General features: G+C 41.0%; 1 protein-coding gene across 1 annotated transcript; it reads right to left on the minus strand.

Annotated features, from left to right (window-relative positions):
• Positions 1-15,951: 15,951 nt before the first annotated feature.
• HMGA2 (high mobility group AT-hook 2) lies at positions 15,952-160,042 on the minus strand. Its single transcript, XM_043887943.1, has 5 exons — positions 159,142-160,042; positions 156,453-156,539; positions 146,049-146,099; positions 32,317-32,349; positions 15,952-18,972 (listed from the first exon to the last, which is right to left on the minus strand). Exons 1-5 carry the CDS (start codon positions 159,250-159,252, stop codon positions 18,925-18,927), a joined length of 330 nt encoding a protein of 109 aa, XP_043743878.1. The 5' UTR covers positions 159,253-160,042; the 3' UTR covers positions 15,952-18,924.
• Between the last annotated feature and the right edge of the window lie 128,316 nt (positions 160,043-288,358).

Here is a 288,358-nt window from a genome sequence, read left to right on the forward strand (position 1 = left end):
GAACTGTGGTGTTGGAGAAGACTCTTGAGAGTCCCTTGGACTGCGAGAAGATCCAACCAGTCCATCCTAAAGGAGACCAGTCCTGGGTGTTCATTGGAAGGACTGATGCTGAAGCTGAAACTCCAGTACTTTGGCCGCCTCATGCGAAGAGTTGACTTATTTGAAAAGACCCTGATGCTGGGAGGGATTGGGGGCAGGAGGAGAAGGGGGCGACAGAGGATGAGATGGCTGGATGGCATCACCGACTCGATGGACGAGTTTGAGTAAACTCCGGAAGTTGTTGATGGACAGGGAGGCTTGGTGTGCTGTGATTCATGGGGTCGCAAAGAGTCAGACACGACTGAGCAACTGAACTGAACTGAACTGAATTTAGTAATGATGTGGTTAAAATGTAATCTCTAAGACATCACATTTTTGAAAAATTCTGTGCCGTCTTTTGTGACTAGTGTGGGATTGATTTGGATAAGTGTTGTATATGTGCTTGACTAGAATGTGTATCTTCAATTTGGGGAGTACGGTTGCATGTAGCTATCATTAGCGTGTTGAATCTGCCATGCGAGGCCTGTAACAAAGATACAATTTAACAGGTTTTTGGTAGGAGTAACTTCCTCTGTCCCTGGAGATAAATTCTAGAAATGGTGGTGTCTTTTCTGTGAACTGTGAAGTAATAGACAGTCCTGTTCTTGCTCTGGTCCCCAGATCACCATCTCTGATCAGTGACAAGCGGGAGATATCAATAGTGCTTCAGCCTGTATTTAGGTGAGAGTGGGTCTCCCTCTCCATGTGTTGGCTGTGGTCTGCCTCGGTGGGTAGAGCTGGCTTCTGGATCCTAGTCTCTTGTCTCTTCCCACATCAGCTTCTTCTTCACCTGCTGCTCCATCTGTGCTTCTGACCTTAGCGAATGGCTCCAGCATCCACTGCCTTGGTCAGAACTGGCAATTATCCCTGACTCCTCTTCCCGTTTCCACTCATATTTCTAACAAACTCCAAGAGTCATCAACTCTCCTTTCGAAGTATCTCTCAAATGGGTCAAATTCTTTCTGTCTCTGCTGCCGCTGACTTTGTTCAAGCCACCTTTATCACTCTATCATTGCAACCACCTGCAAGCTGATCTTCATCTCCATTTTGCCCCCGCCTCAGTTCTTTCTGCTGTAGCCAGTAATTTTTCTAAAGTGTAAATCTGATTACATCATGCTCTGCTCATTCAGTGGTTCTCTATCAGTCATAGAATAAACTTCAGACTTCTTAACTTTGCTTACATGGCTCTTCTGGCTCTGTTTAAAAAATAATTCTCTCCAGAGTCTTCTGTGATCATTTCCCTCTTCTGAAAATAAACCTACACTCTAGCCATTCTTGCAGGTCCTCAAATATGCTATGCTATTCACCTTGAAACATAATGTATAGGACTTTACGCCTTTGAGACTGATGATATTTCTTAAGTTTACGTATCTCAACTCTGAAAGAGTGGAATGATGGAAAAAAGATTAACACACACAAATACATGTACATATATACACACATATGTACATACATTTGTGTATACACAGCCATATATAATGTATATTTGGGATAAATTTATGGAAACTGTTCATAAATATATGCATGTGTATGATGCAAATTAGCAATCAATAAATGCTTTTAAAAATAGTACATGGTTATCTAATTATAGACAACAGGTTAGACAATACATCAATATTCTCTTCTTCCCTAGATTCCATCAGAATCATAGTAAAGGCATGTGAAAGCTATACATCCATGAGGACAAAAAGAATGATTGGAGTCAATAAAAAATAAGGTTTCCATACATTTCTGGAATATGGATTTAGCAAATTTAGCAGAACAGAAGAAGCAGCCTCTCTCACTGCACACAGAGGGACATATAGACAAGAAAAATCAGATTTGCTCAGAGGAATCCCAGAAAAACTTAGGATTCTCGAATTCCCAGTAGAGCAGTGGGTGGTATTTAGGCTTAGGACTGAAAACAGGGTGATTATATGGGTCAGTGGACTGCCATCCACTTGTTTGGGCATAAAATGTCAGCAATTTGGTTTCTATACTGAGGCTGGAAGTCAGAAGTGACTTCCCAGGAGACCTCAGGAGTCTAAAAAAAAAAAAAAAAAAAGACCTCTGTATATCTGCAGTATGAAGAGTTAAAAAGATAAAAAAAATCTTCCAGAAAACAAAACTTTTAAAAAATACATTTAAAATACCCAAGCAGTGTAGAGAATTAAACCTGCAGGACCAACATGTGATCAACAGGGCATCCAAAAATAAAGAATAGAGAAAACAAAGGTGAAGAATTTGTCAACAATGTAAGAACAATTTCCAAGGATTAGAGTCAAATAATCAACTGCTTGGGCTTCCCAGGTGGTGCTAATGGTAAAGAATCTGCACTAGAGAGGCAGGTTCGATCCCTGGGTCAGGAAAAATCCCCTGGAGGAGGAAATGGCAAGCTGCTCCAGTATTCTTGCCTGGAGAATCCCATGGACAGAGAAGCCTGGCGGGCTACAGTTCATGGAGTCCCAAAAGAGTTGGACACGAGTTGAGTGAGAACACGCGCCTATGCACACACCACTTTTCAGGGAGGCATTCTTGGACCAACTCTTTAAAACTGTAGCCCCTCCACTTAGCCCCACCTTACTTAACTATTCTCCTTTGAATGTTTAACCGCCTGGCGTACAATATATTTAACTGTTTGTTCAGCGTCTCTTCTCTTAGAAGGTAAGTAACCCATGGGGAAGACGTTTTGTTCCCAGTGGCCTCCTAGGTGCATCCCACTGTACTTGGTACAGTCAGTATTCAATAGTTATTTCTTGAGTGAATGAATAAGAGGATAACTCAAGATTTAAATCCTCCTTGTGGAAAGAAGTTAGTTAGTTGATAACGCCTCAAACTGGTTTCACAATAAAATGATAGGAAGCTTATAATTTATAAATATGAGACAGCCATCTGAAGCAATAACTAAAAGAGTTAAAGGCACTCAACTGCATCTGGGGAAAGGATGGGAGAGGAAGAGGGAGAAGAGGCAAATCGTTGTTGATCTTCAGTATAAGTTTTTGAAAATTATTTGCTTTTTTCACCATGTGTCTACACTGTTTGCTTTTTAAAAGAGTGTATATATATTAGTGACCCAGCAATCCCACTCCTGGGCATACACACCGAGGAAACCAGATCTGAAAGAGACACATGCACCCCAATGTTCATCGCAGCACTGTTTATAATAGCCAGGACATGGAAGCAACCTAGATGCCTATCAGCAGATGAATGGATAAGGAAGCTGTGGTTACATATACACCATGGAATATTACTCAGCCATTAAAAAGAATTCATTTGAACCAGTTCTAATGAGATGGATGAAACTGGAGCCCATTATACAGAGTGAAGTAAGCCAGAAAGATAAAGAACATTACAGCATTCTAACACATATATATGGAATTTAGAAAGATGGTAACGACAACCCTATATGCAAAACAGAAAAAGAGACACAGAAGTACAGAACAGACTTTTGAACTCTGTGGGAGAAGGTGAGGGTGGGATGTTTCGAAAGAACAGCATGTATATTATCTATGGTGAAACAGATCACCAGCCCATGTGGGATGCATGAGACAAGTGCTCGGGCCTGGTGCACTGGGAAGACCCAGAGGAATCGGGTGGAGAGGGAGGTGGGAGGGGGGATCGGGATGGGGAATACGTGTAAATCTATGGCTGATTCATATCAATGTATGACAAAACCCACTGAAAAAAAATAAATAAATAAAGGGAGAAAAAAAAACACTCATAAGAGAAGTATACATTGTTAATAAATGGTGCTAATGTCAATATTTGCCAATACAACATAAATGTACTTAAGTATCATTTATATATTACATGAACATAATAAACCCATTAACATTGAATCTAAAAAAAAAAAAGAGTGTATCTATCTTAGGAAACATTTTTTATTTATTTACTGTAAACATATATCAACAATAATAATAGGTAACATTTATTGAGCACTTATTATATGCTAGGCATTGTGCAGAGATTTATATGGATTATTGAAGAAGGTATTACACATATCTGTTGTCATTTTATGCAAATTGAAAACATCTGGATTCAACATAAAAATAGAAAAAACCCCTCAATCCCCAAATGTAAATATTTAGTAACCTAATCTCAACTGAATAAATTCTGCTTCTCAATCTTCATAACAAAGATACGAATTTGATATGCCTCATGTCTTTAAAATGCAAGAAAAAAGCATCATGCAATAATTTTTAAAAGTTTTTATTTAGTAGGAAATCCTTGTAGAACTGCAAAAGCACTTGTCAACAGGAACTGTAGAAATTGAAAGAAAGATTGTGCATAAGCTCTTTTATAGACATTTGTCTGTGTCATCTGCTGGCTTTCCCTCCACCCTTCTTTCCATTCCACATTTCTCTTTCACGTCTGTTCATCTGAAATGTAAGTGAGCTTTGTTTCAGGAAATTTATGAGATTTTCACAACATGAAATGGCTTCTGATGGAGTCATTTCTGGGCCTCAGCTCTGATCTGCTTCCTCCCGTCTGTGCCCAGCTATTCTGCTGTGATGCCATCCATCACTAGCTCAGGAACACACAGAGCCGTCACCTCTGCAAATCATTCTTCATCATTCCAGAGATGAAATTGAAATTTTGGTCATTGTTTAAAAAAGATCATTTTAGCACAGTGCGGTCGTTTGGATGTTTCTGGTGCTTAGACTGTGCTCTGGATCTTTTGAGGGCTTCCTTCGTGGCTCCTGGATCTTATGGGAGCAGCCCCCTCCCACCCTTTCCCTTTTTCGCTTGGCTAAGCTTCTTCCCACCTCTCAGGCTTCAGTTGAGTGGTGCCCCTGGAGAAGCCTGTCTCAACAATGACCCCACCCAACGGGGATCCTCTACCTCCTGTGGATTCTGGAGGATCCCTCTGACTTTGACTTCATAGATTACATTGTTGCTGGCATTTGCTTTCCGTCTCCACTGCTGGCCCTCAGGGTCCCTAGACGCAGAGACTGAACTCTTTCTTGCCAGCCTCACCACACGATGTAGTGTTCTGGAACATAGAAGGTGCTCAATAACCACTGGAATGAATAAACGAAGGAATGAAAGCCACTGTCACTGTGAACAGTTCCACTTTAGTTTGCACATACTGTTTATGTATGAAAAATAATAACCAAAGCAACTACACAGCTGTGCTTAACAATTACGGAGTCAAAGGCTAATGAGTTAAATAATCTTGGCCTAAATCCAGAAGTTAAGGGAACAAGAGATAGCGAGAAGGCTGTGCATATTTCCTGTGTTCTGTAGGAAATGAATATTTCCTAAGCTCTTTTCCTCTAGCAAGTTCCGAAGTTGAGAATGCAGTATATAATTTATAGCCCCATGAAAGAAAAAAAGTAAAAAACTTTCAAAATGGTTTGTGCTACATGCTATAACCTAGCCTCTTATTTGTGGCTTGACAAATAGGTGAGAGAAAGTTGTTCTTTTTTCCTGTTTCTTCAGAGGCTTAGAATAATAGTTAACAAAGACCACATTGAAAATTGAACTTACCTTATCACTCATGAGACCTGGTTCTGAATTATTTGACGTGAAAATGTCTTCAATACAGTCCCCTCCCGCTCCTATTCTCTCATCTCCTCAGCTGAGGCTTAAGATCCTCTAGAGGCATCATAGTTACTTCATGCCTTTTCTATGGCTCTCTACTGGACCAGACCTAATATGTGTGGAATGCCCTTTCAAATGACAGGAAAAAGTTGAAAGTGAACTTTAAAGGTGGTTCTAAAATTTTAATCTAAGGCTATTTGAAAGATGATTGTTTAAGATCATTATCTGACTATTGAGAAATTAGACAATATTTCATTTTTTAGTTCCAGTGTGTGACAGGTAAAGAAATAACAAATCAAAGAGAAAAACAGAACAAAATTTTTCTACTTTGATGGCTTATGTGTTTTATCTGCAATGCTAGATTTTCAGTTTATGTAACTCTGAGGGGAAATGATAAATTAAGATACTATTAATAATACTTATGGGAGAATTTTCATTGATTTATATGAGTTAGCCTCTGGCTCAGTTTCTCTTCTCACACAGCAATTGTTTCTTTTGTAAGAAAAGTACTTCTGTTAAACAGACTATATCTTTGACTTGAAAGGTGTTCCAGAGACATATTTAGTTATAAGTTGAAACAGAATTTGTTCCAAATCTATTATCAGAATAATAGCCACATTATCTTTCATTCATCTCTGGGTGATAATAAGTGATGTTTCATTTACTTTCTTTACTCGCTCTATTTTGTTTGAAATGAAGTGAAAGCTGCTCATTTGTGTCCGACTCTTTGCAGCCCCATGGACTACAACCCCACGGACTATACAGTCCATGGAATTCTCCAGGCCAGGATACTGGAGTGGGTAGCCTACCCCTTCTCCAGCGGATCTTCCCAACCCAGGGATTGAACCTGGGTCTCCTGGATTGCAGGCAGATTCTTTACCAGCTGAGCTATCAGGGAAGCCCTTCTACTTTGTTTCAGTTCAGTTCAGTCGCTCAATCATGTCCGACTCTTTGCGACCCCATGAATCGCAGCACACCAGGCCTCCCTGCCCATCACCAACTCCCGGAGTTTACTCAGTCTAGACCCTAATAGAATTGTATATTATTATTATTTATGTTTAATTATGAATGACTCTATTTTTATATTATCTTAAATTTAAGGAAGGACATATCTCCCACAAGGTTTAACTTAAAGTTAAATGTATATTTATATATATAATTTATGTATGTATGTTATACACACACACACACACACACACACACACCCCTGCAGTGACTGAAATAAACAAGCTATCTCATGAAACCGCACCGCTGTGAGGTTGCTATTTTTCTATTTATTGGCTTCAGACTCTAGCAGGTTCTATTATCAGCACAGGAAGTTCCTTGTTTCTCTGACCTGGAAGCAGAATAGGAAGCCGTGCGCGCGTGAACTGTGGGAGGACAGGAAGAGTCTCTCCTGATCCAGTGCTATTTTCTTTATGGGCTCTTATTCCAAATTCTCAGCACTTGAAACTAATTCTTTTGCGTTTAGATTCTATGGACATCTTGGTGTCACAGGATCCTAGAATTTTAAACTTAGAATATTAAAGATCTAGTCCAACCAGCTTCCTCAGTCTGTATATAAGGAAACTGAAATTCAGAATTTCGCCCAAGGCTTCACACTCTGAGGGTGGTAGAGCCACAAGAATCAAGGCCTTCTGAAGGTCATGTCTGCTGACTTTCGCCGTGTTCATTCATTTCTTCACTTTTTTATTATATATATGTGTGTGTGCGTGTGTGTGTGTGTGTGGGTATACACACACATATATATACACATTATTGGAGTATAATTGCTTTACCATTTCTTTACTCTTTAATTTATGTCATAGTCAGGATTCTCCTGGGTGAAAGTGAGAAAAAACCAAATCTGATATTCTTCAAGTAAAGAAGAAACTTTATTAGCCTTCAGGCACAAATGGGCTCAAATAATGTCTTCCACACTTCAGCTTCCTCCAGATCTGACCTCTGGTGTCCTCTGCGTGGGCTTCATCCTCAGACAAGCCCATCACATGCTGTGGCAACATGCCTTCCTGCTCCCCACCCTGTCCTCAGAAGTTACAGGCATGCATCCCACCAGCTTTAATCCCACCAGAGAAAGAGACTCATTTTACTAGTTAGTCTCAGAAAAGTGCTGACATGAAATCTCCTGGGTTTGCCTTGGATCATGTGTCTGAGCCAATCAGAGGGTCAAAATATATCAACTGGCCTAGCCTAAGTCACATGCTCTCCCCTGCCACCAGGGGAATCTGAGAGGCTGAGAGTGAAGGAGAGGCATTTCCTCCCCCCCAAATTTAAAAATGAATAAAAAATGGAGTACTGTCGCCAGAGGAAAGTAAAATAGGGACTGAGTAGTTTAAGCAACCCCTGTCTGCTTCACGTTCGTGCTGTGTCTGAGACGTGGTGTGTGGTGTTTGCCTGGGAAGCAGCCGTGGTTAACTCACTGCTTCCCCGTTGGTGTTTTCAAAATGAACACACTGGCCCGGAGTTGAGCTGACAGAAATGGAGTGGAGCAAAGAGCACTGGATGTGCTGAGGGAGAGATGGGGAGACCGCCCGGGAGGGTGTGGGGTGCAGAATCCTGGGCAGGGGAGGAAGATCAAAGTCTGAATGAAGGTCAGCAGGGCCCCAGAGGACAGGAGAGGGCCCGGAAAGGCTCTGGCGGAGGCTGTGGGTCTCTCCTGGGTTGGCTAATCAGAGTCAGCTCTCCTCACTGAACAGATAGCCCAGTGGAGACACCGTGTGGTTGATTCATCATGCAAATCAGTGGGAGGGGCTGTTGTGCCAGGTGCAAGGCATGCAAATACGATGAGACAGATCTTCCCTCAGCCTCTGCCTGGGGCAAGTTACACAAGGCTTGCTGACAATTGCAGGAATTGCTACCGGGGAGACGTCCGGAGTGTTCCAAGAGAATATACAGAAGACTGGACTGGATGGAGAATGTGGGCAGGGAGAAAGGCCCCTAGAGTAATATTTCAACCGAGACAGAAACTACCATAAACATTGTAAAGCAACTGTACCCCCCAAAATAAAAATAAATCAATAAACTGAGACTTGAACAAGGAGGAGGTTCACCAGGGTGGAAGAGGGTCCAGGAGAAAAGCATTCCAGGCAGAGGGTACCGGAGCCTGTGAGAGGGGTCTCAAAGTGATGGAAAAGAGAATGGTGCCTCCCAAGCCTCCTAGGAAGGCCGGTGGAGTGGGAGTGGGGGGCACCAGATGGGGAATGCTGGTGAGAGCTTAGGCTGCAGAAGGAAGCAGGGGCCAGACCATGTCACTTGATTCTGGCCATTGGAAAGAGATTTTGAATTTTACCTGCAAGCATTAGATTTGTGATGAGATTTGCGTTTTTAGAAAGATCACACTTACTGAGGATGGAAAAAGGATTGAGGCAGGCAGTGAGACTACACAGCCAGCGGGTAAAGAGGGGTTCAGGGCTTGGACTGTAGAGGTGGCAACAGAGATGGAGAGAAAGCAGCCACATTTAAGATGTATTTGAGGGACTTCCCTGGTGGTCTAGTGGTAAGGGGCTTCTTCCCTAGTGGCTCAGCAGTAAAGAATCTGCTTACAATGCAGGAGACGCGAGTTTGATCCCTGGGTTGGGAAGATCCCCTGGAGGAGGACATGGCAACCCACTCCAGTATTCTTGCCTGGAGAATCCCCATGGACAGAGGAGCCTGGTGGGCTGCAGTCCACAGGGTCACAAAGAGTCAGACATGACTGAAGTGACAATTCTGTGCTTTCACTGCGAAGGCCTGGGTTCAATCCCTGGTAGGAATTAAAATCCCTCAAGCCACAAGTCATAGTCAAAAAACAAAAGAGGTATTTGAATTTCTTTGTACTAGCAAGGTTTCTTCAGCAGTAGTTGGACAGGCAGTGCAATACACCTGTGGATTTGTGAAAGTTTCACATTTTCATTAGCTGGTTGAATTGCAGGTTTTATTTTCCATGACAGTATTAAATTGGCTGGGGATTGGGCTGAATATAATTGTTTTATGGCCAAATGTATCCCATTGTAATAAATAATGACCATACATCAGCCTGCCAACTGCTTGATTTAAGAGTACAAGGCCACAGGGAAATTCTTTGAGTCTACAGATTTGATGACCAAAGATAAAGGAATGGGACTTCAAACTCTGGTGGCCCCACAGAATGTCCTGGGTTCCTGCTTACTACAGTTTAGAAAATCCTTGAAATCTGTTAGAGTTCATATACAGAGACTTCAGAACTATATTCTTGGATTGATGAACGGGATGAATAGTTGAGTTCAGATAATCTGCAATGCTCAGTTGTGTCCAATTCTTTGCGACCACATGGACTGTAGCCTGCCAAGCTCTTCTGTTCATGGGGATTCTCCAGGCAAGAATCCTGGAGTGGGTTGCCATACCCTCCTTCAGAGGATCTTCCCCACCCAGGGATCGAACCCAGGTCTCCTGCATTGCAGGCGGATTCTTTACCATCTGAGCCACAAGGCAGGTAAATTATGCCATGATCAGAAATAGCAGTATCTCAGTGACTTGAAACAAGTTTTCTTTCTTGTTTCTTCTGGCAAAACCCACAGCCTGATTGGCAACTCTAAGGGTATCTCTCTTCCATTCATGTTGATAATAACGTATGTGACTTTAGAGACCTTTACTCACATTGACCTCACCTCACTTTCTGGTTTTTCAGTGAGCATTGCTGGCTGTACCACGGAAGCAAGCTGTTTTCCCCTCTCCTGGATCTGTTTTCCCTTCTGGAAGTGCATTTGGACTTTTCTTTGGGCCATCACAAATTTCATGTTTCACGTGGGGCTGGCTCTTCTTCCTACCACCTACAGTTCAGTCATCAGGGAAAATTGCAAACAGGGGAAATCTCCTTATTTCCTCTTTCCCTCTTCTAGTATTCCACTAAGCTCTCAGATACTTTCAACTGGTCCAAGGAGAATAGTATCCTCTGGCAAATGGGAATCTAAGTGGAGACAGAGTTCTATGGAAGAGGATTGGACAGAGGAACACAGTGAGGTGCCCCGAAGAATGCAGATGAGTAGGTGAGGGGTAAAGACCGGCTGCAGAAGTACATTTAGTGTGGTCTCATTAAGCAGGCAGTCCTAAAGGAAATCAGTCCTGAAAATTCATCAGAAGGACTGATGCAGAAGCTGAAGCGCCAATACTTTGGCCACCTGATGGGAAGAGCCAGCTCACTGGAAAAGACCCTGATTTGGGGAAAGACTGAGGGCAAGAGGAGAAGGGGACGACAGAGGGTGAGATGGTTGGATGGCATCACCGGCTCAACAGACATGAGTTTGAGCAAACCCTGGGAGATAGTGAAGGACAGGGAAGCCTGGCATGCCGCAGCCCTTGTTGCAGCGTCAGACGTGACAGCGGCTGAACAACATTAAGCAGGGGGCTACAGCTGGAGGCTGGGATCTGGAGGAAGGACTGGAGTTGGGTGCTAAGATCTTGGAGGAGGAAGACCCCCACAAAGGTCCCTCCTCCAACACTGTCATCCTTCCAACCAAGAACAATGTCAGGAGTCTGGAGCAGCCAGGCCTGAGGGCTGGACTGAATGGTTAGAAAATGAGTAACCCCATGAGCCAATGAAGCTGCAGGGCATCAGGGACCCCTAAAGTGAAAGTGAAAGTTGCTCAGTAGTGTCCGACTCTGCAACCCCGTGGACTAAACAGTCTATGGAATTCTCTGGGCCAGAATACTGGAGTGGGTAGCCATTTCCTTCTCCAGGGCATCTTCCCAACCCAGGGATCAAACCCAGGTCTCTCGCATTGCAGGCGGATTCTTTACCAGCTGAACCACAAGGGAAACCCTAAGACCATTGCTGTAATGCAGGCAATTTGCATCTTGCTGATTTTTCGGGGGATGATTCCTTTAAGTAACCAAATCCATTGAGATCAAATATAATGCAAATTGCAAAGGGGGAAAAGGAGTCTGTACCTATATTAATGATTTCCATGCATGGAATATACAACCAAAATGGGGTTGAAGACTTTGATATATTTTGGACAATGTCTGTGGATATTCTTGTGTGCAAAGATCAAATAGCCCCGTTGCAAAGGTGGTGATGGCCAGGGACACAGGATGGCAAGATATCCCGTTGTTTTCCTCTAAGTTCAGGAGGAAAACATGCTAGTTTTATGCTCACCCTGCAGCCAGAGGCTGGATAACAGAAATAAGAACCAATCCTGTATATCATCTTCTATGTGCCGAGTGCTTTTCAGGATTTCACCTATATTGACTTATTTAATCCTTACAATGATGCCTTTTTTTTTTTTTTTGGCCATGCGGCACAGCTTGTGGGATCTCTGTTCCCCATCCAGGGACTGAACCCAGGCCATGGCAGTAAAAAGCACCAAGTCCTAACTAGGGCATCAGGGAACTTCCCCAACAAATGTTTTTAGATATATGCTGTTACTATTTCTGTTTAAAAATGAAAAAATTGATCCCCAAATAGTTACGTGACTTGTGAATTAGTGAAAGAGACAGGATTCACACCCAGGCAGTCTAGTTCCAGAGTCTGCACCTCTGGCATCATATGGGTCAACGGGACGTCTTGTCTTGTGTCCCTGGTCATCATCACCTTTGCAAGTGGGTTGAACTACCTGCATCTTTTGGAGTTCAAGTGTTAGTTGCTCAGTTGTGTCTGACTCTTTGTGACCCCATGGATTCTAGCCCACCAGGCTTCTCTGTCCATGGAACTCTCCAGGCAAGAATACTGGAGTGGGTTGCCATTCCCTTCTCCAGGGGATCTTCCTGACCCAAGGATCGAACCTGGGTCTCCTGCACTGCAGGCAGAATCCTTACAGTCTGAGCCACGAGGGAAGCCCTCTTTTGGAGTGATGCTGTCTAAATGGCACCTCCCTTCCCTAGATTCCTCTATGACATCGCTGACATGGCCTGCAGACCAGAAATGCCAATCAGTGACGTGGCTTGGGAGGTCACTGGAGCTTCCGGGATTTGGAATATTCAGGGAGATGTTGTGGCTGTGTGTCACAGGGCTCTTCTTTGCTCTGTCTCTCCAGATTCTCAGAAGCAGACCACTACGGCTAGATGTGCATCTACTATTTTTCCTGCCACATAAAGTCTCTTTCTACGTATGTACCTGCCTTTCCCCGCATCCAGGTTCTGACATGGAAGCATTTCCAAATGTCGTTACTCCACGTTTCTCAGAATATATACCTAATCTAGTGTTGGGACAGCCACAATACAGGTGGAATCCAAAAGTGAGAAAATAGTTAATCAGATGAGAGAAGGAAAGATGGGAGTAACAGATCACAAGGGGTTGGTTCAAGTACAGTGGGAGGATTAGGGTGCTGGGAGGGTTGCAGGAATCAGGCAGGGACAACGCCTGGATGACTGGGGTGGAGGCGGTTATTCAGGTTGTGACTCGGGCCTGGAGGCAGAGGACAAGAATCACCTATTGTAAACCAGGGATGCTGTTTACCGACAGGGGGGTTTTCCATCGGCTCTACTGGGACTTGGTACCAGAGTAGGACAGAGGCATGGCTGCCTTAGCGTGGATGGAGTCCCGAATGTACAGAACGAAGGGCGTGGGGACAGGGGATTTTACCTCAGCCAGTTCCCACCTCCTTAAGGAAGAGCGCAGAGAGCCAAGTATCATAGATGGCGAAACTACCTCTGTTGTTGCCTTTTGACTGTGGTCATTGGCCATGTGTGTTTCTTATTTCACAAGTAGTTTTGATTCTTTTCAACTTCTCTTCCCCTTTTAGACCAGATCTCTTAGATCTGAGAGTAATTGCTCAAGGATGACCTTGCCTAACTTTAAGAATTACTCCTGTTCAAGAAAAAAATTAACCTTACATAAATAAAACTTGGTAAGGAGCACCTTCATGCTGCCCTCATCTCCTCTCTTGGGCTTCCCTTTTCTGAAGCTTCATTCACTAACCTATAGTCTCAGCTTGCATCACATCCCACTGACTAGATGGTTACTTATTCTGTAGTACTGTTTCTATGGCTTCCAAAGCAGTTCAGACAGTAAAGAATCTGCAATGTAGGAGACCCAGGCTCGATCTCTGAGTCAGGAAGATCCCCTGGAGAAGGGAATGGTAACCCACTCCAGTATCCTTGCCTGGAGAATTTCATGGGCAGAGGAGCCTGGTGAGCTACAGTCCATGGGGTCGCAAAGAGTCAGACATGACTGAGCGACTAAATCTTTCTTAAAAAAAGAAAGCCTAAACCACTTACCACCCCTGAATTCACCAGGGCGGAGCACACCCAGACCTGTTAGCACCTTCCCCTCCCCGTTTATGAAATGCCACCCCAGCTGAGACTCACTGTCCCTGAAGGCCGGGATCCGTCTCCAATGGTGGCGCTACACAGCCCTTCTGTGGGGAGGACCTGCAATTTGTCTCTGACATTGGCAGCAAGTTCAAGATGCCTCCAGCCACTTTCAGGGTAACTCAGTAAGGGTCTATTTACACAGCTCTCCCTGAGTCTAGCTCCCTCATGAGAAGTTTTGACTCTTTGTAGGCAGGAATGGGGCTTCCCAGGTGGCTCAGTGGTAAAGAATCTGCCTGCCATTGCAGGAAACGCGGGCTCGACTCCTGGGTTTGGAAGATCTCCTGGAGAAGGAAATGGCAACTCACTCCAGTATTCTTGCTGGAGAATCCCATAGCCAGAGGAGCTTGGCAGGCTACAGCCCATAGGGTCGCAGAGTTGGACCCAAGCGTTTGGGTGACAAACACTTTCACATACTAGAGGCTCCTCTAATGTTTGAATACATAGATACTTTTGGATACCCTCCTTGAACTTATATTTAAACTTAAGAGCTTTCTTAATAACTTTCACAAGCGTACAACTTATTTTGTGAGTGCAATACTTTTAACTTTTCTAACAAGAAACCTAAATAAGAGATCATTAATGAGCATCATCTCTAAAATATGGGAAATTTTTTTATCTAGTTTTTCTACTTATCCCATTCTGGACATAAGATGTCCTTTCTTAGTCTTCCTTTTTAAATTCAAAGATTCTCTCTTGGCTTACTTTTGTTTCCAAGAATTAATTTTTTCTTATCTGCTTTTCTATATTAATAAAAATGATGAGACTAAATATGGGCTCTATTAAATACATTTGTCCTATTATTAGGTTTAACTAATGATCCACTCCAGCAGGAAACAGCTTTATCTCCTCTAAATTCTTGCAACTTGTTGCCTAAACAATTTACTTGGCTCTTTTTGCATGCTGCCTGTCATTTCTGCACCTGCATAATTTTTTTTTTTTCCAAGGAGATAATATTTTGAAAAGCCTCTTGGTCTGGGATTTAAGCATAAAATAGACACTCACAAAATATAGGCTGTGAAAATAAATAAATGAAGGAATGAAGTAGTAAGTTTGACAATAAATTTCCTGATAGGTTTCTTAAAATGAGCAAGGGCTTCCTAAAAAGCTAAGCAAAGAGGGTTGTTAGTGACAACGGTGGCAGCACAACCCAGAGGATTTAGCTTTTAAAAAATGCTGAATTTACTTCTAAAAGGCAACCGAGGTGTAACGATGAACTTGGTGGAATAATTCTGACTCTGATTATGGCTGTGATAGAATAAAAAGATTCCTCTTTGGCAGACACTCTGTGACTTTCATTTCTTATTCTTTTCACCAAACTGTTGGACCTCTACAGATATCAATTCAAAGATAAGTGACAGATCGGTTACAAATGTTGCAGATGCAAGCCTTCAGTGAAGACTCTCTGGTTTTAAACTACCATTATTCTTCCTTTACATTTCTTCGAAGATCGTCTTTGTGGAGTTAAACGTCAGATGATGAAATGTAAATATAGGACAGCTGATTCAAGCAGCTCAATGCAGCCTTCCCTCAGTGTCCTCGGGGCGCGGGCTTGGTCCCTATACTCTGCTCAGTCGTGTCTGACTCTGCGACCCCAAGGACTGTAGCCCGCCAGGCTCCTCTGTCCATGGGGATTCTCCAGGCCAGAATACTGGAGTGGGTTGCCACGCCCTCCTCCAGGGGATCTTCCCAACCCAGGGACTGAATCCAGGTCTCTCGAATTGCAGGCAGATTCTGTACCATCTGAGCCACCAAGGAAGCCCATGAACACTGGAGTGGGGAGCCTATCCCTTCTCCAAGGGGTCTTCCCGACCCGGGAATCGAAAGTGGGTCTCTTGCATTGCAGGATTCTTTACTAGCTGAGTTACCAAGAAAGCCCCAATACCAAAATCCAAGAATGCTCAAGTTCCTTATATGAAATGACTTTATGCAGTCGGCTCTAGGGAATTCGTGGTTGGTTGAGTCTGTGGATTTGGAACTCTCGGAGAGCTGACTGTGCCTGAAAACTTTACATTGGTGTGTGCAGAAGTGTGGGTGCACAGTGTGTGGGAAGTGCAACAAAATGACTTGTGAATGTCTCTCTCCTTCACCTGTTTTGACCAAACTTTATTACTCATTTAATGGAGTCATGACAAAGAGGAGGAATCAAAACACAGGGGGATCACAGAGGCTGTTATGTTTATTGTGCAGAACAGACAGTGATAATCCACTAGAGAAATATTTTCAACAAGCAAGCGATTCAAAGTACAATCATAGACAGCAACTCTACATGAAGAACAAAGTTAGAAGACACTCAAAGAAACAGGGAGAAAGTCAACTGCAGTTCAACGTCGTGATACTTTTCTCCTGCAAACATACCTAACTTCAGAAATGGTAGAAAAGTTAAATGTCCAGTCTTACTTAGCCTGAGACCAACAACAGCAAAGAACAGTCCTATAAAATTTATCTCCCACAAAAATAAACTATATATATAAAAATTTTATGATGTTCTTACTGTTCCATTGGCCACAAGCTTTTTTTTTTCAGTATGAAAAATGAGGTATACTGGGGCTTAAGAGGTAGTAGTGTGTTTTGATTGTACAACATATAGGAAATAAGAGAGTAACTTCATCAGAGATGGAAATTGCTGGGTGTTCTGAGTTTGGCCAACATGAGCAACTGCTTCAGTTGCTGGCCAGCGAGGTTTCAAAAGACCCAACCCAAGATAAGGAGTGGGACTTCCATTTTTATGAGCCACTGTTTATTTGCTTATTAAATGCATAGTTAACAGTACTGTTGGGTTTTAATTCTCTCCATAGCTCCTTTGGTGATTCACAACAGTGAGCCCATCTCAGAGAGGTACGTAGCCTTTGAAACGACCTCCCTGAAGCGGCTGGAAGAGAGATGGTTTTGAGTTTCATTTGGCATCAGTGCTAAAAGCCAGACTGACACAAGCCGTCATGAGAAGCTACCTCTTGGCCCAGTTGATAATACCATGTTAAAAAGTCAGCACACTCACTAGGAGAGAAAGGAATAAAAACTCTACATAAGAAGCGTTTAAAATAAATCTGGTTGAGACATATTACAAAAATCACATTTGTGTAAAATACATGAAAATATCTGTCAAGCATTTTCTCATAGTCAACTAATCTTCAAAACATATTTTTGATTGCATCATGCAAAAGCTGAGCTTGTTGCGTCTCACCTACAAAGCTTCAAGTTTCTTTGAAGGTTGGCTTTATTTTATTTGCAAAAAGTATGTAAAAACGTGTTCCTTTCTATCAAAAAAGGCTTTTACAAAAATAGTTTTGATGAGGGTTAGCTGCAGTCTGAAATATTTCAAACATTGACAAAAATGAATGCTGCAAGTAACAAGTTCATTCCTTTTGAAGTCTGGAGGTAGGTCTTTGCAAGTCAATTAGTCCATTTCCTTAAACAATTCATGTGAGGTACAAACTTGGAAGGTAATATTTAAACATTACAGTCAAATTTTGTGTGATGTGTAGTGTGATGGAGGAAAATTATCCTTAAGAACCTAGGAGCGACTTGGTTAAAAACAAAAATTCAAGTTAATGTAGAAAATCTAGCAGAGAAGCTGAAACAAGTATTTGTAAAATTTTAATAAAAAAAAAAAAATCCCATAGAAAAATACATAGCCATGCTGAAACACAGTAAGGAGACTGCTTCTTTAACTGTAAATAAGTGGATAAAAAAGAACTGTAGATGATTTGTATCACCTACCCATTGCGTTTTCTTTTCTTGCATTGCTTGTGTATAGCAGCATGTAATAAGTACTAAACTGTAAATTAATTGTAACATTCAGAGGTAGTATTGAGCAGTGGGTTTGTATTGCATCTCTGGCTAAAAGTGCAGTTTGAATGAAGAGGTGGTGAGCTGAGGTCAAGCACCTCATTCAACCATCCTATGTCAAAACGTATTACTTGACGTAACACATAAGCTTCATTTGAGGTAAGTGGTATTTAGGTCTTTCACGGAAACTGATAAACAATGAAGAGAGAGAAAGAGAGGAGAGAGAGAGCCTGCTTTTTTTTTTGTCCTTTAAATTGTAGTATAAACTATAGCAAAAGAAATTTGGATTTCGCTCCTCCCCCTCATAATCCAGGTTAAATTCCTCATGCATTATTCTGTTGTACCTTTTCATTAAATTACAAAGAGGATAATTTTACTTGTCTAGGTTCCTTAAAAATGCTTTGAGGCTGACAAGTGTGATTTATTGCTAAATGGCATTTGGCTCTGTAGGAAGTAGATTCTACCCGGATGAGGGTTCCTGAAAATAAAAAAAACAAGGGCTGTGAGTAAATTTATTACTCCTGCAGATATGCGGTGGCATCCATAAATAAAGGAGTTGGCAATCAGAGTTTGCGTACTTCCCTTTTTGGAAAAGTGAACATCACCTTTTCTGGTTTGTTAAGCTGGATGAAAGGATACATCAGCATTTCGTCTCATTTAGAAATAAAAGTAAAAATTAAAAAAAAATCATCAAGTAAGTGTCTACAAGGTTATATGAAAAAGAGAAATAGTAGCTAGTCCTATCTTTGGTGTTCTACACAGAAGCTTCACTACTGAGCGGGCTGGGTGGTGTCTGAGGCGGCCAGTGTTTCCCACTGCGCCTGGCCTGGAGGAATGCCCAGTGTCACGTGGGTGACACATTTCTGGTTTGGGTGCAGTGCAGTGATTGACTAAACCCGATTCAGAGGTTTTTTTTCTCATCCACCCACTCCTGCTTATCAGATCCACAAACTATTAGTAGGTTAAGGAAAAAGAAAACAGTAATTAAAAGTTGCATTGTTAAAACTGTGTCCCCTGTGTTTACAGCAGTTTTTCACTAAACCTGGGACTGTGAAGGGATTACAAAGAAGGTGATTAATATAGTCCTTTTTAAGGTTACGTGACTTCTCCCAGCCCCGCCCCCGCCCCGCGCCCGCCCCGCCCCCCGCACCCCCGACCCCAGATGAAAGTGGAAAGACCATGGCGGCAGAGAGTAAGTGGTCACTGCAGCGTCTTCTCCCTTCCAAAGATTCAACTGCTGCTGAGGTAGAAATTGAATGTTGGCGCCCCCTAATCCTCTTCCGCAGACTCTTGTGAGGATGTCTCTTCAGTCTCCTCCTGGAACACAACAAAAGTCACAGCCGTTACACTGTGTGGCCAGCTCTGACAAACGCCTCAGAGGTGACCTGTTTCTGCAGCACATTATGCTGGCTTCAAAAGAGGATGCGGATGACTGGCAAGCCCCTCGTTCCCAGGGCTTCTTAAACCATAATTGAGGAATCAAGGTGTTGTTTTTTCCCAGAGCCGTCATTAGCCACTGTTGACTTAAGGCTTGACATCATGGCGGCTGCTCAGCAGATTCAATTGTCTGCCATCCAGAGACTGTCAGGCCCCTGTGAGCTTACTCGCCAGCGAGAGGGGAAAAAAGACACGGATAAATTTTTTCCCGATGGCTCACCAGTCGTCAGTTTTAAAACTAGCAAATCAAGTGAAGGGGATCCATTCCTCAGACACAAAGGAAACGTGTCCTGCAGATATTGGTAATCATAGCTGATGCTCTTAGGGTGCTTATGTGATGCTTTTAGGGGACTGGCTGGTATTATTCCCATTTTACACGTGAGAAAATCAAGGCGCAAGAACTCATATACCCTAAGCTGCAGGGCCAGGACAGCCAGGCTTCGGGCAGAGTCAGATGGGTGTTGGCACTCGTGTGTGACCAAGATGCCGCCACCACAGTGAGGGAGGTAGCATGAAGGCAGAGCCTGAGAAAGAGTGCAAGAGCTGAGGACTCATTTCCTTTCCAAATGGATTTCCTCCTTGTATTTATTAAAGCACTTTGTAAGACAATGACCACAGTTTGCCATTAATAGCTCAATCTCAATACAAATCCACACCAACCAAACATTTAATGGTGGGCTGACCAAACAGAGAAAATCTAATATATATGTTTTCGCAGGGCCTTCTCTTCATAAATCTAATCCCCCCTTCTCTTTCCCTTTTTTGATTCCTTATGGCTCTGGAATTTGTTGGAGTTTCTGCAAGCCGGCTTGAGCTGTAAAGTTCTCTTTCCTTTTGCTTATTTAACAAATGTGCAGTACCTTTCAGGACATGGGTGGTAAAGCGGAGACAATAAACATTTCTGATAAAAGCGTCCTTAGTGACAGGATGATTTTTATCAAATGCTGTACACTGTCTCATAAGACGGCATGTGAAAAAGATCTGGGAGAAGAGGTAAACATTTATTCCTGCAGCAAACTTTAAGAATGGCCAGCTTAAAACAGCTTATAACAGTCTTCATACTTTAATAGATTTGATTTTCCACATGGCTTCATTTTGTCTGGGTGGCTAACTGACACAATTTATACCTCTCTTCCTTTCCCAGGTCACTACAGTACACCATTCAGTAACGCATGCCTTAAAGCTTGTCTGCATTATATGACCAAACTTCCATTCATTAGTGTTTGAAACACTTCAGCTGTGAAAGAACTCCTAAATGCTACCATGTGTGACACTTTTGCGTAAAAGCAGCAAAAGGGAGGGGGAGAAAAAGCCCACACGAACGGGCACTCACAGGCTCACATGAATGCACACGCACTCACACACTGTATCCTGAGCCTTAATAGGCCACTGCTTATTGCAAACCCTTTGCAAAAGGTTTCAAACATTCTCTTCCCCCCACCCAAGACTGAGGGAGCTGTAAATCCTGGGAATAAACACACATACAAATGAACGGATTACAGCTTAAAAAATATAACCACTGCAGCATCAAGTCATGAGATTTCACACCGGTTTTGTTTAGTCTGCTTTGGGTTATGTAGGAAACGTGGAACGTTTGCAGCCACCTCCCCTCTGCTCCCAACGCCCAAACTGGGCTTCACATATTTAAGCAGCAGGTTTATACCTCTTGATAGGCTACAGGCCAGGATCCTGAGATTCTCCATGTATGGAGTCCCGGCCACAAAGGAGGATGGAAGGGGATCAGAGCCACGGACGGACACAAGACAGATGAGCCAATGTTCAGCTGCCCTTTGACCTTGTCTTTACACTTAATATTTAAATTCCAGAAAGTCACTTAAGTTGTTCGGCAGATATACTCTTCAATCATCCCCAAAGGATTCACTTCTCATTAGGACAGGAGGTATGGACTTAGGTGACTACCCTGAAACAGACTACGGCGTACAAGCTGGCAGACAGATTTGATTGCTTCTTCTTCTGGTTAACAAATTAATAGAAGGCTGTCAAGAAGGCCCCTGGGGCCACAGATCAAGCTGTAATTATTCCATTCCTAACTGCTCAATTTTTCTAGACTATCTGGAAAAAGGTCTTCCAAATCCAGAAGGAAATCGAATTTTCAGGCCATGAACTTACAAAGATCTTGCGGCAGATGGGATGTGATCAGCTTTTCAAAACATTCCCAGAAACTGCTTGATTTGAGCTCTTGTAGCTCCTGATATGGAAGTGGTTTACTTAAATCCCTTAGACACAATTCAGCTGAAAATGATGGTCCCTCATCCTTATACTGTTTCCTTTACTTAATGGTTCTTAACACAACATGGAGAGTTGTTTTTTTTCCATGGACACTGAAATGCCTCGGCTAGTACCGAGTTTCTAACCAGGATGCCAGAGGGTGGGAGCCTCGCTCGGTCAAACTTCAGGAAGTCATGTAGCTCTCACATGCTCAGGATGAAGGTTCTCACAAATGTTTGGTTTGTGGAGAGTTCTCTCTTCTTGGCATAGCCCTGACTGGCCAACCTCTAAAGGATGACATGGCTGCCAAGTGGATCATGTTGGAGGTGCATGTGAGAGGCGGCAGCTTTCACCTCTGCAAACCCCAGTTCTCACCCTTTCAGTAACTTGGCCTTTTGCTGTGGCAGAAAGTATGTGTGTAATTAAGAGAAGAAAAATCTTCTTCTTTTTTTTTTTCTGGTTCTACAGTTCATTGCCTGAATTGGGGCAGGTAATTCAATAGCAGATTGCAAAGCAAGCCTGGGAGAGAAGAGTTCTTGTTTTCCTTCTCAGGAACCATCTGGGTCGCAGATACATGAAGATGGAGTCAGAAGACTTCCCTGGTGGCACAGTGGATAAGAATCCGCCTGCTAATACAGGGTACATGGGTTCAATTCCTGGCCCAGGGAGATTCCACTTGCTTCGGAGCAACTAAATCACAACTATTGAGCCCAAGCTCTAGCATGACAATTCCTAAGCCTGTGTGCCACAACTACTGAAGCCTGTGTGTCTTACAGCCTGTGTGGTGCAACAAGAGAAGCCACCACAATGAGAAGCCCTCACACTGCAACTCGAGGAGCCCATGCTTGCCACAACTAGAGAAAGCCTGAGCTAAGCAATGGACACCCAGGATAGCAAAAAAAAAAAAAAAAAAGGATGGAGTCAGAAAATCCATGTTCAGCTGCTGACCAGACTTCACACAGGGCCCTTCTGTGGTGCAAAGAGTGGACAGACAGGAACCAGTGATGAAAGGAAGACACATCTGGTCCTGACATGCCCCAGGAATCTTATTTTTATAGCAGAGTAGCTGGTAGGGACCCCTGAGATTCAATCCTCCTAAGTAACTTAAAAGACACTGCCATTTGCTGTAGACAATAGATTGGAACTTGAGGTATTTATTTAAATTGCTTCATGTTCGCTGCATATGGCCGAAGGATCTTTGAGCTTGGGTAGCCCCCCAACGGCAGCTCTGAGGCAATACGGAGGTTGAAAGACTGTCGCCAAGCACTCTCCACATCTCATTAGGGGCTGGTTGGCGAGGTGGGAAAGCCAGGCAGCCGCAGTCTGGTCAAGGAGGCTTACTGTTGGAATGGCGCTTCAGGAATGTAGGATAAAAGGACTTTTCAAAGTGAAAGCGCACAGTGACATTTTTATGAGCACCAGCCACTAAGGCCTCTAAACACTGAACAGCCCCCAGCCATCCACTCAGTTACCTTACAAAAACCACTGAGGCTGCCCCACACGGGGGTGAAACACATGGATTTTTTTGGCAGAAAACTGAAGAGAGGGAAAAGAAAGTAGGCAGAGTTGGAGAACTATATTTTTATTATGACTGCTGGAAAAACTGCACTCATTTTGCCTAAAGTTTTTCTTTTGTTCCCCCCAAAAGGAATTTAATAAGTGTAACTCTTTCATTGCTTTCATTACGCTTGGGGGAAAAAACCCCACTAAAACCTAGAAAGACAGTTCTCACCTCTCCCCATTCTTTTGATTTTGTTCAGCATGATGCATATGGCATATACCCTTGGATGCACTTTTGCTCACTGATTCAAAAGGAGGAAGAAGACATCCCAATATACATCCTGATCCCCTCATGCTGGATGGGATTTTTCAATGTCTTAGGCGTTTAACCATAGATCTTACCACCACAGGCAAGGGTGAGGGTATGCGCTGGAGGAAAGGTTTAAGGCAAGAGCTGAAGCTCTGGGTTTAATTTTCAGATGCAGACTAAACAGAAGATCTGCAGTGGAAAGGAGGCCAGCAAATTTTCAGTGGAACCGAGAAATGGAAATACCCTCCCTGCAAATTGCAGGGGTGCTGTCACCATCATGCCCCTCTGTGTGTGTAGTAAGAAGGGCTAGTCACAGAAGTCCATGTCGCCTTTAATAAACCCTTATTTTTTTCCCCCTTGGTTGCAAAGAATTCTGCAACTCTTATTAGAAAGTGCTTCAGGCTACAAATACATCTGTAATTTAAGCTATCTTGCTAGTAAACCAAACAATACCTAGTCTTCTAGAAAGAGTAGTTACGGTTTAGTGACATTCTTTTTGTCATCTTAGTACGTTCAGTTCCTTAAGGACTTGGAGTGACACACTCAAGAGTTTTTCATGTTCGTGAGTATCTCAAGCCAGTCCCACTAGAACAAAAATTATGGGTTCCCCTCCCTCTGCAGCAGAGACCAGAAACCAAGTTTTCAAGTTCCATCTGCAGCTAAGTGACCCACGAGACCACAAATTGGACATTTTCTATTTCTCGGTCAGATATTTTAATTTAAAATGGATTGGGGCTGTTTAACTTCATGGAAAGTGATTATTTCCTTCAACTAGGAAAACTTTATATCACATTAAAAAAAAAACATGTTCAGTGGAACCTGTATAAACCCTATGATCTGGGAAGTGCAAGGCATTCTGGTGGAAATGTTTTTTCAAAAGGAGGCTTTAGAAGTTGGGATATTTATGGTGCCTTATCTTTCTGTTAATTTTAGTCTTATGTATGTAAAAATAGACAAGCATCTACCTTGCATGTGTTACCATCAACTTAATAAAAGTCAGTTTTAAGATCTTATTGTGTGTTCAGGTGCTCAGTCGTGTCTGCCTTGAGACAACCTTATGGACTGTAGCCCACCAGGCTCCTCTGTCCACGGGATTTCCCAGGCAAGAATACTGGAGTGGGTTGTCATTTCCTTCTCCAGGGGATCTTCCCAACTCAGGGACTGACCCATCTCCTGCATTGCAGTCGGATTCTTTACCACTGAGCCACTGGGGGCGGGGGGGGGGGGGGGCTTTAAAGGTCTTACTGGGGGATGTTTACGATAAAGAAGGCTGATCCTAGATATCAATGACCATGGGCACCAGCCCTGGCATTAATGTGTGTATAACTTGTGCCTTGTTCTGACTGTGTTACACAATAATGATAATACCCATCAGCAGGGTGTGAGAAAAAAATGTGACAACGAAATGGGAAAACTTTGAGAAAAGAGTAAAAATTCTGTAAGACTACAGTGTGGAGCTATGATGATTAATTATAGCTACTTATTTTGTGTTTATTTCTTTATCTGTGGTTCAATGATAGATAGCTGTGAAAGAAAGGGAAAAAAACCTGTTACTAAAGAATGCCTCCCAAAGAAAACAAAATATGACATCTTAGATTGGTAATATACTCCTGTTTGTCTCGTGCATGCCTCTGATCAGAGTTCCATCACTGAAAATACTGCAAAGAGAGGTAACATTCATCTCTGGGATACTACAAATTCTTTTCTGGGATGGAAGACTATTTAAAAATATTTTCAGAAGGGAATCACGTTTTTCAGATAGACAATTCATTTTATATATAAACTAAATGCAAATTTTTGGGGCTTCCCTTGTGACTCAGCTGGTAAAGAATCTACCTGCAAGCAGGAGACCTGGGTTCTATCCCTGGGTAGGGAAGATCCCCTGGAGAAGGGAAAGGCTACCCACTCCAGTATTCTGGCCTACAGAATTCCACGGACTATATAGTCCATGGACTTGCAAGAGTCGGACACAACTGAGCAACTTTCATACTCATTAACTGCAGATTTCTGGATCCTGTAAGTCATGATTTCTGAGGATCACAAGCTTCATCAATTTTCCAGGCCCGCATCCCAAGTTGCTTCAGTTGTGCCCGGCTCTTTGCGCCCCAATGGACTGTAGCCCTCCAGACTCCTGTGTCTGGAAGTTTCTAATTCTTATTGAAGGAATGTCATATTTAAAAAATAGTTAAAGATGCAGCAAAAAGATTTCTATATGAAGGAACCACTCAGGAAAAGGAAATTCATTTCAACATTTCCAAAACTATTGAGAAATGTTCTTCTTTTTACAAAGTAGTTTTAAAATGGATAGATTAAAGGCTGCTTAATGGTTTTATTCTGGATGTGTTTATTGATGGCTCAGGTTAGCAGAAGCATTTTCTCTTTGTTTTCTATGTATATAAAATTGTTCATAATTTGTATTTGTTGCCAGGAGACAGAACATTTCTAAGTTTTAATCATTATTGCACCAAACATTGTTTATTATCCTGAGACAAGACTTTTGAAGATGATTATGAAATTATCAATAATAACAGTAAGTTAAATAATTCTTCAATAGAAACATTTCTGTGTCCAGCAAACATTCCCTCAAAGTTAAAGAAGTTTCTTAGACAAACCAACATATTTCTATTCAAACATTAAGGATTTTCTTAGAAAGACAGTATTTTTAAGCCAGTTACTATTTATTCACATTAATTTGGGTTTGGATAATAGAAGAAATCTTACATATTGAATAAATAATAGCTTTTTATACAACTCACATCAAAATGCATAGGAAAAGCACTCTGCAATATGCAAAGGAAAGCAGACAGACATGGCCATTTTATTTTTAGCCTAATCCACAGGCTTTACCACACAGTTAAAGGCAATCATATTAAAAAAACAAAAAACTCTTATAGGAAATCTGTCAAGTTCAGAAACACTGTATTTTGCCTTTTGGAGTTTTATGTCATGCCCCAAACTGAGTAATGTTCTTTCACTTCTGTTAGACGTTTATGTCATTTCTGTAAGACAGCCCATGCCAAGAAACAGCTGACTTCATCTCGCCAATATTCCTTTATTAAAACTAAGCTAATGACTTCATATGTTTACAGTTGATGATCATTTTGATATGCTTCCTCTGCCCTACCCATGTGCTATATCTCCTTGAGCTACCTACTTTATTATAAGAGTTAAATGCTGCCTTCTACTTGGATCTCTTCTTTTTCCTTGACCTTTGCAATGTCAGAGGTCAGAGGTGAAATAAAAAATGTATTTCCTATACACAAAACAGTCCCACTCAAGGTGGACTTTGATATAATTCTTTATGTCTTGCCAGTTGGTACCAAACATTTACTGGTCCACAAACTATTTTACCAGCTTGAAAGAGCATAAGTTGGAAAACAAATAAATCAGTACTCTTTATGACTTAAGCAGCATAAATCACTATTCTCTCTGAGTGAGTAGAGAGTGACTCTTTTTTGCAAGTCTGATTTATGATGAACTATTTATTGCACTGGCCAAGATACCACGTAAAAGATGAGTGTTAGAGAACTCTCCCTTTTTCCTCCTTCCTCCTTTGTATGTCTAGACTAAAAGCCCCCAGTAAAAATGCCTTCTTTGAGAACAAGATGCTGACTGCAATTCATCAACCTGCTTGTCCCAAAGTGAAATCTCTCATTTTGCTCCAAACAATGTTTAGGTTGTCTGAAATATAAACATCCTTAAAACTGCCCTTGAAGTCTCTGTAAAAGCATTCAACTGCTTTTTTTTTTTTTTTAAGGGGGGAAAATCCCATGATAACCAAGGCTTAGATTTCTTTGCCCCAACACACACCACCCACAAACGATGTTACTCGCCGGTAAAAGCTCTGTTTCGAAACAGAAAGCTTTGTTTCCAGTCTCTTAGAAACTGAAAACTTTCCAGTTCTCTGGGAAGCTGAAAAGGAGCAGGTTTCTACCTGTCTTAATTGCTAGAGGTGTAGCTTGCCAGGGCTCTACAACAATGAGGAAATTGGGTTGAAAGGAAGGAGAACTTAGGATTTTTTAAAGCTGTTTTTACCTTCTGAGTAGGGCTCACGTGAGATAAAAAAAATCTGACTTATATATAAGGACTCACTTCTAATTTCAGTTTAAAATCTTAAAAGGCGGAAATAAACAATAAGATAGCTAATAAATCAACAAAATCTTTTTAGAACTCTGAGATAGAGTGAGATTTTTTTTTCTTATGAAAATTAACACGTGAGAAACAGAGGCCCCTCTATCAATAATAATAACCCGATATGTTATAAGGTTACTTTTATAAGAAGAACAACAGCAGCAACAAAACCTACCAATTTCCTACTGAGACTGAGAATGTAATCCACGTGGCTGAGAAATCAACTGCTTTTTTTTAGCAATCAATGGCTAAAAAACTAGGAAATTAGCTAATTTCTTACTTTATCACTTTAAATGAAAATACAGAATTCTCCAGGAAGCTTAGTTTTCACTGGTTTTGGAACTTATAAATTTAATGTTAAATATTAGAGACCGTCCCCTTTAGATTTTTAAGGTTATTAACTTTCCCATCAGGTTTTCGTGACATACACTTGAGGTTTGCAGTTGATGGCACCTGGTGGACTTCCCAAGCACAAACCTCTGCAGAATGGTTTTCCTTAAAATTTTTCCCCCTCTTTTGATGCAGGTACTTATATATACATATGCACATCTAAATTCTGAGATTTAGCCTAATTCTGAATTTGGCTCCTTAGAATGAATTATGACTTTCTTTAATCCATTTTCAAGAATTTGCATCACCAAAGTTCTGAGGAAATTTAAGAAGAAGCAACAGTTAGAATCGGACACGAACCACGGACTGGTTCAAAATTGGGAAGGAGTACGACAAGGCTGTATATTGTCAGCCTGTTTATTTAACTTGAAACACAGAGGACATCACGTGAAATGCCGGGCCGGATGAGTAACAAGCTGGAATCAAGACTGCCGTGAGAAATATCATCAACCTCAGATATGCAGATACTACTCCTCTAATGGTAGAAAGCGAAGAGGAACTAAAAAGAGCCTCTTGATGACAGTGAAAGAGGACAGTGAAAGAGCTTAAAACTCAACATGAAAAAAACTAAGATCATGGCATCTGGTCCCATCACTTCATGGCAAATAGATAGGGAAAAAGTAGAAACAGTGACATTTGTTTCTTGGGCTCCAAACTCACTGTGCATGCTAACTGCAGCCAGGAAATTAAAAGATGTTTGCTCTTTGGAAGAAAAGCTATGACAAACCTAGTCAGCATATTAAAAAACAGAGACATCAAGACATCACTTTTCTGCCAAAGGTCTGTCTAGTCAAAGCCATGGTTTTTCCAGTAGTCACGCACGTATGGGAGAGTTGGACCATAAGGAAGGCTGAGCGCCAAAAAAAAAAAAAAGGAAGGCTGAGCGCCGAAGAATTGATGCTTTTGAACTGTGGCTTGAGAAGACTCTTGAGAGTCCCTTAGACTGAAAGAAGATCAAACCAGTCAATCCTAAAAGAATTCAACCCTGAATATTCATTGGAAGGACTGATGCTGAAGCTGAAGCTTCAATACTTTGGCTACCTGATATGAAGGGCTGACTCATTGTAAAAGACCCTGATGTTGGGAAAAAGCGAGGGCAGAAGGAGAAGCGGGTGACAGCGGATGAGATGGTTGGATGGCATCACCAACTCAATGGACTTGAGTTTGAGCAAACTCCAGGAGATAGTGAAGGACAGGGAAGCCTGGTGTGCTGCAGTCCATGGGGTCGCAAAGACTCAGACATGACAGTGACTGAACAATGACAACAAGCATTTGATGGCATTAGGATACTTTAGAAGAGGGTCTTTGTAACTCCATACACATGGAATTACATACAAGCCAAGTGCTTTAGTCCTAATGATAGTATGTAGAAATCACCATAAAATTTTCCCTTCATTAAAAAAATCCTTTATTTTAAAAAGATGCAGTGAAAACACTTGAGGTTAAAAAAAAAGATAGTAGTTTTGAACTAATTAGACCTTGCATATTTTTGAGAATACAAATCTCTAGAAATGAAAAGCCGAGCATCCCAAAATAAGTCAGAATGTAATAATATTCCCTGGAATTTATACAACTCTTAAAATGTTCCTTGGAGTACATGAAGATGCACTGTTATTTTCCCAGTTCATAGATAGATAAATAGGGAATAGAGAGATTAATTCATCCATTGACAGGGCCAGAAAGCAAAACCTAGGTCGCCTTATACACTGCTGAGTTCTTTTCTTGGATGTAAAATATTTAATTGTGCTAAAATTTTTGCCACCTCAAAACAGAATCTGAATGTAACCCCTCGAAGTAGTGTTGACAGAAAGGATACAAGCCTGAGTTAATCCAGACTGCCACACGGAAAAGCCATCCAGGAGGGTATTTTGACAGAAACAGATGGAAAAGAAAGAGATTCTTTTGAATGTGGTGTAAAATTTACATTATCCTCCACAAACTTCCGTGTAGTCCCCATGTTTATATAATTCATCACTGTGTCCTTAGGCAATATAGATTAGGAAGCCCAATGAGCTCATGTTCTTTTTTCTGAGTCTAAACTCTCTTTTCAAGGGCAAATCTGGAGCATGGTCTGTAAGACAGCAAGATTGATGAGTGAGGACCAACCCAATCCATCTGTGATTTCTTTGATATTCCTGATTCTCTTGGGACAAAAATGTCTGATGTCACTTACATCATTTCTTGGTGTATTATTGCCCAATTTGTAATCAGTTTCAGCCAAGCAGATAACCTCCACCAGTGATTTTCCTGTCTCTGCCTCTTTACTTTTGAATATTCCATTCATCTCATCTAAAACATCTTCTATTCTTTCCCTAAAGAATAATCTATGTCTTCATTTTCCCTTCTGCAACTAAACAATAACAAGATCAAAACTCTTCTGAGGATCACCCCCTTAGGCGACACAGGGCATCCCACTCATTCATCTGTATCACGCTGTGCCTCATATAGACTCACACTGTGCACTCATTTGCTCAACAAATGTTCAAATGTCTTCTCAAGTGTGTTCACTGAGTATCTTCATCCATGGCTCTACGTGACTCACTTGCTGCCGCTAAGTCTCTTCAGTCGTGTCCGACTCTGTGCAACCCCATAGACAGCAGCCCAGAGGCTCCTCCGTCCCCGGAATTCTCCAGGCAAGAACACTCGAGTGGGTTGCCATTTCCTTCTCCGTGACTCACTTGAGGAGTTCATAAAATACTAATGCGTGGGCTTCCAGACCAAATAATCAGTATCACTGAAGGGTGGGGCCAGTGGTATGCAGGTAAAAGTTCAACAACTTGCTCTCCAGGAAAATAAAAGTCCTGACTTGTAGTATATATCAATTTCCATGGTGTAACTACTCCCACCAAAATGGATTTCAAGTCACCTACCTGACATCACTAAATATAGAATCTGGAAGAGATATAATTGCTGGCTCCAGCATACACCACTGGCTAGGGTTCAGGATGGACACACATTTATAGCTGTCTGTCCTTCAGTATCTGAGGAGGGCTGATTCCAGGATTTGCCTTGGATACTCAAGTTCTATAGTTGGTCCTCACTCCATACCCGTGATTTTGCATCCACCCATTAAACCAACTATGGATCCTGTGGTGCTGTAGTAGTTAGTGAAAAAAAATCCCTGTTTAAGTTGACCATCACAGTTCAAACCCATGTTGTTCAAGGGTCAACTGTGTATATTAATATATACAGCTGGATATACATAATTATATTAATGGTATCTGTAGGTGATTCCAACATGCAGCCAAGGCTAAGAATCTCTGAACTAGATTACACATTTCTCATATGCAGTGACTGTGTTTTGTTTGTCTTATCTTCCCTACAACCCCAAGAACAGAGACTGAATCAAAGCTTTAACAGACCACCTAAGATTATTAACCTGTCATTCACAGCCCGTGAAGTAACAGTGAACACAGGAATATACTTTGACTCCAATGCACAGAATTATAAATTCATTTTCTCTTGATTTCCCTACTAGTGAAGAATGAGAGGATAATATATTTGGGATCTCCTACTTAAAAATGTCAAGTTTTTGTTTATATTTTGTTCTGTTTAATATTGCTTAGAAACATCGTGTGCTTATTTTTAGTGTTCCCTACCACTCCTGGCTTTTAGGAGAGGGAACAGCTATGATTATGATTTTTTGTTCATGGAAGCTCTATTTTTGTTTTAAAGCACGTGTGCAATTATTCAGATACATTTATCCTGTATGCTTATATTTGTTTAGAAGCTTCAATTCTCTTTCAAGCTGCATTTGCAAAGAACAGTAGATACAAGAGATTGTCTTTTCCATGCAAACCAACACTGTCCCAAGAGAACAGGGTGAAAGGTACAGTTTTAGAGAATTCTAGGGAAAAGATCCTACAGATAAATTATATGAAAGATCAACAAAGAACTTGGTAACCTGTGACACTGCTTAATAACTTACTTCGGTAGGTTCTACGTGATACACCTAGGTCTCCTGTGCATCTCTTTCAACCCCAAAAGGGAGAACAGCAAGACATTTTTATATTTTAATTTATTATTCAAGACATACTTTCTTAATAAACATGATTCTTATGCTTCTAAGTACAGATTATAATTGGGACAAGGAACTCCAGGCATATGGAACAAGAGAAGGTTCCTAATTTTGATGTTGCCAAAGACTTCAGAGACTCATTCAGCTAAGATCGGAGAGTTCATCAATAGCAAAATTAGTATAACAATTTCTCAATTTCCAAGCCTCCTTTGGGGGGAATAAGTCAATGAACAGATATGTTTCCAGTCATGGATCATGATATACTTTGCAGCTAATAAGTCCTGTATTGAGTCAATGGGATGTGGATCGTTAGATGGAAAGGACAAAATTCGATGTTTAAGTATGGGCAAAACACCTCAGAAGATTAAGTATTTGTTTTATATGAGGCACTAAAAGGGTTTATTTTTAAAAGTATTTTTATTTGCTTTGTATACTTTAGGTCTTGGCGTCTTTCAGAATTTTTGAAAACCTCAGACTATATATTCTTGACTATGTCTGAAGGATAAAATCAGTTTTCAAGAACACTACAATGCTGACATAATCAAAACTAGAGAAAGGCTAAATAAAGATTATCTGGGGTCATGTTTTTTTTTGTCTTACTTTTTATATTAATTGGGAGAAAAAAATCACAATGACTGTCTCTTACCTGAGCAGGCTTCTTCTGAACAACTTGTTGTGGCTAAGAAAGAAAAAAAAAAAAAAAAGAATTGTTATAATTTAAAAGGAAACACACACAATGAGAATAATTAAGTATACATGTTTTAAATATTGACACTTGTTTTCGAAGACGAAAGTTTCTTCGAAGTTCAAATGGTTTCTTTCAGGTTAAAGGATGTTTAAAACAATTCCCAACTAAGGTCTGTAATACATAGCAGTTACATCAAAATAAACTTGCTATTCTATTCACTTTGTTTTAGCTAGCATATCACAAAACTTAGGAAGTGAAAGGGCTTAATTTGTTACAATTTTGTTTAAAAAAACTCAGCTTTATTGAGATATAATTTATATACCACAAAAGTCACCCATATGAAGTGTATACATCTAAGCTTTTTAGCATAGTCTGAAGGTAGTACAAGTATCACCACTATCCAATTTTAGAAGATTTCACCTCTTCGGAAAGAAACCCATCCATTATCACCTACTCCCATTCCCTCTTCCTCCTCTAGCTAACCTCCAGTCCCCAGTCAATTACTAATCTACTTTCTGTCTCTACATGTGTGTGTTCAGTCATGTCTGACTCTTTGCAACCCTACGGACTGTAGCCCATCAGGCTCTTCTGTCCATGAATTTCCCAGGCAAGAATACTGGAGTAGGTTGCCATTTCCTTCTCCAAGGCATCTTCCTGACCCAGGGAAGGAACCTGCATCTCTGCATTGGCAGGCGGATTCGTTATCTTTACTACCACCTGTAACTTTGCCTATTCTGGACATGTCACGTAAACATACAGTCTTTTGTATCTTTTATAATCATACAATATATGGTCTTCTTTCACTTAAAATGTTTCCTAGGATTATTCATGCTATAGCATGTATCAGTAATTCATTCTTTTTAATAATTTTATTTATTTACCTATCTTTTGGTGGTGTAGCATGTGGGATCTTAGTTCCCTGACCAGGGAGTGAACCTGTGCCCCCTGCATTGGAAACATGGAGTCTTAACCACTGGTCCACAAGGGAAGCCCCAGTAATTAATTTCTTTTTATTGACAAATAATATTCCCTTGTATGGATATATTTTGTTTACACATCCATCAGTTCATGCACATCTGGGCTGTTTCCAACTTTTGGCTATCATGAATGATGCTACTATGAACATCCATGTATGAGTTTTCGTGTGTACAAGTTTTTATTTCGCTTAGGTATACAGCTAGGAGTGGCATTTCTTGGTCATAGAGGTTAACTGTTAAACTTTTTAAAGAGCTGTCAGATAGTTTTCCAAAGCAGCCTCATCATTTTATAGTCTCATCAGCAATGTAGGAGAATTCCAATTGCTCCCCATACATGCCCACACTTGCTACCGTCTTTTTACATCCTGCTGGTGTGAAGGTGAGTGTCATTGTGGTTCTGATTTGAATATTCCTAATGGCTGATAATGTTGACCATCTTTTCATGTGCCTTTTGGTCATTTGTATATCTTCTTTAGAGAAATGTCTATTTGAATCTTTAAAAACTGTATTTGTCTATTCATTATTGAGTTATAAGTTCTTTATATGTTCTGGATACAAGTTTCTTATCAGAATCTGATGTGCAATTTTTTTTTCCCCATTCTGTGGGTTCATTCGCTTTCTTGACGGTACCATTTGCAGAATATTTTGTCATATCTGTATCTGCAAATCTCTATCATCTCTATTTAATTCTGGATGTAGTACAAAGTCCCCCTTTTTGAGTGAACTATCTGAGCAAACTTTTCTGTCCAGCTTGTTAGCTGTTCAATATTTAGCATATTAGAAAAACATTTAAGTTATTCTTTGTTGCTGTAAAAGGTGGATCTGAAGCCCATTTTTCTTGGGGGTGCACCTTGGGGCATGCAGGATCTTAGTTCTCTGACCAGGGATTGAACCTGTGCCCCCTGCATTGAGAACATGGGGTCTTAACCACTGGAGCACCAGGGAAGTCCCATGAAGCCGCAAATTTTTAATGAATTACTTCCAGTGCTCACTCTCATGTTTGAATATAAGCCTTATTTATTTATTCTATCTAGGCTTCCCAGGTGGTGCTAGTGGTAAAGAACCCGCCTGCCATTGTAGAAGACATAAGAGATGTGGGTTCCATCCCTGGGTCAGGAAGATCCCCTGGAGGAGGGCATGGCAACCCACTCCAGTGTTCTTGCTTGGAGAATCCCATGGACAGAGGAGCCTGGCGGGCTTCAGTCCACAGGGTCTCAAAGAGTAGGTTGCTTCACGACTGAAGCGACTTAGCATGCACACACACACATCACTGAGATTTGCAAATACAACTGAACCACCACCCCGATGTGGGCAATGACACGCTTCTGTGGTACAAAGGAAAGAAAGAAACTTGCTACAGTTCTCCCAGATAACAGAAGTGAAGGTAAGTTCACTCTTATCGTGAAGGGGAAGAACTTCTATTCATTTTCCTTCCTTTTAGTGATGGTGTCATGTCTTACTGCTGCTGTAGTAGATGTGTTTTATTAAAAAAAAAAAAAGAAAATCAGAGCTTTTAATTTTGTAGATGAACAAGATAAACACAAAAGAAAGGCAAAATATTCTTGTTTACTGGGAAAAAAAAAACCAAACCCAAAAGTTCTTCCCTCTGACTTTAAATCACAGTAGAGATGACATCATAAAAGCCCAGGTTCTGAGATGATGTGTTCTCCAGGTGGAATCCAACTGAGAATGATTAGGACTTCTTTGCCTCTTAGGACTCAAGAATACTCTCTGAGCGCTCAGAGAGTATTCATTTCAAAAGAGTCGTTTGTGAGAACAGACCACTTTTCTTCCTCCCCCTTTTTTTCCCTGCCGATTACACCTGTACACTGCTTACTCCCAGATCGTTTCAAATCCCCACACATTCTTGCAGGCTGACCGGTTCCTCCTGCTCAGAAGTCCCCCTCCCTTCTTGGCTGCGGAGCCCGCATTCATGTGACTCCTGCACATTGCGGGGCTCAATGAAATCCTCTGAAAGGGCTGCCAGCTCGCCCAATTTTCCATGAATTAGGTCCTGACACTTCAATGAGGGGAAAGACAATGTCTGAAACCCTGCCAGCCCTGGCTCCCGGCCTAGTCCGTGTCACAGAACTTCTTCCAGCTGCCCTTCCACACAGCACTTCATACTTTTCAGACCACCAAACAAACAGACCCTTGAGGACTTTCAATGCTGGTTGGGGCCGTGGCTGCCGGGATGTCTGCCCAGCCTCTGGCACCCAATGGCTCCAGACTGCGCCGGGGCCGCCGTTTTCCGTTGTTGTTATTTTGTTTTGTTTTTTATTTTTATGAATGGCTTTGGGAAGAAAATGCAGACGGAAGCACAATACTACAGCCATTCATAAAAAGTGAGAGGAAACAAACTGCTGTCTGAAAATCTTCGGGGACACCAAACTGCAAATCTCTTATCTTCCTTGGGGCACCTACTAGCTTAAATACCTAGAAGCCAGGTGCCCCGTAGGGCTCTTGTCATTGAAACCACAGCCGACCACTATATTTTAATAAAAACTGACTAATATCAACTGTGCAGATGGACCTGGAATGTGGTTGGCAGTATATTTCCCTGCACCTTAAGAAGTGAGTCATATTTTGCACGTGCATTTCCTGTATAGAAGCTAAAATCTATTTTAAAAATCAGTATCATTGTGACTGCAAGGACCCAGGACTTGTTATTTTCATTCACTCAGAGGGAAACTAAGGCAGAGGGAATTTAATTAACTCCCCTGAGATCATCTTCTAAAACTACAACAACCAGGGTTTCCTAATTCTCTTAATCCCCTATATAATGCTCTGAGGAAACCTGTTCTCAACCTTTTCTTTAAAAAAAAAACAAAAGTCAAATCTGATTCAGCCCCAGAGGAGAAGCTACTATTTCATGACTTTGGTTCCCACCTCCAGATTCACTCTGCTCTTCGATCTCTCGGGATTCCACACGCCACCACAGCCGGGAAGGTCCCGGGTTTCGTCAGCAGGGCCAGCTCTGACTCTCCTAGGCTACCGATGGGGAGTGAACCTGGGGGGAGGACTCAGTCCCACAAGGTCAGCTGCTCCCCCTCCCCACTTGGAGATTCTTCTATCATTACCTACTGTGGAGGGTCCGAGCACATCTCTCTTATAGGGGGGTGCTACTGAACAGATAGCAAAGCCCTCCAAGTTGCTGATTTAGACAGTTCTGATGGTTCCACTTTAGTTAAGTCTGTCCATGTGGGGAAGTCTGCACAGTTTAGGTGCTCTGCAGACCTGGCATGTCAACCGTGCCTTGCACTGAGATTCTGAGTTCCTTATAAGAAGGTTACACCTTTCAAATAGCTTGTAATGAAAGTCTCTCATTCCACAGTGGCATTTTAACTTCTGAAATACAATTGGTGGAAGAGAGCTTCCTCCCAGAACAAAAGAATATCAACAACAAAGGACTTTGAAGAAATGCTTTGAATTAAGTTAATGTTAAATAAAACTGTGAAGACAATTAAAAAACCCATCGATTGAATGAATCATAAAAAGATTAAGAAGGGCCCTCTCTAATCACGGAGACGTCAATATGCAGTTTTCTGCAGGTTAAACCTTACATCGGACTAGCGCAGACAAACTGAAAGTACAACCTTTAAGCAAATAAATACTATTGTTAAAGTCTGTAAATAGCTTAGGAGACAGCATACTAAACTAGATTGTGCAAAGAATGTGAAAAAGGAAAGAACTTATTTTTGGATTTCTGAGATCATACAGCAAACCAGTATTTCTCCAAATGAAAGGGGAAAAAAGATTGAATTCTTAATGTCCACAGAGTATTTTGGCTTTTAAGATTTTGTAAAAAGACATTGGTATAGGAAATTTATTTCAGCATAATTAAGGGGCTCCCCGGTCCTCATGAGAATCCAGCCTATGGTTCCAGGGAGTCTAGGTATTTTAAAACTGATGCCTAGGCTGCTAAGCCACCCCTTCTAGTAGGTATTGAAAGAAAATCCTTCACAATAAAGAACCTGAACATTAGTAGTTTACTTCAATACTAACCTAAACATTAAATGAAAAGAAGCTTGAATTGGGCTTAACATCTTGATGTTTTAAAAAATGAGGTACAATGTTTAGTAAAGTAAGGATGATTATTATGCAAAGGGTTTTAAGTTGACCTTTGGAAGAAAACAGTCCTTTACTGGATCTCCGTGCAATGGGTCTTTTGGTTTTATGTAAGTAGCAAATTTTTAATCTGATTATATTCTTTGTTTTATTGCCAGCTAGCAATAGATGGTTTTGCCCACTGGCTTTTAAAATCATAAGACCATTGTTCAGTTAAGAGATACCTCTGTTCCCTAGCACATACTCTTTTTTTTCATGTTGACCCTTCTTTCATTCTCATAGCAGTACAGGGCAAGACAGATCCATCCCCTAGCTGTTTACTAGGGGATTTTTAAATTTTAAATTTTAAAGAATTTAAAAATCTTTTAAAAGAATTTTAAAATCCTCATTTCTTTTGTGAGATGTGAATGGCCCCTAAAATATTAACTCTTATTTCTAAATGAAAGTTACATTTTAGGGGCCTTTTACATCTCACAAAATAACAGCTCACAGGATAAGCTCAGTTATTTAAAATTTTTAATTAAATATGGTATCCCGCTAAAAAAGATACTTGTTTTTTAAAGTTCCCAGAGAGTCCTTTATGGCTTAATTGAAACAGAGGCGCTTATGATTATGTTTGTAACCACACAAGTGCAATCAGATTCGACTTCTGCCTGAGGTGACTTCTTCTTGTTTCGTCACTAAGAAGTCCGATTCTTTTGAGACCCTAAGGACTGTAACCTCCACCCCAACACCCCACCCCCTGCCCAGCTCCTCTGTCCATGGGATTTCTCAGGCAAAAGTACTGGAGTGAGTTGCCATTTCCTTCTCCAGGGGGTCTTCACGACCCAAGGATCAAACCCTTGCAGTGTCTTCTGCATTGGCAGGTGTGTTCTTTACCAATGAGCTGCCAGGGAAGCCCATGGTGGCTTCTAATTCAATTTAAAAATGAATGGTCAGGACTTCCCTGGTGGTCCAGTGGTTAAGATTCTGCACTTTCATTGTAGGGGGCATGGGCTCAATCTCTGGTCGGGGAACTAATATTCTGCATGGCACGGCCAAAAATAGATAAGTAAATAAAAACAAATTTAAAAATGAATGGTCAACTCTCAGTGACATCACTATAGGGAAGTTGAGTTCAGAGTATTCTCTAACACCAAGTGGTCAAAAAGTTATTTGATTTACCTAAGGAATCACCTCGGGCTTCCCTGGTAGCTCAGACCATAAAGAATCTGCCTGCAATGCGGGAGACCTGGGTTCGATCCCTGGGTTGGGAAGATCCCCTGGAGGAGGACATGGCAACCCATTCCTGTATTCTTGCCTGGAGAATCCCCATGGACAGAGTAGCTTGGTGAGCTACAGCCCATGGGGTTGCAGAGTCAGACACAGCAGAGAGACTAAGCACTTGAGGAATGTTTCTGTTAATTAGATAGGACAATGTGTCTGAAGTTTGAAGAATTTCAGATCAAATGTTGGTTCAATGTGAGGATGAAACTTAGCTGTAGCTATACAAATCCCTCGCCTAATGAATGCGTTAGTCGCTCAGTTGTGTCCAACCCTTTGCGACCCAATGGAACCTACCAGGCTCCTCTGTTCAGGGAATTCTCCAGGCAAGAATACTGGAGTGGGTTGCCATTCCCTTCTCCAGGGGATCTTCCCGACCCAGGGATCGAACCTTGGCCTACCTGCATTGCAGGTAGATTCTTGACCATCTGAACCACCAGGGAAGTCCTGCCTATTGCATATACCACTCTTATTGGGTTGAGAGTCTTTCTGTATTGACAGCTTCTTCAAGCTGAGAAGGATCCTGCCTCCTAGTGGTGGGAGGCCTTCGTAAAGGAGAATATATCCACCATAATTAAGTAGTTAATGTCAATTTTTCTTCAGCTCAGAAAAAGCCTAGGTTGGATTACAACTTCTGTGTCTTGTCCCTCCCGTGTGCACTCAAGAGATGACGGTGCAATGTGTATACACATGTAGCCCCGAATGGTTACAATTTGACAGTAACATCTGGCCCTTAGAACGTAAAGGAGATTCTGTAGTTCTCTGTACAAAGTCTCCTAACAAGTGATAAATCTATGTGGAGTTTTGGCAAAATCTCTGGAATTTTTGCTTGGTATCGGGGGGGAAGGGGAAGGGGAGGTGTTCTTTATTTTCCACTCTACTTGGCTTTACTCTTGAACTTAATGCAAAAGACAAAAGTAAGCATCATTTCAAAAGTATTTATTGGATTATTATAGCAAAGTGCCCTCACTGCAGCTGGCCTTGTTTAATCTGTTCAAGGATGAGAACAGTCACAATCTGCTCTAGTTCGTGTTTATTAACATCAGCCTGTGTGTGTATGGCAGTGAGCCACTGAAGTTCTCATGAAAACAGATTTGGGAGCTAATACTGTGGAGTTTTTGGTACCTTTCTGACTTCTGGTACCTTTCTGGTACCCTCAGAATGGAGGAGAAAGATCAATGAGGAGTTCTTTAAAAAACCTCAGTGTCCTGACTAGTTGTAAAAGCCAACCTTTTACAATTTGACCTGATGAAGTTATTCACTGGCTTATCAAATTTGAATTGATATATGATAAAGTATACATCAGATGGGGACTGGGTATACAAAATGAATAAGAAATGTTTCCTAGTCTCAAGAATCCTAGTGTCTAACTGGGAGACAAATGAGGAAATAGATATTAAAGAGTATAAAGTGCATTTAGATTAATTTTCTCCTATGTTCAATGCAATCAAACATAGAGAAGCATGTTCATCAAATTACAAAAAAGGATAATTATAAGAAAGAAGAGCTCTTTTCCCTTCTAATGGGGAACATGAGAAAGCAGAGGTAAGTTCACTGAAGAAAAGAAAACACAAGAAATTTGAAGACTTGATGTAGAGTTAAAATATCATTCATCTCTATCACAAAAAATACAGATAGAAGTAAAGCGTTTTCTTTGGTTTCAGTTTGGAAAGTTAAAGATTAGAATTAAGTTTAAGAAAATCAGAAAACAAAACAAAATGCAGCAATGGTGGCAGTGTTGTTAAAATTATGACTAATTTTTAAATGATACTTTGGTATGCTCCTGAGTTGCAGCATTTAACAAGCATTGTTCTCTTAGAGAAGATGGCTGCACTTTGGGGATATAAAGCATTCTGAAGTAGACAGTTACACACAGGTGGGGTAAAGGAATACATCGTCTCGAGAGTTGACTTTTCATTTCAATTTTTATAATTCTCCAAGATTTGGGGGGAAGAATCCATCCTTACGCAAAGGAGCTGAGTAAAAATTGCAAGGTTAGTGTTGCTTCACGGAAAAAGAATTACTCTTGGTTCAGACCTATTTCCTCATCACACAATATTTTTAGACAGAAACACTATGTATTTTTTAAAGATGCAAATTATTTATTCTCTTTACATATTTCTTTTTTTCTCTCTATAGCCATTCACAAAGCTAGTTCACTTTGCAAAGGCACACATGGCAAGCAGCACCAAAGGAAAATGAGTAAATACGTGAAACATTATGCTGTTGGGTTTTGACAAATTAAACACATGTGCATAGATGCTATGGACTAAATTCAAACTTTAGTTAATGTCAACTTTAGCCTGACAGTTCAAGACTAATGTTCAATAATGGATAACGCAGACATCTATGAGATAATGGAAATTAAATTGTGTACTATAGGATTGTGTTGTGTGTTTGTGTTAGTTGCTCAGTCATGTCTGACTCCTTGTGAGGAGGTGATCAATAATCAATACTCCAAATCTGTTGGAGACATACTTGAAAGTCTACTTGAGACACAACGTCTTCTTAACATCTGACAGATTATTCAGAGTGATTATGTGAAATTGGATTTGGACTTGCTGAACTAGAGACACAATTTTTTATATCCCATGTAATACCTTTTCTTGTGTGTTTGTCCATGTGCATAGGATAGAGATCATGTGACTTTTAAGTAGTTCTAATTACTTTTATTTTAATGAGAGAGGTTTAGAATCAATACTCAGAAACCTTCTTTGATACTGAGAAGATCTGTTGGGGTTGTAGGATAAAACATTTTAAAGTGGTTTATTTACCACTACTATATATAAAATAGGTTACTAACAAGGACCTACTGTGTAGCACAGGGAACCCTTCTCAATATTCTGTAATGACCTATATGGGAAAAGAATCTAAAACTATTGGATATATGTCTATGCATAACTGATTCACTTTGCTCTACAGCAGAAACTGACATCACTGTAAATCAACCATACTCCAATAAAATTTTTAAAAAAATGGTTTTACAAAATGATTTGAGGAGCCAGCATTTCCCAGCAGCTCTACTAGTTACACATGGAAACCGAATTTAAAAAGCTGAATCATGATTTTAGGCATTTCCTTTCCTTAAGGAAAGAGTCAGTAAATTTATTTGTAATCGCTTATGCTCTCAAGGACTACAAAGGGATAGTTTATGGGTTGAGAGCTCTACGATACTTAACTGAGTCATCTCTCTCCTAGAACCCTAATTTAGCAGTATTTTCTTGGCATTAGCCTAGGGCTGACTTTAGCAGTTGAGTTGTTTTCCTTGGAGGAAGTTTAATATTCAATCCGAGAAATGTTAACTATTCCCGAACATTAGCTTAAATCCTTTAACGTTTTAAGCAGTTGTAGAAGTGAGCTCTCTTTCTTTCACATTCTCACACTTCCAGAGTGTACCCAGCACACCCGTCTTTCCAGAGAATACCTGCTTCCTGGATGCTCCCTGGAGGTTTTCTCTGGATTAATGTCCCTTTCTTCAGAATCCGTAAATTAAAATGTCTCCCTTCCTTCTTCAGAAAAACCTCACATTTCATTGGGCTTGTCTCCAAAGTCTCTATTTAAAACTTAAGCGAGTCTCAGGCAACCAACCCCCTAAACTACCTAACTCAGCTCAACTGCTCTACAACGGATGACCCTAGCATCGCTATATTGTCATCCTAAAAACTATGTATTTGTTTTGACCGTTGCAGAAATGTCTCTCTGAACTTTGTTTCATGATCATACCCACTGAATCAAACTTTCTTTCATTACAATTCAGGGTAAGGTGATATGACGCTGCACTTTCTATTCCGATTGATCATAGAGGAACAATAACAAAAATAATACATTTTACAAAGTGATCTGATGTGTACTGTCTGATTTACTCCACAACAGCCATCTGCGGAAAAGTACCACTGTTCAGATTTATACATGAGGAAGTAGAACCCTAAAGACACTCAGTGACTTACAAGGGCCAGTACATAATGAAGCCACAACTGTAACACAGGCCACGTGGTTCCAGATCTTTTGCTCCTTCTATCATCCCACGCTGCTGCAGCAATCTGCTTATTCTGTGCTTTTCTAATTAAAAATCAGTGCTATAAGCAACCATCATCCATAAAAACAGCATACGTTTAAAAAGATCATAAAGATCTAGCTTTCTGGGGCTATGCCTTCACTGAGAAGAAAAATAATCAAATAAGAGGAAAAACTGAATTTTAATGTAACAATATTAAAAGATCTTAGTTCAATTGAATGCTTCTAATGTTCTTAAAGGAGAAGTCAGTATCAGAAAACCACTTTCAGTAGTTCTGAAAAGTTTTGTCAAAAGTCTCAAGATGTTTTAGAAATATAAATAGCAGCTTGTTTCTCACTAGATTTCTATAAAAGTTGAAATCCTGCCCTGCTATTCATATATATATATGTGTATATAACTATATATACCTACACACACATACACACACAAATATATATATACACTTTCCTTTATCCTTTTATTTCCTTTATTCTCTTTGAAAAGTTCATGGAAAAAAATTCAGGCAGAATTGTGAAAGCTACGATTTTTGTGATAAATGCTAATAAATTACTTTTGCTTTCTTCCCCCCTGTTTATTACATGCTCTATTATGTGATGGTGTTAAAAACATTAGCTATAAATTCCATGGTGTCTACGATATAGGAAATAATAGACACAGTTCCTATCCCTATGGTGTTAACAATTTCATGTATTATTGTCTGTAAGCAAAACGTGAGGAAGAATAAAGATGCCTGCTTCTCATCAGATGCCATACTGGTCCTTCCATCCAGCTGCTCATCTACATCATCAGACAGCTCTCCTCATTCCTTGTGGCTTTCTTTCTCTTTTTAATATTTACATTTATTTATTTTTAATTGCAGTATAATTGCTTTCAATATTGTGTTTCTGCCATACAGCAACATGAATCAGCCATAGCTATATGTATGTCCCTTCTCTCTTGAACCTCCTTCCTGTGGCTTTCTGCTCAAGGAATCCCCCTTTAATCCCCTGTATGTATGGTCTCTGCATTCACTGGCGGGTGCTTTTGTGCATGTGTTCATTTCTTTGGAATGTGACCACCCGTGACACGTATTTTTTACCCATGATATATGTAAATACACATCGCCATACAGAAGAAGTCATTTAAAACACTCCATTTAAAGCCACATATAGATGTGTAATATTTATATATATTTACATTAAGGTACAATTACTAGTCAAAGCTATGATGACCCGCCAAGCTCCAACCTCAGAGATGTGTATCTGCAAACGCTAAGCAGATCACGCCACCAATGGAAAATTCCCAGGGAAATTGCCCACCCACCTGACTCAGCTCCTAGCATACTTCTTGTCTTCTGCATGGAGTAAACCTTCAAAAAAGGTTTTTGACTGATTTCTATGCCTTCTCATTGCCTGGAGAAGGTCCTCCTCCTCTTCTAACTTCTCTTCCTCAGGTGGTGGTGATAACCTTTCATAGATCTCATAAAAGAACGCTAGAGAAATGCAGATTCCTGACTCCACTCCTAGATTCAGGACGGATTTAGTAACCTATTTCATAAATAAGCAACATGGTCTTCTGGCTGGTACTCTGAGAAATATCGTCATAGGAAAACAATGGTTAAACTACAATGCTTCCCTCCAACAAGGCTCCTACAAGGTAGTTGACACGAGAGAGGTTTATTTTCACGGATCCAAGAAAAAAGAGGAGAGGGACATGGATATGTTTTTAGAAACATGAAAAGACACATTAAATACGACTTTATACCCCTGTAGATCAGCGTATGTGGGGAAGGGTAACAAAAGCTTTTTAAACAATCTATAAAAATGCAGATAATGAATTCTGATGAACCTCAAGTATCCTGGCAAAGAAAATTCTTCTTGTATGCTTTTGAATACAATAGGGGATTTAACCTGCTGAATTACTCAACTGTCTTTTTAAGGATTAAAAAGAATTTTTTTTTGAGGAGCACCAGTTTTAAAGTCTTTATTAAATTTGTTGCAATATTTCTTCTGCTTTTACACTTTGCTATTTTGGCCCTGAGGCCTGGGGGATCGTAGCTCCTCCACCAGGGATTGAACCCGTGTCCCCTGCATTGGAAGGTGAAGGCTTAACCACTGGACCACCAGGGAAGTCCCAAGGATGTTATGATGATGAACAGAAAGCCTGGAGATGATGCCTCTTCAGAACTGGTTGATTTAGCAGGTTAAATTCAGTTGGTAAAATCCTTGGGTCATCAGGTTCTTTCTAACCTTCTGCTCTGCCACCTTATATTTGTTCTCAGTGTATCTCCCCCAGAGTTACAAGACCAGTATGACTGTTCCTGGTGGCACTTTCAGGAAAGTCGATGACTCCAGGAGGAGAGACAGTGTCCTATGGTCCCAAGCAGACCGCTCTTCTTTCCTCCTGCCAGAGGAATGGAATCGCTCACCAGCTCTGACAAATCAGACTTACCCCTGAGCAAGGAAAAGGGTCACTGTGAACAAAGGAAAGGAGGGACTGGATCTACAATAGCAATCAGTTGGCTTTGAGTATTTCACTCTTCCCTGTGCCTTTCTCTCTGTCTTTGAGCGCTGCCACGAAGCGCCCTCTCGACTCTGAAGTCAGCTGCACAAGATTTTTCTTTGCCCTGTTTGTCCTACTCGAGTGCATAAAAAGCTTTTGTCTTTGTCAAGCCTTTTCACAGGAGATAGAAGAACAGGCCTCTTTGTAGACTGTACACATTGTAGTTTTACGATTATTATAGAGACGGTCGTAGGTGGTTTTTGCTTTCCCAGGCTGTTTGGAATTTGCGTTTGGTGAATCCAGATCTGAGTTCATTTCATCATGGACCGAAGGGTGTAAGCTGTTCCTGATGGCCAATTAATGAGTGTGCCGCGCTGCCTAAAGACCAGCTGCAACTCATTGGTCATGTCCAAAAGGGATTCCAGAGATGGGGAGGAAATAACTCACAGGAGCTTCTGCCCATATTCTGGAAGCTGACTAAATGTTGATTGACTTTTAACGAGAGTCAACCGGAGTACTGCCCGGCTGACCTGAAGGGAAGCAGAACCTGGGCTGGGGTTCCTGTGGGTGTGCTGGGGACCTTCGGCTGCCTGCTCATACTTCTTTTTGCTCTACGCTGCTCCTCCACCTCCCTGTCACTGCAGCAGGGGAGTGTATCTACTCGGTGAATGAGTTCTCTCTCTAAATGGGATGCTTGTCTCTCTGTAGGACAGTGGGATTCAAGTCTTGGCTCTAGATAATACATGTTTTGACATGTCTGGGCTTATTGCCAGATCCGTGTGTGTATCTCTGATCTTAGGAGGGACTGTTGGTGGTAGTAGTTTTTTTTTTTTTTTAAATAAAGGAAGTATATTTGTAAGGGGCTATCTTTGATTGTAGTTGCTGTTTTCAGGATGTGGAAGCTGCTTTGGAATACTCCAGAGGCAGCTCTTTGGCTTTGAGCAATTCTCCCCCAAGGAACTCTATTTACTTTGTCAGGCTTTGGAGGTGACGTGTTGGTACCCTACAGAGCAGTCCCTACACACACACACACACACACACACACACACACACACATGCATGCAAAGGAAGTTTAAGGCGGGGGTGGAGAAGAAACTTTAGCACCAGAAAGGCCTTTGAAATCAGGTCTAGACCAGTCATGCACAAGCCCTGTGACTTGGTAGCAACTTAAACCTCAATTTCCTAATTTGTCTAACGTCGATACCTCCACTGGGTGGTTGTGGTGATTAAAACTGATTAACGTCTCTACGATGCATGGCGCAATTGCCGGCTGTAAAAACGTCATAAACATTATTTAACAGCACCAGGCGGGTGGGAGTGGTGTAGTAGTAATAGTAACAGTAAAGGCAGTAGCAGCAGCAGCCCTCCTGGCTTGTGACTCGAATTGTTCAACATCAAAGAACTGGGTTTCGCTCTGGTGAATGATTACCGGATTCTCTGCACTATAAATTTAAAACGCCTCATCTCTGATTTGCCAATGTGTCACTTCTGTGGCCTTCAAGATTCCGGTTCGGCAGCACAGGAGTATGCAAGGCAACCAGAATAGGATTTTTTATGTGCTTTGTTCACCTAACTTGCACAGGACAATGGCAATTTCCTTTGTATTGTGTGATGCAGAGTTCACTGGCATACTTTTTACAAAGATGTTATCTAGCTCGATTTCCTTTGTTCAGCTCTCTCCTGGCTATTTAAAGCACTTGATTTGTGGATAGAGATGTTTTCCCCCGACATTCTTATAAGGCCAAAAAAAAAAAAAAAGAATGGAACAAAAGATTTAAGAGAGGAGCAAAGAACACATGTAGTCACAATATTAACAAGTAACCATTACTTAATGGTAAAACAGCTTAATAATAGTGGCTTGCAAGTTGCATCTGACCCCTAGATCCCATTTGTTGAATGGATCCAGCTATATGGACATTAAAGCTACATGTGTTGGGCATGTATGAGAATTCCCTGTAGCTTTTTTTTTTTTCATAATATTACTGTCATATGACGCTGCATCAAGAATGCAGCGCCTAAAGCACTTAACTGCACCCTTGCAAGATGTCACAGCTTAAAGTACTTTCCTTGTTCTCCTGTCTTCAAAACACCCTGGGCTGCTGGGAAAGACAGCGAGGCTTTAAAAGTACTATTGTCAGGGATTTCTTTTGAGAGGAACCTATATTTTATTAAATTTAATTAATGACTACCAATGAAGCAGGACAAAGGCTTAACAGAGTTTTGCCAAGAGAACGCACTGGTCATAGCAAACACCCTCTTCCAACAACACAAGAGAAGACTCTACACATGGACATCACCAGATGGCCAACACTGAAATCAGACTGATTATATTCTTTGTGGCCAAAGACGGAGAAGCTCTAAACAGTTAGCAAAAACAAGACCGGGAGCTGACTGTGGCTTGGATCATGAACTCCTTATTGCCAAATTCAGACTTGAAGAAAGTGGGGAAAAAACCACTAGACCATTCAGGTATGACCTATATCAAATCCCTTATGATTATACAGTGGAAGTGAGAAATAGATTTAAGGGACTAGATCTGATAGACAGAGTGCCTGATGAACTATGGAGAGAGGTTCGTGACACTGTACAGGAGACAGGGAACAAGACCATCCCCAAGAAAAAGAAATGCAAAAAAGCAAACTGGCTGTCTGAGGAGGCCTTACAAATAGCTGTGAAAAGAAGAGAAGTGAAAAGCAAAGGAAAAAAGGAAAGATATACCCATTTGAATGCAGAGTTCCAAAGAATAGCAAGGAGAGATAAGAAAGCCTTCCTCAGTGACCAATGCAAAGAAATAGAGGAAAATATTAGAATGGGAAAGACTAGAGATCTCTTCAAGAAAATTACAGATACCAAGGGAACATTTCATGCAAAGATGGGCTCAATAAAGGACAGAAATGGTAGGGACCTAACAGAAGCAGAAGATACTAAGAAGAGGTGGCAAGAATACACAGAAGAACTGTACAAAAAAGACCTTCACGGCCCAGATAATCACGATGATGTCATCACTCACCTAGAGACAGGCATCCTGGAATGTGAAGTCAAGTGGGCCTTAGGAAGCATCACTACAAACAAAGCTAGTGGAGGTGATAGAATTCCAGCTGAGCTATTTCAAATCCTAAAAGATGATGCTATGAAAGTGCTGCAATATGCCAGCAAATTTGGAAAACTCAGCAGTGGTCACGGGACTAGAAAAGGTCAGTTTTCATTCCAATCCCAAAGAAAGGCAATGCCAAAGAATGCTCAAACTACCACACAATTGCACTCATCTCACACGTTAGTAAAGTAATGCTCAAAATTCTGCAAGCCAGGCTTCGGCAATACATGAACTGTGAACTTCCAGATGTTCAGCTGCTTTTAGAAAAGGCAGAAGAACCAGAGATCAAATTGCCAACATCTGCTGGATCATCGAAAAAGCAAGAGAATTCCAGAAAAATATCTATCTCTGCTTTATTGACTATGCCAAAGCCTTTGACTATGTGGATCACAATAAACTGTGGAAAATTCTGAAAGAGATGGGAATACCAGACCACCTGACCTGCCTCCTGAGAAATCTGTATGCACATTAGGAAGCAACAGTTAGAACTGGACATGAAACAACAGACTGGTTCCAAATAGGAAAAGGAGTAAGTCAAAGCTGTATACTGTCACCCTGCTTATTTAACTCATATGCAGAGTACATCATGAGAAACACGGGGCTGGATGAAGCACAGCTGGAATCAAGATTGCTGGGAGAAATATCAATAACCTCAGATAAGCAGATGACACCACCCTCATGGCAGAAAGTGAAGAACTAAAGAGCCTCTTCATGAAAGTGAAAGAGGAGAGTGAAAAAGCTGGCTTAAAGCTCAACATTCAGAAAACTAAGATCATGGCATCCGGCCCCATCACTTCATGGGAAATAGATGGGGAAACAGTGGAAACAGTGGCTGACTTTATTTTCTGGGGCTCCAAAATCACTGCAGATGGTGACTGCAGCCATGAAATTAAAAGACGCTTACTCCTTGGAAGGAAAGTTATGACCAACCTAGATAGCATATTAAAAAGCAGAGATATTACTTTGCCAACAAAGGTCCGTCTAGTCAAGGCTATGGTTTTTCTAGTTGTTATGTATGGATGTGAGAGTTGGACTATAAAGAAAGCTGAGTGCCAAAAAATTGATGCTTTGGAACTGTGGTGTTGGAGAAGACTCTTGAGAGTCCCTTGGACTGCAAGGAGATCCCACCAGTCCATCCTAAAGCAGATCAGTCCTGGGTGTTCATTGGAGGGACTGATGCTGAAGCTGAAACTCCAATACTTGGGCCACCTGATGCGAAGAGCTGACTCATTCGAAAAGACCCTGATGCTGGGAAAGATTGAGGGCAGGAGGAGAAGGGGACGACAGAGGATGAGATGGTTGGATGGCATCACCAACTCAATGGATATGAGTTTGGGTAAACTCTGGGAGTTGGTGATGGATAGGGAGGCCGGGTGTGCTGCAGTCCATGGGATCGTAAAGAGTCGGACATGACTGAGTGACTGAACTGAACTGAACTGAACCAATTAGGCTGCAGGATTTAAAGAAAAAAGTATTTTCTTCAAAAATTACCTCCCTCCAATAATAACTTTCAGCAAGTTATGAAATTAGAATTTCAATAAAAGCAAACTTAATTCTCCTTTTTCAAAGTTACGTGTTGCTTGCAACCTGCCTCTAGAATGCTTAGGCTGTTAAAGAGTCAGGAGATACACTTCTCTTTAAGATACAACAGCATTTATTCACTATGTCTGCATGAGTGTTGCAGTCAGAAAAAACCCCAAATCAATCAGATGCCCTAAGGCTATAATGATCATGTATATCACATTGCCGTTATGCAGTTACTTCTATCAAAGAGATTTCATTTATTCAAGAAAATTTCAAGTAGCTTACTTTGGGCTAAGCTATTCCTGAGTCAGGAAGATACCCTGGAGAAGGGATAGGTTACCCACTCCAGTATTCTTGGGCTTCCCTTGTGGCTCAGCTGGTAAAGAATCTGTCTATAACGTGGGAGACCTGGGTTCAATCCCTGGGTTGGGAAGATCCCCTGGAGAAGGGAAAGGCTACCCACTCCAGTATTCTGGCCTGGAGAATTCCATGAACTGTATAGTACACGAGGACGCAAAGAGTCAGACACGACTGAGGGACTTTCATTTTCAGTTTCTATTTTGTGCTACGATGACTACCAGGCTATTCTCAAACAACTGTTAAGCAAGCATCCAAAAGATGACATTTGACTACATGTTGACTCCTCAGCAACACTTTTAATGGTTCTAATAATTGATAATATTCCCTGTATAAATAAAATCTTAAAATCAAGATAAGTTTCCAACCCACGGTTTGACATCAACAGAATGTAGAGCTGATGTGAAAGTGTGGTTATGTGCACAATCTAATTTTCCTCAAAAAAAAAATTCGCCTCAAAGACTCAACAACTATAGTATCTTCAGGATGCTAAGCTGTGCGCACTCTTGAGAGGTCCCTGCTACTAGCCAGCAGTGAAGCCTCTGCTTCTAGCTGTGGGGACAGGGGTAAATGAAAGCAGAATTCTACAGTACTACTTATGCTTAAAGGACAATCATTACGGAAAGTTTAAAAAAGATGTCTAGCCTGGTACTGTGTCTGGTCAGGTGTGTATCATCTTCTGATAAAGGTGACAATAATAAAGGAACAAGCTTCTGTGGAGCTCTGCAAAGGTCTTTCCTATATATGACTCTGTTTATGAGGGCTGACCAGTGGACCTGGGGTCCCCAAGGTAACCTACGCAGCTAATAACGGATGAAACAGACTCTGAAATCCATGCTATTCTATTCCAAAAGGCACACGTTGCCTCCAGGTTACACAGTATAGGAGTGTAAAGATGACAAAGTATTTGTACAAATAGAATTCATTTCCCAAAATATCCAGGCCCCAATTCTCAAAGTGGTGAGGAATGTTCCTCTGTCACAGCCGGAGAAGAGACAGCCCACAGGCGACAGAAGCCCAGGGAATAAACCTGCACGTTGGTGTCTGCGATGTGTGCTGAGGATGCCAAAACCGCAGATGTTTTGAAGGGCAGTGGCAAAGAAAAGTTCTTTACTGACTGTAGCTGTTACAATAACTGTTTCTCAAGAAGCGAGGAGGAGACGGCTGCTTTAGGATTCCACCGACAGTAGTCTAGTCACAGTGCCCAGAGTCTGGGAGATGCACAGATTTCTTCCGATTTCATGAGAAAGTGGTTGCTTTCATGTTCGGAGTACTTTGCAGACACGGAACAGGGCACCATCAGTCTGGTGGGAACACCACCGCTCCTACACACCACTCTTAGGTACAATCATATAACTACCCCCAGTCTCAGCTAGCACTGGGCTTGGTCCTCCACCCCAAACGATGTTTGCTGAACTGAATCTACCCTTCTAACTACCTACTGAGCTTGTTTATTCATCCCTTCTTTTTGTTCCTTCAATACACCTTCACTGAGGGCCTTCTAGGACTAGGGTGGCACATAGTTTGTTTCATAGTCAAGAAATGAGAAAAGGAAGAAAGGATGAAAGAACATGATCTTTGCCACTTAACAAGTCTAGTGATGCTTATGACAATAACTTAATGTCATCAAGAAACACCTGGAATTTCACCCAGTGCATTTATATATGTAGCCAGAGACACACACACCATATCCAATAGCCAGATTTTCATATACGACATTATCTAAATTTTAAGTTAAAAATTTAAAGGTGTGAATATTCAACTATCTGGACAATCAACACTTTCTGAGAGTCCAAAGATTAGCTGAACTTTTATAGTCCCTGGTTTTGACTGAAGCTCTCGCTTCTTTCTTCTGGGAAAGAGTCGGGCAGTGACAACGAATGTGAACCTTCAGTGAAATCTAAGTAAGTCTCTTGCTTCACACTTCTTAGGAAGAAAACAGAGATTTCTTGCAGTCAAAAACCTGGACCATGAAGCCAAACTGTGCCACAAACTGAAGACAGAGATAACTATTTAAACCAGCTAAACTTATTAGTTTAAGCTATTCAAACAACTCCAATGTCTTGGACTTGATAAATAGCCCAGTCCTCCATTGGTTGCAGTGATTTGGCCTCTAGTCACCAACAGGTCCACCCACTCAGAATTTTTACGAGGAAAAGAATACAAATGCCTGACCAGCAATATATATGCCGAAACTATTGTGCATATTTGGACACACAAAGCTTTATATATGTATCAGTTTGCCTACACACGTGTGTGCACACACACACATGTATCTATAAACTTTGTTAGCTCCTGGACTTCATTCTTGTTGTGCTTGATAAGCAAAGACGTTATAACTATATAAAGGATATTTATAGGAGCGAGAACCTCTTAAGTCTTTCAACATTGGATCGCTTTACGTGGTTGTAAGATGATGGTTTCAGGAGGGAGTGAAGAAGGAAATTCCAAAATGTGAATGGTATTTAAACCTCTTAAATTTTTTTCTTCAAAGGCAAAGAAAAAAAATAAAATTAAGTTTTCCTTATTCGACAAGATGGTACACAGAAGGGCGGCTGGGCGGCAAAATGACTAAAAGGAAAATAAAGACCCAGTGACTTGAATCCCTTTCAAGAAATATGTGAGTTAAAAAAATCCAATAACCATAAAACAACTTTGTCTTTGATGCTGAACAAAACACAAGCTTGAAATTTAGTGCTGCTGAGCAAATGAATGAAAAATACAGATGTCTTTACCTTCAGTTCAACTCAGATTCGCCATCTGAACAGTTCCACGCCTAACTCTTTGTACAACTGACTAAATGTATCACAGCGTTAGTTAACAGCAAAGGTTTGAAGCAAAACTTAAAAGTACGTATTTTCCCTTCTTAAAAAAAAAATCTCAGTGAGTAAGTAAATTCAGCTCTGCCATAGCCCTTCTCTTGTCCTCCATGAATTCAAACCTCAAAATAACTCATAAAAGTGAAACACGTTACGTCTTTTGCTGGTGAAGTATTCCAGTCTGATGTTTTCAAATTAACTCAGATACTGTTTTATTTAAAATGGAGGACTTCGATGCTATTTTAATTTTCCAAAGTCAGCACATAATACCAATTTCCCTGAAGGTCAAAAACAATATATTAAGGAAATATCACCTGCTACTTAGAGCTTCCATAGGAAATTTGCATTTCCACTTTGTAATGTATTATTTAGGGGAGGAAATGACAACCTACTCCATGGTCTCCCATGCGCTTCATGGTCTCCCAAAGCACAGTCTCCCATCCCTGCAAAGCAGCAGACAAAAAGAAAGAAGTCCAGTGTCCCTTTTCCCACTGACTCTTTATGGAAATTGGAAATTCAGTAGGCGAAAGCAAAAAGCATGTGTTGAAAGATGTCAGGCCCACCCAAACCCTCTCTTCTGTTTCTATTAAAGCCAGGCTTGCTTTGCCAGCCCACTTGAATGGGGCTAGTTCTGTAGAGGGGGAAGGGATGGGCCCCGGGCACATTTTTCAGTTTTCTGTAAACAATTCTTAAAGGAATAAGGTGGTGGTCATGGTTGTGCCCTTTAAATGGCCTCTGAGAGTGAGAGGGAGCACATGGAGAAGGTCTTTTCAAAGTGCAACAGATCTTTTCTACAGTGTTATTTACAAGCCATACAAGGTTGAAGATAGATTACTTCCTACTGTCCAGCTCAGAGAGAAAAAGCATTTTGCTTAGGTATATGATATGCATTACAGAACAAAGACACTGCAGAAAGTATCTCCTCTTATTTTATTGGTCACACTGTGAGGAATATGGGATCCTAGTTCCCTGACCAGGGATCAAAACTTCGTCCCCTGTACTGGAAGCACAGAGCCGTAACCACTGGACCGCCAAGTCTCAAAAGCAAATTGAGTAAAGGGGTATTCTTTGAAGTTACTGATGTTCGGTACTTGAAGAACCGATATAAGGTTTATTGGGTTGTCTATCTGTGAAAATTAACTACTTAAATATGTATATCTTCAGAAAAGATCATGTTGGTAAGTTTTTTTAAACTTTTAAAACAAAGGTGAGCTTATAGAGGTCTTTAAAATTAGCAAGAGCTCCCTTTGATCTTCAGAAATGAAATTATTTAAATTGTGTGGTCACAAGGCATACAGCTCAAAAAATCACATGTGTTAAAGATACAACACTGCAATATAAGAATGTTTTGCCATTGAGAGAAATGGTTCAACACACTGGCTGAAAGGATACATAGTCTTTATCTAAGAAGTGGTTTTGAGAGCAGAGAAAGGCAGAATTCACTTACACGAACATAGATACAATATCCAAACACCTATACAAAACCTTGGTCAATTTCTTGAATATTTTAGTTCAGAATCTGAGAGTCTGTTGTGCACAGACCATGGTAAAATGGTGAAAAGGTTATATGTAAAATGGAACTCTCAAAGGAAATGAAAAAAAGAAAACTGGATTGTTTAGTTTGAAGGGGATGAGGATGCTGTCTTGGGGATGCGTACATAGCATAGGGACAAATAAGTCTGTCTCTTCCATGAGCGCAAACCAGGAAATGCTGGCTTCTAACTCATTTCTAGCTTCTAACTGCTTATGAGATCTTGGATCAGTCTCTTGAACGTCCTAGATTTCCATAGTCTCCATCTTAAATGTCAACTGTCACAATTCTATAAAACAAAGAACTGTTCATGTCTTTGCCTTCTGTGAAGCTGAAATAATGACCACGTTGGTCTATAACCCCGGCACTTAAAAGTGAAGGAATGTCTTTTCCAGTGTGATTAATACATCTGGCAGCAAAAAGGAACCCCCAACAGAGGTAGAATGAGAAGTCAAAAAGCAGAGGTTTCTGGTGAAGGAGCAATTCATCTTTTCAGAAAGTTGTGATTCCTTCCTAGAGCCTGGCGTGATCGCGGATTGCAGCTCAGAGAATTACATTTCAGAAAATGCTCTTGGTTTTCCTACTATGAAGAGAAAACATTCAGTTCCTACAAGTAAAGCAATTAATAGGCACCTGTGACCATCCTGCTTGGAGAAAGAAAGGGGCCATTTTGTGCAAACCATGCAGGGCTGAAACTCAGGCTAGTTTGAAAATGATGTTAAGTTGTGCTTTTAAAACGACTGATAAAACTCCCAGGTGTTGAAAGAAGGCCACAAAACACTACAACTCTTCCCTTTACCAAAAAAGAAGGAGAAGGAAAATCTAGGCCTTTGCCTAGAAGGATGCCATAGCATACTCTCCTCTCAGACACTTCAGCAGCAAGAAGAACCCTGGGTATCTCACAGTTAACCACGATCCACAGAGCCAGGAAGAAGATTAAATACGAGAACACTCTTTTTTTTTCCTTTTGTTGAATGAACACACGGATGCTTCTAGAATTGGAGGTTGCATTTTTCTTGCCACACACCTCCCTGGGGGCCGTGTGTATGTTGGGAAACAGCTGAAGGGGAGCCTCTTGCTGAATGTTTCATGGGACAAGGGGGGCATTTCAGAGCTTACTGCCGCTGCTGGTGATCCTGCTAACCTTGCCTTCATGATCTCAGCAGTTAACGAGACTGTAAACCGGCTTCTGAACTGATTGAATGCAGGTTTAAAGGGCAAAAGAAAACGGTAGTTGTCTAATGATTGAAAAAAAAAAAAAGGTGAAAGAACAAAGGATTTTAAAAGAAAACTGCTGAACATTCAAGTTGTTTTATTTTCATGTTTACATCAACATACATGTTGATGCACCCGGCGTTCAGGCTGAAACAGAACTTCACTGCACTGCTGTGCTCAGGGGGAAGATACTACTTTAAAAACTCAACTTTGTAAACCGGCCTTGAAATCCTCTGCTCTATCCCTCCTCCTCCCAGGAATTAATTCCACAGAGACAAAGTTAAACACATAATTTGTAAAACTATTGAGAAGTACACTTCTGGTTCCTCAGTAACCGAGAGTAGTTGCCAGATACAGATAAATCTTCACCCGGAGTAGAAGCCCCACACTGTTCAGAAAACAATTCCTTGATTTTCTTACTGTTGAAACTGATCGAAGGCTCAAACCACCACGGGTACCACTGTGCTTGTTCTCACACATGGCTCTTAGGGCCGGAGGTCACACTTTCTCAAAAATCAGTGGCATCCCTAATAAATACAGTGATGTAGTGGAAATTTTGATGGTCTTGGGTCTGTGTCCCTGAGAGCAGATGCTTTCATTCATTTTGCTCTAAGCAGGTGTGTAATGAGAAGAGAGGCGGTGTTGATAAGAGAACCCTGGGAGTTGGGAATATATTATCCTCTGTAATTTCTTCCCAAAATAGACTTAATGGAAAGAGGATGCATAATATACCCCCTTCTCAAAGGAAGCGTTCCCCAATACAACAGAAGCAGTCATTCTAAAAACAGCTTTATGGCTCTTCAGTCAATAGCTCTATTTTCTCCCCTTTCACAACTTCCTTCCTTCTGCTATGTAAGGATGCATGTGTGGACATAACACATTCTCATCCCTGAACACGCCACCGAAAATGCCCCCAAGATCCGCATCCCCCCACTCACTGAAAATTTAAATCATTATTTGAGGTGATTTAACCTGAGAACTTTCAAATGCTTTTGATTTAATTTCACTTTTTTGCTCCAAATCTGATGGTGAAGAACCATTTATCAGCTTCGGGTGAAATTCAGTTCAAGGAGCAGTTACTAAGTGCTCAACTATGAAGCCTTGTGTGGGACTCAAAGACAAATAAGGGCTCATGAAATAAGAGGAGCTGCAAGCCGTGCACTTCCATAAAGATAAAGATGGCCCGAGGAACAGAATAGAACTCTGGCATCCAGAGAGCTGATTATCCATCCTAATCACACCCCTAATTGCAAGTCGGATTACTTTCCAAGGTCTCGGAAATGAAATTTCCTTGCTCTACCTGCGATGTTTTCCTTAGTTATACTTCATAAGCTAGAGGACTATTTCTTCCTGCTCATTTGAGCCAATCAAATTCTCATTAGAATAGAAGCAATCCAACAGCTGAGCTGCGTGTCAAATTTTTTCATATTTGGAAGATGTTTCTCCTTCAGTGAAAAAAGGTATTAAGTGGTGGTAAGACTCTCAGGCCATCACTCGGCCAACAGAAGTCTACAACCTAACATGTAGCACATCTGTAATAGAAATGATAGAAAGAAAGACTTTTGAGCTATTCATAATTAATCGAAAGAGTTAAGCAAAAGTTCCTAAGAAAGAATTCTGAAATTCGTCTTGGAACCTGACATTCGAGGAATACCAGATTTTAATAAAACACAGTGGATGGAAACTTTTGAGGAGGGTCTGCATGGGAGCTTCTAGGCATTTTCAAGGGTTGGAGATTAATGGCATTCTTTCTTTATTCTATTAAATTTTACCTCAAAACATATGGCTGCTCTCTCTCTCTTCTTTGATACATGTATGGCCTGGGCCACTCTAGCAATATGACAAAATGGTAGAAGAGACATGGGAGAAAGTGGGAAGGCATGCTCTGAAAGAACTTAGAAGAGGTGGAAGGGAGAAGAAAAGGGAAAGTAAACCGACTACTTGTGTGCATGAAAATATATATATGAGGACATTATCTTGAGATGTGAAGAACCTCTGAACTACACATTATTCTAGGGCACAGCAAAGTACTCTTCAGGAGACCTCACAGATATTGTTACTTCGAGAGACCTTCAAGGGAGGGGTGTGTGTGTGTGTGTGTGTGTGTGTGTGTGTGTGTGTTTTGGGAGGCTGAGCCAAGACAGAGGACAACTGGAATCTGTAACCACGAGCTATTTACAAAATTTGAGTACCTGCCTTACATTCAATGTACAGCCCAGAAATTAACATGTTGGAGAAGTTGGAGGGTATCTTCAGAGACAACAAAGAGAACAATGAGATCAGAATCAGGTTAGATGAAGAAGTATGAAAATAACTTTATTTGATTTGAAGTGAAGGATCTAAAGCCTCACTTCAGTAACACGCAGGAGAGTAGGAAGTAGGGAAAGCTTTCCACACCCAAAACCAACCATGACAAAAGGAACAGGAGAAATTTTAAATAATAGCAGGAGAAATTTTAGTTACTATCAAGCAGTATGTTCCCAGGCAGGCTGAGATTGCCACTGGGGAAAGATTTCTCAGAGGTGTGAAAGTTTGGCATCTTTGATCAGACAGCCTCCAGAGCTCCCGTTTGATGCCATAAAACGGCGCTTCTACTGGTGTCCAAACAAACTTATTCTCAGCTCTCCCTGGCTCTGGGAACCTACGGAGCTTAAGATATTCACCAGGCAAGTCACACAGTCTTCAGTATCATAACACATCTTGTTTGCCTAGTTCAGGGCTAGGAGCTGGCACTGGGAGCCCACCATGGTACCAGCTTATTCCTTGAAAGCAAGGAACTGAGGGTGACCTGTCTAATACAGGGAAGCCCACTGTGGGTGACAAGTTTTCCTTCATTAAAGAACCCTTCCTCCCACACATAGTCTTGGAACATCAATCTGTATAAATGATAAGGACAGAGGTCCTCTGGTTGGGGAGAAAGCACCCAGAATCTTGTCCTCTTATTCCCCGAGGAGTTTTCCTATAAATATGGCTGCAGGGAATTTTTCCTTCTCTTTTACTGAACCATAGCTATGGTCAGACCTTTCCCAAGCCCATGTGGTTAGCAAGAGGAGAACTGGATCTAAAATACACATTTTGCAAAATCTTTTACATTTTGCTTGTGTTTTTCCCTTTTCTCTTATCATTTCCTATTATATTTTAGTAGACCCTTGATGTTTTTGAGGATTTGGCAAACCCCCAAATTCAGTCTCTAAATTTGGGAATCCAGGAAATATTGTGTTCAGGTTTGGAGATTGCTCCTAAATCTGGATTCCTATTGAGAGGCAAGCCTTTCCTGTGGGAGGGGTGAACTCCCTTTCTAGCTTTTACCCAGGAGTTATCCCTCACGTGATGGTTATCTTCTCAAAGAAACTGAAACAATTGCTTAGTGTCCTAAAGAGAATGACCAGGCTTCCTTTGTGGCTCAGATGGTAAAGAATCTGCCTACAATGCGGGAGACCTGGGTTTGATCCCTGAGTCAGGAAGATCCCTGGGAGGAGGGAATGGCAACCCACTCCAGTATTTCTGGAGAATTCCATGGACAGAGAAGCCTGGAGGGCTCCAGTCCATGGAGTCACAAAGAGCCGAACATGTCTGGACAACGAACACTTTCACTTTAAAAGAGATGGACTACGTAAAGTCCAATTAGGGAATAATCAGGTCGCATTGCCACGGAGCTGTTCGAGATGTGTTGGCTCCCTTCATCCACAGACTGAGTGGTTTTCTCCCAAACACCAGCTTCCAGGAGCCAGAATTTAACTCTGTGCCTAAGAAAAATGGCAAACCACTCAGTATCATGGATCTCACAGACCACCTCTGATCACAGAAGACTTCGGTTGTCTGAGGTCTATCGTGTTCCTGTGACAGCTGATTGAAGTAAAACAGGATCATGTTAAATAAGGCCATAAATAAACAGAGCAGATCTGAACACCACGAGGTGAAATTTTTTGGTCCTATTTTGTCATTTATATACCTATTCTACCACTTATTTGATTTTACGGCATGTCTTTCGTTGATGAAGTCTCAGACATTTTAATTCTCATCAATTTAATGGAAAAAAATAAAACATGTCACACCTTTCCACATTGGTCTCTGTCTTTCCAGGGTTGGGGAAGCAGCTGATTCACATAAATGTGGAAGAATTATTGCATTAGCTTCTGATACCATGTTTAGTTTCTGTTTTGTACATTTTATTTCACCTGCAAAGTTCTGCACTCAAGATGCCTGCCCTTATCAATGAAAGCACCTCCAAGGCTGTCAACTTCCTCTTGCTTCTAAAGTTGGGAATTAACTGACTATAGGCACCTGCCTCCTGTAGTCCAGCTCAAAACTCCTCCACCGTCTTAAGACTGAGGTCTGACAAAAGTCGAAGTAGAAAAGTGGATCAGCACATATTTGGCTTTCCAGTATGTGGACCACTACCATCTCCTTATCTGATATCCAGCCTAATTTACCTGAACTTCCTTTGGGGCCAGGAGTCCATGGGCTACTTCTGTACTCTCATACTGTCTATTGTGTCACTTAACAAGCATACCACAACCTCGAGCGTTTACATCTTTGTGATGAACGAAGACTGGCTATTGTTCTTCTCAGGGCGCCAGTCTATATTTTTATGGTGCTGTCTGTCTTCCATGTTTGGGATTTAGCAAGTCTGAGCTGCATACTGTTCCCACAGAGATGTGGGCTGTAAAATTCATGAGGTCTGATAAACGTTCTTATCTGATATTCATCCATTTTCTGTGGGAACGTTCTATCAGATGAACCAAGACTGTCTAGACCTCCTTTTTCTTTCTGATCCTGAGAGATTTACCAGAGCAGTACGCCTGCCCTCCTACAGACACATTTTTTTAAGTGAAAGACTCTTTAAATTCTGAGGTATTCACAATTTTCAAAAGTTTCACACATGATTTCATAAACCCCATTATAACCCTTTTTAAAAGCCCCCACCCCTGCCTTGCATCTCTCCTCTTCCCTGTCTTCACTGGTAACCACCAGTTTCCTCTCCATATCTTTGAGTTTGATTCTTTTTTGTTTTATTCACTAGCTTGTTGTATTTTTTAGATTCCACATATAAGTGATACCATATGTCCTTCTCTGTCTGATTTATTTCACTTAGCATAATACCCTCCATGTCCATCTATGTTGCTTCAAATGACACATTTTCATTCTTTTTAATGGTTGAATAGCACGCCCCTGTGTGTGTGTGTGTCTATATATACACATCACATCTTTATCCATTCCGCTGTTGATGGACGCTTCGATTGCTTCCATATTTTGGCTATTCTAAGTGCTTCTATGAACACTGGGGTGCATGCATCTTTTCAAAGCAGTGTTTTCATTTTTTCCAGATATATACTCAGAAGTGGAATTGCTGGGTCATACAGTGAAAAAGTACACTTTTTTACATATAGAGTTACTTTGTTACAGTTGACCCACTGGTATTTCTTGCTCCATAGTATTACTGACATCACCCAAAAAGCACAAATGACTACCAGGAAATAGGTGCCAACAACCCTTACAGATTTAATAAGAAATGTAACATCAGAGCATTTTCAACAGTCTCTTCTTTGCCCTTATAGGCACACTGGTAATAGAGGACTCTCAAGTTCCATACAGATGCCATTCCCAAGACTATTTCTAGACTCACCAGCCTTCTGATATTTGTCAACACTTCCATCTTGATCTCCACCAAAAGGCAAGTTTTATTTTTTTTTTTTTTAAGTTTGAGAAAAATATATGCAGATATTTTTGAATGATAAGAAAACTACATTTTTGATGCTTTCAAAGCCACTTGCTCATTCAGATCCTTGCTGCACACAAATTGGTAGAAAATTTAAAAGCTGATGTTTTCCAGGTGTTGGGATTCTTTAAAGGAGATCTTGTGGACTAACTATGGAGGCATTTCCCAGGTTCAAAATTAATTAACCACCTCCACCAAATTTTCTCACCAGCCCCTGCTTATGCTTCCCACGTGTACACTCCACCTCAAAATGCCTGAGTTCTCTTTGTAAGTCTTCCTATCACGGACTTACATGGGCACTTCATTTTCCTCCAGAACACCACAGTCTTTAAAATTTATCTGCAAATACTTACAGGTATTCTTATTGAAATATAACAAAAATTGGAATGAGGGAGGAGAGAGACGCATATTTCAAATCCTTTAGGCAGGCGTGTCCTCATTTTGCTAAGATTAAGAAAGAAGCTTGTGTGGTGGGCTCAGAAGGTCATTTCACAAGCAATGTACATTCTTTTAGAGGAAGAAGTTGGGGTAAATGGTTTAGAAAATCCAAGTTAAAAAAGTCAGCTGTGAATGGAGACGGGGCGTTTCAGTTTGATTTATCAGAATTGGAGGTTTCATATGTAAAATAGATACCTACTGTATAGTACAGAGAACTACACTCAATATTTTATCATAACCTACAAGGGAAAAGGGGCTTCCCAGGTGGCATTAGTGGTAAAGAACCTGCCCACCAATGCAAGAGACATACAAGACGCGAGTTCGATCCCTGGGTCGGGAAGATCCCCTGAAGGAGGCATGGCAACGCACTCCAGTATTCTTGCCTGGAGAATCCCATAGACAGAAGAGGCTGACCAGCTATGGTTTACAGGGTCGCAAAGAGTCAGACATGACTGAAGTGACTTAGCACAAAGGAAAAGAATGTGAAAAAGAGAAAAATAAATATTACCTATCTACCCATCTGTCTATATACACATATATAAAACTAAATCACTTTGTTGTACACCTGAAACTAACACATTATAAATCAACTATACTTCAAAAAAAAAAAAAAGGTTTCCCTTGATTAAATTTCTCAATAATTACACACTTGTAGGAATGACTAAAAATGTGCCTCTCTTTCTTTCAATCTGTCATTAAGTGTGGAATCAATATTATACTGTATGAGGTACCAAAGAGATAGACAAGAGAAGTTTCTATCTCTGCCAAGAGGCTTAGGTTTCCATCCGAGGGACAAGATGAATGTTTGGGAAACAGCCAGAGACACAAATTAAAGGCCAAATCCCGACATTTAAGTTGTTGACCTCTGCAACTTCACACTCCAGGAATCCCCTGGTCATCTTTGCTCACCACCCCGTCTTCTCCTCTTCTCCTCGGTGACACCTCTCTTTTCTCAACACCTCCTCCCTTCTGCCTGTCTATGTGTTAGGCCTGTCAGTGACTTTATACGCACCATTGAGTACTATGCTATTATCCTCTTTTATGGGAAAAAACCCATGATTACCCGTAACCGTTTCTTTGACTGATTCATTTGCTCACTCACTCCCTTATTCACTCAAGATGATCAGACCCAGATTCTGCCCCAAGTTTGCCTCTTTCCAGCAATCTGAGCTTTTGTTCGTCCCATTTATGAGCCAGCAAACACCGAGGCACTTGACTGAGCTTCCTACCAGTGTCTCAGTTCTAGGGGTCCAGTCAACTAGCCAACTTCCAGAGTAGGCTTCCCAACCGCCTCGTGGAGTCATCAGCATAGGATCCAGGCCATGGGTCTCTCAAGTATCTCCGCTTGCTTCTTCTTTCTTCTCTGACTCCCTCCTCCTCCCTCCACCCAGCATTACCTAGGGTCCGCGGAGCTCAGCCCCAGGGTTCCTGGGTCTTCTCTTTCTTCTCTGCTCACTCCCTTGAGCACCCACACGGCTGCAATCAGGACCTATACTCAGAGGAGCCCCAGATCTCCATCTCTGGCCCTCACCTTTCACTTTCTCTTCAGTCCCTTATTTCTCAATGAATACAAAATACACAGACTAGATAGTTCATGGCTATCTAAAGCCAACATGTAAAAACCAGACTGCATGATCTCTTTTCCCAAAGCCTGGCTGCTGGCCACCTTCCCATCAGCAAGAAAAGCACTGGTGTCCCCAGCTCCTCAGATCTAGCTTCCACCAGCCTACTCTGCATTCATGGTTTCCTCTGCCCAGCTCTCTTCCCTCCAGTCTTCTACTGAGCCCTACTAGCTCTTTTTCTGTAGTATTTCCTCAGATCCCATCTCTCACCACTATTTTCCCCACCAAAGAACTATTCCAGATCTTAACTATCTCAAAGTAAAAATATGTATGTATTAACACACTCGGAGAAGTAATAAACAGGCAAACTTCTCAGGGTACCCTGCACAGCCTAAGACAGATCAGGAATGGTTTCCATTCCATGTTTTCTGGTGATTAACAGAGCATGAAAGAAAGGCTTCCAGCTGAAGTTATATGAATATCTATTAGATTTTTCTATTTACTTAACTCAATGGCTGTTTTATTGTTATGTTCCCAGGCAAGCACTGGCCAAACAGGCATGTTAGAAATAAATGAAGAAAAATGAAGGCAAGGCAAATTTAATAATGGCATTCCCAAGCATATCCATCACAGGATTTATCTGCAGTACAGTACATCAAGCTGTCAGAAAAGTGTGTCTCTGGTTTCTCATTTCTTAATTTGATCCCCCCCTTTTGGCACTAAAGTTTTCTTCTACCTACTTGACATGAATTTAAGAAGAACCAATAGTTACTGGATACAAGAACAAGCTGGCTGAGACGTATAGCTTCACCAGAACTGGTTTGAGCAAGCTTTGGAAAATTTAATTGTTCACTGCACCTCCTTACTGTTCCATGGAGCACTTACACAAAGTTGTAAACTTGACAGAAAAGGATCTTCTTTCCTGCTAAGGGAGAGAACAGAGGACTCCTCTCAGAACCTCTGAACTCCCATTTCCTATGAAAATTACCAGCGTGTGGGTTATGAAGTCTCTTGGTGAGCCCTCCTCTTTGCCTTCCCATTAATTTGGTTTAGGCCATTTTAGATGCTCATTAGAGTCCTCTCCAGAAGAGGAATGGAGAAGAGGCAGAAACAACACTGAAAGGAATGAACTATATTGATTTCACCAATTTGCTTTTAAAAAGAATCTATGAATAGAGTGTTGAAAATGTTAGGAGCATCTATTTGGCTTAATCCCAAATCGCCTATAATTTAAACACAAAGAATAACTTCACACGAAGTAAAGGCCGGGCAGGTATTCAAAAGTGCATGTAAAGAAGCAGCTAGAACCAGTAGAAGTAACTGGGGCAAATCCGAAGCAGGGAATGAAATGTTATTATACACTGTATCAAGAATAATAGCTATAGGAAAAGGAGAAGGCCAATGGAATGACAAAGGAAGGTTAACGTTGGATGACATCAAAGAAATAAAGCTAGTATGTGGTGAGCATCTGCCTTCTGACATTAAGCCACACCAGAGCCAGTAGTCTGGTTTCTACAAACAGGCTAAATCTGTACTAGTGGGCCCAAAGTCCAGTCCGCCCTCCACCCCTCAGGCCATCCTTCCAGGCATGGCGTTGCTGCACCTGCTGAGAATGGATGCCTTTTTATAATTTGCACAAGGGTGCCACACGGAGCAGCAGTGAAACTGCATCCTGGGATTCACCCAGACCTCAGGTGGAAACCCAGAAATGAGTAACTCAGTTCCGAAATGATCTGAAGGACCTCTGACAGGCCCTGTGTTGGAGAGAGCTGCCAAGAAGCCACATAGAGCTAACCTGGGAAACTCTTCAAGGTGAAATGAAGTCAAGAGCTATCCTGGACTCCTCCGACAATTAAAGGCAGGAGGAGAAGGGGACGACAGAGGACAGGAAGGTTGGATGGCATCACCGACTCAGTGGAGATAAGTTTGAGCAAGCTCTGGGAGATGGCGAAGGATAGGGTGCAGTCCATGAGGTCGCAAATAGTCAGACATAACCAAGCAACTGAACAACAAAAATGTCAATTCAGTCACTTCTGAGGGTATTGTTTCCTTGGGATGTTCTCTTTTCAGAGCTGATTCTTGGACGTAATTGTCCATGTGGACACAGTATCAAAGGGCATATGGAAATGGCATGAATACCTCAGAGGAAATCTAGTGATGAAACAGTATAATGGGGGGAAAATGAATGTCGTGGGGGATGAGTAAGTAGAATTATTTCAAATTCTACTTAATCCCAGGCTCCAAACTAGTAGGACATAAGTGTCCTGATGTAGAGGAGAGTTACAGGGAAAGGGAACTCATATTTATCAGAGCACTGATTATACACTAGAGACATTACTTGCATCATCAATTCTGACAGGCATTGTGACATAGGCCCGTTAACCCTCCTGATAAATGAGAAGACTGCAGTTCAGACAAGTTAGGTGCTCCAAGTCACACGGCCCAGATTCAAACCCAGGTCTGACTACAAAGCCCATGTTCCTTCTCTTCTTTTTAAACATTTATTTGGCTGCACTGGGTCTTAGTTGTGGCACGTGGGCTTAGTTGCCCTGTGGCATGTAGGATCTGAGGTCCCTGACCAGGGATCAAGCCCACATCTCCTTCATTGGAAGGCAAGACTCTTAACCTCTGGACCAAGAGGTGAGTCCCAAAGCCTATATTCTTTCAATCACACCACAATATTTACTAAAAGGTTGAACAATATACCTGATGAGAAAAAGTGAGAGAAGTTCTAGAACTCAGGCTTGACAAAATACACTGAAAAGTGAGATCACTTCACTGAAGTAACGCCTAGGAAGGGTGGATCTAAAGGATGGTAGTCAGCTCCTTTGAAACTTACTCTGAAGAAATAAGAATAGGAAATGGGCTTCCACTGCAACACGAAGGAAAGTTTCCTTCTCAGACGGTTGCATGTAATGGAGTTTAGTGGCTAAGGAACACTATGGAATCTTCTTCCTGTGCAGCAAGTCAAGATGACTGACTCCGGGGAGAAGATGAAAAGTGAGGTTTACTTTAAATAAAGGAAACCGTTGAAGGAACTCACCAGGGAGAAGGAAAAGAAGAAAAGCTGCCACTGAATAGCATGCTATAAAACAGCAGAAAATGGTAGAAGGAATGGAGGAAGAAATGTTGGATGTGGAACAAACAGAAAACAAAACAATCATGCTGACAAATAGTGAAAACACTTTTGTTTCAATAAGGTCTTTGTGGAACCAAGTCCTATAGCCTCCCCTTCTCTGAAAGTGCTTCAAGCAACATAGGTTTTAATCTGAATGTAAGAATTTAAGTGTGGTCCTGCCTCAGAGCAGAAATACATAAGTGCTAAATGACCATATTAGGGGCTTTGGCAATCCTCAAAGCAGCTTATTCTTTTTTTTTTTTAACCTTATATGTATATGGATCTACTGCCAGGAGATCCAAGCAGTCCATCCTAAAGGAGATCAGTCCTGGGTGTTCATTGGAAGGACTGATGCTGAAGCTGAAACTCCAATACTTTAGCCACCTCATGCAAAGAGTTGACTCACTGGAAAAGACCCTGGGAGGGATTGGGGGCAGGAGGAGAAGGGGATGACAGAGGATGAGATCGCTGGATGGCATCACCGACTCGATGGACATGGGTTTGAGTAAACTCCGGGAGTTGGTGATGAACAGGGAGGCCTGGCCTGCTGCGGTTCATGGGGTTGCAAAGAGTCGGACACGACTGAGCAACTGAACTGAACTGAGCTGAATGGTGGCGCTAGTGAACCCCCCTTCCAGTGTAAGAGATGTTAAAGACGAGGGTTTGATTCCAGGGTCGGGAAGATCCCCTGGAGGAGGAAATGGCAACCCCCTCTAGTATTCTTGCCTGGAGAATCCCATGGACAGAAGAGCCTGGAGAGCTACAATCCATAGGGTTGCACAGAGTTGGACACAACTGAAGTGACTTAGCACACATGCAACAGTGATCTCATTTTAGAAAATAGAATGCTCCATTTACTTTTCAAATTCAAGTACATTAGGCTTCATTATTCTATGTCAATTTTTATTTTTAGAGCTGTGAAAACTGTGGCCCAGAGAGTTAAGGGACTTATCTAGTTAATAACTGACAGAGCTAAGACTCGACTTTAAGTCTCTGAAAGAACCCCCAATCCAGGATTCTTTCCAGAATCTTAACCTGCATTTTCAACCACATTCTGAGGACTGGCTGTCAACTATACCACCTCAGGTTGTTCCCTTAACTTTGATGTAAATCACTTGTAAACTCTAGAGATTGCTTGCAAGGGTGGCAGGAGAATTGCTGAAAAACACTGATCATTCAGATTAAGAGAACAATAAAAAGGACTCATGTGTCTTGGATACCCATGTCCTTCTACAGACGTGTTGAGGAAACCAGATTCCTCATGGTTCTAGGGAATGGGAAACATTAAGGTTTTGTTATTCTCTTTTTTTTCCTTTGAAAAGGAGAAAGAAATCCTACTATATACCGCATGGTATGTGGGATCTTAGTTCCACAACCAAGGATCCAACCTGCGCCCCTACACTGGAAGCTCGGAGTCTTATCTATTGGACTGCCACGGTAGTCCCTAAGCTTTTGTTCTCTATGTTGTTGGAAGTCCAATCTGAAGCCTGAACCCAGAGAACATTCTTTCCATTTATTTATTCACCCATTTATTCAAAATTGAAACAGAGGAGGTCATCGTTTTTCTTTTATCGCAGCTCTGAAAAATTTTAAAGTAGTATGTTCTCTGGAGAGGTAAATGATATAATATAAAAAATACGTCAAGTTCATTTTAACATTTAGAAAAGTTTTCATTGTTTAGTTTACCAAAATAATATGCAGAATTTTAAAGAAATTTAAAAATATTTATTATTTGCTTTAAGAATCATTTGGGGAAATGTGCTAATAAGAATTGCAAGTATTGATTGTTTTGAGATTATAAAGAGAACATAAACAGGAAAGCTAATGGGAAGAAAATACAGTTATAGATAATGAATTTGAAGAGAGCTATGGTTTCTAAGTTAGGAAGCATGGTCTAAAGCCCTGATTTATAGTAGATATTTCATATAATATAGTATCTATTACTGGAAATATACCCAGATCCAGAGAGAGCAGAATTTGGCATAGAGATGCTACCATAATATAGCCTCATTTCCATTGAGACATGCTTGTAAAACAATTTCAAGCATGAAATCACTGATAAATAAAGAGCTCAATGTGATCCCACATCTTGGATATCTAGCAAGACAGAGCCTTCACTATGTACGGTGTTATTTCTATAAAGATGCTCTGGGTTTTAAGGAAGGCAGAGAACCTACAGTACAAGGGATCCACATACTGCAAGTATGACAGACAGAAAGGGTCTCAAATGAAACTGTCTGATATCAAGAAAATTCAAATGACCCGGTGCTCATTAGGAGGTGCAGCGTTAGGCACAAGCTGTGCTGGTGGAACTGACCATGCTACAGAGACAGAGACAGCTGAGAGCCTCTCACCCAGCCCTGCTTCCTGCATCCTAATCTCCCTGTCATTGCACAGCTTTCCCCGGAGCTCTGCCAAGCAGGGTGCCAACAGGGAAGCTGCCCTGCAGAGCAGACGATGTGGACGGTAACCACTCAGTCACCTGCTTCCGGGAAAGGCTGGAAGCACATTAAGGATTTTAGAAGCCTGATCCTCCCAACAACCAGCCCCATTATTAAGCTATCCTTTCATCTAAACCTGACTTTAGAGTCAAGTGACAGTGTGTCTGCTATTCCAACCTTTGAATATCTGGTTTTCGAACAACAAAACCAGCTCTTTCCCGGACCCAACATTTGAGCACAGAGGCATTTTCTAAACTTGCTCATGCCTTAGGCTTGTTAATATAACTTATCATAGTATTCCAAGTGATCTGGAGTCTTCCAAGATCATAGAGTCTTATGTTGAAATAAAGAGCTGAGTTTCTATTAGATATACACCAGCTTTTAGGACTAGACAATGTCTGTCATTGGTGTCATTCCCTGGTGGCTCAGATGGTGAAGAATCTGCCTGCAATGTGGGAGACCTGGGTTTGATCCCTGGGTCAAGACGACCCCTGGAGAAGGGCATGGCAACCCACTCCAGTATTCTTGCCTGAAGAATCCCATGCACAGAGGAGCCTGGCGGGCTACAGTCCATGGCGTGGCAAAGAGTCGGACACAACTGAGTGACTACACACACAGTATCTGTCATACTTCTGAAGTCTTGTTTCTTGATGCTATTATCTATAAGGTTATTATTCATAAGGATCCATGAATCTGCAGACTATGGCGGGGGGATCGTAAGGAATAAACTTCAGTGGGGTTTGGGATCTATGAAAGATGGAAAATCAGATCTCTTAACCACTGATGTTCAGTGACTACTAATTGCTAGTTTTTAAGTCTACACAGTTCAAAACTTGAGTTGATTTTGCCCTGTGAATTCAGTCAACTCATGGGACAAAGAGCACTTAGGTTTTTTTTGTTAAGGAAAGGGGAAGCATGTAAGAAAACCAAAAGAAATGGAGGTGTGCATTTCAGTTTAAGTTGGAAAGTGTTCTGAGAACTCATAAGGAACTACCATAAAAAGGAAAAAAAGGAGGGAACTGTTAAAAAGTGTCCCAGGATCCAGCACCCCAAGTTCCTATCTGAAGACATCCTTGGAAAACCAGAGTCTGCAGAAGGGGGGCAGAGAGAGATACATATAGCTACAAAGGAAAAACAATAGGCTTTATGTAGAATTATCAATACAAGTGTTTATATCCATGCCTATCTTACTGAGTAATCAATAAAGTTGCAATGACAGTATCTATTTTACAGGAGTAAAGACTGAGTAAGATATCCAGATTGTTAAGTAAGATATAAAAGATTTAATACAGTACTTAAGTAAGTGGTAACTATTGTTCATAACTGTAATATCTGACATCTAGGAAGTACGTGGATTACTGGACAAAAAAGAAAAAGATTGGAAGAAAGTAGCTCTTCCTAGTAATGGAGATCTGTTTAATGTGAACGTAAGACAATGACTGAATTAAAAGATTACGCAGAGCCACCTCCTCCCCCTGGGGACAGAAAAGGAGCATTTTTTTCAGCTGTGGTATCCCAGGGATAAGTGCTCAAGGCTAGAATGTGAGCTGAGTAAACTGAATGTAGGAACCATCTGGGGCACAAAGAAGGGAGGGGCTAGGAGCCAATCTTTAGAGCTTTGCTCTTGGCTTCTCTAATCTTCCCTTCTTCCTTCCTTCTCTGTTTCTCTCTCTCCTTTCTGCCTCTCTACATCTTCTCGGTATATCCTCTTTTGTACTATTAACTTTAACCCATCTCTTCTTTTTTGTTCTAGTGAAAGTGCTTCTTCTACACATTCCACATCCAAGACAATATGCATGCAGCAATCTCACACCCTGGGCTTCCCAGGTGCCGCTAGTGGTAAAGAACCCACCTGCCAATGCAGGGGGCATAAGAGACATCGGTTTGATCCCTGGGTTGGGAAGATCCCCGAAGGAGGAAAATGGCAGTCCATTCCGGTATTCTTGCCTGAAGAATCCCATGGACAGAGAAATCTGGTAAGCTATAGTCCATGTAGTCACAAAGATTAGGACAGGACTGAAGTGACTTAGCACGCATGTACACAATCTCACATATTAGGACCAAATGGTCCTAAAGGGCTGACCACAGGACGCCAGAGAGGCCAGTCCGGGAGCCACTGAAGATGTGAATGCAACAGGAAGGCCAGAGCTCTCTACTGGCAAATATGGGTGGGTGCGTGTTCCTGCCACGTGGTGGAGTCTAACACCTTGGTCCTGTAAGCAGAGTATAAAATTATACACAATGGATTTATGAATATGGGGTTTATGTTTCCATTATCCTGCCCATGGATGTTCTACTCCTAAATTCATGTCTATGTAGGCAAAATAGAGACGTGACATCAGGCTTGAAGCATGGTGATTTGGTTAAGTTAGGTCTAGGACTCCTAATTTTGTCGTTATTCATTTTTTTGGTACGGGAGGGGCTGTTTCTAAACTGACTGATTCAGATAATGGCATCTCTTCCCTGTATCACCAAGTCAGCTACAGTTCAGTGCCTCTGCCTTTAGATAGTTTTCATTTTCAAGTTAACCCGAGAAAATAAAAGGATTTTTGAACTTGTTTTCCACCTGAATGCAAAATTCAAGATATGCTTATAAAAAGATTAAACAGAAATTAGGGATGCTAAGTATCCCATATTACAGGAACAAACAAAAGTTTTTTTTTTTAAGGCAATCCATAGTTTAAATTTCCTGCCTGCTGGGCATGTTACACCTTACATCCTCTTAAATTCCACAGGTAATATAATTTATATTAAATGGGACAGGTCCCAGCAGAAATTTGTACAGGCGCCAGGCAAAACAATTACTTTGATGTGCTCTTTTGAAAGTACTGCAGCTCTTAGGTACAGGGTTTACATGCAAACAAATACTAGAAGACTTAGATGTACTCTCGGCTATTAAAATTATTAAACTGCTAACATGTAATTATTGACTATAATACACAAACAAAGCTAATCTATTCACATTAAAAAAAATTAATCAACAGTTAAAAGTAAGAAAAATTAAAGTCAGACAGTCTAATAGTTTGCTAAGCTACAGTTTCCTAGAAAAGAAAAGCAAAACAAATCCTCTGCCAGCGGATGTGTTCAGAACTAAACCTTTTTAAGATGATGGCAGGATATATGTTGTAAAGGCAATTACAATGGAATTCAGGTGGGGCCAAAGTACATCAAGATTACAGTTCTGTAACAAAAAGCCTTTTGCTGTAGTTTGACCATGATGCAGGAAGTCCTCAACCTACACAACAGTTGAGTTCCAAAAGTCTGTTTGTAAATCGACTATCTGGAAAGCAGAATAAACTTCCTTACTGAAATTATGATGGGTGAAAACAGGAGCATTTGTTAAGTTCCCATAAGATGCCAAGGGAATTGCTAAAGATGAAAGTCTCTTCAAGGCAGACAGATGCGTAATCAAACAGCTGCAATGCAGTGACCCTGAGCTGTAGGAAATGCTTGGATGAGCCAAGAGAGGACCATCTAATGCCACTTCCCAGAAACAATGGAGATCAGAGTCACCTCACAGTGAGAATGCAAAGAGGGAAAGAGTAAAGAGGACAATGGACAGGAAAGAAGGAGAGATGTGGAGCGGGGAAATATGCAGAAGCCAAGAGAATAAGACTTTAACAAGATGCGGAGAAGTACGGGAACACACAAGCAAGAAGTTACACAGAACAGAACAGACTTAAGAACAATACTACAAGGGTGTGTGAGATAAACCAAGTTGAGAGGATGAGTTCACGGCTCAGGCCAACAGTTTTCTGGGCCTGTTCTTGAGCGGCGAGAGAGGAAGGCCAGGTCATATGTAGCTGTCACTGGTATGCAACGACTGTTTCAAAGTCAGGCATGGGCAAGTCAGAGTGCCTTTTATACCGGACCATAATTCATCATAAAAATCAGGTAAGATCTCACAAACGTATTTATACCAACTCTTAGGCAAATTCTTGGTCCACTTGATTGTCTAACTGACCTTTCTCCTCCACAAGGAGAGAATGTAGTTTCTCCTAAATGCTTAATTTTAAAACTATATAGTTATTGCTATGGTCTGAATGTGTGCCCCCAAATACATATACTGAAATCCTAACCCTCCGAGAAGTGGTTTCAGGAGGGAGGCCTTTGTGGGGTGACTAGGTCATGAGTAGAACCCTCATGAATGAGTGATTAAGAGGCCACAGGGACTTGCCTGGTGGTCCAGTGGTTTAGAATCCACCTTGTAATGCAGGGGATGTGGGTTCAATCCCCAGTTGGGGAACTAAGATCTGATAGGCTATGAAGCAACTAAGCCTGAGCAACTAGAGAACCTGGGAGCTGAAACTAGAGAGCTGGTGCGCTGCAACGGAGATTCCGCGTGCTGCAACTAAGATGGGACACAGTCAAATACATTTAAAAAATAAAAGAGGCCCCAGATTTGGCTTGCCTCTTCCACCACGCGAATACACAGAAGGCTCTCACCCACCCACACCGGCACCCGGTTCTGAGACTTCCAACCTCCGGATCTGTGAGAAAGAGACGTCGGATGTTTACAGTCGACCCAGTCTGTGGTACTGTGTCATATCAGTACAGACAGGATTAAGACAGACACAGTGTCCATTTAATTTAAAGGAGTAAAAAGTAAGAAATGTAGTGTCAAGAGGCAGTCAAGCTACATTTGTGAAGACTGAGAAGCCGCGGTAGAAGCTGAAAGGGAATGCCAAAATGGAACTTAGGTCACAGCGGTAGTCCATACCACTTGGGCGCAGTAGGAGGGCTGGAAATGATGTCGGAAACCCAATGACATCATGGCTCTCCAGTGCAGCTGCCTAATCCCATGTCTACCACGTCCCAGAACCACTCAGCCACAACAGGATTGTTACCTAGAAACATCCCTACTGGAAAAATTAAGCGCTTGTCCAATAATTTCCCGTTAATGACCAATTTCCCTAAATGTTGGCTTGCGTATCTCCCCAGGGGCCACTCTATCTTTCAGCTCCCTATTCCCAAACTCCTGTCATTAACCAAGAACTCCCCAAAGGACAGGCCTTCCAGGTGCTTCCAAAGAGGGGCACAGACTCCTCTTTGAATCTCTCCATCATTTCCCCTCCTGCTCATTAATCGTCGAGTGATCTAACATTACACAAATGCTGAGAGGCCCAGAACACTCAGCATAAGACTCCGGACTTCATTGACGTGAACAGTTCACATGTTTGGTTTCCGTCGTCTTCAGCCTCAGGGACTGCCCATTCACCACTGGAACAAGTTGCTTATGTGGCATGGGTGTGGCATGTTGTAGATGAGCAGTAATTGTGAATGAAAACCAGCTTAAAAAGGTACTGATCTTTACTGTTTGTAGCAATTATACCACTATATTTAATGGTGAGCCTCTAGAATGACTAGGGCTTCCCGGTGGCTCTCAGTGATAAAGAATTCGCCAGCAATGCAGGAGACCCATGTTCCCCCCTTGGGTCGGGAAGATCCACTGGAGAAGGAAATGGCAACCCTCTCCAGTATTCTCACCTGGAAAATCCCATGGACTGAGGAGTCTGGTGGGCTACAGTCCACGGGGGCAAAAAGAGTTGGAGACGATTTAGCACGAGCATGACTAGAACGATTACCATAAGACTCTCACAGCAGCTCCTAAGCATATAAAACCTTACAGGCATGCTATTCTGCCCTCAAAGAACTTACAATCTAAACAAAGAATAACAAAAGAAAACTCAAAATCCTTCCCTCATTGGACTTCGTGTTCAACATCATTTATTCTTAACCTCTTTCATTGTGATTCTCCTCTTTAATGGCCTCCACCCCTCTGACCAGCACCACCAATTCTGATCAGCGCAAAAACAAAGACATCCCCCTCCCGCCGCCCCCCAACATTCTGCGACAGTTTGAATTCTAAATGTTGAGGGTGGGGAAGACTCCAGAATCTCCTTTTTGCTCCAGCAGGGGAAGCAAAAACCACATACCACTCTGAGGCTTCTGCTTAGCTTTTCCCTCCTCAAGCCACGGAACCCACAGAGAAACACAAAGATGTACATAAACACTTACTCATGAATATTGCTGGGCTAGTGGATCCACTGCTGTAGAAATCACCCTTCAAGGGCTCTCGTGTAAAATGGCAACACATCAGTACGCCTACAAGATGCCATCGCACAGGCACTGACCGTCCCCCCGCAGTGACCCCTCCCAGCCCCCTCACCTCTCTCACAAGACTTCCAGAGAACCTCCCCCTCGGGCCACTGTTCCATGTGACCTCACGGCAACTTCCCGACAGGAGTTTAGCTGCAGGCTGATGTCTAAAAGTTCAGGGACTATAAAAACTGGTTTATTGGATGCAAAAGAGAATTAGGACTTCAAAGACTCTTACTCTGTCAAATTAAATTAACATATGGAACAGCAACTAAGCTATGATTGGTATTCATAGCATCAGCTCTTTAGTAAGGCTCTGGCTGGCTTTTAATGCAGCCTGTTCACTTGTTTTAAGTGAACTACTGCTGATCCACTCTGGTTACTCGGAAGAGCATTTAATGATGTGGGAAATGCTCACAGTATACTGTGAAGTGTAAAAAGCCGAATACAAATTATAGGTAAAGTATTATCCAAATTTTCTAAGTAAGACTGTCTCCATATTACATTTAGCTTTTTAAAACAATTCTTAAAAAAAAAAAAATTCTTTCCTTTGTCTCTGAAAGAATTATACCAAAATATTAATGCTGATTCCCTCTGAAGAGTTAAGATTAAGGGCAATTTTTATTTGACTTCTTGTACTTTTATGAATTATCTAAAATTTCTAAAAAAAAAAAAAAGCTACTTTAAACAGAAAAAAGAATATATGTGTTCAAAATACATTTTTAAAGAAAAATATTCCTTATGTAAGAAGAAACATGCAAAAAATAGTGACATGCAGAGAGACAAGCATTTACATGCACATTATTGCTTTGTGTGGCTATTTTCAGAGCAAGTGTCGTCAAGGGGACTCATCTGACTGTGATAACAGCAGGATCCAGGCGCAGGACAAGTTATGACATGAAGCATTTTATTTACTTTTTTGTTAATTTTTCTTCTAATCCTCAACCTAAAAAAAAAGTAATGATGAACAAGCAAAGTGATAGACGAGTGGTAAGATTTTTCTTTTTCTTTTCCGCTGAGAAAGGAATTGGTTTCAAAAGCTAGTGAAAGGACATGGAAGAAGCTTGATAAAAAGCCTGATAAAGAATCAGTGGGCTGAAGCTGAAGAAACAGAAAATATCCAACCATTTTTGTCTTATAAAAACATCAGTTTCATCTGGTTTAACTGAAAATATCAACATCACTAATTCTACATAATAATAAATACTCTTTTAGTATTTATCCTTATTCCCCAGTCATAAAAACACATGCATGTATTTAAGAGATAAAGTCAATTTGTTAGAACCTCCCCACATAATCAGAAAGCCAAACCTCTAAGAAAAAAAAGAGGACATGTACTGCAGAATCTGATATAAATGATTTTCTGTTTAACTGCAAATTTTAAGTTTTGTAAAAAATGCTGTCTCACTCCTCAGTTTGCCTAATCAAAAACTCACTAGGCTATAGAATTATACATACACTACATGCTTAAGAGTTTTAAAGTAAGTAGTCAAACTAGTAGGCAATGCAATCCCCCAAATATCCAAACAATTGTTTGAATTGATTAATAAACAATATCATTCAGAATCATCAGACCAACCAATGATTCTTGGGCATATAGGAATCATTCTCTGTGCACCTTGCTTTATTCATTTACAAAATAGCATAACTTTACCTGGAAGACTGCAACAAAAAACGCAGTTAAGAACTACTGCTGAGGAACTGAGGGTCAGGAGTGGCTTGCACTGTCATCTTAATTTGGGATGCTTTCTACTTTGGAAAAATAGGATATGCCACAATTATTTGAAAGAGATTACCTGATAATTGTGCCATGCTTGATATCAGAAGGAGTTTTAAAATGAATTGCTCTGCAGTTTATAGCTGTTAGATAAATTTGTAATCTAGAAGCAGATATAGTGATTGCAAAGCTTTGATCACTCAGCCAAAGGACAGTAATGGGTGGAAGCAGTAAATCCAGATTCTTGTCCCAGACAGTGACCTTGGGAAAAAACCTCCCCAACCTCCCCAGCCCAGAGTTCCCTATAACATGAAACTAAGGATTTATCTGTTGGATTAAGTGGTGCTTTGCAAATTACCTGACACATTCAAGACACATTATAATTACTACTCATGATAATTACAATGGGATATGTTTGGTTTTGTTATTTACTCTTCCTGGCAGACCTAACAACACCTCCCTCAAATGAAACATGTCCCCTTGTCTTCTACCAGGAAATCAAGCTGCTCGAGGCAGTTATTGCGAATGTCAATTTGTCAGCGTGCGTTTTGTCTCACTCCAGCCCTAGAAATGAACGTTATCTGTTTTCTGCTAATTATGCACAGAAGTCCGCATTGCACTGATCTAGCAGCCAGAGGACATGGCGGAACTTTGGGTTCAGACATTCTGTGATTTAGTCCATAGTCATTTTCAAGGTGAAGAAGCACTGTGCTCGGAACACAAACAGCCTCTCTAGGCCCACCGATGCAGTGTTTGACAGGGCTGTCAGAAACATTTTGCTAACATTTGACCTATATAAATATTCACTGTGACACTTTGAATGTGTTCTATTCGCTCCTTTTTACAGGGACTGCTCCGACCCCCCACCCCCCGATCCCATGTCTCATTCTGCTTCTGCAACCACAGTCTTTCCAACTTTCACCAGAAAGAATCCCTTCCCACCCACACAGATCACTTTTCTGTGTTCTTTAGTATTTCTCCAAAGTTTCCTAATAGACTGATTTATATCACCTCCAACTGATGGCTTAAACCAATTAATAATCATAATTTAAAAGACCAACAATCCTACATTCCTCTTCATTTCCTAGGGTACACTATTTCTACATTCAATAGTTTCCCAGGCATTTCTTTAGCGAAGTGTCCCAAGTTTCAGCCTCTCTCATCAGCAAAGCCACGGTTCCAAATTGTGTGTTTTGTGGAAAAGATGTAAATTAAAAAATCCAGATCAATATACAGGGAGATATAAAGAAACTAAAGGGAGACAGTATTCCCAGTGACATCGCATTCCTGATGTTTATTTCTTTAAAAAATATGTATGTATACATGTATATCTTGGATAGGTATTTATAAATAACATATTCTCTCTTCTTTTATATCACACCTCACTGTGGTTTATTTTCTAACTACACAGCCTGGTTTATCTGATCATTTTACTTTAAACAATTGAGATATAAAATATTGGGTTAATGCTTGGTAAGCAGCACATTGATGGAGAGTGAGGAGGAGAGATTGCATTAGACCATACTGTGAGCGGAATAACTGCATCCCGTGGCATCAGTGGGTCAAAGACTTGGTTGTTATCAGAGATAAACAGCAAGATCAAAATATGGTTCCCCACTTTCCTCTCCACCAAAAAGATATCTCAAGACTCTGTCTCCTGTTTCATTGTTCTCATTCCCAGGCAGTTGTTTTCTCATGCTGTGCTATCTAAGGCAGAAAATGAATCTGGTCATCCAGAAGTCACTTGGTTTTATCCTCTCACTTGTTGAAAAGCATTTCCCCAGCCTCTGTGGGTGTTCAGTAATGATGTTAGAAAGAATATATTTTGTATTTGTTTTGTGTTATTTCTTAGGGCTTCAGGGTAAAAACCTTTTCAGAAAAGATGGAGAATTTTTGGACCAGGAAGACCCGAACTCAAATCCCATCTCCAACAAATTTTGCATAAAATGTCTCATTTTGGTGTAAAATGGAGATAGTAGAACCTATATCACAGAATTTATTAAAATATTAGTTTGGAGGAATGTGTCCGCTACAGAACACTGCACAAAACCGATGATCAATACTGTTGACTTAGCATTGCCAGTCTATGGGAAACAAATTCAGGTGAACAAAGGCCTTCACAAATTCACATCAATTCTTCTTAAGACACTGAAACTGGTTTTTAAATTTTCCTGTGTATTTGCAATGGAAGAAATATCTTTCAAGTGGGCCGATCCCTATTGTGAACACACATTTGAGCTTGACCTAGAAAACAAGGACCAAGTCTCCGTGGACAAAGTCTGGCACCTAATTGGTTCTCAAAAAGGAAACTGAAATTTAAAAAAAGTTTATATACATCATCAATTTTTTTACTATTCTTGAAACACTATTCTATGGGCCTAACATAAAAAACTTAGTTTTCTGAAATAGTTAAGTGCATTTCAGATGTAAGTATTGATTAGATTTTCAAAGATTAAATAGGTTCATGGTGATAGCTTTATTCCCCAAGGTGCAAGTGTGTATGTGTGTGTGCGCATGTGTGACTTTTCATTCTGTTTGAAAGTTCCACAGGCGTCCTCGAAATGGCAAGGACCTAAAAATAGGACTCAAGAGAACTTTGTGGAGGATTTATGGATTCGGGTCATAAAGTTTCTATTGTCGTCCATTATCTAGTAAATGGTTAACACCAAGCCCTCCGGGTGAAAAAACTGTGTGCACATTTACACTTACACAAGTTGACTGTAAATTCTGTGATATGAAAAATGTACTGCAAACAATCTCAAATAATAATACACAAAATCAGGCTACAAAGGCATTCTTGACTCCTATTCAATTTAGCAAAGAAAGAGCCATGCTGTTAACAAATGCAGTTACAACACAAATATAGTCTGATATTTTCACTTGTATTAACAAGTAAGACCAAAGTGAAACCATGAAGTCAGAACTTCACTCAATCATCAATAATGTGAGTAATTTCTTTGCTGAATTAGATAATAGTTTCTGAAGAGTTGAAGAACATTTCCTCATTTTTTTTTTCTCTATTCACAATGAAGGCTACAGACACAGCATGCTTAAATTTAACCTGAACTGTTAAAATGTTATCAATAATTGTATCTGAAATCTGGACAATCATCAAAACAATATGTGAAGCTCTATTTGTAGCATTTTTTAGTTTCTGTAACATAAATGTTCCCATTATGGTCAGTTTCAAGCTACCACACTGTGTCATCACTGAATGTAGGGCTGGAAGAGAAGCATCCATTACATACTATTTTCTCCTGATGAATACAATAAACATAAATGACCTCAAGCACATAAATAATAGTAAAGTCCAGTAAAAACTTGGAAATGATGACCTTTGTGTATTAACTTTTTTAAAAATATATTTCATTATATGTGTACATACCTTAACTTTTTAATAACTGTTGTGTGTAACCACCAGCTCACAAAATTCCTGAAAATTTAATAATCTGCTTCAACTGAGCACACCACAAAATCTCCCTTAATTGCTCTGGCTAGTGTGTGGATTTATCCAGCTTTATCTGTGAGCAGGTGGAATTTAGTGAGTCTCCAGAAATGACTGGAGCTTCGGATACAAAGATGGGGTGGATTTTGAAAGCCACAAAATTGTGACCATGTTCTCTGTGACCTGCTCTGGGCAGTCATTACAGTTCACAGAGTTGGTCAATCTCCTTCGACACTGCTGGTCCTTGATTGGCAGCTGATGTGATTTCACTGTGGTAACGTTAATGCCATGCGTCTGGTTCCTACCTGAACCGTGCACAAGATTCTTGTCTGATAAGCACTGATCTCCACTGCTTGGCTACGCTCTGAACAAGGAACAGATTCTATCCAGTTTGATAACACCCTGTGAAGGAATCTTGAGGAGAAGAACTGGAGCCTATCCTGGGCACAGAAATGAATCCCTGAAATCATGGTGTGAGAAATGCTAAGCCATTTCACAACCAAAGACCTAGTATTTTCACAGCAAAATCTCACCATATAAAATGTGGAATACAGTAAAGCTCTACTAAAGAATGCAGAGACTGACATTTACCATTCTTTCTATCATATTCAGAGGTAGCAATGACTGAAATAACCCAAAGGGAATTCAATTCAAATCATTTTCATTGTCAACAGAGCAAGTATGACCTAATTTGCTACCAGGAATTAGTAAAATAATCTAAATTGCATGTATAACAAAACCTACAATGGTGAAATAATTATTTTGTAAGTTGGAGTTTTGGAAAACTCGAAATAGCCAGATGACTGAGACAAAGGTTTTCCCCTTTGCTTGGATCGTAATACTATTTATTTCTCATTTTATTGAGGTCCCCACATAGCTGCCTCAATGTCTGACTTTGTCAGAAGCTGAAAAACCCAAGTATCAGGAAATGAGCTACTTTGATGGCAAAAATGTTGAAGGGAGATGTGATCATTCATGATGGAACTAGAAACGCCAGCTTTCCTAAGATTCAGTGGGGTGTTTATAAATTACAATGAAAACTATCCGGAGATTAAAAAGTCTCCAATTCTCATCATAAAAATAACACGATCTGGGAAATAATCACTTTCCTCCCCAGAATTACAGAATCCTAAAGGCTACAGACCGTGGTAAAATGTCTAGAATGTAGAGAATTTGCTATAGATAGTGAATTAGGCTTTTCCGCAATAAGCATTCAAAACTTGGCCAGAAGGCTTCCATTTAATTCCCCAGACCAGAATTCTTCTCATCCAGAGATAAAAGTTGATTCAAGCCCTCACCCCCTCTACTTAAACCTTTTGCAATTCAGAAAATATCTTGCGATTATCACATCATAAGGCAGATTTTCCCAAGTGTGCGTGTCTTGTGATGATAAGGAAGAAAGCCAATGAAGTAATGGGGTGAATTCTGAAGCAGGGGAAAGAAGGATATGAGCCATTAGCAGGGGGAGGGGAACAGTTAAATGTAGGTACTATAGAGAATAAATAAACATTGAAAAGGACTTGCTCCCCAACGTGTCATAAACTAAAATCTATGAAATACAGATATTTGGAAACATTTGGATATTTGACCAAATTGTTAGGTTTTCATCTGTGTGGAAGCATGAGTTATAAATGAATGGACAAGAGGGCAGACGGGGAAGAACACGCCACTGCAGTTTGCCCGAGGTAGTTGGAATCTGGCTCCGTCACCCTCTAACACTGTTGCCACGCTGAGCCTCAGGTTCCTCACCTGTAAAGTGGGACTCAGAGGATTAAGGATAATGTGAATCAAGTGCTTGACACAGTTGGTGCTCAAAATATAGCCACTATGGCTGGGACCCTAGTAAATAAAAATGAAATTTATGCCCTTAAAGTACATTGAATATATTCAATAACCATACATGTAAAACCACAGAATATTAAGTAAGATAAAAACTTATGAAGCTTCCTTTTAAAAAAAAACAAAAACTTTTTGGCTATACCATATGGCATGTTGGATCTTAGTTCCTTGACCAGGGACTGAACCTGTGCCCTCTGCAGTGGAAGTGTGGAGTCTTAACCACTGGACTGCGAAAGAAGCCTCTCATGAGGCTTTCCTTGGAAAAAAATAAAAATTCCTAGTTAGCCTTTTGGGAACTGGTGTGATGAGGCTCAGCAGACCACACCAGCCATTGTAGGTTTCTGTTGAGACTTGGAAGCTCCACTTTGGAACAGTTGCAAAAGTCACTGAAAACAGATTTGAACACTGGTTTATGATTTCAATAGATTACATCGAACTGATTGTAACAAATGCATGCATGCTCAGTTATGTCCGACTCTTTGCCACCCCATGGACTGTAGCCCGCAGGCTCCTCTGTCCATGGGATTCTCCAGGCAAGAGTACTGGAGTGGGCTGCCATTTCCTCATCCAGGGGATCGTCCCAACCCAGGGATCAAACCTGTGTCTCCTGGCCTGCATTGGCAGGCGGATCCTTTACCACTACGCCACTTGAGAAGCCCAAATAGCAGTGATTAAAAAACAAAACGTGAAAGAAAATGAATAAAACACTGATCTACCGCAGATAATGATTCTCTATCCTGTTGAGCGGGCTGGCAAACTTTCCCCACTTGAACAACAGCACGTGTATATTAAAAAACTTACTAAGGGAGGGATCTTTGGGGGCTATGAAACAGCATGACCATATTTTAGTTAGAAAGCAGCCTAATATGTTTGTTACCTAGTAGGAACTGAGGTTCATAATGGAACACCCACAGTTAACCAGGACACATCTGAATTAAAGAACTGACGTAAATGGCTTGTGGAAACATGCAACCACTGTGCTGTCCTTTGCTATGGGTGAATCATTTAACTTTCTTATTTCTTTAGGAGAAGTGGTAAGCATCGTTCCTTACCTACCAACCCTGGTCCTAACGTCCCTTCTTAATTTTATTTTTTAATTTATTTTTAATTTTTTTGGCCTTATCACATGGCATGGAGAATCTCAGTTCCCCGACCAGGGATTGAATCCAGGCTCCCTGCAGGGGTAGTGCAGAGTCATAACTAGTGGACTACATCTCTCCTTCTGAATTTTAAAACACTGTTCAATGCACTTCCTCACTCTGTGCTCTCCCTGACCATTCTTTTTTTGTCCTTTTTCCTGGGCCCCAGTGTGAAGCCAGAATATAAGACAATGTGTTGAAAATAAACAGGATATCTCTATTAGGATGCCTAAAATTCTACTTACTCCCGAGTTACATCACAGAGATTCCCATTCAAAATAAGACTTTTTTTTTTTTCTGAAAGCTTATAAAATGATGTAGATAACATCACTGCACGTTCTCTAGCTCATGATGTCAGTCTCTTTTCATCAAAAACCACTGTCGTGTCACCTAAAACAAATCTGATCCGCGCTTTTCACTTCTGTACCCTTGCAAGGATCAGGTTTCGACGAACCAGTTCTACATTCCTCTCAGAAGCAAACAGGAAACTGCCCTAAAAAGCATGACCCTGACAACAGGCTGGAGGTGTAACGTGTATCAGGCAGAGCAGCCACATGGAGTCCGATTCTCACTGTAAGTGTTGGTTCCCACAGCCTCATTCATCACAAATCCCAGGACTTAAATGCCAGCGTGTAAGAAAGATCTCTAAACCATATTCTTCATGCAGTGTTCCTCCAATGTTTAATCAATTAGGAAAACACAGACCTCCCCGCAGGCTGCGGGGCTACTGCAGATCAGTTTATAGAACCATCTTACGTCCAGCAAAGACCTGTAGCTGGCCATTGACTGGCGAGCCACAGCGAAGGTCAGAAGATCTGCTTCTGGAAATGGCCCTGCTGCACACAGACAGAAATGTACATTCATAAAAAGAAAGGAAAGGAAAAGACTAAGAGGAAGGAGGAAAAAAAATAGAAAGAGAAAGAGGGAGAAAGCAGTACACCTCTGACAAGAGCGGCTTTGTGACCCCTCTGGTAATGTTATCCAGTTTTGTTTATCATGAAAAGATCCCATTAATGCCTCAGCCCCATCAAACAGCAGATCAAGTCCATGAATGGCACCTATCAGAGCCCAGGGTAAATCCAATGATTAGAGGGAATTCGCCAAAGGGCCTTTGTAGCTGAGAAAAATGCCTACTCCAGAGAGGAATGCAGAAAATTCCTGGGAGTACAGGCCTTCCTTTGTTGGCAGTCTGGTGGTATTCTGGAGCAAATAAAGGGACAAAAATGGGACCTTAGATGCAATGAACATTTGAAGGAAATGTTTTTCAAAGACCTCCTTGAAACATTCCTTTAAAAAAAATAAAATAAAAAACACCCTCAAACTATCACTCTGATAAAGATGAACTACAGAACTTCTTCCCAAACCACCATTTTATAGGATTGCATAACCTTGGAGATTCTCACCAGGAATAGTGTTTTCCTTAGATCTCCTTTGTCTTGCTGAGTTTCCTGGTTAAACAGTAAGTCCAAGTTAAAACTTGACAGATAAGAAAACACACACATTCCCTCACTCCCCCTCAAATTGACTGACAGAATCCACTGAGATTTAGCATAACATAAAAGTATCGGGCAAGGAAAGAGGAGAACACAGAATACTGAATCAAGGGTATTAACCAAACTCAGACCGCAGCAAAACATACAGGATAATGCTGAGTGATCACAATTATCAAAACACGCAGACAGCCAGCCAGAAAGAACATCCACCAGGAAGGCTAAATAGGATGAAGAAGGGACACTAAGGCACAAGCACACGGACATCAGTAATTCTCCTTTATTCTGTACACGGCAGCAAAATTTTACTGAAAACCCCCTAACGAACTAAAGGATGCAAAAATTACAGCCTTCCCTTGTTGCTACTCTTCAATAGCCTGGATCTACCAGAGCGGACAGAAGGAATGCAAAGCCAAGAACACTTCTTTGAGCAAATTTTCCTGGAGAAAACAGAATCTTAGGGTTTTGTTTGGTGCAAGGAAGTTGGCCTAATAGGAAATGGACCTGAACCTTAGGTACACTTGGGGTAGGCATCAGGCAGGCATTTGGTGCAGCTGAATTTCTCATTTTTCTAAGAAAGTTTTTCCCCCGCTTCTTCAGGCCCAAACAATTTTAATGACTTTTCTGCACAGTGTGCCCCTAAGTGTAATACCTTTCCTCATAAATCTTGTTATAGACTTATTTTATGCTTCATTTTAACATTTTCTGGGTTGCGGGAGGAGCAAAGTAATAATCATGTAATTCTACTTGAAGGTTTTCCTCCCCTTTCTCCTGGGCTGAGATCTCATAAAATATTATTTATTTTCATCTTTAGACAGCCATTCACTAACATTTTTCAAAACCGTAGTAAAGTGGTTGCAAAGGTGGTATCTTTATTGCTTTGCAAATGTTCTTCATTGTATTATTTGCATTATAATAATTATTTGCATCCAGTGGATTTGCATTATAAAGCTTGTATCAGGATGCTATTTGGGGTAGACACAACAAATCCGAGCCTTTAGATTGTGTTTTTCCATCCTCACTTCTGTTTGTCTATGTAACCATATAAAACACTTTCCCCAGACTTCCCTTCCAAATAATTGAGCATACATAATTGTAGGGTTATTGCATCACTGTTTATGATCAACTCTGCATTTTCTAAGAGTTACTCCAAAAAGTCTCTACCTTAGGGTGTACTCCCATAAAGTTTATACATCTGTGCACCAAAGCAGAGAGGTCAGTTTTACTTTTGCATCATTAAATATATAGTTTTGCAAGCACTAATGAATACAATAATTTCTTAATGTACATGATGGCTTGAAAAACAACTGGCATACTCTCCTGATGCATTTTGCAAATTTCCTCCTACGTCTGGACTGAAAAAGCTCTATTATTAGAGTTCTTATGAATAAAATGCTTCATCTCGCCAATAAAGAAAAAAAAAAAAGATCCATTTTGAAGAAATATCCAGAGCAGAAATAAATTTAAGCACAGAACCAGATAAACTCTCTCAATGACCCTGATTCAGGATTCCCTATAAATGGAGTGTACCTCTTCACCACTGTAGAGTTCTCTGAAATCTTGCCAAATGCATAAATCCTGGAAACATCTTCTAAAAGATAAGAATGAGCTTGGAAAACAGATCATCAAAGAAGTATGCAGTGCCTATAAAATAAACCACACACATACACACACAATTTTCATTTACCAGATCCTCTTTCACAAATCTAGCAGATGGTGGAGTTTTAAAACTCAGTTTTTCAAAAGGCAATCTGACTTTCTATTTAAACCATAATCTTCAGTATGTTAAAAAAAAAAAAATGCAGTGGATATAATACAAACACCAGGAGCACGTAACTATGCTCACATTAAGTTGGCCAAAGGTGAAGAAGCAAAAGGAATAAGAATTGGAAGTGCAAAAACATCACAATTATTGGCTCTGTAACTTTATACTCCTCTATATCATGACTTTATGGTATTACAATTTTTTTAAGACAGTGAATTAAAGGACTTCCCTGGTGGCTCAGTGGTACAGAATCTGCCTGCCAGTGCAGGAGACACAGGTTCGATCCCTGATCCAGGAAGATCCCACACGCCGGGAGCAACTAAGCCTGTCATGAACCACAACTAGACAGCCACATGCCCTAGAGGCCACGTTCCACAACCAGAAAAGCCACTGCAGCGAGAAACCCAAGCTCCGCAACTAGAGCCACGAAGACCCAGAACAGAAAAAAAATAAATAAAATTTTAAAAAGTAAAATAAAAATATCTGTAGCAACTTTCAACTTCAGCTAGTGGTGTATTTGAGTACTCTGGGCAAAAACAAGGATAACACAATGCTAAGGAAGGGCACTCTAGACTCTAAATGGAGTCAGAAAGGCAGACATCAGTCAGTCTTGCTTTTTAGAAGACCCAAACCGTTCTAACATCTTTCCCTATTGATCCCAGTCCCCCCCACCGAAATCCAAACAATTAAACTGTCTGCCACTTAGTTGCTTAACACTTGAAATCATAGCTCTGATTCAGTTCTTTGTCAGCAGGGACTGTCCTTCAGCTGTAAACCATGAAGGTGCGGATAGAACAGAAGCGGGTTCTAACGAGCCGTCTGATCTACAATGTTCAAGGGACACTGAATATTGTAAGGACAAACAGCTCAAAGAAGGAGGTAGTTGCAAAAACAAATTCTGTTCTGTATCTGTTTGTAAATACGAATATACAGAACCTAAGTGGACTCAATCCTTCTCTTTTTCTTTCACACTTAACACGTGCTCTCTGGAAGAAAACGACGTCACGTCAGAGATATCAAAAAATGATAACAGAAGAGGTTATTGCTTCCTTGCAAAGGTACGTCTGGCCAGTCCTCAGACAATGTGAGGTTCTGAAGTGCCCTGTCCTGGCAGATCTCGTCGTGAGAGTAAATGCCTGGGCTCTCAGGCTTAACCACACAGGGCGGGAAGAGACGGTGGATGGGGCTGTGAAGAGAATGTGGCCCTTAAAGGTCCTCCTGTGCTAACAGCAATTAGAGAGGGAAGCTCTAATTTCAGCCCTCCTTCCTTCACATTGGACCTTGTCTCCCCGTCTCCAGGAAATGGGGGCCAAGTTAGTGGGGCATGACTATAATAGGTATCTGTGACTACAGCGGGGTTGCCATCAGTATAAATCTGTCATGGACACACTCGCAGAGGAAGAGGGACTTCCATACAGTGCAGCCTTTACACGTTTTGATGCAGATACAGATTTATGGCACACGGGAAGCAGAAAGCCTTTGAGCCAAAGGGGCCCTGTGAATCAAGGCCATTTTGTAGGTTTCCGCCGCCCGAAAAAGCTACACATTTATAATTGTGCTTGGAGTCAGCCCCCTTCCAGCCCCAGGAGGCAGCAGCATTTGGTTGAAATAAAACGGAGGACTTTTCCCAACAGCTGGCCAGCTCCAGTTTTAAGTTTTAACAACAGGATGAATGAATTGAGGATGGCTGAAGGGATCAAAAAGCATTATGCCAGACCTTTTTTTTTTTTTTAAAAGACCCTTCCCCACCACCACCACCCCCCCGGCCAGACTACGCTGTTCCCATGTATCAGATTCATTCAGAGACGATGAACTCTACTTTGAAGAGTTCCCTCCCATTGTTCAGCCGACACAGATGACTCTTTCACCAACATACTCAGAAATGATCCAGCGGAGACCTTGAGGAAATGTCTTAAAAAAAAAAAAAAAAGTTTCCGGCAAGAAAAAGAGAGGGGGAAAAAAAAAAAAAGAGTCAGCTAGAAGTAAATTAAAAACCAGCCCGGAGTTGGTGTTAATTAATTAAAAACACAATTTCAAAGCATCCTTAATAGAAGACTTCCTCCCTGCAGCCAGTATCTGATTCAGGGAGTGACTCAAGTAATAAAATCACAGTTGGGACGACTCTCGTGGTGCTGGCAGGCCAAGTTCAATATTTTCCCTATGAGGCATGCCTGTACTATAAAAAGAATGCGATGTTTGAAAATGAGTGTGTCTCTGCTCTCTGTACGCTGGCATTAAAAGCCTCTCCTAGCCCTCTTGCCACACTTCGCGAGTACAGTATGAATCACAATCATGTGGCGAGCACCTCCTTGCCAAATTCTTTCCTGCTGCTACCACGGTGCGTTCCCTCTGAGGCTCCTGCCAGCAGCCCCTGTCTCCCAGCCAAGAGCATCAGGGCGAGAGCCGATGGAGAGCCAGGGCACTCTACTGCACAGCCGGGACACAAGGAGGCACATTCTTGTACAACTCGGGATTGCTGAATGGAACGAGTGGGCAGGAGGGTACAAAAGTCAGCAGAGGGACACAAAGCAAAGAGGCTGCAGAGAATGGATGCCTCAGGAGTACAGCCTCTGTGCCAGGTGCGGGGCTGGGCACTTTCAATTCACGCTCTCAAGGAATACTCCTGAGATAGGCTTGCCCATTATCAGGGGTGAGGAAGCCAAGAGACCCACGGGGATCAGACAAGTGGCTTCCAGGGTTTCATAGCCAAGGAAGGCTATGCTTAGGCTGGAGCCCAGCCTAGCGGTCCTGCCTCCTGATTCTGCAGCCCAAACGTGGAGGAGCCAGAATCTACTCTTCTGCCCTCTTGGGCGTTTTAATGTTTAAGCCACTCTCTTAACTATATAGTCCCTACTTTCTAGAGTGTTAGTCGCTCAGTTGTGTCCGACTCTTGGTGACCCCATAGACTGCAGTCTACCACTATCCCCTAAATGAACACAGTGCCACTTTCAACCACATGTTTATTAAAGTAAGCATCAGCCAGATCAACGTCCATTGAACCAACCTTCAAGCTACGGCCACAGAACCACCACCCCCTCAAGCCCAATAGTCATCTCCAAATTCTGCTCTAGGGTCACGGAGGGAACTGGGAGAGAGCATGGAGAAAAACATTATTATAGTTCAACATCATGAGTCACTACTGATGGAACCACCTAAAGTTTATCCCCTACTTACATCTGCATTTTTTTGTGTTCATTCATTGTTGTGGTTAACTACAGATTAATTGCCTTGCCAGTTTTCTGGCTAAATCTCCCATGAACCCAGCAAGGCTTGGTCTCTAAGAGGCAGAAACAGATTGTGAAAACCAGGAAACTGCCTACTTTAACAGTGCTTCTAAATGGGCTGTTAGGTACCAGGGTGAGCAGCTCAGGGCTCTGTGATGACCTAGATGGGTGGGATTGGGGGTGTGGGGGTTGAGTGGAAGGTCCAGGAGGGACGCTATATATGTATATATGTAGCTGACTGGCTTCACTGTACAGCGGAAACTGACAACATTGAAAACTAACTATCCTAAACAAAACAAAACAGGGTTGGAAGACGTTTCTATGCTTTGCATTAAAGACAGCTTGTCCCCAATGGCTTGGAAGAGGAAGACACGGAGGAGGCAGCAGCAGAAGGAGAGAAAGGCCCAATTCACAAGAGTCTACAGGAGAAGCAGAAAGTGGTCCTTTCAATCTCATCCTAATCCAAGGACAGCCCTCCCTGGAGTTATGGTCTACCTGAAAGCACAGCGGGAGTGGGCAATGTGGACGTTCGTAGCCCAACTAGCTAGCTAGCTTGAGCAGGTACTATAATAAGGCTGTTAAAGAAAGATTTTCATCTTAAGAAATATAATATTTAGAATAATGCCAGGTGACAGTCTTATTCTTTGTGGCATTGGCCAAATTCCAAGAATCTATTCATGAAAGATTAAGTAGGAATTTAAAAGGACTCCAAACCAAGACCTATTAATCAGCCCATTCCTTATTTACTAATAATTAATTATGTAGATATTATGTCTCAGGTATTGTGTTAAGGCCTGGACATACAAAGATAAAATAAACATGCTCTCTGCCCTACTGGAGTTGAACAGAGTGGGATAATACAATGTTTTAAGTGCTATACTTCAGCAGTGGCCTGTACTTAAGTAACTACTAACTTCACAGCATAATAATTTCCAAGATTTGGCCAACTCTCACCTGCTTAGGGTTTTTGCTGATAAAATTAACCTAGAGGAATTTGTGTGATTTTGTGCTACTTAATTACTCTGTGAGTTGGTGATGTAGTTGTTGTATGGATCCACTTTCGTAGTAACTGTGGAAGAAATAAAATGAGTTAAGAATTGGGGGGAGAGAGCCTGGATTTTCTCCAGTAGAGAAGACAGAAGAATTTTTCAGAGTGATAGAAGAAAATAGGTAGTCAAATAGGATAGCTCTGAAGCCATCCTGTTTTGCCTGGCTCTATGACTTATTCATCAATATTCAACTGTTGAATTCTCCAGTAGGTTACTTTACCAATCTGTGCCTTGATTTCTTCATCAGCAGAAAGGGGATGATAATAGTAGCATTTCATTGAATTGTACTATTATCTGAATGGATGGTGGTTCACAGGGTAAACTATCTGCTTGCAATGCAAGAGACACAGGTTTGATCCTAGGTCGGGAAGATTCCTTGGAGAAGGGAGTGGCTACCCACTCCAGTAGAATCCCACGAACAAAGGAGTCTGGCAGGCTATAGTCCATGGGGTTGCAAAGTCAGACATGACTGAGCGACTTAGCACATACACACAATCACCTACCTATCTACCTATTTAAAGTCCTACTCTGATTCATTCACCATTCTGCAACGCTAAAATATTCTGTCCTACGCTTTTTTGGCTTCGTGTACTGGGTTTTCAGGTAGCGTTCTTGGAATGGAAACTCTTTAAAGCACTCATCTCTCTTTTTATCTGTGTGTATTGATAGTTATTTACTATTCATGTTTTGGGTTGGCGAAAAGTTACAGCTTATGAAAAAACCCGAACAAACTTCTGGCCAACCCAACAGGTATAGATCAGGTTGTCTGAACAATTCTAGTGCATCTAAGATTATTTTGTTGGGAAAGAGAAGGAACAAATGCCGGTTAATAAGGCAGCTTGTAGTGCACTGAGGATTGCTTGATCTGTTGAAAGAAAAGCCCTTTTTCTTTCTTGGAACTTGAGGGGGGAAAGAAAAAAACAATGGTGATACTGTATTAATTACAACAATAAATCTTACCAAAATCCAAATTAAAGAAGCCTTAAATATCTAATTGAGATACTGGAGTTCATGTAACAAGAATAATAAAAAAAAAGTTCAGGAGATTAAAATGGGCACATTTAGTATTTCTTTTAAGAAATGTTTAATGCTTTGGCTGTTTTGGTGCAGACTGGAGTAGGGCGCCAGCAGGATTCAGCAGGATGATGAAACAAGGTATCAGGTGTGTAGTCCTTGCTAGTACGCATGTGGAGGGCAGTTCACCACTGGTAGTGTGAACACAGACTCTGAAGTCAGATGAGCTGGGCTGAGTGCATCTCTAAATGGATGTTGGTGAATGGTTCCTTGAGTCATCTTTGCTGAAAATTGTGTGAGATAATTTGATCAAAATGTCTAGTGCTCTGAGACACTCTATATATACTGGTGAAGGAATCAATGAGTGAAAGACGGAAACAACATATTATTCAGTGTCTTCTTTTTATGAAAATAATCTGTGCCTCCCTTACTCACGCATGACATCTTATGCCCCTAAACCACTATGGAAAAGATTATTAATAACCTCAGAAGAAACAACTACTATTTCTAGTGGTCTTTGTGAAGGGGTGTGTATATGTGTGGGAGAGATCAAGCCGCAGCCATCCAAAAGTCAAAAAATGCCTTGTGGGGGTCAAATGCAAGGAAGGCACAATTAAAATAATAAATTAAAAAAAATTTTTTTTTAAAGCTTTTCTGTGTCAGGTTGTACTGTGTACAGATATCTTACTATAGAGGTCCTAGGGATTAAACTCCAGGAAATCTTCACTATTCAATTATTTTAATTATAAAAGCTAAGATCAGACTATGGTTCTTTAAAACCTTTAGAACTGCACAGAGTCCAAGTATAAAATATCTTTCTTAATATTCTTCCATAGGGTGATTCACTGGAACGCCACCTTTAAAAAGAAAAGTTAAGATTTGCATTGCTTTTGTCGAGCTGGCCTTAGAAGATGTCATCAAACTTCCGTCTTTGGAACTCCCCACTAAAATCACACTGATTCACAGGGACCATTTGTGTAATGAGCTCTTTATAGAAAAGGCATCACTTCAATCGCCAAATAAACAGCGTGAGGTAATTGGCCTTCTATAATTCTGGGCCATGAGAAACAGGCATTACTTTCTAAATGAGCTCAAAGTCATTAAAAATCACAAGAACTGCATAACCTAACCTATTGGTCAAGAGAGTCTTTGCTTACTTATTAAGGGGTACAGGAGGAAGGCAGTGCATGTAACAGGAAATGAGGAATTCAATGGACTGTGCCTTCAAAAAGTGAGAATGTGTTCCAGATAAGGCAGAGAGTGAAAGTGGCCACCGCCAGTTGGCGCTTGGTTGGCAAATTGAGGAGCTCTGTCTGGAAATTTCACTAGAATTCAATGGTATGCCCTGGTTGGACATCTGCCTCCTTCCCCAAATACCTCTGCGTTGTCTTCTGGCCAATGCACTTCTCAGTAATTCCCTGCAAGAATGATGACTCAAAAGAAAGCCCCCATCAGGAGGAGGAAACAGGGACTGAGGATGCCAGAGAATCTTTAACCTTCAGTGAACCGTCAGCTTGAAAACAGTCTGAATTCCTTGCAGCATTGTAACTCATAAAAAACGGCACTCGTTCTAGTCAATGAATCATTTTTAAGAATGGTAACAACGGAGTAACAAAGATGTTTACATAAGACAAGTTTAAGTTGTCTGATCTTTTAACCTAGTAATTTGGTTTTTTTTTAAAAGACATTTTCATAGTATAGATATTTGATATCATCAGGTCAAATTTTAAGATAATTTTGAAAATGTGGCTCTCAATTTATAATCAGTAGTTATAATAAAAATCTTTACATATCATTGTTGTGATTATTATTATCTGAAGCAAGAAATATGAAGAGGCGGTGGCCTTGACATAATTTTTTAATAAGGAAATTGGGTTATTTAAAGTGTACTGTGTGTGTGTGTGTGTGTGCGCGCGTTCATGTTCAGTCGTGTCTGACTCTTTGTGACTCCATGGATTGTAGCCCACCAGGCTCCTCTGTCCATAGGATCTTTCCAGGCAAGAATACTGGAGTGGGTTGCCATTTCCTCCTCCAGGGGACCTTCCCGACTCAGGGACTGAACCTGCGTCTCCTCGGTTGGCAGGAGGATTCTTTAGCACTGAGCCACCTGGGAAGCCCAGAGTGTACTGTAAGGTGCATGAACGCTTCTGCTGCCTCAAAGAAAACTTTGTTCCAACATGTTATTTATTCCCAGGGACTGTACACATTCCAGATGACATCACCAGGGCTGCTAGTGCACAAGAAAATAAGCAAATGAGACACACATTGGCTCATGTGGCAAATCACCGGGTTTGCCAAATGGAAAAGAACAAAAACGGGGAGGGAAAACATTTTGTTTTCAATCTACAGGATATTAATAAAACTCAAACCCAGCATTCTGTGGCTACATTTCCCAGGAAGAGGAGTCTTTTCTGGCCAAGAGAACACAACAACAAACTTTTGTATCTGAGAAATATGTATCTCATGATGTCATTTAAAAACCCACTATTTACCGTGACTAGGACCGAAAACATGTTTCTTTGAAACTTGGACACCAAGAAAAAAAATTGAGGGCAAATGCTACCTAAAATAATCTACAGTTCAGAGTAAATCAATTCAATGAGTGTAATTTGATGCATTATATGTCACAGTTTAAAGTCAAAAGCTGCTCTAGATAAAATTCGAAGGATAAAATAAACAGTAAGTCACCACTTACTAAAGAGAGGATAAAGTAAAAGAAATATGAAAGTTTCTTAAGAGCCTTTCTAAGTAAATGCAATTTATAGACATGAGTGAGAAATGAAAAAAGCAAACTTTATAATGCTGAATACCAATTAAAAATAGAATAACCTGAAGGTTCATTATGATTAAAACTTACTGGATACAATTATTAGCAAATTTGTTTGGAAGTCATCAGTGATTAAAAATATTAGTTAACACTGTATGTCAGGAACAGTCTGGAGCACTTTACAAAATTAACTCATTTAATGCTCTTAACAATCCATTATAATAATATGATGATCCTATTACAATTCCCATTTTGTGGCTGAAGTAACTAAGGCTCAGAGAGCTTAAGAAAATTGTCCAAGGTCACACAGGTAGTGATTATTAGTACATAGTAATCTCGATGAGGCTAACTAACAAAATTTCAAAGATACCGATAAATATTGAGAACTTAGAGGCATAATTCCACTAGAACATAAAAATTTTTGATAGAGAAATTTCCCTTAGTAAAGTAATAATGCTGAGATATCCAGGTGGCTTACCTTGGGGATATAATTATAAATGCATAAACACACAGTCTTTCTTGAAATAAAGGCCAGCACAAATAAAGTTTACCATTTGCTTCTGACAACAAAAGGAGATACACTTGTGCATTGATACTTATCAGGATTAAACAATTAAAACTTATCAGGATCAATTGGGCAGGCGTTATTTCGTAAAAATGTTCCTTTTTCCTTAGAGTCACTGGGCTTGCACCTATATCAAAATACCACATGACAGTTTTTCCCAGTTTTTAATCCCTTTCTGAATTCTGTAACTTGAATGACACATACATACCAAAGAAGAGAGGAAAAAAAAAAGAAAGGCAATTGGTCCTTTGATTTTAATAGGGTAGGATTTATTTGGAAAGTAAGATTCCTTATTATAAATTGTACCTCTTTCTGGAGACATTTAGAATTTTGAAAGAAGCAGCCTTGGCAAGAATGTAGTAGAGTCCTAAATTTAGAGGGGGAAAAAAAAAAAAGGCAGGCCATAGAGATTCAGGTCAGAAGTAAGGTCACCATTCGGAGAAAAGCAGGGCACGGCGTAGCGGCTAAGGTGAGAACACAGGAGCGTTTACTTGCTGCATGATCTTGGCTGAGTTACTTAACTTCTTCAAGCCTCACTTTTCTCATCTCAAAACAGGGAAATAGTTCATGGGGCTGTTGTGGAAATGAAGTGGGATTACAAATACAGTGTGCTTTTTTGCATACTACCTGACACTCCAATGAGGGCTCAGTACGTGGTCACTGTTCTTGCATTGTGATCTCTAACTGATTCCCAACCAGCTGGTGTCAGAACTTGATGTAAAGCACTTTGGGAATTAAGTGTTGTTAGAAGTGAAGGGAAGGGAAGCTGGCTCCTAATTCCGTCCTTACACCTGGGCCTAAGGGGGCAAAATCATCTCTATCATTAGTCTTTTCTGCAAAATGCAGTATTATTCACCACTTCCTCCCTTCTTTTACCCCTAGAGCAATTCCTCAGCTTTTAGGAAGCATTTTTCAGTGAGAATGTAACTTCGAAGCCGACTATTCTAAACTCTCAGTCAGGAAGGTTCAGAATTGGCTTTCACAAAGGGGATAAACCCTGCATTCAGGAAGTCTGACCGGCAACAATTCCAGGGCTCTCACATTACCCGCTTCCTCCTCGTTATTACAGTTGGGCTCTTCCTGGAAGGGGGAGTCTGTTGCTTGATTAAACATTCCAATCACATCAACACTGAGCAAAATCACAAAATCAGCCTGGTCTTAATCACATGTGCTTACCTCTCCTTGGGAAAGGCCTTCAAATTACGAAACATTTCACAGATCAGATATGTGGGAACAATTCCCTATCTCTTCTTCCTGCTTCAGTGGCATCTCAAGTCCCCGATCACAGGAGACCAGCCAACGTGTACCGAGCACTTCCTAATGGCCAGGCACGCCAAGTGCTTTTGCTTACACTTCCTCGTTTAATTTGCAGAGCGACTGGTAGGAGGAGGGAGGGTCTAGTCTCATTCCCATTCTACAGATGAGATGACTGAGGTCAGGGAGACTAAGTGAGTTGTCCAGGGCTACACTGTCAACCCCAGAGCTACTAAAATCCAACAGCAGTGTGGGTAGGTCCTCAGCAGCCCTGGTTCAGCCACTGCCCAGACACTGCTACTTTCTCTCTGGCCTCAGTATCCCCGCTTGGAGACCATGTGGCCACTCTGAAAGTTCCTCTTCTAGCCTGACATTCCGCAGCCTGCTGCTGCCGCTGCTGCTGGCGGGCTTCTTTGTTTCCACGCTCAGCTGCTCTGGCCGGGGCCTCCCCGGCTCTGCCCTGTTTTGTTTTTGCTGCTGGACCTACTACAGACGCACTCCTGGCAGAGCAGCCCGGAGCACAGCCGAGGAGGCTTCCTCTTTTGCTCAGTTCCTGGCCGCTTTAGTATGAACAGAAAAGGTGGGCAGGGGCCAACTGGCAGAGGCCACAGAAATAGCAGCACATGATTCTCCTACGAGCAGCAGAAAGGTCGGCACGCAGGACCCCGCCATCTGCTGAGCTCTCTCATTGACTAAGGTTGCTCTTGGCACGCAGAACCACCTGGGGTTTCCACGCTCGTTTCCCTCCGGTCAGAGTAGACAGCTTTGCTGATAGACAGCTTGGAGGGGGATGCTTCATGGTCCCGAGCTAGCAACTGGCCGGCGACAGGAGATGGACAGCTTTAACTGCAAAGCCTCACAGGAACACCCCCCCCCCCGCCCCCCGCCACTCGCACACACATCTGAATCTCTCATTCTGCAGCCTGCAACCTCCTGGGGAGGTCCTCCCTGGGTCCAGGCCACCTCTGAGCACATAGGAAAAGGTGTGCAGTTCAAGGATGTGTAAGCGGCGGTGACTCAGTCATCCCAGCACGGGTGGGAAAGGCGGGTTCCCCGGATTAGCAGGCTCCCTCCACCCACACCGCGTCCTCATTAGCAACTGCCTGCAGGGATGGCTTGCTGGGGCTGTCGGCAGCACAGTTTCTCCTCTCCCTGTCATCCTCCCCCACTCTCTCTCCCTCTCTCTCTCTCTCTTTCTGAGTCTAGGACAATACTCAGGCCAGGACAGTTCCAGTCATAACTGGATCTTTCCATGACTTAGCAGCACACACGAGGATGTGCTGGAGTGGTGTTTTTGTTTTGTTTTCTTTCACTACTATTAAGCAAGATTGCTTCATAATCCTCTAAGTGTTTTGTAGCCAAGTTTTATTTACATATCCTGGCCAGCAAGCACGTGATTAACCCAAGGATGTCACGGAGGGAAGGCAAATGCTACATCTGAACAAAATCGGATGCCGTTTCGGTGAGGAGACAGACACAGCTGAGCTGTCCAAAGGATAACCGTCTCTCGGGCCAACACTACACAAAACTCTCCGAGCCTGGAGACCCTCAGGGACCAGAAGGAGCTGCTGAGGTAGGGGCTCAGATGCACGTGATTCTGATTCCAATTCCTCTCTCTTTCTTTCACTCTCTCCACTCTGGGGGCACAGTGTTAGGAGAGCCGGATGCCCAAAGCATCTCAGACATGTGCATGGTGGTAAGCTGTCTGTCCGTTTATCACAAGGATACCCTTATGACGTGGGGTCTTCCTACAATGTACACATCACTCAGAAAACAGGCTGCACCGGCGTCGACAGGAAGGAATTCTTTCAATCAATGTTTATGGAGTGGCTTGATGTGAAAGAATCATGCTAGGAACTATCAAAGAGCTTTTCATATCTTTCACCCCATGATAAAGATAATGAGAGCTGGTTATGACCATTCTCATTTCTCAAAAATATATCGGGTGATCAATCTACCAGGTTAAGTGGATGCTAACTTATCAGTGAAATTTTTTAAAAAGTAAAAGTAACTTAAACCCTGGGACCTAGGTTCCTTGGTTTCTTCACTAATGAGAAATCCTTAAACATTAAAACAAGCATTTCCCAGGAGGTATTAATGAGGTCTTGACTCTATATAGTCTCTGTGTGTGAGCATGCTCAGTCGCATTAGATTCTTTGTGACCTCCATGGACTGAAGCCCACCAGGCTCCACTGACCATGGGATTTTCCAGGGAAGAATCCTGGAGTGGGTTACCATTTCCTACTCGAGGATCTTTCTGACCCAGGGATCAAATCCACATCTCCTGCGTCTCTTGCATTGGCAGGAGGATTCTTCACCACTGAGCCATCTCAGAAACAGCAACCTCCTATTTCTAACTCTCATCTCTCCACACTGCCTAGCTGAAGCAACTATAAAACAAGTACTTTGTCTTCTCTGATTATACATTTTATTATCTTTAATACAAAGGGACTGTGTTAAGGATTTTTAATTTCTTATCTAGCTTAAAAATCATGTATTTGTCTAATGAAAGACTATGGACACTGTCAACGGCAGTTTTTATTTTAACCTTTAAATACAAAGGCTGCATAGCACAAAAAAAAGATCATGTTGCCATAACCTCCTAGAGAAATATTTTTACAAAAATTTCCTTGCTCTTCTTGGAAGGAAAAAATATCATGCCATCAGGCTCTGTGAATAAGATGCCAGTGATACAGGATAGAAGATGGTGGTTTTATTTGTTGGCTCTGAACGGGCAAGGCTCTGAAAGCGCTAGGATCTTCCCCATGGAAAATGTGTTTGCCTCTAATATTATCTCTCATGATCGCGAGTCAGTGTCAAAGGTTTGTGAATGGATTTCAGAATGGGCAAGTGGCACCTCCCATCGCTAGCTGTCTACATTTTTTTATAACCACTTGCATACTTTTGGTCAACCACTGTAAAATAAACAGTCCTTCCCAAATGTTTTTGTTTTCTTTGACAGCACAGCAATAATTCACTTGGAATGCTGTAGAATAGAAGAGCACTTTAATGCTGTTCTAAGGCTGGCTTTTTATGATTTCTATTCATCAAGTTGTTTTTAAGTTAAAAGATGCTAGACTGAAAAGAGCCTAAAAGAGCATAGTCCACTCTGGAGATGTACTAGGCTTCTCTCTTCTCTCCCTATCCCTTCAAAACATACATGTGTACAATATAAGCGATAATCACACATGCACACATGCATAAATTGATGTGTATACACATACTCAAAATGGATATGAAAAACAATATTCATCGAAAGCATTGGCTGGTTTTGTTTTTGCACTTGTACTTCTCTTTCATGCTTGAGAAGTGTAACATCTCAGTGAAGGTATGGATTTGTGTTCATGAAAATGAAGGTGGAAATTAATATTTATTCCTACCTAGAAAATGTTTTAGGAAAAAAATGTCCCTAACACACTCTTGGTTTATTTGATTAAATTCTTTGATCTCTTTTCTCCAGACATGCACATACTAAAGAAACAGTTTAGAAGAAATAAATAGTTTGGCCAAGAGAGCTTTCTTTTCTTTTTCGAGGGGCTGGGGGATGATCATCTCAGACGTACATAGCAGAGTAAGGTATATATCTGTGTGACAAAACAGAAGGATGGGAGTTAACTTGAGACTGGTACACAGTCTCCGTATACCACCACATGGATTAGCTTTATATGAGACAACTTTGGAGGTAACAAATTGGAGATTGGGCAGCGATCTATTTTCGTCTTACCCATCTTCTTCTCTGAGAAACCCGTTACTAGTCTGCACATCACGGCTCTTCAACTGTGATCTATGACAAGCATGGGTAAGTCTTGTGTTAAGGTGAATTTCAGAGACGGGAAGTTTATCAGCTGAGCCATCTCACCTGCATTCCTTGCAAATGATTTGAGCCCTGGAAGCCAGGCCTAGCTTTGGGCTTCTCCAGCAGAGAGCAGTGAAACACTGTCAATAAACTTAATTCTGGAAGCCAGAGTAGCTTCTGAGCTAAGAGAAAAGGCAGAAGCAGAACTGGCAGGCTCATCAGAATTGTAAGGAATGGGAGGATCTGGGCTTGTAGATTTTCAAAGCTGGATGTGTGTTAGAGGTTTGATGCCGATATGGACAGCACTGCATATATTTAGACATTTAAATATTAGTCAAAAAATAGCACTTCAAAGCAAGACAGACGACCCACACACAAAGTGTATGCCTTCCAAAACTAGTCTCTCACTTTAATCATGCAATCACTGTATTATCATACATTTATTAGGTCACTTTCACTTGCATTCAGTATTATCACAATGTCTACTCTTCAATCTTACTCTCTGACCACCTACCTTGGCAGTTCTTCTAGCATTCCTTGTTCAGAGCATAGTAACTGCTGGGCAAATCATGTGCCAGAAGGAGTTTGTACACATGCATTCTACAGGAAATGTGGTTGCCAAGAGCCGTTTTAAGAAGCCGTGGCTCCAGTTCAACATGAGGTTCCTAGTGGGGATGTGTGAATGATGCTTCCAGGTGAAGGGATTTACGACAGGACACATGAACTTGTTAACAGTACAACACAAAAATGCTAAACTCCCTGGACACCAGCCCTTGGCTGGGGTGCGAATTGGTTCTTCTCCTTCCAATCAACGAAAGCTGATGACAGAGAATATTAGTGAATGGGCTGCGTTTGTGCTAAGCTGCTCTCAAAGAAAACCTCTGTTTTCACACAGGAAGTATGAGCACTAAGGATCCCATGAAGTGATTTATATGATCTGACCTGTTACTTCTCTTGGATAAAAAGAAGTTTAATCCATTTTATGTTTTCTGAAGCAAAGTTATCAGAGAGATTATTCTGCAAAGATCTTAAAAAAAATAAAAACAAAAAACAGCAGGCAGACCATGCATTTGCTCTGTGGAAACAGGAGGTAATATCCTGTGTATACATCAGTGGCTCTATGAGTTGCTATTCTGAAACGTTCTACTCTCTTCAAGTGCTGGCCTCAGATGGCAGCCTGAGCAGGCTGCCAAAATACTAAGTGAGGCATGGGGCAGTACACATCAAAGGGGAGAGGTCAGCATGGCAGAATGCCCGAGGAGCACGCTCTACAAAGGATGAACTTCGAAGAGACCGGCTCACATCAAAAGTCACCGCGTGTTTCACATTCCCAGTGCCCAGGGTCATTTTACCTTCCCCTGGCAGCTCTTAGCCAGTCTAGCTCTCATGTCTGGAAGGAAAACTCCCTCCTCTTCTTTCCTCCCCCTGAAGCCCCTCTCCCGTCCCACCCCCGCAAAAAAGAGACACCTCACAACCAGGAAACGACTTTCGGGGTGCACCCAGAGCTGCATGCCTCAGGGTGAGGCTTCCTGGGGCAGGAGAAGGTGGCGAGGCCGCTCTGCTTGGGAAAGTGCAGCCTCGCTGCTCCAAGTCAACGTTCCACCCCCTCGGCCTTTCCCAAGGTCTCAGTGAGAAAATTCTTTTTTTTTTTTTTCTTTTTCTTTTTTTTGGTTCTTATCAGTTCAAACAAGAACAATGAATTCCTCAAGCCCACAAGAATGTGACAAGGTGTCAACAAAGCCGACCAGGAAGGTGATGTATGGCCCGTGAGCTGCAGCTCCCATAAATCACATCACAAACCAGAGCTACAAAGAAGGAGCCTTGCAAGTGGAGTGCAAAGGGCTAGCTCCCTGCACCCTCCAACAGGCACCCCCACACCCCACCTCTCCCAGAGGCCTCTCTGGAGCACACCTGTCACCCCCACACCAACAAACTGGCCTACTCAAGGGTTAAGTTCTTCTCCTTCTGCGGCCAACACGGCTGGTACATGGGGCTCACTGTATAATTTAATGTGCTTCAGAGACATGGGTTGATATGGCTTTGTTGAGGGCTGTCTGGAAAGTTCGTCGTGAACCCCCAACTTCAAAGGTTTATAAATGACAAAAGTATTTGCTCTTCAGTCGAAATTTGATTTAGAAAGTTTGGGCTTTGGTGGTGAAATGACTTTATGGTTTTCAACAATCAAATGTCAGGAATGGTTTTGCTTGCTTTGTAAATGATACAAAGAGAAATTGAGAATTACCCAGATAGCATCCTTTTCTGAGTTCCTAGGATGTGGCTTTCTTGAAAGAAAAACTAGATGTATAATTGTATACAGATCAAAATTAGGAGAGGAATGGGACTATTTGACATTGCCTTCTGCAAAGTGACTTATTGGCAAATAAAGAATTATCAAAGAAGATATTTTCCATCACTTTAAAAACATATCTGATTTATATTTGACACCATGATTTGGGAATGAGTGTACTAATGGGCTTCCCTGATGGCTCAGACGGTCAAGAATCTGCCTGTAACGCAGTAGGAGACCTGGGTTCAATCCCTGGAGAAGGGCACAGCGATCCACTCCAGTATTCTTGCCTGGAGAATCCCCATGGACAAAGGAGGCAGGCGGGCTACAGTCCATGGGTCAAAAAGAATTGGACACGGCTGAGCAACTAAGCCTAGCACGGCACATCTCCTGAAAATATTTAAATATAATATTTGATGAATTTTGAGGAAATTACAATTCATTCTATGAAAAACATTATATAGAACGTCTGTTTTATAGGGGAATAAAAGGTGTTTTAAATACATACGTAATCAACAGACCAGCTCAGCTAAGGTGATTTATTTATAAACAGTATTAAAATGATCTGTATTTGCTACATTCTTATATAGCAAGTAGTTTAGGGAAAAAAAGAAAGAATTTCTAAAGAAACAGTGTTATTGAAAAACATGAAGCAACAATGAAAGAATAAACGGAGGCCAGGAGCAGCCTAGTTGAATCAGAGTTCTATCGCTTCCATCTAACCATTTTTTAAAAATCAAAGCGTTTAAAAATAGCCGGAGTGGCGATGAGCTCTTTCTCTACTGACTAACCTTGCTCATTTCTGAAGATAATTCAAACGAAAAGCAAATTAAAAAAAGGAAAGTCACTACCATCACTACTTTGGTAGTTCCACCTCAGAGAGAATATGGACTTAGGACTGAAATAAGCCTTGGTATTTAAAAATAAAAAAACGTACAGTGATTTAAATAAGGAGTTCTCTGCAAGCCAGTGTGATGGTTGAAATAATAAACTGAGGTTGTTATAAATGACATGGTCTTTGAGATTATGTCAATAGGTCAACTTGGAATGATACTATTTACTCATTTAAGAACATACAGCTACTCAATTAAATAAGGTCCATCTGGTATTACTGTCAATGAGACAACCAAAGAAAGCATGGGCTGAGCCACTGTCAATGTGTCTCCCAAGATGAGAATGGAGAAGTGAAAATTCAGTTTGGAGCTACTTTGGAATAATTACCTGATGCATGAACCCTATTAAGATATAAATGTTCCTTTTTATTTTTACACACGTATAGTTTTGAAAAGTGAAACTCACTTTGGCAATAGCATCAAGCTCCATGGTACTTCTACAAGATTATTACTGGGGAAAATCCTCTTTCTGGTTGAATAAAGAGGGAAGAGAAGACAGGAATACAGGCAGACCTGTATTCCAATTTGCTTGCACTGGGGAAACTTGCAGAAAGAGCTACACCTGCTTCAAAACGTGGCTATTTCCCTAAGATGGAGCTCCAAATTGGAAAAGGCGAAGAAGAGGGCCTTGGGGATTACCATTTGAAATCTCTAATATTTAAGCATGCTTGTGAAAATATTAGGGGCTTCCCAGATGGTGTTAGCAGTAATGAACCTGCCTGCCAAGGCAGGAGATGTAAGAGACTGGGGTTCAATCCCTGGGTAGGGATGATCCCCTGTAGGAGGAAATGGCAATCCACTCCAGTTATTCTTGCCTGGAGAATCCCATGGACAGAGGAGCCTGGTGGACTACAGCCTACGGGGTTGCAAAGAGTCAGAAATGACTGAAGGGACTTAGCATGCATGCACATAAAAATATTAACCTTTCTATATAGATGCAGAAAAATAGATGAATTACAACATGATCATCCATTCTTTTTTTCTTTAAAGATACTTTGCTAAGCCATAAGGAGGTTCCATGGGTAAATCTGGGCAGCCTGGTAGGTATCATGAATTGGCAAAGATAGAGTGTACACAGATTGCCTGTATTCCACTCCAATGAAGCTGGTGAGGCACCTGGAATCACCCTAAACCTCCTTCTGAAAAAGACTAAAACAACTTCTAGAAGGAACTACATCTTTAGTTGGTTTCCTTCCTATTGGAAACCTGCACTTTGTTGTCTGAAACAATTTGCTCCCACTGAAAAGACAATGGTTAAAATTGCCTGAATATTTGCCTCATGTCATTAAAGACTTTACACTTTCACCCAATGTGTCTCAGCAAGACTGACAAAGCCTTCCGTGATGCAGCAGACTTTACAGAGCTTTAAATTATATACATTTTAATATATGTGTTACTTCTATGCTTTATGTATACACTTACTCTTTACATTATATGTTTATTAAGTTTGATTTCCAACTTGTAAAATAAAAATAAGCTTTATCTGAGATCTATGAAAAGTATTAAGGAAAATTCTTACTCTTAGGCACAACTAGCTAGTGTCAAAAACAGACCAAGACCTGACTCCAGGTAAACGAAAAAAGTGAAGAAAGGACAATTGAAAAATTATTACAAATTTGCTCTGTCCCATTGTCACTTCATTCACTGAGCAAATACTTGTGAAACACCCACTGTGTGCACAGAACTATAGTAAAGTGTTATTGGTGTTTAGTCACTAAGTCGTGTGTGGCTCTTTCAAGACCCCATAGCCCGTCAGGCTCCTCTGTCCATGGAATTTCCCAGGCAAGAATACTGGAGTGGGTTGCCATTTCCTTCTCCAGGATACAAAATGGAATCTCATTTATTATTTGCCATTTATTGGCTTACTTTAAACTGCCTTATATTATTACTTATCTTTTTATGTCTATGATTTTTGAGTTCTATAAGGCAGGGACCATACGTTTAACCCCACAGGTTAACCCCATGAAGTCCCTTGTCTTTTTTTTGTTGTTCCTGTTTTTGGCTGTCCTGTTCGGCATGTGGGATCTTAGTCCCCTGACCAGGGATTGAACCTGTACCCCCTACAATGAGAGCTCAGAATCTTAACCACTGGACCACTAAGGAAGCCCTTAAAGTCCCCTGTGTTTATTATTGGGCTTACAATGATAATTTCCTGAGGATGACTATAATAAAATATAACTCTGTAATGTTATAATGCTGACATTTAAATGTATGTATATGTACATATACATATATTTCATATTACACATACACACATACTTTATATGACTAATTAGACACTAACTTTCTACCAAGTTCTCTCTGTATTAGTATGAGAAATTAAACTTTAATGTATGTAACTCACTAATAATTACATTAGAAGTCTCTTCTCTTTCACTCTGGTCTGTTAAAATAAATACCAATCTTCTCACACCTGACTTCTAGAGTGACTATATATAGCCACATACACTCAGCTTAGATTCAACACAAATTAAATATTAAGAGAAGGAAATAAACCTTTTCTGCTGATAACTGGCCTACTTGGATTTCATAGCAACCATTCATTTCTAACATACCTGGTAACATAACCGCATCCAGAGGACGTGGTGTAGCTACTGACATACAGGTTGGACACATTCATTTCTTGGATGCTTTTTAGGAGATGGATTGTGTGCTAGGAACTGAAAATACAGTGAGAAAGGAGACACAGTCTTCTGTGTGAAAAAGTGTAAAAACAATTATAGTACACTGTGAACTGTGTTCTCCTCAGGGAGTATGCAAAACTCCTATGATGGCAAAGAGGAGGGGGTAGTCATTTTGGGAGAGGGAGAACCATATCTGAACTGGGGTTTGGGAGGTGTGTGAGATTTGTCCAGATGGAGACAAAGGTAAAGAATACAACCATCAGAGCGGAGGCGTGACATAACCAAGAGAGGTTTCAGAAAGACTAGTCTTTCCGTACTAATGTAGCAGAGACTACAACGAGAAGATGATAAGAGGCAAGAGGAGAAACTAAGCCTAATGCCAGAAGCAACATAAGAAACTTAAACTTTTGCCCTCGGGTGAATGGAAGCCATTGGAGGCATCTGGTCTCGGAGACTGCGCTTGCGGGAGTATTGAGGGTGGCTGGAGACAGGACTAGAGTCAGCGGGGGGAGCTAGCAGGAGACCAGTGCACAGAGTTCAAGGGAGGGATGATGGGGGCCTGAACAAAGGAAGCAGCAGTGAGGACGGAGGAAAAGAAAACTCAAAACATATGGTGCAGTAAATAAATGACAGGGCTCTGTGAGTGCTGAAAATGCAGAAAGAAGGGAGGTCAGGGTGATCAGAGAGTGATGGCACACTCACGATAGCCACGGATACAGTCCTCGAAATGGAGGTAACAGCCGAAACATAGATGTCAGGAGTCTACTCAGAGCGGACACAGTAAAACACCATGGGTTTCACTTGTCTCCCTGGAGACGGGAGATGTGGGAAGGGCGGATGGAAAGAGAAGCGCCTAGCAGCTCCGAGGAGCTTTCGGAAAAAAAGAGAGCACATGTCAGGACTAGATTCTGTTCTGGGAACCAAGGAGAGAGAGTGTGAAAAGGGAAGAATGGTCAAAGTCCAGATCCTTCAAAAAAGCAGGATGGGGACCGAGACGCGCCCCTAGGGTTTGGCGGCCAGGACGTTCCTGACGACCTGAAGTGCCTTCCGTGGGATGAAGGGGACGGAAGCCAGATCACATTTGCCTCAGGGGTGAATGACAGACCTGACGAGGTGGGCCTATTTTTCCCTTTGGGTCCTGTTGCCTCCTTGCAATTTCAGAATGGCTTCAGCCTTAGGCCCTGGAAGCCCAGAAAGTGATGATGCTGAGAAGTACAAACAAAACTGCAAAGCATAGACAGCATTAACAAGCCAAACAGGAAGGTGAAACATATTGTTCATAATCCAAGGTTATTCCACTATCCCTGAGCCTTTTTGAGGAAAACTACCCAGCTGAGACCACTGGAATAGGTTTTCAAGAGATCCTAAAGGGCTTCCCCAGTGGTTCAGGGGTAAAGAATTTTGCCTGCCCATGCAGGAGACATGGGTTTGATCTGTGATCTGGGAAGATTCCACTTGCTGCAGAGCAACTGGGCCCGGGTGTTGCAACTATTGAGCCTGTGCTCTGGAGCCCGCAAGCCACAACCACTCAGCCCAAGTGCTGTAACTACTGAAGCCCGGGCACCCTACAGCCCGTGTGCTACAACGAAAGAGGCCACCGCCATGCGAAGCCAGCACCCCGTTACTAGAGAGTAGCCCCCGCTTGCTGCCGCTAGAGAAAAGCTCCTGCAGCAACAAAGACCCTGTAGAGCCAAAAAACCAAAATTAAAAAGAAATAGATCCTAAGAAGCTCAACTTGACATTGTTCTGTGGAACTGACAGCCTGAGTGTGAACTAAAAATGGGATATGATTAGAAAAGGAATGCAGCTCTCTAACCTAAAGAGAAAACCATACTTTCAGGATCCCCATAGAAAAGGGATTACTAATGGATAAAACATATTCTACCTCATTATTCTTTAGCTTTGCAAATCTAGATATATATAGAACATTCAAGATTCTCAAGAGAAGGAGGGGGAAAAAATTCTGAAGGCAAAGCTAAAGGTTTCTTGCTTCTAATGAAGTTAAACTCATTTTCCATTTGCACAGAAAAGGAAGAAAGCCATATAAATGGATTAAGACAGCCAGAAAGACACAGTCCAGCCAGGGTGAGCACATTTTTTCGTGAAGGGCCAGAGAATAAATATTTTAGATTCTGCAGGCCAGGTGGTCTCTCTGATAACTGCTGAACTCTGCCACTAGAGTGAGAAAGTAGTCAGAGACAGGACACGGGATGTGAACAAGTAAGAGTAACTGTGTCCCAGTAAAACTTGGTTTCTTTCTCTATCTTACTTGGTTTTCACGTTTCAACATATTACTATTATTCCTTTTTGCAATTATTTAAACATATATAAACCATTCTTTAAAAAAAGTTAGTTTGACTGCACCGGGTCTTAGGGCTTCCCAGGTGGCACTTGTGGTATTAGAATATGCCTGTCAGTGCAGAAGACGCAAGGGACATGGGTTCGATCTCTGGGTTGGGAAGCTCCCCTGGAGACGGAAATGACAACCTGCTCCAGTAGCAGTGCCTGGGAAATGCCATGGATAGAGAAGCCTGGTGGGCTACACTCCATGGGGTTGCAAAGAGTCGGACATGACTGAGAGACTGACTAAATGGGTCTTAGTTGCTGTGTGTGGGGTCTGGTTCCCAGACTGGGGATTGAACCTGGGCCCCCTGCACTAGGAACTTGGAGTCTTAGCAACTGGACCACCAGGGGAGTCCTAAACCAGTCTTAGACTGCGGGTCATGGAAGAACAGGCAATGGGCTGGATTGGGACCGTGATTCGCTGTTCACTCCTATGCTAGAAAACCCTCATCCAGGTCAACCTCTTCCATCAGCCTAGATTTAGTGAATTCAAATTTATGTGTGTGGAACCCACTGATCTGTAGATACCATGGAATTTATCTATTTGACAATTTATAGAAACCTGGTTTTCAGAAGTGCCAAAGTCTTTCTCACAATGGCCCTGGGTTAAGCATTCACCTTGATGCTGAGCGCAAATTGCAGTGAAGCTAGGGGCTCTCCATTCAATTCTTCATCCATCCACCAAGTATTCACGAAGTAATAATGGTTTCTGCAGAGCTTGGGAGATATTAAAGAAAGCAACAACCACAGTCCAAATCCTCCAAAGTCTACATCTACTGGTGACAATAGACTCATTTATCGAAATAATGATACAATAAATTCTATCAAGTTCACAAGAAGTAAAGGGAGAGACCAGATGGCTAGAAGGGGGTAAATCCTTTCAACTTAGTCAAAGCATGTGATTCAGCTCCTGGCAATAGAAAACTATAAAAATCATCTTACAAAAAGCTGTGTGTGTGCTGAGTCATTCAGTCATGTCCGACTCTTTGAGAGCCCATGTACTGTAGCCTGCCAGGCTCCTCTGACCATGGGGATTCTCCAGGCAAGAATACTGGAGTGGGTTGCCATGCCCTCCTCCAGGGGATCTTCCCAACTCAGGGATCAAACCCAGGTCTCCCGCATTGCAGGTGTATTCTTTACCGTCTGATCCACCCGGGAAGCCCTTATAAAATGTTCATTACCTGTATTTTAAATACCTCTTTTTAAAAATGATGTTTTAAAGGAAATGATTGTAGCAAGTAATTCTAATGCATTGGTCATGAGACAATCTATGGTTATTGATATAGGCTTCTGACTGACTTTTTTTCTGAATCATATCAGATGCATCAGTCATTCTCTTATGCCGAAGTCTTTAATAGCTTCCCATTTCCTATGATGCCCGATCTCTGTGGACATGCAGGGCATGGTCTTCATGACCTATATTATCACTTCCTTCCCACACTATGGCCCTAATTTATACTATCCCATACAAACTATCTGTTCTTACTTGAACACGCCCTACACTTCCCTGCCCTCATTGATTTGTTCCTTCTTTTCACATAGCATGGAAGGGTCTCTCCAGGAACTTCATCTTCTAGCCATCCTATTAAAACCCCATATACTCTTTAGGGCTCAGCTTGAAATGCCATTTATCTTCTTGATAAAACTTTCCTTATTTTACCTAGTTGGAATACAGGCCTCATTGATCTTTGTTTATGATTTACATCTTGGCAAAAATATTTATAAAATATCTACTTTATACGGCTCTTAGAAAGATATAATAGTAAAGCAAGATAATATTTGTAATGCACCTAGCATAGCTCCTGGTTCATAACTGGAGTTCCAAATAGAAGTTTCAAGTGTATGAATATCTACCCTTAGATTTTAAGTTCTTAACACTAAGAACCATATTTTATTTACTTACAAACCTATTAAGTGCCCAATAAATGCTTATTAAATCTAATTGGAATACTGAGCACCACATTTTTGCAAAGCATAACCAATACTTTTAATCTGAAAGCCAAGTCCAAGAAAGACTGAAAATTATAAGATTTTCATATTTTTTTAATTGGGTTGGCCACATAGTGTTGAAAAATCATGGGTTTGTGAGTATGATAGATCTGGATGCTAGACTTATTTTGTTACTCCCTAACTTTTGCCAACATCCACTGGATCACAGAAAAAACAAGAGAATTTCAGAAAAATATCTACTTCTGCTTTATTGACTACTCCAAAGCCTTTGACTGTGTGGATCACAACAGTGTGGACAATTCTTAAAGGAATGGGAATACCAAACCACCTTACCTGCCTCCTGAGAAACCTGTATGCCTGTCAAGGAGCAACACTTAGAACAGGACATGGAACAATGGACTGATTCCAAATCTGAAAAGGAGTACGTCGAGGCTATATACTGTCACCCTGCTTATGTAATCTATATGCAGAGTGTAGTGTTAGTCACTCAGTCTTGTCCAACTCTTTGCGATCCAATAGACTGTAGCCTACCAGGCCCCTCTGTCCATGGAATTCTCCAGGCAAGAATACTGGAGTGGGTTGCCATTTCCTTCTGCATTATATGCAGAGTACATAATGCGAAATGTCAGGCTGGATGAAGCACAAGCTGGAATCAAGCAAGATTGCCGGGAGAAATATCAATAACCTCAGATATGCAGATGACACCACCCTTGTGGCATAAAGTGAAGAGGGAAATAAAGAGACTCTTGATGAATGTGAAAGAGGAGAGTGAAAAAGCTGGCTTAAAAACTCAACATTCAAAAAATCAAGATCATGGCATCCGGTATCATCACTTCATGGCAAATAGATGGGGAAACGATAGAAACAGTGACACACTTTATTTTCATGGGCTCCAAAATCACTGCAGATGGTGATTGCAGCCACGAAATTCAAAGACACTTGCTCCTTAGAAGAAAAGCTATGACCAACCTAAAAAGTAAAGTAAAGTGAAGTCACTCAGTCGTGTTCAACTCTTTGCAACCCCATGGACTGCCTACCAGGCATCTCCGTTCATGGGATTTTCCAGGCAAGAGTACCGGAGTGGGTTGCCATTTCCTTCTCCAACCAGTATATTAAAAAGCAGAGACATTACTTTGCCAACAAAGGTCTGTCTAGTCAAAGATATGGTTTTTCTGGTAGTTATGTATGGATGTGACATTTGGACCTTAAAGAAAGCTGAGAGCTGAAGAATTGATGCTTTTGAACTGTGATGTTGGAGAAGACTCTTGAGAGTCCCTTGGATTGCCAGGAGATCCAACCAGTCCATCCTTAAGGAAATCAGTCTGAATGTTCACTGGAAGGACTGATGTTGAAGCTGAAACTCTAATACTTCGGCCACCTGACGTGAAAAGCTGACTCCTTAGAAAAGACCCTGATGCTGGGAAAGATTGAAGGCAGGAGGGGAAGGGGACAACAGAGGATGAGATGGTTGGATAGCATCACCGACTCAATGGACATTGAGTTTTAGCAAGCTCCAGGAGTTGGTGAAGGCCAGGGAAGCCTGGTGTGCTGCAGTCCACGGGGTCGCAGAGAGTTGGACACGGCTGGGAGACAGAACTGAACTGTGTATTTGTGCAAATTACTTCAGTTTTCCGAAACTCAGTTTCATTTATAAAATTATGTCAATAAGGTACCCTTTGAAGGTTTATTCTGAGGCTTCTAGAATATAACCTGATATTTGGGAGTCATTTAATAAGTATTGATTATGAATATTAAGTGGGACTATGTTTAGATGCCCCATTTACATTACTTACATTGAGAAAAGATGCTCAAATAGTATATACCAGAATGAAATGTGAGTTCACATTTCATTGTATAAACTATACAGTTGTATAGTATACTATAGTTGTATAGTAAACATTGTATAAACTATACAGTTTATAGTTGATTTATGAAGTTGTCAGTTTCTGGTATACAGCAGAATTTTATATATATATATATATATATGATATACATGCATATATAAAATAATATATTTCATATATATTCATATATATGACACTTCATTTCCATATTCTTTTCCAATATGGTGTATTACAGGATACTGAACATAGTTCCCTGTGCTATACAGTAGGGCCTTGTTGTTTATCTGTTTTATATATAGTAGCTTGTATCTGCTAATCCCAAACACCTATTTTACCCCACTCTGACCCCTTTCCCCTTTGGTAACCATAAGTATGTTGTTATGTCTATGAGTCTGTTCCTATTTTGTAAACAAGTTCATTTGTATCATATTTTAGATTCCGCATATAAGTGATATCATATGGTCTTTGTCTTTCCTTCTCTGACTTAACTTCACTTCATATGATAATCTCTAGTGAAAGTTGCTCAGTCGTGTCTGACTCCTTGTGACCCCCATGGACTTATAGCCTGCCAGGCTCCTTTGTCCATGGGATTATCCAGGCAAGAATACTGGCGTGGGTAGCCTTTCCCTTCTACAGGGAATCTTCCCAAACCAGGGATCAAACCCAGGTCTACCACATTGTGGGCAGACTCTTTACCGTCCGAGCCACCAGGGAAGCCCATGATAATCTCTAGGTCCATCCATATTACTACAAATGGCATCATTTCATTTTTTTTTTTTTAATGGCTGAATGGCTGAGTAACATCCCACTGTATATACACACCACATCTTCTTTACCCCTTTGTCTGTAAATGAACATTTAGGTTGCTTCCATGTCTTGGTTATTGTAAGCAGGGCTGCTATGAATATTGGGGGTGTGTGTATCCTTTTGAAATAAGAGTTTGATCATTCTTTCTTAAATACAAAAATGGAACAGGAATCTCTAGCCCATTTTATAGGGGGGAATGGTGCAATGAAGGGTAGTTTACTATGATTGCTGAGGAGTTACCCCACTGACAGAAGGTAACTTCAACTTTTCCCCAATTATGTCAGCCAAGGGCAAGAGAGGAGTGTGGACTACAATGTCATGTTAGACTTGAGGATCAACCAACCTATCAGATGAAACTTCAAAAAATATGATAACTACCATCTGGTGGGTAGGGTCCCTGAAATAAAACCATTGTTTCCTTTTCTAGTCGCTGCCGTCACCTTTTTCAGTTGCTCTGTGATCTACCATGGTCCTCCCCTGGTCTTGCTCTGATTTATGTATAGATACATAATGAGAAGAGCAGCAGTACCCTATTTCAATTGATAAATACATATATACAGCCAAACTAAACTGGCCTAGGGAACTCTACACAAAAATCAATCAAAGTCTACTTGGTAGTGAGTTGAGTTCAGCAGGAGTGTTAGAAAACAGTTAGCAGTTTTCTAGACTCACTTTAGTGAGCCATTTCATCAGCTGAATGTTTTGCAAAGGTTTCTGCCTCTCTGATTAAGGAAGATGTAGCAGCTTACTGGGCTTCCCTGGCGGCTCAGTGGTAAAGAAGCCGCCTGCCAGTGCAGGAGATGAGGGTTCGATCCATGGGCCGGGAAAATCCCTTGGAGAAGGAAATGGCAACCCACTCCAGTAGTCTTGCCTGGGAAATCCCATGGACAGAGGAGACTGGAGGACTACAGTCCACGGGGTCACAAAGAGTCAGACACGACTTAGCAACTAAACAACAACGATAAAGCTGCTTACTAATGTCAATCTCTTAAAATATATGGAACAGGAAATCAATGGTAATCTACTAGACTAACTTGTACACAATGTGTTGGTGGTTTGGGACAGCACTGGCTCTTTAATACGATAGTATCTGTAATCTGAGTTTGGGCACAAATTCTTGATTTAATTTTTAATTTCCAAATGCTGTGATTCCATAATTTTATCAAGAATAACCGGGGACTTCCCTGGCGGTCCAGTGGTTAAGACTGTGCTTCCAATGCAGGAGTGGGGAACTAAGATCCCACATGCCTCACGGTGCAGTCAAATTAAAAAAAAAAAAAGAATAACCAATAAAACCCACTAATCACCTAGCTGATAGCATTAAGACTAATATAGATCAATTAAAGCTGATCTATGGGAATGATGCTAACATTCCCATAGATTCTAATGAGGATTCAGGGAAAAGAGCTAGGTGAGAACGTGCAAGACTAGTACTATCTGGGTTTTTTCCTGATGTATCACCATTCTATGAACTATCCTTTAAGATGTACTGAATTAGATAAGAGCCATGGAGAAAATAGCAACAACAACAACAACAAAAATTCTTGCTTCGATTTTTCTCCATATTCAAGATAAAGGGTGCTTTGGGCCCAGTTGATGCAACATTGCCTCAGTTCTCCCTTTCCTGTTTCACATTCTGACACAGCCAAGACTGGGAGGTAACCTGACACCTCCCTGATGCTGGCGGACTGCTTCCAGGATGATAATTTAGTTTTCATTCTTCATGTGCTCTGTAAAACCACCTACTGCTAGAGAGGCTCTTTGACATCTTCTTCACTCTAAGAACAAATGAAAATGGTATTTTGGAAAAAGAAAAAAAAAAAAAATGAAGCCAGCACAAAGAAGTCAGAAACATGATACTGAGAGGTCAGGCACTTATCTGCACTGCAAGTGACTCAAAGAACTTAGCAATTTAACCACTAGTTTTCTCCTGAGACTTGACTGTCACAAGAGATCCTTACATTTCCAATGGCATTCAACAGGATTCTCTCCCCTTTCAGTGAGGCCAGCGGCAGAAGGTTACTAGATATTTGTTCTTTCTCAGTCTCAGAGATTCCTTTGTGAGCAATGTTGGACGGAGAAAGAGCTCGAAAGGGGGTGGACATAGGAAGACAAAAGGGACAGGACCACAAGTGCCTGTGACATTTCTTTCCATTTCCATCTTTCCATTCTACTCGGTCGGTGGCCGAGTAGAAGGCCAGTCTTTCATGGATTTAGCAACATGGCGCCCAAGTCCCTCATTCCAGCTCTTGGTTAAACATGGCTATAGAGTAACAAGGGACCTCAGGGAACATATAAGAAAGGGATACCACATTCTCAACCTCCAGGTGGTTCCAGTCTTCTTCAGGTGACAAGTTTTATGTATGTTCACTCCAATCTTTTCCTCACTTCCTCCAAAACTCCACCCAGAGTTCTCCTGCAGGCAGCCTTACTGACCAATTGCTCATGCCACAACTCTGCGTTCCCTACCAGACTCATATCCTCCCCTTGTACACAAATGAAACTTGGCAGAAGTGTTCTTTACTCAATTCCTGTGTGCTCAGGCCAACTGATTTGTCAGTGTCACGAGGATAGGGCTTTGCTCTTCTCTTTCCTTTCTGTCTGCTCACAGTAATTAGCCCTGTAGCTTAAGCATAATAAACACTCACTGACCAGCCCATTCCAACGCCTCCTGCTCAGATACCATTCCAAGTGTTCTGAGTCCTGGCCCTCCCCAGTAGAGATGAAGTTCCTAGAGGTTCCTCTTCCTGAGAAGATCTCAAGATTTTCAGGCTACCTTTGTTTCCCAAAGCATAGATGTTCTCAACAGAGGAACATGTTCTCAACCTACAAAATATACAACCGACGATGAAGTCCATATCATCACAGAAGATTTCAGAGGAAGAAACTGGAAAAGAATTCAGTGCCTTGGGGGCTAGACCTCTGTTCATCATCAAAACAGGACAAGTCACTTCTTCATAGTTTATGCCATCCACTACCTCAGGAGCACCAGTGAAGAACAACAGCAGGTCCTAATTCACACGGTCCACATTTTGTTGTTGTTGTTCTTGTTATATGAGCTAGTAATTCAACCCCCAACTAAGGAATCTGCCGCACCTCATTCTACCTCTTTCTTCACATGTTCTCTTTCCTCCTCTATTATGTGCTTCTGCAGTGTGTAGGAACCAGAAAACCAGAACAGAGTTCTCCTTTCCCACCCCTACACAGATACTTCCTGTCTCTCTCATTTCTACAAGAAAAACAACAGCAGAAAGACAATCTGACTCAGATGGGTTTAAGGGGCACAAGGCCAAGCAGAGCTGATACATGTGGTCTACAGCTCAACTAAGCACCAGTGATTTTCTTTTCTGAGTTAGCACTGCTAAGAAGAAGAATGACTATTTTTAATAAGGACTGCTTTGATTGCTTTCATAAACCTGTGCTGAAAAATAAAAGGTGGGCTAAGGTGGGAGAGGTAACCTTTATTATATTTTTTAAAGCTTACAAACAGTCACACAGGTATCACAAGAATAGACAGGGTGAATCCTGTCACCTTTTTCCTGCCTCTTACAATACCTCCAACAAATCCTTGGGTATTCTGACTATTGCATTCTTCATAATTCAAGGGGTAAGAAAAATAAAGCAAGCCCCTTCTAACCCCCCACCCCTCATCCCCATCTGCTGTTAATGCCAGCCAGGCCAGCAGATCTACTAGCTTCATCTCACTCGGGGCTCTGCAATGGGGCTCTAAGTTCACATAGCACCTCCTCCACGATGCCCACCCAGACTGCCCCGTCTAAAGCAGCCCCCCGACTCCTCTATTACACGGACATGGTTCATCTGTATCCACAGCTCTCATCACTGCAAGAAATGATCACCTTTATTCTTGAGTAACTAGGCCACTGTTCATGGTCCCTCTCTAGAATGTAAGATCCATGAGAAGCAGAGGCCTTAAAGTGCTCACCAGTGTATCCTCAATATCTGGCGCGGTGCCCAGGATTAGCACTGATATGAGAAAGGTGGGCTGAATGAGCAAATAGCTCTCCTTAGGGATGATTCTTGGTTTCCATTTTCTTATACATTTCGGAACTTTTTCTCTCCAACACAGAGGCCTGCCCTCCCTGCACACAAATCAATTATAAGTAAATCTGATGTGATTCCCTAGAATTCACACATTTGACGCTCCATCATTTTAGCCATAATGACAATTTGAATATTAATGAAAAATAGATATGGACTCAGATGCTTAGTACAAGTGTCTTCCCATCTTGGCAATGGGGAAATGGAAAAATGTCACTCTGGTGCATTCCACATTGTATTTCCATTCAAACAGGAAAACTTTAGAAAGTCTGAGGGCTAACTTAGATTTAAATTTAATGTAACTATTTTAAAACAGCAGCTATAACATTTTCAGTGCATTCACACCTCATTTATATAGAGTGCTTTCATTTCTACTTATAAATGTTTAGTATAAAATAAATTGACATGTACACACTGCTATATTTAAAATAAAATGCCTTTCCATGAAAAAATAGAAGTTCACCATGAGAAAATCAAGCAAAAATACACTAATGTGCAAAAAACTGAAGTGAATAAAATACATCCCACTATTTCTGATCCCAGTTAAATGAGCTAAGAAATAAAGGCCACTGACAGACAATTTTATGCTGGTGCTCAAACGGCCAGTGCACATTCAAACCAAAGCACATCTACTATGTGTGTTAAATGCAAACACCAGAGAATCATTTGCAGGGTATCCTAGGGGGAAAAGGGATATACAAACATTATAATATTAATGTCATAATTTTAAAGCATTTTTCTAGTATGTCAAAAATCTCCCTGTACTTAAAAAAAAAAATGAACATTGCTATTAAGGTAACAAATCTAGCGATCTCTGCCAAGTGCAGGGTGAACACAAGCTACCTACAAAATATACAACCAACGATGACGTCCATAACATTGCAGAAGATTTCAGAGGTGCAAGAAGAAGTTATTATTTTCCTAATAATCATAATTCCGTTGCTAGCTATGGAATTTTTGACTTTGGAGCACTCCTCAATTAAATTAACCCGCGAGTCAAAAATTATCATCTTGGCTGCTATATGGTATTCTTCAAATCTCAAATCCCTTGCTTCAGTTTGCTTTTCTGAAAAGCACTTACCTACCTCTCTGGGGTGTTATAGGAATTAGGAATCCTGGAGCCCACAGAGTCAAAGTATGGCCAGCTAACAGCACAATGGAAATGGGCTCGACTTAGTTACCATGGATACCTCAGACATAAAGGATTCCTAGATTCCTATTGGAGGTATTCACCAGCAACTACTAGCACAAAATCCCACATGCTGCCTGGACCTAAATATGGTCATAAATGTTTACTGCGCATACATAAGACCCATGGAACTAAGACTGCAGATCAGTGGTGGGGGAAACTGTGCTTCTTTCCTTCAGTGGATTTGAGTATCCCATTTCCCATCTGGAGAAGTGAGTTTTGTTTTGCAATTAGCTCTACAGAATAGAGCCTTTCTGTTGCATTACTGAAACTGTTCAGCCAGTCTTAGACGCAAAGTCTACTACAGGTCAGAGAGACTGCGGTGGGCACAGATCCTGGCATCCTGACCCTTACGATCTTATTCATGTAAAAACCCTTCAGACCTTTTCTTGTGAATGAGTCCCAAATTACAACTCAGTTCCTCATCATCTGATCCATGCAAAGGATATCATCTTGGTGGGCCTTTTTATTTTTTTGTCTTTGAAATCTAATGATCCTGAAAGCTAAGGCTGTCAGTTTAATCAACAACACCCCAGGGACATTTCTCTCTTCTTAACATTCACATCTACCTCAGAAAGGAAGGTGCAATCAACTGCTGGGGTCAGGACTTGCACTTGTGCCCATTTTGCTCAACAGTATCAGTAAACCAACAAAACCGCTCCATTCTGCAAAGCTAATTGCACAAGAGAACTTTAACTTTTCCAGATGGAAAAAGGGATGTCACAGATAGGAGTTAATGATCTGGCCTCCAAAAGAATTCTCCCTGGTCTCATTCCCTTGCTGTCTTTGAGCGCTGATGGCATCACCAGGATGCAGGGCTCACTGCTGTCTGTGATGTGTTTATTCCAGTGAGCCTGTGGGGAACTTAAAGACCATGAGCTGAGCTTGGGTGAGGAAGGGGCCAGGGAGTCATGCAGACGTCCTGTTCATGGTGCGACCACTGGGCCACAAACCATCCCTGGCAGCCTGTTTCACCTCCTTTGTGTGTAATGCTCCCATATTCCCTTTCTTCTCCGCTTTCTGCATCACCTTTTTTTTTCCATCACTTTTCTTTTTCCACGTTTTCTAGTGATCTTTATCCATAGCCATGGCTTCACCTACTACCACAAATAGCCCTCGTATCTTTATCTGTGGCTCAGCTTCCTTTCTCAAACGTCACCCATACATAACAAGGATATGATTATTTCATCTCTACTTGGAACTTATCTAAACCCATTCTTCTCCTTCCTGGTTTTTTTTTTCTCTTAGCTATGGGCATATGGCCACCCTCCAAGAAGCACTAGACTCATGCTTCTAGTCCTTTACACATACTGCCTTCTAAATGTTTGAAGCACATGAGATTTCTAACAACCAGCTTCTGTTTTGTACAACCAGAAGATTAACTATTTGAAAACAGTATTTTAATTGCACTTTCAGGAACAGTTTTTCTTCACTTCTCATGTAACATAAAAACGTGAAAGTACTTCAAATACTTAAGCTTATTGGTAGTCATGGTGGTGGTGGGCTCCCCAAGGTGGCTCAGTGGTAAAGAATTTGCCTGCCAATGCAAGAGATGCAAGTTCAATCCCTGGGTCAGGAAGATCCCCTGGAGTAGGAAATGGCAACCTGCCCTAGTAATCTTGCCTGGAAAATTTCATGGACAGAGGAGCCTGGCAGGCTACAGGCCATGGAGTTGCAAAGAGTCGGACATGACCGACTTGGATACCGCGTGGTGGTGATACTGATTGTGGGAAGCAGGGAGAGAAGTGGGTAGAGAAAAAGCCATTTTCTGTTGTTTGAAGTTGTATAGGGTGTGCATCTGTGTTTTGGTAAGTTTCTTGTAACAGTCTGAGAACAAGTAAACATATCCAATGCTTATTCTTTTGTTTCCATCCTTTAAAATCTAAAGTCTCATCGTGCAGTTAGGAACATGCCCACGCAAAAATAGATTTTTTTAAAATGTCGATTAATTAAATTTTAAAGAATTATCTATTCAGAAGATAGTTGCAATATTTCATTACTGAATTTACTGTTAAGATTTTATTACTTTGTTTACCATGGACATATAAGGTGCTTAAATCAAATATACAGAACATCTAGAAGACAGTCATAAGGTACAAACTTCCAGTGATAAGTCATGAGCACGTACTTACAGCATAGCAATTATAGTTAATGATAGATGTTAACTAGATTTATTATGGTGATCCTTTTGCAATATACACCAACATTGAATTGTTATGCTTTACACCTGTAACTAATATAATGTTATATATCAATTGTACCTTTTAAAATTACAATATAATTTTTAAAAAGAAAACTGATTTATTTTCTAAATTCAATGTGCCATATATATATAGAAAAAGGGTTAAAAGCAATAAGTATATTCACATATAAGTTTTGTCACATGCAACTTTCTTTTGTCCATCCCAATCAACAAGTGTTACTTCTTTAAATGATCTTTGTAAAAGTCACTCAGAAACACATTTTTTTGGTTTTTATTTGGAGGAAAATTCCCCCAAATAGACACAGCTCTTTCCAGAAGTGCAGAAGAGTATGCCACTATGTTATCAATCTTGTTTGGCAGTTTCATCTTAGACTGTGTCCCTGAACTAAACTTAGCAAGATTTTCTACATTTTGTTATCTTCACAGGTATTTTTCTGACATCTGCTTCTAAGTCTACTCTCTGTTTTGTAATCTCACTGAACGCAGTGGTAGAGCTAAAGTCTTTTACATTTATGTCTCTTAAGTACTGGATCCAAGAGATTAATAGCAGCGGTAATTACTCTGAGTACTATAATTAATGGCATAAACTGTGGAAATACTTGAAAGAAAAAAAAAAAGCTTCCAATTACACAGTTTTAATGAATCATCTTTTGGGAATGACCTAAGTAGCCCAGCCATATGCATTTTAAATTTTATTCAACAAATATGTATAAGCAACTACTGTATACCCCTGTCCTGGGTTTTAAAGAAAATGCAAAACACTTGGTACCTCTTCTCAAAGAGTTTATAAAACTGCTAAACAAAGATGGGAACTATTCAAAAAGTCTCAGTACAAAGGAAAATGGATCATGCTTTAAGCAAGGCACTAACAATGTATATTCATATTCAGGGGTGAGACAGCCCACTTCTGACCAGGAGAGTCAGGGGTTACTTTATAAAAGAGTGGTGTCTAGACTGGACGTGGAAGGCTGGAGAAGATTTTCAGCAGCTGGACATGGGAGAAAGAGATTCCAGTCAAAGTGAAGGTGAGAAAGTGTCTGCCTTGTTCGTGGAATAGGAAGCTTATTCACTTGGCTACACGTATGTGAGGAAAAAAACAGAGCTCAACAGTTCTATTTATGAGACTTGAAAAATTTATAATTGATTCAGGAGCTATTGGCAGTTTCCAAACAGAGGAATGACCTGATAGAGAAGTGACATGAAGGAAAAATCTGGAAGTAACGTCAGAGCACAAATGCAAAAGATTAGGAGAGGTACACAGCGCGTGTGTATGTGTGTATGTGTAAAATTTAGGCAGACTGTAGGCAGGGGGATTATAGGATTTACCCTCCCAAGCTGGACACCTTGGAGACTGGCAGGGGTGCTACTGGTAGTTACCCTGGAACAGGCAGCATAAACTGAAACTGTACTGAAAAAAAACATACCATCACCTTAATTCTGAGGCACCAGTGTGGTATTTTAAGAGGTAATGGTGTTATACCTTCTAAACTACCTCATTTAAAACGTTTTTTGAAAGTTTCCAACCCTTTTATAAATAAAATCACACTCTTTTGTAATACCTCCCATCTCAAAGCCATAAAGTCCTTCAGGAAAACCCGCAAATGGCTTACTCAGGGTTAATGCTGGATCGTGAGCTGTCTGTTCCCTATAACACAGAAAACTCTGGTTCTTTCTACTCTGTAAGCCCTTCGAGGAGATGAAATGGACTGTTTTCTTTTTTAAAAAAATTTTTGGCTACACCACGAGGCATGTGGGATCTTAGTTCCTCAACCAGGGATTGAACCTGTACCCCTTGTAGGGGAAGTGTAGTGTCTCAACCACTGTACAATCAAGGAAGTTCCTGGACTATGCTATCTTGGTCTCTATACTTCCTCTAGGTCCATGCACAGAGGCTTCTCAATTTTGTCATATCGAACTAGGCAAGAGACCAAAGGCAGAATATGGCAAAATTGAAGTTGAAGGGCATTAAGGTCTCCTACAGGGGAAAAAGGCAGAATAGAATTGATATGAAGAGTACATCATGAGAAATGCTGGACTGGATGAAGCACAAGCTGGAATCAAGATTGCTGGGAGAAATATCAATAACCTCAGACATGCAGATGACACCACACTTATGGCAGAAAGCGAAGAAGAACTAGAAGAGCCTCTTGATGAAAGTGAAAGAGGAGAGTGAAAAAGTTGGCTTAAAACTCAACATTCAGAAAACAAAGATCATAGCATCTGATCCCATCACTTCATGGCAAATAGATGGGGAAACAGTGGAAACAGTGACAGATTTTATTTTGGGGGGCTCCAAAATCACTGTAGATGGTGACTGCAGCCATGAAATTAAAAGATGCTTCCTCCTAGGAAATGTTCTGACCAACCTAGACAGCATATTAAAAAGTAGAGACATTACTTTGCCAACAAAGGTCTGTCTAGTCAAAGCTATGGCTTTTCCAGTAGTCACATATGGATGTGAGAGTTGGACTATAAAGAAAGCTGAGTGCTGACGAATTGATGCTTTTGAACTGTGGTGTTGGAGAAGACTCTTGAGAGTCCCTTGGACTTCAAGAAGATCCAATTAGTCCATCCTAAAGGAAATCAATCCTGAATATTCATTGGAAGGACTAATGCTGCAGCTGAAACTCCAATACTCTGGCCACCTGATGTGAAGAACTGACTCACTGGAAAAGACCCTGATGCTAGGAAAGATTGAAGGCAGGAGGAGAAGGGGATGACAGAGGATGAGATGGTTGGATGGCATCACCAACTCAATGGACATGAGTTTGGGTAAGCTCCGGGAGTTGGTGATGGACAGGGAAGCCTGGCGTGCTGCAGTCCACCGAGTCGCAAAAAGTTGGACACGACTGAGCGACTGAACTAAACTGAACTGAAGGTAAAAATGACAGAAAATGGAGGCAAGGCAAAGATATAATGGATCCAAGATGACTGCACTACCAATACAGTAGTTACTAGCCAAGTGAAGCTATCTAAACTTCAATTAGTTAAAATGAAATAAAACCAAATATTTAGTTCTTCAAATGCATCAGCTACATTTCAATTGTTCAAGCAGCCACATGTGGCTAGAGACTTCCATATTGGATGGTACAAATACAGAACATGAACATTTCCATCAATGCAGAATGTTCTTTTGGGCACTGCTGCTCCAGAAGAACTGGGACAATCCTAGCACCTTCGACAAAAGTGAAAGAAAGCAGAGAAATAGTTGGAGAGGCAAAGCAGCATCTAAGCTTTCTGTAGATGGCAAAAGTTGAGGAGATGGAGAGAGAAGCAGAACGGGGAGATGTAAAGACCTTTGACAAAGTAGGCTCAAGAAAGTCTGATCACAAATGAGTCTACCAACGTGAACAATGACTTGTAGGCTGCAAGCAAATTTGAAGAAGTGGGACAGGAAATTGAGGGTCAAATAGGACAGGACTTCTTAGCTTGATTCCTATTGCTTTTAGTGCACATCTGTGTCCTGCAATATTTCAAATTCCCCACTGAGCCTGGCCTACGTCGGAGGTTTGATAAACACAGAGAGTCACTAACAGGTGAGACAAGTAAAAATGGCCCACAGGCTCACGCCTGCATGATGCTGTCCACAATTCTCCATCAGGGCAAGGATGGCAATATTCCAGGACTGTTCAGGTTTTCCCTTTTATAACTTTTAAGAATGTTTCTAGGTTGGCTCTGCTAATAACTGAGATGAAAAACAATGCCAGATGATTAAGATCAGAAGGAAAAATACAAAAAATGCTACTTTTAAAAAAGAGAAAGGAGCGTGGTAAGCAGCATTTTGACACTTTGGCTTCATTTTTAAGAGTTTTTTTTTTTTTTAGTGTTTTTTGTATTAAAGGATTGCCCATAGTTGCAATATTTAATATAGATTTTTTAAAAACCCTGCAGTGCTGAAAACCTAAGTTGTGCATTGTTGTCTCATAGACTCACTATGGGAAAGTATAAATATAAGGCTGTTTCTTATACAAATGACAGCAAGAAAAAAAAAGCAGCACAACAAATTATTACAGGGCTTAAAATTTTTTCTTTCAGTGTTTCATTCTAAAAGAAAAAGTATCATCACAAAAATGGAAAATGAACTCTTTATTTTTTTTCCTTTCGGCCCATGTGTGAAACCTGAATATTATTTGAAGTTGATAACAGAAACTGATGTTTTCAAATATGTCAGTGAGACACAACACTTTGAAGCCTTGAACCAATGTGGAAATTAAGGAGTCAACTTTTTTTTTTTTTTTGAGCAGGAAAGGTAGAGAACTGTATAACTCCATTATAAAACATATGGAATACTAAAGGATGATTCAAACAGTCTGACTTACTATTGTATGTATAGACAGTCATTTTCTCGAATTAGTACATACCATTGGAAACTGCATCAACCCATAAAAGTAACTCATACGCCTATTATGTTTTTCCATTTTAAGCTTGTAATAGCAGTAACGACCTCAGCAAAAGACATTTCCTCGGAATTAATGGCTGGCTGGGAGGCAGAGCCAAGGGCCACTGGTTCCTCCCAGCTGGTCATTAATCTTCAGGAAATACCTGCACCTCCATCATTATTGCTAAAGCACCATTATAGAAAATTCTCACAGTTCTAATATATGGAAATTTGAGGCTATTTTGCAAGCCCACGGTATTCATGTTAGTTAATAGGCCACCACTGAGCACAGAGGACATAATTATCAAAACAACAGAAGGGAAAATGTTGTTCTCCTAGGTCTGTAAGATTATAGGAAATGGGGACTAGCCTTATGGGAAGAAGTCAATTTGAAGCTAAAAGACATTAATTTAAAGAGAGATTTGGAATCACATATATAAAAGTTAATAAAAGACACGGCATACATTCCCATTACTTGCTTTAAAAATGACTCTTTAAAAAACGTACAAATTAAGGTTATATGGACATTTCCTCCCACATCGATCAAATAATGCTAAAGAGAATGAGGTCAGGAAGAATGTTTATGAACACAAATGACTATACTGAACAAGGGAAGTTCAGGGGAACGTACACAGTGGAGAGTGCTGACTGCAGGTAGGATATCTTTCTTTTTAATTTCTACTTAAAAGTTGTACACACACCATGAAATACTCTGTGGCACACATTCTGTTCTAGACTTTATTACCACAAAATAATTTTTCAAAAATTTGTTTGTTTTTTTTTTAAGTCTTAGCTAGAGGCTTTAGCACATGCAAACAAGCATCTAACAACTGAAGATAAGACTAAAAAACTACACAAATACAGTGCTAGTGTTCTGTGACACAGTTTTCAATTCTTTACAAGAAACTTTTATTGGCTTCCAGGCTAAACTGAAAATTAGGTGTTTTCAGGTCTATTCATTCCCTCCTTTAAATAAACAGGACCCAACAAATGGTTTCAAAGCGGGGAATTAATCCAATAATCACACCCAGAACAGTCTATAAATGTTTTCAATGTGTTATAGTAACAAACTACAAACATTGGATATGATGCTTTACACTTAATGAAACTCACTATAGTTCTCATGGTGTGTTACAAAGCCTGCCTGGTTCTACATATGGTTTGGAAGCTAAGTAGACCTATATTATGGATGGAACTGTGATCCCCTTCAAAGATGCTGAAGTTCTAACCCTTTGTGCATCTATGAATGTGACCTTATTTGGAAACAGGGCCTTTGTATATGTGATCAAGTTAAGCTGGGGTCATTAGGGTGGGCCATAATCAAAGATGGGGCTTCCCCAGTGGCGCTAGTGGTAAAGAAACCGCCTGCCAATGCAGGAGACCTAAGAGACTGGGGTTCGATCCCTGGGTTGGGAAGATTACCTGGAGGAGGGTATGGCAACCCACTTCAGTATTCTTGCCTGGAGAATCCCATGGACAGAGGAACCTGGCGGGCTACAGTCCATAGGGCTGCAAAGAGTTGGACATGGCTGAAGCAACTTAAACACAACACAATCAAAGATGACTGGTGTTCTTTTAAGAGAAGAGACATGGGAACGCACAGGAAGACAACAGAAGGAGAGACTGGAGCGATGCAGCTAGACGTTCAAGAACGTCAAGAGTTACCAGTAGCACCAGAAGCCAAGGAAATGAAATGGAACACACTGTCTCCTAGAGCCTTCAGAGAGAGCACGGCTCTACTGACTCCTTGATTTTAATAAACTTGTGTGTGTTAGGGCACCGAGGTTCATGCTCCTTTTGTCACGGCGGCCCTGGGGAACAAACCCAGGGACTGAAGGAAGAGGTGGCGCCATAGGACTGTCAACACTACAAATGGAAAACCAAGACAAGACTGCTGGGGTGACAGGAAGCTGCTCCCTGCAGTGAAAAAGCAATGGACCAGGAATCAGGAAACCTGGTTCTTGTCCCAGCTAACGAGGTTGTATGACCCTGAGCTGGACACTTAATTGTTCTCGGCTTTCATACTGTCACCTGCAGAACATGGGAGAATTCAATTATTTAATCTCTAAGTCTAGGGTTACTGACGGGCAGATAAAGCAGCAGACAGACCAACATTTTCATACTTACAAAAATCACTCTTCTGGCGTTGCTCTGACAAGGTCTCAGTGACAGAGAACAGGCTTGGGAAGGAGAACCGCTGGCTCTCATTTGCCACTTCCACGGTCACACCAGCGGTTTCGACCACATTTATTTGGATCAAGTCAGAGTCAAAGAAGCTTGCTATGGGAGTAATAGTAGCCTGTCCTAACACTCTTTTATAACACTTTCTTTTTAATACATAGTTTTTCTGCCTTTCCAAGATTTTCAAAATGTCTCCATCTGATTCAAAAGTAAGCCTGTGTTTAGACAAGATGATTGTCACCACCCAAAATAAAGCATGTCACTTGCAAACCATGATTTTTAAATTTTACTTTGCCAATAGGAAAAGTACTCATCCAGAGAGGAAAATAAGCACTTTATATGCTGTGACTTAGTTGGGATTTAGGATCCAATAGGACAGTGGCAATAAATACAGTACATGTGTTCTCTAAATGGTTGCCATAGTAATCAGATTTACAGCTTTTTGCTCATTGGTTTTCATGTCCAAACATCACCACCATCACCATAAATTCTGGTCATCTAATCAAACACTCAGATTCCAGGAATGACTAGTATAACATAACAGACCTTCATCATCCAGAAATTTTCATATTTACAGTTGGAGCTATTTGCAAATCCAGTTTTTCTCAAATTGGAGTATAGGATACTAAGCTGGTGAGGCAGCCTGTCCCTCTGCCTACTGTTTGCATCTCAGTTTAGCTTTGTTCTATGTGTGTGTGTGTGTGTGACAGGTGCAATCTGTTTTAAAATTAGGGAATGCAATGCTATTGTGGGGCTTCCTAGGTGGGCACAGCAGTAAAGAATCTGCCTGCAATGCAAAAGACCCGGGTTGGATCCCTGGGTTGGGACGATCCCCCTGAGAAGGAAATGGCTACCCATTCCAGTACTCTTGCTTGGAGAACCCCATGGACAGAGGAGCCTGGTGGGCTATAGTCCATGGGGTCACAAACAGTTGGACATGACTGAGCATGCATGTGCACACACACACACCTTATTGTGGCATTCTCAACTGTATATATTCCTAAAGGTCTCACGCTAATGGGATTCTACTATAGTTCATTCTAGAGACTGGGCCAGATAGGCAAAGTGCAATTAACAGGACATTTCCCCCCAGTGAATATCTGTCTTCACGGACATCTAAAATCTGTGTGAAGCAAGGTTCTGGGGGTGGGTGGGGGGAAGCACTTATCCACAACCTCAGGTGTCTGGAGACATGTTTCAGTATATCCCACTAGGGCAAACAGGTACTCACATCAGCCTGCTGTTTGTGGCCTGGGGAAAAGCAGGTGTGTTACACTCCTAGGCCAACTCTTTGCTTCCTGGCCTCTGAAATTGGCAGAACTCTTAATACAGTACAAAAGCCTAAGTTACTCCAGGCAAGTAGTTAGCTGTGTGCCAAGCCCACCTATGATTCTGTCTGGGCCAGCCAGCCCTTTCTAATGAGGGAATGTGAAAGAGTAAGTACACAGCCACGGACGGGAGCCACGGGCCAGATTTCCACTCACCACCTCCCTACAGTCACACAAAGTTCCTGTGTGTTTAGAAGAGAAGACACATCTTCATGTCTGTCATCGCCGGGTGTGCTGAAAACTCTAAAGCAACTGACCGTCTTCAGAAAGAATACCTCTGGTGGTGGAAGCAGGAATCCACACAGGTGGTAAAGTTGTGCAGAGCTGAACACACACATAACGTGTTCACACGGGGCTGGAGAAATCTGGGGGCAATGTGCTCATGCAATATCCCAGCTGGGATACTGTATCCTAGTTTCACAAAATGCCACCATTGAGGGGGAAATGCGACAACCTGAGAAAGGAATTTTTCTGTATGATTTCTTGTAACTGCATGTGAATCTGAAATTAAATTAAAAAGAAAAATAAGAATATATTTTCTAAAATGTAAGGTCAAGGAGGAAAAAAGAAGAAAAGGGGTCTAATTTTTCTACCCAGAGAAAGAGCAAGAAAGAAATTTTTTATTTTGAAAACATATGTAAATGTGTAAAGCTGTCAAAAGCTTCCTTTCCAGTTTGTTATTTTCCCTATTTAGAAATTTGGAAACAATGGGGGGGGGGGGGCTTCCTTCTGACCTTTTTTGGGAGGGGGTGCAGAGTGAGGTCAGAAAAATGCGGAACACCAAGCGTCTCAAAACATGTACCCCCATCAGCTATTTTTCATTCTGAATGCTTTCAAATGTCACAATATTATACATAGTTTACCAATTTTGCATTAAACTAAAACTCATTAATCCTGTAAGAGGTCTTTCTATGATTCATGAGAAGCCGTGCCATAAACCAGTGCAGCCATCTTCTTGGACTTACATTCCCTCCTGACTGCCTCAGCTGTCTCCGTGGATTTTAACTGGGGAGTCAAATGCTATGGTGGTGTTCTCAAATTTGGATATTCCTATTTGAGATCCAGGGAGAGACAGGAAAAGTAGCTAAATTTATTGAGCGCTCACGATGTGCCAAGCACTGTGTATTGAGTTGCCGAGACCAGGAAGGGTGGGACCTGTGCGGCGAGGGTACAGGCTCATGCCCCAGACATGACATCACACCACCACTCTGCCTACTCAGAATCACTGACTCTGGAGGCCAGAAACGATTACATGATTCAGTGGCTAAGGTCACAGACAGCCATGGGAGAAAGGACTCCAGGAAGGCAGCATGTACAAATCCGAAAAGAACAGCTGCATCACTGTGGCTAGTTTTCTTAGACTCTCGAGTCATTTAAGTAATCAACAGGGATATTCAACCAAATTCCTCTCTCTGCTACCCAAACTTAAGCACATTCAGTTCCATAATTAAACCTGACACCAAACTGAATTGAGGTAACAAAACAAAAAGATGAATCCAAATACAAATATGGGGAAAAGCTTTTGATTAACTACAAACTCTAACTGTACATTCAATAGATTTAAAAAATGAAACCAACAAAACATGTAAATATTTACTTAAATGTGGCTATCTCCTCTCCTGCCCAGGTTCCCTCTAACCTCCAAGGTCACTTAGATTCTGAGCAGTCCCAGAAGTCCTAAAGTTCTCTTCTTACTCAGATGTGTTTGACCACACCAGTCTTCTGTTTGGAACTTCGCAGTGGCTATCCTAAGTCTTAGAATCCTCTCCATGACTGTCCATCGCTGCAGAGATTTCGGCTGCCCATTTCCCCCCTCCTGGGTCATGTCATCTCTTTATTACACCTGGCCCTGTCTTTACGCACCTAACTCTGCTTATTGATTCAGCCTCTCTGTACACAAACTCCAGCCCTGTAATGTTGGAACTGTTTTAATATGTGTCTGTCGTACATCCTTGAAAGTTGTCAGTTTTAGCCTTCTAACCATAAGAGCTGATGAAAGTGGAAACAGAAAGAGTAAATGCCCTGTAATTGCTGTGAAGGATAAGGGTGAGGCTGAGTTCAGAGACCTATGTTTTAAAAGTTACGCAACAAGACCAATTTCTCTCACCCTATTGTAAAGTATTAAATTTTACTTGCTGATTACACTTACTGCTATCATTTTATGCTTGTGTGGTGCTTGGTGAGTTATAAATGACTTTTTATCCTCACTCCAATCCAGTGAGGAAGGCACAGAAGATAGAATTATCATCTCCATCTTACGTATGAGCAAACAGACTCAAGGATGTTAAGTGACTTGTCCAAGGTCATATAGCTAGAAATTCAGTAAGTTGGAAAAGAAGTCAGAGAGGCTTTTCATTGCAAACCTAGCGTTCCACCACCACACCATCTGAAGTCTTGTTTAGAACCATGGTTGTATGTGTCCACGCTTAGTCATGTCTGCCCCACGTCTGTCTCTTTGCGACTCCATGGTCTACAGCCTGCCAGGCTCCTCTGTCCACGGAATTTTTCAGGCAAGAAATACTGGAGGGGGTTGCCATTACCTCCTCCAGAGCATCTTCCCAACCAGGGATCAAAGCCCCCACTCCTGTGTCTCTTGCATTGGCAGGCAGATTCTTTACCACCAAGCCACCTGGGAAACCCAGAACTATGATCAGTGGGCTGGAAAAAAGAACATTGTCAGAAAGACTCGGGAATGTTATTACGCAAAATGAAAAAGCTGACAATAAAATTTCACAGATTTTAACAATAACAATACAAGATACCACATTTTGAGGCTTTACCAGGAATGGGATGTGTTAGCTAAAACTGCAAGGGAAGGATGATCAGTCTCACTTTACAAAAGAAGAAATTCAGGATCAGAGAGGTAACAACGGCCTAAGGTTTGTAAGAGATAAGGCTCAGACTCAAACCCAAATCTGTTAGGACCCAACGTGTGCACACTTTCTGCTACTCCAAGTACGAAGGTTTATTTTGAAAAAGGACATACCAGATGTTCTCTATCACCATTAGGAACAAGACAAGAGGAAATGAACTGAAAACCGTATAAGGAGAAATTTAGGTTGAACGTCTTAAGACCTTCCTGTCACAGGCGGAGTGATTAAACTTGCACGCCATTACCAAGGGTACTCAAGAAATCTCCTTTCTAGATGGCTTTTTCACATACGTAAGTTCTCCCAAAGAGACTTTCATGACTGTAAGGAAATCAGTCTAAACATTTTCTCAAAAAATTCATGAGAAGATAAAACCACAAAATAGGACACCTAAATTTTCATGAAGATTCAAAAAGCTGTGTTTGCCTCATGGATATAAAATGTCAGCTTCTCACATGGCGGTCTAAAATCTTATCAAAACATATTACTTAAAACAACAGCAAATAGTAGTGCTGAATACACACCGTATTTTAATAATCTCAGGCAAAAAATTCTTTATTCATTAAAAAAAAATTGTTAGTCACAAAGGAATTCTTCATACCGTGACCATGTATGGCCAAGTTCTCTCACACTATACAATCTATATATTAATAGGATGCATGCAATTAATAGAAAACCATGTGTTGCCAATGGGTATGATGTGAATGAGTTCCCTGTGAATACTAAGGAATCCTTGAGAGGTTTTGACAATGCAAGTAAGGTAATAGAGAAATTTTTTTCCTGTAATTTCTAAAAAGGGTTCCAATTGATCTCCACTGAGATTAGGGATTTAACAGCAAAACAGACTGGTTATGCATTAGACAAAGTTGCCATTTTTCTGCTTATAATATTATAGAGTTCAAACAATTCTGTGTAGCTCATTAGCTGCCTAAACACCATGCAAACAACACACAAAATCCTAAGCCTGGCTGATTCATTGGTCAATTTTAATGCCTACAAAAGAAGTAGATTACCACTGGAGGAAGAGCATGACCAAATAAAAATACAGACTTAATAAACCATTGTTTTGGTTTGATAGCCTGGAAATGAGCACTCTAAATGGCAAATCCAAATGGAAAGTCAGTAAACTCTATACCACTTCTCTGAAAAGAATTATAGGGAAGTGAATTAGGGTTGGGAATGAGTTCATTTTCATCCAATCCATATGGGAAATACATGGTCCAAAGATAAGAAAGGAGATGGAAGGACGTAAAAATCAAACATAACCTACTCCTAGTAGAGAAATGGAAAATTGAGTAAGAGCGCAGGAGAATGAAATGTTATGGGATTTCATAAGTGGTATGAAAAGTCCAGTGGTATGAAAAGCACTCCTCACCGAATGCCAGTCTCTCAAGAGAATGGGGGGGGCCACAGAGATGGTCATTTGTACTTGCAGTTCCACCCCAGATCTACCAACTGAGAGTGAGCCAGGTCTGCAAATGCTTCATCAAAATGCACTGGGGAATTTGTGTGTGCGTGCTCAGCCCTGTCTGATTCTTTGCAACCCTGTGGACGGTAGCCCGCCAGGCTCCTCTTTCCACGGGATTTCCTAGGCAAGACAGTGGAGTGGGTTAACCATTCCTACTCCAGGGGATCTTCCAAACCCAGGGATCGAACCTGAGTTTCTTCTGTCTCCTGCATTGGCAGGTGGATTCTTTACCACTATGCCACCTGGGAAGTCCATTAGGTAATTTAAAGACCATTAAAGTTGGGCCATCTGAAAGGACAATGGCAGGAAAGAAAATATATTTTCTTACTGAGATTCTGTAATGAAGAAATTAGATTATGGGATCAACTTCAGACTCACTGGGGGGTATACATCTTCTCTGATATCAGAATCATTTGAAACAGGGAATGATAAAAGACTGCAAAACAAATGGTATTTGATATAGAATAGTATCAGCTCTAATCTTCACGATTCCCTGCTCCTCCATACACCCCCCTGGGTGTTGGTGCCTCCTGCAATAGGGTGCTCGCTCAAGACTGAAAATATTTGGATTGTCTAGAAACTTGGTCGACCTGCACTTCCTTTATTGGTAATGTTAATGCTTAAACTTCTAAGTTATGTGACATTGCTACCTATGTTATTCCGACTGTGAAGTCCTTATCCCTACAGTGATGTAAACCTAGGGCGTTAGATTTCCCCCCAATGAATCCCTAGCTATAAACCCCACTGCTTCATGTGTCATTTTAAGTGTTTCAAAATAGCCTTGAAAGAAATCAAAGAAGTAAACAGTTATCAACTGATTCTCCTCATCTTTATTTGCAGGTTAGTACTAAAAATCAGGAGGGAAGGAAATGGGAGACAATGAAAATGAGTTCATGTAGAAAAAAAATCAGAAACTATCTTTGAAAATTATCTTGTGACGTTTTGCCAATAAAGTTCTTTTCTGTTTTTCTGATGATCCAAAGCTGTGACAAAAAATTCTTTTAAGGTACAGTGCCAGAGTCTATTTTGGAAAGCAGAATGCTATTTCCAGGGGTGAGCAAATGGAAACATTAATATAGAGCAAGGCGTTCAAAGTCTGCATTGGGCCTGGCTGATAGTGGCTCACAGCGTACTTCTCAAGTGGAAAGGCATAGGCTGGAATTCAAAATCATTATAAACATGGCTTTGATGCCTACAGGTTGTGCTTTTAACCCTTGTGAGGGCTCTTCAAAAATACAAATCCTCTGATTAAAGACGGAACTCAATTCAAATCCACATTTATTACTGGAACCAAAAACTGAAAGGCCATGCTTTATGCACACGAATGAAATACTATCACTCTGTTCACCAGACATTTATTAAGTCTTGCTATGGACCTGAACCTATACTAACATCTATGCTTATACTCTATTGAGTGCTTGTCTCTTGATGAATAAAAAATTTTGAAGGCTTCTCATTTAATTCTTATGAAACAATCCTAAGGAATAAGAAGTATTATTAACCTCTGTTTTGCACACAGGGAGACTGGGCTGGTGACAATGAGCAACTTGCCTTGATAAGCTGATAAGGGAACCAGGCAGTCTGAGCTCTTAATCACTTTGCTGAATTCCTTCCTATGTCCTAGGTGCTGAGGGTAAAAAGATAACTATAGCCTGCTCTCTACCCTCCTAGGCCTAATTTTTAAATACAAATGGGAGCACGATTCTGAAACATTAAAATATATGATCAAGTTGTTTTACTACCTAGTGATCTTTACATCATTTGATAAATATAAATTAAATTCTTTTTGCAAGAACAAAGAGAGAAAACAAGATGAATATATGCTAGAATGGCGGCTCAAGAGGATTACTCTGGTCTTTCTGCTTCCCTTTCTCCTTTTCTTTTTGGAGCCTGTATCTGACTATTTAATATCTGTCTTTTTATTGTTGTTGTTTAGTTGCTAAGTCGTGTCCGACTTTTTTTGCGACCCCATGGACTGAAGCCTGCCAGGCTCCTCTGTCCATGGGATTTCCCAGGCAAGAATACTGGAGTGGGTTGTCATTTCCTTTTCCAGGGAATCTTCCCAACCCACAGACTGAACCCGAGTCTCCTTGCAATAGCACGTGAATTCTTTACCACTAAGCCACCGGGGAAGCCCACCTATTGTTTTAAGTCTAACTTAACTAAATATAGGCTTCTCAGCTATTAGCTTCTCAGCTAACCCCACTCCAGTATTCTTTCCTGGAAAATCCCATGGACAGAGGAGCCTGGCGACTACAGTCCAAGGGGTCGCAAAGAGTCAGACACGACTGAGCACACATGTAACTAAATATAATCGAACTATTTTAATAAATCATACATCTGATATTAGCCTGGATATTTGCCACGGTGCTATGTAAGAGAATATAACTCTAAGCCCACCAGTACAACTAATTCACAAATGTTATATCTAGTTAAGTTCAAAGCAACATAATCACTTCTATGGAAGGTCTCTTTAATTCTAAAGAGCTCAAAATATTTGAAATCTGGGCTTTAATTTACCCGCAAGACATCTGAAGCACAGAGTCGTGACCTGACGAGCTGGTATCAGGTTTCCTATTTGGTTGTGAACACCCCAAAGGCAGCCTCCACCTATTTTGTTGGCCTCTACATTCCCAGGACCTAGCACAAGCCTTGATCCATAATATCGCCGGAAGACTTTGTTAGACAAACGGAAAGTCATAAAATCAAAAGGTCTCAGAACTGAAGCCCTAGGGTTTAAATGGTCGAGCCACGAAAGACACAAACAAACAAACACGTGAACCGAAGTGCTTAAGTTTCTTCTCTGTCCACACTGTCTGTCTTACACGCTGAGCCCTCTGCACACTATTATGTTCAAAGAGACACGTGAAGTGCACTTTTTGGCTTAATACAGTGAAACCACAGCACAATGTGAGGACATGGCTTCCCTTGGTCATAGAGGTAGGGTGAGCTCTCTGATCCTTTAACACCCCAACAGGGTGCCTTTTGCTTCATAAGGCAATCTCCATTTGCCAGAATTTAAACAACTGTCATTCCCCAACCTGCCTCTAATCCAAGAGTCCACTGCCCAGGTGGCGCTAGTGGTGAACCTGCCTGCCAATGCAAGAGATGTAAGAGATGCAGGTTCGATTCCTGAGTCGGGAAGATCCCCTGGAGAAGGAAATGGCAACCTACACCAGTATTCTTGCCTGAAAAACCCCATGGAGAGAGGAGCCTGGCGGGATACAGTCCATAAGGTCGCAAAATGCAAGAGTAGACAGTGCAATTCCTCTGTCTTTGAACAGAGACAAAGCCTTACTAAACGAAGCCTGATCCGCAGCCACTCATCAATGCGAAGGAAAAACAAAAAAGAGACTTCACTTCCAATAGCATTCTGAAAAAGATATTTTACTTCTAAAATTATAAGAATGAAAATTTATCATAAAGTTTTATAAATGTATTATAAGAATGAATAATGAATAAAAAATAAACTTCAATGTCATGGCTACACTGAATTTACCCCTGAGGACAGGGTTTGGGGGTAGCTTGGATGTATCATATCCACAGGTAATCTGAAAACCGTATGTCTGTCATTACTCCCAGCCTCCTTCCCACCAAGCCTTTTACCAGAGTTGAACCCTGTTCCCAGGCCTGCCCCCCATCTGGTGGAGGCGCTAATGAGCAGTGAAATGGCCAAAGGGCAGGCAGCAGAGGGGAGCAGGAAAAACACCACAGAAAAGGGAACAGGAGGCTGAACCTTCTACAGAATCAACAATCAGTCCCTGGATACTAGTGCTGGTAGTAGCAATAAAGGTTTTGCAGCTCAAAATGCTTGACAGTCATTAATTATGGATAGACCATTCCTACTTAAATGGGAGAAAAAGTGTTGAGTACATTGAGCAACCTGCCCAAAGGTACATAGCTCATCAAAACCATCTTTACCTATGTCCAGAAAAGAAACAGTAGGTTTGATTAAATCCCACTGGACCGAAATTTTGCCAAAAATGGACAAGTTTAGAATCAAGAACTCCTTGGTTAAAAAAAACACCTTAAAAACAGATTCCACTCTTTAAAAGAGAACAAAAACGTTCTCTTGACATATGGAGTAACATTTTTACCTATCTTACCTTGTTGAAAAAATATATATGGCATATTAGTGTCATTTATACATGACAGGAGGGTTTCCAGTGTTTTAGAAATATTTACTGCCATCCATAAAAACTCAGATTTGGGGAAACATAAGAAAATAAGTGTATGGTAGTATGGATAAAGTCTTTAATACATTTACTGTCATATAAAATGGTCACTGAATTTCATAGCACCTGACATTTAATTAGAGTGAAACTGAGATAACTACCTTGGCCAAGAGTTTACTGATCTGATTATTTGGGTAGAGAAACGGGACATTTATTTTAACTGCCTCCTGTCTATAATCTGCCACTCAGCCACAAGTGGATAACATATTATTCCTGGATCATAGTTTAACAAAACCACATGGCCACTGTGGTAGAATCATTTGAGCAGAGTGGACCCGAAGGTCAATGTCTGAATAATCCTGAGTGGTCAGCATCTGGTAGAAGGTGGTCATGCCGAACTGAACTGGAGGACCAAGAAGAGCTAGCTATCAATCTCTTTGTTAAAAATATCATTAAACTGAAAAATTAGGAATAGGGCTTCAACGCTGAAACAAGCAAAAAAGAGACTGGATCAGAATACGAATGATCAAATCCAATTCTTCCATTCTGAGCATGATTTACCTATTAGTGTTTTCATTATTTAATCTTGTAACTTAAAATAAGCATTTTAGGGAATTTTGCAATAAGTTATTTAAAAAGAAAGCTAACTTAAATCACTTTCCCCCACAGAGTTCTGTTATGGTTTGCCACCCACCCCCCCCAAAAAAACTCCATTTTTATTACAAAATACTGCAAAGAAGGTAGTTTCAGAAAATACAGTTTACCAGTACTGAACACATTATAAGCATCAGAAAATCTGTATTATAATTACTGAGCATATGTCAAAAACATGTGTTTTAGAGGAAGCATTTCTAGGTTTTTAAAGCATGTTATTTTTACATGTTCAAATGAAAAATGGTTTTATCTTCATGTACTCCATTAATAGATGGTTTTTGATGTTCTATCAAAGTCATTTCTTTCCCTCAGTAAAATGTTATAGTTATCTGCAATATGCATTATTGGATATTTCTTTCTAACCATAGAAGAAATATTTTCAGTTTAGACAAGCAAGTATTAAATTACAAGTGGCTAAAAGTTAAAAAAAAGTAAAACATCTGGAGGGAAAAAAATAATGGAAATGAGAACCCAATGTTTTCAACAGTAAATTTCAGGTTCTTCAATACATCAATGCTTGGAATATTTAGAAGAAACCCAAAGAGTTTCAATCAGTCTAGTTGTAATAGGTTTTATTCTGATTTAGTTCCTCCCACTTGATTTTTAAATCATAATTTAAGTTTCTAGATTTCTACAAACTCAGAAAAACAAAAAGCTCTTGCCGCCTATCTAGAATGTTTGACTAACAAATGAAATTACATCACCTTCTCGTGATCACAAGTTCTTTTATAAAAGAAAGACAACTGTCCCTCAAAAGAGATGGAATGGAAATGCATATTTTTAAATCAACATACTGCACACACCCCACCAAAAGAAGAGAATCAGCAATCTGAGAAAACAGCTGGGGTTTGTTAGTAACTTTCTAGTGACCAACTGAAGTTAAGCTTCAGCATCTGGTACTTGGGTCAATTTCTAGGTCAATTTCAGTATCTCCAGAATGATTTTTTTTTTTTCCTTTACAAACCATTAATTCATATTGGGGAGTATTTCCCTCCGGTTGTTAATTTCCTTTCTCATAAAGATACTCTGAAAACAAAACACCTAAAAACATCCCTGGTTCCCACTGATTTAGTCTTTATTATTTTGTCCTCGCTTCTTTTCCTCCAGAAGCACTAGCTGCTTCATAAAGCAACATCTGGATGGAGCATTTCATATACAAGGTTAACATCTTTATTATTGCCATGTATTCTTGAGCCTTAGCTCCACTCTCTAAAACTTTTGCCAAATATTTTCCATCACTAAATCAGTTGTGTGATGGGCTCCTTTCTAAGGCCAAAATGGAGAAATACAAATAAATATGAAATGCCTAGCTTCAACTGGCAAAAGGATTGACTAACAGATATCTAAACAGGTTCTAAAGAAGCCAGAATAGCTCTGCATGTGCCTATTGAGGCAAAAAGCAGAAATTCTACTTTTCAAATTGATGAACAACATATGACATCAAACCTCTAGATGAGCAGGCTTATAAGCTGCGATTTAAATTATTTTCCTTAACTATAAATAGATTTAAAATGCAATTTAGTATTACTTATAAGCTATTCTTAAACTTGATGATATTCAGCAGATATATTAAAGACCTAATGACCTAATGCTTGGTGAGTTTGATATATAATTGTCACCTCACTCCATGTGTAACTATATGCAGCTATAAGTAATTAGGGTTTAGGCTGTCTGTAATATCTACATCAAAGTGCAGAGTGGAATTAACAATAATGTCGAACATTTACTGAGTACTTACTATATGCCAGATCTTCTATTAAGCCCTTTGCATCAATACCCTATTTAATCCTCACACAACTCTATAAACAATGTACCACTCTTGCGATCTGTTTAAAGAGGAGGAACCTAGACCTTTAAAACTGAAAACAGAACTACCACATGACCCAGCAATCCCACTTCTGGGTATTTATCAAAAATATAAAAAATAAATGAAAACACTAATTCAAAGAGATAAATGTACCCCCAAAGTTCACAGCAGCATTATTTACAATAGTCAAGATATGCAAGCAACCTAAGTGCCCATCAGCAGACAAATGGATTAAGAAGATGTGATATACATAAAATGATGGAATATTACACAGCCATAAAAAAAGAAAGGAAAATTTGCAGTTTATTCCATTAAGTGGAACAGGGAAAGAGACAAAAGACAAACACTGTATGATATCAATTACATGTGGAATCTAAAAAATAAAACTAATGAATATAACAAAAAAGAAACAGACTAGTACACATAGAGAATAGGGGCTCCTAGTGGGGAGAGGGTATGCGGGAGGGGCAAGAGAAGGGTAGGAGATTAAGAGGTACAAAATACTATGACTAAAACAATCTAACAAAGATAGACAGTACAACATAGGGAATACAGCCAATATTTTATGATAATTATAAGTGAAATATAATCTTTAAAAATTGTGAATCAGCATGTTATATACCTGAAACAATTAAAATAATTATCTAAAATTAAGTAATCTTTTAAATTAGAAGATTAGTTAATTAAATATTTAAAATAATCTTTAAAGTGTCTTTTAAAAGGTCATGTAATTTGCTTAAAATTCCAGTGAGTCAAGTGATGGACCAGAATTTGAACCCAAGCCACCTGAATGCCAAATCCTGAGTTCCTGACTCAAGAGACCAGTAGAAATTCAGGTCCCACTTCTCTCTCCTTCCTTCACCTCCCACTTCCTCCAGACCCAAAAGATGTGAAAGTCCAAAGCAGCTCTTCAGAATAATGGATCTGAAATCTGATTCAAACTCAGAAAAGAAAAAGAAGGCAAAGGGGAATAAAGTAAACAGAATAAGTGAGCTTAAACAAAGTCTAGCTATTTGTCACTGGATTAGTCAACACTCCATCCCCCGAAGAGGCGAAACTGGCACAAATTCCGCTTCGACAGCTACACACTTTTGGCTAATCAACTTTGGAGTAACCTACCCAGTACTGATTCCAATCACATCGGATGAGAGGGTTACACGGTAGATATCTTCTTCCAGGCCTGTTACAGGACACTACAAAATGTACAAGACTTCTTTTTAAAAGCAAAAGAACTTTTAAAACAAAACAAATGAGAAGAATAAAAGGGGAGCAATTTGGCTTTTAGATCCTGTATCTAGTAAATCCTGTCAGTTCAAAAACATAGCTCTAATACAGGGAAATCAGTGAATGACACTGTTGGAAAAAAATTGAGCTTACTATAAAGTACAAGGCTTATTTCCTATGGAAAATGCAATAATTTATTTCTTTAGTACAAGCTCTCCAGTAAAGAATGCCCTTGAACTGAATGCCTTGCTGTGACCGGCCGTGCACACTCTATCCAACAGAATATATATGAGCAAAGAGGAAACACGCTGTTGAGAAAAAAAAATACACAATTTCCTTCTATTTCCTTTTCTAAGTAGAACAACTCTTCTTTGGGGAACAAATCAGGGTCTTGTAACAATTCACTACACAATATTTTCCATTCTCACAGCCAGTAAAAATCAGGAACCAGGAAGGGTCGATGAGGATGGCCCAATTATTCCCAGAAAGGCAAGGGCTTTTGTGGTGGGCGCTTCACATGGGCTCCTCATCCAGCCTGAATATCAGGTGCCTGGAATCCAGATCTCCCTCCAATAAGCAAGACTCCGTTGAGAAAATAAAAACATTTAGGTCCTTTAATTATTACATATTTTATTCCAGTGTGGCTGAAACATTGGCTGTGAGAGAATTAGTGGGAAAGAAAGGCATAAAGGGAGGTGGGTATAAACTGCAGGGACTTCAAAGAGCTAGGGAAGGTTGTAATCAGTTCAGTGGCCGTCTGTGGATCCAGAGGGAGTTTCCATGAAGATCAGTGATGTGAGTATACCCTATGCAGGTTAACTGGAAAATACAGGCAAGCCAAAGGTAGAAAAGGTGAAAGGTAGGAAGGCCAGTTAAGAGGCAAGATATGGAACTGAAGAGTCCATCAACAGATGAGTGCCTGAGGAGATGTGGTAGACACAGATGACGACCATTATTCAGCCAGAGAGAGAAAGAAGTCCTGCTATCTGTATGGATGGACCTTGAAGACATTATGCTAAGTGAAGAAAGTCTGATAGTGTTTGTGTGGAATCCAAAAATGCTGAATTTATAGAAGGCAGTAGAATAGTGGTTGCCAGGGGCTGGGAGAAGGTACAGGGGTAATGAGGAAATACTGGTCAAAGGGTGCAAACGTTCAGTAATAAGTTCTGGAGATCTAGCGTTGTGATTGGAGTTCACAGTGCAGTATTATGGGCTTCCCTGGTGGCTCAATGAGAAAGAACCCACCTGCTAATGCAGGAGATGCTGGTTTGATCCCTGGGTTGGGAAGATCCCCTGGAGAAGGAAATGGCAACCCACTCCAGTATTCTTGCCTGGAGAATCCCCATGGACAGAGGAGCCTGGAAAGCTACTGTCCAAGAGGTTGAAAAAGAGTCAGATAAGGCTGAGCGACTAAATAACAACAATGACAATATAGTATTATATTCTTGAAAGTTGCTAAGAGAATAGATCTTAGATGTTCCCATCACAAAAAAAGAAATGGTAATTATGTAAGATGATGGAGGTGTTAACTAATGCCACTGGGGTAATTATTTTGCAAAAGATAAATCAAATTAACATGTTGTATTCCTTAAGCTTACAAAAGGTCAAATGTCAATTGTTGTTCAGTTGCTCATCTTGTCTGACTCTTTGCGACCCCATAAGCTGCAGCACGCCAGGCTTGCTTCCCTGTCCTGTACTATCTGCTGGAGTCTGCTCAAACTCATGTCCATTGAGTCAGTGATGCCATCCGAACATCTCATAATCCTCTGTCGTCCCCTTTTCCTCCTGCCTTCAATCTCTCCCAGCATCAGGGTCTTTTCTAATGAGTTAACTCTTCGCATCAGGTGGCCAAAGCATTGGAGCTTCAGCTTCAGCACCAGTCCTTCCAATAAATATTCAGGGTTGATTTCATTGAGGATTGACTGGTTTGATCTCCTTGCTGTCCAATGGATTCTCAAGAGTCTTTTCCAGCACCACAGTTCAAAAGCATCAATTATATCTAAATAAAGCTGGGTTGGGGCTTTACTTAGATAGAAGCTGTGTGCTGGCTAAACCTCATTGTATTTGCTTACAATGAATTTCATTTCATTTTAGCAACATTAATCTCGTTATTTCAAACAACTTATCTATTTCCTATTTTGTTGCCTGTAAGAAAGTTTATACAGGTTTTTCTTATTGATGAGTTCAATCAGATATATTCCACTGATGCCCTTTTAGTTCTGATGCTTAGAAAATGGCAAACCTATATTCTCCATGCTATAGCCAAGGCATCTTTTTGAAACACAATCTGGTCATTTCACCTCCATGAGCAAAATCATTCAAGCAAATAAATAAAATGTATATGATTTTCTACACCCTTCCTTAACTTGGTGAGCAAAGTTTCCATCCGCCTGTCCAGTCTCATCTCCCACCTGCACCCTTTGATCCCTCCGACCCAGTCACACTGGCTTTTCACCCCTATTGAGTGTATTCCCTCCAGCCACAGGGCCTTTCCAAGCACTACTTCCTCTGTCTAAGGTATATTTCAGCTGGTTAGTCACTACAGATCCCCAAGACCACAGCCAAGGATCACCTCAGAAAAGTGTTTCCTGGTCTCCCTACAGCAATCACATTATGACTGCATCCCCTGAGAGCACCCTTATTGCTCCTTCCCAGCACTGAACACAGATGGCAAAGTTACAGTTGTCTGCATGACTCTTCAACTAATCACAGCTTCCTCCATCAGGGGCAGAGTCTGTTGTTCTTACCATTGCATCCCCTGGAAGAAAGTCAATGAATATTTGTTGAATGGAAGAAAAAATAAAAAATAAAATGGCAGATCTATATTTGATATGTATGCCAAAACCAGCTTACTCAGTAGTGTGCTTACTAGTGTAATGGAATAGCACTTTCTGACGTCTAAGTAAAAAAAGGCTTGGGACTTGTGGGTGGTCCAGTGGTTAAGACTTTGCCTTCCAATACAGGGGGTGTGGGTTCGATCCCTAGATGGGGAGCTAAGATCCCACATGCCTTGTGGTCAAAAAACCAAAACTTAAAACAGAAGCAATATTGCTACAAATTCAGTAAGACTCTAAAAATGGTCCACATTAAAAAAAAAAAAAAAGAAGGTAAAAAGGTAAAAAAGGTAAAAAAAGGCCTTGCTTGCAGCTTTCTCCTCACTGGGGAGAACATGCTCTCTGGAAGGCCAGAGTGCATGTTAGAAGATTGACTACCTACCCTGAGACCACGAAGGTGGAAAGGCTATGTGTATGGATGCTCCAGAGGACATTCTCAGATGCATCCAGACTTTAAGCCAATTCTGCAAAAGCACCAGCCCTGTGAGTGAAGATACTTCCAGATTCTACCCCAAGCATGAAAGGTACCCCCCCACACACACATCTGGAGTCTCTTGAGTCCTCCCAGCTGAAGCCCCAGACATCCTGAATCAGAAACAAGCCTTTCTATTTCTGTTGTGCCCTATCCATGTTCCTGACACAAAGAATCCATGAGGTTTTTTTGTGTTTTTTTTTTTTTCCTTTCTACATTATTAAGTTTTGGGGTGGTTGATGAAACAGTAATAGGTAACTGGAACCATATGTCTAACAAGAGAGGTAATAAACCCACTGGTTATGGAGCCCACACCTGGAATATGATACTAAGTTCTGGGTGACATATTACAAAAGACAAAGAAAACAAGCATACTCAGAGGAGAATAAGAAGAATGTTTCTTTAAGGGGAAGAGCTAAAGGCTTGGAGATATTCAAACCAGAAAAGAGAACAAAGAGTTTATATGTTAATTGCCTTCAACTATCTGAAGAGCTATCACAAGTAAAAGTAACAACAATTACTCTGGATATTTCCCAGGAGGGAGGCCTAGGAACAGTGAATGGAAGTTACAGGGAGTCAGATGGAAGTATTTTCTACTGTCCAGAGCTTTCCAGGAAAGAAGAGGCAGCCTTAAGAGGACGTGAGTTTCCTAACATGAAAAGTAATCAAGCAGAGTCTAGATGATCACCACCTGGTGGGTTGGTTTGGAGAGAATTCATTTCTGGACCAGAAGGTTTTGAATGAAACGCTCTTATTTAAGTTTACCCTGCAACATGGAGATGTTTTTAATCTAAAGATCATCCCCATTTCCTTGTGCTAAGAACTCTAATCCTAATACATGTTGAGCAGAGAGGGAAAAAATACAAGAAGATGAATAAACTGAATGAAAGGCAATACCAAAGTATAAATAGAAAGGGATGCAGAATTCTTGATGGGAGAGGAACGGCGAACTAACAGGAAAATGCAATCCAGCAGAGAAGCAAAGGAACTCTGGAAAAAGATGAAACATGAAGACGGAACCACAGAAGAGAGAATGGGAAGGCTAAAGATCCCATCATAGATGATCCTGGGTAGGGAAGATGCCGTCATTTTTCTTGAGAAATGGTTTTATTCGTTTTGAGACTTCTCTCCTCTGTAACTGGGAAAGACAGACCAGAAGAGCAAGGTAATGTAGCAGTATAAACAATAAGCTCCAAGTGGTAAAATCAGTAAAGCCATCCCATGTGGCTTAGCCAGTAAAGAATCTGCCTGCTAATGCAGGAGACATGATTTCAATCCCTGGGTCAGGGAGAGAGTTGCCATTTAGATGACATCACTCCAAACAAGGGCTTCCCTGGCGGCTCAACAGTAAAGAATAGGCCTGTAACGCAGGAGACCTGGGTTCGATCTAAAATCCCATGAACAGAGAAGCCCGGCGAGTTACAGTCCATGGAGTCGCAAACAGTTGAACACAACTTAGCGATTGAGCACGCACGTTCAGCCATCAGTGATTTTCTGACCTCAAAAAGATACAGGATCTGTGTGCCTATGCAGTCAAGTAAGCTTGCATGGAAGCCATTGTCAGTATGTAAAAATGACCACTAACGGAAGCAAGAAAAACTGGAGATTAAAACCTGGTTTCCTAACAAAGGCAATGTGAAAAGGAAAACACAAACCACCTAGAAAATGAGATATGTCCAAAGCCAAGTCATCCAGGAAATAGTAACAATAAGAAATGAAAAGAAAGAGGTAAAAAGTTATCTCATACACACATTTCATCTGAATTTTATCACCATTTGTAATCAACTTCCAACATTTCATAATACCCTTTAACCTTAGTTACTCAACCCAGGGAACAAGTCGTCTCATTGTTACCGCATTTGAAGGAAGAGTGGAGACTCTTTTCATGTTGATAAGAGGTAGAAAAAGGAGACACTCCCAGGAAAGAAAAGTGTTTTGAGTAAACTCCTAGAGCCTGAGGGTAAGGAATGGTGGTAATTTGTCCCTTGCCTTAACCCTTTCAAAGATTCATCAAACCAGAAGTTAGAAATTAATGTAATTGATAAAATGAAATTTACTGTACAATGCAGGGACCTCAAATCTGGTGCTCTGTGACAACCTAGAGGGGTGGGATGGGTGGGAGGTGGGAGGGAGCTTCAGGAGGGAGGGAACATATATATAGATAAGTTTGATTCAGGTTATGGTAGAAATCAACACAGTATTATAAAGCAATTATCCTCCAATTGAAAATAAATAAATTAACAACAACAACAACAAAAAGAACCCAGAAATTTTTCATTACAAAAAAAGAACACAAATTTTATCTTATTACTCACCCATTTCCTAGGTCTGCCTCTTGGCCGTTTTTCTCCAGTGGCTTCTGCTTTCTGCAAAATGAAAAAGGAAGTCATATCGTTTCCTACCTGACATTTCTTGTAAGTGCTGCAGCAAGGACCCATTCCAAGTAGAATGTTCTGGTTTGCACATGAGTTACTGACATTGTTTTTACAGTCTCAGTCTTCTTGAAGGCTCATCTTCTTCATTTTTCATTCCATGATGCAAAGAGAGATCTAGGCAACCCTCACCCTAATAAGACTCTCCTGGAATGACCTCTGAAATGCATGAAAATGCTTTTAAAAAGCCATTTTGCAGTAGTTCCCTGGTGGTCTAGTGGTTGGGATTCCAGGCTTTCACTGCCTGGGCCTGGGTTCAATCCCTGGTTAAGACAGAAGAAGAGAACAGGAGACCAAGAATAGAACAAGGTAGGGATCCCATAAGCCACATGGTGCAGCCAAAAACAAACAAAAAAGCCATTTTATCCTTTTTTCTGTATGTAATAAAAAAAGGAATTCCCACATATCTATAACTATGTAAAGTAAGATTTTAAAAAGTTTTTTAAATGATTTTCTTTCTATAGCAAAACTAAAATTATGAAAAGTAGCACTATATATTACTGTACAATTTACAAAGTACTTCTACATTACAAAGTACATTGTTAATCAAAAGCAAATCTAAATGTGAGTGAAAATATACGGGCTTCCAAATCAAAGAAACAAATATTAGCACACCTCTACACAGTTCATTTCCTATTCTTTGCCTCAAACAATCACCTGTCTATCAGTTCATCCAAAGCAGAGAAAGCAAAATAAGCTGGCAGAAATCATCAATGTTTATCTCTGAGATAGAAACTAGGGATGCTAAAAATAATAATAAAAAATGTATATTATTAACAATTTCATACTCAACACAGACCTGACATGAATCTATTTCTAACTACCTTGAGAGTTTGTTTCATTGCTTTACTTCACAGAAGAGTTTTCTGGTATCACAGTTATTTCTTCCCTTTTGAGTAAGATTTTAATACTATAAAGTAATTTCTCTGTTCATCACCCCTACTGTAATCCCGAAATTCACCCACACACACCCATCATACACTCCTTCTATAAAAATATGTTTATAATTTTCATTTCCAGAGTAAAAAAAAGTTAGTATATACTCTTCTCTGTATGAGAATCTTCTCAAGGCTCTATAAACACAAAAATAGAGGTAACCTGAGCCAGGATAACTTGTTTTACATTTTACTTCTGTTACCTGAGTTAGCAGACAGTAAGTATTTGGTACAATGATACTGCAATTTTCTATTGTATCATATCTGTCTACACTGTCAGATGACTCTCTCTTCAATCTGCCTGGTAAAAATAGGTGGAGGTAGATGACAGATACAAAGATACACAGGTACACAGGCAAAGTAAGACTTTTACATTATAAGATTTTTCACCAAATCTTCTTGGGCTGGCATCAATCTAACAGGTTCCGTGAATTAACGGAAAATTCATATGATTATAATGTTACTGCATGTTTATCAAGTATTTAAAGTACCCTAGGCGCTGGGCCAAGTCATTCGCATGTGTTACTTTAATCTTTACAGCAGCTGCACAGGCAGCTATTGCTATTTCTCTTCTTTTGCAATGAGCAATTAAGTCTTAAATAGACAAGGTGAATAACCCAGTCTGCACATATAGCTGTTAAATGGCAGCCCTGGGATCTGAACCCAGTTCTGCTGGACTCTAAAGTCCAGACTCCTATTCTCCTAACAATGCTACCTTCCCTTAGTAGTCATGTATTTGCTACTATAAAAAGACATCTTAGTTAACTGAAATTGTCACTGATTCAGCTCCAGCTAAGCACCAGATCTGGGCATTCTGCATCACTGTAGTAGGGGTTACCACTTTGAACGGTTCCACAAAGGAATCACTTCTTGTCAGGGATGGGTAGCCTTGTCTTACCTTCAGTCAGAAGGGCATGAGTTAAGTGCAAACTACAAGTGCCCAGCAAATCATACCTTCTTTCTGAGTGTTGTCTCCGAGAGGGAGGGAGGAACACAGACTCCGCTCTGGAAAGCTAAGACTCAAATCTCTGCCCTGCCATGCTGGCTTTATGACTTTGGGCAGGTCCCTGAAAACCTTAATTTGGGTTCAGGTGTGAAATGGAGATAATGCCTCCAGTGAGAGGAGGTGCTCAATAAACGTTCTTTCACTCCTAATGTGATGGAACTCTTAAAGGGAAAGTTTCCCTTCAAGTTAGTCCAATCTCACAGAAGGTTCAGTCAATGCAAATATTCCATTACACCCATCTGTCACCTTAAGAATGAAGCTTTTAAGAAACCCTCTGGTTGGTACATTGTGAGTTATAGGAGCACAAAATTCCCTAATACAGAAGCAGTGTCTGATTTAATCTTTAGGAGCCACTGTAAGATTGCACAGTTTACTCAGTAGTAAATTATACAAACATGGAAGATAGAAATCCTTTTTAATGGGCCTGGGGATGGTAGGTGGGGTTGAGAGCAGGAGTCTGCTTGAGATCTTAAAGGCTAATGGTGCTTCTATGCTAGGCTTTTCTGTATGGTGGTTATGCTCCCAGATCCATGATGTGATCTGGGTGTATCTAAAATCTGTTGAAGAGGGTTGTTTTCTAAAAGGGTTTCACTACATTTCAGAGTTAGAGAAAGCAAATCTCTCATAGAGCGAGAAAGCCGAGCAGAGGAGAAGACTTTAAACCGAGCTTCCCATTTACAAAAAGTCTCTTCAAAAATAAAATTTGCACCATTAACTGAAGGGCAAAGTATCCTGATTATCACTTGGACTTGTTAAAAGTGAAGTTGCTCCTTGGTCTTGGGGCCAGTATTACATGTAAGCTGAAACCCTCTTCTGAGACGACATCTAGAAGCAGCACATTAGCTGTGCTGTGTGGCGGCGATCTGGGAGGTTTTCATTGTTCCTTAAAACCCACATTATTTAATCATTCTGATCAAACTTCACAAAGCCTGTAAAACCAGTTAGGATTTTCATTTGTAAACCAGCATAGATCCAGGAATTTTACATATTGGAAAACACTGGCTTTAACTTTTTTTTCCGTGTTTAATGCTCTTCAGGATATTATTTTTCAATAGAAAACAAACAAAACATTTCAGAGGCCTGTTTTGTTTTTAATACATCAACATATGCAATACTGTGGAAGTGTATATTTGGTTTTCCTTTGCCAGACTGGAATTTGGTTCCACGCTACAAACCCATGTATAATTCAGACAATAACTTACTCTAAATACTTTACTGCTTATCTCAGGGTGGGTGAGTAGGGAGAGAGGGTGGGGATTGTGCATTTGTAAGAACTGAATTTCAGACTATTATCAGCACCCTTACACTAATATTTGCAACTGTCATATTTTAGAAACATTATTCCCTCCTGACTTGTCTTCATTCATATTTTTGCCCTTTCAAAGAAGTTCAGATTCAGAATTGTAGATGCATGAGGGATGGGAAGAATGTTAAGTAGGAAATGTCATTATGTCTGCCCCTAAGAAATTCTGGTATTCCAGGCTCTTAAATGTATTAGCACTAAAAAATTAATTAAGAAAGGAAACACACCTAGCAAATAGAACTCTGGAACTTGCAAAGAGTGCTTAGCATTAGTGCATAAGATGCGCTCACTACATATTTATTGCATGAAGGAAGGATGGAAAGTAACTCTGGTATTTCTATCACCTGTGTGTCTTCTTTCCCTCTTGCCATCAGAATTCTACAGCTTGGTAGGGCTTTAGAAGACATTTCATCGAGCCCCTTCATTTAACAAATAAAAAAACTTCTGGATGTGCCCTGATCTTCAAAGGCACAGCCTTCTGGTTTACTTGGAGGCCAGAAATTTGTGAGGATGGGCTTCAGTGGGCCCATACTTCCAATCCCTTTTATAAGCTTGTATAGAACTTCCCAGCAAAGGCTTCTCAAAACCTAACTTCCAACCTATGTTTCTGGTTACTGGAGAAAACATAATCTACCTTGTAGCAAATATTTTACAAGATATTTGACAGCACATAATATGGAATGATCATAAGTTTTAGAATTAGATTTGAACTCAAATCCAGATGCTCCCATTTATGACAGCTGAACATCAGACATATCACAGTTTACATCTCTGAATCAGTTTTCTCATTTGTGAAATGAAGACCACAGTGCCTACATCAGAAGATTAACAGAGCTGAGGTATAGGTAAGGTAAGGCTGATAAAAGTTAAAGCACCAGGCAGAAAAGTACCAGTTGCTCAGTCATGTCCAACTCTGCGACCCTGTGGACTGTAGCTGCCAGGCTCCTCTATCCATGGGATTCTCCAGGCAAGAATACTAGAGTGGGTGAACCAATGTAATTTCTTAATTCCCTCCATATTTTAAAATGTTACTCTTAAAAAGAATACCTCCCTGGGACTTCCCTGGGGGTCCAGTTTTAAGACTCCGTGCTGCAACTGCAGGGGGCACAGGTTCGATTTTTGGTGAGGAACTAAGATCAAGATCTCACACACCCAAATGAAAGGCCAAAAAGTAGAAAACAACAACAAAAAACCACCCTCCCAATTCTGTAAGTTTCCAAAGTAATGTGTGATTTTCTGAGCATTGTCTTACTTATATGGGGCAGCTATTACTAACCCCCTAACTGGGCGATTAAGCAATCTATCCATGTGTTTATAAGTGGTGGAATTGAGACCCCCATCTGCTTTCAAGGCAATAAAAGGTCTGTTCTTCTGGGAGACAGTCCCATATAAAGCAGCCAAGGGGAAATGTAGGGTTTTCCTGGTGGCTCAGACGGTAAAGAATCTGCAATGCAGGAGGACCCAGGTTTGATCCCTGGGGGAAATTAAATAAAAAAAAACAACCACCAAACTTCCAGAGTGGAAATCAAATGAGTAGTTAAGACTAAAATATTTCCGAGTTTCCTATAAAGACATAGGCAAAAGCTGAGACTGGGAACCAAGTGCATTATCTACTTCTGACTTCTGGGTCAAATTTATTTATTTTTTTTTTTTGGGTCAAATTTAGATCGCTATTAATCTTTTTGTTATTCTAAATGCTCAGAGCATACTGTGATAATGCATGGAAGTCAGAATGCCCCATTCAGTCAGCGAGTCTATACACAAACACACAAAACAGCTAGAAAAACTATCAGCTTAGTAGTACCCTGCTTTGTTTTCATGTATTTTTACATATATATGTATATATGACTAAGACCCACAGACTTAAGAGCAAATGGAACCACCTAAAAAAGTATAGAAAGTCACATTTATTTCTTTGAGTGGTTCTAGTGTAATCAATGTGCTGTGGTCATCAAAATCCACTGGACTAACTGTCACACTAAATGATAAATAATTCTCACTTAACCTTTATGCTAATCTTGTTCGATGAGTTTCCAAACTGTACGTGCAACCATTTTTAGCCTTAAAAAAAATTACAATCTTTCCATCAGTACATATTTTCGAAGAGGAAATAAAAGTGAATTCTATCATCCATTGTAGTTCATGCTCATTTTCCCCAAGGAAGTCCTTGTTGTCAACTCCCATGTCATTATTTACACATGCCTGTCTTCACTCACACAAATACAAAACTAAAGCCAAGGCCAAAATGACAGGAAAAGCTATTTTCAAAGTTTAGGATTCTCCTCTTTAAAGGGTTCTTTCTTCCTCTTTTGTAATCAGAGAAATCAATAGCAACTATATAAGAGTTCACAGGGGTGACCTTCCAAGAAAACTGTTCCTTACGTTATCCTGGAGGAAAAAAAATGGCTGTGACTGCTCCTTGCTGAATCAATTAGAAGATGCCATTCAGCAATGTTCAGTAGATTAAAGCAATATAGAATAATAAAGCAGCAGCCTAAAATGGAATCTGTTCTCCATTTACCTTTTTCTCCTGGTTGGCAGAACAAAAACTCAGAGCTGAAAATTTCAGAATTAAGGATAGTAAAATTCATTGTTCCACCCTTGTGCCAAGCTATATGGCTCCCAGGTGAGTTCTGGAAACTGCAGAAAGTCAGGTAACAAGATAAGATAGGTCTGAATGATTTAACTAACATAAAATGCTCTTCAGCACCCTTCTAGTCTTTAAAAAGAACTGAAAAGGAAACAGAATACCAATCTGGAGTGTTCTCTTGAGCAAAATGATCTGTTGAGACCTTGAGATAAAAATGAGCCAGAGCTGGAGGTCAGTCAAAGTAATGAGAGGCTTTCGATGAAAAAGTTCAAAATGATAACTGCCAAAGAAAGAGATTTCTGGGTCCCCTAAAGTAAAGTGACTTCAGAAAATAACTCAAATGCATTTGAGTCTTCCATATTTGGATCATAATCTACGATGATTCAAAGGCATCATGAAAGAGAATTTACTGATACATCAAGGTTCCGTCCTCTCTGGCAAAGTGAAGTGAAAAAAAGGAGTCAACTGTTTAGGTAAAACAGCCTAAAATACCAAGATAATGGAGACCACAACTGGGCTTTATGTAATTCCACCTGACTGGACTCATCTGTATCCTTGAGCCCTGAGTCCTAGTGGAAACTGCTTGCCTATAAAAACACAGAGGAATTCAAACTAAATCATATCAGAAACAAACATAGAAGCTATAGGCTGGAATTGTATGACAACTTCCAATACCATCTTTCCCTGACTTACCTATAATGATACTTTTGGTTCCTTCTTCAGTTGGACTTACTATATCCTGCAAAAAAATCATGCCCTCACTCAGCATCTATGCTTGAACATTTGTCAAGCATAGATGAGGAAACCTCATTCTTTCCTCCTAAACTATCTGCGCATAGTCTTACTAATCATTTGTGAAAAATCAATCACTTTTCGAGGAAGGAACATAATTAGAAAAGGAACAATTTCTTTATTTCTTTAGAGTATCCAATTCATATCAGGTTTTCTTTGTATAGGCAAATGGAAAATATAAATCAAGTGTTTGTCTGAGTACATTATTTGAAGTACACTTTACCTAGACCCTATTTTCATTTTGTGATTTTTTCTCTTCACTACACCTAAGGAAGTTCAGGAATGTCTATGATATGAAGGAAGGCTATCTCACACCTGAGATCTATTTTATGTGCAGTTCTTTCAATTAAATTTAATTCAATCTCAGAAATTTTTTTTTCCCAAAGGTACCTGAAAGACAATTGGCTTGAGACTTACAGATGACTTTGACTTCTAAGAAACCCCCCCAGTGTTCTTTTATGATTAAAAAGCCACAATAAAAACCCTAAAGTCAAGGAGATCATATCGTTCTACTTTCCAAACATGAGAAATATGAAAATACAAAGTATTTTCATCCAGCACTAACAGAAGAGGAAAACAAAATAAAACAAAAAGGAAATTAAGAGGCAACTGGTCACAGCTATATCTCAAACTAACACATAAATACAAGGCTCGAGACACACACACATGCATACTCACATGAATAAATTATTTATTCAGGAAAACATTAACTTCTGATCTTTTATTAAGACAACAATATGACTCTGGTTCAGGGATGAATTTTGAGCACTCAAACTGGTACTCTTGGGAATAACTAGAATTTCTACATAATGGTTATCCATGAGAACTTGTCATAATGGACTAGAAGCAAAGTCAAGAATAGTTACATTCTCTTCCAAAAGTTCCAAGCATAACAAATTGTGTTTTCATGATTGTTTGTTTTTTGTATTACACAAATCAATTTTATATTGAATATGGCCCAAAATTAAAGTGATAGCTAATTGAGTAGTCCTCCACTTGGTCTTGCAACTTTCCGCATGCATTGTCAAGTTTCACATTGCTAATTTTCCAACAAGCAGTTTTGTTTTCAAATGCCCCAAGGCCAGTTACTGAGTCCAAACACAAACTTTATAAGTAAAGAAATTTCGAGCAGCAAGAAAATTTAAACATACAGCATCATCAGGATCCCAGGGTACACTGCATCTTCTCTAATTTTAGAGCTCTGTTCTTATATACTTACCAGTTTTTGTTATATATTTTCCCTTATGATGAGCCTTGGTTTGCAGGAGAATTCCCAATTTGTTAATCACAGAAGACTTCTCATCCCTACCCTGGTCAGTCTAGCAGGGTATGTTTATCTTACATGATATGAACAATGTAACTTTTAAAAAAAAAAATTGCTTTTCAAAGTCCTAACAAAAATACGTTTTGTTAGAATACAATATATGTTTGACAAAAAATATGTTAGATAATCATGTTTATATAAGGTAAAAGCAAACTCAATAAATACTGATCTGAAACTGAAAATACCTTAAGTTTACTCATGCCATGAATAATTCATCAATGTCATTCATTATTTTGTGAAGTATTATCTTTTCCAAATGAAGCGTAATTTATAAAACTGAAGAACTATAACAGTCATGTTCTGAGCGAAAATATTTATTCAGTTTTATTAGAAAAGGAACTTTTATAACAGAAGTGTGTGAAATAATTTTGTCTGGAAGAATGAAAGATTTCAGAGAAAACTTTCCTTGGGAAAAAGAAAGCCTACTTCTGGTTTGGAAGTTGTAATGTTATATGCATACACATGAAGAATTATCAGAAAGATGAGTAGCCTAAGGGTCATTTATAAACACCTATCACCAAAGTAACTAAAAATAAGTTACACCTTACTTGGGAAGAGACCAACTTTCTGTTATTTTGCTTTAGGTGGTAAATTAGGCACAAGTCTCAGTTTTCCTTTTGTCAATACAAGATTTTGTTAGTCAGTGGCAAACTTTTCAAAATGAAGAAAAGTGATAGAAGCATATCTTTACTCATTCAGAAAATGTAATACAGTAAAATCTGAGAGATAATTTTCCTTTTTTTGTATTAAATTTTAAATAATTTATTTATGATGAGATTTACAGATTTTTTTCCTGGCAAATGTTATAGTGATGCATTTTTCAGGGCAATTACATCATAGTTTAAATGTCTGTCAACTAGCTACCAAGATATTCCTTTGCCATTCCATTAGAGTCAAATTAAGATAAAACTAACTTCTGCAACAACAACAAAAAAACTTCTTTGGTAAATTAGCCCTTTTTATTTAATTTAATAAAGCAGGTAAAAAAAAAAACCAAAGTATCCATGTTAGTAATACCAGATTACATATTGTCACTTTTAAATGACAAGATAATTTAGAACTACTTCAAAGTGTATTGATTAAATGTGATTAAATCTTCACTCTGAGAAGCAATTATATATAAGTATATTAGAAATCTGCTCTTTCAACTCTGTTCAAGACTTAAAACAGACAAGAACTCACAGTTGCTCCCTAAATAACTTTATATGTATCCCTGGTTGCTATGGTAGTTTACAACACTGAAAACTATCAAATATAATATGGTTAGTGCTCACAGTCATAGAGAAAACCACACAAAACATTAATTTCCCAAAGATGAGCATATAGTTATTAACAAATAATGTACATGGTAGACTCAAATCTACTGTAAAGACACATCAAAATTGACTTCTGAATTTTGAACCTTTGTTTTTAATGAGTATACAAACCTACAAATAAAATACAGAACTGTTTTTCTGATTTATTTGTAAAGCTTAAAAATTTATGATTTTTGTCTTCACCTTCCCTTCCCTGTGTATGCACTGATCCTGAGATATTTCTTCTTTGCGAGTTCAAATACCACCAAACATGAAGTTTTTAAACTGCAATTTAAAATTTATAAAGGAAAACACTGGAAGTTACACTTGGTTGGGTTCTATTCTGCCCCAAAATGTACAATAAATGAGTCAAACATTTGTTTTAAAAATTTCTCATTGTCCTATTCAGAACATTTCTGTATCACCTGAGATGGAAAGGCTTTTGAGAGACGATGATATATTATATTGCAGGTTGATGGCAAACAAGCAAAATACTTTATCAGCACATTTAAAGCTGTAAAATTCGTGAATTTTCCCCCCAGAATCCTATAATTGAATTTACTTCTAATTATCATCTATTTGGCAAAGTCCTTGACTTTAAGAGTGGGATTTGGTTTTCCAGTAATCATGTAAATAAGCACAAAGTAAATTAATCTTTATTATTTTTTAAGGAAATTGCAAAAACTTCACCGCCAAACAAAATCTATACTTTTTTTTTTTTTTTAACTATTTCACAACTGGTGCAAATCTTTTTTTTTTTGGGTGCAAAATCTTATTTGTTTGTTCTCCACTCCCCTACCTCCCCCTCCCATCTCCGTTTTAAGTTTCTTATTATTTGGTGATTGTTTAAAAACAACCCCAAGCAGCTTCATGAACTTTTTATGCTAAGTATATGCTTGGAAATATCACCAATAGTAAATGTAGGAAATGAGTCTTGGGTTACCCACTTGGGAGAAATCCTTAGGTGTGGATCTAGAATGGGAAAATTACAGGGAGGTTCCTGTGGGCGTTGAGAAAGTTGGGAGGACTTAAGAAATCTCACCTTTTGAGCTGCTTTGGAGGGACTCTTGTTTTTGCTGCCTTTGGGTCTTCCCCTTGGTCTCTTAGGAGAGGGCTCACCGGTTGGCTCCTAGTTTCGAGGGAAAAAAAAAATGCTTTTGTGGCAAGAATGTCTGAAAGAAATTGACCCTGACTCTATAGATATATTTTCTGCCTGTGCTGCTCAACAGAACTGTTGGAACACATTCAGTTCAAGCACAAATGGATGATGCTGGTACAGAGTTTACAGAAAGGGGAAATAACTATACTTTTAATCCAGGGATTAAAAGAGGAAATTCTACTTTGCATATGAAAACTAGATTCTATTTCAACCAGAGAAAGGTAACAAAGACTGACAAGGTTGCATGTTCCAGAAAGTTATACATCCTTAAAGTGCAAAATATGCAAGGCTGTGTATTTGGCAACTCAGAGAAATAATAAGCATTTTACACAAATACTACTCTCCACTGTACTACCATTTTAAACAACAGAAATATGAAGCTAACATCATAAATATTTCAACAATCTCCCATATTGAAAAGGTGGCTTTTGATCATTCTGTATATCTGCATTGTAAGTCAATGATGACTCAATCAACACATTGAGTGAAATATTGGAGCAATTATCCAACTTCTTCAACTTAAAATAACTCCATTCCTCCTAAAATTTCCAAATAATTAGGGTAACTCCGTTGTGGAAGGCTTTGCTAGAATTATCTAGATAATTGCTTCAATTCTTCACTTCCCTTTGGAGATGCAGGCATGGTCTCCAGTCTACATTTAAATATCTTTTGATAAAAATGAGCATTTTTTTCAAAAATTTCTTTTGGGAAAACCCTTCTGGGAGTGGACCGAAGGAAACTAAAAGGGGTGGGGGGGGGGGGTGGTAGTGAGGAGGAATGCAAGTGTCTGGGAAGGAGAAATTGAAACTATCAATAGGTTTAGCAAAACTTTAAATGGCTTCTATGCCAAGTAGTAAATACTCAAGTGGTTAAGAGAATGCGATGATTAATATTCCAGATCCTAAATATTTATCCAGTGAATCATCAATTTACATTTCATTCAGATTCGGTGATTAAATGAGACGAATTAGCTTAAAATGCATTAAAGTCTTCAATGAAAATTCGCATCCTATTTAGACAATCTGGGAAAGGTTTCCTGCAAGCTTCTGTGGGACCACTAGCGCCAGTGGGCACATCCGGAGAAACATCGGAGACACATTTTTCTTTCTTTGTGAACTCCGCCTTAAACTCAAAGGTAAAACCTTCAATCACCTCCAGACCCCGCTGCAATTTTACTTGGATTATTTTTCGGAGGTGGGGGGCAATTAGAGTTTGAGAAAGCTGGGTGGCGGGTGGGAAACAAGGGCGGGGGGAAGGGCAGTGAATTCCTGGGAGGTGTAAAATAGGATCCTAACGCGGTGTAAAGTGTCGCTCGGGCAGAGCGGGAAAACTCTGGGGCCTCTAGATTGGCTTGTTTCCTTTGATGATTTCAAAAAGGTACAACAGCTTTTCTAAAACGCACTGGCAAGCAAACATGGTTCGGTTTCCCCACCTTGCTCTAGGTAGCTTTGGGACTCTAGGATTATTTTCTACCCGGCCTGTTTGCCCTGAAAGAAGCGCTTTAAAGCTAAAGAACGTAGAAGTAGTTTTAAAGCCCGCGGAAGCGGAGTTTAAATGTTCTCAATAGACAAGTCCCGCTCGAGCCCTACCCGCGAAAGCTTGGAAATTGCCGCGAACAAAACCCCTCCGCCCTAGGCGCTGCGCGCAACTCTGCAAGCGCCGGCTGCACGCTTAATTGGTTGCATCCGCAGACAAAACCCTCCACTCGGCGGGGTCCCGGGCGCCCCTCGATCGTCCGCTCCCAGCCCCCAGCCACTAATTCTGCAGGGGTACATTTAATGTCTGCAGCGCTGAGGCGCGGGATCCGGAGGCAAAAGGGGGACTGGGCGCCTGGCGAGGAAGTGACCCTAGCTACCGTGCACCCTCTTGGACACTACTTTCCACTGCGCCCTTAGCCAAACAGTTAATCCCGTCCCGCGGAGACGCAGGATCTCCTGCAGCCCCTTTCCTGGGACACCTCAGCAGCGGCGGCCGCAGATCGGACGCCGCGCCGCATTTAAAGAGCCCGAACAGAACCGGGCGGGCCCACGAGTTCTTTGTCGGGAGGGCGCGAGTCTCAGGCCACCGAGAACTTGGCGAGGGCGCCAAGGGGGCGGCTGCGGCGCGCCAGTTCCCGGCCGGCGAGCAGTCCGGGTTGGCGGGAGAAAGAGCCTCCGGCCCCCAAGACTTCAGTCCCTCCAACCCTGACCCGCCAGAGGACCCCTGTCTCCTGGGCCACTGTAAAGCGAGTAGGAAAGTGCTTGGCGAGTCCCGGTTTGTCGGACCCGGCCGTTTCCCGTCACCAGGAGACAACGCGCCACTCGGGCCCGGCACAATAGCGAAAGTCCGAGGACGCTTCGCCCGACCCCACCTCCTGCCCGCAACCCGGCCGCCCGCCGCGGCTCCCACCTCCCGGCCCGGAGGGGAGCGGGGCTCAGCCGCGCACTCGCGCCGCGGACGCCGCAGCCCGCCCCCGCGGCGGCGTGCGGCGGCCGCGGCGCCGGGACTCCCGCGCTAGGGTGGCCGCGCGTCGCGGGGCCCGCGCGGAGGTAGCGGAGGTGGGCTGCTGCCCGCACCCCGCCCGCGTACTGACTTGCTGCTGCTTCCTGGGTCGGCCGCGTCCTCTCTTCTGAGGCGCCGGGGCGGCAGGTTGTCCCTGGGCTGAAGTGGACGGCTGCCCGGCGCCTTCACCGCGTGCGCTCATCCTGCCTCCCGCCGCCGCTACCGCTGCCGCTCCTACCGCCGCTGCAGCCGCTTCGCCTCTGCCGCCCCGAATCAGCCCGGCACCTTTCGGGAGATGGCGAGGTAGGGCTGGAGAGTGAGGCGGGGTGGGCGAGAGCTGGCGTGCGGCGAGGGTTGCTGCTGCTTAGGCTGCCGCCGCTGCCACCATCAACACCGGACGTCCAGCGGCTGCCAAAAAGAGAGAAGAGGGGAGGAGGAGGGAAGGAGGCGCTGCTGGTGGCGGCGGCAGCGGTGGGTGGGTGCCGGAGGTGGAGGTGGCGGCGGAGGTGGAGGTAGTGAGAGGAGGAGGAAAGCGAAGGAGAAGGAAAAGAGGAGTTGAAGTCGGGAGGCTCCCCTCTCCGTTTGGGATCAGAAGTTGCGGTCACCGGGAGCACTTCGGAAGCGGCTTGGAAAGGGAAGAGACTTGGAGTGAATTGTGTCCCTTGAAATGTTAGGCGGGGAAAGAATTCCTCCTCCTCTTCCCCCCCGCTCCGCGCTCGCAGAGCAAGAAAGAGAAAGAGAGAGAAAACAAATAGTGCCTTGGGCAGTCGGAAAGCGAAGGGAGGATGGGGCGATTCTGCGGGGATCCGGTCGGGCACTGGGCGCAGGCAGGGCACGGAGCGGTGGGTGGCACCGTTCCTTCTCGGGTGGCGGGAGCGGGCGGCAGCGGCACCGGAGAGTCGGAGGGGGACGGGCTGATTGCTCCTGCGTCCTGCACCAAGCGCGCGCTGCCCAGGCTGGAAGTTTTCTGAGTTTCTACCCCAGGATTCGAGCGGGTTGAGTGTGTGTGTGCTTGGGGAGGGGGCGGCGAGATGGGGGGAGTGCCCACCTCTAACCGTGGGCGGATGAAGGGGAGGGGGCTGCGCTGGAGGAAAAGTATGAGGAGGAGGGAGGCCAGGCAGACCGCCGAGCCAAGGCGCCTGGCCGCGGGCCAGAGGCAGTGTTCGAAATACAACTGCCTCCGCGGCGGCGGCGCCCGGGTGCCACCCGGAGCCCCGCTCACGGCGGGGTTAAAGGGACAGGCCGGGAATCCCGGGCCGGCTCGCCGCTGGCCTAGCCCCGCCCGCCGCCCGAGGTCGTTCCTGGGCGGCTGTCCTAGAAAGGCGCGGGAATGTGGCTGCCCCGGAGCCGCGTTTAGGGGCTTGGCCTTTACCTGCACCTCCACGATGCGGAGCCAGCACTCGGCAGGAAGCGTCTGGCTGCACGCGCGCGGAGTTCTAGTTTCCTGGGAGTGGGGATCAAATGAAGGGGAGTAGGAACAGGCCCCCGCAGCCCTGCTCTGCGTCGGAATGCCCTCCTCGCAGATTGCACGACCCATCCGGAACGCGCGCGCGCGTACACACACATACACACACACACACACTTGCTCGCAGATCCACACATGTGCACTTAGATACACGTGCACACTCCCACAGACACATGCAGACATAAATACATGTAAACAAACGCGCGCACTTATATGCACACATGCACGCAGAAACACATGCACTTTCGCACACATGCACACTTGCAAACAATGTGCACATAGGCACACTAGCGCACCAGCCTCCACTGAGCGTTTTTCTCCGGGAAGGGCTAAAGGCGAGCGAAACCTCCCTTCGACTGGCTCTATGCATCCGGCTTCCAGCGCTCTCGGGGTAGAGGAGTTCCCTAACGAGGGGACCTCATGCTTCCTAACTCCACAATTGCGCCAACTGTCCAACTCTCCCTTCAGTTTACCTCGATTTAACCTTCTCCCTAGGAACTCCCTTTCTGCCAAGTCCTAATTTTATAGCCTGGGCTGTTTCTGAGTTATGTGAACACCATAATGACCCCAGTCCGTTTTGAAAAAGGTGGAGTACATTTTAAAATGTACCTCTTTTCATCCTTGAATAACAAAAAACTCTGAAAAAATTAGGTTCAGATTTTCACACATCACACCCCAAATTATTTTGGGCCAATTCCAAAATAAAAACTTTTACTCGAGGAAGATTTTTTTTCTTTCCCCAAAATACAGACCACCGTGGAATTAAAAAACGCCTACTTTACAGCCCTAAGTAGGGAGTTAGGTACCGCCGGGTTCCTCTGTGCCTGCGGACGAGGCGCGTGTAAATGTCTGCTTCTGGCGCGGCGGCGCTGATTGGTCCGCGTTGCCATTTTAAATCCATTTCCAGCTGCCTTTTGCAGAGCTGGGACACTTAGCTGCATATTGAGTGCCCTGCAGAAACCCAGGGTTTCTCCTGAGTCTGGGAACGCTTAACTGTGATGGAGAAGGAGAGCCCCCATCTCTCCGGATGGAGCCCGGCAGCTGACTGAGGAGGGAGGGGTCTAACAGGAACCTAAGATTTTCTGCCAGGGCTTGGCTGAAAGATGGTATCTTCATCAAAGAGATTGAAACTTCACGTCCTAGCGATTGCAGTGACATTTCCTAACTGCCAAGTTTGCACGTATTTTAATGTGATCACATTCACACAGTGGTGTGCAGTTTACGTACACATACAAAATGGGCTTCTGGGGTTTTTTTGCTTGGACTAGAGATAAAATTCTGAGGATGAATGTAGGAGAAATCACCGAAGATTTCAGCCAGCCAGTTATAAAGTTGGGTACATCATATCCTTGGATTAAAAAAAAAAAAAAAAAGAGCAGGCAAGGAAGGGATTCCAGAATTTTATTTTTGCATTAATTCTTGACTCTAAGAACAGCACTGAAAAAAAAAAGTGGGGGTGAGAACCACTTATTTTTGGACCATTGTCACTTTGCTATCAGACTGTTTGACCCTTTTTGAATTTATAATCAGAAGGATAGGAAACAAATATTGCGTGTAGCAGTTTTATGTATTTTCATTCCTGGAAGCTATACTTAAGACCTTTTTTCCAGTTTCTATATGTTTTCTGTCCTCATTTCTCATTTCTGTCCTCATTAGGATAAATCTGAGATTTTAGGATAAAATCTCTGAGTGTTCTCCCAACTCTAATAGACTTTTTAAATGCATCATATCTTGTTCTCTAATTGTGTCTTGTCTGTAAATTGGAAGTAAATATCATGGGGAGAGGTACTGTTTCTAACACCTGTTTTTTGCACAACTTGTGTATAGGTAGTATTTAGTTCATAATAGACTTTTGTTCATAATAAACATACTCATTTACTATTTTACAAATGTACCACAGGATGAGAAAAGTATTACATATATTAAAATATCTTCAAAATTATTCAGAATGATCAAAATTATTCTGATTAAAAGAAAATGCATCTGTGATGAAGGTATTGAAGTTCTCACATTGTACTTTATCAAATATTTATCCTTTAACATATTCGTAAGTTAAAGAACGATTAAAGGATTTTTCTCAGATTATAACTGATTGAATTAATCCTGTATGTATTTTATACATAATTAACCAGAGATTTATTAAAACAAGATACTTTGGAAGTATATCTATATAGGGTCACAGAAAAAATTGTAATTAATATTTACTGAATATGATGTATAGCATATATTCATACACATGCATACATGTATATACATATATATATATACATATGTTCAGTATATAGAAGATCAGTATAGCACAGGGCAAACACATATTTCTGAAAAAGACTTCCAGTGTTTTAACATGAACTTATTTGCACTGCTCAAACTCACAGTTTTAGTGATCGTGCCTTTTAAAAGATGTTTAGTATTTAATGAAATGTAAGAATGATAATCTCTAAGAGTTTTCCTACAGTATCACCAAGAAAGAATATACACTACTAAGTTGGCATGTTGATGGGGTAGGTGAGGTGGTGGTTTGGATAGGCTTTCAAGTCCTGTAGACAGAGGATCACCAAACAAAATTAATTTGTTCCCTTGTTCACTTAACAAATATATGTTGAATTGGTTTGGCAGTAATCTCACCTCTTATTCTCTCAGGACCCAGGGATGTAATTCATTCAGAACTGGAGAGATGCTTTGAAAACAGCTAGGTGCTCATTTAAAATCTATTTACCTGCTGGTAAGTCTCTCATTTACTCTCATAAATACTTATTCTCTTCTGTCCACTATATAGGTCCTTCAACAAACATTTATTGAATACCTAAAAGTGTGAGGATTCTCAGAGCATTCTTTTTATCAAAAGTCATAGAAGTGGAACAGAGGTGGCATAGTTTCATTTCCACAGCTCATCTGTTAACATTACAGTGTCAGCCCCAGTCTTGGTCTTGGTATACTATCTAGCAGCTCTTAAATCAGATATAGGAATGGTTACCACCCTGGGGTGGGCTTTCCCAGTGGCTCAGCCATAAAGAATCTGTTTGCAATGCTGGGGGTGCAGGAGATAGAGCTTGAATCCCTGGGTCGGGAAAATCCACCAGAGGAGGAAATGGCAACCCATTCCAGGATTCTTGTTGGGAAGATCACATGGATAGAGGAGCCTGGTGGGTTACAGTCCATAGGGTCACAAAGAGTTGGACCCTGGTATATGTGCTGTGTATAGTTGATGTATAATTTGATGGCTTTTACTCCCAAGATTAGATTTTGTTAGATGGTACAGTTGACAAGTGGGAATTTGCTGTGTGATGCGGGGAGTTCAAACCTGGTGTTCAGTGACAGCATAGATGGAAGGGTGGGATACGGTGAAAGATGGGATGGAGATCAAAGAGGGAGAGGGTATATGTAATCCTGTGGCTGATTCATGTTGATAGATGACAGCAACTAACAATATTGTAGAGCAATTGTCCTGCAATTAAAAAAAAAAGATGAATTATCCTAATGAGCATGACCTTATCGTATGTGTACTTTTAAAGCAGAGCATGTTCTCTAGCTAATTTTAGGAAAGGAAGTTAGAGATTTAGAGCTCAAGAATGATTTGACTGTCCACTACCTGTCCAGCTATGGAGAGGACACATCACAAGGCAAGCAGGGGACATCTAAGGTCTGAAGGCAGCCTCAAGCTAACAGCCAGCCAAGAAACGGGGACCTCCTTTGTAAAACCAGTAGGAGCTGAATTCTGTGAGCAAGAATGAGCTTGGAAGTGAATCTTCTCTAGAGCCTTCAGTGAAAACTCAGGGGTCGCCTTGATTCCATCCTTGTGATACCCGTCCCCCAGCAGATAACCCAACTCTACCTGCTTTCTGACCTACAAAACTATGAGCTGATAAGTGGGTATCTTAATGATCTGTAAAGTCATCAAGTTCGTGGTGAATTATTGTGCAGCAACAGAAAACCCACATAGGAGGGATCAGGTCCGTAAACTTCCCGGTCCTTCCTCCATCCCATGGATTGCTTCAAAAACACGCAATTACTCATACAGTTGTCCGGAGACCACAACCCAAGTAGTTGCGCCACACCTACCAAGCCACCCAACCAACTTCTGTACGTCTTTGGGCTTGTAGTGAAGCAATGGGCTAGCATGGAATCGCATGATCTGTGCTATTTTCCATCCTTTCTTCTTGCCCTCTTTCCGCCTCCCCTGCCCCCACCTCAGTCTCAGTACCTTGGAATTCCTGAAGCCACTATACTGGTGAGACTTGGGGAGAGGTCATACATTCATATAATTCCCAATCCCCTCAAGCCCGGGCCCTAAACCTCCCCAAACTAATGAGAGCAGATCAGAGAGGAGAGACCCCTGCTGAGAGCTGCCCCAGATGCACTTTTATGAGTAAAAGAAAAATGTTTTTATTCTTCAGCCACTAAATTTTGAGGTGGTTGGTTACATAACCATAGAAAGTAGCCCATCATATTTTCCTCTAAAGCTGATTTTTTAAATTAACCAATTAACACACTCAAATGAGTGATTTTCTTAGCTAGAAATCACTCTTTAGTTGGGAATCACTCTAAACCCTCCCCTTCCCACATCAAGTGATCACCAAGTCTGTCCAGTTCTACCTTCCATTTTGAAAATCCTTTCTCTACAATGCTTCTAGAAGAATTTGTTCCTTTTTTGGATCAGCTATATTTATGACACTAGAAAATGCATTGTAGAAAATGCCTGTGACAGAAAAGCAAAGAAAAAAATTTACCAGTTGTCCCGTCACTCACAGATAACCCTGTAACGTTTGAAGCCTTCTAGACCTTAAGTGAACTACTATAGGTTCATGCTGCACATTGTTTCATAACCTATTTTTATGTAAATAATATATCATGAATATTTTTTTCATGTCAATAGGATGTCCTACATCGTCTTGTAGCACAAGAGTATATATACTATAGTATACCATGGAAATACAGTGGAATTAGAACACTTGGAATTAAGTGAGCGTTTGATAAAAAATTTTTATGACATCATTGTGAAAAGATGGAGAAACGTGGCTTGGATGTTGTGCATTTTTTTGTGCTGACATCAGCTTCAAAGGTGGTCTCTTCTATGAGCATTCGGGCATAATACACACATTTTCAGATATGTTACAGGTAGAAGGAATAGTTAATCCTGTTAATGCCCAAATTAAGATCGAAAAACAATGCAACAAGCCATACTATGATTTAAGACAATGAATATGAAGTATTCATACGGGGGAATTAATTTCAAAATGAGGAAAAAATCAACCATACCTGTATAGGGTAGAAAAAGTGATTTAAAGTAGAGTTCCTTGGATTACGTATTAAACTAAGAAAGAGATTTTGCTGGTTTTTCCCCTAATATTCATTCTGCCCTTCTAATTTGTAAAAGAACACCAACAGTGTTGAATATGGCAATATGCCCAACCATGAAACTACATTTCCCAGGCTCCCTTCTAGATTGAGGTGCTCAATTAACTATAGGCAGAAATCTTTGGAAATGCTTCTGGGAAAGCTCTTTAAAGGGGACTGACTCAAATGAGAAGTTCCTCCATTTGGATGTCCCCTTGTTCCAACTTCATTTATTGAAAATGACTGTCTTTGTGCATTGTACTTATTTTTTTTAATTGAAATATATTTGATGTACAATATTATATTAGTTTCAGGTATTCTGCACAATAATTTGACACTTGCATACATTATGCAATGATCACTAATAATTTTAGTAACCATCTGTCCCCACACAAAGTTACTATAATATTACTGACCATATTCCTTATGCCACGTTACATCCCCATGGTGCTTTTTTTAAGTGAGGGTTTGTACTTCTTAATCCTCTTCAGCAATTTTGTATCCTCTACCTCCTCTCTTCTGGCAACCACCTGTTTGTTCTCTCTGTCTATAAATCTGTTTTTTGTTTTGTTTTTTTGGATCCATAGTATTTTCTTTGCTCTTCTCTCAAAGATCAGTTGACTGTATTTGTGTGGATCTATTTCTGTGCTCTCTGGTTCCATTGATCTATTTGTCTGTTCTTTTGTGAATACCACACTGTCTTGATTACTGTAACTTCATAGTGTATCTTGAAGTGGAATAGCATGAGCACTCTTTGACTCCTTGGTCAATACTAAGCTGGCTCCGCTACATCCTTTCACTGTCCATATAAACTTCAGAATCAACTTGTTGAAATCCACAAAATAACTTGCTGAGATTTTGATAGGGATTGTGTTGAATCCATAGATCAAGTTAAAAACCTAACATCTTCACTGTATTGAATCTTCCTATTCATGAACATGGAATGTTTCATTTATTTAGTTCTTTCATATCTTTTGTAAGAGTTTTGTAGCTTTTTTCATGTAGATCTTATACATATTTTGTTAGATTTATACAAAAATATATCACTTTGCGGGAGGCTTGCTAATATAAATGGTAAAATGGCTTTCATTTCAAATTCCACTTGTTCACTGCTGGTATGTAAGAAAGAGATTGACTTTTGTATAACAACCTTGTTTCTACCACCTTGCTATAGTCACTTACTAGTTCCTGGAATTTTTTTTGTTGATTGTTTTGGATTTTCTTTATAATCACATCATCTGTGGAAAAAAAACTATTTTTTTCCCTTCCTAATCTGTATGCTTTTAATTTATTTTTGTTGTTGTTGTTTTATTGCTTTAGCAATCCATCAACTACATTTTAGGTTTTCTTACCCCAGTACTAGTTCTCCAGAAGTTTCAGCTCTGGGAAGTTATTATTTTCTATATTCACCCATCTCTCCAATTTTTGAGGTGGTGATTTGCCATGTGATCTTATGCATCTAAGAAGAATTTTTTTTCTTTAGTTTGTTCAGCTTTTTACTGATTAGAATGGAATAGTAACTTATAAGCTCCTTACATACCAGATCAGAAATTGATAATTCCTAAAACTTGCTTTTAAATACTCAGAATAGAGAAAGTAATAATATCACTATGTTTTGCCCTTGTCAGTATACATCAGGAAAATTGTATTTAGTTCTAGGCATTGTGTTTTAAGCGAGATTTTGACAAATAACTTGCGAAGTCATACAAAGACCATTTGAAGGAAATGAGGTTTTTAACCTAAAGAAAGACTTGTGGCAATATGATCACCACCATAAAGTACTGTCATTTTGAGGAAGTAACTTTAGATATATTCCTTACTGCTTCAAGCGGAAGAAAGATGGGTCATCAGATTTCAGCCAAATATAATATAGAACTTTCTAAACTTAAGAGTTGCTTGAAAACACATTGTATAATCTTATTGCATAGTCAGTGAATTTCCAGATATGGAGATATTTAGGCAAGAGACTTAGCAACTAAGCAGAGACACTGTAAGGGTGTTTGGAGTAGGAGGAGAGATTAGAGAAATTGTTTTCACGCCTTCTGAAAATCAGAACCCTTCTTCAAGAGAAGCCTACTGAGGGTTTTTCAGTATATCCCTATTCCTGGCAAGACTGGATAACACTCCCCAGGACACAGCTTTAAAATACTGGCTTAGAGGATAACTGTCACTTCTATTCCAGCTCATAATGTTAAAAAACCTGTTACAAATGACTATTTGCCCATGCAGGATTTGTGTCTTTGATACCCAAGAAAGAGTATTGGGAGAAAACAAGACTTACCAGACTTACCAGAAAACTTCTAAATAAAAACGAAGTCCCCTATTATATATGTATTGTAGATGAATTGCATATTTTCATATGCATTTATCATAGATGAATTTGCATATTTTAAATGTAACAACTATGTTATCACCAAAGGAAAGTTTTAGTCTATGCCATCACCTTCATAAGTTTTTATAAAGTGTACCATTATAATAAATTAGTAACTGATGTCTGTTATAATAGTAATCAGTAGTAATAAATGGTAACAAAAATGAGTGATGGAACACCCATTTGGCACCAAGCTTTGCTTCAGGTGCTTTGGAGAGGGAGGTAGAGTTCAAGGAGGAATATTAAGGAGAGAGAAAGACAAAAACAAATCAGACGTAGGTGTACATTCAGACTGCAAAGAATTTACAAACTGGCCAGAGTTATATGTATGTAAGTCACTGTAATTTAAAGCAGAATAAGATAATAACTCTCAAGTATGTGCTGAGTGAGTTGCAGGGAAGAAGGGATTTCCATGGTGTGGGAATTAAGGGAGGCTACTTAGAAGCAGTGTTGTTTGAGAGGGCCTGGAAGGACAGCTAGACACAGAAGTGGGAGGAAAGGAATTTCAAGCAAAGGGAAGGTTACGAGAAATGTAACTGAAATGCAGACCTGAAGCATGTATACCAGGAGAGGTTTTACTGCATTAGTCAGGGACCAGCTGGAAACAATTCATTGCAGATGGTTTTTTCTGAAGACACTGGACTGCAGGGGCCACATGTAGAGACTGGGCAGAATTATAGAAGCAAACAAGGCATATTGAGGCCTCCAGACACCAGCAGTGTTCGGGAGCCATTATCACCTGAGGAAGTAGCATTAAGGACGCTGCGGAGAGTTGGAGCCCTGGGAGAGGGCTATCCCATGGGAGCCGAGGTTGGGAGGCTTGTGACCACTGTCAGAGAAGAGGCACCAAAGCAGAGACGGGACGGGAAGAAATACCCTGACTTCTTTTTCCTTCTGCTCTGCTTATGCCAATGCCTCCGTGGCCAAACTCAACAAAACGTCAACAAGCAAGGGACCCTAGATGACAGGCCACTGACATCAGCCTCCAGGTAGGTGGGACACAAACAGGGCTGAGAAGGACCAAGAATGGAAACTGGGGGACTAGGTGGCTGAGAGAGCAAAGAATAACTGTGAGATGAAAGATTAGTTTATAGAGCATTTAGGAAATCTTAATTACCACATTGGCTCAGACGGTAAAAGCATCTGCCTACAATGCGGGAGACCCGGGTTTGATCCCTGGGTTGGGAAGATCCCCCTGGAGAAGGAAATGGCAACCCACTCCAGTATTCTTGCCTGGAAAGTCCTGTGGACAGAGGAGCCTGGTAGGCTACAGTCCATGGGGTCACAAAGAGTCGGACACGACTGAGAGACTTCACTTTCACTTTCAATTACCACATTAAAAAATTTCTAAATTATTTGGTAATCCGTGTGAAGACACTGATGCCTGATTATCAGAGGGTGACATAATATTCCAGAAGCGGGCAGGCCAGTGGGGCTGAACATCGTGATGATGTATCAGTGTTCCATGTTCCTTCTTCCATTCTGCACCCCGAGTCTTAGCAAGTAGCTTTCATCGATGGTCATCTCAGGGTTAAAATATAGCCATTTCAGATCTAGTCTCACATCCATGTCCTAGGTAACAGTAATGAGAAGAAAATGACAAAGAGACCAAAGTTTTCCAGAAATTTACAGTAGACTTTTATCCCAGGGTGAACCTCAGCCACAAAATGAGAGGGGCTGGGGAAAAAACACATTGCTACTCTGAATCAAATCAGTTTGTTTTTTTTTTTTTTTCTAAGAAGAATAAATATTGGGTGGAAGCTAGCAGCATTTGATACAAAAGAGAAGAAAGCATGATGGGAGATGGGTGCTCTAATTTGGAATTATTTGAGCTTCTGATAATTCCTATTTGGGTGGTGTTGTCTAGATGGAGAGGTTTGGAGGAGGAGTTATTTGGTTAACAAAAAGGGTTTCTGTGATTTGAGACATAGTAAAATTTAATGACAGCAACGTGTTATACATAACAGCTAAGCCATGTTAGAAAACAAGAAAGAGGGTAGAACTGAAAATAGAGAATTGAGTGGTAGGGTAGACTGGATTATTGTTCCCAGCTTTTTACTTCTATACTTAGTAAACTTATACACTTGTACCCTTTGCCATTGCAAGCCAAGTTTACTCACCAGCTCCACTAAAGTTGGGTTTGGAGATATGAATTTTTTTGATAATGGTTTGAGAGAAGTGACTTATGCTATTTTAGTTCACAGGATATTTCTGTTTGCTGCTTGAGATTCTGAGCTCCATTATGAGAAGAGAACTCCCTGGTCCTAGAATAAGGACTCATGAAATGGATCAGAACCAATGCCAGCCAAGCCCAACAGAGCCACAGTCAACGCACACACGTTAAAGGGAGAAATAGATGCTTGTAGTTAAAGCCACGGAAGTTTGAGGTTGTTTTTATTATGTGATGCTATTGTGGTAGAAGCCTAATTAATACATGTAGTCATTCTCAAATACACAAGAACATAATGGGAACTGCTGCTTCTTTCCTAAGACCATGATCAAAACAGACAAAACGTGTTTTGTCAAGGATATAGGCACTAATACATTGCTGGTGGGGATGTAAATAGGTAGAACCTCGTTGGAAAAGTCTGGCAATTCCTCAAAATGTTAAAAAGTAGAATTATCATATGACCTAGTAATTCCACTCCTAGATATATTACGGAGAATGAAATGAGAGAAATGAAAACGTAGGTACGTACAAAAATTTATGTGCAAATGTGGAGAGCGACATTATTCACAAACCAAAAAGCAGAAATAGCACAAATGTCCATCAGCTGATGAATGGATAAATAAAATGTGGTATATCCATCTAAAGGAATATTACTTAGCAATAAAAATGAATGACATCCTGACACATGCAATGGTGTCCTTGAAAAAAGCATGTTCACTGAAAGAAGCTAGAGCCAAAAGGTCACATGTTGTGTAAGTTCATTTATATTAAACTTCCGGAATAGGTAAATCTATTGAGACAGAAGATAGATCTGTGGATTGTAGAGGAAGGGGAGGAGCATGAGGAATGACTGCTAATGGGTAAGGGCTGTCTTTTGGGAATGATAAAAATACTTAAATCAATTGTGGTGATGGGTTTGCAACTCTGTGAAGGTACTAAATAGCAGTGAATTGGGTGCTGTTAATGGATGAATTGTATGATATGGTTTAAAACAAAGAACAAGAGCAGAGCCACAAAGCTACCAATGAGACACATGCTGAGCTGAAAGCCACAAACCAGTGACACTCTCTCACCTGATCTGACTGTATCAGTGGTGTCTGTAGTTGAGAAGGCTGGTCTGGGATTAGTAGCTTCAATCTTTGCCAGACAAACAGAGATACTCCGTCTGTGGCACTAACTTGCCAATGTAGGCAAAAGGCAGATATTCATATGGTTTCATTAGCACCATGATGATCTCACCCAGTTGGTTTCAAGCTCTGTAAAAAATATTTCCTATATTAACGTACATAAGCTGTAATTGGATAAAATCTGAGTGTAGAACATTCAAACAACTCAGGAAGATTTGGAAGAAAATGCGAAAGTGTGACAGTCCTTCTTTACCAGCCTACTTACCTTACATATTCTCCTCCTAGAGGTAATCCCTAGAAACAGTTGATATACTGTAACTTTCTGGTCCCTTGGTCTAAGCATTTATTAAATATATAGGTAACTATCTGCTTCCCTAGTTACTCAGTGCTAACAAATCTGCCTACCAATTCAGGAGACACAGGTTTGATCCCTGGGTTGGAAGATCCCCTGGAAAAGGAAATGGCAGGCCATTCCAGTGTTCTTACCTGGATAATCCCATGGACAGAGCAGCCTGGTGGGCTACAGTCCATGGGGTCACAAAGAGTCAGACTTGATTTAACGATTAAACACAAACAACAATAGGCAAGTATATAGCCTTATTTTTGCATAAATTGGACCGTACTAAGCACACGGTAAAGCGTCCGCCTACAATGCGGGAGACCTGGGTTCGATCCCTGGGTCGGGAAGATCTCCTGGAGAAGGAAATAGCAACCCACTCCAGTGTTCTTGCCTGGAAAATCCTATGGACGGAGGAGCCTGGTAGGCTACAGTCCATGGGGTTGCAAAGAGTTGGACATGACTGAGTGACTTCACTTTCACACACATTTTACTGAAATTTTCTTTTAAAAAACTTAAATGTGTCCTGAAGGTCTTTCCATGCATTTTGATCAGCTGTATAGTATTTTTCTATAGCATGACTATACCATAGCTTGATTATCTATTCCCCTATTGGCAAGTGTTAGATTGTTCCCAATGTACTGCTATTGCAAAGTAATGATAACAGAGTTCTTCATCTATAAATCTTGATCATGAGTTTGATTTTTTTTTCTGCAGTGTAATTTTTTAAAGTTACATTTCTGAGTTGAAAAGAATGCACATTTTAAATTTCAAGTCACTTTGAAAAAAATTAACAGAAACTTTTTTTTCCAAATAAGCCTTTACATGGAAGCCCAATATGTAGAAAGTTAGGAGAGAGAATGGGTTGATCTTGGGCAGGAAAGCAGCTCTCTGAAGCTTTCACCCCTCAGCCTCACTCTCTTTCTCTGCCCCAAGGCACCTTCATGGAACCCTAGGGTTCCACAGACAACAGATTGGAAACCCTTACTTTGGTCAACTGAGTTGACATATAATATTTCAAAATGTAAGGGTGGATTTCAAATGTCATCCTTTTTATAACGAGTTAATTCCAAGTCAAAAGATTGTTAGCTACCTATAAGAGTAGTGTATGATTTTATGTTAACCAACTAGACCATTGTCAACCAGGATGACTTTTAAAAGCACTGGAGTTTCAGAGTTTCTAGAGAGGAGAGACTTGGGGAAGATATGCTGGTTGATAAAAGTGGCTGGCTCCTGCTGCTGAATTCACATTGCAAGCTGCTTCCCTAAGGTGGCTTTGGGGAGCTGAGGGTGTTGTTCAGTCACTCAGTCGTGTCCAACTCTGTGACCCCATGGATGGCAGCACACCAGGCTCCCCTGTCCTTCACCGTCTCCCAGAGCTTGCTCAAACCCATGTCCATTGAGTGAGTTGATGCCACCCAACCATCCCGTCCTCTGTCATCCCCTTCTTCTGCCTTCTATCTGTCCCAGCATCAGTGTCTTTTCTAATGAGTCTGCTCTTTGCATCAGGTGGCCAAAATATTGGAGCTTCAGCTTCAACATCAGTCCTTCTAATGAATATTCATGATTGATTTCCCTTAGGATTGACTGGTTGACCTCCTTGAAGTCCAGTGGACTCTCAGGAGTCATCTCCAACACCAAAGTTCAAAAGCATCAATTCTTCAGTGTACAGTCTTCTTTATGGTCCAACTCTCACGTCCATACATGACTACTGGAAAAACCATAGCTTTGACTAGATGGACCTTTGGGGAGTTGCGGGTGAGTGGTAGAATAAAGTAACTACCTTCAAGCTACCGCTTGGCTTGACCATATCATTAAATGTTTCATAAATCAAAATGAGATGTCAGGAAGATGGGATGATCCAGACGCTAGATTTTATACATCTTTATTACCTATGGTTTTGTGTTAAATCCCAGGCTTAGAAATATGAGCTTTGAGAATGCTTATATTACCATCAGCTAAAGGAATACATCTGGATAGCAATAAGTCTTTTGCAGTCCGACACAAAACACGAGGTGATGTTACCTAATTCTAATGAAATCTTTAAAAAATGAAATTCAAGAGCATACAATACTTTCATAGCAACTTCCTTCCAAATATACCAACATCATTTAGCTTGGAAATCATCAGGAAGATCTACAACTTACAATCTTCAATTCCATTTTATAGGAAAGAAAAGGAGAGCTAGTTAAAGCTGCCTAGTTGGGGCACTTACTCCCTGAAGCTAAAGTCTGGCCGGTATTTGAGAAAGCAAAATAAAATAAAACCCACAAATTCAAAAGCGTCTTATTCCCAATCCTTGTCACAACCTCATTGAGAGCGGAGGCTGTGTCTTTTTACATTGTGTGGCCCTTGCACAAGATTCAATGAAAAAAATGCTTGATCATCACCAAATCTGAAAGGAGAAAGTACATAATGTAATTAAGACATCCTGACCTCCTAAAAGCTGTTTTTAATAAAGGCACAGATCTTTTAAGAAGTAAACCAGTTCTTTAACATTAAAAAAAAAAAAACCCTTATAAAATTTTCAAATACTACAGAAAGATATAAAATTCCACTCTCCAGAGTTAATGTCTGTTAATAGTGTCTGGATAATTCTTAAACGTTTTATGTATTTGTGAGTATGTGTTGAGAACACCTCTCACCCTTCTTGGCCACACAAGGTGAGCATCCTCTCCCAGTGCTTTGGGAATTCCCACTTAATACTTAATGACACACAGCTTGCCTCTCAATATAGAAGCTAAAAATGCCAGATATTCTTTTTTCCTGGCATCTCTTACAGCAGAGATATAAACACACTCTAACCTTCATCACCTAGCCCCCGGTGGGCTGTGCTGAACTTAATCGCTCAGTCGTGTCCTTGAACCCCTGGACTGCACCCTGCCAGGCTTCTCTGTCCGTGGATTCCAGGGGATCTTCCCAACCGAGGGAGCAAACCCAGGTCTCCCGCATTGCAGGAGGATTCTTTGCTGTCTGAGTCACCAGGAAAGCCCAGTTTCTAGACTTTAGAGATTAGGGACTCAAAGAGCAAGAACCGCAAGGAATCCCCGCTGATGCGGACAGTGGTGGTGGCCGCGGTCAGCAGTGGGAAGCGGCACCGGGTTCATGGCAGGACACCAGCCCCACCCAGGATTTCCCAGGGCAGCTGCCCAGTGTGATCACTGTGTTTAACTGGACCCCCTAGTTCAAAGCTGGTGCTGCCACACATGTGCATCGTGTTTGTGCCTTGCCCAGATCCCACCGGATCCCCTTTTACTGTTTCCTGTGCTTCGTTTTCCCAGCGTCTTAAGGTGCTTTCATTCTGAAAGCAACACCTGCATCCCCCACGACTCCTGGATTAGCTTTTGCCAGGAGGCACCGAAAGCTGGAAGTCCTCCGAAGTTGCCCTCCTGGGTAACAGCCCTGATCCAGTGACTTGGCGGTGCAGAGTTGGGAAGGCCAGCCCCTAGACCTTGGGTTGGGGCCGGACTGAGGTGTAGCTTCTGCCTCAGTGTTTCTCTGTGGGATCAGGCTGCAGCTACCCTGGGGACCATCACTGGAGACTGCACCTTTGCTGGGCTTTTTCCTCTTCCCTGTCCTGCTTCCCCCACTGCCTAACAGGCATCTCCCGGCATCATTTAATAAGTCACTAGTGTACAAATCTTTCAGGGTCCTCTTTTTAGCAGCCTGACAGAAGATAGCCAACTTCCTGAAGATTCCGAATCGGTCAAAACCTTTTAAAAATATTTTTCCTTTCTGCCTAAGTCAGCCTGGGATGGCTTCTCTTGCTGCAATTCAGTATAGATAGATATAGGCACATGCATATATACATACGTTAAAATACGTGTAAAGTGTTAGTCACTCAGTGACTGACTGAGTGGACTGCAGCCCACCAGGCTCCTCTGTCCATGGGATTCTCCAGGCAAGAATACTGGAGTGGGCCGCCATGCCCTCCTCCAGGGGATCTTCCCAACCCAGGGAGTGAACCCGGGTCTCCTGCATTGCAGGCAGATTCTGTACCCTCTGAGCCACCAGGGAAGCTTTTAACAAAAATTGAATCATAAAAATATTTTACATTCTGAGTCTTTGCTTTTTGTGATAGCTGCTTATTTATTTGTATGTCCATTTTTACCATCTCTGCAGTCTTCCTTTATAAAGATTTCATTCTTGCCCCTTTTCTAATGGTTCCTTGAATTTTTCATCAATCTAGTTTGGGTGGAATTGCAAACCCCCCCCCCCCGCCAAAGTTTCAGGGTTAATCTATACTTGGCTTAAAACAGTCAGCAAATTCCTCAGAACTGAGTTTGGTTCATGGGATAATCACAAGACAAAACCTGGCAAATCAGGACAACAAATTCTGGAACTTTTGTCTGGGACTTTTGTTCCAACTGTATTTCCCCCACCCTGAATTGAGCAAGAAGTAAGTACCTCAACTCACAGCTATAGGCAGCTTTTTGAGGATTAGAAAGGGGCAGCCTGCTAGGACCTGAGGTCTCAACATAATGGCAACAGAGGGAAGAAATGGAGTCGAGGAACACATTTTTTGAGCCTTGGATAATGCTTTGCCTGAATGACTGTTCATTTGTAGAACCCAGTATACTTCCTGTTTTGTCTGCGATGGTGCAGGTCAGGCTTTCTGTGCTTTTCACCCTGTAGGTCTGTCATGAGCTTAAATGATTTAATACAGTGGTCGCTAACACTTTTGCCACCAGGGACTGATTTCATGGAAGACAGTTTTTTCCACAGACAAGGTGTGGGGTGGGGATGGTTTCAGGATGACTCAGGGGTGTAGTATCTATTCTGCCACCGCAGATCTGACAGGAGGCAGATCTCAGGCAATAATGCAAGCGACGGGGAGTGGCTGTAAGTACAGGTGAAACTTGGCTCACTCGCCCACCACTCACCTCCTGCTCTGCAGCCCGATTCCTAACAGGCTTACAGACCAGTGCTGGCCCGTGGCCTGCGGGCTGGGGACCCCTGATTTAGTATAGGTAAAATGCTTAGTATCATGCCTGTACATGGCACCCACTAGATTATGGTTGCAGAATATTAGGCATAGTCCATCGTGCACGATTCAGAAATCTTCAGTTTATCTTGTTTGCCTCTGCTGCTCACTGCAGCTTTTATTCCATTCCCCATTTCTGTGTGACTCTAAATGCTCTTTAGTAGTCCCACTACTTCCTCACCTCCACTTTCTTCCCATTTTCCTGTCCTCCCCCTCATCATTTTGTCTTTCTCATCTTCTCTCTCTTCCCAAAACATGAAGTGGTTTGGGCTTGCAGAGTTTAGAATCAGAGAGAGAAGCTCTGGAAGGTGATGAGAATGCTTTCTCTGCTTGTTTAAGTTGGATCTCTTTGTCTTGTACTCAAGTTAATTTATCTCTCTTCCCTCTTGGTACCTAGAGTCATGATACTCCAAAGCCTTTGTTTTTAATAAAGAAGCATCAAAAGTTAACTTCATGCTTTACCATACTATCTGGGAAAGCATGCAGTCTCCCATACTCCCCGAAAAGACATCTAGTATAAAGGCAGATCACTTTTCCTTTTGTTAAAAAAAATTTTTTTTTAACTTGAATCATTATTATTATTTCACTTTTTGGCCGTGCTGCGTGGTATGTGGGATCTTAGTTCCTCGGCCAGGGAACAAACCCACACCCCCTGCAGTGAAAGCCCAGAGTCATAACCACTGGACCGCCAGGGAAGTCCTGTTCACTCGTTCTCTTAATCCAGTCATTTATCAAGGACTCTATTTTACACTATTTTACACTTTATTCCATATTTTCCTTTTCAGATCGATCTTCCCATCAAGTGTTTATAATGTGTAAGTCTTCCTCTTTGTTCAGATGAGCAGCCATGTAGTACAAGGGAAAAAAAATTCATTGAGGTGTTTGGATGGCTTCACAGTATAGACAACTGGATTTTTAGTGGCTTGGCATCAGAAGTTTAGGATAGAATTTCTTTTGTGGCGAAGTCTTAGCCTTAAAATGTACATTTCTCCAAGAAAGACCAAAAAAATGACGTTAATACTGATATGGCAAAACATCCTTTTATGAATACAGTACAGTCATGATTATGGATTTGACTTCTCTTGGAACATGTAATGTACACAGACATTTTAAGTGGGAACATTCCAGTTTAAATTTTAATGCAGGATAAAGATATAGAATGATTCACAGGACAAGTATTTTTCTCATGAAGAACTAACTACTTATGATTCAAATTTATTTTTCCCTGTTTGTTTTTCCAGATCATCATTTCAATTATTTAATGTTTGGCTTCTGATTTTTAATCTACTCATCATTTATCTGCTCATCTATGCAGTCAAAAATTAACTGTGGGCGTGTCTGCGATGTGCAAAGCAGTGTGCTAGGGGCTGATCAGGGGGCAAGAAGGGAACAAAAGTGAGGAAGTCCCCTCCACTCAAGGGCTTACAGTTGATTAGGAGCAGATCCAACGTACAAATAACTCTAAAAAATAATAGAAAGAGACAAAACATGGAGCAGGGAGAGAGAAGATGCACAGGCCAAATAAGGAATGGTTCATCAAAGAGGAACGCAGGAAAGCATGGTGCCTATGTTTGATCTGCATCATTCATCTAGAAGGCTCTACGAAAAGGAGTGTGCCAGGTGAGGGCAGAGACCTAGACTGGGCCACACCTGAGCATTTAGCGGTTGACAAAAGCCTAAGGTTATGTATGGAGACTCAAAGGATCCAGTCTTGGAGGGGTTTTCATTTGCAGGGGGGTGGGGTGGGGGGGTTCATCTTGCCGATCTGTTCAGAATGGAACGCAAATGCTTACAAATCAGAGGCACTGTGATTGATGATGCTGTGTCAGATATTTCATTTTCCTTAGCTAACCTACAGTTATCACCAATGTTGGTGCCCCGCTACCTGACATTTTTGCTTACATAAATATTGGGGCTGACAGATAACGAGGAGAGGGAGCCTGAAGCCCAAGTTAATAGCCACAAATTTAGACCCTCTGTGGAACCAGGGACTCTAAACATTTTTCTGAAAATGCTTCGGATGGCTTGCTCTACAAGGAACAGGGTTTTTACCACTCCTGGGACATTGTGGATGGAGATGACAAATTGGATCCACCATTCTTTTAATCCTATCAAGTTGCACCATATGTTTATAAATAGTGTTTTTGTTATGACCCTAATTGAGGGAGATTTAGTGCTGTAACTGGCCTATTTCTGACTCGCTATTGTCTAAGATCTTGCATTCTTTAAAAAGTTGAAACAGAAAACTAGAGTAAATTACACATATCTGCTGCCTAAAGGATTTATATTTTCCTTTTGTTTGTTCTTAAATACCACCACTGGACTCATCTGCTGACTGTTCAATTGCAGTGGCATAAAGCCAGATAGCCTGTCCTGTGGTTTCCCCTCCCCCACTCATGAGATTAAGAGGGAAGGGGGCGGCCTGGAGGGAAAGGAGGAAGAAGGCAGAGGAAGTTCTTCTGTTTTACTAAAGACTTCATCCAAAAATAAAAGAAAAATATGTTAGTGTAAATACCACGACAAAGACAATTTCAGATTAGCCAGAAGCTTTCAGTGTAGTCTCTGGCACTAGTTCACTTCTATACAATGAGAAATATAGACTGTGTGAATTTCAGCAGCATGTTGAAGCGCTTTGTGATGGCACTAAATCTCAGCCTAATGTGCGGATGGAAGGGGCCCACCTGCCTTGCTACCCAGGACTGAGTCTGAGTTAAAGCCTGGGATGACTTGCCGCTGCCTTTGAGGCTGGGCTGCCGGCCTCCCTTGCCAATGCTGTCTTAGGGACTTCTGTATCTTGCGTTGGCCAACTGTACCAATTCATTCTGCAGTCAACTAGGAAGACAGCAGACGTTTGGTTTAACAACATATTCAGAGCAATGTGATTAAAAAAAAATTTTTTTTTCTTTTTGTTTGCCCCGGGTCTTCATATCTGCACCCAGGCTTTTCTCTAGTTGCCGTGAGTGGAGGTTACCTTTCATTTCGTTGCATGGGCTTCTCACTGCCGTGGCTTCTCTTGCTGTGGACTGAGCACAGATCAAGGCATGCAGTCTTCAGTAGTTGCGGCTTGCAGGCTTAGTTGCTCTGTTGCACGTGGGATCTCAATTCACCAACCGGAATCAAACTCATGTCCCCTGCATTGGAAGGTGGATTCTTTTTTTTGTTTGTTTGTTTGTTTTGTTTTTTGTTTGTTTGTTTTTTTTGTTTTTGTTTTTTTTGTGGAAGGTGGATTCTTAACCATTCTACTGCCAGGGAAGTCCCTGGAGCATATCTTTTTGGGAACATTCAACCCGCTACACACCGGTACGTGTGTGCTAGGTTGCTTCAGTTCTGTCTGACTCTTTGCGACCCTGTGACTGTAGCCCACCAAACTCCTCTGTCCAAGGGATTCTTCAGGCAAGAATACTGGAGTGGGATGCTGTGCCTTTCTCCAGGGTATCTTCTCAACCCAGGGATTGAACCAGTGTCTCCTGTACCTCCTACATTACAGGTGGATTCTTTACCACTGAGCCACTGTGGAAGCCCCCGCTCCACACTGGTTCAGTTCAGTCGCTCAGTCGTGTCTGACTCTTTGTGATCCCATGGACTGCAGCACGCCAGGCCTCCCTGTCCATCACCAACTCCCGGAGTTTACTCAAACTCTTCTCCATTGAGTCGGTGATGCCATCCAACTATCTCATCCTCTGTCGTCCCCTTCTCCCGCCTTCAATCTTTCCCAGCATCAGGATCTTTTCCAATGAGTCAGTTCTTTGCATCAGGTGGCCAAAGTATTAGAGTTTGGGTTTCAGCATCAGTCATTCGAATGAATAGTTTGAAATGATTGTAAACTTGACTAATAAGTACTAGTAAGTAAACTTGACTAGTTAAACTGTTAAACTTGAATAGTCGAATGAATGACTGTTCATTCAAATGGAAATCAAGGAAATCATAAAAGACGGATTTCCTTTAGGATGGACTGGTTGTATCTCTTTGCTGTCCAAGGGACTCTCAAGAGTTTTCTCCAACACCATAGTTCAAAACTGTCAATTCTTCTGCACTCAGCTTTCTTTATAGTCCAACTCTCACATCCATATGTGACTACTGGAAAAACCATAGCCTTAACTAGACAGACCTTTGTTGGCAAAGTAATGTCTCTGCTTTTTAATATGCTGTCTAGGTTGGTTATAACTTTTCTTCCAAGGAGCAAGCGTCTTTTAATTTCATGGCTGCAGCCATGCATTTCATCACCATGCAGTGATTTTGGAGCCCCCCAAAATAAAGTCTGTCACTGTTTCCATTGCTTCCCCATTTATTTGCCATGAAGTGATGGGACCAGATGCCATGATCTTAGTTTTCTGAATGTTGAGCTTTAAGCCAACTTTTTCACTCTGTTCTTTCACTTTCATCAAGAGTCTCTTTAGTTCTTTCTGCCCTAAGTGTGGTGTCATCTGCATATCTGAGGTTATTGATATTTCTTCCGGCAATCTTGTGCTTCATGCAGCCCAGCATTTCTCATGATGTACTCTGCCTATAAGTTAGATAAGCAGGGTGACAATATATAGCCTTGAGGTACTCCTTTCCTGATTTGGAACCAGTCTGTTGTTCCATGTCCAGTTCTAACTGTTGCTTCCTGACCTGCATACGGATTTCTCAGGAGGCAGGTCAGGTGGTCTGGTAGTCCCATCTCTTTAAGAACACACTGGTACCTTAAAACAAAAATATCAAAGATTAAAATCTATAAAGCCACCACAAACCAAATCAACATTTATGTCAGTAGAAAAAGGATCTTTGAGCTTCAGGATTAATCTGAGACTTTTTATTGAACAAAAGAGAAATTTTTTTGTCTAGGAAGATTTCCACTGAGTTTTGTAAAGGGTGTTCTCCCTAAACACTGATGTCAAGTTTATAATCATTTCAGAAACCAAATAAAAGAAAACAAGGTTGCTGTGTCGCTTCCAAAAGTTTTACTAAAAAAATAAAATTAAAAATGACGGCAAAGAGAGAAACCACGTGGGTGGCTTCTCTAAAGATCATCTTGGGGTTAAGAACTCTGTTCTCTTAGCTGAGGCTTGATCTCTCAGGAGACACCATTCAGAGGAAAGTCAAGAATATTACTGATTAAATCAGTTTAGCTGTTTTAATACACAAAAGTCAGATGGTCAATTTGGAAAAAAAAGAAAAAAAAAACCCTGTCAACTTTGTTGTTTTAATCCTAAAATAAATTCACATGGTAGGTTTTATTCAATCCTTTGCTAGACCATAAGTTTTTCATGCTTCTAATATTATGATCATGTAGTCCCCCTGCCTTAGAGTAGGGAAAAAAAAATAACCCAGTAGCGCTAATAGAGTAAACATTTCTGTGGACAGACCAGCCAGCACCCTCTTCTGACTGTGGATAACCCTGTCTTTGCATCCTTCTCTGTTGTGTTGACATTTCTATTCACTCACCCAGTGACACACATGTGCTGCTTTCAAGTGAAAACTCACACCTACCTCCCAGTATTTTTGTCAACATCTCAACTATTGACTTTGCATGCAAAGAGTCCTTTGAAAAGCAAATACTTAAGGAATTAGATTGAGTGAACGCCTCAGCCTGAAACCTGGGGACTTTGGGCAACTAACTCAAGTTCCTGGGACAAGTAGTATTACTAGAACCTTCACTTGGAATTTAATTCTTAGAGTCCATATTCAACTGTGACAACAATAATGCTTGCTACTGGGGAAGTGGTTTTCCCACCCTCTGTCATTTGGGACAGCCCATGCCTCTGTGTCCCTCCCACAAAGTGGGTCATTAAGAGCTGATTTTACCTCTCTCTGCATTTAGTTCTAGGGGCATTTCTACCTGCAGTTATTAGCCAGAAAATGGTTAAATCGATGCTGTAATGTTAGTTCTTTTTTAAATTGTCGTGTATTTGCTTTATAATGTTATGTTAATTTCTGGTATACAGCAAAGTGATCCAGTTATATATATATGTGTGTGTGTGTATATATATACATTATACATATATGTACACACATACATATATACACACATACATGTATGCACACACATATATACACATATACATACATGTATGTACCACACACATTACATACACGTATGTATATACACATGTATGTACACATATGTGTATATACATATATGTACATACACATACACACACATTACACATACATATGTGTATATATACGTGTGTGTGTGTGTGTGTGTATATACACACACATATATATGGGGCTTCCATGGCAGCTCAGATGGTAAATATCTGCCTGCAATGCAGCAGACCTGGGTTTGATCCCTGGGTCAGGAAGACCCCCTGTAGAAGGAAAGGGCAAACCATTCCAGTATTCTTGCCTGGACAATCCCATGGATAGAGGAGCCTTGCAGGTTACAGTCCATGGGTCGCAAAGAGTCAGACACGACTAAGCGACCGAGCACACACACAGAGACACACACATATGAACTCTTTTCATATTCTTTTCCGTTATAGGCTGTTACAAGTTACTGAATATCATTCCTTGTGCTTTACTGTAGGTCCTTGTTTATTCCTCCTCCACTTTCCCTTAGGTGACCATGTTTGCTTTCTAATCTGTAAGTCTGTTTCTGTTTTGTAAATAAGTTCACTTGGATCACATTTGAGACTCCACATGCAAGTGACATCATATATTTGTCTTTCGGATTTGGTTCCCTTAGTATTTGGTTCCCTTGGTCCATCTGTGTTGTTGCAAGTGGCAATATTTCATTCTTTTTATGCCTGAGCAGTATTGCATTGTATGTACTTACCACATCTCCTGTATCCATTCCTCTGTTGAGGGACGTTTTGATTCTTTCCGTGTCTTAGCTACTGTAAATGGTGCTGCTGTGAATATTGGGGTGCATGTATCTTTCCAGATTATAGTCTTCTCTGGATATATGCCCAGGAATGGGATTTTTAATGTCAATTCTTATGTAAAGGTGACTTTTAAGTTGAGGCAGATTATTATATTTTTGGACTGGAGAACTTGGCAGCAGTTTGACAAGAACATATAGTAGTTTGGCATTATCTTGACACGACTTCAGCAAGAAATACTTGTCCATTGTAACTACTGGCTATGTAGACATTTGGGGTTACATATACGCACCATCAGAAACAAAGAATGGGACCCTCTTTTACAGTTGTGTGATTCTTGAGTATATTTATGGTGGTAGGCATTAACACCTGTAAAAATATGTATGAAATATAAACCTTAATTGAAATATGCTCATCGTGCTTAATTGAAACATGTTCCCAGGAAAGCAGAGGAGGTTTTGCCTATGTAAAAATCTGCAGAATAGGAACCAAAGGTAACATGATATTCTTCTATTAGTAGAGGTTTTTATTTAATAAAACTGTAAGACAAATATCTCATGTGCTTGGCTCATTAGCAATACTTATTTTTTATCAGAATTAATATTCTTCCATATTTTCTTTGGAAAAGGCAATATTGATGTTTATATAAAATGCAAACAAATGATGCAATGTTACACATTTTCCAGTTTTTCACTGTGATATATTTATTCTCTAAAATTTTATGTTAGTGCAACAAAAAAAAAAGTGCTTCCACAGTTCATTTCAAGATAATATATTGCTCCATTATAGCAAATGTGGTACAGCTTGGGCTTAGGAACTGGAAGCTAAAGCAATTTTGGTACATGTGTTTATTATATCTTGAACAAGGCTCTTTTGGTAGGTCTTGGACAACTGATAAGTTATTAAAAGACATAATTTCCATACAAGTGACAAAAACCTTTAAAATATGTGGATGTGAATTTCAGTGCCCTAACTACTAAAATATCTTTGAAGAGAATTTCCTTCTCAGCAAAGAGAAAATTATAAATAAATTAAAAAAAACAATGTAATTCTAAAAAGTTCAATGACTGTTAGAAGAAAAAGGAATATTGATTTTGACTTTTTGTGTTTTAATGATTCTGGGAATGATAGAGCTCACTTCACATAATCACATATCTCTAACCTCTACCTGTTTACTTTGACACTAGAGTATGTGAATATATGCTTTTATATATAATTATCTATGTAATATTTCATAAATATTAAACAAATTTTAAAAGATAAGCCTAGTGGGGAAACTCTTAATAAATCAACTTCTTGGAAATTTTTGGAAGGAAAAATGGAGCCTGAGCATAAAACTGTAAGTAGCTGGATTGAAGCAGACAACACTAGTCTGTAATGTATCCTTAAATTTTATTGACTTCTTGGTGTATGCCAAGTATACATACATAAGCTCATTAATCCTCATGAAAATCCTTTGAAATAGTTATCTTCTAGATTTCAAACAAACAAGCCTGAGACTCCGAGAAGTTAGATTACCCAACATCACATCTTTAGTAAGTGGAAGAATCTGCACTCTTATTCATAGCCATCTAAAGATGATTCAAGTTATTCACTGTGTATTTCCTAAGGAAATCACTTACATTCTTAAATAATATGTACTCTATATTTCATTGAACAAAATGACTTTCTCTCCAGTTTGAATGGAAAGTGAGAATATTAGTTTCTTAAAATATCTGAACAATGTACACTGAAGCCAGGTACTAAATAGCGAGGATGACATGACATACTTTCTTAGCAAAAAGGTCTTTCTGAGAGATCATAAATATTTAAGCATAAACATACCATAGAGTGGCAACCAGGACAATTCTTGATTTAATATGGAATTTTCCAAACCTTGAGATTGCAAACTACGCAATCTGAATTTCTCATTAATTGACAAACATCCACTTTGCTTTGGAATGTGCAGATCTTTAAGTTAGATCTTAACTTTAAAGATAATTCGACCTCTAAGACCTTGAGAAAGTAATAGATAAACGGAAATAGCCCGCAATCAGATTTTTTTGTGTGTTCTGACTTAATGCAATTTGAATATCTCAGTCTACCACTCCTTCTCATTTTTTGTAATCACTTTAACTCAGTGGACATAAATTTGAGCAAATTCTGGGAGATTGGAGGACAGGGAAGCCTGGCATGCTGCAGTCCATGGGATCACCAAGAGTTGGGCACAGCTTAGTGACTGGACAACAGCAAAATAACTTACTATTTTATTTTATCAATTAATCACAGTTTTACTTCAAATGTGCATGCTTCCCTTCTTCTCAGAAAGAGAAGTCCTGAGTCTTAGCTGGACATGTATCTTTCTAGAATAAGAGCTAGATTTCTTAACTTCCCTTGCAATCAGGTGAGACTATGTGAACTCTAGCCTGTGTGTTTTAAGTGGGAGAAAGGAGACAGTGCATGCACCTTCCTCATTCTTTTTCCATAGACTGAAATGGAGATACGGTGTCTGAAGCTTCAGCCACCATCTTTGAACATGAACTGATCTTGGAATGGAAGGTTCACATAACCAGGCAACCACCTGGAAGGAGGTTGTCCCTGTCACTGGGGAATGCCATTCCACCAAGATCAGTTGTCTTGAGACTTTTTAACCATAGAGAAATATTTCTAGCTTGTTTAATCCACTTTTGGAGGGTTCAGTTCAGTTCAGTTCAGTCGCCCAGTTGTGTCTGACTCTTTACAACCCCATGAATCGCAGCATGCCAGGCCTCCCTGTCCATCACCATCTCCCGGAGTTTACCTAAACCCATGTCCATCGAGTCGGTGATGCCATCCAACCATCTCATCCTTTGTCGTCCCCTTCTCCTCCTGCCCTCAATCTTTCCCAGCATCAGGGTCTTTTCAAATGAGTCAGCTCTTTGCATCAGGTGGCCAAAGTATTGGAGTTTCAGCTTTGACATCAGTCCTTCCAATGAACTCCCAGGACTGATATCCTTAAGATGGACTGGTTGGACCTCCTTGCAGTCGAAGGGACTCTCAAGAGTCTTCTCCAACACCACAGTTCAAAAGCATCAATTCTTGGGCACTCAGCTTTCTTTATAGTCCAACTCTCACATCCATACATGACTACTGGAAAAACCATACATGGCCTTGACTAGATGGACCTTTGTTGGCAAAGTAATGTCTCTGCTTTTTAATATGCTATCTAGGTTGGTCATAACTTTCCTTCCAAGGAGTAAGCGTCTTTTAATTTCATGGCTGCAGTCACCATCTGCAGTGATTTTGGAGCCCTGAAAAATAAAGTCAGCCACTGTTTCCACTGCTTCCCCATCTATTTGCCATGAAGTGATGGGACTGGATGCCATGATCTTAGTTTTCTGAATGCTGAGCTTTAAGCCAACTTTTTCACTCTCCTCTTTGACTTTCATCAAGAGGCTCTTTAGTTCTTCTTCACTTTCTGCCATAAGGGTGGTGTCATCTGCATATCTGAGTTATTGATATTTCTCCCTGCAATCTTGATTCCAGCTTGTGCTTCTTCCAGCCCAGCGTTTCTCATGATGTACTCTGCATATAAGTTAAATAAGCAGGGTGACAATATACAGCCTTGACGTACTCCTTTTCCTATTTGGAGGGTAACTTGCTGCTAAACCAATTTATCTAAAACAACATACCATTCACAGTCCCATTTGATATTTACTGCTTATAAAATGCCACAACGATGGCAGCTCAGCTTAGTTTTAGGGTTCTGATAGCAGGCACCAACAGACATCTCAGGTGATCAGGACGTTGCTGAGTTCTGATTATTTGCAAATTTGCTGGCTGATTAACACCTCATATTTTACATATTACGAAGTGAGTTGTTTGGTTTTTTTAAACTTTGTTCTGAATAATAGCTGACAATGTCCAGTTCAACAGAATTTGCAGGTGACATGCTTTTTGAAATAATTGCATGTGTGCGCTTATCTTACAAAGGTTTCTGAAACGCTATTTGGGAATTAATTCACATGTGGAGACCTAGTGTTCTGCACTCCCTGGTTAGGTAGGTGGGGTGGAGATGTTTCACTGGTGAAGCAGAAGACCCTAAGGAGACCTTGACTTGTGAGTTCCTAGACAGCTGCTGAGCTCACCTTTAAAAAACTTCTCTCACTCCATAGAGGCAAATCACCAAAGGCAGAAGGAAATGTTACAGAAAAAACTTTGCCAACCTTGTCACAGGCCTTAATGGTATTTGAACAGGACTTCCCTGTAGCTCAAACGGTAAAGAATCTGCCTGCGACGCAGGAGACCAGGGTTTGATCCCTGGGTTGGGAAGATCTAGAGGAGGGAATGGCAACCCATTCCAGTGTTCTTGCCTGGAGAATCCCATGGACACTGGAGAATTCCACGGACAGAGAAGCCTGGCAGGCTACAGTCCATGGGGTCGCAAAGAGTCAGACATGACTTAGCGACTAACACACACACACACAGGCTGTGATGTGTTATCTTGGCTCCATGACTTGTTACATAGATAAAACACTGTTAATGAAATTTCAGTCAACTTCAATCCAACTGTAGCTCTTTAAACCCAGTCCTGCTTTTACTCCAGATTTGATATAGCAAATAACTTATCAAACTTTGTAAAATTCTCAACGAGTTTTGTCCCTAATTTTTCATGTGTTATATTAATACCAAAAAGAATAATTGAGTGCTACCTAATTTTGCAGAAAATCTTAAGTATTTAAAAGTTTGAGTTTTGAGGTATTTATACTTAAAACCCTTTGAAAAAAGTGGTTGAATAACTATTTCCTTCTTGGATGGAGAAACAAATTTTCCTTTAACTTAAAAAAAAAAAATCACATTTGGGAGGCAGCCACCAGGGACAGTTTCACTTGGAAAGAAACTTTTTGAGAAAGTTCCAAGTGAGTGAGAAAAGAGAATTATAATGGAATTTTCTCCACAACTTTTATTCTGACAGAGGGGCTATTCATCCTATGGAATTCTTTTAAAATCACTGACCTGAACAATATGCTTCTGAGAATGTTTTCCTGCTTAGCTTATAAAGATATTATTATGTATCTATGATATAATCACTAGAAAATGCTCCCTCTGGGACATTTGTTGTTTCTCTAGTTATCACAGTTGATTGTAGAACTGATATACCTGACATGCTTAAGGGTATATAACAGGAAAGCAGATACAATCTTTAATGCCAACTGCACATTCTGTCTTTATATTGGAGTCTGTGATTATAGGTAACAATTGAATTAAAAGATATCCTATAAACAGATTCTTTTTAAATTTAAGGGACGAAAATTATCGTAACAAAGTTAAAATAATAGTTCCTATAGTTATTTGCGATTTTGATGTCAAGATAAACCTATTTTAACTATAAGCTGTGATGCAGTCTACTTCTCTGAGCCTGTTTTTTCCTGTAAAACAGAACTAGAAATATCTCTCATTTCCTAGGACTGTACTGGGGATAAAGACATGATATATATGTAAATGGTCTAACACAGTGCTTAACTCACGGCTATCTGTTTTTTAAAATATTTATTTATTTGGCTGTGCCAGATTTTAGCTGTGCCATATGGAGTTTTTTTTTTTTTCTCCTTTTAGTTGAGGCATGTAGGATCTAGTTCCCTGATCAGGGATTGAACTCAGGCCCCCTGCATTGGGAGCTTGAAGTCTTAGCCACTGGACAAAGAGGGAAGTCCCTCATTGCTATTTATTACTAGCGTCATTCTGGGCTACACAGTAATGTTCTTATTTATACCATATATAAAATATATATATATATAGTAGTGTGTATATGCCAATCCCAGGCTCCCAGTTTATTTTTTTAATTGAAGTATTGATTCTTCCGTTGACTCCACTATTATGCCATTTTTCCTTATTCCTCAATAATCATACTAATATGAACAGTAAGAGTTAAAACTTACAGAGACACGTGACTTGTGCAAGGACTGTTTTAAATGCTTGACGTTTATTAATTCATTTGCTTTGTGTATATTAACTAATATAACTCTCACCATAATTCTGTAGGAGCGGCACTGCTATTTCCCCCACTTTGCAGATAATAAAATCACGTGTATTATAACTTGCCTGACATCTCACAGGCTTACCAGGTAGCACAGCGGTAAAGAATCCTCCTTCTGCTGCAAGAGATGCAAGAGATGTGGATTCCATCCCTGGGTTGGGAAGATCCCTTGGAGTAGGGAATGGCAACCCATTCCAGTATTCTAGCCTGGAAAATTCCATAGCCTGGTGGGCTGTAGTCCATGGGATCACAAAGAGTCAGATACAAGTAAGCAACTGAGCAAATAGTTGATTTACAGTGTTGCAGTGTTCACGGCAAAGTGATTCAGTCATGTACTTACTTTCTTTTTCAGATTCTTTTCCATTATAGGTTATTCTTCTTGTTGTTTAGTCACTAAGTCATGTCCAACTCTGTGTGACCTCATGGACTGCAGCATGCCAGGCTTGCCTGTCCTTCTCTGTCTTCCGGAGTTTGCTCAAATTCATGTCCATTGAGTCAGTGATGCTACAAGATATTACAGTTCTCTGTTCTATGTAGTAGGTCTCTGTTGTTTATCTATTTTATATATGTGCATGTGTGCTAAGTTGCTTTAGTTGTGTCCGACTCTTTGCGACCTTATGGACATAGGCTACCAGGCTCCTCTGCCATGGGGATTTTCCAGGCAAGACTACTGGAGTGGGTTGCCATGCCCTCCTCCAGAGGACCTTCCCAACCCATGGATTGAATCTGCGTCTCTTATGTCTCCTGCATTGGCAGGCGATTCTTTAACCCTAGCGCCGTCTGAGAAGCCATTTTATATATAGTGTATATCTATTAATCCCCAATTCCCAGTTTATCTCTCCCCACTGAGAATCCATACAATTTTAAAGCCCACGGCCGTAGATAATAGAAATACATATTGTCATTAGTTTCTCTGTGGAACTGAAGAAGAGTAGCTCAATATAGTTAACCAACTATGAAGAAACTGTAACCTTTAACTGTCATTTACATGCGTGCTAAGTCACTTCAGTCGTGTCCAACTCTTTGCGACTCTATGGGCCGTAGTCCGCCAGGCTCCTCTGCCCATGGTATTTTCCAGACAGGAATGCTGCAGTGGGTTGCCATTTCCTTCTCCCGGGAATCTTCCCAACCCAGGGACTGAACCCACGTCTCTTCTGCCTCTTGCACTGGCAGGAGGGTTCTTTTCCACCAGAGCCACCTTTAGGTCCTCGCAATTATTCAGACTATTTGGGAAGATCAGAGATTAAGTTAATATAAAACAGAAGATCAGAGATTAGGTAGTAAAACTTAAAAATTCTTTACATTTAGCTCTGGAATGTGTTTGGTAATTACATTTGAAAACGAATGCGTCTGGTGGTCTAGATAGTCACTTCAAAGAAAACGATGACGATGAATTGAAGAGACGTGATTCAGGCACAGAGGAAGATGCTTGGTCTCCCCACTCAGCCTCTCCATCCAGCTATTCCCTTACTGCAATGGCAGAAAATGTCTGCTTTCCCTTAACGGGTGACGATCTGTGCTCTTTCAAAACTTTTTTATAAAGTAGGGAGGTGGCTAAGTATTTGAGCTTCAAAGGGCTTCTCTTCATGCAAAGTAAGTAGAGGAAATTGAAATGTCTAAAAAGTTATAATTAAGCAAATGCCACACTGACTTCATTCAACTTGAAAGCAAGTTTGTTATGGACAACCTAAAACTTTGATAAACCACCCAAGGACAATACTGATTAACCTCAGGGTCCTGTGAATATTTTTGAGACATAGATCTGAATATACTGAAACGAAACCTGCACCATTAATTTTATTATTTATTTAGAGGTATTACCTCTTTTTTATGTGAACATCTAAAAAGCTGATATAGTAACAACATTAAACTGGGAAGATTTTTGTTTGTTTGTTTTTGAGAAGGAATTGCTCCTAGGATGACTCAGTGGTAGAGAATCCACCTGCCAATGCAGGAGATACGGGTTCAATCCCTGGGTCTGGAAGATCCCCTGGGGAAGAAAATGGCAAGCCGTTCCAGTATTCTTGCCTGGAGAATCCCATGGGTAGGAGCCTGGCATGCTACAGTTCATGGGGTCCAAAGAGTCGGACACGACTTCATGACTAAACAACAGCAGTAACACTTCTAGGAAGTGCTTGGGTTCTTTTCTTTAGATAAAATAGTTAATCCTTAATTTGAATCTGATAGAAAATAATTTAAGTAAGGCACATTAAAATAATTTAACTAAGGTTCCTTAAAACTTCAATACACACTTCAGTAATAAAACTTGCAGTGTATTTTTAAAGCCACACATGAATTTATGGTTAATGAAAGTAGACTTCTTATAAGTAAAAGGTGGCATTTTAGCAAAGCAAAGATGTTAAGACTGACCTTTAAAAAACCCAGAGAGAATAGCATGATAGTATGAATTTTTTAAAGTTTGTTTATTTATTTTTGGCTGCATTGGGTCTTTGTTGCTGCGCGCGGGCTTTCTCTGGTTGTGGCGAGTGGGGACTACTCTCTAGTTGTCGTGTGTGGGCTTCTTATCATCTCAGTGCCTCTTGTTTCGGGGCATGGACTCTAGGGTGCATGGGCTTCAGCCATTCTGGCATGTGGGTTCTAGAGCTCAGCCTCAATAGTTGTGGTGCGCAGGCTTAGTTGCCCTGCAGCATGTGGCATCTTCTCAAACTAGAGGTCAAATCCTTGTCCTCTGCATTGGCAGGTGGATTCTTAACCACTGGACAACCAGGGAAGTCCTGACAATGGATTTTTTTAAAGTTATCAATTGTGGGATAATTTAAAAAGGGAAAGAAGGTTTATTTCTAAAAGACCTAAAACCAGCTTCAGAGAAACTTGTTAGTATATCATTGTAAAGCGAGTTTTAACATTCTAATAAGAGTATGGGCTGCAGTGTTGATGAGTACTGCATGGAACAGGGTCCGGGGTCAAACACTGGATTGTATACAGTTAAACAAGCTTTATTATCCTATAGTTATCTATTGGTACATAGCAAACTTCCCCCAAATTTGGCAGCTTTACTGGGTGGATCTGGCTCAGAGTATCTCACAGATTGTAGTCTAGATGCAGCCCAGGGCTGCAGTCATCTGAAGGCCTGACTGGGGCTGGAAAACTCACTTCAATAAGGCTCATTCATGTGGCTGGCTGTTGGAGGGAGGCCTGCCTTCCTTGCTGCATGGGCTTTTCTTTGACACACAGCAACTGGTTTCTCCCAGAGTAACTGATCCAAGAGAAAAAACAAGGAGGAGATGGCAAAACCTTTCTGACCTCCTCTTAGGCCTAGGTCACTTCCGCTGTAAATCTGTTTATTAGGATTTGGTCACGCAGTTCAACCTTCATGCAGCAGGGAGGGAACTAAACTCTAATTCTTAAAAGGAGAAGTATCAAGGAACTTGTGCCTATCTATTAAACACCACATCTCCATAGAACTTTTCAGAGTCTGTAATACTCTGATGTAAATCCAATTGTGTGTGTACCATTTCCCAAGCTTATTTGGTCTGGGATTCATTTTTCGTGAATTATTTTGCAGGACTGGTGTTTCATTAAAGACACTTTGGGAAACACTGCTTTAACACTGCCATCGCAAGGGAGAATGTATATATTTCTTTAAGGTTGCAATGTATGGTATTGTTAGCTTTTCATAACGGCAATTCATTATCATCCTGGTGCTAAATACAGATTTCTAGGTGTTACAGTAATAGGTGTAGTCAGCAAGTGTTTTTTGTTATCTTCTGCATGTGCCAGGCACTAGTAGTTGGCTACTAAAGGGCAAATAAATGGTACTGAGCTCTGATGAGCCAATAATTGAAGTGCAATCTAGAATAGTTACAGTGAGGTAATAGCAGAGACATAAAGAATAAATTATGTGCCTTGCAAAGTCCTATGTGCTTTGGGCATATACCTCATTCAACTCCGCAATATCCCCATCAGGTGCATGAGTACGCACTAAGTCACTTCAGTCGTGTCCAGCTCTTTGCGACCCCATGGGCTGCAGCCTGCCAGGCTTCTCTGTCCATGAGATTCTCCAGGCAAGAATACTGGAGTGGGTTACCACGCCCTCCTCCAGGGGATCTTCAAGACCCAGGGATTGAACCCGAGTCTCTCATGTCTCCTGCACTGGCAGCTAGGTTCTTTACCACTAGGGCCACCTGGAAAGCCCAACCCTATCAGGTGGAGCCCTCTTTTACAGATGAGAAAACTGAGACAGGGAGAGGTCAGCTAACTCACTCAAGGATACACAGCTATTAAATGTCAGAGCTAGGATTTAGGTCGAGGGGGAGTTTGGCTCTCAAGTTTTAGCTCTTTGCATTGTGAGTATGACCTGCTGAGTACTATACTACTGCACACTTGTAGGTAAGAAAAGAAGATTGCAGATAGCTCTAGTGTAGGGACTAGAGGAAAGCGTCACCATGAAGGTAACGTTTGAACTCGGTCTTAAAGAGTAAACAGATGGAGAAAGAAGAAAGACAGTTCCAGCCTTAGTACCTAGTGTCCTCAAAGGCATAGAGTTCTGACCCTGAATTGTGGGTTTAGAGAATGCTGGTGTGAATTGAGAGCATATAGATGATAGAAGATTCTGGTAGATGATGCTATGAAGTGAACGGCAGTTACCTGGAAAGTAAAATTCAGAGCCACAGTGTTATTTGGCTCCTCTCTGCAGATGTTTCAAATGAATAGCCACCTTTGCAAAGAGCGAGCCATTGAGCCAGGAATATCTGTCTAAGATAGACTCAAATATGGGGTGTGGTGGACACTTGGATGCACCACCCAGAACCCCTTTCAGGGATGAAGGACTTAACTCTCCCCGATACTGGGAGTTCCTCCAGCAGGGAGCCCTTCATGGTCAGCCCTCTTTGGGGATTGCATGGGCTGAAGACAGCTGCCTTACCCAAGGTTATGACCCTTTTTGGAGATGCCTGCATGCAATGACTGATCAGTGTTGGGTATAAAAGCTGGCCTTTTCCCCAACTCAAGACGACATAGGAAGGGCATCCTAGCCTTAGAGAGCCCTATAGAGTTGCTTGCAGACTTGGTTGAAATTGCAACACAGCTTGACTTATGTCTCTGCTCAGCCCTGCTTTCATCTCTCCTTTTCTGTGGGAAGTGATCCCATGAGGCTCCATAATACTATAAACTCTCCAGCTCTAATCTCCACCTCAGAGTCTGCCTCCTGGGGAACCCCACTAGGAGTACCGGGAATGGTTGAGAAAGCAGATGCTGGGATGGAATTTTGGAATTCTTGGCTGGCAATTTGAATTCCATGACTGGGGTTGCCCAGGTAACGCTGGTACAAGGCAGCAGTGCAATTGTTAACACCTTCAACAGTGGTGAACTGGGTTGATATGCTGGTGACCCGTGGGACAAAAATCACTAATTGGTGTGGTGGTGTAGGAATTTGAGAAATGTGTGAGAAAGGGTTAACTATGAGGCTGGTGGAATTGTTTGGCTATACCCAAACTCAATGGGCAGTCTCAAAAATACAATTAGGACCAAAAAAACCAAGCTTTTATATTTAAAAGCTAAGACTGAAAGCCAGAGACCGCCTCCTTGGCTGCATAAAGAGGCTCTCATCTTTTGGAGGGAGAGCAGAGAAAGCTGAGGACCAGAGGACTTAATCACGACAGGAGCAGAGCTCAAAAGGAGGTTACGCTCCCAAACAAGACAGATCTGTTATGCCAAGGTCAGAGTCCTGGATGGAGGAGGAAGGAGGGGAGTGACCTTGGCACATGGACAGGACATCTGGATTGATGGTCATGAGAATCATGAATTCCCAGATTCCCCCTGAACCCACGGAGCCTGCCTGCACAAGGGCCCACCCTTCTTATTTAAGAGTAGCCCTTCCCCTGGCTTGCTAACGAGGTCAGTAGCTATAATTCAGTCCCAGCGTAACCCAGCCTTGGCTGGGACCTGATGAGGGAGAGGAGGAACTAGATCTCCCAGGGCCGGTGGATGGGCAGGGGCTGAAGCAGGTGGGTGTGTCTGGATGCTGTGAGCGCTTGATGAAGGGTAGCAGAAAGTTGAATAAGAGAGTGTTTATCCAGGATCTAGGATGCAGGCCCCCATACAAGCGCAGTACCAAGATCCCTCCTGGAAAAGGCAGTGCATCACAGTAAGTGAGGTAGTTGTACCAGAATTGTTGTGATGGGTGGAGAAGCTCTTTCTCCTGCAGTGGGTGTGTGGTATAAGACCAGGAAGCCACCAGAAGCCTCTGTTCTACAGGAACAAGGGAGGAGCATCATTTGCCAAGCAACAGGGATATGATGGTGAGAGGGGCCATTCACCATCCCCGCTAAGAAGTTCAGTGGTGCTCATCCCCTGAACGCTGGGCGGGATGGCAGGAGAGGCCATTTCTGGTAGCAGTGGGGGTGATAGAACCCCTAAATAAACACAGTTACCGTAATGAGAGGCAAAGTCATAAAGCCACACAGAGTGGCCTGTGCTCAGTGTATTGTGGACACTATTAGAATACAGTATCTCTAAGGGCAAAATAGATGGGCAGCCAAGGAAGATGCTACTCAGACTTCCCTGGTGGTCCAGTGGTTAAGAATCCACCTACCAATGCAAGGGACACGAGTTAGATCCCTGGTCCAGGAAGGTCCCACATGCCGAGGAGCAATTCAGCCTGTGAGCCCTCCAGCCTTAACTACTGAGCCCGTGTTCCACTCAAGAGAAGCCACTGCAGTGAGAAGCCCGTGTACCGCAACTAGAGAGGAGACCCCGCTCGCTGCAACTAAAGAAAGCCCGCTCACAGCAATGAAGACCCAGAGCAGTCAAAAATAAATAAAAAAGTTAGTTATTTTAAGAAATTTTTTAAAAAAGGAGGGTACTACTCAATCCATAAAGTCAAAAGCACTCAAACAGGGATGATCAGGAAGCTAAGGGCAGTCATCCCATTAAAAGACTTCTGAAGCTGAGCCAGTTTTTGAACCTGAAACCCAGTGGTTAAAGAGACTGAGTCCCCAGGAAGAAGAACCCTACAATACTATAGGAAATGAACACAGTAATGATTCCCCCATCCTTCCCTAAAGAAATCTGTGACCGATTACTAGGGAAAGGGGACGCTGACAACCTGGAACCAAAGCATTACCTTAGCTTCCTGTTAGCATGTGGTCACAGAGGGGCCAGGTAATAGATGGAGTCCTGGCCACTCGGCGGTGAGCCCACCGGGACTGTGGACTCCTCCAGGGGTCATTTCCTGGTCCCCAAATATAGCTGAACTAGATAGCTTGATAGCTGACTGATTTCTGCGTTGGCTGGTGTGGTCAGAGCTGTCGAAGTCCAGGGAAAGGCCAAGTAAAAGTCTCTGAAAGTGCCCCTCTCCCCAGCCAAAACAGTGAATCAAAAGCAATATTGCAACCTGGAGAAATGACAGAAATTAGGAAGGGCAAGAATGTTTGAATTCTCTGTATGTTTCCTACTGAGATCAGTACACTTCCCAGCTATCTCACTTCAGGAATTGGATATCAAGTCTAATTCATCTCCAAAGCCTTGAAATTGAAAAGTTATTTCTAGTGATGATTTCATTTTAGCCATTATAACCCAATTCCATTATGACTAAATGATTTGGAAAATCTACAAAAACTTTTAAAATGGAATCTTGCCTCTATGTGCTGTCTCTGTAGGTACCCTTAAAAAGCACATTCAGTTAAAGAGTTCTAAAATTGTTTGCTGGGAAACAAAAGCTTTTTTAAAAAAAATATTTATTTATTTGACTGCACCAAGTCTTAATTGAGGCATGTGGGATTTTTGATCTTTGTTGCTGCATGCGGGTTCTTTAGTTGGGGCATGTGGGATCTAGTTCCCTGACCAAGGATCAAACCCAGGCCCCCTGCATTGGGAGCATAGAGTCTTAGCCACTGGACCACAAGGGAAGTCCCTAAAGCTTTTTATTAAAAAAAAAAAAAAACTATTTTGATTGTATCTTTATGTGTGTTTACTCATTTTTTGACCCATAATGACCTCAGTTCCTAAAAGATGAAACCTAAGGTTGACTTTCCAGAAAATAGTAAAATAACTATTTTTGATCTTTGTCCTTCTCTTTCTCCTCTTCACTTCTTCAGCCTTTTCCTTTTCTCAAAATAACTTGCCTTCACTAGCTTTATGTGAATGTTTTAAATGTCTCAGAGAATTAAAAAAACTGAGACCATAGTATAATATTCAGCATTTGATATATCTCTTTCAAAGAAAATTTACTTTTTGTCATTGTCATTATTTAAAAAGAGTTTTAAGTGGGCACAATTTAAGGAAAAGATGACTTTCTGGGACATTTCAGTCACCACTGGATACAGATTTTTGATATTTCAGTGAAGTAGCCTCCAGAGATCTTTTCTACAAGAGTAAACTTGGTTCCTTAGAGTTTTTGCTTCAAATACCAAGATAGCAATACTGCATTTAAAAAGATTCTCAGAAATTACAGATTGTATCTTTCTTCTGTCCTTATGTGCTTCCTACAACAAATACAGTGTTTGGTAGGAGGTGATGAAAGGCACACGGCTCTGACAGCTAATAAATAGGTCTGATTTCTGCAATATTTTCATAAATGTTCTCCAGTTCTCTAAATTCATCTTATCAGGGTAGACCATGCCCTGTTTGACCTACTGTCCATTCCATATGGTTAAGGATATAATTAGGAGCAATCAAGAGCAGTTATTTAGAATTATTTATGTGTCAATTATTTTTGCATACAAAAAACAAAACCATGATATTTACATTGGACACTTTTGTCACTCGTGTGGTGATGTGTATTAATTTGAATGAAAAAGATTAATGTGAGTGAAGCACAGTTCTAGGCACTCGTAAGCACTCTACTAGAATCTGAATAGCACCAAATTATTATTTTCAAAAAAAATATTTTGATCACATACCATGGATCGTAAAGCATCCCTTTTTCATCTGGTCAACAGTGTTTTCAACTTTTAAAAAACTGGTTGGTAATATTGAAGAAATTCAGGGCATTGCAGTCAGGGGGCATTGAGTGTCTTGGCGTTGGGTCCACTGTCTCCTGAGGCTCAGTCACCACGTGTCCCCTGCCTTGGGGTCTCCAGTTCCCAACACTTCTCCCTGCTCCTCACTGCCCTTGCCCCTGAAGCAGAGTGTCAGTTGCCATTTTCTGCAGCATTTGTCCTGTTGTCTTTTCTCACAGCTGCTTGCTTTTCTTTCTCTTACTGTTCCTAGTCCCCTGGGCATTTCAGTTTGCATGCCCATCAATTTGCAAATTGAAAGGGACCTTACAGTGTTGTCATTATCACTTTTTCTCCTTCCACTTTTGTCTTCTGTCACTACTCAATTGTTACTACCAGCCTGCTTCCTTCTTTAGACAACAGGGTCTGAATGAAAGCTTTCACCTGGGAACACACCTCTCCTGGGAAGATCATGTGTGTGGCCTCTGTGCCCAGTAACCTCACAGAAGTTTCTGGGTTTAGTCATTGTTGCAAATATAATCCCTGCTAGTGAGTGGAACAGACGTAAGACTGTTTCATGGAACCTGGGAACTTTTATGTTTGCTCCCAGCCCATCCCCCCAAATAACTCTTTTATCCTAAAGTGACATTTACATTCACGAGGTTGAGTAAATAAACGTTGAAATTCCTTTTAGCAAGAATTTTCTGGCTGTGTATTCTGTACATTCCCAAAGAAATTGTAATTTAGGCAGTTCAGAAGGAATTAGTTATTTAGTGTTCTGTAATTGAAAATAATTTTTATTTTCACTTTTTAACTCTTTGTAGTGTTTAGACAATTTATGGAAAATTATATGTACTCCAATTTTTATAATGTGATTTATCTTTTCCTATTATGCTTTTGGGATTACGATTTACCAATTAGAATTGAAAAAAAAACACCCATTTTTGTGAAGTACTTCAGTATTTAATTTCAGAAGTTACCCAACTTTTTTTTGTCTTCTGTTCTCAAAAAGGCTCCATACCAACAAATGTGACTTAACTTGTCATTCTGTTAAGTAGCAATTGTTTATAGCATTGCATTGACATATTTAAAAAATCTTCAAAAAAATACAGCTGTAATTGGTTGACAGACTGATGTCACATCTATAGGTTATAAGGAGAAACTGAACTTCTAGCTTTGTTCTTCCACTACTCTTACCTATTTGGGGAGGACCCCTTCTAAGGCGACTTCCCTGGTGGCTCAGACGGTAAAGTGTCTGCTTACAATGCAGGAGACCCTGGTTCAATCCCTGGGTTGGGCAGATCTCCTGGAGAAGGAAATGGCAACCCACTCCAGTATTCTTGCCTGGAAAATCCCATGGATGGAGGAGCCTGGTAGGCTATAGTCTGTCCGTGGGGTCGCAAAGAGTCAGACATGACTGAGTGACTTCCCTTTCACTTTCCTTCTAAGGCAGTGCCAGGTTGGCTCCCTTTTACATGGTCCACATCTGAGCTCCAGGAAACACTATTTCCCAACATCGCTTGAAGTTTGTCCCATTGCAGCCCTCCTTATTCTGTCACCAGACACAGCAGTGAGTCCACCGCCATAGCCTTACCTTTCTTCAGTTCAGTTCAGTTCATTCGCTCAGTCGTGTCCAGCTCTTTGCGACCCCATGGACTGCAGCACGCCAGGCCTCCCTGTCCATCACCAACTCCAGGAGCTTACTCAAACTCATGTCCATTGAGTTGGTGATGCCATTCAACCATCTCATCCTCTGTCGTCCCCTTCTCCTCCTGCCTTCAATCTTTCCCAGCATCAGGGTCTTTTCCAAGAGTCAGTTCTTCTCATCAGGTGGCCAGAGTATTGGAGCTTCAGCTTCAGCATCAGTCCTTCCAATGGATGTTCATGACTGATTTCCTTTAGGATGGACTGGTTGGATCTCCTTTCAATCCAAGGGACTCTTAAAGAGTCTTCTCCAGCACCACAGTTCAAAAGCATCAATTGTTCGGCACACAGCTTTCTTTATAGTCCAACTCTCACTTCCATACATGACTACTGGAAAAACCATCGCTTTGACTAGATGGACCTTTGTTTGCAAAGTAACGTCTCTTCTTTTTAATATGTTGTCTAGGTTGGTCATCACTTGCCTGCTGCAGGGTCAGGGGCACTGAGTGGGGCAGTGCGTACATGGGACCTTTTGAAGGAGGTCGCCATTATCTTCATTTCCTCCACCATAGTTTGCCCTCAGGTCAAACAACAGGGAGGGAACACAGCCCCGCCCATCAACAGAAAATTGGATTAAAGATTTGCTGAGCATGGCCCTGCAGCATCAGAACAAGACCCAGTTTCCCCCTCAAGTCAATCTCTGCCATCAGAAAGCTTCCATAAGCCTCTTATCCTTCTCCATCAGAGGACAGACAGAACGAAAACCACAATCACAGAAAACTGATCAAACTGATCACATGGATCACAACCTTGTCTAACTCAACGAAACTATGAGCCGTGCAGTGTAGGGATACCCAAGACTACAGGTCATAGTGGAGAGTTCTGACAAAACGTGGTCCACTGGAGAAGGGAATGGCCAACCACTTCAGTATTCTTGCCTTGAGAACCCCATGAACAGTATGAGAAGGCAAAAAGATAGGACACTGAAAGATGAACTCCCTGGGTCAGTAGGTACCCAATATGCTACTGGAGAAGAGTGGAGAAATAACTCCAGAAAGAATGCAGAGATGGAGCCAAAGCAAAAACAACACCCAGTTGTGGATGTGACTGGTGATGAAAGTAAAATCCGATGCTGTAAAGAACAATATTGCATAGGAGCCTGGAATGTTAGGTCCATGAATCAAGGTAAATTGGAAGTAGTCAAACAGGAGATGACAAGAGTGAGCATTGACATTTTAGGAGTCGGTGAACTAAAATAGACTGGAATGGATGAATTTAACTCAGATGACCATTACCATTCTTAGTGGGGGTAACTAGTAAGATAGCAGGTGCAGTCCTAGTTAAGGCAGCTCATTTCTATATGAAAGGACTACTTTTTAAGTGTTAACACTTCCTAGGATCAGTAGATTCAGCATGTTCAGACAAAGTGTGTCTTTTTCGCCAGTGCTTTTAGCTCTTGGGAGATCAAATTGGTTCCTCTTCACAGGTATCCACCCTTAATACATTTTCAAGTAAAAGTCTGAGATTAGAGAAGGAAGCTCCTGCAGCTGCACATTCCTTGGCAGCCCACATCATAAATGCTTTTGCAAAAATGCCTCACCCAATTTTTTAAACTGTTCTGGGCTGCATTTAATAGATGATGAAAATAATGACTTTTAAATATGCCACTGCACAATTAGGCCACTAAAACAACTGAGATACTTTGGGAACCTTGAGCCTAGGAAAGAAGACAGAAATACCTGCAGGGAAAAAAAGCAAAGTATCTATAGGGAAAAGGTGGAACTTGGAGGTCAAAATTTGCATCAACACAGTCAAATTGAATAAATGTGAATGACACTGTAAAGAAGCAGCCTCTCATTTCTCATTCAATAGTATACATCTGAGTATTAAATAATCTTCCCATTTTGTTCTGCTTGAGCAGACTCAGGGAAGAGCTAATGACACCACTGTTTCTCAGAAGTATGGACAGGATGAAGGATGCTCATTGTCTAATAGCGGAGTCTGTTTTAGAAAGAATATGTTGACATAATAGTTGTTGAAAATATGAGAGACTTTAAAGAAAATAATGGGAGAGCCAAACTCTAAGACACCCAGAGCAGAGAGTTTCTGAATGGAGGTCTCTCCCTCTGTCTCTCTCTCCCTCTCTCTCTTTTTTTTGGCTGTGCCCCATGGCTTCCTTGTGGCTCGCACGGTAAAGAATCTGCCCACAATTCAGGAGACCTGGGATCGATCCCTGTGTCAGGAAGATCCCCTGGAGAAGGGAATGGCAACCCACTCCAGTATTCCTGCCTGGAGACTTCCATGGACAGAGGAGCCTAGTGGGCTACAATCCACAGGGTTACAAAAAGTTGGACACGAGCGATTTTGACTCACCCCTGTGGCTTGTGGGATCTTAGTTCCCCCACCAGGGATGGAACCTGTGCCCCCTGTAGTGAAAGTGCAGAGTCTTAACCACTGGACCACCAGGGAAGTCCTAGATCTCTCCTTTATGAGCTCAGATTCCCTCCTGGTGACATTGTCTTGGGCTCCCACACATCAGTATCTGAACCTGGAGATGCCTTTCCCACCTGCCCTATGAAATATGTTTCCCAGCATGTGCCAGTGTGAGCCTGTTGCGTCTGGCCAGCATCCTTTCTGACTGGTTATTAAACGTTTCAAATATCACTTAAGATAGCCCTCTATATCCCACCAAGAACATTAAAGTCCACCTTTTTAGATAAGCTTCACAGCCACTCTATCAAGGAGAAAAGACAAGCTTGATTGGGCTTCTCTTTAAAAAATGAAATGACCTAGCTATCTGGTGCTAAGGGCTAAGTTGCTTCAGTCATGTCCAGCTCTTTGTGACCCCATGGACTGTAACCCACCAAGTTCCTCTGCCCTTGGGATTTTCCAGGCAAGAATGCTGGAAATGGCAAGTAGGTTGCCATTTCCTTCTACAGGGGATTTTCCCAATCCAGGGATCGAATCTGCATCTCTCTCTCTCTTTTTTTTTTTAATAAATGTGCTTATTATTTATTGTTAAATCATATACCGGTTCAGTTCAGTCGCTCAGTTGTGTCTGACTCTTTGCGACCCCATGAATTGCAGCACGCCAGGCCTCCCTGTCTGTCACCAACTCCTGGAGTTTACTCAAACTCATGTCCATTGAGTCGATGATGCCATCCAACCATCTCATCCTCTGTCGTCCCCTTCTCCTCCTGCCCCCAATCCCTCCCAGCATCAGGGTGTTTTCCAGTGAGTCAACTCTTCGCATGAGGTGGCCAAAGTATTGGAGTTTCAGCTTCAGCATCAGTCCTTCCAATGAACACCCAGGACTGATTTCCTTTAGGATGGACTGGTTGGATCTCCTTGTAGTCGAAGGGACTCTCAAGAGTCTTCTCCAACACCACAGTTCAAAAGTATCAATTCTTCAGCACTCAGCTTGAATACAAATATAAATCACATAGAATTTGAGCCATGGGGCGTTCTTACATGATAGGAAGGAAATAGGAAGGAAAGAGTAGATACATCAAAATAAAATGTGAGAGATACAGAAAAAAAAAATTTGAGGGGGATTTTGAGGAAAGAGTTTTACTCTTAAGACCTTCTGATTTGTAATGCAATGAATTTTTACCATATCATGGCCAATAAACATTTTTTGGCATCTAGGATGTAGGAGGTGTCTCTTGGGCTGAGTTTTAAAAGGCTAAGAGAAGTGAAGCAGGGAAGCTGAGAGGCAGGGAGGAGACCCCAGGCAGAAAGAAGAGTCTCTGCTACCAATCTGCATCCCTTTGTCTCCTGCTTTGGCAGGTCGGTTCTTTACCACTAATGCCGTCTGGGACGTTCCTAGCTCTCTGGGCTGGTCGGCAAAGAAGGTGCAGGTAGAATCTAAAACTTCTATCTCCTGACTGTGGGTCCGGCCGAGCCTAGTAGAAAGAGTATGTATTCATTTTCTGTTGCTATGTGACAAATTCCTGCGAACTTGGGTTAACTCGGTTTCTGTAGGTCGGAAGGGCTGATGTGGAAGGCCTGGCTTCCCTGCTTTTGTCTCACAGGCGGGAGTCAAGGTGTTGCCCGTGCTGCAGTTCTCTTCTGGTTCCTCTTCCAAGCTTGTTCAGATTGTTGGCAAAACTCAGTAACGTAGGTTGTAGGACTGACATTCCTTTTCTTGGTAGATGTTGGCAAGGAGAAGGGAGCCAGCTAAAAATGCGCCCTGAAGATTGCTGTCAGGTCTTAACCTACTGCCCCCTCCTGACGTGGCTGCCTACTTCTTCAGAGTCAGCAGGAGAATCTTCCTGACTTCTTCCAAGATGGGGTCTTAAAGGCTATAATGTAATCACAGCATCAACTCTCCCCTCTGACTCATAGTCCCACCCAGACTCTAGGGGAGGCAATTATATGAAATATGGATGACAGAGGAGTGAAATCTGGGGGCCTTCTTAGAAATCTGCCTAACACAAGGCATGAGTCTGTAAGACACAAGGAGGATGTTTACTGTCTACTCTGTACTAACCAACTTTGTGACGTAAGTGCTCAGAGTCTCTTGTTCCTCAAAATCAGGGCAATGCTAACTCATCGATTGGGCTTTCGTGGTGGCTCAGTGGTAAAGAATCTGTCTGCCAAGCAGGAGACGTGGAAGATCCCCTGGAGAAGGAAATGGCAGCCTGCTCCAGTATTCTTGCCTGGAGCATCCCATGGACAGAGGAGCCTGGCGGGCTATGGTCCATGGTGTCGCAAAAGTGTCAGACGCGACTTAGCGACTCCATGACAGTGATGAGCACTCTTACATTGTTGAGAGAAGTTAAAATGCTGATGTCTAGACAGTGTTTGACACGAAGCTCATTCAGTGAAAGCTGTCTGCTGCTCCTGCTGCCTCTGGCATCCACAGCACGTGCAGGTACCCCAAGTCAACGCTGTAGTTCTCATGTTATAACAGGTAAAAAGCAGTGCGTTGCAGACCACAGTATTCAGCCTGACAATGGACTGCCAGTGGAACATGGAAAGGAAAAAAAAAAATAGAGGACTAGCTCATCTTTTATTATTTTATTTTAGAGGCTTCCTGTGTTATCTCATTAGCCACAAGAAGCCTGCACAGTAGATATCACCATCCCCATTGAACAGGCAAGGACACTAAAGCCCAGAATGTTCTCCTGTGTGCCCCAGTGACACAGTGAATGAGCGGCAGAGTTCATGACTGGAGGTCTCAGCCTGTAACAGGGTATCCCACCAAAGGGCCACTGAGAAAGCACGCTCTGTGTGTGTGTGTGTGTGTGTGTGTGTGTGTGTGTCTGATTCATCAGGAAGGAATGCAAAGAATTTCCCCTCCCCTCAGGGAGAAGGCTGGGCCCCTTTACCCTCAACAGAGAGTACACAGATTTTCAAATGTTGCAAAGGGCCATCAATTCCTATTGTAAGAGGAAAGGAGCTGAAAGAATATTTTGTAAATAAGGACTCAAGAGAGAAGATCTGGAATTAGTGATTGCAGTGTTTTCTACTGTTTGGTGCTATTTTTAAGGTTCAAAATAATCCATTTGTTTTTGTTGTTGTTGCAGTGTCATTATTTCTATTTCTCAAAAAATCCTCAAAATATGAAACAAGATCAATTACATAATTATTAACCCTCATTTAAAAAGAAAAAAAAAAAAAGAAAGAAACAACTTTCTACCCAGAGGATTATATACTGAACTAAAATTTCTAATTAAAAAAAAAAAAAGATATACTCACTTAGATTATGCCAAAGTTCTCAAAAAGGAGCAGAAATTTGATCATTGACCAGGCAAAGTTTATGCTGCAGAAACAGTTCTTGTTTTAGTTTAAAGGCTTTCTGAAAAGGCGGGTTGGTGGGGTGGTAAGAACAGAGCAGTACTGAGGTGGGTGCTGGTAACACTTTAATAACATAGTGATTTACACTTGGTAAAATGAAAGAAGGGGAAGATGAACTAAAAAAGTTTTCTTTGAAATAATAATTACATCTCCCTAGCAATAAAAAGTTTCTGCAAAAGGAAAAAGCAAAATTGTTCAAAAAGATCTCAGAGTTCTGGAATAGAGATGGAAGTCTTTGAAGCTGAGGCATCAGAGAAAAATATTGGGAGATAGATTATTACCATCTCTTCATCATTTCACCAACTGGTAAAAAGTCAGAAAGAACATTTCAACAGCTGGCTCACTTAACTTTCTTTAAAGATGATTTAGTTTTGAAGAATAATGAGTATATTGGATCTAAAAAGATTTTCACAGGCTGAAATGAGCACTTTTTAGTAAGATAAGGTTCAGGGTCCTCTACCTGGGTCCAAATATCCAACTGTAGGTGTGAGACAGAGAACAGACACATAAGTTAGCAGTAACACGCAGAGACTGTGTTGCCTACCCATTTCTATTTTCTCCTCTTCCTTAATAATAAAACTTTAATTTTATCTGGAGCAGCACTGTACCTAGCTAAGACTTATTTTCCAGCCTGCCGCCTAAAGAAAGTTTTATCCAATGAGATATAAATCAGAATCTTTGCAAATGGTTTTTAAGATAGCTATTTAAAGGTATTGATTCATGTAGGACGGATATCGTTGTTGCCTCTTGCTCTTCCCTTTCCTCCTGCCTAGAATATAGATGTGATGGTTGGAGCTCTAGCAGCCACATTGTGTCATTGGTGATGGACACAAGTAAAGAGAAAAACGACAAGGTAGCATTGGGTTCTTGATGGCATTTTGGAACCTTTATGTCCGCTCTGAAGTATATGACCTCTCAACTCCCTTTATGTGAAAGAATAAACCCTTAATTAGTTATCATGCCACTTGGATATCTGCTACTAGCAGAGAATCTCAATTCCTGATACTGGTCAGTAGTTCAATGTGATTATGAAAATGGTCCCGATGATCTGAGACTGCATTAGTATTTTGTGCCTGGGTAAGACTACGTTCATTGAAGAAGAACATGAACTTAGGCAAACTTCGGGAGGTGCTAAGGGACAGGGAGGCCTGGTGTGCTGCAGTCCATGGGATACTAAAGAGTTAGACATGACTGGGTGACTGAAAAACGACAACAAGACTACAAAAGCAAGACAACAACAGAACATCAGCAACAAAAATTGATGCCTCAATTTCCTTCTACCACAAGCCCACCAAACAAGGCCAATATTATTTTCCTTAAGGCCCCTGGGGGGATATGATGCTGGCCTGATCAAGGAGTGAGGAAATCAAAGAATATGCTTGGACAATAAAGGCAGAAATGCTTGACTCTGCCAACTTTGTACTTCATGAGTAACAGGAAACAAAGGGATGGTATGCTAAATACAACTGGTTTTCCCCAATATCCATTACCCCCTTTCCTAAAGCAGGAGTACCTCCAAGGTTTAGCAGGGCATATGGCTCCCTAGAAAACATTGCATTTCCCAGCCTCTCTTCCTTAGATGTGCAGGCGTGCAACTAAATTTGAATCAACAAAATATAATCAAGATTGGCAATTTCTGGATGTCCTTGCTAAGGGACAGCACATAGGCACACTCAGATCTTTCTGCCCCCTCCTCTGTCCTGTTGCTTAGGGCTTGGATGCTAACACTCAGACCTTGAGATGTAAGCCATGTACAAAAAGAACAAGATGGAAGTCTGTGGTGTTATACAGGGCCATACTAGTCATAGCTCACCTCCCTGAAATTTTAGACAGAAAACCGTACATCTTGTCTAAACCATTATTGGTTAGGTTCTTAGTCACTTGTACCATAGCCTTATAGTACAAAGACTTGGGGAATTCATAATCATGTCAGGGGGTTGAAAGAGCTGAGTCTACTTAGCCTAAAGGAGAGATCACTCAGAAGGAGAAGGTGGCTGTTTTAAAAAAAAAACAACTGCAACTTCTTGTAGAAGAGGCTTAAACCTTAATCGGTGTGGCTTTAATGAAGGAAACTCTAGAAGGACAAATATGGATAAAATATAGGACAAATTGAGGCTTCCCCAATGGCTCAGTGGATAAAGAATATGCCTGCTAATGCAGAAGGCATGAGTTCGATCCTTGGGTTGGGAAGATCCTCTGAAGGAGAAAATGGCAACCCGACTCCAGTATTCTTGCCTGGAGAATCCCATGGACAGAGGAACCTGGTGGGTCTGGAGTCCAAAGACAGAGGAGTCCAAAGCCTCTGACCTGGATCCTGTCATGGGCTCTGTTATCTGACTGGTTGATTTAATCAAACATTCCTTAGACTCTAAGCTCAGTGAGGACAGGGACAGCATCCCCCACCCCCACTCAGACTGACCACAGTGCCCTCTACCCCAGCCTCTTGCAGGTGCTGGATAAAGGTTTGCTGTGTGGGTCAGAAGACAAAGCAAACCTGGACGGTGGAGTGAGAGGCCTCTGCAGGACCAAAGGGGTGAGATTTGAGGACAGGCCCTCTCCCAGTAGCCAACAGACTTACACTGCTTTTTAAATTCAATCCTTTTTCTTGTTTGGTAAAGTTAAAGCAAAATCTACTTTAAAAAGGGAATGCTGGCAAGAGTGGCCATTATCACATAACAGAAGAATGTATGGGACAGTAATGATTCTAGGGAAGAGACAGGGAAATTCTCCACTAGGTCTCTCCAACGTGTGTGTACATATGTGGAAATATCTAAGGAGAAATACACCAGGAAATACGGTATAAGACCTTCGCCACTACCACTTTCAGATATGTAGACATTTACCATAGTTCTCCTATTCCCTTCAGCCACATTTCAAGCCATGCCATCTTGATCCCATTCAGAAAATTTAAACTTTGCAAGTAAAACTGTATCAGATGTTTTGCTTACAATTTTCTCTGTATTCCTTTTATCCCCAAAGCTAATTCAGGTGTGCCATGCTTTAAGAAATTCAAGTACAGTATATTGGAACCCCAGCTTGACAACATATAAATTAGGGGTTGAGAATTTGCATAACAAAGAGTCTAAATGTATCTTCTTAGGAGAATGACACATATATTAAAACTAAAGCCACATCATTATAATAAAACTAAATTCTCCCTGAGATTATAATGCAAGTCAAAGGAAAAATGCTATTTTAAGGACACGAATCCAATTGGCAAATCCTTGTGATTAGGGCATTCATTGTAATAGAATTGATTAGATATCCTTGGAGTCCGGCAAAAAACAGAGGTCTATGACCCACAGAACTGTTGTACAAAGAGAGTTCTCCCTCTGTTGTATTGGGGGGATTATTACTTAAAATCAAATGAACTTGCAGAAAATGATCACAATAATGACACTGTATTTTCCCTGATGCATTTTATATAGGAGCCCTTTGAATCAAATGTTTGGTCCTGGATCATTCATTCATTGAATGTTGTTGTTTGTTGTTTAGTCGCTCAGTCATATCTGACTCTTTGCAACCCCATGAGCTGTGCCAGGCCCCTCCGTTCATGAGATTTGCAAGAATACTGGAGTGCATTGCCATGTCCTTCTCCACGGGATCTTCCCGACCTAGGGATTGAACCCATGTCTTCTACAAGTCTCCTGCCTTGCAGGCAGATTCTTTACCACTGAGCCACCGTTACTTAAAGACCACTGCTCCTTGCCCTAGGCTAGCTGCTGTTCCTTTAAAGAATAAGTCGTAGAGGTACCTGCAAGTTGTCCATTCACAGACAAGTACTCATAATGGTTTAGCTTTACAGAGAGAAGTTATGGCATAAGCTACTTCTTGTTCTTTGAGAACAGAGTGAATTGATGTATGGTCCACTAGTTCCCACCAGGTTATGTCAAGGTCAGCAGATGGGGCTTGGAATAACAATCATAGCCCCGAAGGACTTCCATTGTCTCTACACAGCCATATTGAATGTTGGCTTTGAGACAGTTTGGTCTTTGGATTATGTGGGCTTCCCTTGTGGCTCAGCTGGTGAAGAATCCGCCCACAATGTGGGAGACCTGAGTTTGATCCCTGGGTTGGGAAGATCCCCTGGAGAAAGGAAATGGGAACCCACTCCAATATTCTTGCCTGGGAAATCCCATAGACTGAGATTGCAAAGAGTCAGACACGACTGAGCAACTTTCACTCACTAGCTTCAGTAGTGCTCTATGAAGGGAAAACAAGGAATAGCTTTTTTTTTCTTTTTTAACTTAGGATGTATGATTTCTTTAGAGAGGAGAGGAAAGACTTATCCAAAAGCTAGATGGACCAAAAGACTACCGTAAAGCTCTCTGAGAGAAACTTCCCTTACATTAGATTAGAGATAGGCAATGACAACCATCATTTCTCTTTTGTAGCTGAAGTATAGTTTTTTATATTGTAGTATAATATTTTATTAATTTCGGGTGTACAAAGAAACCATTACTTCTTGATTACCTCCTATGTGTTTGGTATATCATCCTGAGAAAACTTACAAAAAGTACTCTGTAAGGCAGCTATGCTGGGGCTTCCAAGTGGTGCTGGTGGTAAAGAACCCACCTGCCAATGCAGGAAATGTAAGAGACAAGGGTTTGATCCCTGGGTCAGGAAGATCCCCTGGAGGAGGACATGGTAACACATTCTAGTATTCTTGCCTGGAGAATCCCACGGACAGAGGAGGCTGGCGTGCTATAGTCCATGGAGTTGCAAAGAGTCAGACATGACTGAAGTGACTTAGCGCAAATGCACACAAGATTGGTATGCTATGACTAACACTTCGATCTTACAGACAAAGAAACCAGATCTTAGGTTAAACTAAAGAGTTGAGGTCTCAGAGCAAGAAAATGGCAGAACCAGATTGAGAACTCTGGTGTTTCCCTGAAGCTGAAAGTAAATGTCTGTTTCCAAAACGATAGAACAAGACCGCTTTTTCTCTCTGTGATTCTGGAAGTCAGAGCTGGCTGGAGGGACTCCATATGTGTTTTCATATGTTCCTAATCCAGAGCGTATTTCTCCAGAGTCAGATCTTCAGATGGAGACCCAACTGATGCAAAGAGTATATAGATGAATGGATAAAGCTGGAAGAGATTAAACCTCTGTCCAAGGAAGAGTGGGAAGGAGAATTAGAGCATCTGACACCCTAACCAGACGCCACTTTTGGTTGAGCTTCCTGTGGGGAGCAGGAGCTCGACATGTGGGGGTGATGTTGTCTATTGATGAGGCGGGGTAAGAAGGGGCACGCTGACCTTGCCCTTGGTGGAGTGTGGGAGAGAAGGAGTGAGCTAAGCAAGCTCCTTGAACAGGAGAAAGAGGACCTTGGTCTCCTTGATGAGTTTGGAAAGAGAAGCTGAGCATGCCTTGGCCAGCCCTTCCTCTTCGTTTTATTTTTGGGAGCCACCTATCTAGGAGAATACAGCTTTACTTTTTCATGTTAGAGTTTTACAAGAGCAGGGCCCCTCTTGAGGAAGGAGTTAGGGTTGCCAGATGCAAACTGCAACGGGGTTGGCAAATCTGTCTAATTCTGGAAGCTAAGTTGCTGATAGAGGAAAAGTTCAGCAACACCAGCTTTATCTGTAAAAGTCCATTTTGTATTCTTTTCTGCCTTGCTCTTTTGACTTGTTTCTGACTTGGCCCAGGATTCAAGTGAGAGAAAGAAGGCAGGTATATTGTTCCTTAGACCCCCTTAATTTTCAGCCAGGTGAATATGAAGAGGAAGCGGGGCCCAGGAGATGTAACAGCTTAGGGACCACAAGCAGGAAGAATTTGGAGCCCCGAAACTGAGCTGTGATGCTAGCAAGAGAAATATCAGTAGGAGGAGCAGAGAGATACGCAGACTATGCTATTGTCGGAAACTCTTCTGTTTTGGAGGGGTGAATTCTGTCTGAGGACCTCCCTTATATCAGATAAGCCGCAGCGAGGCTCAGCGTTTTGCTCAGGCATAAGGGGGGCAGGGGACTTTCAGAATGGCCCAGTTTGGGTCCAGGGCCCCCCTGAGACTGCCGCACTAATGGCTGACCAAATATTTGGAGCTGCCTCTGTGTGAGACACGAGATGACATAAGGGAAGGTGCAGGAATTCAGGATCTGGTTCTGTCTTCGCTGGGTAAGTGGACCAGGGAAGAAAAAGGAGTTTCTGCTTCAGGTTTAGAGTAAATGTTTTCTCCATAGCCATTGTCAAGTATATATACACACACACACACACATATTGCTTTTTTCTAATTATATAAATAGCATATGTTTACTGTAAAAAAAAATGGTAAATTGAAAGAAGAGGGTAAAAATTCTTAGAAATCAGACTTGTGGTTACGCAGGAGGTGGGAGAAGAATGCACTGGGAATTTGGGATTGGTAGATGCAAACTGTTACGTATAGAATGAGTGAACAACAAGGTCCTACTGTATAGCACAGGGAACTATATCCAATCTCCAATTTTCCATTATGGGATAAACCATAATGGAAAAGAAGATTAATGTATATATGTGTAAAATTGAGTCACTTTGTACAGCAGAGATTGGCACAACTTTGTAAATTAACTATGCTTCAATAAAAAAAAAATGGTAAAACTCCTAAAAATTCTAAATCACATTTGGCTGCAACAATTAGAAGTCCAGAGAAAGCAGTTTTGAGATAGAACCACACCCTTTAGGAATCAGACTCCTTCTGCCTTTCCGTTTCACCATGCTTCTTGTAAAAGTGTTTGCCTCATGTCTGGTACCTCATGGCTACAAGATGGTTGCTGTGGCTCCAAGTCTCATATCCTTCTGAGGCAAAGAGAAGGGGAAGCAAGAAAGGTCACTACCTATATAAGAAAAGTAAAAGCTTTTATAGAAACTCTCACTTCAATTCTCATTGGCCAGTACATTTCAGGTAGTAGTCTCCTAACTGCAGGGAAATTCAAGACAGTGAGTATTTTAGGCTGGTCCCATGGTTTCCCCAAATGACCTACCATATGACCCAGCCATCCAGCTACCAGGCATATACCCTGAGAAAATCACAATTCAAAAAGACACATGTACCCCAATGTTTATTGCAGCACTATTTATGATAGCCAGGACATGGAAGCAACCTAGATGTCCACTGACAGATGAATGGATAAATAAGTTGTAGTACATATCTATAATGGAATATTTCTCAGCCATAAAAAGGAATGAAATTGGGCCATTCGTAGTGATGTGGATTACCTAGAGTCTGTCATATAGAGTGAAGTAAGCCAGAAAGAGAAAAACAAATACTGTATATTAACATGTACATATATGGAATCTAGAAGAATGGTACAGATTGTACCTATTTGTGGGGCAGGAATAGGGATGCAGACGTGGAGAATGGATTGTGGACACAGGCGGGGAAGGAGAGGGTGGAGTGGATTGAGAGAGTAGCGCTGACATGTGTACATTACCATGTGGTGCTCTGTGATGACCCAGAGGGGCTGGCCGAGGGGAGGGTGGGAGGGCGGCTGAGAGAGAGGGGATATATGTATCCTGATAGCTGATTCTGAGACACACGGACAGAATATTGTAAAACAGTTATACTCCAATTAAAAAGTAATGTATTAATTAATTTTAGAAATCAAAATTTTGTTGGTAGGGAAGAGGACGCTATAACTGCTGCATGGGCAGGCCAGTGCTGTCTTCCGTTCTGGCTCACCCCACGTTCTGCCTCCTGTGCCTCTCCTGAATCATCCATCCGTTCTCTTGGTACCTCCTAGGCTGTTCTGTCACCTAGGTCGGAGCACCAAGCCGTCCTTGAATTTTACATCTGGCTGGCAAAATGAGACTCTTCATCTCTCCTAGTTAGGCATTGAGTTGAGACTGTTACAACCTTTTTAAAGCATGTGTATACACTCCCCATACCATTTCATGACCTGTTCTTGTCTCTTGATGATGTATGTATTGTCAGTTGTCTGACAGTAGTCAAAGTAAGAACACAAGAGATCAGGTGGAGATAAATATTAAGGAGAAAAATATAGCTGGATGAAGTAGATAGGGAGCGTCAAGAAGGAAAGAGTCCTATGTTATACATATAATAGTCAGGTAAGGTTACATTGATAAGCGGAGCTTGAAATAAGAGAGTGACCAAGTTGTGGGCATTTCTTGGAATTTTCTGGGAAGAAGGAATAGCACATGCAAAGGCTCTGATGTGCAAGTGTACGTGATAAGTTTGAGGAACAGTATCAGGGCCTTGGTAAGTAGATCAGGGTTAGCAAGATAAGAGTATTCAGAGATGAGGCAAAGATAGCCCTGGAAATTCTGATATAGTCAGAAGAGCATTTTTTTTAGTTGCAAAGTATTTAATCATTTTGTTAGACATGTGAGTTCTTTCCAATTGTTCATATTTATAATTAACAAGATTTTTTAGTAATATGTTACTAGATAATTATATTTTTAAAAAAATACATATTTATTTATTTGGCTGTGCTGGGTCCTAGCAGCAGCATTGCAAACTCTCAGTGGCTGCATGTGGGATCCAGCTCCCTGACCAGAGATGGAACCTAGGCCCTCTTCATTGGGACTGTGCGGTCTCAGCCACTGGACCACCAGAGAAATCCCTACAATTAACTATTTTTTTTTTTAAGGTTCTGGGCCGCTGGAAAGAATTCATTGATGCCTACATTAAAATAATAATCACCTTGGTTTTTTTTTTTGAGAGAGTTTTAAGTATAGCTCACCTTCTTCTAAAATAATGAACAAGGAGGAAAAATAGTACCAAAATCTGACTTCATTTACAAGCAAACAAACATAAAAATGTCTCTAATTATCTTCGTGTAGTGGGCTGTAAGAAAACAGTGAGGAATAGGGGGAGAAAAAAGGAAAGAGCAAAAAGGAAGAAACATAGAAAAGGAAAAGAGCAAAGCTTCCTGAAGTAGAGAGGGGGAGCTGCTAGTTCTCTCTTGCTATGTCACAGAGCATCCTTAGTGGGTGATGTGAAATAACGTCTCTTAACCCTTCTCTTAAGCTCATGGTTCTGTGGGTCAGGAGCTTGGGCTTCCATACAACATGGCAGCCTTAGAACAATTCAACTTGTCAGGGCTGTCAAGAAGCCAGGATGGAAACCTTCTTAAGGGCTAGGCTTGGAACTGGTATATATAGTGTTCTGCCAGACTCTGTTGGTCAGGGCAGTTATAGGCCAGCCAGACCCAAAAGGAGGGGAAATAGACCCCAACATCCAGTGAGAGGGATGTCAAAGAATTTGAAGTCACTTTTTAATTTACCACAGTATTCAAAGATGAGATAGCCAGGTCCCTCCCTACCTTTGGCCCGTCTGAGGTTCATGGCTGTGGTTACATAGCCACATGACCAATCTCATCAGAATCAAGGTCATTCTGGTTTCCAGTCCCGGTTAGGACCAAAGCTACATCTCATATATGATTTATCCTTTTCTAGATCTTGAAAAGCCACCCTTAGTAGATAATAAACTGCAGATTTCTTCCATAATCTTTAGAAGAATACCGTTCTTTTTGTTTTTCGCTCTTTCTTGGCGACATCCTCCTTTTTCTTCCTTTTAGTGATCAAGTAAGCTCGTATGTGTGGCCTTGTAAATGGTAACTTGTCCAAGGTAGCAATTTATGCCAGGGGAATCTAAGACAATGTTGATTGTATTTATTTTACTACCTGTGTACTTCCTGAGGGAGGGCGGTATGACAAAATATTACTGTGAAGCTGCTCTGTTTGGGGGTACTTATTTGCAAGGCTACATTAGCTAATTCCCTCCAGATTTCAGTATTCATGTCATCTGGACTCCCTGCTTTGTGTACGTTCAGATTTTTCAAGTATTCCTTTACCTGCCTTGACAGAGCATATATTTGACAGAATAATATTAAAAAATATAAGATGGCAAGCAGATGGTCAGAGTCTTGACTGAAAAGAGATCTTACTGAAAATGGTTTGTGAATGCAGACCATGCTTTTGTTTACTCAAATGTCCTTTTAAATATTTGGTTTGATCACCAATGGAGGTCTTGAAAGAGCCAATGCCTGCAGAAATATGTTAGCTGATATCCTCTACCTGAAGTAATGGCTCCCTTAAAAAAAAGAAAAAAAGAAAGGATAGAGAAGTTTTCTGTAACTCCTTGCTGCCAGATGTCTGCATTGCTACCTAAATCATGGAGGTGAAAAAAACCTCTTCCTGATCCCCTTTGCTCGATGCAGCTCCTTTTTCAGTGAAGAAAAGCATAAATTCCATCCAGTGAAAGCAAGAGGAGGCAAAAGAAAAAAGAAATGGAAAGACAAAGACTCATACCAAGAAGAATTTCCAGGGATCTCAAGTTTAGTTTCTTTGTATGGGAAGACAGGTTGGTGAGAAATCCGGATTGTGCACTAATACCTGAAATAAGAAAGCTAACACTTTTATATGTAAAGAATAGAGAGCTGTATTTAAAATCCTAGACACCTCACACATGATGCAGTGGGAAACTTGGTAATGTAATATTTGAGTTTTTTTCTGCAGACCTTTTTTCCCATGGATGCCAGTATCCAAATAACAGAGAAAAGAATGTAGATCAGTCTTTCACCAATGACACCTAGTACCTTTCATTATTCAAGCAGTCAATTCTGGTACCTTTTCACCATCAGTCTCTGGCTGTCACCACTGGAAACATCAGTGGAGTGGTTTGTACAGTGGTTGGAATCCATGTCCTGTTTTATAGTCCTTGGAACCCCATTTCAGCTGCTAAGGTATATGGACAAGATAAAGTCCACAAAGCAAGCCTGGAAATTGCTTACATCTGTTACCAGCTGTTTGTTGCCGAGTGTTTTAGGAAGGTTGACTATTTGGGGGAGGATGAATCTTCTATCTTTAATACATATAACCTTCTTTGAGCTCATACTAGGACTCACACCTATGTATGTCAGCAGCCTCCAGAGTCTAATGGCTCTGTACCATTTTGTTTCCTCTGTTTCTGACAGCCTTAAGCACTGTTACTCTTCTTTCTACAAATAATCTTCTTCTCTATCCCTTCCTGTTATGTATATCCAAGTTTTCCTCTCTTTCACTTCCTAGCCCATACCTCCCCTGGAAGTTGTGACAAAGCCATTTTTATGATTAAAATGGAATCTTATTTCTAATGCTATCACATTGAAATGTTCAATAACTAAAAAGATTTTGCATATTCTCAGAAAGACCCTTGATGAGAATTTTTCCTTTACCTGGAGTGCAGCGATTCATTTTTCTAAAGCTATATAGCTGGAAAATATGGCAGAAGCTTCCTCCACCTGCTTCTAGATGAGACTGTTTTTGGCAGTCCACACAAGTGGGTCTCTCTTGGGAGAGAGAAGATGATTTTATAAGAAGTAGACCAGTGTGCAGAAAATCAATCAAATAGTAAGTCATTGACTACCAATCCATCAAAGAAGTAGTTTGCCAAAAGACCATTTTTTCGATGTTATTGACTCATCAAGAACTTGTTGCTTTAGAGTTATTGGCATAATTGCTTGAAAAAATTCCAAACTTAACCCTTGGGCATTTTCACACTGGTGTCTTCCCACTTGCCTTATATCAGTACACACACCTGCTATCACATACACCCAAGGATCCCTCCCCATCTATGTATAAAAACATTCCCAGTGAATTGCTTGTCATTCAACTCCTTCCTCTCCCAGTCAAGAAAGAAAATCTCTAAGTTATGATGAGTAGGAAAAGCAAGAGAATCGGTTGAAAATATATTGGAAGGTTAAAAACTCACCATACAATTTTGAGGTATCACTGAGATTGCTGACAGCATCTTGCCTGATCCCAGAATTTTTAAAGAGAAATTGTCTCTTCCAAAAGTAAGCTGTATATTGAGCAGCCTGACTGACATACACACCCCTGTTACTTTATTACTTGTTAAAAAATTATGAATCATTAAGTGGACAGATTGATCACTGGACCAATTGATTTTTTGACAAATTGTTATTATGTGAAAGAAATGTTAATGATTCATGTAGAACATTATAGAAATTCTCTTTTAAACATTGCTAGAAGCCATAAATTTTCTCTCCAGAATTTTTTTGGCTTTTGAGCCTAAGTTTGTGCAATTTTTTTAATTCTCAGTAGATATGCCAATGAGCTGATTGAAATAGTGAAGACATTCATCAATAAATACTTTTTAAGTACCTAACATAGAATATTTTATTAGACACTTACAGCTGAAGAAAAGAGAGGAAATACTAAAGAAATAGGTGATGAAAATGCTGTTCCTTACTGACTCAGAAGACAAAAGATTCATATATTGGCTGACTTGAGAACAATTACAAAATATCCTATCAACGAGTTCGCAATGGCACTGTAGAAGAGCAATGTGAAGACAGCTCTGACCTGCTGCTGGGTCATGCCCACAATCCCCAGTGTCCACACATGAAAAGAAATCGTCTTTCCTCTGCCAGGATATCTTTTTTCCACCCAAGATAGGACCTCTTTCCAATGTTCAAATCCTAAGATATTTTTTCCCCATGCAAATCATTAGAAACTCCACAGGTATTTTCACATTGTCTGCTGTTTTACTCACATAAATCTGTCTTGATTTTAAATTCAATGGAAAGAAATTGACTTCAGTCTTTATATTTCCTAGTATAGACTCTTGAAAATAGACCAAGATAATATTTTATTAAGATAGTTGTGCATAATGATTTGAAGCTACACATCAGGGATCAGATGTCTGTAAACATCTACTTTTGACATCCTTCTTATAGGCAGGGAAAGTTTGGCGCAGCTTAAAAGACCAGGTGACTAACTAGTGAGTCAAATGATGACCTACAGAAAATACAGGAGCTTTAAAAAAAAACCTGTAATTTCAAAAGATGGGTTTTCTGATGAAAATGCACCCAAAGTTCCCAGGGATGCAAAAAGACATCTTGTCAGCATTAGGTCCCAAGGATTTGGGCCTCTGACATTATACATAATTTTTCAGACATGCATCTTAATTAGTTGGCACTATCTTAAAAAATAACCAAAACATTATAACAGGTCCTAAGGCATGAGAAGAGAGTCCAAGGATGGAGCAGTGCTGTCTCCCAGGGCAGAGGCCACATTTCCTCTGTTGTTTCATGTAGCAGTATATATAAGGTTCCTGGTCAATAGATAAATTAATAAAACATCCCCATAACTGCAAGCTTCCATGACTGGAGGGAGTTTTCATCAAAGATACAAATAACATTTTACAAATACCGACAAGCAAAATGGTACAATTGTGTAGATGGCTTTCTCCCAGATACTTGATGTCAATGTAATCAGACATGGCTTACTTCGGCCTTAACTGTCTTTAGAGACTCTTCAAGCTTTAACTAACGTGCTGGATATATAGTTTGCTGGAGCATCAGCATGGTAAGAATTAGCAAAACTGAAATGCCTGTTTTTAACATACTTATTGTCCTCCAAGTCTACATCTGCCTTCTTGGTCCTACTTTATGTACTTTATGAGAAAATATTTTATAGATACACATGTATATATGGCTGAATTTTTAAAGCCTCAAAGTGCAGGTTTGGAAGAGCCTTTAAAGATGCTCTAGTCCAGCCATCCAAGTCCAAATTCCTCCGCATTCTAGTCTAGACACTGAGATTCCTTGCTGGACTGCAACATCCATACATTTTTGTACTGCCTAAAGCAGGGGTAGGCAAATTGTTTCTGTAAAGGGCCAGAAAGTAAATATTTTCGGTTTTGTGGGCCACGCAGTCTCTGCTGCAACCACTCCCCTCTGCCTTTGTAGTGTAAAAACAGCCACAGACAATATGTAAGCGAGTGAGCGTGGCTGTATTCCATTAAAACTCTATTTACAGAAACAGGCAGTGGGTCAGGTTTGGTCAGGCCCTGGTCTAAATAATTTGCTGTGAAGCATGGAGCATGGTGATGGAAAAAAATAAAAAGCCTAAATAACATGAATAAAATACTCATGATGAATACTAACTAAAGCTCTCCCTGAATTCTCAGTCCAGATGACTTAAGACTTTTAAAAGAAATTGGTCTTCTTACTAAATACTTCTGTTGGGCCCTCTTGAGTAAGGATCACCTCCTTCTACCCCTCCCATCTTGCCAGCTCAGAGTTGAGGTAGGTGAGAGAAGCCAGCAGATGTTCATGCAGTCACCTTCATATAGCCTGGATATTCTTAAGAGTAACATTATTTAAAAACAAAATTAGATATACTCTGGCTATTAATCCAAGGATGTTATCACTTTGATGGGCTGCACCCACATGCAGATGAAAGGGTTGATTCAGGAACACTGGATCAGGAAGTGAGCACAGCTCAACTCCCAATGGAAGATTGTGCAGGGAAGCTTATTTAAAATGAAAGCCTGCATGGCCTGGAATAAAGCCTATAGGCTTTTGAGTCAGAACCATCTGGATTTGAATTGTTTCTGCACTTAGTAATTCTGGAGCTTAAGACATTACCACTGGACATACTTCTTAATTTTTAAGCTTCCAGTGCCTCATCTATGGAGAAGTCAATGGCAACCCACTCCAGTACTCTTGCCTGGAAAATCCCATGGACGGAGGAGCCTGGTAGGCTGCAGTCCATGGGGTCGCTAAGAGTCAGACACAACTGAGCGACTTCACTTTCACTTTTCACTTTCATGCATTGGGGAAGGAAATGGCAACCCACTCCAGTGTTCTTGCCTGGAGAATCCCAGGGACGGGGGAGCCTGGTGGGCTGCCATCTACGGGGTTGCACAGAGTCGGACACGACTGAAGTGACTTAGCAGCAGCAGCAGCAGCCTCATCTATAAAATGGGGGTAATAGTGTTTATTTTTCAGTCTAGTCACAAGGGTTCCACCAGGTAAGGTCTGTGACGTTCCTAGCACATTGCCTGACTCACAAGAAGAACTTATATTTTATAGAGAGAATAAAGAATGAGCTGTTATAAAATATTGCCAACTGATCACCATTTTGAAAATGTCTACCTTCCACTGGCAAGACAAAAGCCTAAATTTTAAGGAAATGCTTTGCTTTCATATTTTTCAGGGGCAAATGCCAATTGTTCCCACCATGTTAAGTGATAATTATGATCAAGAACTGATAGAAAGGCATTGAACTTTGCTCAGAAGTTACCAGTTTCTCCCTTGTATTTTTCCCTGTCACTCTTTGGGTATTCAGACAAGTTTAGGGCCAGATTTAATCACTGAGGTTTCTCCTTCGGTGTGAATGTAGGGACTCAAGAAATAGATTCCAGAATACAGTCTAGCTCTGTGCTAACCAGGTCCTCAAATGATTAGCAAGGAGAGAAAATCCAACTTGTTTCCCTTTGAAGGCGGCCCGAAGACCACCCAGGAGCTTGCAATGCTCAAAAAAGTGGCAGCATGTTTACACAGGAATGTGAGCTGCATAGAACATGGAACACCTGTGCTCTGTGGTCATCACAGACCCAATTAGCTTCTGGAAAGAATTCAGGGTAGAAATCCTTAATGGGATGCCTCAGAAAGTACCTCGATTCTGAGCACTGAAATAATTTCTTCAGCTCTGCTAGCTGCATGTATAACATATTCACTAACTGTTTAGTTACCCAAGTGAGTGCCATAAAAGAATCCTTGACATGCAGAGAAGAGACTCAACTTACTCATAATGAGAACTTATAGTGTGGGTACAGGAAACTGACTTGGGGCTTAATATGAGAAAAGTCTTTCAAAATCCAGAACCATTCATATAAGTAATGGGTTGTCCTGTGGGGTAGCAAATCTCTGTGGTTAGAAGTGATGATCTATTAGAGGTGTTGTGGAAAGTATTCCTGTAATGAAAGGAAGGAAGATTTGACTGAATTGTTTTAGTCTTACATCTTTATTTAACTAGCATTTTTGAACACCTAATATAAACTAGCAGTTTTTAAGTTCTGGTACACTGATAAAAACTAAGAATGCAAAGATAGATATGAGAACATTTTGCCATTGAAAGACTTAAAAGATGAGAGGGGCATGGGGAAAAAAGGGAATTCCCTGCTGGTCCAGTGGTTAGGACTTGGTGTTTTTACTGCCGTGGCCCGGGTTCAATCCCTAGTCAGGGAGCTCAGATCCTGCAAACCAGCAATGTGGCAAAAAAAAAAAAAACAAAAAAGAGAGGGAAGATGGACAAGTTGCCAATGATTGCAATAGAGCAAGGTGCTCTAGTAGAGAAATGTGCAGAGGTGGCATACCTAACTTAGCAGTAATGATGCAGAGTTTCTAGAGTAGGGGATACTGGGTCTTAAAGGGTTAATTATATAAGTTAGTCAGATGGAGGAAGGAAGTAAGAAGCGATTCCAGGCAGGAGGGACAGTATAAACAAAGGCATGCAGTCATAGAAACACAATAATGCTTCAGCCATTCTAGAGGATTGTCCCTAGTGTGGGTCCCAGGTCTCTGTCATCAACCCTATCCCATTTACTGTTGTAATAAATGCATATGAAGGACCCCCTAATCAAATTTGTGAATAATGTGAAGCTGAGATAATATATAATACACTCGAATAGCAAAATTAACACCCCCAAAATGACACAGTAGGGATATAATAAATAATTGTGAAACAGGAATTCTTGATGGCGTGGTTATGTGGCTGCAGAGCTATAATATGTGGGAGATCAAGATAAATACAACAGACATAGGGACTTTACTGGTGGCCCAGTGGTTAAGACTTGGTACTCCCAATGCAGGGGGCCTGGGTTCGATCCTTGGTCAGGGAACTAGATCCCACATGCTGCAACTAAGAGTTTGCATGTAACAACTAAAGATCTCGCACGCAGCAATAAAGATCAAAGATACAGCATGCTGCTCCTAAGACCTAGCACAGCCAAATACACAAATAAATAAATATTAAAATAAACACACAGAAAGAAAGAGGTAAATAAGGCAAGCTAACATCTGTTGATCTTGGTGACGACTTTGTGGGTATCTGTTTTATTTTCTACATCTTTCAATATTTCATGATTTTAAAAAACACAGGACTCTGGTAACTATAATTCAACAATTGGACATAATTGCCAAAAACTCAAATGCGATTTTCAGCTAGAGTAACAAAAGTCCATATTGAGAACAGTAATGTGTGTCTGTCTCTTCTATCCTGTGCTGACCTGATTACACATGGACAACCTGATCGATACTAGGGGCTTGTACCTAAAAGAACACATGTTCAGATCTGTTCAACGGAGAAATACAAAAGAATGAGGGGCTCAAAACCGTGTTCTGTGAGAAACATTTAAAGGAAGACGATGTTTCATGTGGAGCAGTTTAAAGAGTTCTAATAACTGTCTTCAAGGCTTTCATTAAACAGATATTAGACTTGCTTTATGGGCTTCCCTTGTGGCTCAACTGGTAAAGAATCCACCTGCAATATGGGAGAATTGGGTTCGATCCCTGGGTTGGGAAGATCCCCTGGAGAAGGGAAAGACTACCTACTCCAATGGTCTGGCCTGGAGCATTCCATGGACTGTGTAGTCCATGGGGTCGCAAAGAGTTGGAACCGACTGAGTGACTTTCACTTCCCTTCACTCCATGTAGCTTTGAAAGGCTACAGTAACATGTCATGTATGTGTCTGTGCTGCGCTTAGTCGCTCAGTTGTGTCTGACTCTTTTTGACCCCATGGACCGTGGTCCACCAGGCTCCTCTGTCCAGGCAAGAATACTGGAGTGGGTTGCCATGCCCTCCTCCAGGGGATCTTCCCTACCCAGGGATCAAACCCAGGTCCCCCTTCATTGTAGGCAGATTCTTTACCATCTGAGCCACTAGGGAAGCCCCACATATATGTGTTTAAAGGATGCAAATTCAATTATATGGCTCTGCAAAAATAATTATATTTTAAAGGGAATAACACAGTCTAAATAGTGTGGCAGGCTCCTCCAGCTATCCACTTAATGAGTGTATGTGTGCCCCAAATGTGCAGGAGACAAAAGTTGTGAATCCCCCATCTCAGGACCATTTTGCCTCTCAGAGCATGAACATCTCCCCAGAGTGTACCTCTAGCCTTGAAAGGTATTGATACATTTTTCAAAAATCTATGTATGTCCTATATGCAAATCAACTATATACTTTCCTTGGTTCTCAATGAAAGAAACGGTGATCAGGACTTCCTTGGTGGTTCAGTGGCTAAGACTCTATGCTTCTAACGCAGGGAGCCTAGGTTCAATCCTTGGTCAGGGAGCTAGATCCCACAAGCCTCAATTAAAAGATCCCAAGTGCCACAACTAAGACCCGGCACAGCAAATGAATATATAAAAAGAAAAGAACAGGGATCAGTTCCAACACTGGAGGGAACTGTGGCTGAGGACTCAGGCTGATGACTATTGGGGTACTTTCCAGAGGAACGTTCAAGACCAAGTTTAGCTATATGCAATTGTTGCCATGTGTTGACTTTAAAACCAAACTTCCCGCAAAATATGCAACTTCACAATAGAACCAAAAGTTAAAAATTTCAGCGAGATGATTTTAGTTTAGCCAAAGGAAGAGGTCTCTAATAGCTAACTTCTTTAGGAAGTTAAGAGAGCTCTTCCTTTAATCAGAAACTAGATGATAACTTTTCAGTATGTTGCAGATTGGACTCAGAGATGTGACAAGAGTGGTGAATTAGACCAAGTCGAGTTAGCCTCCAGTAATCTTGAGATTTTGAAATTCTGTGATACAAGGATCAGATTCATCCCAAGTACATGCTTAGCTCATGTTGCCTTCTGCTAGCCTGTCCATCCTTTCTTCAGATTCCTCTTTTTCTGATCTTTTGAAACCAACCATCTCTTTCAAGAAGCATTTCTCAGTTCATCTCTGCTGTAGTACAATGAATGATGAATCCTAGGTGCCCAGGAATGGTCATCATTACTGCATTTTTAGTGATGGCTGCATTGGCTCTTAAAATTCTTTTTGTTAAACCATGGCGACTCATTTTGCATAGAGCTTTCACTTTTTCCTGGGGTTAAATCTTAGGAACTTAAGATCCTGGCTTACATGACTTCGTTATATGTGGATGCTTATATGTGTGATATATATAGGACTGACAACAAACTCCCAGTAGGAGGGGAAAGTTCAGGGTTGGAGTTACCTATTGGTTCATAAGAAAAATGCCAAACTTAGTGGCTTAAAACAAGTCTTTTTTATTTGCTTGTGCTAAGTCACTTCAGTTGTGTCCAACTCTTTTTGACCCTATGGACTGTAGCCCTCCAGGTTCCTCTGCTCATGGGATTCTCCAGGCAGGAATACTGGAGTGGACTGCCATGCCCTCCTCCAGGGGATCTTCCTGACTCAGGGTTCGAACCTGCATCTCTTAGGTCTCCTGAATTGGTAGGCAGGTTCTTCACCACTAGTGCCATCTGGGAAGCCCCTTTATCTGCTCACAGACCTGCAATTTGTGCAGGACTCTGCAAGGACAGCTCCACGAAGCGTGAGCTGGGGTGGCTTAAATCTGGGGATGGCTTATGGGGGCCAGAGTCATCTGAAGATGACTTCACATACAGACTGATAACTGATGTCAGCTAACAGGTGGGACCCCAGCTGGGTTGTCAGCCAGAACACATACATGTGGCCTCTCTCTGGTGCTGCCTGGCTTCTTCACAGCATTGTGGCAGGGTTCCAAGAGCAAGTGTATCAAGAGAACTAGATAGAAACTGGATCCACTTTTATGACATAGCCTTCAGAAGTCACAGAGTGTCACCTCTGCCATAGTCACAGGCCTCTCCTGTTTGAGAGGAGTGGACACAAACTCTACCCCTCTGTCCAAGAAGTGTCCAGCTCAGGTTGTAAGGAGCCCACATCTAATGGGAGCTCTTACTGCCACCATCTTGGGAAGTACAGCCTGCCAGGAAATAGATGAGTCATTTGGAAACAAGAAGACTTGAAACTTGCTCAGTTTGATTTTTTGCATCCTCCAGGAAAAACTGCATATGCTTCACCTTTGCTTCTTTACTTTGACATTACCTTTGAATGCAGGGTTTCAAAAATCTATAGGTTTATTTTTTTTAAGATGACATGGCTACTTTATTAAGCAGATGCAAAGAAAGTCAAAGTTAGGTGTCTGAATTTGAGTAAAGCTATGTTCAGCCATCAATTTGATGAACAGTCCAAGGTGACTACATGACTACATTAAGTGACATCATCACTGTCAATAGTAGTCTTTTTCTTTTTTTGAAGAATAACTTTTTTTTGTTTAGCCGTGCTGGGTCTTCATTGCTGTACTTGGACTCTCTAGTTGGGGTATGGACTTAGTTTCCCCGAGGCACGCGAGATCTTAGTTTCCTAACTAGGGATTGAAGCTGCATTCCCTGCTTTGGAAGGCGGGTTCTTAACCCATGGACCACCAGGGAAGTCCTTGAATGCTAGTCTTGGAGAAGACTTCTTCTCTCCCATGTGTGGAGATTGTTGGGCATAGGCTGGTGGTTTGTACTCATTCCTTAGCAGAGAAAGCAGGCCACAATCTCTTGTGTCAGTTAGCACAGGGGATGCCAGAAAAGAAAATCCTGACTGTTTTTTTTTCTATTTCTTCTGGTCCCCTAAACCTCCTTTCTACCATCAGGAGGAGAATTTCTAGTCATTGCTTTACCCAGCCAACAAAATATGAAAAGCAAACCAAAACAAGAACTTACCATCTAATTAAAGCATCTAAACACTGTTTTGAATGGCATCACAGCTTTGAACAACGCCTGGGCTCCTTGCGATGTGTGCTTATGTGTATGTTCTCTCTGCTCTGCTCTGTTCAGTCCTGTCCGACTCTTTGTGACCCCATGGACTGTAGCCCACCAGGCTCCTTTGTCCATGGGATTTTCCAGGCAAGAATCCTGGTGTGGGTTGCCATTTTCTCCTCCAGGGGATCTTCCTGATCCGGGGATTGAACTCACATCTCCTGTGTTTCCTGCATCGCAGGCAGGATTCTTTACCGCTGAGCCATCAGAGAAGCCCACGTATGTATATGTATGAATATAAATGGACAATAGTTACACAGCTTTGAAAGGATCTATCAGGGACTAAATGCCTTTTTTTTTTTTTAATTTTACATTTCGAGGCTTTTAAATAAATGATCATTTGTTGAGTGGGATAAGGAAAGGAGAAAGCAGAGGAGTGGAGAACAAGGGGACATGGAAGCGGGGTACTGCTCTAGGTTTTTGACACTGAACTCTCCCTATGTGGACATATTGCGGCTGTTCATTTCCGGTGTTTCTCTGAGTAAAAGTCACGAATGTGTGATTATCATGACATGAATGCAATTCTGCAGCACAAAAGTCAACAAAACTAACATATAATATGTTCATTCAAATTTCTCCCTGAAAACTATACTGAATTCTTAAAAACTATAGTGACCAAGAGTAATTTTTTTTTTTTTGTAAGCAAGAAGCACATAACTCTGCTTTTTCAAAAACTGTGGAGAAATAAGCCAATAAAACTATGGTAGTTGGAGCAGCAGCTCTAAAATGAAAGTTGTGTTAGTAGACTGTTCTAGAACTTTTTCTCTTTCTCCCCTCCGTTCTTCAAGAGGATATAACACTTCTTTAAGTCCCTGAGTCCCTCCCTAGGCCTGTCTTCCAGGCATCCATGCGGAAGGGCATGCTCTTCCGAGTTCCTGTAAGGGCAGCTCCTAGGTGGTGAGTTCAGTGGGGATGACAGTGGAACAGAGGAGGCCAGCTCATCTCATCAGTACCTGAGTTCAGCAAACCCCCTGGTTAAATCACCCAAGTTGAGAGATACTGATTTAAAATTATACCATAATGTGTCTCATTCCAAACTGCTAAGAGGGCCTGTCTTTCTTTCAGGGTTCAAAGGTTCAAGGGAGGTTTGTGTATGATAAGAGAGTGTTAAGTTTCCTCTCAGAAATGTTCGAGAAGTTAGGTTTTTTTTCCCTCAAGCTGAGACTGAGAATCAGGAATATGCATACATTTGGTATGAAAAGGGAAGGAGTTTCCCCTCAGGGTCGGGTCGTGGCTTCAGAATCCCAGTGGTCAGCTGGAGTCAGACCAAACACACACCTTGGGAAACAGAGACATTAATCTGTCTGGCTTGCGGGTGTGAGATGATTCTTTGGAGGCCAAGGGACAATGAGGTAACCAGGAACGAGGAGGAATAAAGGGGGGTTTGTGAACAGAGGGAGAATCGATAAAACGCGTAAGAATTATGGGTTTCTGCCTATGGAGAATACACAAGGGGTTTCTGCTGAGATGGACTCAGGCACAGAAGAAGCTGAAAGATCAGGTGACATCTAGGGCTAGATAGGGAAGTGTGTCCTTACCTTTGGTATAGTGTAAAGATTTATTTTATAAGGTGCTAGGTCTGATGCTGGGGAGTTGGTGGAATTCTCTACGAGACATTCCCATGTGGGCTGCATCTGTCTAGGGAGATTTGCTATCAGAACCAGCAAGTATCCCCCCAAATAAATATAACGCAGGGTGGTCTCTGGGCACCCGCCCCCTACTCCCTCCTAAGAGTTGGGGGCTTCTGATAGCTGGCAGGCCTCCCAGCTAAGAGTCATGTGTCCCTGCCACCCTGGCAAATTTACAAGTGAGCTGTGGCAAATTTACAAATTTACAAGAGTGCTGCAGAGCCGGGAAAACACGGGCCTAGTGGGATGACTGAAAGTTCTCCTGTTTCTTCACCACAGAGAGCATGTCCTTTCTCTTTAAAAGTGTTCACTTATTTTTCATTTCTGCTCAGCTGCTTGAAACAGCCCCTCTCTCCCCGACTCTGATTAAAACTGGCCAGTTATAGCAAAAACTCATTTTTCAAAATAAAATTGTGGTACACATTCAGAAAATGAGACTTCTTCAACAGTTGTTTCTCATTAAAATTCTTACCTCTAGGATTCAAAACATGATTTCACAGCCTACCCCCCCCCACAACCCACTCCGCCCCCCCCAAAGATCCAGAGTCTCAAAATTCACTGGAGGCTTGGATGCCTGACATCATTTTACGTAAAGACAAATACCCTAAATACCCTGTGTTTTCCATGAGCACTGGAAGTGAGAACTGCGCCTGTGTAAGAGGGTGGAGATGAGGCTCCTCAATAAAGAAAAGGTTGTACGTGTAGTAGAGAAGAAGGGCCCTTGCTTTGGTTCATCTCTGGGAATCTGACTATTAAACAGAGTCAAGCAATTATCAATACAAAAAAGCATGAAGAGTTCAGAAAGAAACAAAACTTTCCATATCTAGGTCACAGAGACTGTGACATTGCTCCCCTTCTCCAAAATAAGCAGTTTAGGTGTCCAGGAGCACGAAGTTTTGCAGCAAAGTAGAAGTTACATGTCTTCCAACTTTCAAAGGCAAGCACAATATTGATGTCTCAGATGTTGGTTGGACGGACAGCTGAAGGTTGTTTTGTTTCTCAGTAACAGTGGCCCTAAACGTCCTTCTCACTGATGATGGGTTCTGTGGCATTGGTGACTGCAAGAATCGTAACAGAATACCTGGAACGGCACTGTTCTAAGAGGCTTCTGTATGGACACTATAGAGGGTGTAACACTGCCAAGTCTCCCAAGTGCAAGAGAAAGTGGGGGAAGGAAGAGATCTGGGAAACGGTACAGTGCCAAGACTTGTTCTTCTCAGTGGTGCTCTCCAGAGGCTTTGATCTCAAAGGCTTTGGGGACCAGCTGGTCCCCAAGGATGCCTCAGGAATGGAGGAGAACTCATGTTCGCCAAGACAGTAACAAACTCCAGTCTCAGAAAATTTCAGTTTACAATCCAAGACAAGAATATGTTCAGCTCTTTTTTAAAAGCTGAAGTATAGTTGACTCACAGTGTTTCCGGTGGACAGCAAAGTGATTCAGTTGGAAGGACTGATGCTGAAGCTGAAGCTCCAATATTTTGGCCACCTGATACAAAGAGCCGAGTCATTGGAAAAGACCCTGATGCTGGGAAAGATTGAAGGCAAAAGGAGAAGGAGGCGGCAGAGGATGAGATGATTAGATAGCATCACCGACTCAATGGACATGAATTTGAGCAAACTCTGGAAGATAGTGGAAGACACAGGAACCAGGTTTGCTGCAGTCCATGGGGTTGTGAAGAGTCGGACGTGACTTAGTGAGTGAACAACAACCACTATGTTTTCTAGACCTATGTAGCTATTTGTTTTGTAAATAAGTTCATTTCTGTCATCTTTTTGGAATCTACATATAAGTGATACCATATATTTGTCTTTCTCTGTTCCACTCTTGATAATGTGGAATTTCTCTTGTAGTGTGTTTCACCAGAATCTTGCTAGTTTTTTTTCTAGATCATGTGGATGCTTTTTGGACAGAATTATTCAACCTATGTAGCTTCAGGAAGCTACATAAAGCAAGATAAGGAAAGTAGTCCTGACCAAAGTCATTGCACCTATTGCAAGAGTATGTATGTTGGTTTCTCTCTCTCCTGTATCTTGAAGAATTTCACATTGCCACATGGTTCTGGTGGAAGAGGCTTGAGAGTCAATGGTAATAGGTTTCCCTTAGACAGGACTAGTTTTTTTTATCTGCAAAATGCACCTTGTCTATCTTCAAAGTCTTGTAGAAATTAATGGTTTGATTTTTGTATATTTCTTCCTTTTGTGCCTAAACATTTCCACAAATAAGTTGAATTTATAATTCAGTATAAAACTGACCACTTACTTATTTGGGCCCTAAACATAAAATCAGTTCTCAAAGCCTTGGAATGACTTATATCCTCATTCAGGTAACAGGATGAGAGTTAAACCTTTAGACCCATGGTTTTATATTCACTCCAGACTCCATGGAGTCCCAGAACCTCACTTTTTTTTTTTCTTTTTAGAACCTCACACTTTAATTCACCTTTCATCTTAAGTCAGTTGTGATGCTTACAGAAACTACCACAAATTCTGATATCATCCAATGGGTAATTGCTATATGGAATGAAATATATTCGAAGAATAAAGTCTCTTATGGCTAGATGGATATCAGTTGGCTAGACATATGGAAGCTCAAAGTACAAACTAATCCTTCTATATTGTGGTGGGAATCTGCAGAGTAAGCCCTCTCTCTTGGGCTTTGGATGGTGGATGTCATGAGCTACGGCTCTTTGCTAAAAACACACATTAATAACTTTAAGGCACCTTCTTTGGAAACAGTACTACCAACAACATGGAACTTGAAAATGAGTAGAGGTTTTCACCTGGACTCTCATGTGCAGTTTCAGGTTAGAAAGTATTCATTCAAGGGGGATATTTGTCATCTTCCACAAATGAGTATGAAGTGAAAATGGCCAGTTCTCTCTGTATTGGTCATACCTCTGTGGGGAACAAGCAACTTTTTATAGTAATTGGTCAATCTAACTGTAGTAATTGGTCAGTTTTTGCTTTATAGTTTTTTTTTGTGAAGGCCATAAGACTTTACTTTCTTGCATAGAGGTGACTTGGTAGGCAATAAATCTAGGTTTATATAGGTGTTCTTCAAGTGATGTTTAAAAATTATATGACTCGACTCAAGAAGGTCTCCTGTCTTTAAAGATTTTCTCTCCTGAAATCAAAGGCTTCTACCTCTCCTTCTCCATCCTCAGTGAGATGCCATTGCTTTGCGGAGTGCCTCATTCACACCACCCGAAGCAGCTAATGACTTACATGTGACAAGGTCACTTTCGATGTAGCTTCCATTTTTGTGGCTGACTTCTTACATTGCTTATATCCCAGCTGACTTAAATATACTTTTGCTTCAGTTAATACCACCAATTCCTCTAACAAAAATATATATTGGGAACCCAATTTAATAAGAACAGTAAACATTACTGACCGTTTACTATATTCCAGGCATTGCTCTATGAGCTTTACATATATATATGTATATATATATATATATTTGCCTTCAATCCTTGTGACATCCCTATTGTACAGTTTTATTATCCATTTACAGGTGAAGAAATAGAAAAATCCAAGAGGTTAAGTAACTTGCTCTGGTAGCTGGCTTATTAGTGTCAAAGAAAGGATTTGAACCCAGGCAGTCTGACTTTAGAGCCTCAACATTTCATCCCTACCCTATACGACCTGTGGCTTCCCAGATGGCACAATGGTAAAGGATCTGTCTGCCAATGCAGGAGACCCAAGAGACATGGGTTTGATCCCTGGGTCGTAAAGATCTCCCAGAGTAGGAAATGGCAAAACCCGCTCCAGTATTCTTGCCTGGAAAATCCCATGGACAGAAGAGCCTGGTGGGCTCCAGTCCATGGGGCCACAAAGAGTGGGACATGACTAAGTATGCATATACTACCTGTAGCCCTGTACAGAGACAATCAACAAAGATATGAAAAAATATAAAGCATGGTCATCCCTTCACTCCCTCCACCCACTTCCATCTAGGTCAGATTCCTGAGGGCAGCTCGCCCAGTCCTCCACCATACTCAAGTGCTGGTCCTGTATGCTGAGTTCCATCTTTATCCAAATCTGACTGCATTCTTCAAGCACTGTTTAATCTGTTTAATCTTCAAGCACTGTTTAATCTCTCCTCCCACCTGTCCCTTCCCAGCTTCCACAGTCACGCTAGATCACTTCTGTCTCTTCTTTGATCTTATTATAGCTTATCAAACGCTGTCAGCGACACTGTTAGCTCCTTGAGGGTGGGTTTCATGCATGTTACTTCCTTAATATTTTCTAGATTAGGTAGTGCAGCCCCGCTGCTTCAACAAGGCACCTTCAAGTCCACTTCTAGCATCCAGCAGTTTCTTCTGCTTGCTGCACTGTTATTCTTTTCTTCCTCTTCCTCATCGGTCTCCTCCTCTCCCCTCAATATTATAAAAGTAATATTCGTATATACTCACTGTGTCTCTCCGTTGTTTCTAGTGAGAGGTCAGCCTTCTTTTCTGTCATCATTCCTCTGAATATGATTTGTTTTCTTTATTTCTCTGGCTGTTTTTCCCTTTGTTTTTGGTTTTCAGCAGTTTGACTAAGATGTGCTGGAATTTGGTTTTCCTTGTATTTATCTTATTTGGGGTTTGCAGAGCTTCTTGGATTTGGAGGTCAATTTTTTGTTTGTTTATATGGCTTTTTAAAACCAAATTTGGGAAATACTTCCTCAAATATTTCTTGTCTGCTCCATTCTTTCTCTCCTTTTTCTGAGACTCAACACATACATTAGGCTGCTTGATATTTTGCTACCACTTAAAAGTGTTTTCCTCTTTGTTCTATGGACTAAATAATTTCTATTGATTTGTACTTAGGTTTACTGGCCTTTTTTCTGCGGACTCCAATGTGCTGTTAAGCCCATGCAATGAGTACTTCATAATAGATATTGTATTAATACTTTTCAGTTCTAGAATTTGTTTATTTCTTCTTTTTGTTATCAAGTCTCTACTAATAATTCTGATCTATTTGTTCTTTTAGACCTATCATTTCCTAAGTTCTCGGACATATTTATTGTCACTGCTTTAAAGTCCTTGTCACCTAATTCCATCGTCTGAGGAATCTCAGTATCTATTTCTATTGATTGCTTGTTTACTTTGACTATAAGTCACACTTTCCAACTTCTTTGCACACTTTGAATGCTCAGTAAATTTTCAGTATAAGCTGGACAGTTTAGATTATCAGAGGAGCCTGGGGGGCAACAATCCATGGGATTGCAGAGTCAGACATGACTGAGCGTGCGTGTGCATGCACACACACACACACACCACACAACTAAAGTGAAGAGAAATCCAGGAAAGGGAGAACATTGCCATCATCCCAGAAAGTTCTATTCAACAATGCTGGTTAAACGTTTTACAAGTCTTTGATGAGGAATCAGGGAAATGTAAATTCAAATGACATTCTATATCATGTCTATGAGATTGGGGGGAAAATGGAAAGTTTGATAATACTAAGTGTTGTGAGGGATGTCAGAAAGTGGGGGTCTGACACTGTTAACAAGCCAGCAGATGGTTATGAAAACTTTGAAGAACAAGTTGGCACTATCTAGTAAAGATGAAGCTATGAAACCCTACAACCCAGCAATTTAATTTTTAGGGATAGAAGTGAGAGATGCAGTCTCACGAGCAAACAAGGAGACCACCCAGTATGAAGACATCACTGTAACATTCTTTCTAATAGCAAAAAAAAAACCAACCAAACACCACACACAAAAGGAAAAAAGGGATCCTAAATATCCATTTTGTGAGAATGAATAAGTAAATTCTATAATATTCACTTAGTGGAAAACAATGCAATAGTTAAAGATCTATGTGTCTCAAAATGAATATATCTCAAAAACTTATTGTTGATTGAACAGTTTTGTCTATGTTGTAAACCATATAGAGGAGGGTATACTGTATTTATTAATTCCCTGGCATACCCTGCACACTGCCTCTATACAGCCACCTTGTTTTCTAAAAAGCTATTAATAATCTTGTTATGTGAACCCTTGACTTTTCTTTAAATAACATAAAAGCTCTCTCACTGGAAAAAAAAATAGGTTGCCATTTTCCAGATCTGAACAATCTCTATCCAGCTAAGTCTTATGTTCTCAACTCAGCATTTATGTAGGGCTTGAAGGTGAGTCAGCTTAAACTCTGGGAGTTGGTGATGGACAGGGAGGCCTGGCGTGCTGTGATTCATGGGGTCGCAAAGAGTCGGACATGACTGAGCGACTGAACTGAACTGAAGGTGGGTCAGAAAAAATAACACAATGCAAAGTTGGAGAACGTTACATATTAAGGAAGGTTGACACTGTTAGCCTGGAAAACAATAGGAACTTGAGGTGTTTAATGAGGTTTGAGCGCTTCTGTGATATCATTTAGATGTGCAGGATCTGTTTGGTTTAGCTCTGAAGATGCAAATCTAACCTGTTTGTTTCAATGGATCTGAAATTATTCTATGATTCCCCCCCCCCCCCCGCCCCGCCCTTTCGTTCTTGTCTTCTTTCTCTTCTTGGAAAGCTGTATATAACATTTGAAGTGTATCTGATAAAGTGTTAGGTGAGCCTCAGTTAAAAAGATGGTTCCTTCAACATGACTGAAGGCACAGCTACTATTTATTTACTAGGCCCTGTACTAGGGTCTGAAGTGATCCAACTGAGTAACACACTTTACCCTAAAAAATCTCATAGTCTAGTTGAATACAGATCAATATAAACTAGTCACTGTACCCCTTCAAGATCAATGTCAAAATAAGACTACTTCAGGGTCTTCTGTGCAAAACGGCCTTTATAGAGTCGAGGAGAAGAATGGCTCTAAAGGGAATCAGTCGGTCGCGGCGACCACCCAGGTGGTGCCAGAGTTGGAAGCAGCCCTCCTCCCCCCATTCCCTGCCATCAATGCGGCTCAGAACGAATCGGCTTTTCGCGAACGCAGGGAGCAAAGGAAAAAGGAGGCTAAATCTTCAGGCAGAAGCAGTTCAGATCAGAGGATTAGAGCCTATCAATGAGGGGTGACCGAACTGGAGAGAGGAAAGAAGGAAGGAAATAGGGCTTAAGCTCCGAGGGAGACTCTCTCAAGAGACAGGGTCAGGCAGCAAGCATCCGCCTTCGTCGGAAAGCTCCCACCCGCGGAGGAAGCAGGCTCCCGCCGCGGGGTTCTAGCGGCTGCGGCCTGGCTGAACCCCCGCGCCCGGGCCGCCCGCGATCTGCGTCGCTCGGAGAAGGACCTCCAGCGGCCAGGTCGCCTTTGAAGCCTCGGTGGCTGACGGGACGGGAGATGGATGACATGGGGGGGGGGGGGGGGACAGGCACGGGGGGAGGGCCTCTGCTCGATTCCCACGATCGATCGGCCAGTGTGAGGGGCAGATGCCGGGTGTGGGTTGGTTCCAGTTTGGGACGCGGAGTGAGTGCGCACACGTGTGCGGGCGGGACTTGCCGAGGGGAGAGGAGCCGGCCGGGTGCACGTGAGAGAGGAGGCCGGGGTGAGAGTGTGAGGAGTAGGAGGCCTGGTGAATGCGGGCCTGGGGCTCCGGGTCCTCGACCAGGACCGTGGGCGGGGCCGAGCCCGATGGGGAGGCAGCGGAGGACAGTGAGCAGAAGGCCCCTCGGCTGGGTGCCTGCCCCTGCCCTCGCCCCGGCGGCCAGGGGCAGGTCGGTGGAAGGAGACTCGGGCAGGAATGAGGTTCCGTTTAACCTGGGAGCGCTGGGAGAGCTATTAACTTGTCACTGGCATCCGCTCATTCTTAAAAGAAAAAACTCCGCGAGCCAAGAGACCCCTCGGAGGGAGCGCTGGGGGCGTGGCCGTCCCCCCTCTGCCCCGCCCCGCTCCGCTCCGAGGAGCTGTTTCCAAGCGCTCCTGGCCCCGCCCTCGACCCCGCCCCTTCTGCCGGCCCCGCCTACCCAGACTGCTCGGCGTCGGCCCGCGAGCCAATGGGAAGCTCTCGACCTCCAGCCCCGGCTGCAAATCACAGCAGGAAGTGTTAGGCGCGCCGCAGCCCCAGACAAAATCGATTACTTTTCTCCGCTCCATGGTCCGGCTGGGGACCCGAGAAAAACCCGGGTGGGTTTTAGTCGGTCTGCCTTCGGGCCAGGAGGAAACTAGGGCTGATGGCCCCGGGGGCCCGAGAGACTTGTTTCTCCTCTTCCTCCTGCCTTGCCGACATGGATAATGACGCGCCCAGTTTGAGGCTGAAAAGAGGCTCATTAACTAGAGTACACAATAAAAGCTCTCCTGGAGAGGAAGGCAGTCTTCTCCCCCGACTTCAGATTATTTCCGATGGGGGTCATCGGATAAATCCACAGGTCACATCTGTTCAAAGGGTCCTATTAAAATATTTGTTGAACTAGAGTGAGAGTTACATCAGAGAGGGTGTGTGTGTGTGTGTGTGCATATGTACTGTTGGAACGGGCACCCCACCCACCCGCCAAAATGAACACAATGGGAGGATGTGAAGAGGTCTTAAATAACAACCAGTTCAAATCCCCACTCTCCCCCATTCTTATGTTTGAATACTGTAGTCTCAACGTGCAAGGTAGAACTTTGGGGTGCGAGGGCGTTTGGAATTCCTAAGATTTAGTGGTTCAGGAAAGCTTTTGAGATGGAAATACTACACAGAAAAAAATTTGTCCAGCAAAACCAAAAAGATGGAACGTGGGAACGAGAGAGGGAGGGAGAATACAAAATAGATAAAGAACACACTTTAAAAAAAAGGAATCTGTATTCTTCAATCTCAATAGGTATTCCTAGAGATCTCTGCTTTTTATGGCCAATTGAGAGCTGAAATATTTGGCCTTAGAAAGCTGCAGGTAAGGGTAGTGGTCTTTGTATTTACATTATATATTTCCGTGCTTTTTTGTTTGTTTTTCCTGATAAAATATAAACTCCCCCAAAGGTGGGTGGTAATTTTGTTTGTTTGCCCAGTGCCTCTGTGTGCGGACATAGTAGGCACTCAGTAACAATTCTAGCTTGTCTCTCTGACTTCTTTCTTTCATTCATCCTCTGAGCTGCCATCAGAGTGGTCTGCAAATCCAAATCTGCTTCTGTCCTTTCAGGGGCACCCTCCATCTACACCATGAGATCCAATCTCCTTAGCATGAATTGCATAACTGTCGCACCAGGCCACCCAGCTGTCAAGTGGCAGACCTGCGATTCAAATCGAGGACCTCCCTGGTGGTCCAGTGGTTAAGACTCTGGGCTCCCAATGCAGGGGAAGCAAATTTCATCCCATGGGGAAGTAAGATCCCACATGCCATGGGTGGGGAAACAAAAACAACAGCGACAAATCAAATCTGGCTGTGACTGACTTCAAGCATCCAAACTCTTCAAAGCTACATTTTCCAGCTTCTTTATTCCAGAAACACAAGGGACTCTGGGCTTACAACACAATGGTCTATTTCACACCTCTGTGCGTTGGAATATGCTATTCTGTCTACTAACAATGTTCTTTCATTTCTTCCTTATTCACCTTGTAAGCTCCTACTCATCTTTTAAGACCCAGGCCAAATGTCACTACCTCTGAAACTTCACTGATCCGTCAATCTGAATGAATCATTCCATTAGCTGTCCAACCAAAATACTTTACACTGTCTCTGTTTTTGCATTATGGCTCCATGTTGCAATTATTTATGTACTTGTTTTTCATCCACACAGTAAGTATTCAATCAATGACTATTGAATATTTTAGATACTTAAGAGTCCAGTTTTGATTTACACTGTACTTGAAATGGATGAATATCACATTAGAAATTACAATTTCTTTAGCAGCCTAATCTTCAGCTTCATTGCTCCTAAGTCTCTTTAGAGCCATAACTTAATTGTCCAGTTAGAGAATTTAGAAAGTGTAGCATTTAGGAATTATCTTCAGCTGCTAATGTCAGAGACTAGAAATAGCATTAGCCAGATCATGACAGAATTTTTTTCTCTTGCTAAAGCAGTCAAAGGCTGGTGTGGTAGCTTCGAAGCCATCAGTGTATCCTTTTACATTTTTGTTCCAATTTTGTTCCAATGTATTATAGATTCTTGATGCCTCTCGGGCTAGGTGCTTCATGCTCCTCCTGCCAAAGCTCAGCTGATTAATATTGATTATAATTGAGTTAGAACATTTTGCTATGTGTAGTGTTTATTTAAAAAGTTGCTTTAGATACATTGCTACTCTTCTCATTGGGAAGTGAGGTGCATGCCCGCTTAATGCAAATCTGGGCGACCTTGTTTTGGCCAATAGAGTATGGCAGAAGTGATGCTCTGTAACTTCCAAAGCTAGACCATAGAAGGCCATGGAGTGTCCCTCTGGCTCTCGCAGATTTGCTGTAGGTGAAGCCAGTTACTATGTAAGAAGTCTGAATATCTGAGACTGTTGTGCTGGAGAAGCCACATGTACCCACTCGATTGGTAGCCCCAGTCGAGCTTTTAGTCAGGAGCTAACATCATCTGCCCACCCATGTTGGATGTTCCAGCTGACATGTCAGTGCAAGAACAGGAGAAACCCCAGGGCCAACTGAGCCATCCCCAAATTCCTGAGCCACAAAATTGTGAGCAAAATAAAATGGCAGTTTTAAGCTATTGTGTTTGGGGGTTATTTGCTCACAGTAATAACGGATAGCTGAAACAGGATCAGACTGCTCTGACTGATGTATGCTAGTCTTTACCAGGTTATTTCGGACAACCCCTCTGGTAGGATCCTGTTTACACTTATAATGATCCATCAACAACTCTCTGTATCTCACCAATTATAAATACAACTGCATTTTTGCATAATTCCCCCCAAACTTTTTCCAGTTTTCTATATTTCTAAAGCTCTCAGGCTGACAATTTACCTAAGGAGCCAGTAGGTTACAAATAGAACTACTCTTCCTTAATATCCGATGATACATTGCCTAACTCTTTGGTGAGAAAGTTGCCTAGATTCTTAGAACAATGTAAGATGGTTTGCAGGCTTCAGTGATTCTTCATTTTGCAGATAAGAACTGGTTATCAGCCAAAAGGCATGATTTCAACATAGATTATTCACAGTCTTTTTTAAAAGTTCTTAAAAACATTATACTACATGACGTAAATCAGTCACAGAAGTACAGATACTATATGAGTCCACTTATATGAGGACCTAGAACAGTCAAATTCATAGAGTCAGAAAGTAAAATGGTGATTACCAGGGACTGGGGAAGAGAGGAATGGGAAGTCAGCGTTTAATGAAACAGAATTTCAGGTGGAGAAGATGGAAAACTTCTGACAATGGATAGTGGTAACGGCTGCACAACACTGCACTGGAAACTTAAAAATGGTTAAATGATAAATTTGATATTATATATATTTTACCACAATTTAAAAAATTCAGAAAAACTCTCCATTTCTTTACCCCCTGTAAAACCTAAGACAAGAAGGAACAGTCTCCTGACAGATCAGAGAACAATCCTTTGAGAGTATGAAACAGGGTGATCTCCCTTGTTTAAAAGTTTCCCTGTCATAGTAAGTTGGAAGAGGAACATTTTCCTCTGGTCTGAGGACATTGTTTTATTACCATGAACCAAAAATGGCCTCAAAAAAAAAAAAAAGTGGCTGTTGTATATAACACCGTTGAAAATAATGACCTAACCAACTATAATAAAACTAAAATCCTGGTTTGTGGGAGCTATTCTCAACTCATTCAATTTCATTTTGCAATGAACTCATACTGGAGTCCCATCAGAAAGCCTTGTCATTCACTCATAGGTACTGATGTTTTCCTCCAGCCACTGTGGGTGATTAGGAAACACCAGCTTTGACATTTTTTCCATGCCAAAACAGTATGGAGCTCCAGGGACTCAATTAAACATTTGTTCAAGTACTGGAGCACATTCAAAGCAACTTCCTAAGGAAAATGTTGGCTCACCCTTGAGATGCCCCTGCAGTCTCCCTCTGAGGAAACCTGGGGTGGTCTTTGTGTGAACACACTGATTTGCTTCTGTCGCTTTAGTGGAAGGATGACAAATGTTGCATTTGTTCAGTTGTTTTCCAAACCCTGTGAATCTGTACTCTATGATCCTGAAGTATTATGATCCTGAAGTATTAATAATACCAACACTCTGGGCTCTGACTGAAGAGAAGAATCCTAATTTTACGTTATATGGCTCAGCTGAGAGACGTGATCCATGGGGAAGGCTGCCCAGTGGATATGTTATTTAGTGTTTTAAAGTGAACCCCCAATACTGAATTCTTAATATACTAGCTTAGTCTGCAAAGACTCCGCTTCATTCAAGTCTTGATTTTTGTGGAATTATTACAAGCATAAGGGCTTGTGATAGCCTCTTTTCTTTTCTATAAAAGTGCTGTTAGGCCACTGCCTGTTACATCCCTTGGTGCCTTTTATGATACTCTGCAGAGTAAATTTCTTTTAAAATTTAGTTTCATTTGAAAATAGGCATTCTTTGCACTTTTAAGCAAGATCACTATCCAGGTTTTTCTCTCTTTACCTTGGCTGCTAAGAAGCTCAACCAAATCTGAAACTTGATTACTAAAATCAAGGCAACCCTACATTCACTCTAAGGGTTGCCTTATTTCAAGTTTCCAGTTTTTTCTTTTCTGGTTTTCTATTTTGATTTTACCAATTTATTTGAAACGTGGTGTTTTGAGTTGTAGACCACCCAGATTCTTTTTGGAAAGAAAGAATAAGTAAAACATACTTAGCTCATAAATTTTTAACCCCCTTGATTGTGTCACCTCAGCTCAGCCTCAATTTATAGGAATTGACCCTCAAAATGAATGCTTAAGAAACACAGAAAGGGACGAAGGTGATGGCTTAAAGCGGATAGAAGGAAACACTGAAAGTTCTAGAAGAGGCAATCCTGTATCCATTATCAGAGACATTCTTACAGGGAAATGACATTGAGTGAATTCCTTCATTTACTTGGAACCCAAGACAGAGCTGAAGTTTGGCCGGACTCAGTTTAATAAAAGACCATCTTTTAGCTGGGAGTAATCCTGCCTCCACTAAACTCCCTAGTACTTAATTAGAGCCAATCTTAGAGGTCTTTACACTTTCTACCCCTTGTTACCATCTAACCTTTCTTCCTGTCACTAGACTGAATGATCCATGAGGATAGGAGCCCACATTTATTCCTATTTTATCCTTTTCCCAATTCTTTCGTAACTCTTCCTCCCAGAAGAAGTTGGTCCAACTGTTCATTGAGTGAAATTATGTCCTTTCAAAGGCTGCTCTGCCTGTTATTCACTTCTGGCTGCAAAGGTTTGTCCCTTTCTCTGTAGTGCTGAACACTGGATCTTTGCCCAGACAGGATACCAAGATCTAAGAAGCATGTGACATTCCTGGCATTGCTTTGCTCTCCAGTGATGGTCAGTCATAAGGTTTCTGATAAGTAAGTGGAAGTGAGTCTCAGTAGGTCCTTTCTGTTCCTTCCCCAAATTATCCTGATCATTAATTTCATTTTCCAAAATTATTAGTCTTATTTGTCTCCTATAACGTCAACCGATAGACTTTGGAATACTTTTCTAGAAGAAGATGCTGCTGAAAAACGAATTTGTATGAGTATGTATTTGTGAGTTTCCTCCCAAAGATAATTAAAAAACAAAAAAAGAACTAAATAGAAATCTGCTATAAAGAGATGTTAGCCAACTTCTAGTCCGAAGGTGGGTGTGGGGGGAGGATGGGGAAAGAAAAAGAAAATCTAGAGCCTGAATTCTTGCCAGGGAAGGAGGGCAGAGGGATGAATTAATAAAGGAAAATCTGACAAGCCAACGTGGGGAAAGCACATATGCATAATGTTATGTTTGTGGGTGGGTGGAGGCTGCGGTTCATTACTGTTCCTTAGGTGTCCTGAATGACCCATGGCTTGGCTTTTGTGCTTAAAATAGCTTTGGGGTGGCATTCCCCTCGCCCCCCACCCACCGCCTTCGCGCAGAGTCGCGGTTTGCAGGCTACCCGCCGCCCCCTTCCCACCCCTCCGGGTAGCGGGCCAGGCTGCTGCGCTGCCGGGAAAGCCGAGCCCGCGCGCCCCGGGGCCACCCGGCCGCCCCCCGCGCGCTCGCTGCCGCCAGGGTTCGGGACGCGCCGCCCGCGCCCCTCCGCCTGCGAGGTCTCGGCCACTGCCGGCCTCGGGGTGCCTCTGGCCCACAGACCCGCCGGGAACCCCGCTGCCTGGGGCGCGGAAGTTGCACTGGGGAGCAATCGGGTTTCCAAACCGAGGCGGCGCGGGAAACCCGCAGACACCTCCTCTGGCCGCAGGGGGACTAGGGTCGAGCACCGGGGCGGCTGCTCCCCAGGGATGCGCCCTGGGCGCCCACCTAGGGGTCTCTGCGGTGGCGGCGGCTCCCGGGTCTGCGGCGAGCAAGTGCCCACGACCGAGGCGGAAAGAGGGGTTTTCCATTTCTGTCTCCTCGGTGGCGTCTGGTCCCCGTGTTCCGCTCAGCCACGTCCTGGTGCAGGGCGCTTTGACTTGCACCAATTAGGGACAAGTTTAGAGCCAGCACAAGGGTTTAAAATTACTGTTATTTTTTTAATTTTTTAAAGCGTTTCCAAGAAGGAGGGGCTGGAGTGAAAGTGGAGGGTAGGAGGGGAGAAGTGTTAAAATCTCTACCAAACCACGAAAAATATAAATGGTTACGAGTTTGTGACAGTTTATTGGCTTTCTCCAAATATCCTCAGATTAGCCTGACAGCTCCTTCCCTAAAAATATTGAGTAAAAGCCCCCGAGTCGGGAGCTGTTAAACGGTGTCACTGAATCCAATCTCAGAGCGATTATGGAGTTAATTCACATAATAAGCAAATCATAGGGTTGACAGATTATTATATGAACACGGACAAATTGTTACATAAAATATTTTGATACTGATTGTTTTATTAGTAATGTTAAGCCTCTTCATGGCTGTTTCTGTTTCTCGGGACTGACAGGTTAAACAATACTCCCTGCTAAATAAATAAACCAAATGGTGTGAACTAATTGTCTCTGTCATTTAACTGTACATTTTCATTAACATTATTAACACAATTATTGATAATTCTACTGGATACTTAATCCGTATAAGATTTTTCAGTAGGAAATATTACCCATGGAGAAAAAAAAAATGCTCACTTGAAGGGGACTTGAATAACCTCCAGGTGTGAAAAGTGATCATTTTGATGTTTAAAGATACAGTAAGGTTTTTTGTATCCTTAGACTAATATGATTTTCAAGTGCACATGCTTCAGGTATTAAAGCAATTTCAGTTATTAATGACAACAATAGAAAAGTACAAGGGAAATAATCATAAGTCAAAAACCTAGAAAAATATGTTTTGCCTAGCAGAGAAAAGAGAAGTACAATTTATATTTCATTTTATCAAAGAAAACTCTGTGCAGTTTACTTAGCGCTGTATAATCATGATTTCTAGTTTTAGTACAGCCGTGCATATAAAATCAAAATGATTGATAGGTATTTTGCTGATAAAAAGAAACATAGCAATTCAATCTTACATTTCAAGTAAAACTTCACTGACAAGGAACATTTTAGCCAATGAAAGGTCTTTAAGAACTTCAGTGGGGTGTTATATATCATAGAATTAAGTCAAAAGTCAAATTTTAAGTTCAGTTGGGGTTATCACTTTCTCTCAGAAACTGGAATCTTACCTGTAAAATGAAGTGAACCTAGGGGAGGGCTGAAAAATTGGGAAAGAGGAAGAAGGAAACTAAAGAAATTTTAGTCTGTGAACAACGTAAATACATCAGTAAATCATATACATCTTTTTCTTGTAATGAATGAATGAGTACCATAGTAAAACCTGTTAATATCTCCTGCAACACAAAGAAAGTGTTCAAGCAACACCATCTATATAAGATTAGAAATTCAAGTTACATCAATTGGAAATGTTAAAAGAGTTAAGTTTATAACCCTGGTAAAGGAAGATTTAAGGTGACTAATAATCATATTCCATTATTTGTGTTATCCTAAGGGCCCTGGAGTAGGGACATACAAAAAGATTTAGCAAGAAGAAATGAGACTTCAGTGGTAACAGGAGAAATGGGCATTGATATTTGAATACTTTCCTGACTGTATGTTGTTGAATAGTAACAAGTCACTAAGCAATACATTCCTACAAGACTATGGCTCAACTACCTATTTAATGTACCTTAATGTTCAGAATCTTCTAGACTAGCTGGCAAGGAAAGCTGAACTCAAGAGGTCCTTCTGGTTGTTCATTGTGAAGTACTACATAGAAATAAAACATGTGCAAAACTATTCCATTAAGATAATAGTTTCGATGATAGGTTCCTTTGTTACTTTTTTCTCTTTGTATTCCTACAATTTATGTGAATTTTCATAAGAATGAAAATCATTCAGTCATGTCCAACTCTTTGAGACCACATGGACTATAGCCCTCCAGGCTTCTCTGTCCATGGAATTCTCCAGGAAAGAATACTGGAGTGGGTTGCTTGCCATTCCCTTCTCCAGGGAATCTTCCTGACCCAGAGATCAAACCCGGGTCTCCTGCATTGCAGGCAGATTCTTTACCATCTGAGCCACCAGGGAAGCCCTTATGATAACATTAATAATTCTTATCTCACAAGTTGTCTTGATGATCAAATATAAAGATAAAGCAAAAATTTTTGTAAAATTCATGTTATTATTATTCAAAGAAATGCACATTTATATTATGGGTGATGACTTTCTATATCTTTTTTTTTTAACTTTCTATTTTTTTCTTATTGTTGTATTTGTCTTTTCCCAAAGTGGTTAAAAGAGCAAGAACACAGTTACCTTTCATTGTTAGGTGTTTTAGCTCTGATTATAATTTTTCTTCTTCTTTTGAGGCATTAAATGAATACACTAGTGGAGACCTACCTTTATTTAGCATGACTTAAGGAGTGAATTCAATATTATTGGTGAATATCAGAATTTCCTGGGCTTTCCTTGTGGCTCAGCGGTAAAGAATCTGCTTGCAATGCAGGAAACACCAGAGACACAGGTTTGATCCCTGGGTTGGTGAGATCCCCTAAAGGATGAAATGGCAACCCACTCCAGTATACTTGCCTGGAAAATCCCATGGACAGAGATGTCTAGCGGGCTGTAGTCTGTGGGGTTGCAAAGAGTTGGACACAACTGAGCATGCAAGCACACGTCAGAATTTCCCATGATTCTAGTTTGTGGCCGTCATCTTCACTCCCCAGCCTCCAGGGAGATTGCCGAGAGCTGATGGTTTCTGTCACTCGTGAACTCCTCTGGCTCACATTCCCTCAGATTCAAAAGAGCCGTTAATGGACTGGTGTCCTAGAGATCTCAGAGCCTAAACTTTAGGATGAGCTTGGGATTTACATCCATCTCTTTGATGGGCTCTTTTTTTTTTTTTTTTCTTTGATGGGCTCTTAATTCTTTTGGGATAACAGGTGTCAATTTTGTCTGCCCTGAGCAATTTGGTAGGATATGGTCATCCTACCAAACTTAGACCAGGCTGTCTGGAATCACCCTGGAAGCATCAGAAAGATCTCAGAAAGCCTCCCATAACCAAGGGGTATATACAGACTCCTTGCCCCGCCCATCCTGACTCAAGCTGAAAAAGAGGCCTTAGGATGCTTTGGGGGATCAAGAGTAGCCCTGGAATCCAGGCTGCTAGTCTTCAGAAGAAGAGAAATATCTTCCCTGGGAACTCCCCTTTCATCAAATGTCATGAAGGCTCATGCGCTTTAAGTCGGCGACTGGCCCCTGCCCACGACCCCCTCCCAAGCACAGTTCCTCCTGTCCCTGGTGGTGAAATGCAACTTCTCTCTCCATTTGTGATCACTTCCTCATTTCCCAGCCTTGTCTGAAAAGCACAAATGTTTTACAGGCATAAAATCATTAACCTTCTCAGATTCTTTCTCTTTTTCTAGGCCTTTGTAGTTGTGGAATTGCCTTAATCTTTTGTTTCCACTCTCTCCTATCTGTTGACATTTTCTTCTCTTGACTTTCCTCTTTCCGTATTATTCTTTCTATCTGGACGCCATGACCGGAAGCCTGACTAGAGGAAGGCCAAAATTAACATATGAGGACCAGATTGAATGATGAGGAGACAAGGAGATGGTTGAAAACCTTGATTGAGTTTAGAAGATTTTGTTAGGGATAGGTGTTCAAGATAAAAAAGCAAGAAGAGGAAGAACGCTGGAATCTCAGTGTTACTTTTGGAAATGTAAGGATTTGGGGGGTGTGTATGTGTGTCATCACAGACTTTATCTTTTCCTGAGTTCTGAGAACAGCCAAGACACTGTAAAAAAGCAACATCAGTCCCAGCTATTTTTTAAAATAATGCTTATTTATTTGCCTGCATGGGTTCTTAGTTGTGGCACTCAGCTCTTCACTGTGTCTTGCGGGATCTTTCAGTCTCCAGAAGACGTACTTCAATAGTTGCGGTACATGGACTCTCTAGGTGTGATGCTCTGCCTTTATTGCTCTGCTGCACGTGGGATCTTAGTTCCCGACCAGGGATCAAACCCGCGTGCCCTGCATGGCATGGTGGATTCTTAACCACTTGACCACCAGGGAAGTCCCCTGGCACTTGTTTTTGATCATTCAGTTTCAGCAGCAGAGGCAAGAATAAAATACAAAGTCTTTGGAGAACAGTGCTTTGTAATTTTATTTCAGGACCGGATAACAAGAGGGAGAATGTTCAGTAGTCTCTCAGATTTAATCTTTATGAAGTTTGTTGCAAAAGTTGTTTTCTTACAACTATTTTAACCTTTCCATGTGTGTATATTTTCAATTTCCTGCTACACTGCTTCACTGTGTCTTATAAGGTAAGTGCATTATTGCTTCTTTCTTTGTAAACCATGAACTTCCTCTCCATTTCTGCAGATGAAAAAACTGAACTGTCTCTATTTGTAATCCATTTCTGAATTCTCACTAAAGAATGAACCCCTGGATATTATCACCATACCAGCTCTTTGCAAATTACTTCTCCCCTTTTGGCTAAAAAAAATAATGTAAGGAGTCTTAGAAAAATAAGGTTAGCTTTTCTAGAAGAATGGTAGGAACATTTCACGTAATACAATGAGAAAGCAGGAAAGGTCACGCTGCTGTGGACATCACTCCATACACAAAACATTTGCCGTTTTTGTCAAGCTTTTCTACAAGTTTGGCTTAGTTGGGGGCACACTCTTGCACTTTTCAAGGTGGAAGGGAACAATCAAGTTAAAACCATAAAAAATTCCATAGTTTCAGCTTTCGTTTTTAAGAAGTTTAGAGTTTGAAATAATGAATTCCAAAATCAAGGGTGCAAATTCTTAGAAAACCAAACAAGGAAACAAAGAAGAGTTTCATCAGACACTACAGTCACTTCTCCAGCTTTGTAGCCAATCATTTCTCCAGCTTTGCAATTTCACCCCACCCCCCACCCCCCTGAACTCTTAAGTGTTTTACATAGTTTTGTATCCATTAAAAGTAAAATCTTTCATCTGAGAAAGAATTGTATCATTTTAAGAAATGTGCAATAAAACAGCCAACTATCTTACTGAACCAGTGTGAATGTGCAAAGTTTGATCTGGTCTCTTACAAAAAATCCTTTACGTTTTTAGAACTCTACATCTATGAAAGCTTTTCCAGGAGAGAAGTTTATATTGTAAAATATTTCATAAAAACATACAAAACACAATTCTGACCTTTGAAATTACCATGGAAAAGAAACCCAAAATATTGACATAAACTGAGAAACATACCTGGGGATTTAAAAACATTTTCCTTTTTTGCTTATCAACTCCACTTAAATTAACAATGAATGAAATACACTCTGCCTTTTCCCTCAATTAGCTTTCCATTCATTCACATACACAGTGGGCTTGGGCCCTGGAATTACATCTTTCGTTCTTAACTCTGCTTTACCAGTTAAAGTTTTCAGTTAAGCAAAGAAACAAAGTGTTAAGTAGCTCCAAGGAACTAAAGCTAGTCTCTTAGGACAGAGATTATCTCTCATCACTTTCAGTCCTGAAAATGCTTGGTGCTCTCCAAGAAGTGAAGATTACCAAATTTAATTTATCCTTAACTGACAGTTAACAAATCCTGTAAAAAGTTAACTGGAGAGAAAGAGTGAGAGCACATCAAGAGCATCAGATTTGGAAGGAGTTAGTGAGCTCTTCAGGCTTCCCAGGTGGCGCTAGGGATAAAGAACTCGCTCATCAATGCAGGAGACATAAGAGACGTGGGTTCGATCACTGGGTTGGGAAGATCCCCTGGAGGAGGACATGGCAACTCACTCCAGTATTCTTGCCTGGAGAATCCCATGGACAGAGGAGCCTGGTGGGCCACAGTCCATAGGGTTGCACAGAGTCAAACTCGACTGAAACAACTTAGCATGCACACAGAGAGCGTTGCATCCCTATCTGTTTCTTCTGTTTATGAGGAAGGAACAGTTGTTAATGAAGATCAGACCAAGTTAGAAACCAAAATCTCTGTTTGAAGGGTCAAACAACTCATGGGCCTTTTAAATATTTAAAAAACAAAACAAGTTGCACAATCAATGTTATGCTTTAAATAAACTACTTAAATAATCTGAGTTGTTTCAGATTTCATTTCATGAAGTAAAATGAAATCCAGAGACAAACGCTTTCATCAAACAACTTGCTATGTTTGTAACATATATATACACTAAAAAACAATAAGCACATACACAGATGTCTGACTTTCAGTGGTTTAAGATTATATGCACCTGAGTCATTAGATTAGAGGAAGTACTACAGGTCTGTTTTAATAGAACACGAAATAAAATCTTTATATACTTCAAGGGGTTGAGATTACTAATATAGAAATTGATAAATAAAAGCTTAAATCTCCTCAGATCACACTATGTCATCATTCTAAAGGCTCTATGTGTTTTCCTTGGAGAGTTAGTAGAATGGACCATAAGCCTCTCCAGGAACTATGGGCGTCCCAGTATAATGAAGACAGAACATCCTGAGTGGGAACCATGCGTGTCTATTGTAACCACGCCATTTATCACAATAATGAAACTCTGTCAAAAGCAGTGGTCAAGATGACATATTACATGGCTGAATCATAAAGCATGGTTACCACTAGTACCCAAAGATCTCAAGACTTTGGCCACCTTGCAGGTTGGCTTGACATCTGATCTCTGTGATAGATCCTCTGCACTCCATCAACTGCGTTTACAATATTGCAGTGCTCCTTGGTATAGATGTTGAGTCAGTATGCTTGCAATTTGAGGCAGTGTTTTTTAACTCATGTAGTTAACATCTTTGCTCAGTTTAGATTTGTGGGCTGGACCACAGGACCTTCTTTCAGATGACTGAGCAGCCAGCCTGTTGCTGACGATAGATGGATTTCAATTTTGGATTTCAGATGCAGCCAGCAGAATAGAGAGGATGTGAGCCCAGATGTACATCCTTACTTATAGAGGACCAGATGTGCCTCCTTACTCCATAATCCCTGCTGCAGTCCTTCCCTTTTGTCCCTCAAAATTATTCTGCATCCAGGTCTAGCTTAGCTGTCTCAGAGCTGTGATTTTAAAGGATGCTATGGTGTCTTTTAAACTTCCTCCTTTTCCTCGTGTTTATGGCTGCCGTTTTTTCCCCAAGGACTGACATGGGACAGCTTCCTACACTGAAAGAAATGTTAATGTGCAGATAGCTTTCGGTGAGTTAGCATTTGATTTTAATTCATCCTATAGTGTGAATGACCTGCACAGAATCCTTTCAGAGCCTGAAAAAGAGAAACAACATAATATTTATACATAGTATCTGTGCAGGGATTTTAAGGAGAATTTCAAAAATCCTTCATTTTTAAGATCCCGATTAAGCCGTACCTATCCTCATGTTACAGTTGAAGATGGTGGAGTTTAGGGGAGATGAGTAAATTGCCTAAGTTTACCATAGGACAGAGCCAGGCTTCACCCACTTTCATCTGATACAAAAGTTTGTTGTAAGCATTCAACTCTGCTACCTGAGGGAAGTCAGCAGTTTGGCATAGACCTTTGTTCTCAGCTTCACTCCAGATTGACCCACAAGCTTAAAGCCATTCTGCTAATCCTTTATTTCATCAATATCTCTTTTGTTGTTTCCCTAAACACCACCACCTCCCTTCTCATCCTCTGTAAGAACCATCTATAAGCTCCATTTGAAGGAAATCAACCCTGAATATTCGTTGGAAGGACTGATGCTGAAGCTGCAGCTCCAATACGTTGGCCGCCTGATGCAAAGAGCCAACTCATTGGAAAAGATCCTGACAGTGGGAAAAATTGAGGGGAGGAGGAGAAGGGGGAGACAGAGGACGAGATGGTTCGATGGCATCACCAATCAGTGGACATGAGAAGAGCAAACTCTTCTCATGGTGAAGGACAGGGAAGACTGATATACTGCAGTCCATGGGGTCGCAAAGAGTCAGACACGACTTAGCAACTGAACAACCACAACCCTGGACTTTATTACAGGAGATTGATTTCTTCCCTTTAATTCAAAGTTCTTTTTTTAAATTGAAGTATAGTTGATTTTCAGTGTCTTAGGTGTACAGAAAGTGATTCAGTTATACATATACATTTCTACATTCTTTTTCAGATTCTTTTCCATTATACGTTCGGCTTCCCTGGTGGTTCAGAGGGTAAAGAATCCGCCTGCACTGTAGGAGACCTGGGTTTGAGCCCTGGGCTGGGAAGATTCCCCTGGAGAAAGGAACAAATACTGTAATATTCTGGCTTGGACAGAGGAGCCCGGCAGGCTCCAGTCCGTGGCGTCACAAAGAGTCAGACATGACTGAGCAACCTTACATTTCATTTCATGTCCATTATACATTATTACGAGATGTTGAATATAGTTCCCTATGCTATATAGTAGGTCCTTGTTGGTTATCTATTTATATAGTGTGTATCTGTTAACCCTAAATTCCTAATATATCCCTCCTCTCCCCTTTCCCCTTTATTAACCATAAGTTTGGTTTCTATATCTGTGAGTCTATTTTTGTTTTGTAAATAAGTTCATTTGTATCACTTTTTTTAGACTACACATATAAATGATATCATATGGTATTTGTCTTTGTCTGACCTACTGCACTTAGAGTAACAATCTCTATCTGTGTTGCTGCACATGCTATTATTTCATTCTTCTGATTTCTGTGTAATATTCTACTGTGTATGTATACCACATCTTCATCCATTCATCTGTCGATGGACGTTTAAGTTGTTTCTGTGTCTTGGCTATTGTAAATAGTGCTGCTTTGTGGTTCAGGCTTCTTAACCTAGGATCTAAGAGGGGAAAACAAAAATTCTGAGATGGGAGGGGCATTAGAATACGCAAAAGCCTTGAAATTGTAGATTTTCCTATATATAAACCAGTGCACTTTTTTCAGGAAGAAGAGGTCTCTTGGTTTTCATCAATTTCTCGAGGAATCTGTGACCACGAAATATTAAAACTATGGCTTGATTCAATTTCCAGGGTTATAGAGGTTATAGAAAGTGGAATTTGGGTGACACTAGAGTAGTGCAAGAACAATTTAATTTGAACTTCACAAACCTGCCTGAAATTTTCTACATGCTCTTTTGTAAAAGTTTTACCCGATGTCCACTTTTTACCGAACTCAGGTCCAGCTGCTCACCACTCAAAAATCAGTCCTCGAGAGAAGTAAATTTTGGCAGAAACGAAAGTTGCTTTTAATCAGAATGCCAGCCATCTTGGGAGATGATGGACTCAGTGTTGCCCAAAGATCACCTCCAATGATTCTTGGCCATGAAAGTTTTTAAAGGGAAAAATGGAAGTAATCTCAGTTAGTCATTGAGATACAGGGTCAGAGTCATCACCATCCCCTACTGAGTATAGCCTTGTCGACTTCCTGTGATTTTCCTTTATTTTCATTTATGTATTTATTTTAAAATATTTATTTATTGGCTGACTTGGATGCAGTCTCATAAACAACAGAATGATCTCTGTTCTTTTCCAAGGCAAACCATTCACTATCACGGTAATCTATGTCTATGCCCCGACCAGTAATGCTGAAGAAGCTGAACGGTTCTATGAAGACCTACAAGACCTTTTAGAACTAACATCCAAAAAAGATGTCCTTTTCAGTATAGGGGACTGGAATGCAAAAGTAGGAAGTCAAGAAACACCTGGAGTCACAGGCAAATTTGACCTTGGAGTACAGAATGAAGCAGGGCAAAGGCTAATAGAGTTCTGCCAAGAGAATGCACTGGTCATAGCAAACACCCTCTTCCAACAACACAAGAGAAGACTCTACACATGGACATCACCAGATGGCCAACACTGAAATCAGATTGATTATATTCTTTGCAGCCAAAGATGGAAAAGCTCTATACAGTCAGCAAAAACAAGACCGGAAGCTGACTGTGGCTCAGATCATGAACTCCTTATTGCCAAGTTCAGACTTAAATTGAAGAAAATGGGGGAAACCACTAGACCATTCAGGTATTACTTAAATCAAATCCCTTATGATTATACAGTGGAAGTGAGAAATAGATTTAAGGGACTAGATCTGATAGACAGAGTGCCTGATAAACTATGGATGGAGGTTCGTGACATTGTACAGGAGACAGGGATCAAGACCATCCTCAAGAAAAAGAAATGCACAAAAGCAAAATGGCTGTCTGAGGAGGCCTTACAAATAGCTGTGAAAAGAAGAAAAGCGAAAAGCAAAGGAGAAATGAAAAGATATTCCCATTTGAATGCGGAGTTCCAAAGAATAGCAAGGAGAGATAAGAAAGCCTTCCTCAGTGATCAACGGAAAGAATAGAGGAAAACAACAGAATGGGAAAGACTAGAGATCTCTTCAAGAAAATTAGAGATCCCAAGGGAACATTTCATGCAAAGATGGGCTCAATAAAGGACAGAAATGGTATGGACCTAACAGAAACCGAAGATATTAAGAAGAGGTGGCAAGAATACACAGAATTGTACAAAAAAGATATTCATGACCCAGATAATCACGATAGCGTGATCACTCACTTAGAGCCAGACATCCTGGAATGTGAAGTCAAGTGGGCCTTAGGAAGCATCACTACGAACTAGTGGAGGTGATGGAATTCCAGTTGAGCTATTTCAAATCTTAAAAGATGATGCTATGAAAGTGCTGCACTCAATATGTCAGCAAACTTGGAAAACTCAGCAGTGGCCACAGGACTGGAAAAGGTCCGTTTTCATTTCAATCCCAAGAAAGGCAATGCCAAAGAATGCTCAAACTACTGCACAATTGCACTCATCTCACATGCTAGTAAAGTAATGCTTGAAATTCTCCAAGAGAGGCTTCAACAATACGTGAACTGTGAACTTCCAGATGTTCAAGCTGGTTTTAGAAAAGGCAGAGGAACCAGAGATCAAATTGCCAACATCCCCTGGATCATCGAAAAAGCAAGAGAGTTCCAGAAAAACTTCTATTTCTGCTTTATTACTATGCCAAAGCATTTGACCATGTGGGTCACAATAAACTGTGAAAAGTTCTTCAAGAGATGGGAATACCAGATGACCTGACCTGCCTCTTGAGAAACCTGTATGCAGGTCAGGAAGCAACAGTTAGAACTGGACATGGAACAACAGACTGGTTTCAAATAGGAAAAGGAGTACGTCAAGGCTGTATATTGTCACCCCTGCTTATTTAACTTATATGCAGAGTACATCATGAGAAACGCTGGGCTGGAGGAAGCACAAGGTGGAATCAAGATTGCCAGAAGAAATATCAATAACCTCAGATATGCAGATGACACCACCCTTATGGCAGAAAGTGAAGAAGAACTAAAGAGCCTCTTAATGAAAGTGAAAGAGGAGAGTGAAAAAGTTGGCTTAAAGCTCAACATTCAGAAAACTAAGATCATGGCATCTGATCCCATCACTTCATGGCAAATAGATGGGGAAACAGTGGAAACAGTGGCTGACTTTATTTTTGGGGGCTCCAAAATCACTGCAGATGGTGATTGCAGTGATGAAATTAAAAGATGCTTACTCCTTGGAAGGAAAGTTGTGACCAACCTAGACAGCATATTAAAAAGCAGAGACATTACTTTGTCAACAAAGGTCCATCTAGTCAAGGCTATGGTTTTTCCAGTAGTCATGTATGGATGTGAGAGTTGGACTATAAAGAAAGCTGAGTGCAGAAGAATTGATGCTTTTGAACTGTGGTGTTGGAGAAGACTCTTGAGAGTCCCTTGGACTGCAAGGAGATCCAACCAGTCCATCCTAAAGGAGATCAGTCCTGGGTGTTCATTGGAAGGACTGATGTTGAAGCTGAAACTCCAATACTTTGGCCACCTGATGCGAAGAGCTGACTCATTTGAAAAGAGCCTGATGCTGGGAAAGATTGAGGGCAGGAGGAGAAGGGGATGACAGAGGGTGAGATGGTTGGATGGCATCACCGATTCAATGGAGATGAATTTGGGTGAACTCCGGGAGTTGGTGATGGACAGGGAGGCCTGGTGTGCTGTGGTTCATGGGGTCACAAAGGATCAGACACGACTGAGCTACTGAACTGAACTGGGCTGTGCCGGTTTTACTTGCGGCATTAGGATCTTTTTTAGTTGTGGCGCATGGGGTTCTTTTTTATTTTTTCTTCAGTTGCAGCGTTCGAGTTCTTAGTTGAGGCATGTGTGATCTAGTCCCCTTATCAGGGATTGAATCTGGGCCCCTGCATTGGAAACATGGAGTCTTAGCCACTGGACCACCAGGAAAGTCCCTGATTTCGCTTTAGATGCTATCTTGTTCACACAGTTTGTTCCTGAAATGACTGAAGGGGAACCTAGGAAAGAGATCTGATCATCTGTTAATTTACTTATTTTTCATTTCTAATTCTTTGGTCTAGGAAAGATCCAACAGGTTAGGTCAGGTATTGTGTGATCAAAAGACTTGAAAGATTTCCTGGGGTTGGAAATGAGTAGAGCAAGGGGGTGCCTGGCTTAACGATAGTGACGGACCAGTGCCTCCTGCAGAGAGCTCTTTCCTGCCAGACGTTGCTTACACATGTAGTTCTGCATATCTTGTATACGGTCGGCAACACATCAGGTACAATTGGACTGGGCACAGGTGCATGAAGTATGGTGACTGTGGAGCTCATCGTAGGCATTCTTGCTGCACCGCATACCCAGCTGGTTCTTGGTGGAAAGGGTTCTTGGTTTCAGACTTGACTGCCTCAGCCGACACTGCTTCTGAGCTTTGGTATGCTCATGAAGAAGTTGAGGAAAGTGGGAAAGATGGTGACCACAGTGGTGGAGCATGTCTGGTAATTACAAACAGCCTCCTCGGGTTCCTGGAGATTGTTCAGTATTCTCTTATTTGATAATGTGGTTCACTTGGTCATGCAACGTGAAATGACATACTGCTGTCTGATAAGATGACTCCTTTTTGATTCTAATTAAAGTGTTAAGAGGGATGAACATTCATCAGTTCAGTTCAGTTCAGTCACTCAGTCGTGTCTGACTCTTTGTGACCCCATGCACTGCAGCACACCAGGCTTACCTGTTCATCATCAACTCCTGGAGCTTACTCAAACTCATGTTGATTGAGTCGGTGATGCCATCCAACCATCTCATCCTCTGTCGTCCCCTTTTCCTCCTGCCTTCAATCTTTCCCAGCATCAGGGCCTTTTCAAATGAGTCAGTTCTTGGCATCAGGTGGTCAAAGTATTGGAGTTTCAGCTTCAACATTAGTCCTTCCAATGAATATTCGGGACTGATTTCCTTTAGGATGGGTTGGCTGGATCTCCTTGTAGTCCAAGGGACTCTCAAGAGTCTTCTCCAACACCTCAGTTCAAAAGCATCAGTTCTTTGGCACTCAGCTTTCTTTATAGTCCAACTCTCACATCCATACATGACTACTGGAAAAACCATAGTCTTGACTAGAAAGTGAGATTGAATGCAATTTTTTAAAAGATATTCAGTGGTGAGTTGATGAATAGAGGGCTTCCCAGGTAGCCCTGGTAGTAAAGAACCCACCTGCTAGGGCAGGAGACATAAGAGACTTGAGTTCGATCCCTGGGTTGGGAAGGTTCCCTGGAGAAGAGCGTGGCAACCCACTGCAGTATTCTTGCCTGGAGAATCCCATGGACAGAGGAGCCTGGCAGGCTACAGCCCATGGGGTCACAAAGAGTTGGACATGACTGAAGCCACTTAGCACGCACACAGCCATGGATGAATTAAAAAAAAAATATCAAGGGGAAAGCATATTTTTCAAAAGAGAAAATACTCAAATGGAAGGAAAAGAAGGCTAATGATCAACGATGAAAACCCTGGTTCTGAATACTATTTAGGTATTAATACTTAGGAAATGTTATAATCACCCAATGACTGTAATTTTGTCATCAGTGGATTTTAAGGAAAATAATTTCCTTCTGAAAAATCATGATTGTTGAGCTGGAGTGGCAGGGAGATGGCGGGAAGAAAGTCAGAAGTGGTAGCATTGTACTTTCTCCTGACAGTAAAAGAACAGGCCCACGGTGGTTTCACACATGTAACTCAAGCCTCTGGGAGCTCCACAGAAGATGTCAAGCAGCACTATGATATCTTACTGGGGTGTCTGTGGGAGGCAACTGGACTGGTCCAGGCAGACAGTCCCAAGGAGATGAAGGAGAGTCAAACTGGGAGGGACCGGGATGTGCCGTGAAAAGCCCTTAAAAAAAAAAAAAAGTCCTAAAAAGTAAAGTTAAAAAGGACACCAGGAGACCGTGTGTAGGGCATCTTTTCTGCCTCCACTGGGCACAGGCATTACAGAGAAGGAAATTAGACTCAGAGGTGGATACACAAACAACCTGGAACGAATCTTCAGGATTAAGTTAAACGAAGACATTTAGCACATGGGAGACACTAAATGGTTCTTTTAGTCACCCTGGCTAAGGTGACAGGACAACATGGAACTGTAATATTAGTCCTTAGTTGTATATGGTTTGTGTTACCAAGTTCTCTGGACACACAAAAGTCATACAAACTCATTGTAAAATGCATTTTCCAGTGTGTACAAAACTATACAGAATTATTATGTAAACTCTGGATATAAACTATAACATAAAATTCTTCATGATTCTTTCTTGATTCCATTACTTTTCCCAGAGGCAACCAGTGTTAATAGTTCTATGTGCACCGAAAAAACACACTTTTTATTTTTCGTATATATTTATGTGTGTGTTCTGTGATTTTTTTTAAAAGAAATTTTTAAAATGTATTTATTTGTTTCATTTTTGGGCTGTGCTGGGTCTTTGGTGCTGCAAGGCAGGCTTTCCTTATTTGTTGAGGGGGTGGGGGTTACTCTCTGTTTTGCTGAGTACTGGCTCTAGGGCATGCAGGCTCAGTAGTTGGGACACACGAGCTTAATTGCTCCACGACCTTGGGAATCATCCCTGGACCAGGGATCAAACCTGTGTCCCACATTGGCAGGCAGATTCTTAACTGCTGGACCACCAGGAAAGTCTCGTGTTCTGTGATTTATAAACAGTTTATCACAGTCTTCTCACCATTTAAACTATATAATTTTGCCTCATCCTATTAATGGTTGCAGATTATTTTGAAATATCAAACACTGTAATTTATTTAGCCATAACTCCTCTCCAGTCCCATCTTTAGCAGAAATGTCTCCGATGTCATTCATTTGTTAGATTCTGAACATCCACCATCCGTATGGCCTCATGTCAAATACGCAGTTAGTACGGAGATGTAAAATCCATGCTTTTTATACTCAAGGCTTAAAATCAAGTGGAGAAGATAAGAACCTAGTTGTATTAATCTAGTTGTAAAATACAGGACAGTTTAAAGGCACATTAAATCCTTTCTGCTCTAAGCAAAGTGTTAGTAGGAAGGGAGTCATGTAAACAAATAAATAACCCATTTGCAGCCCTGGATTAATGCTGCACGGGGAGTATAAACAAAGAGCCCCGGGAGTTCAGAGGAGGGCGAGATGGTTTCCAGCAGGGCTTTCCTGCTTCCATCCCCTCCATGCAGCCCCACCAGATCAATCTTCCTGCAGCAATGCTTTGATCATGCCACTGCTGTTCTCAGAAACCTCCTGTGACCCTCCATTACCTGGCCTCTTTCCCCATCTGCTGCAGAAATTACTGTGGAGGTCATTGTGATAGAGTTGAAAGCACCCCGGAGTTGTTCCAAGACCTGGGTGTGAAACCTACTTCTGTCACTTCTCAGCTAGGTGACCTTGAGTAACCCACACAACTTCCCCAGATTCAGCTTCTTGGTTAGTCAGCTGTTGATATTGCCCATCTAATGGGCTTGATATAAGAATTAAATGAGATAATACGGGTGAAAGTTCTTTGTTAACTATTAAGTGTTTTGTGAGTCCAAGATATATATGTCTATGTGATATACAGATTTACAAAAGTTCTGGATAATCATGTATTTATAAATATGGCTAGGACTTCTGTGTGCTATAGGGGCTTCCCTGGTGGCTCAGCTGGTAAAGAATCTGCCTGCAATGCAGGAGACCTGGGTTCATTCCCTGGATTGGAAAAATCCCCTGGAGAAGGGAAGGGCTACCCACTCCAGTAGTCCTGCCTGGAGAATTCCATGGACACAGGAGCCTGGCAGTCTGCAATCTATAGCGTTGCAAAGAGTTGGACATGACTGAGTGACTAACACTCTGTGTTATCTATGCCTGTAAGGAAACTTTGATGTTTGTTTACGACTCTAAAGCGTTGATGGCATTTTGAGAGGAAAGTGGAGGAACAGCTTGAAAGTACATAAAGAGGTTGGGAGGCACATAGTGTGTTTGGGGAACAGAAAATCACCTGACTGGCTCAACTGTGAGGTTTCCCCAGTGGGGAACAGGAGCTCACATCGGAAAGAGCTGGGATCAGTTCTTGTGGAGGCTTCCAGTGGCTGGGCCATGGGAGGTTGTTGAGCAGAGGAGTGCTGTGGCCAGATGTCGTTAAGTGCCCAAAGCTCTGGGGAATGGGTTAACAGGAGGGTGGTTAGAGGGAAAGAGAATTCTTGAAAGGCTATGGTTAGGCCAGGTAGCAAAGGATAAGCAACTGAGCCGAGATTCTGGCAGAGGAAACAGAGAACAGAAGTACGTTAGTAAAATTGTGGAATCATTGGCTGGATCCCTTCTCTGTCATAGATTGTACTCTGGGAGGGGAGGAAGAAAAACAGATGAAGGAAGTTTTAAGCTGGGTGGTGATCTGGGGTTGGAAAATGGGTTCACTGAACACCAGAGAAAATGGAGGTGGAGGGGAAGTAGATTTGCTTGCCTGGGATACGGTGGCAATGGAAGAGGAAAAAATGTAGCCAGAAGTGATGAGTGAATTAGCCAGGGAGGCAGCTGCCTAGAGGCTGGGGGATGCTTCCCAGTTTCTCCCAAACCTCACTGATGCAGAAGCCAGATTGAAGCATACGTTTCCATTCGCTGTGAACACAAAGTGTACCCAGAAAATTAATAGTGAAAACGAGACTTGGGGAGACTCTTAAAGGAACAAATAGTTTTCTAGAACCCACTTATTAGAAACAATTGACTCGTTGGTTGTAATTTATTCTCAACTGTCTCTTCTATTCAGGAAAGAGTTTCCTTCAAAGGATTTGACTTAGAAACTTTATTAGTGATGTTTCAATACCATATATCCTTAAGAGGAATCCAGATGCATTTCTTTACAAATAGTCTTCAATTCAGACATTTTACTAGTTTCAGACCCACCTGATTTCTAATATGTTTGAATAAATAAGGCTATGCTGCAAAGCTAATCTGTTTCCTGAGGATTTGAGAAATAACCTGAAAATCAATTGTAAACCACTGTTTTCTGGGAAAACCCAAATGTTCTATAGCCAGATTCTCCCAAAGCACTATAAGTGAGAAAAATTCTTCATTTGCATTATTCACCAAAAGAAGTAAGAATTTCTCCCCATTGTCAAAACTAATTGAAATTTCTCTATTTTATTTAGTTTTACTTCATTTTATGATCTACTGTTATCTGTGCTGAAAGCAGCAACAAAGTATAGTTCACCATAAAAATAAGAATCATTGAAATATATATAAGAACTTGTCGTGCAAATAGATTTTCACATTGGGACAATAAGCAGCACAAGGAAAATCAATGTTATAAATGCCAGACTTTAAAAAATATACAACTTCGTACTGTCTCATTTGTTACAAAGGTCTGCACTTTATTTTAAAGGAGTGACTAGAATTTTTTGGTGACCTTTATACTTGTAGTTATATAATGGACCTTCTTGAAAAGCTACCCACGGGGAATTCCTGGTGATCCAGTGGTTAGGACTCCACATTTTCACTCCAAGGGCTCATGTTCTATCCTTGGTTGGGAAACGGATATCCCACAAATTTCACAGAGTGCCTCCCTCAAAAGTTACCAACATAATTAGAAATAATAGTTTTAGATCTTAAAACATTATGTAGTTGGAGGTGATTATTTAATTCAGAAGTAGCAAACATGTCTGTTGGGGGAAATAAAGGCAAAGCCTTTAGAAACAGTCCTTCAGTATATGTAATGGCGTGTCAAGAAATTGACAAGCTTTTTGACCAGTTCATTTTTAGCAGTCACTGAGACTAATATGTAGTATCTTTTTAAATTTTTTTTTAAAGGAAAAGTATTCACAGTAGAAGTCTAGTGAAGGTGGCTGAGGATACAGATGTATTGGAATAAATGTGTGGCCAGTAATAATAGCCACAGAAGCCTCTGTCTTTGCTCCATACGGTCTGAAGTGAGTCTGATGAGATTTCAGATCCTGGCCTGAGATAGTCCAGGATTGTGCAGAGCTCCTGAATGAAAACTCCAAACTGAATCAAAACCTCAAATTCAGGTCAAGTTGGCTGAGAGGTTTGCTGAGGCTTGTGAAACGCCGAGTGAACCTGCGTGCAGTCCTACACTACATAGGGGCACATTTCAAGTGAACCTGAGATGAATTGTGGTTTCAGGTGGAAATCAAGCGAAACTCAGCTTCAGCTGTGTTTCAGTATAAACTTAATTTAGGGTGAGAATCCATATAAGCTAAGCTGTTTCCCAACGTCTTGTGAACCTCACACAATGGAAAACATGAAACCTCCTACCGCTCAAGTTAATGACATTTTTGTAACAGGCATGCTTTTGTCTTGTACAAAAGTGTAAACCCATAGCCACATGTTACTTCCAGTGGGTTTGGAGGCTTTGGGATTCCTGAAACAAAGGATGAAGGTATTAATGTCCTGGACAAACTTCAAATGGATATCTGGCAGAGTACCTCAACTCATCCTGAAATAATACTGTATACTGGCTTTTTGAACAAACAAAAAGTATGCTGGATACAGTCTTCATAATCCTCTGGCTGGCAGGATACATACTCTCCCATTTCATGGATAGAGAAATCAAGAGAGCCAAAATTCCACCGAATTTAAGTCCCAGGTCATTTGAACACAAACAATGAAGAAACGCTATTTTATTCCTTGTCCCTTTCCATTCCTGTCCTGTCCACACTACCTCTTTAAAAGATGAAGATAGTATGATTTTGTAACTCTAATATGTTTTGCCTATGAGCTAAGTCAGGAGAAGGCAATGGCATCCCACTCCAGTGCTCTAGCCTGGAAAATCCCATGGACGGAGGAGCCTGGTGGGCTGCAGTCCATGGGGTCGCTAAGAGTCAGACATGACTGAGCGACTTCACTTTCACTTTTCACTTTCATGCATTGGAGAAGGAAATGGCAACCCACTCCAGTGTTCTTGCCTGGAGAATCCCAGGGATGGGGGAGCCTGGTGGGCTGCCATCTATGGGGTCACACAGAGTTGGATACGACTGAAGTGACTTAGCAGCATGAACTAAGTCACTTCAGTTGTGTCTGACTCTTTGTGATGCTAGGGGCTGTAGCCTGCCAGGCTTTTCTGTCCATGGGATTCTTCAGGCAAGAATACTGGAGTGGATTGCCATTACATCCTCCAGGGAATCTTCCCGAACCAGGGATTGAACCTGCATCTCTTATGTCTCCGGCATTGGCAAGTGGGTACTTTACCACTAGCACCATAATGTTTTAAGTCTCTTCCAAATAAGGAGGGACTGAATTGGGAGAGGACCTGGGGACCTGGCTGTTGGAAACAGAATTTCCCCTGAGGTGGCTAGAGAAGTCTGCCCTGGCACAGTAGGAAAGGCAGGCAAAGAAGGGAACAGCACCCCGGGGCAGGGAACTTCATTATTGTGAAGTTCAAATGCTTCATTAATAGCTCCCTGTGTGTAGGCTCAGAATGGCTTACTGAACATCACCTACTGTGTGTCTGCGGGTGTGCATGCACGCGCATATGCATAGGAAAGTTAAAGAGAGGAGAGCAAGCACATTTGCTGTGACAGAGATTGGGAGAGAATATGCTACAGCAGTTACAGTAATTGGAGCCTCAGGATAATTCAGGAGTCACCTGAGATGTTGGTGTGGATGAAGAGCAAGTGACAAGAAGCTGGCGTTCCGATAAAGATACAAGTGCTGGTCCTTCCGATCAACCAGAGCTCTTTCAGTTCAGTTCAGTTCAGTCGCTCAGTCGTGTCCGACTGTTTGAGACCCCATGGACTGCAGCACGCCAAGCCTTCCTGTCCATCACCAACTCCCGGAGGTTACTCAAACTCACGTCCATTGAGTCAGTGATGCCATCCAACCATCTCATCCTCTGTCATCCCCTTCTCCTCCCGCCCTCAGTCTTTCCCAGCATCAGTGTCTTTTCCAGTGAGTCAGTTCTTTGCATCATGTGGCCAAAGTATTGAGTTTCAGCTTCAGCATCAGTCCTTCCGATGAATATTCAGGACTGATCTCCTTTAGGATGGACTGGTTGGATCTCCTTGCAGTCCAAGGGACTCTCAAAAGTCTTCTCCAACACCATAGTTAAAAAAAAAATGCTAAAGAGCTCTTTAGTTTGTTGCTACTATGGTTCCTATCCTTTGCTTTTTTACCCTCCCTGAGCTAAGTGGCCTGACTAACGTGTATGCATGTGTGTTTCTGCTTAGTCATGTCAGACTCTTTTTGACCCCATGGACTGTAGCCTACTAGGCTCCTCTGTTGAAGGGATTTTCCAGGCAAGAATATTGGAGTGGGTTGTCATTTCCTCTCCAGAGGATCTTCCTGAACCAGGGATTGAACCCACATCTGTATTTGTAGACAGGTTCTTTACCACTGAGTCACTAGGCAAGCCCCATGCCTGGCCAACACCATAGCACAATTACAGCATGTACCCATCTCCCCCACCTATCCCACTAGTGTGTCCTTCATTAAAACAGGCTTTGTGAGAATTCGAACAAGGGCAGAGCTGGAAATTAGCTTGTAGCATTTAAGAATTAGCATATAGGGACTTGCCTGCTAGTCCAGGGGCTAGACTTTGAGCTCCCAATATAGGCAGCCTGGGTTTGATCCCAGATCAGGGAACTAAATCCCAGGTGCCACAACTAGAAGATCTCACACGCTGCAATGAAGATCCTGCTTTCCACAACTAGGACGTGGCACAGCCAAATGAAGAAATAAATGTTTTATTAAAAATAATGTGTCTTTTTAAAAAAAGAGTTAGTGTCTAATAAGACTATAGGAAAAATATATAAATGTGAGGGGGGTTTTAAGTATTCCAGAGATACAAAGCGCTGACAGTTCTGTTAAATTCTTTCCTATCTGTTTGTAACTGTCTGAAGAGTCTTTTTTTAATGATTAATCAGAAAATGGAAAGCTGGGCTGAAAATTACCATCAGCAATAATATAATATGAAAGGATTATGAAAAAGCTAATATGAGATATGAAAATATCATTTGATGTTTCAAGCAGATAAGTTCTTTGAACCAAAGGACAGGATGGAGAAAATGTCTTCTACTTGTTTTTCTAGATGACCAAAAACATCTCTAGAGGTTCTAAACTTGGAATTTTGTTAAATGCAAAGTTGTACATATTTTGGTTGCGATTTTAAAATTTCAATTCTAATTGAAGAGATCTATGCAGAGTCTTTTTTAAAAAGTATTTATTTATTTGGCTGCACCAGGTCTTAGTGGTGTCATATAGCATCTTCATTGTATCACATGAGATCTTTCATCGCTGCACATGGACTTTCTAGTTGTGGCATGTGAGCTTAGTCAGCATGGCATGAAAACTTAGTTGCTCTGCGGCATGTGGGATCTTAGTGTGCCGATCAGGAATCGAACATTGCGTTGCATTGCAGGGTGAATTCTTAACCAGTGGACCACCAGGGAAATCCCTACGCAAAGTCTTAATACAAAGTGAAGTGGAGGAAAACAAATAACCCGTGGCTATAGTTAATACCAGCTGCATTGCCTGCCAATGCAGGAGACACAGGAGATGTGGATTTGATCCCTGGGTAGGGAAGATCCTCTGGAGAAGGAAATGGTAACCCACTCCAGTATTCTTGCCTGGGAAATCCCATAGACAGAGGATTTTGAGGAGGAGGAGGAGCCTGACAGGCTATAGTCCCTGGGGCCACACAGTCAGGCGCGACTGAGCACATGCATGCAACCTCACTCTACACAATAGTTAATACCCTTTTGGACATCTGTTTCAACTACTTTTGTGCATTTTCCATATTTTTTTTTAGCCAAAAACTTAATGAATTCACACAAAAAAATTATCTACATTTACACAAAATCATAAAGATGTGCTCTACACATAAGTAGGCTAACATTGTTTTTGTTCCTGACATGGGGCATATTAAGTTTGTATTTCTGCTTGTTTGTATTTTGTATTATCAGCTTTGGTCAGATTCTCATTCTTAAACTTGGAAATTTTACAAAATAAAATTAAACAACAGTTGACCAAAATAGTATGTCACATACTTTTGAACCAATACTTATTTTGCTCTATGGAGTAGATCAGGTTAATATACTTTCAACATGCTGTAGTTTATTCCTAAAAGAACTAAGAGTCTTTTTTGAATGGGCTTCCCTGGTGGCTCAGATGGTAAAGAGTTTGCCTGCAATATGGGAGATCCGAGTTCAATCCCTGGGTCAGGAAGATCCTCTGGAGAAGGGAATGGCTATCCACTCCAGTATTCTTGCCTGGGGAATTCCATGGACAGAGGAGCCTGGCGAGCTACAGCCCATGGATTGCAGAGTCAGACAAGACGGAAGCGACTGACCACACACAGGCATGCACACAAGTCTATCCAATTGAAGGAGTATTTTTTTTTAACCATAAAACACTTTTCCTACTACCATCTATTGACTTTTTGTTTTAATTCCACACTTCTGTGTGAATAATCAGCTAAACAATGCCTCCAGTCTAACCTCAATGAAATCAACATACAAATTGGCCTCACTTCAACTTAAAGGTGAAAGTTGTTCCCCACATATCTATTTTCAGTTAAGTGGCTCAGATTCCCGTCTAGTCTTTGGATGTGAGAGGGGGGAGACAAACAAAGAAACTTGATTCTTATTAAGGTGGATCTGTTTCTATAAATTAATTATTAGAAATGTTGGAAATAAAATGAAACCTACATGCTGATTTAAACAAACCTAGGCTCTTTGTACATGCTCCTGAAAGACCTTTAAACAGTTCCCTTAAAAACACTGGTGTCAGCCTACAGTCACTGAGTCCTCTATGGGACACCAAAACTCAGACCTTGAATAAATAATGATCAGAAAAGAGCTCTCCAGCCCTAACCTCCAACCCTATACCCCTTCCACCACTATCCCCTCTATGCGGTGGAAATTGAATACAAACTTGAATCACCAACTTAAGATGAACTCCTCCCCTTCTCATTTTACCTACTTACTTACATTTTAACATTTCTGACATCTTACAATCAATGGTCTCTTATAATCAATGTTGGCCAGGTAGAAATCCTGACATAATTGTCTTTGCTTTTGTACCCATAACTTTGAATTTGGTTGACATTTTGGAAGGATAACTGGATAACTGCAACTCTTCAATATTTGAGTCAACAAACTGCTAAAAGATAATCTGAGGAAGAAATAAGAATTCTGGCTGTTGTCTGAAAGCCTTCTTTCGATCTGGTGAGATCAAGCAATAACCAGCATTTGTAGAAATGGCCGTCTATGACTTGATGGAAAATCCCAGAGAGAATAGTGGAGCGTGCTTATGCAGCAAACATAACATTTTAATAGTTCACACAGCAAAACTGTGTGTGGAGAAATTTTCTAAATCAAAAAACGATTGTAAGAGTTAATACTGTATGAAGTGGCATTAGGAATACCATACTCTAGTCATTTTGCTTATTTTTTTCTTTGTATATGTGCATAAGTACAACATACATGAAAAAAAACTCTGTCTAAATAAGCTTAAATTAACCCTTGCAATAAAAATAAAATACAAATTTTAAGTTACAGCTCTCCCCAACTTCCTGCCATTTTAATTGGCAGTACTTTTCTTTCTTAATTATACCTGCAAAGTCAGTTAGTCTCATAATCAATATCTTGGTTTTGATGAAATGCATAGTTCTATTCTTTGTGGGGGGAAAAGAAAAGAGGGAGAGAGTGAAAAAAGAGGGCAAGCTCAGAAGAGGAGATATTTCTCTGTGAATCAGCTGATTTTTCCATCTCTTCCTGCTATGTTAAAGTCTGAAGCTGAAATTAGCCAATGGTTCAGTCTGAAGATAGCAGATTAGAACTTTACATGGGATTACAACAAGTGTTCCAAACATCTTCAAAATAAGAAAATATAAGCAAGAGGCAAACCGATGTTACTTGTTTTATGACCTTTCAGTTAACCATCAACACTTGATGTTCCTGCAACTTTTTTCTTGGCAATTTGCAATTATACTCTGATGGACCTTTGATCATGTGAGGCTGTTAGTTTGTTTTTACATCCACTTCCCATTTTTACAAAAATTGAAGCCAACCAGTGCCTCCTGTAAGAACTGAGTCAAGCTACTGACTGTTGAGAAATAACTGTAGTCCTCTGCTTCTGCCACTAGACAGTGTACTCTCTCTATATTCAAGGCACTGACAATGTGTATTTCCTTAACTCTGAGAAACTGGCTATCTAGTAGAAGAGGTATCCCTATAAATAACTAACCACTAAATGTAGATGGACTAGCCAATATTTACTACAGATCCTGTCTGGGATGTACTCAGTGGTGTAAGTGTTTGTCTCCTCTGGATTTATTCCAAGAGTAAGAGAGAGAAGACTCCCAGGAGGAATATTACATTTTTATGGCTCACTATTTTTTCTTGGGAAACAAATGATCTAAATTGCAGATGAATTCATTGACTCTCCAAAGCATAGGCACTAGCTCCTCTGCTCATGCACAGGAATCCAAAAACAGAACTCTTTTCTTGTTTTCTGGAAGGTTGAAACAATAGAAAGAGATATGGAGTTCCTTAAAGTTATTATTACTATTATTCGGTTGCACCACATGGCATGCGGGGCCTTAGTTCCCCTACCAGGGATCGAACCAGTGTCCCCTGCATTGGAAGTGCAGAATCTTAATCTTCCCTCACCAGGGAAGTCCATCTTTATAGCTATTTCTGAAGCAAACAACTGACACATATTCATAATAGAAGTACTGAGGTATGATAGAAAGAGCAAGGCTTTGATGTCAGATCTGGGTTGGCACCAAAATTGTGTAATCTTGGGCTGATTACCAAACTCCTCTGAGCCCAGATTTTATAATGTGCAGCATGGGAAGGTTATAGGAGATAAATTAATCACCGACTTTTAGTAGAAGCTCAATAAACGCTCATTTCTGTGGAAGAGACTGACTACTGTTATCCTTACTTTATAAATCACCTCTTAGAATGTGTGTTGTAAATAATGCTGCAGTGGACATTTTGGGGCACAGATCTTTGTCCAATTCTTCAATTTTTTCCTTAAAATATGTTCCTATCAGTGAAATCATGAAATCAAGGGTATAAACATTTTTAAAAGAAATTTTAACACCCACAAAAGCCTTTTCATAAAAGTTATACCTTTTATTGAGTAAGAGAATACCTCACAGGCATTACATTTAATTTTTCTTATTTAGTGGTATCTTTTATTTTATCTTTGCATTGATTAGCCTTTCTTGATTGCTTATGCAATCGAACTTTATTATTTATTTATTATTTGTATCAATCACACTTTTTTATGAACTACTGATTTGTGATGATTCGTTTTTCACTTGTTTTCATGCATACTAGAGTCTGATTCTGAATCAACTATGTCTTTCATAGCTATAGCTTTCCAGTCTTGTGTCAGTGTCACATTGTTTTAATTAGCATAGCTTTACTCCAAGTTTGAATATGTTTTGAAAAGCCTTGAGACCACTGAGCTCAAAAAAAGTCATCATGGGGTGCTGGGGGAAAAGCAAAAAAAAGAAAAAAGAATTACTGAGACCTAGACAGAGATAAATGTTGGGAAGCCTCAACAAACTTCCCAAAGGCTTGCATAAGCCTTGCAATAAGATTTGAGAAGCCCCTTAAAATCAATGTAGAGATTAAAAAGATGTATAGGGAGGTAGTTTTATCTCTGTACCCTGATCAACCTCAGTGACCAGATGACAGGTGATGAGTGGATCCCATTGCCTGTGCATTCAGTTTTCCAAAGCGATTTTTTGTTTTTGTCGTTGTCGCTCAGTCGTGACCGACTCTTTGGGACCCCATGGACTGCAGCACGCCAGGCTTCCCTGTCCTTCACCATCTCTCGGAGCTTGCTCAAACTTATGTCCATTGAGGCAGTGATCCCATCCAACCATTTTGTCCTCTGTCATCCCCTTCAATCTTTCCCAGCATCAGGGTCTTTTCTAATGAGTCAACTCTTTGCATCAGGTGGCCAAAGTATTGGAGCTTCAGCTTCAGCATCAGTCCTTCTAATGAGTATTCAGGATTGATTTCCTTTAGAATTGGCTGGTTTGATGTCCTTACAGTCCAAGGGACTCTCAAGAGTCTTCTCCAACGCCACAGTTCAAAAGCATCAATTCTTTGGCATTCAACCTTCTTTATGGCCCAGCTCTCACATCCATACATGACTACCCAGAAAAACCATACCTTTGATTATATGGAACTTTGTCAGCAAAGTAAAAAGTGATGTTTTATTCGCCTGCAAATCACATCACATCACTTTTTTGATTGGAAATTACCAATCACCTTCCATCATGTAAGAGTGAAGACTATGTGCTGCTTACAAGGCACTGAATGACCTATCTATCCAGCCCTATCTCTCTTGAAGACCTCCCCGTTCTAATGACAGAAGATCTGAATTATTTGGGTAACCATCCCCCTTCCTCCTGTTCTCCTGATTTTTTTCCTCTGACAAATCCCCATAGTCCTTTACATTTCAGTTCAAATAGAATCTCCTTAATCAAGTCCTCCTGGCCTCTTTCAGCTGCTCTTTTTTAAGCTTTCTTCATCCTTCCACCACAGCTACAACTTTATTTTAAGGATATGTGTTCCTTGGGGGCGATAACCATGTTGCTTCATCTTTGAATCCTTGGTATCTAGCTTGGTTCCTGGCAAAGAATGAGTGACTTAATAAAAAGTTCTCAAATAAATAATGAGACAAAATTGAATCTTGGAAAGCCATGGAAGAGACACAGACACTTTTTTCCCCCTCCTGGGAAGTACTCCAGAGTTAGAAACAAAATGCGCCTCAGCAAAAAATTTTTTTCAGTATTAGTCTTTTGAGTTTTTTAATTTGTTTATCTGATATTGCCAGAAGGGTATACTCGAAGATTTTTCTCTAGCTGCCTTAGTGAGGGATGTGTAATGATTGTAAAGTTCTCTTTGTAGCAAGGAAGCACGTGGCTGGAGTAAATGTGGCTAATCCAGAGAAGAGGAGCGAACATCTCTGGAAAAGCCCAGCGATCATCCAAAGAGGAGAACTCTCACAAATCCACCCACTCATCAAACACACAAGTAGGACAAAAGCTATCAGCACGTTCTAACCACAAAACTAAATTATAAACTTCCGGCTGCCAAGCCTCCCTTCAGATCTTGCTCTTATTTCCGGCTTTTCCAGAATTTTCTGGCTTTTCCACACATGTCAATTTTGGTGCTAAACAATGAGGCACAGCTTAAGGCAGGAGCTGGACAAAAACCCCCACTGGCCTCAAAATCCAGTGCTTCTGGGGACAGTCCTTGGGAAGTGGGCTAGACAGGAAGCAGAGCTACCCCTCTCTTTCACGAGTTGTAATAGCCTTGCAGATCGTGTCTGTGGTCAATGACTGGCCAGAACTGGCCAGCCTCCAGCCAGCTTGTTTAGACTACTTGATGAGTTGACACAAGCAGCGACTCTTTCCAGTGCTATTAGTGTCTGAACATTAACAAGCAGCAGTGTTCAGTGAGACTATTAAAGAGAAAAGGCATTTTAATCTTTGTTTTGGAAGTGAGCCCTCCAAACAAACCCGTGGTGAGGAAACCCTTGTGAGCCCATGGCTGGATGGCAGCGGCGGTTGACAGCGGACGGGCTGAGTCATTGCCGCCCAAGGATTCTCTGCTCAGGGACCGGGAAGAAGGGAGGGGACAGCCCCAGCCCACCACCCAGAGAGAGAGAAAATGCTAAATACACCATAGAATGAAGTTTCAGCACTCTGTCAGCAATACTATACATTTAAATTCCAAGCCAATGTCTCACAGAGGAGTCCCTTACCTTTTCTAACTGCAAAATAAACAAACCTCCAGGAGAGAGGGTTTCTCACCTTACAAAGGAACCCTGGCGATTTAGAGACTGCTAGGATGGTATTTGGAATTATGGTTCTGGAAACTGCTGTGGTTCCCAGGTGTGTCACTCTGCCAATGACCATCTCAACTAAAGGTGTAGAGAGGGTGGCAAGAATGGGACACGTGAGGCTGTGCCTCTAAGAATGGGCATTCCGAGCCGAAACAAAGGCAGATGGTTCATGCACAAAGGAAATGTGTGCTGATCTTTGCTTTTTTTTTTTTTTTTCTTGTCCTTTTGTCAGCAAACCTAAAAACAGAGAATCATAAAACTTAGAGTTTGAAGGGAACTTAGAGGCCTTCTGATCTAAGATCAGTCTGCTTTGCATATTATTAAGCTGGAGAGTTCAGCTAATGAGGGCCTAACCATGGTTTTCATCATAGAGTAATAACCATTTAATTTCCTCCCTGGAGACTTACAAAACTAAAAAGAGAAAAGTGGAATCTTTCTGCATCCATGAGTATAAATCAAGAATGATTGGTAGGATCTATGAAATCTCTACTGAGTTTATAGAGTGTGCATCAATGTTTATTTTTAATCATTCTTATGCAGAATTTTCCAAACAGCAAGAAATTATCGACTGTTCCACAAAATCTGGTTTCTTCCAACCATTCGGTTAACTGAGTCCATTGATTTCATTTATATAACGGGGGCTGAAATGAAAAACCAAGAGTTTTAACCTCAGACTCTCTTTCACATTTAATCAAAGTGTTTGAAAATGACAGCGAGTGAGAAATATATAAAACCACCATATGATATTCAAGCTGAAGAAGACAAAAAAATTGGACCTATCCATCCTTTCATCCAGGATTTCCCAGATGGTGCTAGTGGTAAAGAATCCACTTGCCAACACAGGAGACACAAGAGACAGGAAATATCCTGGGTCAGGAAGATCCCCCGAAGAAGGAAATGACGGCCCACTCCAGTATTCTTACCTGGGAAATCTCATGGACAGATGATTCTGGCAGGCTGCAGTCCATGGGGACACAACAAAGTGTGCGCACTCACACACACACTCTTTCATCCTTCTCCTCCATCACTGAGGAAAGTATAAACACTGGATTGTGAGAGCCCACTCAGATAGTAATCTTGGAGAACAGAAAAAGGAAAGAATGGTTACAGGTGCAGTTACATTAGCGCCCCTGCAAGCCTGTTGCAATTATTTCTCTGACAATGTTAGAAATGATGAGATAAATATCTGGTACCCATGTTCACTATGAGCCATAGATGCTGATGATGACTTAAGGTTGTCAGAGAAATAACTTCAGCTGCCTTTTCCCTCATTTATCTGTTTCTTTCATGCATACTACGTATTTTAGAAAAATAAAATTTGTCTTATTGCAAATTTGGAAGTAGAACTTTTAACCACCAGCCTCCTATTCAATTATATGTTTTTCACTATGGTCAGCTGGATAATGTTATAGTTGTTCACTTGCTAACTCGTATCTGACTCTTTACAACTCCATGGACTGCAACATGCCAGGCTTCCCCGTCCTTCACCATCTCCTGGGGTTTACTCAGATTCATGTCCGTTGTGTCGGTGATGAGAGCTAACCATCCAGGTCCCGATTCCTAGAAATTATGAGAGGTACTTTGTATGATTAAAGCGACTTTGCAGATCTAAGTTCAGGTTCTTGAGATGGGGTGCTTATCCTGGATCATCTTGGTGGGTTCTAAATGCAATCACAGGTATACTTCTAAGGGGTAGACTTGGTGATATTCATAGAGACAGGAGGAAGAGATAATGTGACCACTGACACCAAAGTCTACACTGTTGAATTTGAAGAGGAGGAATGGGTCATGAGTCAAGGAAAGCAAAGGGCGCAATTCTAGAAACTGGAAAAAGCAAGCAAACAGCAGTCCTGCTGACAGTTTCTATTCAGTAAAGCCATGTTGGACTTCTCAGCCTCCAGAACTGAAAGCGAATAAATTTCTCTTGTTGTAGGTCACTGAGTTTGTTGCAATTTGTTACAGCAGCCACAGGGAACTAATACAATCAACTTTTCTTTAAAGGGCTTTGTAAATCACTCACAAAATCAACATTTTTCTCCCTTAGAATTATAGCTGATATATATGGGAAACCTGGCTGTCTTAAGAAGTTACATCATGCATGCACCACATTAAATTGAAACACTGCCCCTTTTAAATCAGTCATCTTTGGAATGACACTTTAGCTCAACTTTTGGCTTGCAATGTATAGCTTGTATAACTCAAATATTACGTATTTCTAAAATTAGTATATTTTGACATAATTTTTATTTAACCCTTCATTTTTAGTACTCAATAGTTAAATATTCCAACTTGGGCTTTTTGTTCTTTTTAAAACAAATTGTCCTTTCCAAAATAGGTTATTTTTCCCGCTTCTGAGACATTAAATAAAGTAATAATGGCTGTCTATGTTGAAGTGTTTGTCCTTTAAGTGATTTTTAAAAATCTCTGAGATGGTCACATTCTGAAAATCTGAAATGGCATAGGACCATTAAAGGTGTGACTAGCAAGGGAGTGACTCTGGAGGGAAGAACTGTAGAGAAAATTGACACCAATGATCTACCTATTGGACTGGCCAAAACAAATGTTCCTTTGGATTTTTCTGTAAGATGTTATGGAAAAATCCAAACGACCTTCTTGGCCAACCCAGTGCTTCATTACCAAGCCTGTTTTTACATAGGAATCCTCTCCCTCCTGGCACATTTAGCTACAACACCTTTGTGAAAATACTTTCACTACTTGTCAGACTTTTATTTTATGTGATCTCAATTTATCCACTACATGTTAATTAGTACCTGGCAATATGCTAGATGGGACTTCCCCGGTGGCTCAGTGGTAAAGAATTTGTCTGCCAATGCAGGAGATGCAGGTTCTATCCCTGGGTTGAGAAGATCCCCTGAAGAAGGAAATGGCAACCCACTCCAGTATTCTTGCTTGGGAGATCCCATGGACCCATGGACAGAGGAACCTGGCAAGCTACAGTCCATGGCATCACAAAAGAGTTGGATATGACTTAGTCATGTCCAGCAACAACAATTACAAATGTGGTGGATAACAGGGAGATAGTGTTAAAAGAAGACTGAAGTCTTTGCCCTCTTGGAGCTTATATTTTCATCTGGAATCAAATTTAAAGTCTTTATCACCGATCTTTAGCCAATATTCAATGTTATGAATTTCTCTTTTCTTTCTATCCAAGGACATACCAGCTTCTAAATAAATCAGTAAAAGAAGTGATGGTGTCTACCTACAAAGGGTTACAGAATTTATGAAGCTTGGAATCTCATGTAGAGAGCATACTCTTTTCATTCCTTATTGGATTTACAATTATTCTCTTACCTTCTGTACCCCATAGTCACCCAGCTACCAATAGATCTTTACAATTATCGACCAAATAATCCTTCAGCTGAGTGCACTTTGCAACCCAAAGAGGAGTCAGAAAAGAAAAGAAAAAAAAAAGAAAGAAAAGAGGGGGAAGAAAGAAAGAAAACATTTGGGGAAAAAAACACAAAAACCCAAGGAGTCAGCTCTTGGGGCTATGAGTGAATGTGCTGGCCAGGAGTTCATGAGGACAAGCCTAAGAGATTTAAAGGCAAAGAAGACCAGAAATGAGAGATCTTCTCTCCTATGGTTTGCTACAGAATGGTGTCGCCAGTCAGTGGTAACAAGAGACATTAACCAGATACCCGCTTTGCAGGAGGCACTGTGCTCTGCTCTGGAATTGAGACGAAGATCCCCCATGTTCAGGGAGCTCACAGACCATGAATTTAATCAGTACCTGCACGATAGTATTGTTTCTCTTAATTACCATAACTCACGAGGATAATAAATGAGAAGATCACACAAATGTGTCTCTTTATGCTTGGTGGATTGCAGGAAGGCCCAAATTAGTCAGGTCCAAATGTCAGCTGGTTATTAATCCTAGTTTTATACGATTTGTTGTTTTTTGTCTTTGGTGAAAAGTACTGCCCAGCACCAACCACCGTCTCTGCTTCTCCGCAGTGTTCATTGTGTGGTTTTTATAGGGGAAGGTGAAATGGTGATGGTGGACAGAGAAGCATGGGTTTTAGGAGTCAAAGTGTCTTTGTGACAATCCCAGCCCTGTTACTTTCTAACTGTGTGATTTCATATGGATTTCTTAATTTCTCACTATCTTTATCTGTAAACCTGGAGAAAATATCCATTCATAATGGCTTTTTAAAAAGAATCAAATGAGATAACGCATAAGGAATATATCAAACAAAAGCCAGGCACCATTGCCCTAGGCGGAGAGACAAGACATAACAGTGCCATGTTGGAGTTGGGTCACCACCGTGAACAGGGATTTTTTAGAGCACTGACATTCAGCTGATGGGCACTGGCTCTGCTAGAATTGTTGTTTATACCTGAGGTCCATTTTGATTGGTGGTGTTTGCATTAGCCTGAGGAGATCAGTCCTGCGGGTTCATTGGAAGGATTGATGTTGAAGCTGAAACTCCAATACGTTGGCCACCTGACGTGAAGAGCTGACTCATTGGGAAAGATCCTGATGCTGGGAAGGATTGAGGGTGGGAGGAGAAGGGGACGACAGAGGATGAGATGGTTGAATGGCATCACCGACTCAGTGGACATGAGTCTGGGTAAACTCTGGGAGTTGGTGATAGACAGGGAGGCCTGGCGTGCTGTGGTTCATGGGGTCGCAAAGAGTCAGACCTGACCAAGCGACTGAACTGAACTGACTGTAAAATATTCTAACATTCACTCTTGCCTTGCAGGAAGCTCTTTCTAGGATAAAACTACTTGTTGGTCTGCTGGCTCTAGAGCAGTTGAAACCACCTTATAGAAGTCAATGCTCCCCTCTTATAAAAATGCCCTTTATTATTTTAAGTAAAATTTGTAAACAATACAACCTACCTACAATACAACATGTGTTATATAAAGGAGAGCTAAGACAAAGTAATTGATGAGAAAAATCATCATTTTTTACGTCTCAATGTGTAAATTCATGGTCATTGATACACTAAAAAATATAATAAAGTGGCTATATGCTTGCACTTCTTTATAGTGAATAAGGCTGGCATTAAGAAGTCATTCTGGGGGTATTCCTTGGCAGTCCAGTGGTTAGAACTTGGTACTTCCACTGCTGGGGATTGGGTTCAATCCCTAGTTAGGGAACTAGGATTCACAAACTGTGTGGTGTGGTTAAAAAAAAAAGTCATTCTGCACAGGAACTATAGGAAAATTAAGGAGTAAAAGTACAAATGGATACTTGAATAAAAACTAGTATTAGGGTAAATAATAACTATATATATATTTGCAAATAATAATAAAAAGAAAATTAATCTTAAGTAAGGGGAAGTGTCAAGAAGAAATACAGGGTCAAAGTGCAGAAAATGAAGTCTAATACTTTTTCCAAAATGAGCTGGGTTCTGTTTGTAAGTATATCTAAATGATTTCAAATTTATGACATGGATTAGGATAAAAACAAAATTTAAAAAAAAATTCTATCTCCTATCTTACCAGACATGCATTTAGACTCTAGGATTTTGAAAGTCCTTTGAGGCTGTAATTTTTGATGGGTAATGAGGAATAGAAGATTTGGGAAAGGGAACTAGTAGTTCAAGAGGTCGTTGAGAAGTTGTGTGGTGGTACAGGCTTGGAGACAAGTCAAGTCAGACTGAAAAACAGCAACACCCCAAAATTAGCAAGTAAATACTTTCAAAACGTATTTTTCACAGTAGATTTTTTATCTTGCCTTCAAATTTTTGAATATGAAATATTACAATCCAGCCTTTTTTTTTAATGAGCCTCAATCTGATCTCTGTGTTTTGTGTGTCTCTGTTCATATAATATTTGAATGTTAAATTCATTAAAATACATCTCAGGTATCTTTTATCATGATTTTTGGTGACATCTATAGATGTAGACTGAAACATTTATTGTGCAGACTGTTGAAGACCTTGAACAGCCCGGCAGCTGGTGACACACCTCTTAAAATGGCGACTAGCTCTTACTAACCTTTTAAACCAAAGAAAAGAACATTCTTCCTATGATTTACATGATCTGTTACTCTCCTGGAAAATCAGTGTCTATTAAAGCTGTTCAAAAATTCTGTATGTAAAGTTAGCATTAAGTTTCAGTCTCAGATAATTGTAAAGAAATTTCTCATTGATGTGACTATTTTCTGGGATATTTAAAAGTTGGACAAGGCTCAGTGTCTTAATTGAACAGACTGTCTCCTGCCCTGGGAGACCTCTAGCATGCCTGCTCCATCAACTGCTAGAAGTATACCCCAATCATCCTGAAAACAAAGAATACCCCCACAGATTTCCAAAATGCCCTCTAGGGGGTGGTACCACCTCTGTTGAGAATCAATAATCCAGATCTGTGAACTTGCAACTATTAGAATGGCCATTCTCATCTAGCCTGGGAATACATCCTTTCTCCTTTGTTTCTGTGTTGCATGATACAGGCAATTCTATGTGAGATTTCCAGTTTTAATGAGAAAAGAATGATAGGATAATTAAAATATTTCTGAAGGTAACGCCTGAGTATAAGTCTAATTTGGTTGGACCCTGATTTTAGTCTATTTGCTTAACACACAAGATGTGATCTAGTGAGGGAGATACTTCATAAGTTATAGATCTGAACATGGGCCTTATTAGAGATGGCTGAGAGCTTAGATCTCTTGAGCCCAGGATTTGCCTTTTTTTGTCTCTTCATCAACTAGGACAGTGCCTGGCCCGTAGCAGCTGCCTCTGTTTGTTTCTGTTGGGCCAATGTTGAACGTGGTATGCGGCACACCTGTTACAATGCAAGGACGAGGAAGGAGGAACCGTGTCAGAGCGTGGCATCGTACTCATCCATTAGGGAGGATGGTCTTTTGTGGAACTGGTACCTGAGGGGCACACCAGGCAAGTCTTAATCCTGGAGCTTGTGAGCCCAGGGGGTGTGTAAGCTGGGTGGGAAGGGGGAGGAGTTACATGGGGTTCTAAAGGCTGGGGTAAAGGGCGTGTGGCCAAGTGTCTTGGGACAACACCTCGGCCAGCAGGAACCAGGTCGTGCACCACTGGTTCACAACCCATGGCTGGGCTGAACTCCTGGGGTGAGGCTCCTGGTCCTCCCGGGAGGACCGTCGGGCACACAGTACAGCAGAGACGTGAGGACTGTGTCCCAGGTCTCAGGGAGATCGGAGGGGGTAAGCTAGGCAACAGGCTGGACATTTCAGATCAGAGTCAAAGGGAGAGTCCCAGTGCGATGGCCTGAAAGGGGAGCGTGCAGGCTAGGGATGGGGTGAGATGTGCTGGGGGGCACTTGGACAACCAGGGGCCGTGGTCTCAAGTCTCAGGTATGGCTAACAGTGAATGGGAGCTTGGGAGCCATGTGGTGGGACGGAGTCTGCCATGGGGCCCTGTGGGTGGGAGCGTGGCATGTTGAGATACTTCCCAGTGAAAGAGAACCTGAGTGTTTTCTGGAAAGTAGGGTCAGGCTGGTCTCAGCTTTGAAGGACTGGATGAGGCAGAAGGAAGGGAAACTAGCTGAGTGGGTGGTAGAAGTGAGCTGAGGTAGGCAGCATCATTTTTCAAGTATAAATTTGAATTAGGTGATGTATTTTGACCTGTAATATACTGTGAGGTTCCTGAATTATGGTTAGTTTTAACTGTGTAAGTAAATCACGGGGACTTACTGAGAAAGGCTTAATTCTTAGTTGCCCCAACCAGAGGGCAAGCAGACCAAAATTTCCAGGTTAATTTTCAGTAACTAAAATGCTGGGGAAAGGTCTAAAGTCTTCCAGATGGAATGTAACTTGAAGTGGGAAGCAGAAAGGAGGGAGAAGTGGGTGCCATTTCTCACCTTGACTTTACATCTGTTATTACTTTCTTATTTCCCTGAAATACTAGGCTTGTCTCCACAAAAAACAATCCCTTCTTCATACACACTAGCTCCTCCCGCCTCCCCTCCCATAACAAAAAGAAGGCAGTAATATAAATGTGAGGCTTTTTTGTTTCTCAGCCTATCAATAGGATTGACTTTATTTGAGCATCAGTTAACTTATATTTCAATATTGTCTTATCCTCAATCAAGTAGTGACTGCTTATGTAGAAACAAAGATCACACCACTGTTTAATGAAAGGGGTGTGATAACAGCATATTTTACTATAAAGAGGAATCTCGACATTAACAATTTTCAGGTTATTGAAATCTCAACATTTTTTAGCCACATGGCCTCATATTATGGATTCTTGGTCCTCATTACTCCCAGGTTGGATCCACTGGGAATGACAAGTAGTTATTTGAACCTAACATTTTGTCTGGATGAAAATATAGAATCAAAGAGAATTGTTTAAAACAATAGAAACCAAATTAAGTAGAAGAAATTTAAGCCATTATATCGGCCTCAAGGTCTAGTAAGCGGTATTGATTCAAGAAGAATATCTTATCACTTTTGTGGGTCCATTCATGCATTAGATTTAGAAGCAGAGAATTTAAATTCTGGGATGTTTACGAAGCAAAGAGGAGGTTTCTCACAGTCATCCTTCACAGTCATCAAGTAGCTCAGGACAGTGATCTATGAGAAGATGCTGTGAACCTAATAAAATAGCTGCTAAAGGCCAGATCCTTCACCTGGATGATAACTAGTGAAACATTGTTGCCCCACTGTCAGTATCAGTTCTTGCTGTTGCCCAAGACCCTTTTTTCACATCAGTTTAAAGTTAGGTTAACCTACAGGAGCAAGTAAGCCTTCCGCACTTAATAAGAACCATGGTTGGAAATACAGTGAAAAGATCCTAACCATGTTGGATAAATTAAGCCTATCATTGCTATTTTGCAAATAGACTGCATTCTCTTCTCCTTACCTAGAACACCCTCTCTCCACAGCCTCCAATGATCTAAACACCATGCCTCGAGGCCTAGTGAAAGTCATTCATCATCCTGGACCCTGACCTTCAGTGAAGCCCCCTACAGTCCTGAGAGTCTCAACTGTATATTTCAAGCTGCCTTTCTCTGGGTTTTTCTTTTTTTCTTTCTTTTTATTTCTTCTTCTTCTTTTTTTAATGCATGCTATTGCTTTCAGTATTAATCTTGCCTCCTCCACCAGAGCGCTTCACTTATCCCCTTAAGGCAAGTGTCATCTAGTAAGCATCTTTTGCCTTCTGGTACAGAAATGAGTTACTATTTTTGGCAAAATGAGTTTAAGATTTACAAAGCACTTTCCTGTATATTCTCCTTTAATCCTCATGATAGTTCTGTGAGATGATACTATCATTATCCTCATTTTATACATGAGGAAACAGACTCACACAGGTCAAATAAATTATTTATCTGCGATCACACCCTCAGGGAATGGTGGGGCTAGAGTTGAGCTCAGTATTCTAGATTCTAATCTTTGGCAATTTCCACTCTGTAGTTGACCTCTTCTCTTATATGATAATTCTGTTATATAAGGGTGAGGGCATGTTTATGATTGCTGTGGTTTACAAGATGGAATTTAGTCTGAGAAAATTCAAATATTTTAAAGGTTCATGCTTATAAAAACTTTAAATGCATCAATATTGTGGTAAAAGATTGATGTGAATTTCATTTTCATAATTGCCTGGAACCATGTCATTGTATACTTATATGTAGGTACATACTATATATGTTCAGTTGTTTTTCCTTTTTTTATTAAGTAAATAATTTAATTTTGAAATTAAAGATTTCATACAGTTGATCACCTTCACTCATTAAACCCATTTCCAAATCTCCTTATCCCTGGTAATCTCCAATCTGTTCTCTGTATCTATTAGTTTGGTTTATGCTTTGTTTGTTTTGTTTTTTAGATTCCACATATCAGTGAGACCATATCAGTTCAGTTCAGTTCAGTTGCTCAGTCTGACCCCATGAACTGCAGCACTGGTATTATTTCTCTTTCTCCGCTTGACTCAGTGGAAACAGTGACAGACTTTATTTTTTGGGCTCCAGAATCACTGCAGATGGTGACTGCAGCCATGAAATTAAAAGACGCTTGCCCCTTGGAAGAAAAACTATGACCAACCTAGACAGCATATTAAAAAGCAGAGACATTACTTTGCCAACAAAGGTCTGTCTAGTCAAGGCTATGGTTTTTCCCATGGTCATGTATGGATGTGAGAGTTGGACTGTGAAGAAAGCTGAGTGCCAAAAAATTGATGCTTTTGAATTGTGGTGTTGGAGAAGACTCTTGAGAGTCCCTTGGACTGCAAGGAGATCCAACCAGTCCATCCTAAAGGAGATCAGTCCTGGGTGTTCATTGGAAGGACTGATGTTGAAACTGAAACTCCAATACTTTGGCCGCCCGATGTGAAGAACTGACTCATTTGAAAAGACCCTGATGCTGGGAAAGATTGAGGGTGGGAGGAGAAGGGGATGACAGAGGATGAGATGGTTGGATGGCTTCACCGACTCAATGGACATGAGTTTGAGTAACTTCTGGGAGTTGTTCATGGACAGGGAGGCCTGGCGTGCTAGCCCATGGGGTCGCAGAGTCAGAACACGACTGAGAGACTGAACTGAACTGATGAACCACTTGACTCAGTTGACTTAACGTAGTACCTTCAAGGTTCATCCACACTGTCACAAATGGCAGGACTTCATTCTTTTTCATGACTGAGTAGCATTCCATTGGATATCTTTATCCACTCCTCCATTGACGAGACACCCGTTGTTTCCATATCTTGGCTAGAATAAACAAGCCACAGTGAACATAGAGGTTCATGTGTCTTTTCAGATGAGTTGTTTTTATATCCTTCAGATGTGCTTGTGCTCAGCCAAGTCCAACTCTTTGTGACCCCATGGACTGTAGCCTGCCATGGTCCCCTGTCTTTGAAATTGTCCAGGCAAGAATACTGGTGTGCGTTGTCATTTTCTTCTCCAGGGTTTCTTCTCAACCCAGGGACGGAACCCGAGTGTTTTGTGTCTCATGTGTTGGCCGGCAAATTCTTTACCACCAGAAGTCTAATAGCTGTGTCATATGGTACGTCTATTCTTAACTTTTTTGAGCAGTCATTATACTGTATTTCCATAGTGACTGAACCAATTTGTAGTCCCACCAACTGTGTACAAGGGTTGTTTTTTCCCTCCACATTCTTGCCAATATTTATTATTCCTTGTTTTTTCGATAATAGCCATTCTAACAAGTATAAGGGGATATCTCTTTCAATTTGCATTTTTGTAATAATTAGTGATATTGACCATCTTTTCATGTGCCCATTGGCTATACTTATGTCTTCTTTGGAAAAATATTGGTTTAGATCCTCTGTCCATTTAAAAAAAGTTTTTTTTTTAAATAAACTTTAAAAAAAATATGTATTTGTTCTTTGGCTGGTCTGGGTCCTCATGGCTGTGGGTGGGTTTTCTGTAGTTATAGCAGGAGGGAGCTACTCTGCATTTGCAGGGCACAGGTTTCTGATTGAGGCGGCTTCTCTTGTTGCTGAACATGAACGCTAGGGGCCATGGACTTCAGTAGTTACTGCACGTGGGCTCAGTAGTTGTAGCTCCTGGGCTCTGGAGCACAGGCTGAATGGTTAAGACACACAGGCTTAGTTGCTCCATGGCATGTGGGATCTTTCTTCACCGGATATATTCAACCTGTGTGTCCTGCATTGGCAGATGGATTCTTTATCACTGAGCCACCAGGGAAGCCCCATATTCAGTTCTTTATTCAACCTTAAAGTTCTTTTTTAAGTATGGTGTGAGGCAGGGATTCAATTTATTTTTCCATTTGGAAGACTAGCTGTCCCACACTATTTGATGAGTAATCCATCATTTTCATTGACCTTCAGTACCATTTCTATACTCCTTAAGTTTCCATGTAGGTTTTTGATTCTGGACTTCTTATTTGAATCCATTAGTTTTTCTATCCTTGTGCATTAGCACAAGTTATTAAACTTTATAGCTCCTTAATATTTTAGGGAAAATTCCTTACTCTTCAAAACCATTGTGATTCTTCTTGGCTCTTTTTTCTTCTAGGCTCTTAACCAGTTTGATAAGTTTCACAAAAAATCCTTTTGGATGTTGATTATAATTGCATTGAATTTACATGCTTCCTATACCCATGTTAGAGAAACCGCAAAAACAGAAACAACAAAATCTCACAATACTATAACCCTAAAACCATCACTCATGGATACATACATGTTCATATGTGTGCTTATTGTGTATTTCCCACCAGAAAGTTTCCTCCCTGAGAACGGGAAGGATGCGTAGCTTGTATCACTACAATACTGGTACCTGGAAACGTGCCCACCACATAGCGGATACTCGGTATTTAAAAAAATAAATAAGTAAACATAGGTACATTTTCTTATCATCTTTTTTCATCACTGCATTTTTAAGTAGTTTTAAAACCTTTAACAGAGGGGCTGGATTTTTTTTTCCATGTAGATTTGTGAAGAGTAAGACATTATTCTAAGAAGACATTTCCCATAATCTGTTGCACAGACATTAGACTCGCAGGATGCTGTGAGAAAAGAGAGCTCAGTGGGCAAACATGTTTGAGAAATGCTCCATGTTGTCTCTTAGAGTCACCATGTATATTAGAGTATTAATTGTTCTAAGAAGTTTTATAGTCATAGAGCTAGCTTAATTTTTTTTCAGAAATGATCTGCTCCCCCGACCCCTTTTAAAAACACCAAACCCCTTGTGATACCAAACACAGATGCTATTCTAAGAAACAAATCTACTAAATCTGGGAACATGTAGAATTGTAGAATTGGAAAATATTAGAAAATTTAAAATGATTTAAATATCTTCTCCTGTATAATTGAACACTTACTGCAGTAATGTTACATGCCATAGAAAAGATTAGTTAATGGGACTGACACATCCCTTGAGAAATCTTCAACTTTAATAACTTCCCCTGCTAGTATTTGAAAGTGGAAATGATGAGTTTCTGTAAACTTCCAAATTTCTGCTAGTTCATAGAAGTAAAATGTAGTCGGAGAAATACATTTACAAATAGCAGTTTCATTAATTTTGCTGCTGAAAGAGAATAAACTTGCAAAAGCTGTCTTGTGTTTGCATGTCTGTGCTGTCACACTCATGTTGGCGTGGCAGCCAAGCAACCTCTCTGCTATAGTCCTTTTTTGTTGCTCTGATTCTTTGGTTCCCAGAGGAGGAAAGTTATTTGAGTAATTGAATACTATATACTGTGACCACCTTAATTTCCAGAGTTTAGTGACAGGTGGTATTTCCTATCCTGGACCAAACACTGAATTTATAAAATTTCTTCTAATTTTAATAATCATTCTGCAATCGATTTTACATTGAATAACTGTAGCTTGCCAGGACTTTCTTGAGAGTCAATGTGAGCATTGTTCTTACATCAAGATAGTAGACATAAACTAGGACTCTCCCCAGCAAGTCAGGCACACAGTTATGCTAATTACTTAAGACTCATTTCAAATGACTCCTTTGGTGCATGATAACTGATTGTAACTATCCTATTTTTGAGGGCTTTAAAACATATATATTTTATTATAATTGATTGAGTCATTTAAAAAATTACCCATAACTTTATGATTCCATCACAAAATCAAGAATGTGAGGGAGTTGTAAGTGATAAACATCAGTCGTACCAGGCATTAGAAAATGTAGGCTCTCTTTTTATGAAGCATCATAACAGGGAACTCTAAGACCCAGAATAAAGACAAAGCCAGTGTGTTTCTTTCTGTTTGCAGGTCTTTTAAAATAAAATTTATATATCATAGCTTTGAAAAATGCCCGGATATGTTAGCTACCCTGGAGGTGAATGCATTGGAATTGGTAACCCATCTTCGACTTCTGGTTTGGGGAGGAGGGGGTGGCCCTTTCCAAGGGGAGACCTTAAAGATAAAGCAGTGATAGCATTTTCACATTTTTTCAAATGATAAAGTAAGATTCCTTATGCTATTTAGAATTATTAATTTATCTTTTGGGGACCTCTTTTCAACATCTCCTTAGAAGATAGAAACAAAAATAATTCCCCCGATTGTGTTTTATGAGTAGAATCATCTTGCTGTAGATGATAGATCCAGTTGGTCTGTAACGATAGCCTGGGAGTGCTTAAATTGAAGTCTTATGTATACATAATACAATTATAAGCATAGCCAGGTACAGATATAGATACACATGTTATAGATACACAGATATCCACCCTACTTCTGAGGAGTTTCCCAGGAGGACAGTTTGCTTCTTTCAAAAGTACGTTAATCAGGTGTGAGGCCTTAGTACTAACATAACCATGTCATATGTCTAGCAGCACGTTGATAAATGATAGATAGGCAGGTAGATAGATAGATAGATGTAGGTATGGGTCTAACCAGAGTATATAGCATATTTCAAATGTAAATATAGATGTCAGTGATACAAATATATGTGCAATTAGAGAAGTGTCATTGAGAGCGTTAGTTGCTCAGTCGTGTCTGACTCTTTGTGACCTCATGGATTGTAGCCTGCCAAGCTCCTCTGTCCATGGGATTCTCCAGACAAGAATACTTGGAGTGGGTTGCCATTCCCTTCTCCAGGGCATCTTCCCGACCCAGGAATCAAACCCCAGTCTCCTGCATTGCAGGCAGATTCTTTACCATCTGAGCCACTAGGGAAGCCCAAGACAGAGACACAAATATTAATTGTATTGCTATTTCTTCCCTATTTTAATGAACGCACCTTAATAGCAGCAAACTCTTATTTTCATTTTGGTTTATTTTTCCCAAATGTATTTTGAATGTTACATAAATGAAACCCAAGGAATGGCCAAGATTCACATTAAGATTATAGACTTCCTCCCTCACATGCTAATCGAGTTGTAAGTATAGAGAATAACTGATTTAGCTATTCAAAGCCTTGTTCTCTGCTGGCTCCTCAGCCTGAAGTGTTCTTTCCAGAGATTCCCAAGGCACAGTGTTGATTTCGTTTGCTCAGGGAGCCCTTCATGAGCACTCTGACCAAGAGAGTGAACCACCCCCCAGCTCTCTCTAATACCCTGCCTGGTTTTATTCTCTTACTTTTGTCATTCCTGACTCCTTCCTTCCTTTTTTCCTTGCTTCCTTCCTTCCTTCTTTCTCCTTTTTCAATGGTCTCTGTCTCTAAGGGCTGGAACTTCATTTACATCATTGTGTTTTCAATGACTGGAATATCGCCTGTCACAAAGTAGATGTTCAGAATATCTTTGTTACATGGGTAAATGGATGAATTGACCCAGTTTGACTCATCAGAAAATGAGAATTTTGTGATCCTCCGTAAAGAAGACAACAATATTGCAGGCACTGTGCTAGGAATTGCTAGGAATATCATTCAACAAAATTACATGGTGTGAAATGAAGCTGTTCTCATGTTTCTTTGAAAGTGGAAGTGTTGATCGCTCCATGGTATGTGACTTTGTGACCCCAGGGACTGTAGCCTGCCAGGCTCCTCTGTCTATGGGAATCTCCAGGCAAAAATGCTGGAGTGGGTAGCCATTCCCTTCTTGAGGGAATCTTTTCGACCCAAACACAGTTCTCCTGCCTTGCAGGGGGATTCTTTAGCGTCTGAGCCGTGTGGTGCCCAGACAATGATTTAAAGAAAAGAGAGTGAAAAGAAAGGTTAGCTACTATATGGTAAAACACAGACAAAACATTCGTTTGGACTTTTTTCCTTATCAAAAAGGTTTGCCATCTTCTGTACAAATCCAATGAATGAATGCTGGTCAAAGGTGACTTTCTCACTTTTCAGGGATGAGATCACTGACTGCAGTGGTGGTCACTGGTCCTATCTCCTCAGCCATTAGTCTAACGAGCTTGGCACAGTTGAAAAATGGTTAGTATTTCATCCTTAGAGTTTTGCTGTTTCTTGAATGGCCATGACCTGTTGTTATGGTCAGTTGCTCATTTTCTTTCTGCCCATCCCCCAAAGAGAAAGCTTTCGTAGAGGCCTTACACAGAACAGCTGCTTGGAACATGCATAGGCCAGTTTACATTAGGCTGTTTTTTCTTGAGAAAGTCATAGTTTAAACAAATGGTTGTGTCTATTTTAATCATTTTTGCCCTCTTTTGAAGTGTTTTTTCAAACATAAGTTTTTTTTTTTAGAATAGAGTTTTGCATTATAAATTAGTCTGCTCTGTCATGTCCCTTTTAAACACAGCTGTTACTACAATGTAAACAGAGTTTTAAAAATGTAGATAAACAGTTACAAGAGGAAGAGTTTCAAGTGTTTTTAACACATGGTCAGTTTTTGCTTACTCAAATTCTGTGGTTTGAAAGTTGAATTCAAAATACACTTTTGATTTCACAGATGTCAGGCTATTCAATACAGCTGTTCCTGGATGCCCTAAAAGACATCTTAATTTCACAGTCATTGCAGTTTCGACAATATCATATTTTTGAAGTCATGTTGGTAGTAAACCTAAGATGAATATGGAAATTTTATAATGGTACACTGCATAATGCCCTTTTGAGGCATAAAAGTGGAATGGAAAAGATATCTAAAGGCCCAAAGCTAAAGTGTGAAATCACTGTGTATGGCCAAACCAATAATGTGAAATACATAGTAAATTTTGGTTTCTTGGAGGGAACACCGAAGTTTAGTGTTAATTTTGGTAGTCTTAATAGGAGAGTTCTAATTCTTCAGTGGGCTTCCCTGCTGGCTCAGTGGTAAAGACTCCGCCTGCCAGTGCAGGAGACATGGGTTTGATCCCTGGGTCGGGAAGATCCCCTGGAGAAGGAAATGGCAACCCACTCCAGTATTTTTGCCTGGGAAATCCCACGGACAGAGAAGCCTGGCAGGTTACAATCCATGGGTTCGCAAAGGAGTTGGAAATGACTTAACTACTAAACAACAACAATAATCCTTCAGTAGAGTGATCTGATACATGTAGTCTAAGACTTGTGCCTAAACCTATACCTTGGAATGTGAAAAATTAGGCACTATTTGAACATAAAGCTGATCTAAGTTTATTGTTTAACAAATATTTAAAAAATGGACCTGGATACACCATGAATCTCATACTTCCTGAACACCAAACCAAGTCTTCCAGGTACACAAGAAACACAGCATTTGAAACTGAGAGAATATTAGAACTAGAACATTTCAATAATTTTTGGTGGCACAATGACAATATATTTGAAATCAAATGCTTCCATGAAATATCTGGAAATCTATTGTCAAAATACTCTAATGGATGTTTAAGGATATCACTGTATAATTTAGTATCCAATTCATTGTTAATAATGAATGATTCATTATTGTTAATAACAATGACTCATTGTTTATCTGTAATAACATGACTTACATAACTTGAGTGATAAATTTTGGAACCACAAAATTTTAGATGATTATTTGGAAAGTGAAAGCATTAAAAATTGGAAAATGTTCTCCCAGGCAATGTCACATAAAGTAAAAATGAAAGTAAAATTATGTCCTAGCTAAAAAGTAGTCTAGTTAGAAAATGACATTGATTTGAATGTCCAAGAAAAACATACACAATTTCTACCCCTATTGTTCCCAAACCACCATGTCTGAGTTATGGATCTTAGGGAGGAAGCCATGTTACTAAACCTAATTACTCTGTGTTTGGCTTGGAAAAACAGTTAACTGATTATTTGGCTATATCACACAACCCAATATGACCTCATCTTCAATAAAAACATCTGATTTGATCCAAAGCCTTCTGCAGTACTCCATAATTAGACACCTTATCCATCAAGCTGCAAGGAAACCTTGGTAAAGAGTAAAACAAGAATTTTCATGTGT

This window comes from Cervus elaphus, chromosome 3 (assembly GCF_910594005.1).
Source record: "Cervus elaphus chromosome 3, mCerEla1.1, whole genome shotgun sequence".
Classification (NCBI taxonomy): domain Eukaryota; kingdom Metazoa; phylum Chordata; class Mammalia; order Artiodactyla; family Cervidae; genus Cervus; species Cervus elaphus.

Excerpts from the sequence above, each read along its gene's own strand:
- HMGA2 (XM_043887943.1), bottom strand. The coding sequence starts at position 159,252 with ATGAGCGCACGCGGTGAAGGCGCCGGGCAGCCGTCCACTTCAGCCCAG. Across the intron at positions 146,100-156,452 it reads CCTCCAAAGCAGCTCAAAAG|AAAGCAGAAGCCACTGGAGA; the intron begins GTGAGATTTCTT and ends TTCATTTTGCAG. Across the intron at positions 18,973-32,316 it reads TTCAGAAGAAGCCTGCTCAG|GAGGAGACTGAAGAGACATC; the intron begins GTAAGAGACAGT and ends GTTGTGTTCCAG.